General features: G+C 40.3%; 3 protein-coding genes and 2 pseudogenes across 12 annotated transcripts; 3 read left to right on the top strand and 2 right to left on the bottom strand.

The window, feature by feature from the left end:
- Window positions 1–69,856: 69,856 nt before the first annotated feature.
- On the top strand, window positions 69,857–147,736 carry CSTF3 (cleavage stimulation factor subunit 3). Its single transcript, XM_002755150.5, has 21 exons — window positions 69,857–70,038; window positions 89,662–89,763; window positions 89,886–89,981; window positions 122,589–122,621; window positions 122,999–123,096; window positions 124,921–124,987; window positions 125,069–125,103; window positions 125,295–125,421; window positions 127,831–127,908; window positions 128,684–128,846; window positions 131,892–132,001; window positions 132,453–132,569; window positions 132,839–132,913; window positions 134,936–135,079; window positions 135,455–135,557; window positions 139,131–139,200; window positions 141,297–141,492; window positions 145,269–145,422; window positions 146,335–146,429; window positions 146,548–146,608; window positions 147,028–147,736. The coding sequence occupies exons 1-21, from the start codon at window positions 70,012–70,014 to the stop codon at window positions 147,228–147,230; spliced, it is 2,154 nt and encodes a 717-aa protein (XP_002755196.1). The 5' UTR covers window positions 69,857–70,011; the 3' UTR covers window positions 147,231–147,736.
- A 7,510-nt stretch (window positions 147,737–155,246) lies between these two features.
- On the bottom strand, window positions 155,247–193,769 carry TCP11L1 (t-complex 11 like 1). Of its 8 annotated transcripts, XM_078340815.1 has the most exons (11): window positions 193,167–193,363; window positions 190,139–190,325; window positions 188,918–189,021; window positions 179,437–179,569; window positions 176,984–177,104; window positions 176,088–176,308; window positions 175,042–175,178; window positions 172,506–172,702; window positions 168,298–168,479; window positions 165,485–165,657; window positions 155,247–161,947 (listed from the first exon to the last, which is right to left on the bottom strand). In XM_078340815.1, exons 4-11 carry the CDS (start codon window positions 179,505–179,507, stop codon window positions 161,745–161,747), a joined length of 1,305 nt encoding a protein of 434 aa, XP_078196941.1. In that variant the 5' UTR covers window positions 179,508–179,569; window positions 188,918–189,021; window positions 190,139–190,325; window positions 193,167–193,363; the 3' UTR covers window positions 155,247–161,744. The 8 variants fall into 8 exon arrangements, with proteins under 8 accessions (XP_078196941.1, XP_009006138.1, XP_009006139.1 ...); XM_009007890.5 differs by lacking the exons at window positions 188,918–189,021; window positions 193,167–193,363 and adding an exon at window positions 193,576–193,769; XM_009007891.5 differs by lacking the exon at window positions 188,918–189,021.
- Window positions 157,940–158,802, top strand: LOC103796273 (phosphatidylinositol N-acetylglucosaminyltransferase subunit C-like; annotated as a pseudogene).
- A 4,186-nt stretch (window positions 193,770–197,955) lies between the features above and the next one.
- On the top strand, window positions 197,956–199,705 carry LOC100407356 (akirin-1 pseudogene; annotated as a pseudogene).
- Window positions 199,706–202,768: 3,063 nt separating this feature from the next.
- Window positions 202,769–220,395, bottom strand: DEPDC7 (DEP domain containing 7). 3 transcript variants are annotated; one of them, XM_035262311.3, is made up of 10 exons: window positions 220,275–220,395; window positions 211,968–211,991; window positions 210,044–210,434; window positions 208,014–208,141; window positions 206,987–207,176; window positions 204,745–204,956; window positions 203,856–203,998; window positions 203,546–203,671; window positions 203,368–203,446; window positions 202,769–203,083 (listed from the first exon to the last, which is right to left on the bottom strand). In XM_035262311.3, the coding sequence occupies exons 1-10, from the start codon at window positions 220,345–220,347 to the stop codon at window positions 202,890–202,892; spliced, it is 1,560 nt and encodes a 519-aa protein (XP_035118202.1). In that variant the 5' UTR covers window positions 220,348–220,395; the 3' UTR covers window positions 202,769–202,889. The 3 variants fall into 3 exon arrangements, with proteins under 3 accessions (XP_035118202.1, XP_035118203.1, XP_002755193.1); XM_035262312.3 differs by lacking the exon at window positions 220,275–220,395 and adding an exon at window positions 219,726–220,221; XM_002755147.7 differs by lacking the exon at window positions 211,968–211,991.
- Between the last annotated feature and the right edge of the window lie 2,147 nt (window positions 220,396–222,542).

Below are 222,542 nucleotides of genomic sequence, written 5' to 3'. Positions count from 1 at the left end.
AATAAAGCACATATCTGCCAGAAAATGGCTTCATGGACCTTTAAAAGTATGAGAAAGGAAAAGTGACATCATCCTTTCAATCTTACCCTACCAAAAACTCAGAGATAAGTTTTATTTGTTTTTCTGACTGTTGAAAATAGACTGGTTGCAACATAGGTGTCAGATTGCTTCTCCCTATGTCAACTTCAAGTTCAAATTTAGGAAGTCATTCATCCATCAGAACATGTTGTACAAATGAACAATAGGTTTCTAAGCCATAAACATTTTAATAGATCTAAAATTTTCCTAGGTTATTATTTTTCCTATCTTATTATAAGTGCTATATAAAAAGTTATTGCTACTCCTATGATTCATCAAGGGTAAAATGAATTACCAGAATTGAGATTTGAAAGAGGATTTCCCAAGAGCAACATAGTGTTCCTGGATTTCAGTGTTTTGAATACTCCTAGCAATGGATGTGTCTTTTCAGTAAAATACTGAAGGGAAGCAGTTGTTGATTTCCTTTTATGATTATTGTATGAAATTAAACAAGAACTAACAAGGCCTACTGACCCTGAAGGAATTGGAGAAGGGACAGATGAGTTTTTACAAGCAGAACAGTATGAAGCATGCAGCTTAGAGAATGGACGAGTCAGAAGAGTGAGTAGTGTCACAGTGGTAGGGAAGGCTTAGGGGTAAAGGATGGTTTTGGAAGCATCAGGGAATTCATTGGGGAACTTACACAGGGCAAAGTGTGGCATGTTTTGATTTTTTGTTGTTGTTTTGAGAGAGTTTTTACCCAGGCTGGAGTGCGGTGGCGCACTCTCCATCACTGCAACCTCCGCACCCCACCCCCACCCTGGGTTCAAGCAATTCTCCTCTCTTAGCCTCCTGAGTAGCTGGGATTACAGGTGGCTACTACCACGCCCAGCTAATTTTTTGTATTTTTAGTAGAGACGAGGTTTCATCATGTTGGCCAGGCTGGTTTCAAACTCCTGACCTCAGGTGATTTGCCCACCTCAGCCTCCCAAAGTGCAGAGATTACAGGCATGAGCCACCACGCCTGGCCCAAATTGCCTTTTTTTAAAGCTGGGCTTTCGGACAGAGGCTCTGGTAAAATGCTTTCCTAATTTCTCAACTTTCCTAATTTCCGATCCTAGGAATCACATTTGAGACACATGACTCTAGTAAGTATTGCAATTATTTTCCAACTTTGTAGGCAATTTGGTGAGTAAGAAAGCAGCAACATCAAATGGTGGTCCAGGAGGGCCTAGAAGAATGAATGCACCTCCCTGGGTTACATAAGTCCTTGGGAGAATCTGACTTAGTTTCCTAATTTAAACACAAAGGTAGAAGTCAGCCCAAATCATTGTAAGAAGTCTTTTTCAGCTTTGGGTTGCTATTGCTCTATTTGAAATTACAGTGTGTTATGATGTATACTACTGCCTACTGAACACTAAAGAGCAGAACTTTCTTCAGTATAGTCATTGATTTTCCACACCTGTAGTTCTGACGCAAAACCTGCTACTAACAGATCAATTATATTTGCCTCAGGTGTGTAACAGAAAACAATTTTTTTAATTCTGTTCTGCTAAATACAAGTTTTTAAAAAGATGAATGAAAAAAGGCATATCCATGCTGAGAAGACATTAATAGCTAGTAAATTATTTTGTTCTTCAGATCTGAAAGAACAATATTTAAGCAATTTCCATTTAATTGGATTTTCTCTAATTAGATCATAAGTATTATTACTTATAAAGAAATCAAGAATTTTAATTTTAAATAGAAATATTCCATATAAACCAAATAACCAAAATAATTGTGTATGAATGACTCCCAAGAAATCTTCAAATAAAAAACGTATGATCAAAGTTGCCTCTCTTTTACAAAATGTCCTAAATTTTTATCATGACTCATTCTTCAAAGCCCAGTGCAGATTCTACCCTCTCAAAAAATCCTCTCCAAGGACTTTAATTCAGAGTTTTCTCCTCACTCGTTGGAAACTGGAAGCACTTTTCCTTGTGCCTCAGCTAAAGTTTAATACACTTTTAAGCATATTTCTCCCTGCTCCCCACAACCTTTTTTTTTTAAGACAGACTCTCGCTCCGTTGCACAGGCTGTAGTGCAATAGTGTGATCGCAACTCACTGCAACCTCCACCTTCTGGGTTCTATCTCCTGCTTCAGCCTCCCGAGTCCAGCTAATTTTTGTATTTTTGGTAGAGACAGGGTTTCACCGGGTTGGCCAGGCTGGTCTCTAACTCCTGACCTCAGGTGGATTTTAATTGGATTTACTTTATGTTAGGGACACTGTGCTAAGAATTATATAAGATGATCGTCAGCCCAGAGCAGTAGCTCATGACTGTAATCTCAGCACTTTGAAAGGCCGAGGTGGGCAGATCACCCGAGGTCAGGAGTTCGAGACCACTCTGGCCAACATGTTGAAACCTTGTCTCTACTAAAAATATCAAAAATTAGCCAGGTGTAGTGGCAGGCACCTGTAATCCCAGATACTCAGGAGGCTGAGGCAGGAGAATCACTTGAACACAGGAGGGAGAGGTTGCAGTGAGCCGAGATCGTGCCATTGCACTCCAGCCTGGGCAGCAAGAGTGAAATTCCGTCTCAAAAAGAAAAAAAGATGATTTTAACACTTACTTCATAAGGATGGATTTAATGATCTATCCCCTTTTAGAAGAGAACTAAAGCTCAGGAAGTTGAATTAACCACAGAGTGAGAACAAGTAGTGAAATCAGAGCTTGAAACAAAGCAGTGTGAAGTCAAAGTCTAATTGCTTAATCACAATGCTATAGAAATACTAACACTGGGGGTCTGAAAGAAAAAAATAAATGATGCCTTGCTCAATTCTGAGTAAAAATTACCTTACTCAGGCCGGGCGTGGTGGCTCACGCCTGTAATCCCAGCACTTTGGGAGGCCGAGGTGGGTGGATCACAAGGTCAAGAGATCGAGACCATCCTGGTCAACATGGTGAAACCCTGTCTCTACTAAAAATACAAAAAATTAGCTGGGCATGGTGGCGCATGCCTGTAATCCCAGCTACTCAGGAGGCTGAGGCAGGAGAATTGCCTGAACCCAGGAGGTGGAGGTTGCGGTGAGCCGAGATCGCGATATTGCACTCCAGCCTGGGTAACAAGAGCAAAACTCCGTCTCAAAAAAAAAAAAATTACCTTACTCAAACTAGAAATGTTTAAAGAATCACATCTTTAAATAATGGATGCGGATGCAAATAAAATGTTCTGTAAATCAGTGTACAATATTTTATGGAATTTTATTGGAGAGAATACACAAAATTAGGCCTAAATAAGTCTTTTGAAAGCTTGTATTTATTAATACTAGTACAGGCTAAAAGTCAAATCTTGGACCGTGTAGGTTTTTTTTGTAAGAAAGCACTTGTAAGTGAGAGAAAAATAACTTACTTTTAAACACTAAAATTAAAGGCCTAAACTGATTGTTTCCAGAATATTAGTGAAAATTAGTGAGTAGAAGGTGAAATTGAAGTTCTGTGTGTGTAGTTATACTGTAGTTATTAGTAGAAAGGCTAAAAAAGCATGACCCATTATTTCATATTTCCAGAAGTTTGTTTCTGCAACACATTTTGATCATGGTCTATTTTTGTAGGAGCCCCAGAGAATCAGGACTGGGAAATATGTCCCTAAGGACACATATCAGAGTAAGTCTTTTAAAAGTCAACAAGTACTTAACGAATATTTTGTGAGCCAATCACTGTACTAGGTGCTTTGGGTATTGCAAAAGAAACCTAAAACCTTATTTTGTGTTTTTTGTTTTTTGGGGTTTTTTGAGATGGAGTCTCGCTCTGTCACCCAGGCTGGAGTGCAGTGGCATGATCTCAGCTCACTGCAATCTCCGCCTCCTGGGTTCAAGCGATCTGCCTCAGCCCCCTGAGCAGCTGAGACTACAGGCACACGCCACCACAAACCTGGCTAATTTTTGTATATTTTTTTTTTAGTAGAGCCAGCGTTTTGCCATATTGGCCCGGCTGGTCTCGAACTCCTGACCTTGTGACCCACCCTGCCTCAGCCACCCAAAGTACTGGTATTACAGGCATGAGCCACTGCACCTATCCTATTTTGTATGTTTTTGTTTTTGTTTTTTAATGCAGACCAGGGCCAGGCAAGGTGGCTCACACCTATAATCCCAGTGCTTTGGGAGGCCAAGGTGGGAGAATTGCTAGAGGCCAAGAGTTGGAAATCAGACTGACCCCCATCTCTACAAAGCAGACTCCATCTCTACAAAATTTTTTAAAAATTAGCCAAGTGTGATGGCACATTCCTGTAATTCTAGCTACTTAGGAGACTGAGTCAGGAAGATGGCTTGAGCCCAGGAATTTGAGGCTGCAGTGAGCTATGACTGTGCCACTGTACTCCAGCCTGGGCAAGACCCTGTCTCTAAATAAGCAAATGAAAAATAAAAATAAAATAAAATTTAAATTTAAAAATGCAGAAATTTAATCATTCTACAAATTAATGCTCCTCTTTCCATTGGGTGCATACAATATTTTGCATGTTTTCCCTAAATGTATATTTTGTGACTGTATTTATTAATGTTGACTATTACGTATCCTTATGTGATGGTCACTATAGGCCAGTGGAAAAAAAAACAGGGGGAGGGCCAGAAATGAGGTCCTGTGATGGCTCAGAGTGCTATGATTCTAACTAGTATGAAGGGTCACCTAAAATTTAAATATTTAAGCATGTGACTTTAAAACACTTCAGATTACAAATCTCACTAAATATATTATTCAGGAACCTTAAATGGCCTAGACTACAGGTGCACGCCACCTTGCCCAGCTAATTTTTGTATTTTTTTTTTTTTTTGAGATGGAGTTTCGCTCTTGTTACCCAGACTGGAGTGCAATGGCGCGATCTCGGCTCACTGCAACCTCCGCCTCCTGGGTTCAGGCAATTCTCCTACCTCAGCCTCCTGAGAAGCTGGGACTACAGGCATGCACCACCATGCCCAGCTAATTTTTGTATTTTTAGTAGAGATGGGGTTTCACCTTGTTGACCAGGATGGTCTCGATCTCTTGACCTCGTGATCCACCCACCTCGGCCTCCCAAAGTGCTGGGATTATAGGCGTGAGCCACTGCGCCCAGCCTAATTTTTGTATTTTTAGTAGAGACAGGGTTTCACCATATTGGCCAGGATGGTCTCTATCTCCTGACCTTGTGAGCTGCCTGCCTTGGCCTCCCAAAATGCTAGGATTAGAGGCGTGAGCCACCATGCCTGGCCCTACATGCTATCTTTAAATCCTCAAAACTACTTTAAAAACACACACACAAAAGGTAATTGTACAACTTTGTGTTTGATAGAAAACATTGTATGGTTTTAAAATTCTTTCTTCCTCTTTTCTTCCTTCTCCCCTTCCTTTCCCAATGTCTAGTTGGTAAATCCAAGGCAACTTAAATTCTAATGTGACATTAATGCAAAGTTCAGCATGCAAATTTTCTCCCAAACAATTATCAAACTCTTGCAGACTCATCAAGAGTAATGAGAAAAATTTAGGTTTTTATTTAATCTTCGTATTTGAACAAGAAACCCTTCCCTATACTGTACTCATTCATTTTTGTTTCTTTGTTAAATATTTACCCATTGCTTTACGCTTCTGATTATATTAACATAATACAAAAAAGTCAGGTTTATTGAATCATGATCTTAAAATTCCCAAACACCTATGAAGGAAAGATTGGAGAAAGTAAAAAAATAAATGAAAAATCAAATTGGTAGCTAATCTTACCTATAAAATGACAGGCTGATTCAGCCAGGTGCAGTGGCCCACGCCTATAATCCCAGCACTTTGGAAGGCCAAGATGGGCAGATCACAAGGTCAGGAGATTGAGACCATCTGGCTAACATGTGAAACTCTTGTTGCTACTAAAAATACAAAAAATTACCTGGGCATGGTGGCATGTGTTTGTAGTCCCGGCTACTCAGGAGACTGAAGCAGGAGAATCGCTTGAACCCGGGAGGCTGAGGTTGCATGAGCCAAGTGCACTCCAGCCTGGGCAACGGAAGCGAGACACTGTCTAAAAAAAAAAAAAAAAAAAATGGTAGGCTGACTCTTTTAAAATAGGCCCTATTGACAGAAGTAATATTGCCATAAATAGGTGTACAGTAGGAGTTAATATATTAAATGACCCTTAAAAGTCTTTTAAGGTCAGACACGGTGGTTCACACCTATGATTCCAGCAGTTTGAGAGGCCAAGGCAGGAGAATCGTTTAAGCCCAGGAATTCAAGACCAGCCTAGGCAACGTAAAGAGAACCCATCTCTTTTTTTTTTTTTTTTTTGTCTTTTAAAACCAAGAATCTGGTTGTCTCAAGGTGTCAGAAGTATTGCTTATGACTAGCAGCTCTTTAAAGTTTAATTATTTGAAGTTAGATCCTTTTTCTTTAGAGATACAGTTTGACTTTATTTTTCTCCAAAAGTTTCAAACAGTACAGAAGTTTATAATCTCTTAAGGTCCCTCCTCATTCCTAGTCCAGTTCCTAATTTCCTCCTCCTCAAAATTACCTACAAGATTTATTCTAGTTTTCTTCCTTCCTATATTTTTTCCTCTCTTTTATTTATTTTCTTTCTTTATGTCTTTTTTAGCGACAGAGTCTCATTCTGTTGCCCAGACTGGAGTGCTGCCGTGTGATCATAGTTCACTGCAGCCTCAAACTCCTCCTGCTTCAGCATCTAAAGTAGCTGGGACCACAGGTGCATGCCACCACACCTAGCTAATGTTTATATATTTGTAGAGACAGAGAGTCTCACTATGTTGCCCCAGCTGGTCTTGAACTCCCGGGCTCAAGTGATCCTCCTGCCTCAGCCTCCCAAATTGCTGGGATTAAAGGCATGAGCCACCTCAGCCAGTCTTCTAAAGTATCTTTGAATAGCTAATGTATTCCAGGGTAATGGAGACAGGGTCAGATTAAATCATTGACTACCCCCTGGTGCAATAAAAGGGCTATACAATACTCAGACATAAAACTCGAACATTTAAATAAGATAATGATGTAAAAAGGAAAACATGGGTCTTTGAAAAAATGGTTTTTCAAATCAATTTTCAGTACAAGTAACAAAAAGATTATTTAAGAGCATGCACCATACCTAGAAGCAGACAAGTCTGAACCGAAGCTAAAACTTAAGTAAAACGTAAGGACCAAGTAGGCTAGGAAAATGAGCTGAGGCTGTGGAGCCTAGCTAAAAACATCTATGGGTACAGTTTCGTTAAAACGAACTTAGGAAATCTATTTTGTAAGTGACTCCAGTTTGATGTATTTGAGTTTACTTATTATTTTCTCTTTTCTGATGCAAAGATCCAACCCTTGGCATTGTAAATTGGTGCAAACTTTTCTGCAAGTTGGCATTATGTATTAAGAATTACGAAAATATTTATTCCCTTTGACCCAGTAATCCTGCTCTTGGCAATATATCTTTGGAGGAAAAAACTTGTTAAATGTGTGAGATTGCAGCCCTAGCTATAATAGTGATAGGTTACAAAACAGTCTAAATGAGCAACAATAGCAAAAGGAACAAGTAAATAGATTATTTTGTAATTAGTAAAAAATTAAAACTACGGAAAGTAGTCACTTGGAAAATAGCTTATGGGATAATGTCACTTGAAGAAACCAGGACACACATGTATGCACACTTCATGATTCAAGTACTTTAAATTGCGTTTTCAAAATGAGGAGACAAAAGGGGAACATATGGAAAAATAAAGAGTATGATTAGGTAGTAAGATTATGAGGCTTCTATTTATTTCTAAAGTTCACTCCAATGTTCTACTATTACTGTTTTGGCTATAAGTAAAAATGCAGGTACAGTGGAAAATCCAACTTTGTTTCAGCTGAACTAAAGGGATGGGAAGATTTATTCATTCCTAGATCAGGTTAAATTGTGAGTCAGAGTGCCCTTAGAGGTGTGTCATAAAAATTGTCATCATTGCCGGGTGCAGTGGCTCATGCCTGTAATCCCAGCATTGGGAGGCCAAGGCGGGCAGATCACTTGAGATCAGGAGTTCGAGACAAACCTGGCCAACATGGCGAAACCCGTCTCTACTAAAAATACAAAAATTAGCCAGGCATGGTGGTGGGTGCCTGTAATCCCAGCTACTCTGGAGGCTGAGGCAGAATTGCTTGAACCTGGGAGGCAGACAGCTTGCAGTGAGCAGAGATCATGCCACTGCACTCCAGCCTGGGCGATAGAGTGAGACTCCTTCTCAAAAATAAAAATTAAAAAATTATCATTATCACCACTATGATTATCATCATCTTCATCAAAATCCCTATCATCACTGCAGTTCACATTTTTGAGCATTTACCATTTTCCATGTATTGAATGAAGTGCTTTTTCATGAAATTTATTTTATTTTTATTTTAATTATTTATTTATTTAGAGACAAAGTTTCACTCTGTTGCCCAGCCTGGAATGCAATGGCAAGATCTTGGCTCACTGCAACCTCCACTTCCCAGGTTCAAGCAATTCTCCCACCTCAGCCTCCTCAGTAGCTAGGACTACAGGCATGCACCACCACGTCTAATTTTTTTTGTATTTTTTGTAGAGAGAGCTTTCACCATGTTGAGCAGGCTGGTCTCAAACTTGACCTCAGGTGATCTGCGCCCCGACCTCCCAAAGTGCTGGGATTACAAGCGTGAGCCGCCCCGAGACTGGCCTTTTTTATATCCTTAGTTATGACCTATTATAAAACCATAGAATCATATAATCAACCACCCAATTGACATCTCTTCTTGAATAGGCACCTCAAACTGAACATGTCCAAAATGGAACTTCTGATATTCCTTTCAGAACCTCCTATACCCACAGTCTTGTCCTTCTTAGTTTATGCCAACTCTATCCTTTCAATTGCTCAGGCCAGAAACCTGAGAGTCATGCAAAGGAGACCATCAGGACATTTCTCCAATTCTACTTCAAAATATGTCCAAATTTTGAACACTTTTCATCACCTTCATTGCTAGCACCCTTGTCCAACCATCTTGTTTTGACTAGATGACTACAGTGGCCACCTAACTGATCTCCCTGCTTCCATTCTTTCCCCTCCTTTAGTTTATCTTCAACACATGGAAACCATCCACAGGGGTCCTTTTATATTTATTTATTTTATTTTATTTTATTTTTTGGAGATGGAATCTCACTGTGTTGCCCAGGCTGGAGTGCAGTGATACAATCTTGGCCCACTGCAACCTCTGCCTCCCAGGTTCAAGCGATTCTTCCACCACAGTCTCCTGAGTAGCTGGGATTCCAGGCACCTGCCACCATGCCTGGCTAAATTTTGTGTTTTAGGTAGAGACTGGGTTTCAATATGTTGGCCAGGTTGGTCTCAAACTCCTGACCTCAAGTGATCCACCCACCTCGGCCTCCCAAGTGCTCAAATTACAGGCATGAATTACCACACCCAGCCAGAGGGGTTCTTTTAAAAGCTAAATCAGATCAGGGCCAGATGCAGAACACCTGAGGTCAGGCAAGACCAGCCTGACCATCATGATGAAACCCCATCTCTACTAAAAATACAAAACAGCTGGGCATGGTGGCACTTGCCTATAAGCCCAGCTGGTTGGGAAGCTGAAGCAAGAGAATTGCTTAAATCCTGGAGGCAGAAGTTGCATTATAAAAATATTCATTTTTTTGGAAGAGTCATTAAAGAAAATAAAAGAGACATTTTGTTCCCAGCACTGCCAAACATACATTTTTGTCTTCAGAACATTGCCTTTAGAAAAGTTATTCCTGGCTGGGAGTGGTGGCTCACACCTGTAATCCTAGCACTTTGGAAGGCTGAGGCCGGCAGATCACCTGAGGTCAGAAGTTTGAGACCAGCCTGGCCAACATAGTAAAATTCCATATCTACTGAAAATACAAAAATTAGCCAGGTTGGGCAAGGCGGTTCATGCCTGTAATCTCAGCACTTTGGGAGACCAAGGCAGGCAGATCACCTGAGGTCAGGAGTTTGAGACCAGCCTGACCAATATGGAGAAACCCCGTCTCTACTAAAAATATAAAAATAAAGAAGTCAGGCATGGTGGCGTGCCTATAATCCTAGCTACTCAAGAGGCTGAGGCAGGAGAATCACTTGAACCTGGGAGGCAGAGGTTGTGGTGAGCCGAGATTGTGCAATTGAACTCCAGCCTGGGCAACAAGAGCAAAACTCTTGTCTCATTAAAAAAATAAATTACCAGACATGGTGGTGCCTGCCTACAGTCCCAACTACTCAGGAGGCTGAGGTAAGAGAATCACTTGAACCCAGGAGGTGGAGATTGCAGTGAGCTGAGATGGCACCACTGCACTCCATCCTGGGCAACAAAGAGAGACTTTGTTTAAAAAAAGATAAGTTATTGCTTAAAAAAATATCTAATCTCCCTTTCTAAAGACATTCAATTGATTTCTTCAGTTTAAAAAATATCTTTATTGTTTAAAATCTTTTTTATCTTGATTTATTTATAAAAATATATTTTTCTAGGAGCAGTGGCTCATGCCTGTAATCCCAAGACTTTTGGGTGGCCGGGGTGGGTGAATTGCTTGAGCCCAGGAATTCGAGACCAGCCTGGGCAACATGCTGAGACTTCATTTCTACAAAAAAGTACCAAAAAAATAAAATAAAAATAGCCAGGCATGGTGGTACATGCCTGTAGTCCCAGCTAGCTACCCCAAAAGGCTGAGGTGGGTGAATCGCCTGAGCCAGTGAGCAGCGATGATGCCGTCACACACCAGCCTGGGTAACGGAGTTAGACGCTGTCTCAGATAAATAAATACAACTATCTTTTGACAAATATTACATAAACACATTCTTATTATAAAAATGCAAATGCAAACAACAGAAAAAACATATAACAAAATATAAAAATTCCTCTTCATCTACCTTCAAATCCCTCTCTCCTTTACAGAGAATAATCTTTCTGAAGGGTTTGATGTGAATTCTATATATATGTACCTATACATATATATATAGTCAAAAGTTTTTCTTTTGTCATAAATGTCTTTCCCTTACTATGCCTTAAAGATTCTCTGCAGGTTAATACATAGAAATCTTACAGATTTAATTGTAACTACAACAAACTGTTTTGTGGTATGGATTACCATAATTTATTTATCCATTTATAGACATTTAAATTATTTTTATTATTTATTTTTTGAGATAGAGTCTCACTCTGTCACCCAGGCTGGAGTGCAGTGGTGTAATTTCGGCTCACTGCAACCTCCGCCTCCTGGGTTCAAGCAGTTCTCCTGTCTCAGCCTCATGAGTGGCTGGGATTACAGGCACCCACCACCATTCCTGGCTAATTTTTGTAGTTTTAGTAAAGACAGGGTTTCACCATGTTGCCCTGGCAACACGGGTGGTCTCAAACTCCTGACCTCAAGTGATATGTCTTCCTTAGCCTCCCAAAGTGCTGGAATTACAGGTGTGAGCCGTTGCACCCAGCCTATTCTTATTTTAAACTTTTCTTATTTACTTATTTATTTATTTTTGGGCAGAGATTCATTCTGTCACCCAGGCTAGAGTGCAGTGGCATGATCATGGCTCACTGTAGCCTCGCACTTCCTGGCTCAATAAATTCTTCCACCTCAGCCTCCGAAGTAACTGGAACCACAGGCATATACCACCACACCCAGTTTATTTTTATACATTTTGTAGAGATGGGGTTTCATCATGTTACCCAGGCTGGTCTTGAACTCCTGGGTTCAAATGATCCTCTGGCCTCAGCATCCAAACGTGATGTGAGCCTCTGTGCCCGGCCTATTCTCAAATTTTCAGAAACAATCAAACAATCAATTTTAATTGTGATAAAAATACACGTAACATAAAATTTATTATCTTACTCTTTTTTTTTGAGATGGGTTCTCATTCTTCCGCCCTCTCTGGAGTGCAGGGGTGTAATCCGGAATGCATTCTGAAGTACAGGCGCACTGCAGCCTTGAATTCCCAGGTTCAAGAGGTCCTCCCACCTCAGCCTCCCAAGGAGCCGGTACTACAGGCACAAGCAACCATGCCCAGCTAATTTTTGTCATTTGTGTAGGGTAGAAGGTTTCCCTATGTTGGCCAGACTGGTCTTGAATTCTTGGACTCACATGATCTTCCCACCTTGGCCTTCCAAAGTACTGGGATTATGGACATGAGCCACAGTGCCCAACCCTCATTTTAGCGGTTTTTAAGTGGATTGTTCAAGAAATGTTGAACACGTTCCCAGTGTTGTGCAACTGATATCCAGAACTCTTTTCATCTTGCAAAACTGAAACTCTATCTCCATTAAACAATAACTCTCTGTTCCCTTCACTCAAGCCTTGGTAACCACCAGTCTATTTTCTGTCTCTATGAATCTGATTACTCTAGGTACTTCCTACAAGTGGAATCAGGCAATTTTAGTCTTTTTGTGACTGGCTTATTTCACTTAGCATTATGTCCTCAGTGTTCATCAATGTCATATCACCTATCAGAATTCCCTTCCCTTTTAAGGCTGAAGAGTATTCCATTGTATATGTGTATCCCATTTTGTTTATCCATCTATCCACTGACGGACACTTAGGTTGCTTCCACCTTTTGACTATTGTGAATAATTATGCTAAGACATGGGTGTACAAACATCTCTTTGAGACCTTGCTTTCAATTATTTTGAGTATATACACCAAGAAGTGGGATTGCTAGATCATATATGTAGTTCTATTTTTAATTTTTTTGAGGAACCACCAAACTGATTTCCATAGCAGCTGCACTGTTTCACAATTCCACCAGCAATTTCTCCACATCCTCATCAGCCTTGCTACTCTAAAAAAAAAAAAAAAAAAAAAAAAAGACCATCCCTGTAGGCTTCAGGTGCTATCTCATTGTGATTTTGATATGCACTTTCCTAATGACTAGTGATGTGTATGTTTTCATACACTTAGGAGTTGTTTGTGTATTTTTGGAGAAATAGCTATTCAAGTTCTTTGCCCATTTCTTTGTGGGGGAAGGTGTGGGGATAGAGTCTTGCTCTGTCACCCAGGCTTGAGTACAATAACCTGATCATGGCACACTGCAGCCTCGATCTTCTGGGCACAAGCTATGTTCCTGCCTCAGCCTCCCAAGTAGCTAGGACTACAGGTATGCACCACCATGCCTAGCTACCTATGTCCATTGTTTAAAATGTTTTTGTTGTTGTCAAATTGTAGGAGTTCTTTATATATTCTGGATATTAACCCCTTATCAGGTTATAAGATTTGCAAATATTTTCTCCCATCTCATGGCTGCCTTGACTCTCTTGACTATATCCTCTGATCCACAAAAGTTTACATTTCTGATATAGTCCAATTTATTCATTTATACCTATGTTGCCTATGCTTTTGGTGTCAGAGCCAACAAATCATTGCTAAGTCTAATGTCATGGCACTTTTGTCTTACATTTTCCTTTATAAGTTTTATAGTTTTAGCTCTTATATTTAGGTCTTCAATCTGTTTTGAGTTAATTTTGGTATATGATGTTAGGTAAGGGTCCAACTTCATTCTTTTGGTTGTGGGTATTCAGTGAAAAGCCATTTGTCGAAGAGACTGCCCTTTTCCCCACTGACTGTTCTTGACATTTGTCGAAAATAAGGTGATCATACATGTGAAGGTTTTGTTCTGGGCTCTCTATTCTGTTCCATCCGTCCGTTTGTCTTTGTGCCAACTCCACACTATTTTAATTACTATAGATTTGTTTGTAATGAGTTTGAAATCATAAAGTGTGATCTCCAACTTCTTTGTTCTTTTTCAAGATTGTTTTACTGTTTGGGGTGCTCAGATATTTCATATAAATTTTAGAGAGGGTTTTTCTTTTTTTTTTTTTGGAGACAGAGTTTCACTCTTATTGCCCAGCCTGGCATGCATTGGCACGAGAACCACAGTTTTAGTGAAAATGTCGTTGTTTTGTTTTGTTTTTGAGACGGAATTTCACTCTGTTGCCCAGGCTGGAGTGCAGTGGCATGATCTCGGCTCATGGCAACTCTGCCTCCCAGGTTCAAAAGATTCTCCTGCCTCAACCTCCCAAGTACCTGGGACTACAGGTTCTACCACCACTCCCAGATAATTTTTGTATTTTTAGTAGAAATGGGATTTCATCATGTTGGCCAGGCTGGTCTCGAACTCCTGATGTCAGGTGATCTGCCCACCTCAGCCTCCCAAAGTGCTGGGATTACAGTGTGAGCCACCACACCCAGCTGAGAACCACAGTTTTAATGAAAATGTTATTGTTATATATGCTTTTATTATATCAGGGCAAGCACACCCAAAACTTCCCAGAAATTATTTACTTAAGTCTCTACAATAATGGTTTCACACCATTTATCACCAATTTATAAATGAGGGAACAGAATCAGCAAGATTAAGTCATTTGTCCCAGATCACACAGCAAGTGAGTGGCTGATGCAAATAGCTTCAGCTCTTGGCCTGACCTCACCAGCTCACTATATCCCTTAGTTGGGAGTGCATTGGAACTATGCATTTGCTCAGGGCCCAGCAGTAAAATTGCTGGAACTTCAGCCCCCACCCTCCCCTCCGTCACCTGGCAGTGTCTGTGTTCTGGTTCCAGGGACTGCTGAGCCACCTTGCTGGTGGTGTTTGTCCCTCCTCAGCCCCAGCCGTCTGCCCTCCCTGACTCATTTCCATGGTCACGACTGCTCCTCAGGAAAGCAGGGCAGCCTCTGCTTCCAGTTTCCTGTGGGGCTTCAAAGGAGGCAGCAGCTGGTTTTTTTTTTATTTGGTTTTTATTCCAGATCACTCTCCTGGGGAGCCTGACATGGGCACGTGGGGATGGCCTGGAAGGCTGTGTCACCTCTCACTTAACAGTGCCCCTCCCTTTCATATCCCAACTAAGCTAGCATGCTTGGCTTCTCTTTCCCTTCCAAGTGAATTCCTGCTCCAACTGTTGACTGTATGGGAACTTAAAAGGGGCACCATTATTTACCAGCTCCTTAGGTGAATCTCCGTGCTGGTGGCCTGCTATGAGCCTCATGCTTCTCAGACTGGAGTCAGACGGCCACTTAACAGTCACATCCTTTGAAAAAGGCAGTGGTATCATGGAAAAGCAATAGGGAATATTTTCTGAAACTTTCAATTTTTCTGAATGGTGAGTGATTTAAAATATCTTAATTTCATAACAAATATGAAGGCATAGAATACAAAATGTTCATGAATGTTTAGGATAAACCCTGTGACAGATTCCTAGCTCTTGGATGTTCTGTAGCCTATTCTACCTCCTTCTCCTTCCTACCTTCATCTTACTCTCAGACCATCAGAGCTATACCTCTTAGGGGTAAAAGCTGGAACAGCATTGGCTGAAGACATCTTCTATATGGTTATTAGATTTTTATGATAATAATCCATGGATTTCCCCCAACTCCTCCATTCTTACCCCAAACGTGTGCACTCTCAAAAGATGCTTTGCTTTATCACTCATGATAGGGTGCCTTTGTATGTACTCTGGGGTGGAGTTTGCCCCTTTTTTTATTTTTGAGACAGAGTCTCATTCTATCACCCAGGCTACAGTGCAGGGGCATGATCTCAGCTCACTGCAACCTCTGCCTCCCAGATTCAAATGATTCTTGTGCCTCAGCCCCCTGAATAGCTGGAATTACAGGTGTGTACCACCACACCTGTCTAATTTTTGTAGTTTTAGTAGAGATGAGGTTTCACCATATTGGCCAGGTTGGTCTCGAGCTCTTGACCTCAAGTGATCCTCCCACCTCAGCCTCCCAAAGTGCTGGGATTACAGGCATGAGCCTGTGCCCAGCCCAGAGTCTGTCCTTATTTCATAATTGTATCATACTGGAAACAAATATAGTGCTGGCACTGAGCAAGTGCTCAGTAAGTGTCAGTTGAATTAATGAAAAGATGAATGAGTAAATGAAAGTCTCACTCTTTTGAGTTTTTTAAAACTGATTTCCTGTATGTACAAGCAGTGAAGAATTGGAATTTGAAAATTTAAAAACAATATCATTTACAATAGCACCAACATTTAAAATACTTAGGTATAAATTAATAAAATATGTGCAGGGTCTCTATGCAAAAAACTACAAAATTCTGATGAAAGAAATCAAAGATGACTTAAATACATAGAAAGATACTCCATGTTCAAGGATTGGAAGACAATATTATTAAGATGTCAGTTCTTCCCAACCTCATTTGTAGATTCAGTGCAATTCCAATCAAAATCCCAGCAAACTATTATGTAGAGATTGACAAAATGATGCTTTTTTTTTTTTTTTTTTTGAGATGGAGTCTCACTCTGTCGCCCAGGCTAGAGAATAGCAGTGAGATATCAGCTTACTGCAACCTCCGCCTCTCAGGTTCAAGAGATTCTCCTGCCTCAGCCTCCCAAGTACCTCGAACTACAGGCATACACCACCATGTCCAGCTAATTCTTTTGTATTTAGTAGAGATGGGTTAGTCACCATGTTAGTCAGGTTTGTTGTGAACTCCTGACCTCAGGTGATCCACCCACTGCGGCCTCCCAAAGTGCTGGGATTACAGGTGTGCACAACCAGGCCCAGCTGGCAATAAGTTTTTAAATACAACACCAAAAGCATAATCCATGAAATAAAAAAATTGTTGAGTTGAATTTCATTAAAACTGAAAACTTCTGCTTTTCAAAAGACACCATTAAAAAATGAAAAGACAAGTCACCGATTGGGAGAAAATATTTGCAAGACACATATCTGATGAAGAATGTGTATCCAAAATGCACAAAGAACTCTTAAAACTTAAGAAAACAAACAGGCTAGGCTCAGTGGCTCACTCCTATAATCCCAGCACTTTTGGAGGCTGAGGCGGGTGGATCACCTGAGATCAGGAATTCAAGACCAGTCTGACCAATATGGTGAAACCCCCATCTCTACTAAAAATACAACAGTTAGCCAGGCATGGCTACAGGTGTGCGCCTGTAGTCCCAGCTACTCAAGAGGCTGAGACAGGAGGATTGCTTGAATCTGGGAAGTGGAGGTTGCAGTGAGCCGAGATCTTGCCACTGCACTCCAGCCTGGGTGATGAAGCAAGACTCTGTGTCTCAAAAAAGAAAAAAAAAATAAAATAATTCAGTTTTTTTAATGGGCAAAAGAATTGTACAGACACTTTATTAAATAATAAAACACATGGAGAATAAGAAGATGAAGGCCGGATGTGGTGGCTCATACCTGTAATCCCAGCATTTTGAGAGGCCAAGGCAGGTGGATCACTTAGAGACCAGTCTGGCCAACATGGTGAAACCCCATCTTACTAAAAACAAAAAATTAGCCAGGTATGGTGGTGGGCACCTGTAATCCCAACTAATCCAGAGGCTGAGGCAACGGAATAGCTTGAACCCAGGATGCAGAGGTTGCAATGAGCCGAGATGGCACCATTGCACTCCAGTCTGGGCAACAAGAGGGAAACTCTGTCTCAAACAAACAAACATGAAAAGATGCTCAACATTATTAGTTATTAGAGAAATGAAACTTAGGCCGAGCTCAGTGGCTTCCACCTGTAATCCCAGCACTTTGGGAGGCCAAGGCAGGCAGATCACTTGAGCTCAGGAGTTGGAGACTAGCCTGGGCAACATGGTGAAACCCCATCTATACCAAAAATACAAAAAATTAGCTGGGTTTGCTGGTAAGTGCCTGTCATTTTAGCTACTTGGGAGGCTGAGATGGGGGATCATGTGAGCCCAGGAGGCACAGGTATCAGTGAGCCGAGATTGCACCACTGTATTACAGCTTGGGTAACAGAGTGAGACGCCCATCTCAAAAAAAAAAAAAAAACAGAAAAGAAAGAAGAAAAAAATGCAACTTAAAACTATGATGAGGTACAACTACACACCGATTCAAATGACTGCAATTTTTTTTTAACCGATAAGCTGGAACTCTTACACATTGCTGATGGGAATACAAAATGATACAGTCACTTTGGAAGACATTTTGGCAGGTTTTCAGAAATGGAGATTTTTGGGGACCATGATCACTGCACCCTTTAGGTTTTATATAAAAAGCACCAATCTCTGTTATTACCCCCCAAATTTATATGATTTTTTAAATTTACTATCTTGGCAGGCCGGGGCTGGGGCTGGGGCTTCATGGGGGAGAGTTCGAGGATCATGGCCTTCCCCACTAATACACCTCTTATGCCTAGACCAAGGATACAAAATGATGTTTATTGGGGAATATTCACCAGATCAACCTGTGGAGAAGGAAACGAAGAATTAGGCAGAGGAAAACGTTGAACTGTGATGCAATCACAATAACTCAAGAGAAACTGTAGTTGGAAGGATCCCGTGGCATTAACCCAAATTGGGGCAAGGCAACTAGTATTCATACTTGCACTGGCCCCTGCACCCATTGGATGTGGGCTGGCTGACTGTGGAAAGACTTTGGGTTAGGTATCTGTCTTCAGCCAAGGGCAATTTCTGAAGAGGAACTCAGCTTAGTCTGTCATTTGCCAACACTCTCAGTAGCTGAGAAAATGAGTGGTTAGGTCCTAAAAAGGGGAAATCTGAGCAGTACATCCCAAAATACAGTGGCTTAAGTCTCAGTCTGTCTCTCTCTCTCTCTCTCTCTCTCTCTTCCTCCTTCCCTCCCTCCCTCTCTCTCCCTCTCCCTCTCCCTCTCTCTCTGTCACTCTCGCTCTCAACAATCCAAAAGTAGATGGGTCCAAGAGAAAGTAGAACAGTGGTTGCCTGGGGCTGGTGGGAGGAGCAGGTGGGGAGGTGTTTAATGAGTATAGAGTTTTAAGACTTTAGGCAATGGATGGTGGTGATGGTTGCAAGGTACTTAATAACACTGAACAGTACACTTCAAAATGGTTAAGGTGGTAAACTTCATGTTATATGTATTTTATCAACATTGAAATTGAGGGGGAAAAAAGTAAGTGATCCAAGTTGTCAGTGTAGTTCAGCTCGTGACAATCAGAAACCTGATTCCATCTCATGGCTCTGCTATTTTCTAAATCAGTTCTTCTCTAACTTTAATATGAATGTGAATCACATGAGTAACTTGTTAAACTGCAGACTCTGATTCAGTATGTCTGGAGTGAAGACTATGATTTCACCTTTCTAACAAGTTCTTAGGTGATGCTGATGCTACTCACACGTGGAGCACACTTAGACTAGCAAGATGTGTTGCTATCAAGCCTGATTTCCTGTTCAAGAGAATGGGGGAAAGAGATGAAGAACAAGCAACTTCTTTTTTAAAATTTTTTTATTTTTATTTTTCTTGAGACAGGGTCTCACTCTGTCAACCAGGCTGGAGTGCAGTGGCGTGACCTCAGCTCACTGCAACCTCCGCCTCCTGGGTTCAAGCGAGTCTCATGCCTCAGCCTCCCAAGTAGCTGGGACTACAGGCGCGCACCACCACACCCAGCTAATTTTTGTTGGTTTTTTTTAATAGAAATGGGGTTTCAGCACATTGGCCAGGCTGGTCTTGAACTCCTGACTGCAAGTGATCCACCTGCCTCAGCCTCCCAGAGTGCTGGGATTACAGCGCAAGCCACTGTGCCCAGCCAACAATTTCCTTTTTTTTTTTTTTTTTTTTCAGACAAAGTCTCACTCTGTCACCGAGGCTGGAGTGCAGAGAGGCATGATCTTGGCTCACTGCAACCTCTGCCTCCCAGATTCAGGCAATTCTCCTGCCTCAGCCTCCTGAGTAGCTTAGATTACAAGCGTGTGCCACCACACCCAGCTAATTTTTTTATTCTTAGTAGAGACAAGGTTTCACCACGTTGGTCAGGCTGGTCTCAAACTCCTGACCTCGTGATCCACCCATCTCGGCCTCCCAAAGTGCTGGGATAACAGGCATGAGCCACCATGCCCAGCCGACAACTTCTTTTTAAACAAGTGACTTGGGATCTGCACAAATCACTTGTGTCACTATTCCACTCGTAAGAATTTAGTCACGGCCACACTAAGCTATAAATCTATCACTGTAGGAGAAGAGAAAACAGATTCTGTGGCCAGGTGTGGTGGTTCACGCCTATAATCCCAGCACTTTGGGAGGTGCAGGTGAGTGGATCATGAGGTCAGGAGATCGAAACCATCCTGGCCAATACAGTGAAACGCTGTTTCTACTAAAAACACAAAAATTAGCTGGGAGCAGTGGCAGGCAGCTGTAATCCCAGCTGCTCAGGAGGCTGAGGCAGGAGAACTACTTGAACCAGGGAGGTGGAGATTGCAGTCGGCCGGGATCGTACCACTGTACTCCAGCCTGGCGACAGAGTAAGAGTCTATCTGAAAAAAGAAAAAAAGAAAAAAGAAAAAACTGATTCTGGAGGACAACTAACAGGAAACAGGGTATCATTCTGGATCTCAGTTTCTTCATCTGTTAAGTCAGGGCCTTTATAGATCTAACGTTCTGGGGTTTTATGATACCAAATGTCCTAAACTGTATCAACCTGGATTCTGTGCTTACTTATTGTTGCTTTCTTGTAATATGACAGGAAAAAAAATTATTTTGAGACAAATATTTTTAGGCTGTGCAGTGGTAATTACAACTAATCAATCACAACCAGTTACAGACTTCTTCCTCTTTACTGCTACTGCTTCCACTTGACTAGCCTTAAAATAAATAAATAAATTTTTTTGTTTGTTTTGTATTTTTTCAGATGGAGTTTTGCTCTTGTCCAGGCTGGAGTGCAGTGGCACAATCTTGGCTCACTGCAACCTCTACCTCCCAGGTTCAAGTGATTCTCCTGCCTCAGCATCCCAAGTAGCTGAGATTACAGGTGTCTGCCTCCATGCCCAGATAATTTTTGTATTTTTAGTAGAGATGGGGGGGTTTCACCATTGGCCAGGCTGGTCTCGAACTCCTGACCTCAGGTGATCTGCCTGCCTCAGCCTCCCAAAGTGCTGGGATTATAGGCATGAGCCACCATGCCTAGCCTAAATAAATAAATAAATTTTAAAACCAATGTTTTAAAAATTTTGTAGATTTCCTACTTTCTTCTAATGGAAGTAGATTATTAGATGAATGGAATTTCAGATGTGAAGATACAACATTGAAGAAACCAGGAGAGAGCTAAATTACTCTGCAGGAGAAAAAGGAGTGATGTAGGAGTTTGAAGAGAAGCTCCCTGGGGCTGGAAGCCTGATTGTAACCAGGCAGGCCTGCCTGAAAAAAAGGATTATAAGGGAGAGGGGGCAGCTGGTGTCCAAAGATGAACTTTCAGAAAGGACAAAACTGTTTAATGAGGACTTTTATTTAATATTACTGTGTGTTATACAATGTAATCCTCCAATCCATCTTCCCTATAAAATCTTCCCTCTAGTGCCTTGTAGAATGAACTTTCTTTTGATAAATAAAGAGAAGTACTGAGTCCTACCCTAAGGGTAGCACCAGGGAGGACAAAGGCTGTCACTGGATTATATAATAGAGTGGGTACTTTCATTTATCTTCAGCACTTGCATTGAAAGTGAAAAAAGAAAACAAAACAAACATACACACAACAAAAACCAGGCAGGTTGTACTATTCTGTAAAAGGCTTCCTGGAGTGTGTCTCTGCTGTGATGACAGTATAAGGGCCTCAGCTTCGTCAGCCATAACCCAAGGAACACTTACACAATGACATTTGAGCTCCCTTTGAATTTTGCAGTTCTATGACTCAAAATCAGTCGTAAACAAGATTGAAGCACAATGAAATCAACCATAATTTATCAGTTTTATGGTACCAGAAAGTTGTAAATAAGAATTGTGACAATATTAGTCAAAAAAAAAGAACTAAAATATATGGAGAATTAAAGACAAAGTGCCTTTCTTGGTATGTAAATGTATATATACATCAAGTCTTCACTTTGTGCCCTGAGTTACAATTTTGCTTTTAAAACAAATCTCTTTTTTTTTTTGAGATGGAGTTTCTCTGCCAGGCTAGAGTGCAATGGCATGATCTTGGCTCACTGCAACCTCTGCTTCCTGGGTTCAAGTGATTATCCTGCCTCAGCCTCCTGGGTAGCTGGGATTAAGGCATGCACCATCATGCCTGGCTAATTTTGTATTTTTAGGAAAGATGGGGTTTCACCATGTTGGTCAGGCTGGTCTTGAACCCTGACCTAAGGTGATCCACCCACGTTGGCCTCCCAAAGTGCTGGGATTACAGGCATCAGTCACTGCAGCTGGCCCAAACCTCATTTGTGTGTGTGTGTGTGTGTGTGTTTTCCTGCTATTGTAAGAGGAAGCATTTTAGGACATGATTAGATATGTGGAATAAGTGACAAATGAACGTGGTATAAAATTTAGAAGGTGTTAAAGGCTATACAGTGAAATGTCTCCCTCTATTACCCTTTCCCCAAACCCCTCAGTTCCCTGGATGTAGGCATCCATTTCTCAAGTATCCTTTATTAAATACAATTTATAGAAAGCTATTGTTTTAGAGTGAGCTCTTGCACCAGGTCCCAACAGACCAAACTAAAATGGAGTCATGTATGCTAAGTGCTACACAATCAAATTGAAACTTTAAGGAAGCAAAGAAATCCCCAAACAGGTCAGTTTTTCCTAAAAACAGGATATTTGGAAGAGAGATTCAAGATGGCTGATGGCTAACAGCTCAGAATTGTAGCTCCCAGTGAAAGCGCAGAGAACGAGAGGACACCACATTTTTGGACGAATTTTTGTCGCTCACAGACCAGAAGTTTCCCAGCAGAGGAGCACCACGGGTCGCCAATGCAACTCTTGTGGATGGCGTGGCAGTTTTGCTGGCGCCTCGGCGCAGCGGCTCATGATCCAGAGTAAATGGGACTGGTTCCCCTTCTGACCGATGTTTGGAGCTCCGGGAAGGCAGAGTTGCCTGCTACGGACTCAAGAAGGAAGCCAGACCAGAGATTCCCGGGCAGAAGAGCACCATCAGTCTTAATGCCGCTGTTTTGGCTGGCACAGTGGGTTGCTCAGATTCCAGAGCTGGGAATCAATAAATTGGATGTCCGCTCAGAAACCTAATTAGAAAGGTGGTAATTGCAAAGACGACAGATGGATAAATTTATAACAAAGGGAAGAAACCAGCCTCAAAAGGCTGAGAAAACCCAAAATCAGAACGCCTCTCCCACTACAGGGGATTACAATTCCTCATCAGCAATGGAGCTGATGGAGAAGGACTGTGTTCCATTAACAGAAGTAGGCTTCAGAAGGTGGATGATAAGAAACTTCTGGGAGTTAAAAGAACTTGTTCTAACCCAATGTAAAGAAACTAAGAACTTTGAAAAAAGGTTTGACGAAATGCTAACAAGAATAGACAATATAGAGAGGAATATAAATGAATTAACAAGTTGAAAAACACAACACGAGAACTTAGCAAAATATGCACAAGTTTGAATAGCCGAATTGATCAAACAGAAGAAAGAATATCAGAGATCGAAGACCAACTTAATGAAATAAAACGAGAAGACAAGAGAGAAAAAAGGATAAAAGGGAATGAGCAAAGTCTTCAAGAAATATGGGACTATGTGAAAAGGCCTAATTTACATTTGATAGGTGTACCTGAATGTGACGAAGAGAATGAATCCAAGCTGGAAAATACTCTTCAGGATATTATTCAGGAAAACTTTCCCAACCTAGCAAGGCAGGCCAATATTCAACTCCAGGTAATACAGAGAACACCACAAAGATATTCCTCAAGAGCAACCCCAAGGCACATAATCGCTAGATTCACCACGGTTGAAATGAAGGAGAAAATACTAAGGGCAGCCAGAGGGAAAGGTCAGGTTACCCACAAAGTGAAGCCTATCAGACTTACAGCAGATCTCTCAGCAGAAACCCTACAAGCCAGAAGAGAGTGGGGGCCAATATTCAACATCCTTAAAGAACAGAACTTTCAGCCCAGAATTTCATATCCAGCCAAACTAAGCTTCACAATTGAAGGAAAAATAAATTTTTTTATGAACAAGCAAGTACTCGGAGATTTTATTACCACCAGGCCTGCTTTACAAGAGCTTCTGAAAGAAGCATTACACATAGAAAGGAACAACCAGGGCCGGGTGCGGTGGCTCAAGCCTGTAATCCCAGCACTTTGGGAGGCCGAGGCGGGTAGATCACGAGGTCAAGAGATGGAGACCATCCTGGTCAACATGGTGAAACCCCGTCTCTACTAAAAAATACAAAAAATTAGCTGTGCATGGTGGTGCATTCCTGTAATCCCAGCTACTCAGGAGGCTGAGGCAGGAGAATTGCCTGAACCCAGGAGGCAGAGGTTGTGGTGAGCCGAGATCGCGCCATTGCACTCCAGCCTGGGTAACACGAGTGAAACTCCTCAAAAAAAAAAAAAGAAAAAGAAAGGAACAACCAGTATTAGCCTTTCCAAAAATATACCAAAAAGTAAAGAGCATCAACATAATGAAGAATTTACATCAACAAATAGACAAAACAGCCAGCTAACATCAAATGGCAGTAATCCTAAATTTAAATCGACTAAATCCCCCAATCAAAAGATACAGCCAAACCCCAACAGTATGCTGCATCCAAACCCATTTCACACGCAAGGATACAGAAAGACTCAAAACAAAGGGATGGAGGAAAATTTACCAACCAAATGGAGAGCAAAAATAAATAAATAAATAAACAAAAAGCAGGATTTGCAATTCTTGCCTCTGATAAAATAGATTTTAAAGCAACAAAGATATAATGGTAAAAGGATCAATGCAACAAGAAGAGCTAATGATCCTAAATATATACGCACCCAATACAGGAACACCCAGATACATAAGACCTATAAAGAGACTTAGACTTCCTAGACTCCCACACAATAATAGTGGGAGACTTCAACATCAATATTAGATAGATCAATGAGACAGAAAATTAATAAGGATATTCAAGACTTGAACTCCGATCCGGAACAAGTAAACTTAATAAACATTTATAGAGCTCTCCACTTTAAATACACAAAATATACATTCCTGTCAGTACCACATCACACCTACTCATAGGTTTAAACAAAATATTGATCAGCCATTATTAAGCACAATTATTGGCATAAGAGGTTTTCAATACCCATTTTTAGAATAAAAAACATTCCTGTTCTCTCTCCCTCTTTTTCTTTCTCTGTCTTCCTCTCCTTCATTCCTCTTTCTTTCTTTCTTTCTTTCTTTCTCTCCTTCTTTCTAAAAACAACAACAACAACAAACAGGATATTTACAACAACTAATTAGAAAGGGCCCAGTCAATACAAGTTGACTTGATAAGGACATGATTTAACCCTTACAGTGAAAGTAACTTGAAGTAAACTTGTCTTAACCAACCTGCTTTTTAAAACTTCACAGTTCCTTGTTTCTGCTCAAGCTACCTTACAAAAACCAGTTCTTCAGCATGCCCAACACAGCTCTCTCTATTTTGGACAGGATGCTGCCCAATTCATGAATCACTACTAAAAGCCAATTAGATCTTTAAATTTGTTGAAATTGTTATTTTTAAGACTTTTTTGAAGCAGTGTTCTCTGGATATATAAGTTAAACAGAATGTTATAATCAGATCCTTTCTGTCTTAAGTTTCAGTTACAGCCTCAAAAGTTAGGAGAAAAATAGTAGATATCATAACATACACATTCCAAGGAGAATAGCTATTTCCCAAACAGAATTTACAAATACAAAAATAAAAAACTGGCCTTACAAACCTTAGCCATCTTGAGGGTGTAAAAGTCTTCACATTGAAGTGGCCATAAGAAGGGAATTTTCTTTGGGGAGGAGTGTGTGATCTCTGTGTGTTTTCCTAATGTTCATGAGGGCTAGAAGGATGGGGTTTTCCCTTATCTTAAACCAAAAAGAGGCTGGGCACAGTGGCTCATGCCTGTAATCTCAGCACTTTGGCAGATGGATCATATGAGGTCAGGAGATCAAGACCAACCTGGGCAACATGATGAAATGCCATCTCTACTAAAAATACAAAAATTAGTCAAGTGTGGTGGTGGGCATCTATAATCCCAGCTACTTGGAAGGCTGAGGCAGGATAATTGCTTGAACCTGGGAGGTGGAGGTTGCAACAAGCCAAGATCACAACACTGCACTCCAGCATGGGTAACAGAGTAAGACTCTGTCTCAAAACAATCAAACAAAAACCAAAACGAATTCTTCAGGCCAGGTGCAGTGGCTCACACCTGTAATCCCAGCACTTTGGGAGGCCAAGCTGGGTAGATCACATGAATTCAAGACCAGCCTGGCCAACATGGCAAAACCCAGTTTCTACAAAAATTAGCCAGGTGTGGTGGCACACATCAGTAGCCCCAGCTACTCAGGAGGCTGAAGCAGGAGAATCGCTTGAGCCTAGGAGGTGGAGGTTGCAGTAAGCTGAGATTGTACCATTGCACTCCAGCCTGGGCAATAGAGCAAGACCCCATCTCAAAAACAAAACAAAACAAAAGAGAGAGAGAAGTCTTCAGAAACACCACTTCTGACCAGGTAAGATGGTTCAAACCTGTAATCCCAGCACTTTGGAGATGGAAGTGGGTGGATTGTTTAAGCCCAGGAGTTTGAGACCAGCCTGAACAAGATGGGAAAACTCTGTCCTTGAAAAAAAAAAATCATCTGGGTGTGGTGGCCAATGCCTATAGTCCCAGCTACTCGGAAGGCTGAAGTGGAAGTATTGCTTGAGTTTGGGTAGTTGAGATTGCAGTGAGTTATGATCATACCACTGCACTCCCACCTGCCTAAAGAGCAAGAACTGAACATGTGTCAAAGAAAAAAAAAACCCAAGCCCAAACCAAAAGCACCACTTCTAGGACTGGGCTGGATGGCATACCCCAGAGTCTGAGGAACATCTAAGATATCTAAGGTGATAAGCTATGGTTTGAGGCATGAAGAAGCAGAGAGTAGAGAGAGGCAAGGCTTCTCTGGGAGTGATCTGCATTGACATGAGGGCCAAGTAAACTCATGGGCCAAAACCAACCTGAAATTGGCTTTAAAAGGACCTTGCTCAATTGGGCTGCCTAGGACATGGGATTTCAAAAGATTTGTGTTTGTGGTGAACCACCAGACATCCAAGACATCCAAGTGCTGAGGGCTGGAAGTATAAGTAGCCTGCCAGAGAAAAGCATCAACCACATCACAGGAATTGCAACTGGAAGTTTCTGATGGGAGGGGTCTTTGAGAAAACTGTGGAAGAGAAAGAATAAGAACCAGAATCTGCTACTCCTAGAAGGCCCCAACAAGAATAACCTGGTCACCGGTTGAGTAAGGCCTTTCCTGTCTTTTACTTCTTCTTTTCAAACCTGGGGCACCCGAGTTGCTTTGAGAACAGGAGAGCAGTACTAGAAGCCCAAAGCCAAAAAAACTGAGCAGCAAAAAGCCTCCTAGGCTGCCCCTTTTCCTCATGCTTAAAGCAAAGCTGAGCTGGAGGAAGCCATGAGCTCTCATTCATACAGAGCCTTGGTGTTTTAATTATGTTTATGGGACTGGCCAGTTTAATCACAGCAATGAAATGATTATTGGAAATAAAAGTGCTAGGAGACTTCATATTATCTGAGTGATAAAAAAAAGTTGTGAGGCATCTACACAAAATTTCCTTCAAGGTTTAAAGAGACAGTGAAAGTAAAGAATAATGTTGCTTTATGCATATCCCTAATTTTGAGTGTGACCCATTGCTATGGTCTGAATATATGTCCCCTCTAAAACTCATGTAGAAATGTAATTCCCAATGTGGTAGGATTGACAGGTGGACCTTTAAGACGTGATTGGCTCATGAATTCTCTGCCTTCATGAGTAGATTAATCCATTCAAAGATTAATAGAGTCATGGGTTAATGAATTAATGAGTTATAGCAGCAGGCCTGGTAGCTTTATAAGAAAGGAAGAGAGACTTGAGCTAGCACTCTCAGCCTCCTCACCCATGATGCTCTGTGCTACCTCCAGCGTCTGCAGAGTCCCCCCTTGTAAGGAGGTCCTCACCAGATTCAGCCCCTCGGCCTTGGCCTTCTGAGCCTCCAAACTGTAAGAAATAAATTTTGTTTCTTTATAAATTACTCAGTTTCAGGGACTCTGTTAAAAGCAACAGGAAACTGACTAAGATATCCATTTAAGAACAGTATTCTGGAATATATGCATGACATATATACTGTTTTACACATTCCTTTTTAAATCACAAAGATAGCTGGGTGGCTGTCCCACATGAGTATATATAAATTTACTGCATTCTTATAAACAGCTGCATAGTAAACCATTTTAAGAATGCACAGTAGTTTATTTTAACTGTTCCTTTTTAGCATTTTGGTAAGTCTTGATCTGTACAAATAAATGTATTAAAAAACTTAAAACAAACATTTGAATGCCTCCACTATACTTAGATACATTCTAAGTTTCTCTTTATTTTATGTGAAATATATTTCCATTTTAGAGAAATTTTGTAAAAAAAAAAAAAAAGACTCTCATTGCTAAGTTTCAAAGTAATCCATATCACACTTAACTATCTACTACATGATTGTCATTTGTGATTGAAAGCTGAAACTGAAAGCAATCAATATTAAGCAAAGCAGGCCAGTGCAGTGGCTCATGCCTGTAATCTCAGCACTTTGGGAGGCTGAGGCAGGTGGATTGCCTGAGCTCAGGAGTTTGAGACCAGCCTGAGCAACATGGTGAAACCCCATCTCTGAAAAACATACAAAAATTGGACTGACATGGTGGCAGGCACCTATGGTCCTAGTTACTCAGTAGGCTGATGCAAAACAATCACAGGAACCCAGGAGGTGGAGGTTGCAGTGAGCCGAAATAGTGCCACTGCACTCCAGCCTGGGTGAGACTGGAGTGAATGAGACTCTATCTCAAAAAAATATTTTTTTTTAATTAAGCAAAGCAGTTATAATTAAATTCATTCTGGAACTCTGCCTAGCCACATAAAAACATTTTTCACTTGTTTCAAATGATAATATTTTAATACTATTTACAAAGGTAAATCAGTTATTTATTTTTTAATTCACTTCTTGAGCCTGGGTGTGGTGGTTCATACTTATAATCCCAGTTCTTTGGGAGGGCCAAGGCAGGAGGATCACTTAAGCTCAAGAGTTTGAGACCAGCCTGGGCAACACAGTGAGACCTTGTCTCAACAAAAAATTTCAAAAATTAGCTGGGCGTGGTAGCATGTTTCCGTAGTCCCAGCTACTCAGGAGGCTGAGGCAGGAGGATGGCTTCAGCCTAGGCAGTTGAGGCTGCAATGAGCCATGATTGTGCCACTGCACCCAAACCTGGGCATCAGAACGAGACTCTGTCTCAAAACATTTTTTTTTTTTGAGACAGAGTTTCGCTCTTGTTACCCAGGCTGGAGTGCAATGGCGTGATCTCGGCTCACCGCAACCTCCGCCTCCTGGGTTCAGGCAATTCTCCTGCCTCAGCCTCCTGAGTAGCTGGAATTACAGGCACACGCCACCATGCCCAGCTAATTTTTGTATTTTTAGTAGAGACGGGGTTTCACCTTGTTGACCAGGATGGTCTCGATCTCTTGACCTCGTGATCCACCCGCCTCAGCCTCCCAAAGTGCTGGGATTACAGGCTTGAGCCACTGGCCCGGCCCAAAACATTTTTTTTTTTAATAAAATTCACTTTTTGGCTCTTTCTCTTCTGGCTCCGAGGTTATGCTATAGACATGGCCAAGTACAAGAACCACAGCACACACAACCAGTCCCAAAAATGGTACAGAATGACATCAAGAAACCCTGATAACAAAGATAGAAACATCCCCTTTTTTAAAAAAAAAACATTCTCATTCTTTTGCCAGGCTGGAAGGCTGGAGTGTGGCAGAATCTCAGCTCACTGCAACCTCCATCTCCTGGGTTCAAGCAATTCTCTTGCCTCAGCCTCCCATGTAGCTGGGACTACAGGCCTGCACCACCACACCCAGCTAATTTTTTGTGTTTTTTTTTTTACTAGAGAAGGGGTTTCACCATGTTGGCCAGGATGGTCTTGATCTCTTGACCTCATTATCCGCTTGCCTCAGCCTCCCAAAGTGCTGGGATTACAAGCTTGAGCCACCTCGCCCGGCCGATATAAACATCTCAACAGGGTAGACTCCAAGTTCCTGAAGAGCACAACAGGAACAAGAAGCCAAGAAGTACAACAAGAAAGGCCTGAAGAAGAATCGAGCCAACAGTACCAAGGTCATGTGTCTGTATGTCAAGTCTATCAAGGGCCTCAAAAAGGCCAACGAGGTTAAGTCCCAAATCCCAAAGTGCATCATCCAGAAGCTCAATAGACCTGCCTACATTCCCTACCCCAAGCTCATGAAGCATGCTATCGCCTGCATCGCCAAGGGTCTTACCTCTGCCCACCCAAGACCAAGGCCAAAGCCAAGTCTCAAATCAAGGCCCTGCAGCCTCAGCTTTGACTGCACCTCCAGCTGCATTTCCAGCTCTAGCTCAGGCCCCTAAAGGTGCCCAGGCCCCTATGAAAACTCCAGAGAGGAGGCCTCTGTCTACCAATATGAGGACAGAAGGACTGGTGTGACCCACTGGGCTGCCATCTGCATGGGGCTGGTGCCCTTTTGCATTTTTGTACAAGTCAACCTAAGGCAAGAAAAAAAAATCACTTTTTATCTAACAAACACTTTTATGCTTATGATGTGTAAGACACTGTTCCAAGATCATTACTAATGTTAACTCACTTAATCCTCATAACAACCCAAGGACATTGAGTACTGTCATTATCCCCAACTTATAAAGCAGCAGGTGAAGAAATTGAGGCCTAGAGAAATTAAGTAACTTGGCCAAGTTCACCTCGTTAGAAAATGACAGAGTGAGTATTTGAACACAGTAGGTTCTGGTTTCAAAGTTCATAAGTATACTCCCTGTACCATATTTTCCCCTTATAGGCTGTATATATATATATATATATATATATATACACACACATATATATATGTCTATTATATCACTGCAAGGATGAAGACTTAGGGAATGTTTTATTAAAGCAGAACTACTGGGAGGCCGAGGTGGGTGGATCACGAGGATCGAGACCATCCTGGTCAACATGGTGAAACCCCGTCTCTACTAACAATACCAAAAAAATTAGCTGGGCATGGTGGCGCGTGCTTGTAATCCCAGCTACTCGGGAGGCTGAGGCAGGAGAATTGCCTGAACCCAGGAGGCGGAGGTTGCGGTGAGCCAAGATCGTGCCATTGCACTCCAGCCTGGCTAACGAGAGCGAAACTCCGTCTCAAAAAAAAAAAAGCAGAACTAGTCATTAAAGCCATAGTCTTCAACCCCATTATTATAACAACAAAATGTTATGATGTGTACACAATACACAGAGGACAACCTTCTAGCATTGTCGTTAAGAGAGATACAACAAGCCCTGCTCCTGTAAGGGCTTAACCTAATTTTCCTACTGGGTCAAAGGAAATTGCCAGAGGCAGCATTCTGTTGTGTTACCAGGTCAGTTAAAAAAAAAAAAGAAAAAGAAAGAAAGAAAGAGAGAGTGACCTAAATAATTAAATCCAGGGGAAAAATAAGAGAAAGCCAAGATGCAAATTCAATTAGCTTGGAGCTGAAGGAGTCCTAATATGTGAGACGGTTAAAAACAGGCTAAAGGAAAGGATCTTGAATCCTTACCTTGGTGAGAGTTTAGATGATGGCCACAGATTGTTAGCAGTGGTCTCTGGTGCAGGTGTGAAGAGAAGAGTTAAAAGAATCCCACGGAGAGAGTGCCATACTTGCCTATCTAACACATGGGAAATCCAAAGCTTGAACATGCTACTTCTGAATCCAGGTAGTACTCTTTTAGTAGCACACACTAGAAATGTATAAACATGAATGGCTGATTTTGATAAACTTTTAATTAGAGAGGTGAGAAATGGGAATCTCCGATGCCTACAGAGGCCAAGTGGTGGCTGTAAATGCGTGTGGCAGGGCTGGGTAGCCAAGTGAAGAGTACCTACTTCCTTCTGGCACCATTCAACAGTGGCCCGGCATTTTATTGTTTAATTATTTCATGCCAAAATCATTGTGCATGCAGTAAGAAGCCACTCTAGGGAAAGGGATACTAGTTAAAAAGACACATTCTTGAAGAAAAGATAAATAAACATACCAATTTGATTCTTTGTAATATCTAAGGGGAAGTCAGGCACAGGAGGGTAGATGAGTCTCCCACAAAGGATATGTGCGTGATAATGGCAGAGACGGCTGGATTACAGGTTTGTCTTAATGCTCTGTACCCTCAGTGTGTAAACAGTGTTCATACTTTCAGAGATGGAAAGGAAGGGGGATGCTAAGGAAACTGGGTCAGACCATAACCATTCTTGGGTGGGATGGGGTGGGGAGGAACCCCAGGAAATAGAGCAGGTGGTGACAGCTGTGAGGAGTGAAAGAATGAGTGCTGAACCCTTTGGGAGCCAGCTGAAAGCAAGAAAGAGACTGTGAGGGAGGTTAGAATAGAGGAATAGAGCTGGGACTTTTTTTTTTTTTTTTTTGAGACGGAGTTTTGCTGTTGTTACCAAGACTGGAGAGCAAATGGCACGACCTCGGCTCACCGCAACCTCCGCCTTCTGGGTTCAAGCAATTCTCCTGCCTCAGCCTCCCGAGTAGCTGGGACTACAGGCGTGCACCACCATGCCTGAGCTGGGACTTCTTAACAGCTTTCCCCATGGGGTTCTGGGATGGTGCCCTATTGTAACATTTTAAAGCAATTAAATTGGAGAAATGATGAAATTTATCTGATTGAATAAAAGTAGTTACATAAAAGGCACAATGTTGTAGCTGGTATAAATGTTTAGGTCATTTAGTTTAATTTGCCCAAATTGACTCCACAGACGGCCACCATTTTGCATAAAATCATCTTCCACTTTTCTTTGAGGGTTTATTTGCAACCAAGTAACACAGTGCACTGAATAACTCAACCATTAGTTTCTCTACTTAAAAGGCAGTTTGTCCTAAATGTATTTTCTTCCTCTCTACATATCTAAGATTTTTGCTTTCATCTTAATCATGCCCACAATAAGCTTCTAAAAATAAAGCAATAAAAAGTCTTAGGGAGGAAAAGAAAGAAGGTTATAAAAATTGTTAGCTTTATAAACAAATAATCTTGAGACTAGTAATATAAAAACTTTAAAATTTTACATTTCAATACTTTAAACCTATTTTATAGGGTTTTGTTTGTCTCACAAATTCTACTATAAATACTAGGAAAATAAGAATATATGCCCACCAAAGTTATCTTACTTCATATCCCATGATTTGGAAACAAAAGTTTTGTTATTTTTAAAGGCAGCCAAGAAAAAACTTTAGACAGTGAATGATGTCATAATCAGTTCTTTTCTTTCGGAAATATATTGATTTAATCTAACATAGAGCTAACAAATTCAAAGAAATGATAGTGACATAATTCCAGTCTAAAAATTTCTAGTAGGAAAGAAAATTTTTGCATTTTTCATCAGCAAAAAAAACAAAACAAAACAGTGGGCCTCCAAGTAATGGTTAATTACATATAAGTAGATTTGCCTAATAAGCCCTCAGCTTCTGAGTTATCTAGAAGGTTTTATATAAATTCCTTAGGTCTTGAGAGGCCGAGGCGGGCGGATCACTGGAGGTCAGGAATTTTTCATCATCCTGGCCAACACGGTGAAACCCCATCTCTACAAAAACTACAAAAATTATCCGGATGTGATGGCAGGTGCCTGTAACCCCAGCTACTGGGGAGGCTGAGACAGGAGAATCGCTTGAACCCAGAAGGCAGAGGTTGCAGTTAGCTGAGACTGAGCCACTGCACTCCATCCTGGGTGACAGAGTGAGACTCCATCTGAAAAAGAAAATCTTAGGTCACTCCAAGGCACAGTAAGGCTTATTAAATAATTCTAGTTTTCTAAACAGAAGTTAAATATATGTTAAATCTATTGTAATGTGCTACCAAATTATGTAATATGTATGGAGCTGACTTTAAAAATATGTTTCTGGCCAAGTGCTGTGGCTCACACATGTAATCCCAAAGCTTTGGGAGTCTGAAATGTGTGGATCACTTGAGATCAGGAGTTTGAGACCAGCCTGCCCAACATGGTAAAACCCCATCTCTACTAAAAATACAAAAATTGGGCAGGGTGTGGTGGCTCATGCCTGTAATCCCAGCGATTTGCGAGGCCAGGGTGGGCAGATCACGATGTCAAGAGTTCAAGACCAGCCTGGCCAATATGATGAAACCCCATCTCTACTAGAAATACAAAACTTAGCTGGGCGTGGTGGCACATGCCTGTAGTCCTAGTTACTCAGGAGGCTGAGGCAGAAGATTCGCTTGAACCTGGGTGGTGGAGGTTGTAGTGAGCCGAGATCACACCATTCCACTCCAGCCTGAGTGACAGAGCAAGACTCCAACTCAAATAATAAGAATGATAATAATAAATAAATAAATACAAAAATTAGCCAGGCATGGTGGCACACACCTGTAATCCCAGCTACATGGGAGACTGAGGCAGGAGAATCACTTGAACCTAGGACGTGGAGGTTGCAGTTAGCTGAGATTGCATTGTTGTATTCCAGCTTAGGCAGCAGAGCAAGACTTTGTCTAAAATATATATATATAAAATAGGCCAGGCACAGTGGCTCACACCTGTAATCCCAGCACTTTGGGAGGCCAAGGCGGGCAGATTACTTGAGGTCAGGAGTTCGAGATCAGGCTAACCAACATGGAGAAAGCCCCATCTCTACTACAAATACAAAATTGTCCAGCATTGTGGTGCATGCCTGTAATCCCAGCTACTCGGGAGGCTGACACAGGAGAATCACTTGAACCTGGGAGGCAGAGGTTGCTGTGAGCCAAGATCATGCTATTGCACTCCAGCCAGGGCAAAAGAGTGAAACTCTGTCTCAAAAAAATAACAACAACAACAACAACAAAATATATATATGTATAATACAATATATATAATACTATATGTATATATAAAATACAATAATATTGTTTCTGCTGAAAGGGTCCACATAATGTTGGTTATCAAAAGCCCCTCTAATTATAATTAAAAATAAAATTTAAAAGATGGCTGTGAAGATAAGTAATTTGGTAATTTCCTTTTGAAATTAAACAATACATTTTTAGATAGTTAGCAAATGATGATTTATTCACTACAAATAGATTGTGCTCAAAGTAAGCATTTTGTATTAAAATGTAAATATTCCTTAAAAAAAACTTTTTTTTCTTGGATAAATTAAAAAGATTCCAGAATGCGGCAGGTGGGTGGCGCGTATAGTCTTACAGCCTAAGCAAAGCAAACTTAGGAACAGATTTTAAAAAATAGATTAAGTGTTTTCTAAGCTACTGCTTGCCTACACTAGCCAGCTGAAGGCTTTAAATAATTTAATCCCTACAACAACTGCCAGCTCCAACTGGAATCCTTAAACAAGGACTGGATTCACTGAGGACTCCAACAGGTGCAGTCTAATAGTGATTCCCTAAATCTGCTGCTACTCTATGTTTGTACATGTGTAGGATCCTATATTCTTAGCTCAACAGAGCACTGATTAAATTAATCCAAGTCCTTTTCGTTTGGTCCCATCGTCCACTATCATATTATTTAAGATATTCATCTATTTTTCTCTGGAGGAATACTTAGCACATTGTGTAGCATAAGAGGTCATTTTCAATGTTCATTTTCTAAGCAAGAGCCCTCTTATTAGAGCTTTTAGTTTTGGAAAGCAAATTAACTAATAAATTACGTTCTTCCTGTTAATACTGCTTTTTCTATCAACTAACATTCATATATTAGCATTTATAGAGAACTATTGAAATTGCTTGGAAGATTTTCTTTCTTTTTACACAGTTACAGTTGTAAGATGCATAAAAATGTACTTGTCACTGATGTATTCAAATATATTTAGAGGGAAAATTCACACATATTTAACATTTACATAATTAAAATGAGATGTTTTCCTATTAAATTAAATTGGAAAATCAAACAAGAAAAGACCACTCTTGTGCCCTCAGGAGTAAATATATGATGATATTCTAATAAGACCTTTGATAGACAAGCAGTCTACCAAATTACCAAATTTTTAATGATTTAAAAATTATTAAAATTTAAATTTAATGATGGTGGGTACGGTGGATCATGCCTGTAATCCCAGCACTTTGGGAGGCCAAGGAGGGCAGATCACTTGAGGCCAAGAGTTTGAGACCAGCCTGGGCAACATGGTGAAACACTGTCTCTATTAAAAATACAAAAATTAGCTGGGCATGGTGGTGCACACCAGTAATCCCAGCCACTTCGGGGGCTGAGGCAGAAGAATCGCTTGGTAGGGGGCAGAGGCTGCGATAAGCCAAGATCATTGCAGTCTCTGCCCCCTACCAAGCGATTCTTCTGCCTCAGCCTGGGTGACAGAATGAGACTCTACCTCAAAACAAACAAACAAACAAACAGCTTCCTGGAAGTCCACATGCAAAAGAATGAAGTTGGCCCCTTACTTCATATCATATACAAAAATTAACTTAAAAATGGATTACAGATTTAACATAAGTTCTGAAAGTATAACGCTAGAAGAAAACAGGGGAAAATGCTCAGGATACTGGATTTGGCAATGATTTCTTGGATATGACACCAAAAACACAAGCATCAAAAGGAAAAATATAGCTTGGTGCAGTGGCTTACATGGGTAATCCCAACACTTTGGAAGGCTGAGGTGGGAGGATCACTTGAGGTCTGGAGCTTGACACCAACCTGGGCAAGATAGTGAGACCCCATCTCTACCAAGAAAAAGAAAAAAGGCACAAATAGACAAATGGTACTATATCAAACTTAAAAATGGCTGTGTAACAAAGGATACAATTAACAGAATGAAAAAAAGGGGGGAAAGGAGCTGGGTGTGGTGGCTTATGCCTGTAATCCCAGAACCTTGAGAGGCTAAGGGGGGCAGATCACAAGGTCAGGAGTTCGAGACCAGCCTGACCAACATGGTAAAACCCTGTCTCTACTAAAAATACCAAAAAAATTAGCCAAGCATGGTAGCGCACACCTGTAATCCCAGTTACTTAGAAGGTTTGGGGCAGGACAATTGCTTGAACCCAGGAGGCAGAGGTTTCAGTAAGCCTAGATCGCACCACTGCACTTCAGCCTGGGCAACAGAGCCAGACTCTGTCTCAAAAACAAAGGGAGAAAATGTTAACAAATCATATATCTAAGAAGTTAATATCCAGAATATATTTTTAAAATTTTCTACCACTCAACAACAAAACAATTTAATAAAAACAAAACAATTTAAAAATGGACAAGACTTGAATAAACATTTCTCCAAAAATATACACAAATGGTCAAATGAGGCCAGGCGCAGTGGCTCACGCCTGTAATCCCAGCCCTTTGGGAGGCCAAGGCAGGTGGATCACGAGGTCAAGAGATCGAGACCATCCTGGCCAACATGATGAAACTCTGTCTCTACTAAAAATACAAAAAAATTAGCCGGGTGTGGTGGCACACGCCTGTGGTCCCAGCTACACAGGAGGCTGAGGTGGAAGAATCGCTTGAACCCAGGAGGCAAGGTTGCAGTGAGCCGAGATTGTGCCACTGCACTCCAGCCTGGTGAAAGAGCAAGACTTCATCTGAAAAAAAAAAAAAAAAAAAAAAAAAAAGCAGCAGCATATGAAAAGATGGGAAATGCAAATCAAAACCATGGTGGGTGCAGTGGCTCACGTCAGTAATTCCAGCACTTTTGGAGGCCAAGGCGGGTGGATGACCTGAGGTCAGGCATTCAAGACCAGCCTGACCAACATGGAGAAATCCTGTCTCTACTAAAAATACAAAATTAGCCAGGCATGGTGGCACATGCCTGTAATCTCAGCTACTCAGGAGGCTGAGGCAAGGGACTTGCTTGAACCCAGAAGGCAGAGGTTATAATGAGCCGAGATTGTGCCATTGCACTCCAGCCTCGGCAACAAGAGCAAAACCCTGTCTCAAAAAACAATAAAACCCACATTGAGATATCATCTCACACACATTAGTATGACTGCTATCAAAAGAACAGAAAATAACAAGTGTTGGCAAGGATGTGAGAGAATTGGAATTCTTTGTACTGTTGGTGGGAATGTAAAATTTCATGGCCATTATGAAAAATAGTATTAAGATTCCTCACAAAATTAAAAATAGACGTCATATGATCCAGCAGACTCACTCCTGGATCTACATCCAAAATAACTGAAAGCAGAATCCTTTATTTATTTATTTAGAGACAAGCTCTTACCCCATTGCCCAGGCTGGAGTGCAGTGGTGCCATCATGGCTCACTACAGCCTCAACCTTCCCAGGATCAGCTCCTGCGTTTGTAGAGACAGGGTTCTGCCATGTTGCCCAGGTTGGTCTCAAACTTCTGGGCTCAAGTAATCTGCCCACCTCAACCTTCTGAAGTGCTGGGATTACAGGAGTGAGCAACTGTGCCTCGTCCCTGAAAGCAGTCTTGAAGAGATATTTGTACACCCATTCATCCTGGTATTTTTCACAGTAACCAAGAGATAGAAACAACACAAGTATCCAGTGACAGACGAATGGGAAAAGAAAATGTAATATATACATAGAGTGAAATATCTATGAAGGATCACACATTGTGCTATGGAATAAAAAAAAAAAAGATGAACTAGTTCTAGGATCAACTAAAAATCCTGTCATGTACTACAACATGAATGAACCTCAAGGATATAATGCTAAGTGAAATATGCCCAATAATGATTCCCTAAGTCTGCTACTGATCTGCTGGTACATGTGTCGAACACTATATTCTTAAATTCTACGGGACACTAATTAAATTAATCCAAGTGCCTCTTGTTTTTTTGTCCCACCTTCCACAGTCATGTTACTTAAGACATTCACAAAAAGACAAATACTTTTTTTAAAGAGGCAGGGCAATTGTTTTGCCAAATGCTGATCAATCCTGGTATCTCTGATGGTTTTCTCATGATTATATCTAGATAAGATATTTTCGCAGTATACTACATTGTTGACTTGTGCCCTTTTCATATTGGGGAGTATTCCGTAAGGGGTTAACTCAGGAGGCTTGCATTGTTTAAACATCCCCAAGAAAGGATTGGACCTTGACCTGCTGCTGGAAGGTAACCTCTGAGCCATTATCCTGCCTGATAAGACTGTTTCTATATGCCATAGGCCCTGAGCCAAATTATGTTTGATAGTTATTTTGCACTAACGATCTGGCTCAGAGCAAACACCTGTTTTTCTGTGCTTGGGGACCTGGACCATGCTGTATCAGTTTGTCCTCTTGGGGTCTAGAGACCGATAGCTAAAGTCAGCCACGTAGACAACACATGCCTATGTGACTGAGCACCATGAAAATCCTGGAGACCAAGGCTTGGGTCTGCTTCTTTGGACAGCAGCCTTCACATCTGTTGTCACACATAGTGGCTGAGAGAATTAAGCACAGTCTGTGTGGCCCCACTGGGAGAGGACAACTGGAAGCTTGCCCCTGATTTCTCCTATACCTAAACTCATGCACCTTTTCATGTTGCTGATTTAAATCTGTGCCCTTTCTTTGTAAGATACTATAGCTATGAGTAAAACAGGGTTTTTTTGTTTGTTTTTACTTTTACTTTTTTTTTTTTTTTTTTTTTTGAGACGGAGTTTCGCTCTTGCTACCCAGGCTGGAGTGCAATGGCGCGATCTCGGCTCACCGCAATCTCCACCTCCTGGGTTCAGGCAATTCTCCTGCCTCAGCCTCCCGAGCAGCTGGGATTACAGGCACGCACCACTGTGCCCAGCTAATTTTTTGTAATTTTAGTAGAGACGGGGTTTCACCATGTTGACCAAGATGGTCCCGATCTGTTGACCTCGTGATCCACCCGCCTCGGCCTCCCAAAGTGCTGGGATTACAGGCTTGAGCCACCGCGCCCGGCCTACTTTTTTTTTTTTAGAAGGAGTCTTGCTCTATCACCAGGCTGGAGTACAGTGGTGGGATCTCAGCTAACTGCAACCTCCACCTTCTGGGTTCAAGCGATTCTCCTGTCTCAGCCTCCCCAGTAGCTGGGACTACAGGCGCACACCACCATGCCCAGCTAATTTTTGTATTTTAAGAGATAGGGTAGAGATAGGGTTTCACCATGTTGAAATAGGGTAGGTAGGATAGGTAGAGATAGGGTTTCACCATGTTGACCAGGATGGTCTCAATCTCTTGATCTTGTGATCCGCCCGCCTGGGCCTCCCAAAGTGCTAGGATTACACAAATGAGAACAGGGCTTTTGAGTTTTGTGAGTACTTCTGGTAAATCATCAAACCTGAGGTTGATCTTAGGGATCCCCAATGCAAGGGGCACAGTATGTCAGTTTGCTTCATTAACTGTGTTCAGGTTGGTGCGGTGGCTCATTCCTGTAATCCCAGCACTTTGGGAGGCTGAAGTGGGTGGATCACTTGAGGTCAGGAGTTCCAGACCAGCCTGGCCAACATGGCAAAACCCTGTCTCTACCAAAAATACAAAGATTAGCCAGGCATGGTGGCACACGCCTATGATCCCAGGTACTTAGGTGGCTGAGGCAGGAGAATGGCTTGAATCCAGGAGGTGGAGGTTGCAACAAGCAGAGATCGTGCCACTGCACTCCAGCCTGAACAACAGAGCAAGACTCTGTCTCAAAAACAACAAAACAACAAACGCCAAAAAAACAAAAACAAACTTTGTACATTTAGCTAAGGTCCTCCTGGATTTCTCTGACATAAAGATGTTTTTCCTTTGTAATTAAGAAATATTCTGTGGAATGATACTTGGAAACTGTATGAGTATCCTGTTCCCCAACACTATTTCTCATAATAGTTTTAGTATTTATTGATGATTATTGTTTGGATCAATGATTACTTTGGAAGCTATAAAAAGTTGGTCTTCTATGGTTTTAGTTGAAGGCCCTTCTTTTTGAGATGGAATCTCACTCTGTTGTCTCCAAGGTGGAGTCCAGTGGTGCAATTTTGCTCACTGCAACCTCCGACTCCTGGGTTCAAGCGATTCTCCTGCCTCAGCCTCCTGAGTAGCAGGGCCTACAGGTGCACATCACCACACCCAGCTAATTTTTGTATTTTTAGTAGAGATGGGGTTTCACCATGTTGGCCAAGATGATCTTGATCTCTTGACCTCGTGATCTACCCACCTCAGCCTACTGAAGTGCTGGGATTACAGGCATGAGCCACTGCACCCAGCGAAAAAGCCCTTTATGCAAGTGTTGGAGACATGTGTCCTGAATGCAGCAGCTGCGACTTAGCATTTGGGCAGAGACTTCCATGTGAGTCCTCATGGATGTGGTGGAAGCTGGAATATCTCCTACAATTAGAACAGGTTATTTACCTAAGCATGAATGGGAGTTGTCTGTTCTGGGGATGGAGACTAGGATATAAATTTCAAAATCTACCTGTGCAGAACATGCAATGTCATACTGACTCCCACAGAATATAATTTTCATTTCTGTTCCTCTTTTACCTAGAAGGCAGAGACACAGCCCAGGGCTCAGTTCCAGGGACTTCAGGGTACCAGGACCTGGGCTGTGAGAAACTCTATTAAAAGAACAGATTTTACTGCTTGTACATTGCATTCTCCTTTACAGTTAACTTTTACAATTTCTCATTTTCTGAGATAATTTACAAATTCAAATGCCTTTGGGATATGCATGGATGACATCCTATAATTTCCTGAAGTCCTTACTTTCTACATGTATATTTTTATCTTCCTTCCCAGACCTATCTTTTGTTTGTTTGTTTTAAAGATGGGGTCTCAGCATATTGCCCAGGCTGGAGTGCAGTGGCTTGAACTCATTTTGTGCTTGAACTCCTGGACTTAAGTGATCTTGCCACCTCTGAAAGAGTCCTTTTTTTTTTTTGAGACAGAGTCTCGCACTGTCACCCAAGCTGTAGCACAGTGGCGCGATCTCGGCTCACTGCAGTCTCCACCTTCTGGGTTCAAACAATTCTCCTGCCTCAGCCTCCTGCATAGCTGGAACTACAGGTGTTTGCCACGACACCCAGCTAATTTTTTTGTATTTTTAGTAGAGACAGATTTCACCATGTTGGCCAGGATGGTCTCGATCTCCTGACCTTGTGATCCGTCCACCTTGGCCTCCCAAAGTGTTGGGATTACAGGTATGAGCCACCATGCCTGGTCCCTTTTTTTTTTTTTTTTTTTTTAGAGATGGGGGTCTCACTCTGTCACTCAGACTGGAGTGCAGTGGCACAATCATAGCTCGCTGTAGCCTCAATGTCCTGGGCTCAACCAATCCTCCTTCCTAAGCCTCCTAAGTAGCTAGTACTATAGGCATGGCATAGGCTAATTTAAAAAAAATTTTTTTGTAGGGATAAAGTCTTGCTGTGCTGCCCAGGCTGATCTTGAATTCCTTGGCACAAGCTTCAGCCCTCCCAAAGTGCTGGGATTACAGTTGTGAGCCACTGAATCCAACTTGAAAGAGCATTTTTTACTGATTTTTTTAGAGATGGGGGTCTCACTATGTTACCCAGGTTGGTCTCAAACTCCAGGGCTCAAGTGATCCTCCCAAAGTGCTGGAATTACAAACGTGAGCTACAATGCCCAGCCAACCATATTTTTTAATACTAGAAAAATATGAGAGCTTTTTTTTTTTTTTTTTTTTAAATAAGAGACAGGGTCTCACTATGTTGCCCAAGTTGGAGTGCAGTGGCTATTCACAGGTGCGATCCCACTACTGATCAGCACTGGAGTTTTGACCTGCTCCGTTTCCGACCTGGGCCAGTTCACCCCTCCTTAGGCAACCTGGTGGTCCCCCACTCCCGGGAGGTCACCATATTGATGCCAAACTTAGTGCAGACACCCGATCGGCATAGCGCACTACAGCCCAGAACTCCTGGACTCAAGAGATCCTCCAGCCTCAGCCTCCCGAGTAGCTGGGACTACAGACACGCGCCACCGTGCCCAGCAAATATGAGAGCTTTTAACGAACTTCTGTTTTTTATTTCTGAATGTTTTGTGTCAGGGGTATCTAATGAGGGTTGTAAAATGTGTACTCTTTAGAAGATACATAGATTTTGCTTTTACTGGTGAAAAACTAATTTTTCAATATTTGTAGGTAGGATTACAGGCATACACCACCATGCCTGGCTAATTTTGTATATTTAGTAGAGACGAGGTTTCTCCACGTTGGCCAGGCTGGTCTCGAACTCCTGACCTCAGGTGATCCACCCACCTCAGCCTCCCAGAGTGCTGGGCTTGTAGGCATAAGCCACCATACCTGGGTTTCTCTTTCTCTACTTTCTTTCTTTGTTTCTCCTTTTTTTCTTCTTCTTATTTTTGAGATGTCACCAGGCTGGAGTGGAACAATCAATCTCGGCTCACTGCAACCTCCACCTCCATTTCAAGTGATTCTCCTGCCTCGGCCTCCCGAGTAGCTGGGACTATGGGCACGCACCACCACGCTCAGTGAATTTTTGTAGTTTTAGTAGAGATGGGGTTTCACCATGGCCAGGATGGTCTTTCTCTTGACCTTGTGATCCACCCGCCTTGGCATCCCAAAGTGATGCGATTACAGGTGTGTGTCAACGCACCTGGCCTCCTGTTATTATTTATTTTGATGCTAAGTTTAACCAGTGGGAGTCCCCTTCGAACTGGCTCCTGTGTCCCCATCATTCTTTCAGCACTTTCCTACTTTCTGATACAGTAAGATGTTCAAACATACCTTGACTTTCCTTGCCCTAGCCTTAGAATCAACCATTTTGAGACAGAATAGCGTCTGGTGACAGAGAACCTAAGGCCGATCCATGCTGACTTCTTAGAACTAAACCAAAAGGAAAACCCCAACTTCCTACATCCTATTAACAGAAGGAACAGAGGGTACTCCCTTTGCAACCCACCCCTTTTCTGCGTGGCAGATGAAAAATTGAAAGTACCTCTAATTGGTCCCCTCCCACAACCAATCAGGCTGGTCATGAGCTAAGTCTTCATTTGGATAGGAGTATGACTTTGTAACTTCACTTTAGCCTCTGATTGGTCACTTTCTACAACCAATCAGAAGTTTGCGTAGGGTGTAACTTTGTAATTGCACTTTAGCCTCTTTCGGTCACTTTCTGCAACCAATCCGACTGATCCCAGGCCACTAGTTCATTTACATAGGGTGTACACCAAGTAACCAATGGGAAACCTTTAAAGGGTATTTAAACCACAGAAAATTCTGTAACCAAGCCCATGAGCCACTTGCTCAGGTTGCGCCCACCCTATGGAGTGTGAATTCATTTTCAATAACTCTCTGCTTGTGTTGTTTCATTCTTTGTGCAATTTGTCCAGTTCTTTGTTTAAAGTACCAAGAACCTGGATGCCTTCCACCAGTAACAATTTCTCCAAACAGCTCTTCTTCCTTTTCCCTCCTTTGAACCTTAATTCCAGAAAGAGTCATTACTTCTAGGAGTGATGAATAGAAAACAGGGTCAAATTGGTGTACGAGGGTACTTGGATAAAAATTGCAATCTATCTTCAGCCTGAAGAGTCCTTGGCTGTAGGTGACTCATTATATACTTCCCTCAAGAAAACCTTAAACATGCACATGGTTTTTTCATTCTTTCACTGGATAAGTAAATAAGGTGTATGTGGATACAGTCTCTTTTTTATCTGTATTAGTCCATTCTCACACTGCTATAAAGAACTGCCCGAGACTGGATAGTTTATAAAGGAAAGAGGTTTAATTGACTCACAATTCTGCAGGGCTGGGGAGGTCTCAGGAAACTTACAATCATGGTGGAAGGGGAAGCAAACACATCCTTTTTCACATGGCAGCAGGAAGGTAAAATGCTGAGCAAAAGGGGAAAAATCCATTATAAACCCATTAGACCTGGTGAGAACTCCCTCACTATGAGAACAGCATAATGGAACCACCGCCATGATTCAATTACCTCCCACAGGTCCCTCCCACCATGTGGGGATTAAGAGAACTACAATTCAAGATGAGATTTGGGACATAGCCAAATCATATCAGTATCCCATCACCTCACATTCTGACTATAAGGACATTTAGGTCCAGATCCAAAGAAGTCAAATTGTATTTTTTTCTAAGAGTCACCGTCTTTTAACTTGCCAATTGTTACTAAGTCAGAGCAGACTACCTGGTCAGACTACCCTATACCTGCCACAAATGATTCCATTTAGGGTTTGAGGACCTATTGATCTCACCTCTTTCAAGCAGTGGGGCAGCCCGTGTAGGGAATTTGGTTTAATTCTGAATCAAATGGGAAGTGATTAGGGGATTTTAAGCAACAGGAATGACATGATCCAGCATTTTCGCTGGATCACTCTGACTACGGTAGGGAGTATTGACTGAAGGGATACCACATGGCAATCATTGGAAAGCCCTCTCAATGGCTCTCTGCAGGAAGCATAATTGACTGGGATCCCAGATGTGGAGTTCTGAGCCCATGCTTTCCACTGGCTGCTCTCAGCAGGGATACTAGGGCAGACCCATTTCCAGGAATCACAGAACTCCTTGACAGGCAACATTTTAGCTCAGGACTCCCTAACAGCTTTGCTGAATTTTTCATAACTTCACAACAGTATAAGAACGTTCCACCCTTCTCCTCTTTGACTTACATCACAGTCTGAAGCTCTCCCAGCTTCTCCTGCTACCTCCCCACTTTCTTTCACAGGGGTTTCCCACAATTAATTTCTTGTACGTTTAATCCTGTCTCGGCAGCTGCTTCTCAGAGGACCTGGACTATCATAGAGATCAGTTAAAAGGTAATCACAATAATCCAGGGGAAAGATGATTGTAGCCTGGACCAGACTGAGGGCAAAAGGGGTGGAGAGAAGCAATCAGATTTCTCTTCCATCTCATATCTTAACAGCAAATCTTCTGAAGGTAGAATTTACTAGATTTGCTGTTAAGATATGGGATGGAAGAGAAAGTGAGAAGTCAAAGATGACTTCATTGCTTGGACCTAAGCAATTGGAAAGATGGAGTTACCATTTTCTGAGATGGTAAAGTGTGGGAGAAGAGCATGTTTGGTGAATCAGATCAAAAGCTTGGTTTTAGACATACCTGTATTTTTTTTAATTATTAATTTAATTTTATTTTAAAGAGAGGGTCTCAACAAGACTGGAGTGCAGTGGCATGATCATAGCTCACTGCAGTCTCAAACTTCTGGACTCAAGCAATCCTCCTGCCTCAGCCTCCCAAAGTGCGGGGATTACAGACTGTATAAACTTTGAGATAATATTAGATACCCAAGTGGAGATGTCACATAGGCAATTTATTTAATGAGTCTGGAGTTCCGAATAGAGATATTGGCTAAAGATATAACTTTGAGAGTTAGCATATAGCTGGCATTTAAAACCATGGAACTGAGGCCAGGCATGGTGACTCACCCGTGTAATTGCAGCACTTTGGGAGACTGAGGTGGGCGCATCACTTGAGGCCAGGAGTTCGAGACCAGCCTTGGCAACATAGCAAGACCTTATTTCTACTAAAATAAATAGAGACATGGAACTGAATATGATTATCAAGAAAAAAATTGTGATGATAGTCAAGCCAGTGGCTCACACCAGTAATTCCAGCACTTTGAAAACCAAGATGAGGGGATTTCTTGAGTTCAGGAATTCAAGGATGCAGTGAGCTATGATTGTACCACTGCACTCCAGCCTGAGCAACATAGCAAGACCCCATCTCTGTTTTTTTTTTTTTTTAACAGTTCTAAACTGAGTCCTGGCATGGGGAATTCTAAATTCAGGAGATGAGTATTCATCAAAAGAGACAAAGAAAGAAGATCATACAAGTTAGAATTGTCTTAACTTCCTGGTGAAATTAACCTTTTAACGTGGAATAATTTCCTTCATGAGTAATACTCTTTTGTCTTAAAGTCTGTTCTGTGTGACATTAAAATAGCTACCTCAGTGTCTTTTTCTTAATAGAGGCCAATACATTTTTCCCATGATTTGACTCCTAGTTTTTCTATGTCTGTTTTAGATATGATCACTCGTAAAAGTTAAATTGCTTTTTAAAAATATATTTTGCAGCCGGGCATGGTGGCTCACACCTATAATCCCAGCACTTTGGGAGGCCAAGGTGGGTGGATCACGAGGTCAAGAGATCGAGACCATCCTGGTCAACAAGGTGAAACCCCGTCTCTACTAAATATACAAAAATTAGCTGGGCATGGTGGCGCGTGCCTGTAGTCCCAGTTACTCAGGAGACTGAGGCAGGAGAATTGCTTGAACCCAAGAGGCGGAGGTTGCGGTGAGCCGAGATCGCGCCATTGCACTGCAGCCTGGGTAACAAGAGTGAAACTCCGTTTTGAACCATGTCATGAGAAAAAAAAAATGTTTTACAATTTTGGTCTTTTAAGTAAAGGGGTTGTAAACACTTACAGTGATTAGTGATTTATTTGAATTTTACTTGACAAGTTTATTTTGTATTTCCTGTAAGTTCTGCCATTTTTGTTTCTGTTTTATATTCCCTTTCTTCCTTTTCGATTGATTGAAACTTGTTTTTTTCATTCTATTTTGTTCCTTTTCCCTGATTTTAATTTCATACTGTTCTCTTGACTTATATTTTCTTTTTTTTTTTTTTTTTAATTTTTTATTGGATTATAGGTTTTGGGGTACATGAGCAGAGCATGCAAGACAGTTGCGTAGGTACACACATGGCAGTGTGCTTTGCTTTTCTTCTCCCCTTCACCCACATTTGGCATTTCTCCCCAGGCTATCCCTCCCCACCTCCCCCTCCCACTGGCCCTCCCCTTTTCCCCCCAATAGACCCCAGTGTTTAGTACTCCCCTTTCTGTGTCCATGTGTTCTCATTTTTCATCACCCACCTATGAGTGAGAATATGCGGTGTTTCATTTTCTGTTCTTGTGTCAGTTTGCTGAGGATGATGTTTTCCAGATTCATCCATGTCCCTACAAACGACACGAACTCATCATTTCTGATTGCTGCATAATATTCCATGGTGTATATGTGCCACATTTTTCCAATCCAGTCCATTATCAATGGGCATTTGGGTTGATTCCAGGTCTTTGCTATTGTAAACAGTGCTGCAATGAACATTCGTGTACATGTGTCCTTATAGTAGAACGATTTATAGTCTTTTGAATATATACCCAGTAATGGGATTGCTGGGTCAAATGGAATTTCTATTTCTAAGGCCTTGAGGAATCGCCACACTGTCTTCCACAATGGTTGAACTAATTTACACTCCCACCAACAGTGTAAAAGTGTTCCTTTTTCTCCACATCCTCTCCAGCATCTGTTGTCTCCAGATTTTTTAATGATCGCCATTCTAACTGGCGTGAGATGGTATCTCAATGTGGTTTTGATTTGCATCTCTCTGATGACCAGTGATGATGAGCATTTTTTCATATGATTGTTGGCCTCATATATGTCTTCTTTCGTAAAGTATCTGTTCATATCCTTTGCCCACTTTTGAATGGGCTTGTTTGTTTTTTTCCTGTAAATCTGCTTGAGTTGTTTGTAAATTCTGGATATCAGCCCTTTGTCAGATGGGTAGACTGCGAAAATTTTTTCCCATTCTGTTGGTTGCCGATCCACTCTAGTGACTGTTTCTTTTGCCGTGCAGAAGCTGTGGAGTTTCATTAGGTCCCATTTGTCTATTTTGGCTTTTGTTGCCAATGCTCTTGGTGTTTTGTTCATGAAGTCCTTGCCTACTCCTATGTCCTGGATAGTTTTGCCTAGATTTCCTTCTAGGGTTTTTATGGTGCCAGGTCTTATGTTTAAGTCTTTAATCCATCTGGAGTTAATTTTAGTGTAAGGTGTCAGGAAGGGGTCCAGTTTCTGCTTTCTGCACATGGCTAGCCAGTTTTCCCAACACCATTTGTTAAACATGGAATCCTTGCCCCATTGCTTGTTTTTGTCAGGTTTATCAAAGATTGTATAGTTGTATGTATGTTGTGTTGCCTCCGGTGCCTCTGTTTTGTTCCATTGGTCTAGATCTCTGTTTTGGTACCAGTACCATGCTGTTTTGATTACTGTAGCCTTGTAGTATAGTTTGAAATCCGGTAGTGTGATGCCCCCCACTGTGTTCTTTTTGCTTAGAATTGACTTGGCTATGCGGGCTCTCTTTTGGTTCTATATGAAGTTCATGGTGGTTTTTTCCAGTTCTGTGAAGAAAGTCAATGGTAGCTTGATGGGGATAGCGTTGATTCTGTAAATTACTTTGGGCAGTATAGCCATTTTCACGATATTAATTCTTCCTAACCATGAACATGGAATGTTTCTCCATCTGTTTGTGTCCTCTCTTATTTCGTTGAGCAGTGGTTTGTAGTTCTCCTTGAAGAGGTCCCTTACGTTCCTTGTGAGTTGTATTCCAAGGTATTTTATTCTTTTTGTAGCAATTGCGAATGGCAGTTCGCTCTTGATTTGGCTTTCTTTAAGTCTGTTATTGGTGTAGACGAATGCTTGTGATTTTTGCACATTGATTTTATATCCTGAGACTTTGCTGAAGTTGTTTATCAGTTTCAGGAGTTTTTGGGCTGAGGCGATGGGGTCTTCTAGGTATACTATCATGTCGTCTGCAAATAGAGACAATTTGGCTTCCTCCTTTCCTATTTGAATACCCTTTATTTCTTTTTCTTGCCTGATTGCTCTGGCTAGAACTTCCAGTACTATATTGAATAGGAGTGGTGAGAGAGGGCATCCTTGTCTAGTACCAGATTTCAAAGGGATTGCTTCCAGTTTTTGCCTATTCAGTATGATATTGGCTGTTGGTTTGTCATAAATAGCTTTTATTACTTTGAGATACGTTCCATCGATACCGAGTTTATTGAGGGTTTTTAGCATAAAGGGCTGTTGAATTTTGTCAAATGCCTTCTCTGCGTCAATTGAGATAATCATGTGGTTTTTGTTTTTGGTTCTGTTTATGTGGTGAATTACGTTGATAGACTTGCGTATGTTGAACCAGCCTTGCATCCCTGGGATGAATCCTACTTGATCATGATGAATAAGTTTTTTGATTTGCTGTTGCAATCGGCTTGCCAATATTTTATTGAAGATTTTTGCATCTATGTTCATCATGGATATTGGCCTGAAGTTTTCTTTTCTCGTTGGGTCTCTGCCGGGTTTTGGTATCAGGATGATGTTGGTCTCATAAAATGATTTGGGAAGGATTCCCTCTTTTTGGATTGTTTGAAATAGTTTTAGAAGGAATGGTACCAGCTCCTCCTTGTGTGTCTGGTAGAATTCGGCTGTGAACCCATCTGGACCTGGGCTTTTTTTGTGAGGTCGGCTCTTAATTGCTGCCTCAACTTCAAACCTTGTTATTGGTCTATTCATAGTTTCAGCTTCCTCCTGGTTTAGGCTTGGGAGGACACAGGAGTCCAGGAATTTATCCATTTCTTCCAGGTTTACTAGTTTATGTGCATAGAGTTGTTTGTAATATTCTCTGATGATGGTTTGAATTTCTGTGGAATCTGTGGTGATTTCCCCTTTATCATTTTTTATTGCATCTATTTGGTTGTTCTCTCTTTTCTTTTTAATCAATCTGGCTAGTGGTCTGTCTATTTTGTTGATCTTTTCAAAAAACCAGCTCTTGGATTTATTGATTTTTTGAAGGGTTTTTCGTGTCTCAATCTCCTTCAGCTCAGCTCTGATCTTAGTAATTTCTTGTCTTCTGCTGGGTTTTGAGTTTTTTTGATCTTGCTCCTCTAGCTCTTTCAATTTTGACGATAGGGTGTCAATTTTGGATCTCTTCATTCTCCTCATATGGGCACTTATTGCTATATACTTTCCTCTAGAGACTGCTTTAAATGTGTCCCAGAGGTTCTGGCATGTTGTGTCTTCATTCTCATTGGTTTCGAAGAACTTCTTTATTTCTGCCTTCATTTCGTTGTTTACCCAGTCAACATTCAAGAGCCAGTTGTTCAGTTTCCATGAAGCTGTGCGGTTCTGGGTCGGTTTCTGAATTCTGAGTTCTAACTTGATTGCACTATGGTCTGAGAGGCTGTTTGTTATGATTTCAGTTGTTTTGCATTTGTTGAGCAGTGCTTTACTTCCAATTATGTGGTCAATTTTAGAGTAGGTGTGATGTGGTCCTGAGAAGAATGTGTATTCTGTGGATTTGGGGTGGAGAGTTCTGTAAATGTCCGCAGGTTTGCTTGCTCCAGGTCTGAGTTCAAGCCCTGGGTATCCTTGTTGATTTTCTTTGACTTATATTTTCTTTATCTCTTCTTTTGATGACTGCCTTATTTTAATATATCCTCTCAACAAAGTCAAGAATTAACCAATATATTTATTCTCCTAAACAATATGAGAACCTTACAATGCTTTAACCTCACAAAACTTTGACCTTTGTAATGCCAATTGCAATGTTACTGTGCCCATTATTTTAGTTCTGAACTTTCCTCCCAAAGTCAAATATTATCTTATAGAATGTTTCTTTAGATTTAGTCACACATTCATCAATATTATTGCTCACAGCCCTGCTTATATATTAAGACTTTCCATCTGGAATCATTTTCCCTCTACTTGAGGAATAATCTTTTAGAATTTCCATTAATGAGGAATTTGTATTGACTAACTGACCTGCTTTTTTTTTTTTTATAACTTTGTCATATTCTTGAAAACTAGCTTCACTGGTTATAAAATTTTAGGATGGACGACATTATTTCAATGTCTTCTGGCTTCTATTGTTGAGGCCATTATTGAGACACAGAGTTAAGCCACATTATCATTGCTTTGCAAGTGGTTTGTCTTTTTTCTCTAGCTTATTTTAAGTCCTCTTTTTCTTTGGTGTTCTGCAGTTTTACATTAATGTATCAAAAAGTACATTGGGCTTTCTGAATCCAAGGATTGATATTTATCATTAAAACTGGAAAATTGGCCAGGCATGGTGACTCATGCCTGTAATTCCAGCATTTAGGAGGCTTAGGTGGTCAGATCACCTGAGGTAAGAAGTTTGAGACCAGCCTGGACAACATGAAAACCCATCTCTACAAAAATACAAACAATTATCCAGCATGGTAGTGAACGTCTATAGTCCCAGCTACTTGGGAGGCTGAGACAGGAGGATAGCTTAAACCCAGGAGGCAGAGGTTACAGTGAGTTGAGACCATGCCACTGCACTCCAGCCTAGGTGGCAGAGTAAGACCCTGTCTCAAAACACAAACACAAAAACCTGGAAAAATTTCAGCCATTGTATTTTTGGAATATTCCTCTTCTTACTTTCAGTATCTCTTTTTGAAATTCCAATCAGATGTGTGTGTGTGTGTGTGTGTGTGTGTGTGTGTGTGTGTGTGTGTTTAAGAAATGGATTTTTGCTATATTGCCCAGACTGGCCTTGAAGTTCTGGGTCCTCCTCCCTCAGCCTCCTTACTAGCTGGAATTACAAATGTGTTCCACTGCACCCATCTTAGATGTATTTTTGCTTTTTACTCTATCCTTCAAATTTCTTATCCCCTCTTTTGTAGTTTCCACCATTATTACTTTCTGGATGAGATTCTGAGTTCCTTTAGATCTGTATTCTAATTTCTCTTTAACTTCTTTAAGTACAACAATTGGCCAGGCCTGGTGGCTCATGCCTGTAATCCCAGTATTTTGGGAGGCCAAAGTGGGAGAATCTCTTGAGGCCAGGAGTTTGAGACCAGCCTGGGCAACATAGAAAAATCCCATCTTTACAAAAAAACACAAAAATCAGCCAGGCATGGTAGTACATGCCTGCAGTCCCAGCTACTCAGGAGGCTGAGACAGGAGGATCACTTGAGCCTGGGAGGTTCAAGGCTATAGTAAGCCATGTTTGTACCACTGCACTGCAGCCTGGGTGACAAAGCAAGGCCCTGTCTCAAAAAATATAAATATAAATAAATAAATACATCAATTATAGTTGCCTTATACTCAGTGTGTAACTTCCCTGAAATTTAAATCCTGAGCAGATCACCTCAATCAACTGATCAAGCTCAGCACTGACATTGTCTCATGATGTAATGCAATATAAAGTATACGATATCATCTCTCAAATGTTATTACCAACCCTCCAGGGTTACCTTTCATCTTAAGAGAAACAGGCATGGAGGTACAAATTAAATGACACCTTGAGGAAATAAAAAGACAAATTCAGAATGTGAGACAACTGGCCTGAATTTTTCAACAAATCACATATAATGAAGAAAAAAAGTGTGAAAATTGATTGGATTTTTGTTCAAACAAATAAATCAGAGCAATTGGCAAAATTTGAATATGAGCTGCAGATTACATGATATTATGAAATTATAGGCCGGGTGCAGTGACTCACACCAGTAATCCCAGCACTTTGGGAGGCTGAGGCAGGTGGATCACAAGGTCAAGAGATCAAGACCATCCTGGCCAACATGGTGAAACCCCATCTCTACTAAAAATACAAAAAATTAGCTAGGCACAGTGGTGCGTGCCTGTAGTCCCAGCTACTTGGGAGGCTGAGGCAGGAGAATTGCTTGAAACTGGAAAACGGAAATTTCAGCAAATCAGGATTGCACCACTGCCCTCCAGCCTGGTGATAGAGTATGACTCAGTCTCAAAAAAAAAATTATAGCTAATTTTCTTTAGATGACAATGTATCATGGTTTTGTAAAAGATTGTCCTAATTCTTAGGAGATCTGTACTAAGATATTTAGAGCTAAGGTATCAGGATGTCATCAACTTATTTTCAAAAAGATTAGCAAAAATGAAATGTAGGAAGGAACGATCCAAGATGGCTGATTGCTAACATCTCAGGATTATAGCTCCCAGTGAAAGCGCAGAGAACGAGAGGACGCCACACTTTCAGACAAATTTTGGTCATTCACGGAGCAGAAGATTCCCAGTGAAGGAGACACACAGGTCGCCAGCGCGACTCTTGTGGCCAGCACAGCAGTTGTGCTGGCACCTCGGTGCGGCAGCTCTTGGTGCAGAGTAAACGGGACTGGTTCCCCTTCTGACCAAGGATTGAAGCTCTGGGAAGGCAGAGTTGCCTATTATGGACTCAACAAGGAAGCCAGACTGGAGATTCCCGGGCAGAAAAGCACCATCAGTCTTAATGCTGCTGTTTTGGCCGGCGCAGTGGGTTGCTCATATTGTGGCCCTGTGAATTAACAACTTGGATGTCCACTCAGAGACCTAATTTGAAAGTTGGTAATTACAAAGACGACAGGTGGATAAATTTACAATGATGGGAAGAAACCAGCGTAAAAAGGCTGAGAATACTCAGAATCAGAATGCTTCTTCCTCTAAAGAGTATCACAGTTCCTCATTAACAAGGGAACAAGGCTTGATGGAGAACAAGCGCACCCCATTAACAGAATCAGGCTTCAGAAGATGGATAATAAGAAACTTCTGTGAGTTAAAAGAACATGTTGTAGCCCAATGTAAAGAAATGAAGAACTTTGAAAAAAGGTTTGATGAAATCCTAATGAGAATAGACAACTTAGAGAGGAATATAAGTGAATTAATGGAACTGAAGAATACAGTACAGGAACTCCGAGAAGTATGCACAGGTTTAAACACTCGAATTGTTCAAGCAAAGAAAGAATATCAGAGTTCGAAGTCCAACTTAATGAAATAAAATGAGAAGACAGGATTAGAGAAAAAAGGATAAAAAGGAATGAGCAAAGTCTCCAAGAAATGTGGAGACTTTGCTCCATTTACGTTTGATAGGTGTACCTGAATGTGACGGAGAGAATGAATCCAAGCTGGAAAATATTCTTCAGGATATTATTCAGGAAAATTTTCCTAAACTAGCAAAGCAGGACAATATTCAACCCCAGGTAATACAGAGAACACCACAAAGATATTTCTCAAGAAGAGCAACCCCAAGGCACATAATCGTTAGATTCACCAGGGTTGAAACAAAGGAGAAAATACTAAGGGCAGCCAGAGGGAAAGGTCAGGTTACCCACAAAGGGAAGCCTGTCAGACTTACAGCAGATCTCTCAGCAGAAACCCTACAAGCCAGAAGAGAGTGGGGGCCAATATTCAACATCCTTAAAGAACAGAACTTTCAGCCCAGAATTTCATATCCAGCCAAACTAAGCTTCACAACTGAAGGAAAAATAAAATATTTTATGAACAAGCAAGTACTCAGAGATTTTATTACCACCAGGCCTGCTTTACAAGAGCTTCTGAAAGAAGCATTACACATAGAAAGGAACAACCAGTATTAGCCTTTCTAAAAATATACCAAAAAGCAAAGAGCATCAACATAAAGAAGAATTTACATCAACAAATGGATAAAACAGCCAGTTAACATCAAATGGCAGTAATCCTAAATTTAAATCGACTAAATTCCCCAATCAAAAGATACAGCCAAAACCCAACAGTATGCTACATCCAGACCCACTTCACATGCAAGGATACACAAAGCTTCAAAACAAAGGGATGGAGAAAGATTTACCAACCAAATGGAGAGCAAAAATAAACAAATAAATAAAAAGCAGGAGTTGCGATTCTTGTTATCTGATAAAATAGATTTTAAAGCAACAAAGATATAGTGGTAAAAGGATCAATGCAACAGCAAGAGCTAACGATCCTAACACCCAGATACATAGAGACTTAGACTCAATGAGACAGAAATCTAATAAGGATATCAAGGACTCGAACTCAGATCCGGAACAAGTAAACTTAATAAATATTTATAGAGCTCTCCACTTTAAATACACAAAATATACATTCTTGTCAATACCACATCACACCTACTCATAGGTTTAAATGAAATATTGATTGGCCATTATTAATACCCATTTTTTTTTTTAGAATAAAGCAACATTTCTGTTCTCTCTCCCTCTTCTTCTTCCTCTTTCTTCCTCTCCTTCACTCTGTTTTTTTCTTTCCTTCTCTCAAAAAAAGAAAAAAAGAAATCAACTTGTAGACCTCTAGATCCAGGTCGGCAATGTCTCTCTCATTGCCTGATTTCCTTCCTTCCCTTCTCTCCCTCCCTCCCTCCCTTCCTTCTTTCCTCCCTTCCTGCCTTCCTCCCTTCCTCCCTAAAAAAAAAAAAAAAAAAAAAAAAAAAAATGAAATGTATATGCACACACATAGAGAATGAGGAAATATGGCAAAATGTTTACAATTATTAAATATATGTAAAGCCTATATTGGTATTATACTGTTCTGTTAACTTTTCTATGTGTTTGTTTGACATTTTTATAATTTAAAAAAACTTGGAGAGAAAATGCAAATAACTCAGTACACAAGGGTCAAAATGACTGACATTAATAGAGATTATTTGCTCTGGCAACAATACTCTTAAAAATTTTTTGTTTTGCCATCTCCAAAGCTGTCCTGGCCTTCTCAATATTGTTTCTTTAGCCTTTTCTTGGATTCATGTGAGCTCGCCTATAGCTCTTCCTATTTAGATTAGCCAGAGAAGGCTTTTGATATTAGCACTAAGGAAACTTTATTAATACGATGGTTATGCTACCTACCCTCCATTTGCTCACCAGAGCCATGCTGCAATGCCCTCGCTGGCCTCTATGGATTGATTTATTCAGGTTCCCTGGCCCTCCAGCTTCTTTCTGGGTTCTGATCATGAGGTAGGGTAATAGCTGCATTCCTCTACCCAGTGATACAGCTTCTGCTGAGTGTTCCTTCCACGTAGTCATAGTTCCTGCCAGATCCTAGTATTGGATCCTTCCTCTTGCTCTTCTGGCTGATGATGCCAGTCCTGTGTGCTTTACAAACTATGATGTTCTCTTTAACACCTGCCCAACTTCTATTAATATCTGCTTTATATTAAACTTCCTTCTTTTTTTTCTTATTGTGGCAAAAACACATGACATTAAAAACACTAAGCATTTTCAAATGTATAGTTCAGTAGTGTTAAGTATGTTCATATTGCTGTGCAATGAATCTCTAGAACTTTTTCATCTTGCAAAACTGAAAAACTCTATACCAATCAAACAGTATTTATCCCTTCCTCTATCCATCAAAATCCTTGGCAACTACCTTTCTACTTTCTGTTTCTGTGATTTCAACTACTTTAGATGCTTAATATACATAGAAGTGTACAGTATTTGTCTTTTTGTGAATGATTTATTTCACTTAGCATAATGTTCTTAAGATTTATCCATGTGGGGCTGGGCGCGGCTGCTCACGCCTATAATCCCAGCACTTTGGGAGGCTGAGGCGGGGGGATCATGAGGTCAAGAGATGGAGACCATCCTGGCCAATGTGGTGAAACCCTGTCTCTACTAAAAATACAAAAATCAGCTGGGCATGGTGGTGCATGCCTGTAGTCCCAGTTACTCGGGAGGCTGAGGCAGGAGAATTGCTTGAACCTGCAAGGCGGAGGTTGCAGTGAGCCGAGATCATGCCACTGCACTTCAGCCTGGCACCTGGCGATGGAGCGAAACTGTCTAAAAAAAAAAAAAAGATTTATCCATGTGGTAGCATATGACAGAAATCCTTTCTTTGTTAAGGCTGCATAATATTCTCCATTCATCTGTCAATGGATAGTTTGGTTCTTTGGTATTTTTAATTTGTTTTTAACCCTGTCTCACTCTGTTGCCCAGGCTGGAGTGCAGTAGCATGATCTCAACTCACTGCAACCTCTGCCTCCCAGGTTCAGGCAATTCTACTGCCTCAGCCTCCAGAACAGCTGGGATGACAGGTGTGCACCACCACGCCTGGCTAATTTTTGTATTTTTATTAGAGACGAGGTTTCATCGTGTTGTCCAGGCTGATCTTGAACTCCTGACCTCAAGTGATCAGCCGGCCTCGGTCTCCCAAAGTGCTGAATTATAGGCGTGAGTCACCGTGCCTGATCATTTTTAAATTTAAAATTAAGTCTTTTTTTTTTTTTGGTGTATAGCTCTATGTGTTTAACAAATGCATAGAATTTTGTATTTTTTCTCAGGTTTCGTGTGTGTGTATTTTTAGTAGAGATGGTGGTTTTGCCATGTTGCTGAGGCTGGTCTCAAACTCCTGAGCTCAGGCAATCCACCCACCTCAGCCTTCCAAAGTGCTAGGATTACAGGCGCGAGCTGCTGCGCCTGGCCAGAATTTTGGAAATGCCACCACTGTGAAGATACATATACCACCCAAAATCATCCTCATATTGCCCCTTCATAGTAAAACACTGCTTCTATACTTACTCCTGGCGACCACTCATCTAGTCTCCACCCTGCAGTTTTTCCTTTTCCGGAATGTCATATAAATGGAGTCTTCCAGTATGTAGTCTTTTGAGTCTGGTTTCTTTTACTAAGCATAATGCATTTGGGATTCCTCTATACTATTCCATATATAATAGTTATTCCTTTAATTGCTAAATAGTATTTCATTATATGAAGACTTACCACACAGTTCATTTATCCAACATTAATTGAAAGACATTTGGTTTCTTTTCCAGTTTTTAGATATTATAAATAAAGCTGCTATGCACATTTGTGTATGGGTTTTAATATGAACATACATTTTTATTCATCTTGGAACCATACTTGAGTGGGATTGATGGGTCATATGGCAAGTACATGTCTAACTTTATAAGAGACTGTCAGCTGGGCACTTTGGGAGGTTGAGGCAGACGGATCATGAGGTCAGGGGTTTGAGACCAGCCTGACCAACATGGTGAAACCCCGTCTCTACTTAAAAATACAAAAATTAGCCAGGTGTGGTGGCACATGCCTGTAACCCTAGCTACTTGGGAGGCTGAGACAGGATAATTGCTTGAACCTGGGAGGTGGAGGTTGCAGTGAGCCGAGAGTACAGCACTGCACTCCAGCCTGGGTGACAGAGCGAGACTCCCTCTCAAAAAAAAAAAGAGATCGTCAAACTGTTTTCCAAAGTGTCCAGGGCTGGTCCAAAGCTAGTGAGTTACCTCAACTGATTGTTCACAGTCAATTACAGACTCCTTGTTCTCTTTCCTTCCTTCTCACTGCTGCACTTGATAGTCTTCAAAACAACAAAGTGTCCAGGACACTGAACAGTGTTGCACTGTTTGGATAAGTCTTGAAACCAGGTAGTGTAAGACCCACAATTTCGTTATTCTTTTCCCATATGGATTTTAGAATCGGCTCATCAATATCCTTAAAAAAATCTGCAGGCATTTTGATTATAATTGCTTTGAAACTCTAGACCAATTTGGAGGCAATGGACAGCTTAATGTTTAAAAAATCTAACATTGTTGGCAAACTTACTGCTGCATCCTAATGTTTTTTATAGTTGCATCCTAATGTTTAAATACCTTCATGAAAGTAAAGTCTAGAATTTATTTACTTATTTATTATTTTATTTTATTTTTTGAGACAGAGTCTTGCTCTGTCACCCAGGCTGGAGTACAGTGGTGCAATCTTGGCTCACTGCAACCTTCACCTCCTGGGTTCAAGTGATTCTCCTGCCTCAGCCTCCTGAGAGGCTGAGATTACAGGCATGGTCCACCATGGCCAGCCAATTCTGCATTGTTAGTAGAGATGAGTTTCTCCATGTTGGTCAGGCTGGTCTTGAACTCCTGACCTTGTGATCTGCCCACCTCAGCCCCACAATGTGCTAGGATTACAGGCATGAGCCACTACACCTGGCTGAATTTATTTATTTTTTAAAGGAATTTAGAAACTAGGCATTGAAATCTATACCAAGTTTCTGGAAGGCAGAGTTTGTATGCTACTTATCTTTGAATCAAAGTACAGAGCGGGACCTCAATAATGGTTTGCAGGTTAAATATTTAAAGATGAGGCTTTTAAATAATTTCATTTAACATTTGCAGACATGAGGCCAGGCGGGGTGGCTCACGCCTGTAATTCCAGCACTTCGAGAGGCCGAGGCGGGCGGATCACGTGGTCAAGAGATCAAGACCATCCTGGTTAACAAGGTGAAACCCCGTCTATACTAAAAATACAAAAAATTAGCTGGGCATGGTGGCGCGTGCCTGTAATCCCAGCTACTCAGGAGGCTGAGGCAGGAGAATTGCCTGAACCCAGGAGGTGGAGGTTGTGGTGAGCCAAGATCACGCCATTGCACTCCAGCCTGGGTAAGGAGAGCAAAACTCCGTCTCAAAAAAAAAAAAAAACATTTGCAGACATAATGAAGAATAGGGCATATGGAACTTTTATGATGCAAGAAGAAGAAACATCTACTTTTCCTTTCTAAAAAGAGCCACAGTAATGTTCACTGGTACAAGTAGGAGTAAGAAAACAGTAGAAACTGTCCCCAAATTGTCTTCCCAAAATGTGAAGGCAAATTATTTTATAGATGAGGATCATCAGTGACAAAATATGACTAATTTCTTTTCTTTTTTTTTTTTGAGATGGGGTTTCGCTCTTGTTACCCAGACTGGAGTGCAATGGTGAGATCTCGGCTCACCTGATACCTCCGCCTCCTGGGTTCAAGCAATTCTCCTGCCTCAGCCTCCTGAGTAGCTGGGACTACAGACATGCACCACCATGCCCAGCTAATTTTTGTGTTTTTAGTAGAGACGGGGTTTCACCTTGTTGACCAGGATGGTCTTGATCTCTTGACCTCGTGATCCAACCGCCTCGGCCTCCCAAAGTGCTGGGATTATAGGCATGAGCCACCGTGCCTGGCCAACTAATTTCTTATATGTCAATATATACCTACACAAAAATTTGAACCAAAAATGAAAAACTTCTAATACAGTAGGTTATGTTTGTTGGTTTTTGTCACATATAAAAACTGCACATTCTTTTAATTGAATTCCTTAATAAATTTCTTGTTAGGATTTCACTGTAAGAGAAAAATCATTACTCAGTTTGCTGAAAGCCTACATTTTGGTTTATTGTTGAATAGTACTGTAGCAATCATCATGGACCAAATTTCATATAGCTGGATTTCCAAGTTAGATGCTAAGGAATGTATTACACATAGATGGCACCAAATTATTTTACTAATGATTATGTGACCAAAGTAGCCAAAGGAGTAAAAATTATCATTATTTTTTCTCTACTACTGTTTGATTTGGTGTGCTTCAAACAATTTTTTGGGGGGTTGGGGGTGGATAGAGTCTCATTCTGTCACTAATTCTTAGTGGTCTGATCTTGGCTAACTGCAACCTGTGCCTCCCAGGTTCAAGTGATTCTCCTGCCTCAGCCTCCCAAGTAGCTGAGATTATAGGCATGTGCCACCACACCCAGCTAATTTTTGTATTTTTAGTAGAGAAGTCGTTTCACTATGATGGCCAGGCTGGTCTCGAACTCCTGGCTTCAAGAGATCTGCCTGCCTTGGCCTCCAAAAGTGCTGGGATTACAGGTGTGAGCCATTGTGCCTGGCCCAAACAGATGATGTAATAAAACTAGACTGCTCAGATTTTTAATCTATGAAAGCCCTTTGATTCCTCCATTTTAATAAGGCTCTTATCAATATATTGATTGATGCATTATGAAATACATTTGGGAAATCCCACCACCATTAAGGTGGATCAATTATTTATCTAGAATCATTGAAGAATTGTTGCCCCGGGGCCATGGCTCACGCCTAATCCTAGCACTTTGGGAGGCTAGGATTAGGCATGAGGCCTAATTAGGGAGGCAGGTAGATCACCTGAGGGCAGGAGTGCAAAATCAGCCTGGGTAACACAGTGAAACCTTATCTCTACTAAAAATACAAAAAATTAGCAGGGCATGGTGGTACATGCCTGTAATACCAGCTACTCAGGAGGCTGAGGCAGGAGAATCTCTTGGACCTGGGAGGCGGAGGTTGCAGTGAGCTGAGATCACACCACTGCACTCTAGCCTGGGCAACAGAGCAAGACTCTGCCTCAAAAAGAAAAGAAAAAAGAGTTGTTTTCTTTCTTCTTTTTTTTTTTTTTGAGACGGAGTCTTGGTCTTATCGCCCAAGCTGGAGTGCAATGACATAATCTCGGTTCACTGCAACCTCCGCCTCCCATGTTCAAGTGATTCTCCTGCCTCAGCCTCCCGAGTAGCTGGGATTACAGGTGCCCACTACCATGACTGGTTAATTTTTGTATTTTCAGTAGAGACAGGGTTTCACCATGTTGGCCAGACTGGCCTTGGACTCCTCAGCTGGTGATCTGCCTGCCTCAGCCTCTTAAAGTGCTGAGATTACAGGCATGAGCCACCATCCCCAGCCAAATTGTTTTATTTCTGTCTACATAGGCAGTGCCTATATATACAGACTATATGACCACTAATTAGTGTCTAGATGAAAATATGACTCTATATGAATTCATTGTTAATTGGATATTTTAAATTATTTTTCCAATTATAGTGGTGGATTTGCATAGATTATTTTATTCTGTTTTTAGGCCCCCTTTTGCTCAAGAAAAGACACTTGTCAAGCAGTTGGCTGGGGTTAGGCATGCATGCTATGATTAAGGAAACCAGCACTGGGATAAAAACTATGACCTCATTGACAAAGAATTCCAACTAACCAGCACAGAGATAGTAAATATATACTTCTTGGAACTTTGCTTGCTCTCTTCCACAAGTGTTTTCTGTTTGGTCGCTGAAGTATGAAGACATTTTATTCTCTCTAAACTTCCAGCAGAACTCTTCGTGCCAGAGATAGCACATTTTATCCTCTGTGTACTATTACTAGGAAACAGTAAAATGACCATCAGAGAGTCTAAGTGTTTTTTGCCTCATAAAAGGAATTTAGAAGAGTCTTTGGATGAAAGTCACTATACAGAGTATAGTAGTAGTATTGTACTACTGTGCAGAGTATTATCACACCAAAGATTATGAGGCACACATACTTCACTGAGAGCTCTTTGTGGGTCAAGTTCATGTACTGAAAACAGACATGGCATTTTAAATAATGTAAATTTATGGAATTGTAGATTTTTCTCTTAGAAAATGAATAAATCCTTTATATAATTCCCAGGATGAAGGATAATAATGAAACTGTAGAAGGAAAGTTCTAACATATTCATTACTTTTAAACAACACCAAGCTGTTTTCAGAGTTGGTAAAAAATTTCGTTTTTAAAAATTACTTCTGGTTTTAAAAATTACTTCTATTTCAAGTGAATTATTAAGTGAATAGGCCCACATAAAAGGTGAGGGAACACAGAAAAAGAAGAGGAAAGAGGACATTAATTGACAATTTGTTAAAATATAGTTATTTGGCACTTTGGGTTGCAAAGAACAAACGTTCATTCAGTCTTAGGGAAAAAGGATTTGACCATAAGGACATATATGGTTTAAAATTACTGAGCCATTTCATAGCCAAGGCAGTGCTAGAACTGATTACACCAGTGTCCACATATTCTTTCTCTCTCTCCTTTAAGCATTAACCTTTTAAGTTCATGAGACTGTTTAATCAGTGTGGAGTACATCTACTGGGTAGATTCTGACTCAAGTGTCCCTCTGAGACAAAGGGATTTTGCTTCTTCTCTTAGGAAGACAATAGGAGGCAGTATAGTTTATGTCATACTAGTTAGCATAGGTCCCACACATTTTAAACCAAAAATAGGCTGAGTACAGTGGCTCATGCCTGTAATCCAAGCACTTTGAGAGGCCAAGGCAGGAGGATTCCTTGATGGAGCCCAAGAGTTTGAAACTGCAGTGAGCTATGACTGTGCCACTGCACTCCAGCCTGGATGATAGAGTGAGACTCCTGTCTCTAAATAAATAAATAAAGAAATAAAACCTCAAATAGCCCAACACATTAGTAAAAATTATGTATGCCTAATATTTACTCCAATGGAAAAAAGTTTATGAATGTGATTGAAGACAAAAAGGGACTATAAGAAATAAAAATTTTTCAAAATGATGAGATTATGATTAGCTTTTTTCTCTCAGTGTTTTCCAATGTTTTAATACTTTGGCAAATTTAAGAAAGTTTTAAAAACATTTAGAACATTGAAGATAAATTAACAAGGCTTATACTTTTCAACTGATTATCTCTAGTTATTTTACTTTTTAAATAATTTTAAACTCAAGCAATAGAGTCAATTAAATTTAGGAAATGTGTGTGAGATGTGTTTAATCAACATTTTTTTTTTGGGGGCAACCAGAGTGACCAATTAATCAACATTATAATTGATGATGAGTCAATAATCATTCTAGTCAGTAACCTCATGTTACAGGGGGGATTCATTTTTGGAAAGTGCTATATGTACTTTAAAAATAAAACCCGAGATATATTTGTGTACCGCTCATACAAGCTGTTAAAATATTTGCCCATCCCTCTACATAGCTGTAGTCATGGGCATGTTAATATTTTCTGTAAAATAGATCAAAATAATAAAGAGACATTAGGAAAATACAGCTGTTAGCGTGAGGAGGGAGAGTACACAATGTATTTATAGCAAGTATATATATTATATCAAGTGGAACAGACACCCAGCCTTTGACGACCAGTTTTAACTATGACATGCATGAGCTTTAAATAAGAAATAACCGTAGAAATCGCCAAAGAATTTTTAAAATCCCATCAGTTGGTTAAGAGCTTTTCACTTTCTTATAAGTGATGTTTAATTGATTTTGTTTTTCAGATTCCAAAGAAAATTCCAAAACTAGTTTTCATAGCCAGCAGATACATTTCTAAGTGTTTGGGATGATGAATCACATAAAATATATATTTTTGAGGGTGTTTAATTACAATGATTGTTCACCAATTAAACAATTGCCATTTGTTTCTAATAAAACTCTTATAAGAAGTCAGTTTCTGAATCCTATGATAAATATACTTGGACTGTATTCTAGACTTCTGTTTAATATTTCTGAATGATTCATGATAAGAATGTTCTTACCGAGTTTGTTAGGTGGAAATTGTATTTGTCTGCCACCTGGGGGATTCATGGAGACATTGCAGTCAACAAAATCCATAGTAACAGAAATACTGCAATTTATGTGTTGGGGGTTAATAGCACTGTATTTGTTTTAGGAATGATGTTGGCTGATACACACACACACACACACACACACACACACACACACATTTACATAATTGTGGCCAACAAAGTAGTTGCAAAACCAGGAAACTTGTGTTCTGGATGTGAAGTGAAAAGAATGTATCCAGACTGAACACAGTGGCTCATAACTATCTATAATCCCAGCACTTTGGGAGGCCGAGGCAACAGGATCACTTGAGGCCAGGAGTTCAAGATCAGCCTGGGCAACAAAGCAAGACCTTCATTTCTACAAAAAAAACTTAACAATTAACTGGGCATGGCAGTACATGCCTGTAGACCCAGTCATTTGGGAGGCTGGGAGAGAAGGAGTGCTTAAGCTTGAGGCCGCAGTGAGCCATGAATTGTGTAACTGCACTCCAGTCTCAGTGAAAGCAAGACCTTGTTTTATTTATTTATTTATATTTCTAAGACCTTGTTTTTGGGGGGGGGTTCATTTTTGTTCTTTTTTTTAAAAAAAGGCTCCAAAAGAAGGGAGTGATCAACTTCACCAAATGCTGCAGGTAGATTGAATAAGATAAAAAGGGCTAATACTGACCACTGCATTTGGCAATTGGAAAGTCGTAAGTGACCAGAACAAGAGCCATTCCTGGATGTTTTATAGTTGTTATTGCCATTGTGAGCGCATCTTTTTATTTATGATTCTTTTTCTAATCATCAATTTAAGTTTTTTGAAACCGGGTCTCTCTCTGTTGGCCAGGCTGGAGTGCAGTGGTGTGCTCACTGCAGCCTTTAACTCCTGGGCTCAAGCAACCCTCCCACTTCCCAAATAGCTGGGACCACAGGCATGCAACACCAAACTCAGCTAATTTTTAAAATTAGCTGATGTAGACGGGTAGCGTGATGTTGCCCAGGTTGGTCTCAAACTCTTGTGCTCAAGTGATCTTCCCCCCTTGGTCTCCCAAAGTGCTGGGATTACAAGCGTGAGCTACCACACTCAGCCCCTTTATATCTTATGTTGTGTGAATATGGAGGAGAATGTCATTATTCACAGAAAGTACAAATTGACTATTTTGGGATTGTCAAAATGTTTGTAATTTATTTTCATATTATTTTGCAAACAAAACCTCAAACTGTAATACTAAAAGGCTCTAGTTAGAAAAATAAAACTAAAATAAAATAAATCCGGCTTCCCCTCCCTCCAGAAAATCTATGTATTTACATACATAGTTTTTTTGGGGGGGAGCCAGATTTTTTTTTTTTTAATAAAGCAGACACACCAAAATGTTAATCAAGGTGGTAGGTGTATGGGTGTTCATCGTGTTATTATTTGAACCTTTATGTTTTTGAAATTATTCATTAAAAACACTGGAAAAAACTGGGGCATGCGCCATGGCTTACACCTGTAATCCCAACAGTTTCTGAGGCCAAGGCAGTCGGATCATTTAAGTCCAGGAGTGCAAGACCAGCCTGGCCAACATGGTGAAACCCTGTCTCTACTGAAAATACAAAAATTAGCCAGGCATGGTGGCAGGTGCCTGAAATCCTAACTACTCAAAAGGCTGAGGCAGGAGAATTGCTTGAACCCGAGATGCAGAGGTTGCAGTGATCCAAAATCAGGCCACTGCACTCCAGCCTCAGCAACGGAGGGAGACCTTATCTTAAAAAAAAAAAAAAAAAAATGGCCGAGCGTGGTGTCTCACACTTGTAATCCCATCATTTAGGGAGGCAGATTAATAGGTCAGGAGATCGAGATCATCCTGGCTAACATGGTGAAACCCCGTCTCTACTAAAAATACAAAAAAAAAAAAAACACTAAAAAAATAGCTGGGCGTGGTGGTGCACACCTTTAGTTTTAGCTACTCCGCAGGCTGAAGCAGGAGAACGGCTTGACCCAGGAGGCTGAGGTTACAGTGAGCCCAGATTGCACCACTGCACTCCAGCCTGACGACAGAGGGAGACTCAGTCTCAAAAACAAACAAAAAAACAAATCAAATAAAAACTGGGGCCGGGCGCGGTGGCTCACGCCTATAATCCCAGCACTTTGGGAGGCCGAGGCGGGTGGATCACGAGGTCAGGAGATCAAGACCATCCTGGTCAACAAGGTGAAACCCTGTCTCTACTAAAAATACAAAAATTAGCTGGGCATGGTGGTGCGTGCCTGTAGTCCCAGCTACTCAGGAGGCTGAGGCAGGAGAATTGCCTGAACCCAGGAGGCGGAGGTTGCGGTGAGCCGAGATCGCGCCATTGCACTCCAGGGTGGGTAACAAGAGCGAAACTCCGTCTCAAAAAAAAAAAAAAAAAAACTGGAAAAAATGGCATTTGAGTCAAACTTTGAAAGATAGAATATGAATACTGTTTTAAGACTTTGCTGTTCTTACATCAGTTCAATAAAGAAAAATCAGAAATCAGGTAAGAAGAGTAAATTTATGTGACACACAATCTAGATGTAACCACTTTTACTTTTTAAAAGATATGTACAGATTGAGTATCTCTAATTCAAAAATCCAGGCCAGGCATGGTGGCTAACACCTGTAATCCCAGCACTTTGGGAGGCTGAGGCAGGTGGATCACCTGAGGTCAGAAGTCCAAGACCAGCTTTGCCAACATGATAAACACCGACTCTACTAAAAATACAAAAATTAGCCAGGCATTGTGGCATGTGCCTGTAATCTCAGCTACTTGGGAGGCTGAGGCAGGAGAATCACTTGAACCCAGGAGAAAGAGGTTGCAGTTACCCGAGATCGCCCCACTGCACTCCAGCCTAGTCACAGAGTGAGATTTTGTCTCAAAAAAAAAAAAAAAAAAAAAAAAAAAAAAAAAAAAGCTGGATGCAATGGCTCACGCCTGTAATCCCAAACACTTTGAGAGGCCAAGGTGGGTGGATCACCAGAGGTCAGGAGTTCAACACCAGCCTGACCCAATTGGTGAAACCCCATCTCTACTAAAAATACAAAATTTAACTGAGCGTGGTGGCGGGCGCCTGTAATCCCAGCTACTTGGAAGGCTGAGGCAGGAAAATCGTTTGAACCCAGGAGGCTGAGGTTGCAGTGAGCCAAGATGTGCCACTGCACTCCAGCCTGGGCAACAGAGAAATGCTCCGTCTCAAAAAATTAATCAATTAATTAAAAAAAATCTGAAATGTTCCAAAACTCAAAATGCTCCAAAATCTAACTTTTTTTTTTCCCCGAGACAGAGTCTTGCTGTCGCCAGGCACCAGGCTGGAGTTCAGTGGCGCGATCTCGGCTCACTGCTTCTTGCCTCCTGGGTTCAAGTAGTTCTCCTGCCTCAGCCTCCCAAGTGGCTGGTACTACAGGCATGCGCCACCATGCCCAGCTAATTTTTTTATTTCAGTAGAAACGGGGTTTCACTATGTTGACCAGGATGGTCTCGATCTCCTGACCTCGTGATCCACCCGCCTCGGCCTCCCAAAGTGCTGGGATTACAGGCATGAGCCACCACACCCGGCCCCAAAATCTAACTTTTTGAGCACCAACATGACCCTCAAAGGAAATGTTCATTAAAGCATTCCAGATTTTGGATTTTTGGATTAGGGATGCTAAAGTGGTAAGTATATATACATACAACACTATTTTATGTTCTGCTTTTTTTCCATTTAATACAGTGGTTGCCTTTCTATGTCATCTTACATTAGCATCAATTTGCCGCATGATATTCCATTGCAGAAACAAATCTTGTGATATTTTTAACTAGTCCTCTGTTGCTGGACGGTGCAATAAACATCCGTAAATACACATCATTTGCTCATGTGTCTGATTATTTTAAGGTAAGATTTCAGCCTGTGGAAAGGGAGTAAGTGTAAGCTTGAGCAGAGGAAAAGAGACCTAAAAGAATAAGGCGAGTCTGGGAACAGTTCAATAGTTTATTTTGGGGCATCGGACCCCTGCAGGCGAGAAATGCCTACAGACATCTTACGATGATCCTTAAATGGAAGAGCAGTTTGAGAAGACTTAACCTCATTTAATCGTTTTTTGTTTGTTTTTTTTTTGAGAGGGAGTCTTGCTCTGTTGCCCAGGCTGGAATCTCGGCTCACTGCAACCTCTGCCTCCCAGGTTCAAGCGATTCTCCTGCTTTAGCCTCCCGAGTAGCTGGGGATTACAGGCGCAAACCACCACGCCTGCCTACTTTTTGTATTTTTAGTAGAGACGGGGGTTTCACCAAGTTGGCCAGGTTGGTCTTGAACTTCTGACCTCAAGTGATCCGTCCCTCTCGGCCTCCCAAAGTGCTGGGATTACAGGTGTGAACCACCGCGCCCAATCTCATTTCATCTTAATGCCAGGCACTGTTCCTAAGACTTTTCTATATATAATTTGTTTCAGTTGCAGGTACTGTTACTATTCTCAACTACAGGCCAGAATGCTGAGGTACAAAGTTTAATTGCCCTGAGTTACTTATCTGCGTTAAAACCCGCGCAGTCGGCGGAGCGTGGTGGCTTATGCCTGTAATCCCAACACTTTGGGAGGCTGAGGCAGGTGGATCACAAAGTCAGGAGTTCAAGACCTGCTAGCCTGGCCAAATGGTGAACCCTGTCTCTACTAAAAATACAAAAATTAGCCGGGCGAATTAGCTGGGCGTGGTGGTGGTTGCCTGTAATCCCAGCTACTTGGGAGGCTGAGACAGGAGAATTGCTTGAACCCGGGAGGCGGTGGTTGCAGTGAGCCGGTATCACGCCACTGCACTCTAGCCTGGGCCACACAGCGAGACTCCGTCTCAAAAAAAAAAAAAAAAAAAATCCACGCAGTCTGGCTCCAGAAAATTATATCCACTTTGCAGTCAAGGAACCATGCTGAGATGCTGAGCTGAAAACCCAGGTCTCACAGACTTCAAAGCTTTCTACACAAGAGTAGATGGTGGCAGTAAAAATTAACGTGGGCTTGATCTATCCCTCCCATCCCCTAGAAATGTAAAAAGCATGAGCTGAGACCAGAGAATACCTCCACGGATTCCTTATCCCCTAAATATAAGGGGCATTTAACGCTTAGCATTGCTGACTAGCAATCAAGCTTCAACAGTGAGGAGCCAGGCTCTAAAGCTTTGTAACTTAATTCCGAAAAGCGCGCGAGCCTCCGAGGGAGAGAACTTCCCGCCTTCCAGCCGGTTGCAGCCGGTTCAGCAGCAGCCTCTCCAAGCCGAGGCGGTGACGTCAGCCCGGGAATTGGGCCCGCCCTCAGGAGCTCGCTGCGTCTGCACGCTCAGAATAACAAACGAGTCGCGAAATTAGCCCCGCCCACTGCCCCGGAACTTAATGCGGGAAGCCACACACCCCCTCCTCGGCCGGCAGGGGCGCAGCCATTTTAATTCATATCTGAGTGGGCGGTGGCGATTGGTGTTGGCGGTCTGGCTCTGCTGGGCAGGGGTTAACTTTACCGGTTTGGGGGTGGTTTTTAGTTTAATTTTTCTTTTTTAGCTTCCCATCGACGGTCAGTGCGCACGTTGTAATCAGCTGAGGCCATGTCAGGAGACGGAGCCACGGAGCAGGTGAGGAAGGAGAGTGGTGGGGCCTCGTGGCGACCTCTTCTCCACGTCTGTTCCTCCGACTGCTCCAGACATGTTCGCCTGAGGAAGGAATCGGGTCTAGTGAACCTGGGGGACAGGGTATAGAAGAGTAGTGGGAGTCGGGAGCAAAATCTGACTAAGACTTTAATGTTTTTTTACTTCTCTGTCTTAGGCATGAATACGAACAAATACTTGATTTAGACAATAGCCGGTAGGCTGATTCGTCCTGTTTAAATTCATGGGACTGCTACGGTTGGGATGCTTTCCTTTGATATCGTTTTGGTATTAGATTGGATAGGAATTGATTATTTTAACACCCACCCGCCGTTTTAGAAAAACTTAACAAGTGTTTCTTTCACCCCGCCAAATATACTGTACCCAGAAATAGGTTACTAGTTTGAGAAATATTTGAGACAAAGCTAATATTGAGAAATAAGATTATTAGAGCGAGTGAAGAAAGAAGCAGTTACAGTGAGGTTTTGGGAATTTTGTGGCTTTCTTTCGTTTTCTTCCTTTTCTCCCTTTTAGACACATTTTCGCTTTTCCAGCTGCAGAAGCATTGCCGGTATATGATAAGTTGAAAATGAGAAGTCTGTTTTGGCCACTGTAAATAAAACTATCTGTTTTAGTAGTAAATATGAGTGACAAATATTTTAAAATATGTGTGGCAAATATTTTAAAGTTCAGACTTTTAGATCAGTGTGATTTGTTTCTTTTGCTCTTTGTATTCAGAATTTTGTAGGATAGTATTTGCCTTTTACTGTGAGAGAGGAAGCTAAATAGTTATGAAAGATGCCATTAAATTTGTTTTTCGATCTAAGTCCTGGTGTGTTTAGATAAATACAGTTTCTAAAATGGAGGCTAGGTAGCCTGCAGTCTCAATTTCCTGAAATTTCCCATTGCCATAGCAACGACATGCACTTAGGTTTTCATTTTTCAAGTTCCCTAGCTTATAACGTAGAAGATGTTATTGGAGGGTGACCGAGATGAGGCAAAATAGGAGTGTACCTATTGCATAAGTCGTGTAAGACTAAGATTTCATTATGTCGGCTAAGTTTGACTAAATTGTTCTGTTTGCTCGAGGACTGGTTTCAGTCCAGAAATCTTCCCACTATTTACATTATACATACTGCTTGCATGCCCAAGCATGCAAAGTCTTAAGATTATTATACCAAAACTGTTTACCCCATTTCTAATCTAGTATTTGTCATCTGAAAGTGAAGGAGTGATAAACTGAGGTTTCATTGAAAGTTTCTGAAATTCATTGTTAACTCTTAAGATTTATCTAAAATTGTAAAGACACAGAAATATTACCATGACCTCCTGAATGTTTTAAAACTCTAGTGTTTCAGTGGGACAGACGGTGGTGACAATTTACAGAAAAATAATTTCCCCCAAAGGTTTTATTGTGCAAAGTTTAGAAGAACATAGAGAAAAGTTGAAAGCAAAGTGCAAAGAACACCTGTAGGACAACTCTTCACCTGGAATCAACAGTTGAAAGCCTTGCCATATTTGCTTTATCTCTCCATGCTAATTGATGAGAACATCGTCTCTGTCACTCAGGTTGGAGTGCTGTGGCACATCACAGCTCACCCCAGCTATGTGACCTCTTTGGCCTCAGCCTCCTGAGTAGCTGGGACTACAGGCACATGCCACCATGCCCAACTAATTTTTTTTTTTTTTTTTGGAGACAGAGTCTTGTTCTGTCTCCCATACTGGAGTGCAGTGGTGCGATCTCATCTCACTGTAGCCTCCATCTGCCGGGTTCAAGCAATTCCCCTGCCTTAGCCTCCCAAGTAGCTGGGATTACAGGTGTCTGCCACCATACACAGCTAATTTTTGTATTTTAAGTAAAGATGGGGTTTTGTCACGTTGCCCAGGCTGGTCTCAAACTCCTTACCTTAAGTAAGTGATCTACTGGCGTCGGCCTTCCAAAGTCCTGGAAATTGCAGGTGTGAGCTACCATGCCCGGCCTAATTTTTATATTTTTTTTGTAGAGACAGGAATTCTCCATGTTGTCCAGCCTGGTCTCGAACTCCTGGGCTCAAGCGATCCACCCACCTCGTGTCCCAAAGCATTGGGATTATAGACAGGCACAAGCTGGCATGCCTGGTCCATGCATATTTATTTGAAAGTATGTTGACACATACTGCAGCCCCAAATAGTTCAGCATTCTCATATAAGTAAGAGCAAAATGTTACATAGTCTCACCATCCCATTTTCCCACTCAAGAAAATAATATTTCTAAAATCTAGTCCATATTCAAATTTCCCCACTTGTCCCAAAAATGTGATTCTTTTTTTTTTTTTTTTTCTTAACCAGAATTGAGTCTAGATTTACATATTGAATCATTTGGTTATGTCTCTTAAGTAGTCCCTCCATTCTTCTCCTCCCCTGGGGCTATTGTCTATTTGAAGAATCAAGGACACTTTATGCTTTTCTGGGTGTATTTGGTTTTTTGTTGTTTGCTTGCTTGCTTTGGTTTGGGTTGGGAGTTGATGATGTCATTCATCTTCTGGATTTCCTGAAAACTTTACAGTTAGGTCTATACTCAGCCTTCGTATTTGTGTTAAGTAATTTTGGATAGAATACTTAACATTATATTATTCAGTAGCAGGCACTTCTGGGTTCTATTAGGACGGTTACGTTTGATCACGTGATTTGAGTGATCTTTTCATTAAGGGTCATGTTCCCCTTTGCAGTTAATAATCTGTGAGTTGATAGGGTGTTCCTTAATCACCTTATACCTAGTTATCAATTTATAAACCTTGACTAAATCAGCTATTACATTGAAAGTAGCAAATGGTGGTTTTGTGTTTTGTTTTTGTATTTTAAAAAACCCATAATTCTATTCATCTGTTTCTGTTCACTGGCTCATACTTTTCTGCAAAAAAGACGTTTTTTACTCCCTAAAGTTTAAGTGTAGCTATGGATTCATGGATTTCTCTTAGTGTGTTAATATCAGTGATAGCCATTTTCCTTTTGCACAATCAACTTGTCCAAACCTTTTTGGTGGCTCCTATATCTTTTCCTTCAGTCTAAAAGACAGTTTTGACATCCAATTATCAACAAGGAAGTCTTCTTCATATAGCCTTTTCTTTAACTTTTTAACAATACATTTCAAACATAAAGGAATAGTATAATATATGAAGTACCTGTCATAGAGCTTCAGTTTATGGCTAATCTTGTTTCTTGCATGACTTCATTTGCTTCTCCCACCCCCATTACTTTGAAGTAAACCCTAGATATTGTATTCAGCTTCAACTAAAATAGTCATTAAATGATACTTTAAGAAGTTACTGATTGAAAATATGAATCAGCTGTCCATTGCTTGCTGCTTAAGACAATAGTGAAAATCTGGAAGAGAGCATCCAAAATAACCTGAAATCATGGATGAGAAAAAGAAACTCGCCGGGCGTGGTGGCTCACGCCTGTAATCCCAGCACTTTGGGAGCCCGAGGCGGGTGGAACACGAGGTCAAGAGATCAAGACCATCCTGGTCAACATAGTGAAACCCCATCTCTACTAAAAATACAAAAAATTAGCTGGGCACGGTGGCGCGTGCCTGTAATCCCAGCTACTCAGGAGGCTGAGGCAGGAGAATTGCCTGAACCCAGGAGGCGGAGGTTGCGGTGAGCCGAGATCGCGCCATTGCACTCCAACCTGGGTAACAAGAGCGAAACTCCGTCTCAAAAAAAAGAAACTCAATGAAACTAAAAAATAAGAAAAAAAAACACTCTGAATCATGGATTTTCTTTGGAAAAATGCAAAGGAATGGGGTGGAGAAAGAGTCCTGCCAGATACAGGTGTAGATTTAGCCTTTTAGTAGCATTGAAGTTCAAATTTGAAGAATAAACCTGATAATATCTTAAATTTGTTACTATATGGATAGTCATTTCTCTCCTGGTGCTAAGATTTGTGATTGTGCCTCCCAACAGAGGGAAATGGTTGCAGACAAGCAAAATCATTGCTAAGGTTTACTGCTGTGATCTTTTTTTTTTTTTTAACTCTAGTAAGGAGTTCAATTTTGCATGTAGAAAGCTATTGAAATTACCTTATAGTGTTCAATGATACTCTTCTGAAGTTCCTTGCTTACTGTTTTTGCCAGTTTAATGGTGATAAAACTATTTGCATATAGGTTTACCCCCCTAACATATATGAATTCTGTGTGTAATTATGGCTGTATTATTCATTTCATGGTTTTTTTTTTAAGTGTTTGATTCAACTTTTGATCTCATTCTTAGGTTCATTTAACCTGGTGTACTACTCTTCTTACAGCATTTAATATACTGTTACTTAGAGTTCTTCCATTGGGTTTTGAGCTTCTTGAATTGAAGAGATGGCCTTATTTGTCTTTACATCTTAAAAAGACCTAAGAAATAATGCTTTGATACTTAAAGGTATTCAGTAAGTGAATAGATTAAGTTTGCATCTAGGCTGTATATATGCAGTACTTTATAAATTTCTCAAATAATTTAAACTATTCGGAAGACAGGTGCATAGTAATGTTTGGGGCATGAGTGGATGGTTCTTTCCCCCAATCTGTTTTCCAGAGTGCGGTTGACTCTTAAAAGTTTTGTTGGATAAGAGGAAGAAGAGGAAAGTGGCCACATCCATTTGTTTTTTGTTTTTGTTTTGAGACAGAGTCTTGCTCTGTTGCCCAGGCTGGATTGTAGTGGCATGATCTTGGCTCACTGCAACCTCTGCCTCCCGGGTTCAAGTGGTTCTCCTGCCTCAACCTCCCAAGTAGCTGGGACACCACTATGCCTGGCTAACTGGCCTCTTCAATTCACGTGAACCCTTAAGGCCCCAAAATTTTGTTTTTCTACTCTTATAAATAATATTTCACTTTAAAAAAATTATTTACTATTTACTACGAGGTCTCACTGTTTCCCAGGCTGGTCTTGAACTCCTGGACTCAGGTAATCCTCCTGCCTCAGCCTCCCAAACTGTTGAGATTACAGTTTGATCCCAAACTGTTGAGATCTGAGTCCTGCCATATTTCACTTTTTTTTTTTTTTTTTTTCAAGTTGGAGTCTCACTCTGTCACCTGGTCTGGAGTGCAGTGGAGCGATCTCAGCTTACTGCAACCTCTGCCTCCTGGGTTCAAGTGATTTTCCTGCCTCAGCTTCCAATGTAGCCGGAATTACAGGCACCCGACACTATGCTCAGCTAATTTTTTGTATTTATTTAGTAGAGATGGTGCTTCACCACGTTGGTCAGGCTGGTCTCGAATTCCCGACCTCCTGATTTGCCCGCCTCGGCCTCCCAAAGTACTAGGATTATAGGCATGAGCCACCGCACCTGGCCCATATTTCACGTTTGAAACATCTAGCCTATTCTAGAATTAGGAGGGCCTAAAGTACAAGCAAAATGATCCTCAGCTTGGAAATAGTACATGACTCCAGGAAGCACAAATTAATTGCCCGCAGTTCTTAACAAAGGAACATTTAGGCTTATAAATTTGTGTTTTTAGTGAAAAATGATTTTGGGAAGATAATACGAGGAGTATGTGTTCTATAACTTATTAATAAGGAAATAAAAAGTTGAAACACCCACAGTATTGAAACCTGAAACCTGGTTTATTTTGTTAGGTAACCATTGGTACTTAAAAGCTATTTAGAAGTAACAGTATTGCCCAACAATTTTAGTGAAGGTGCATATGTGTAGGTGTTGTAAGAGGCATAGAAAGAGCCTGGACAATGTGTTTTTTGGACTTTTTTTTTTTTCCAAAATATTTCTCTAACAGCTTTTCCTAGTTTTCTCCTTCCTATTAGTGATACTTATTTGGTGTAACAGTTTTGGGCAGGCAAATTGATTTGATCTTTATTGTTGATATTTCTTAGGAAGCTGGAGCATATCAAATATTCTATTTGGGAACAGTTATTCCTAAGAGCTCTGTGCTTAAAGAATGAGAGATTTTTGTTTTGAGACAGAGTCTAGCTCTGCAACCCAGGCTGGAGTGCAGTGGCATGATCTCTGCTCACTGCAACCTCCGCCTCCAGTATTCAACCAATTCTCCTGCCTTAGCCTCCTAAGTAGCTAGGATTACAGGCATGTGCCACCACACCTGGCTAATTTTTGTATTTTTAGTAGAGATGGGTTTCACCATCTTGGTCAGGCTGGTCTCAAACTCCTGACCTCATGATCTGCCTACCTTGGCCTCCCAAAGTGCTGAGATTACAGGCGTGAGCCACTGCACCCAGCCTAAGAGTTGGATTTTCCTTAGTAATACAACAGAAAGGTACTATGTTGGGCAATATTGCATTCCTTCAACATTATTTCAGGGAATGTAGGTGTTGACATCCCAATAGACCTTCAGAAGGGCAAAATCTATATTTGGATGTTTTTACCTATTAATTGGACAATTGCACATACCAATTGATTATTTGAAGCTTTTTTTTTTTAATAAAACTTCGATTTAGTGACAGTGATTTTAAAGCTTTTCTACCATGTCTCTAAATCTTTCTTTTTAGATAGGACCTACTTGCGAATTTTGTTTTGTTTTGTTTTGTTTTGTTTTGTTTTGTTGAACAGTTAGTAATGGTGTGAGAATTGGGCTAAAAAGGGGATTTGGGTTGGCAGTTGTTTAAACTATTTTTAGATTAATGGACAACTTAGGATATATAGTAAATATTGAATAAAATCAGAAGGGCAAAGCTATGTGTCCTAATTAATGTTTTTCTAATGTTTGGCTTAGTTTATTTAGTGAATTAAGTCTGGATTACTCATATTTGAAAGAAGTCTCATCTTTTAAATTCCAAAAGGTTAAGATTTTAATTTATATTTTGTTTCCCAGGGGATGAATATGCAAGTTCACTAAGCAGATAATGGTAAATATAATTATTTGAACCCGTATGTTAAGCCAAGATTTTTTTTTTTTTTTTCCAGTTTTTGAGTTGTTTGTATGTTTAGATTTTTAATCTCTGGAAGATCTGAAGGGATTATTTTTGTTTTATATTGGAGGATATGTGTTCAGTTTCATTCACAACAAACATGGAGTAGCGTTTGGTTGTATTGGTAAAGGAGCACAACTAAGCTGACATCTGGTCCTAATGTCAGGTCTCGTGTCACGTATAGTCCTTTATTCTCTCCCCCTCTCTCTCTCTCTCTCTCTCTCTCTCTCTCTCTCTCTCTCTCTCTCTCTCTCCCCCTCCCCCTCCCCCTCCCCCTCCCTCCCTCTCCCTCCCCCCCCTTTTTTTTTTAAACAGACAGGGTTTCACCTTGTTGGCCAGGCTGGTTTCAAACTCCTGACCTCAGGTGATTCACCAGCCTTGGCCTCCCAGAGTGCTGGGATTATAGGTGTCAACCACCGTCAGGCTTTAGTACTTTATTCTCTAGGCATATGAATGGAATCAATTAAGTTACTGAAGTCTCAGCCAGGTGCAATGGCTCACACCTATAATCCCAGCATTTTGGGAGGCTGAGGCTGGTGGATCACTTGAAATCAGGAGACCAGCCTGGCCAGCATGGTAAAACCCCATCTCTACTAACAATACAAACATTAGCTGGGCATGGTGGTGCAGGCCTGTAATCCCAGCTACTTGGGAGGCTGAGGCAGGAGAATCGCTTGAACCCAGGAGGCAGTGGTTGCAATGAGCCAAGATCCGGTCACTGCACTCCCTCCTGGGTGGCAGAGTGAGACTTCGTCTTAAGAAAAAAGAAAGTCTTACAGAATGCTACTCAGCTCTACTTTTAATTTTGGAAAAAATTTAACCACAGAGAGAGTCTTAAGACTTCATATATATAGTATATGCAGTTTTCTTTATATTTTAGGGAAAAATTCACTTGGAATGACAAGTTTGTTGCCACCTTATTTTTAATGAAGCATGACATTGGAAAACATTTGTGGAACAGTTAGGTGAGGTGGTACATATTTCTTAAAGTGGAGTCCATGGCCCATTTGTGTCATAATTAGGTGTTTTATAAAAGCATAGACACCTAGACTCCAATTTCAAACCCAACTGTAAGTGGAGCTGAGAATCTCCATTTGAAACAGGTACCACAGTGGTTTTTATATGAGTAAAAGCTTGCAAACCACAGAGTTTACCTGGACCTTAGAAGTTGTTTTAAAATACGTTCTTGATAAATAAGTGGAGGGGGGGAAATGGCAGATATTTGAGGATGGCATTTTACTGACTTTTCCTGCCCACATGCTCCCCACCCCCACTATATTTAGTTATTACCCTGAATAGTGAGAAATGGTCATAAAACCAGGATTGAGACTCAGCTCTCCTTATTCTTTCAGTCATAGTGAAAAGTTTACATGATCCTAAATCTTTCAGTCTTCCGTCTTTCTCACCCTTGTATTCATACTTCTGTGTTATCACTTTAACTGATCCCTACTTAGAAAGAGAGAATTATCTTTCTTCTTCTTTTTTTTTCTTTTTGAGACTATGTCTCATTCTGTTGCCCAGGCTGGAGTGTGTGGAGTGCCTTGGTGTGATCATGGCTCACCACAGCCTCAACCTCCTGGGCTCAAGGACTCCTCCCGCTTCAGCCTCTGGAAGTGCTAGGATTACAGGTGTTAGCCACTGCACCCAGCCTTAAATTATATTATTATTTCAGTCACTAATGTGATAGTGTCTGTCACCTCTCATCCTACCCTCGAATTAACAACCTCCTAATAATCACCTCTTATCCCACCCTCGAATTAACAACCTCCTAATAAAAGTTATGGGCTTATATAGAAAGAACGTGGCTAGGAGTTTCAATAAAGCATAACGCATGGAGCTTTTGAGAGGCTACATCACCTATCTACAATTATATGTAAAAGCTATTAAAAATAGTCTTTACTTCCTTTTCCAACTACATAACTGTGAGGCTGAAATTTCTTCATCTAAAACAATATATTGTAACTGATTGAAAGAAGCAAATGTCTTCTATTCAACCAGACATTTAAAAGATCTTGAAAATGTAATGGTGCATTTCTTTTTACCTTTTTTTTTTTTTTTTTAAGAAATTTTCTTTTGGTAAAATATTTATATTGACATTTAAGGAATGTATTTTAAATGAATTAAATAATTTTTTGTTTTAATTTCTAATTAAGTACTGATTGAATTCCTTTGGGTATCTCAGTTTATAAGAGTATAAAGCAGTCCTTTACAAAAAGTTTGAGAATAGTTAGAATAGTACATGGTGCCTGTGAAGCCAAGATCGTAAGTTCTATTTCTCTGAGTGAGTTAGCTTCACATAACGGAAGGTTAAACACAGAACGTAGCAAGCCAACCCACAGAATAGGAGAAAATTTTTGCAAATCATGTCTGATAAGGGACTTATAACTCTAACATGTAACATTCATTAATGAAAAAACCCAGCCAGGTGCAGTTGTGCACGCCTGTAGTCCCAGCTACTTGGGAGGCTGAGGCAGGAGTTCAAGTCCAGCCTGAGCAACATAGCAAAACTCTACCTCTAAAAAGTAATAATAATACATCCAGTTTTTACTTCATTTATTATTTTTTTGAGACATAGTCTTGCTCTGTTGCCCAGACTGCAGTACGGTGGCACAATCTTGGCTCAGTGCAACCTCTGCCTCCCAGGCTCAAGGGATCCTCTCACCTTAGCCTCCTGAGTAGGTGGGATTACAGGTGCCTGCCACCACACCCAGCTAGTTTTTTGTGTCTTTAGTAGAGATTGGGTTTTAACCGTGTTGGCCAGGCTGGTCTCAAACTGTTGATAAGTCCAGTTTTTAAATGGGTAAAATATTTCAACAGATGTATCTCCAAAGATGTACAAATGGCCAATAAGAAAATGAAAAGCTGCTCTACTTCTTCTATAGCCATCAGAGAAATGTAACTCAAAACAACAATGAGATATCACTTCACACCCACTAGGATGACTGTAATCAAAAAGACAGGTAATATCAAATGTTGGTAAGGATATGGAGAAATTAGAACACTTTATACACTGGAAGTGTAAAATAGTACAGCCCCCTTGAAGTCTGGTAGTTCTGGCCTGGTGCAGTGGCTTACGCCAGTAATCCCAGAGCACTTTGGTAGGCTGAGGTGGGTGGATCATGAGGTCAGGAGATCAAGACCATCCTGGCTAACATGGTGAAACCCAGTCTCTACTAAAAATAGCAAAAAAAATTAGCCAGGCATGGTGGCACACACCTGTAATCCCAGACACTCAGAAGGCTGATGCAAGAGAATCGCTTGAAACCCGGAGGTAGAGGTTGCAGTGAGCCAAGGTTGCGCCACTGCACTCCAGCCTAGGTGACAGAAAGAGACTGTCTCAAAAAAAAAAAGTCTGGTAGTTCTTCAGAATATTAAACATAGAGTTACTACATTACTGAGCAATTCCATTTGTAAGTGTATATTCAAGAAAAAGGAAAACACACAAAATGAACTCCACAAAGAAATCTTAAACGCTAAGGTTCATAGTAATGTTATTAGTAATAGCCAAAATTGGAAACAGTCCAAGGTCCATCAGCTGATCCATGAATAAATTAAATGTAGCATACGCACATAATGGAATATTGTCAGAAGAAAAGTACTTAATATATGCAAAAACATGAACTTTGAAAACATGCTAACTGAAAGCCAAAAACAAGGCCAGTTATGGTGGCTCACAGCTGTAATCCCAATACTTTGAGAGGCTGAGGCAGGTGGATTGCTTGAGCCCAGGAGTTCGAGACCGGCCTGAACAATATAGCAAAACCCCATCTCTATTAAAAAATATGTATATAAAAATTAGCTGGGCATGGTGGCACATGCCTGTAGTCCCATTATCAGGAGGCCTAGGTGGGAGGATTGATTAAGCCCGGGAGGTTGAGGCTGCAGTGGGCTATGATTGTGCCACTGCATTTCAGCCTGGGTAACAGAGTGAGACCCTGTCTCAAAGAAAAAAGAAAGCTAGAAACAAAAAGAACACATATTGTATGATTACATTAAATATAATCATATTTTATTTATGATTAAATAGAGACAAAGTAGATTAGTAGTTGCCTAGGGCTCAGGGATTGGAGAGAAATGGGAGGTACAGATTTTTGTGGGGGGGGAGGTGATAAAATGTTTTAAATTTGTGATGGTTCTGTAAACTTGAATATATTCAAAAATAAAAACAATTGACCTATATACTTTAGATGGGTGAATTGTATGTGAATCACTTCTCAGTAAAGCCAGTACTGAAAAAGAAATTATAAAAGGTTAAACAGGTAATACGCTTACCCTAGTTTCAAACTTTTTTTTTTTGGAGACAGGGCCTGGCCCTGTTCCCAGGTTGGAGTGCAGTGGTGTGTGATCTTGGTTCACTGCAACCAACACCTTCTAGGCTCAATCCATCCTCCCACCTCAGCCTCCCAAATAGCTGGGGTTACAGATGCCTGCCACCACACCTAGCTAATTTTTGTAGAGATGGGGTTTTGCCATGTTGCCAGGCTGATCTCCAACTCCTGAGCTCAAGTAATCCACCTGCCTGAGCCTCCCAAAGGGCTGGGATTATAAGCGTGAGCCACTGTGCCTGGCCCCTACCTTCTTTGTTTTAACCAGTTGTACATTGTTGTGTTATTCACAGAGAAGATAAAATTAAGTCATTGGTAATATATATGCCTTGATAACTAGTCCAGTTTTTGCTCTACTCCTTTGATTTAGAGTCCCCCTCCTGTTCCCCATTTACATCTCCTGAAGAATGATATTGGGATTATAGGTTGTTATTTCAAAAGTAAAAGCTGGATTTTGATGTAGCTGATACTTCTGCTAATTCCTCAGGTATCTGGTTAGGATTTTAGGGATTCTGTTAAATTGGATGGGGGAAAACACTATTTCACTAACCACTTGTTTACCGAGGTAATAGTGTTAATACCAGCAGTCATTGCTCATGTAGTGAATTGGCCCCCTAGAGCTTGTTATTTCATGTATTAAGTATATATTACTATAAAAAACTTTGGAGTGGCTTGGCACAGTAGCTCACTTCTAAAATCCCAGCACTTTGGGAGGCCGAGGTGGGTGGATCACGAGGTCAGGAGTTGAAGACCATCCTGGACAACATGGTGAAACCCAGTCGCTACCAAAAACACAAAAATTAGCTGGGTGTGATGGCACATTCTTATAATCCCAGCTACTTGGGAGGTTGAGGCAGGTGAATTGCTTGAACTGGGACCCCAGAGGTGGAGGTTGCAGTGAGCTGAAATCGCCGCCACTGCACTCCAGCCTGGGCTACAGAGTGAGACTCTCTCTCAAAAAAAAAAAAAAAAAAAAAAAAGCAAGGAGTTGTGGTGCACTACTGTAGTCCCAGCTACTTGGGAGGCTGAGGCAGGAGGATCACTGCAGCCCAGGAGCTCTAGGCCAGCAATGTAGAGAGAGAGCCTGTCTTTTTTAAAAAAACAGCAACAGCAACAACATGCATATACACACAAACTTTTGTTTTCCTGGAAATCCCTCAAAAATTTATGTATTTAAATTGTTCTGAGAAAAGTCTCATAGACTTCAGTAGACTGCAGAAAGGTTCTGTGGCACCAAAGAAAGGAGCAACTAGAGAGCCATTGTTTGTTTTCTTTTTCTCTTTCTTTTTTTTTTTTTGGAGTCTCACTCTGTTACCCAGGCTGGAGTACAGTGACACAGTCTCTGCTCACTGCAACCTCTGCCTCCCAGGTTCAAGAGATTCTCCCACTTCAGCCGCATTCATACCCAGCTGATTTTTTGTATTTTTAGTAGAGACGGGGTGTCACCATGTTTGTCAGGCTGGTCTTGAATCCCTGACCTGAAGTGATCCACCCGCCTCAGCCTCCCAAAGTTGGAATTACAGGCAGAGCCACTGTGTCTGGCCAGCCATGGTTTTCAACTAGGACTGCTGCATGTTAGAATTGAAAAGTTTTTTAAAAACATTGATGGTATGTACATTCCTAGAGATTCAGGTTTAGTTGATTGAGGGTGAGGCTTGAATATCTTTTTAAAATCTTCTTCCGTGAGGTGATTCTAATGCAGATCAAGATTGAGAATCACTAAAGGGGTGGCTCATTTGATGTATTAAGGAGAAATGTATACATCTTACTGTGATTATGCTTGGTCAGATAGCAGATCAGATTCTATCTTCTGTGTTTCTCTGTTCTTTTATAGATTATATGGTATACGTTATCTAATTTGGTAGGTTAATTTCAGCAAGTGAGTCTTGAGCTCCAGAATACCTGTGAACACTGTAAAGTAACTTAAATAGCCCTCTCCTAAGTGCAAAATTGACCTTACTAACAAGAGTAAAAACAATTATAGCAATAAACCTTGGTAGCGATTCTGCTTGTCTACAATCCTTTCCTTCTTTCAGAGGGCAAAAAATCACAAATCTCAGTACCAAGAGAAAAACAACCATATATTTTAGTAACAAATTTGAGATTTATCAGATTTATTCTTCGATGGTACTGAAAGGCTAAAATAAATTGACAGTTCATACCTTGTAAGATTCTTTGTCTGCCCCGTCCCCTGGCATTTTTCCAAAGCTAATCCTTGTTTCAAGTATAGATGAACTGTTTTTTGGCTCCCATATCAGTTTTACTTCTTAATTGTTATCATTTCGTAGTCAGTATTTCAGGACTGAAATTCTAGTTTACTTAAAATTTCTTTCTCTCTCTTTTTTTTTTTTTTTGAGACAGTCTCCCTCTGTTGGCCATGCTGAAGTGCAGTGGCGCTATCTTGGCTCCCTACAACCTCCGCTTCCCGGTTTCAAGTGATGCTCCTGCCTCAGCCTCCCGAGTAGCCGGGACTACAGGCACGTGCCACCATGCCTGGCTGATTTTTGTGTTTTTAGTAGAGGTGGGATTTCACTATGTTGTCCAGGCTGATCTCAAGCTACCGACCTTGTGATCTGCCCGTCTCAGCCTCCCAAAGTGCTGGGATTTCAGGTGTAAGCCACCTCGAGTGGACCCCCCCCCTTTTTTTTTTAAGAGCTGGTGTCTTGCTGTCACCCAGGCTGGAGTACAGTGGCACAATTTTAGCTCACTGCAACCTTGAACTCCTGGGCTCAAGCAATCCTCCTGCCTCAGCTTCCCAAGTAGCTAGGACTACAGGTGCCTACCGCCATGCCTGGCTAAGTTGTTTTTGTTTTGTTTTGTTTTGGTAGAGACACAGTCTTACCATGTTGCTCAGGCTGGTCTTGAACATCTGGTCTCAAGAAGTCCTCCTGCCTCAGCCTCCCTATTAGCTAGAGCTGCAGGTATACACCTCCATGCCTGGCTAAAAAATTTTTTTGTAGAGAGGGGGTCTCACTATGTTGCCCAGCTGCTCTTGAACTCCTGTCCTCAACCAGTCCTCATGCCTTGACCTTTCAAAGTGCTAGGATTACAGGCATGAGCTACTATGCCTGGCCAAAAATTTATTTTATTTTCAAGAAGTAAACCCTTTGAAAGAATTCTTTATTTTGTTGTGTATCTCAAGGGCCACTACAATGTCTAACACATACTAGGCATTGAGGGAATATTTCTCAGGTGAATAAGAAAAATTCAAACAAACCAGAAGGGTATATGACAGAGTAAGTGTATGTGTTGTTTGCATATCTCTCTTCTCACCATCATTTTCTTTTTAACCTAATATTATGGAGATTTCCATGTGGCTACTTGCCATGCCTTCCCCCCCCGCCTCCCCCCGAGATGGAATCTTGCTCTGTCACCAGACTGGAGTGCAGTGGCCTGACCTCTGCTCACTGCAAACTCTGCTTCCCAGGTTCAAGTGATTCTCCTGCCTCAGCCTCCTGAGTAGCTGGGATTACAGGCGCCCACCACTGTGTCCAGCTAATTTTTATATTTTTAGTGGAGACAGGGTTTCACCATGTTGGGCAGGATGGTCTTGATCTCCTGACCTCATGATCCACCCGCCTTGGCCTCCCAAAGTGCTGGGGTCATAGGTGTGAGCCACTGTGCCCAGCGCCTTTTTTTCTTAAAGTGACTACAAATGCCATAATTTAACTGGTCCTTTCATATATTTATTTATTTTATTTTATATTTTATTTTTATTTTTTAGATGGAGTTTCACTCTTGTTACCCAGGCTGGAGTGTAATGGCGCGATTTTGGCTCACCACAACCTCCGCCTCCTGGGTTCAGGCAATTCTCCTGCCTCAGCGTCCTGAGTAGCTGGGATTACAGGCACGCGCCACCATGCCCAGCTAATTTTTTTTTATTTTTAGTAGAGACGAAGTTTCACCATGTTGACCAGGTGGTCTCGATCTGTTGACCTCATGATCCACCCGCCTCAGCCTCCCAAAGTACTGGGATTACAGGCTTGAGCCACCGCACCCGGCCTATTTTATTTTAACACAAAGAGACAGGGTTTTATTCTGTTACCTAGGGTAGAGTATAGTGGTGTGATTACAGCTCACTGCAGCCTCGAACTCCTGGGGTGCAATCTTTCTACCTTAGCCTCCTGAGTAGCTGGGACTATAGGTGGGTACCACCACATCTGGCTATACATAGTTATTTAATAATTTATTTTCAGTCTTGTGTAACTACAGTCTGGCAGCTGATTTTCATTACATCTTTTTGTGTACACGTGCAGTAGGGTGTTAATAGAAGTGGAATTCAGAATCAGACATTTATATTAAACATTGATCAATTTCTACTTGCCTTTGCTGACATTATGAGAATATCTTTTTCTGCTTACCCCCACCAGTGCAATTTAATTATAAAATGTTGGATCTCTGTTTTCTGGTTTATATTTACATTTCTTTTGAGTGTTTAAAAAGTTAATTGTTCTATAAACTGTTCATATGCTTTGCCCATTTTTTAATTTTTAAAATTTTTATTAAAAAAAATTCTTTTTCTGACACATAGTCTTACTCTGTCACCCAGGTTGGAGAGCAGTGGTGCAATCATGGCTCAACCTCCTGGGCTCAGGTGATCCTCCCACCTCAGCCTCCCAAGTAGGTGGGACCACAGACTCATGCCACCATGCTCAGCTAATTCTTTGTATTTTTTATAGAGACAGGGTTTCACCATATTGCCCAGGCTAGTCTCAAATTCCTGGGCTCAAACAGTCCTCCTGCCCTAGCCTCAGAGTGCTGAGATTGCAGGTGTGAGCCTCTGTATCTGCCTGCATTTTGTTTTTGAACCACTGGTGTTTTATTGATTGTAATTTAGTGTATTTGTCATGTGTTGGAGGGTTTTTTTTACATTTGTCTTTTGATTTTGGTACTTTTCTCATGCGCAAATTTTAACTTACCATATAAGTTTACTCTTTAAAGGCTGTTTTTTGTTTTGTTTTGTTTTTGTTTGAGGCAGAGTTTCACTCTTATTGCCCAGGCTGGAGTGCAATGGCACAATCTCGGCTCACTGCAGCCTCCTGGGTTCAAGTGATTCTCCTGACTCAGCCTCTCGAGTAGCTGGGGTTACAGGCACTTGTCACCACGCCTGGCTAATTTTTTGTATTTTTAGTAGAGATGGGCTTTTGCCATATTGGCCAGGCTGGTCTCGAACTTCTGACCTCAGGTGATCCACCCACCTTGGCCTTCCAGAGTGCTGGGATTACAGGCATGAGCCACTGCACCTGTCTAAAGGCTTTTTTTTTTTTTAAGACCGGGTCTGACTCTGTCACCCAGGCTGGAGTGCAATGGCGGCAGTCTCGACTCACTGCAACTTCTCCCTCCCGGGCTCAAGCAGTCCTCCCACCTCAGCCTCCCAAGTACCTTAGACTGCCACACACCTGGCTAATTTTTGTATTTAGGTAGAGATGGGGTTTTGCCATGTTGCCTAGTCTGGTCTAAAAGAACTTCTGAGCTCAAGCAGTCCTCCTACCTTGGCCTCCCAAAAGGCTTCTGAAGAACTTTTCCTATGCAAAAATGCATTTCACTGTATTCTCCTCTAGTTTCTGTCTTGTGTTTTGTTTTTAACATTTACATCTTATCTCTCTTAAGTTTATTTTGGTAGAAAGAGTAAAGTAGGAATTCAACTTTATTTGATAAAATTGATTTCACAGTTATTCTAACAGATGACTGTATAGTTATTCCAAACCCATTTATTGAACAATCCACCATTCTGATTTGAAAATGCCACCTTTATTATTTGCAGATTTTCCATTTGCTGTTCTTTCTGAGCCAATCACTGGTCCAGTGATTGGTTTGTCACCATTAACAAACTGTAGTTTAATATGTGGGTAGAGGCAGTAGTCCCTTATAAACTTTTCCAGCTTTCGTTCTTTGAGCAATTTATTCAAAAAGTTCTTGTATGTTAAGAAAGCATCCTAATTTTAATTCGAATTACAGTAGTCAACATGTCTATTTCCTAAATAAGTGACTGCTTACCAGTAGTGCAAGCTAATTTGTTTCAGAGAGAAGAGTTTATTTCCCCTAGGTAATTAAAAAAATCTGAACAGATGACTTTTTTTATAATTTTTCTAAACTGATGTTTTGACTGAATTGTTTCATGAAATACTAATTTCACTTAAAAAAAAAAAGGGTGGTGGGGGAGAAAAGTAATAGGGCAGTTCTTCCCTCTCTATGCTTGGATATTATCTATATATGTTGCTGTTCTCTATGCTTGCATATTATCAATATATGTTGCTGTTATAGATTTCAAGATGACCTTGAAAAAAGACAAAACAAAACTTTATATAAATTAACTTTTTTATTTTTTAAGACAGTGTGTGGCTCTGTCACCCAGGCTGGAGTGCAGTGGTGCAGTCTCGCTCACAGTAACCTCTGCTTTCTGGGTTCAAGCAATTCTTGTGCCTTAGCCTTCCAGATAGCTGGGATAATAGGCACACACCACCATGTCCAGCTAACTTTTCTAGTTTGGAGTTTCACCACATTGGCCATGCTGGTCTTGAACTCCTGGCCTGAAGTGATCTGCCTGCCTTGGCCTCCCAAAGTGCTGGGATTAAAGATGTGACCCACCACACCTGGCCTGTATAAATTAACATTTATCTGGCTCATTTGAGCATTGCTTTTTGTGGTACACAGTAGTATTCTGAACAATAATTTGAGAATTAATACTTTTATTATTTTCATCAAGTGCTAGCTACTATTTTAGGCATTTTTTTAAGATTAAACTTCCATAATAAAAGTAAAACTGCTTTACTAAAGGATTTGGGGAATATTGAAAGAAAAGGAGAAAAAAAAATCGGCCTGCAATTCTGCTACTCATCTTCCAAGGATGACCAGTCTAAGCATTTGAATATATTTTTAAAATCTCTTTAAGATTTTATAGTTTTCATTATGTTGTATATACAATTGTGAATTGTGTTTTAAAAATTCTTTTACATTGATAGAAGATTTTGGGGCCGGGCGCGGTGGCTCAAGCCTGTAATCCCAGCACTTTGGGAGGCCGAGGCGGGTGGATCATGAGGTCAAGAGATCAAGACCATCCTCGTCAACATGGTGAAACCCCGTCTCTACTAAAGATACAAAAAATTAGCTGGGCATGGTGGCCCGTGCCTGTAATCCCAGCTACTCGAGAGGCTGAGGCAGGAGAATTGCCTGAACCCAGGAGGAGGAGGTTGCGGTGAGCCGAGATCGCGCCATTGCACTCCAGCCTGGGTAACGAGAGCGAAACTCCGTCTCAAAAAAAAAAAAAAATTTTTTTTTCATGTTGTTCTATGCGTTTTCTTTGTGGTGGGGGATGAATGTTTTATCAGCAGTGTTTTTCAGAATGGGTCCAGGAACCCCAAGGGTTCCTAAGGACTTTCGGAGGATCTGTGAGTTCAGCCTGTCTCATAATAAATTTAAGACATTATTTGCCCTTTTTTACTCCTAATCTCTCATGGGTGTACAGTGGAATTTTTCAGCATTTCCATGATCTGATAGGGCAGCAGATTGAATGCGGAAGCAGATGTGATAATTCAGCTGCCTTTTTAAAAGTCAAATATTGAATGGACTTATAAATAATGTAAAAAGAGGCATTCTTTTTACTGAATTTTAAGTTATTTTTTGTAAAGAAAAATTAACTTGTAAAAAGTTTTATTTGTAAATGAAATTATATTTAAATTTTTTTGTTTTAATTTCTAATATGATAAATATTGATATAACCCACATAAAATCTCTTTGTGGTTCTTAAAGAGTGTAGAAGGGTCCTGAGACCATAAAACTTGAGAACTGCTGTTTTATAGTATTTAATACAAAAAAAATTGTTTGAATAAAAAATATTTGATCACTTGTCTTATTTTTATGCAAATTACTTCTGATTACAAATATGATCGTCCCTCAGTATCTGTAGGGGATTGTTGCCAGGATACCCTTTTAGATACCAGAGTCCATCCATGCTCATGTCTTTTATATAAAATAATGTAGTATTTGCATATAACTTCCATATGTCCTCCCAGATACTTAAATCATCTCTAGATTGATTTATAATAACATCATATAAATGCCATGTAAATAGTTGTTATGTTGTGTTGTTTAGGAAATAACGATTAATACAAAGGCTATACATGTTTAATATAGATACTGCTGTGTTTTTTTCCCCTGAGTATTTTCAGTCCACCCTTGGTTGAATTTAAGGATGCAGAACCCACAGATAAGGAAGGACGATTGTACACATAGGTTCTGGAAAACACAGTTCTCTTTTATATGATGATAGTTTTATGCTTTGTAATGTGACATTGTATCCGAGGACTTTACTGTTCTTGAATTAACTTAGGCCTGAGATTTTTAAAACAGTAACTTTAGTTCACCATTGTTTTTTTTTTCTCCAGGCAGCTGAGTATGTCCCAGAGAAGGTGAAGAAAGCGGAAAAGAAATTAGAAGAGAATCCATATGACCTTGATGCTTGGAGCATTCTCATTCGAGAGGCACAGGTTTAGTGATATAGGATTACATTTCCTTCTCTATGGGTCCAATCACACTACTTGGTTCTGCAGTGAATAATATTTTCATAATCCTAACATTGTAAATGCTGTTTATTGGTTTTCAATTTTAGAATCAACCTATAGACAAAGCACGGAAGACTTACGAACGCCTTGTTGCCCAGTTCCCCAGTTCTGGCAGATTCTGGAAACTGTACATTGAAGCAGAGGTTACTATTTTATTTTATTTTTTCTTATATCAGCATCTGATGAGAATTGCAGCATACACTGTAGTGATAAAAAAACAAGTTAGGATCATAGCCAACTAGGACAAGGAGGATTTAAATGTGTCTAACCTTTATTTTGTAAAATAGGTATGAAGGAGTAATTAAAATGAATTTTTGAAATTTGGGTCTTTTACAAGCTGATGATTGTTGCATTTTGGAGTTGCAACAACATTAAAACAGTTTCAATGGTATTGGAGTGCTTTAGCCTTTTATTTACTTGTCATGTGTCAATTTATTGCCTCCTGTGTCATTTATTTAGAACTCATTTTTCTTTTTATTCCTACTTACAAACTAATATGAATGGGAGTATATGAAAATACAGAAATGTTAACTTAGTTTTTCATAGGATATTTTGAGTGTCTGGTGAAATGAAACATTTTAAGAGAAGAATTACTCTACATTTTAATTTTGTGAAAATGCATGGTTTATCAATGTAAGCACTTCAATAATTTAATGATTTTTCTGTAAGATGAAGTTTATATTATGCAAGATTAAGCTAATGTGATTCAAACCTATTTAATCCTATAATCATAATTTTATCCAATGATATTTTGATTTTTTTTCTTGCTTTTTATGTCTTGAAATTTGAATCCAGGCATGTATATTGTATAGAGTGAGGAACCCCATTCATGATTATGGCTAGGAGGAAAATGTTAATTTTTGAAGACTGGAATTAGTAGTAAAAATGATAACAAAAGTTTTAATGTGTCAGTAACAGTTGGCACCAAGTAATCATTTTCAGGTTATTAATATAAATTAATGGGATGGAAGGGGTAAGATGTAAATAACTGCTATCCACATTAAGCTGACAGTTATATGCAGTTCTTTTTGTAACTTATAATATTTACGCAGTACTCTTTTACTGTTTTGTGATATAGATTCTCAGCATAATCAAGTACACTGCAGCCTCAACATAACATTTTCTGCTGTACCTGAAATTTGATAACATATAGGTCTGTTTTGGACTTATTCAAAGGGCTTTGGTCATTAGCAGTACTGAATAGATTTCAGCACAACACAGTGTCACCTGTGATGTGTCCTCAGAATTGACCCAACCAATAGCAGATTTAAATAGAGGCTACAGTGTACTCATTTTATTGGTGCTATAGTTTAGATTGGTGCTATAGTTTAGATACTTGGTGGGGAGGGAAATTACTGGATAATACCAGGAACATCGTGTGTGTTTTATTTTTGTGTGTGTGGTTGTGTATGTGGTATGTATGTTTGTGTGTTTGTATGTATGAGAGAGATTGTGCCTTATGTGGAGTCTGATAGTTTTGGCCTATGACCATATCCTTAAAAGTTTCATCACCTGTCCTCTGGGACTATTTCTTTCCTTAATATTTAGTTACCAAAGTAGCTTGGCACAAAACAGGTGAGGCCTGTCTGAAATATGCTGAAGCCAGTGCTGCTTTGTATTAACTCATTGAAATAAGGAACCTGGATCACCTGCACATGGTCTGCATTCTAGTCTGGCTTTACAAACACATTAGACTTATAATCAAGTGCACCAAAAATTAACATAATTGATAAATAATTGTTTTTGTATAGTGAAGTAAAACTTTCTGAGTTTTTAAATTTTCTTGTTTCTCAAATATTTAGGCATTCATACATTTTATTATAGCATAAGTTAAACTAAAATAGGCCATTGGATACTCCATTCTGTAACTCTGAACACAATGGGTTTGTTTCTACAATTTACTAGTTGTAAGTTACAAACTGCATCCTAAAAAAGAGTTTCAGGAAGACCAGATGTTATTCCAAGGGGCTGAAAGTTGTCTACATAACAGACTCAATTCATATAATGAAATGAAATGAGCTGATAGCAGTTGCCTGATTTATTTAGTTGGTAATATTTGCAGTTATTTTACCTACAAACATGTACATACACACACACACACACACAAGTAGGTATATTTAACATGTATTGAGAACAAATGGTAAATAATATATATGTATGTTTTTAAAAATGGGTATTTTTGGTTTAGGAATTAAGGGTTTAAATTGAATACTGGTTTTAAAAATGTATATCTTGAGCTGTGTTTTTCTCTTTCCTGATTTGCTCTTATTTTTATTTTTTATTTTCACATTTTATATTTTTGTTTAGCCTGTGAGAGGCTAAAGTTTTCTTTGATCATATCACTCAATGTGGCCGTTAATATTTCTGGAGAAGACACATAACCTATTTATAATACTTTTTAAAAATTTGAAGTGAGAATAAGAATGTCTTTACATTGAAAGTAATAATTCAGTGTTTACATAACATTCTGTATGCACTCAAAATAAAGTTTTGTTAATACATTTGTTGTAACTCAGTACTTCATGGTGGGAAAATTGTAATGTTCATTTCTTTATATTCAGCTAACCTAACTTGTGTGACTCCAAATACATTTTTTAATAGAAAATACATACATCTTTAGTAACAGAAGATAATTTGCTTCCCCAGAGAAATTACTTACAAATCCTATAAAGTGCAAAATGTCAAAGGAAAAAAGTATTAAACTTTTTCTTAAAATTTGAAACATCAGTTGGAAATGAGAGCATATTAATCACTTAGAAAAAAGTTAATGATGCTACTATATGAGCTAGTATATCAGATTGCTCATAACTGAGAGTTGAGCAGTATCTATTTAGCTGTGTAAAATTTGGATTTTAAAATGTCATCCTTAATTTGTCACATGCTTTTATTTTTCTGCTGTAGTGTGGAAATTGTTGGAGGTAAAATTCTCTTGCTCTGGTGAATGGCATGTAGGACAAATGTCTGTGTATTCTTAATATATAATTTCAAAAACTAGGCCAAATTACTTCAGTGTTAGAGTAACACATTGGAGATAACATTTTGCCTTCAATCCCTGAAATATATTGTTCTACTCTTTATTTTAAAACTGCTATGTCACACATGATTTAACAATATTATTATAAGATGAGCAAGTCATTAAGTATGACTGTTCTTAAAGTTATAGTTATCAAGTATAAAATCTATCACTATGTGAAACTACTTTTGCTGCTTCTTAGTTTTAAATAAAGGAAAATTTAAATATGTCTCCAGCTATTTGATCGAATAAGGGATATCTTAAATGTAGTTTAGTATATTTTTGGATTTAAGAAATGAGAGGTTTTAAACACTTAAGTAGAATGCCCCATTCGGAGCCTCAGTGCTCTTGGCACAGTGGCTCACGCCTGTAATCCCAGCACTTTGGAAGGCTGAGGTGGGTGGAACACAAGGTCAAGAGATCAAGACCATCCTGGCCAACATGGTGAAATCCTAAAAAATACAAAAATTTGCTGGGTGTGGTGGCGCATGCCTGTAGTCGCAGCTACTTGGGAGGCTAAGGCAGGAGAATCACTTGAACCTGAGAGGTGGAGGTTGCAGTGAGCCACTGCCACTGCATTCTATCCTGATGACAGAGTGAGACTCCATCTCAAAAAAAAAAAAAAAAAAAGCCTGCTTTTTACAATGACTAAAAAGGTCACTAAATAATCACACAATTTAGAAAACCTATAGAATTTTGCCATATTCTTTTAAATTGTTCTTCCCCACCCAGCCTGTGGTTTCTGTAGCTTTTCATGTAATTAGGTGATGAGCGACAACATGTAAGCTACAATATCTTACTAGAGAGGTAATTTCTTTTGATTCAGGCCACATTCATAAGGAATTTTTTTTACTGAAGGATGTTTTTTATTGGTGGCTGAAGGAGAAATGAAGAAGGTAATGCTGCTGGTAATAGCAACAATGTATCTTGCGGTCTGTGAAAGCTGTATTTCTGTAATAAAAGCATATAGATGATTGATTGTTTTTTATTTAAAATTTTTACAAAAGATGAATTATTTTCTCTATACTTGGTTTTTTCTTCCTTATAAATAATGGGTTGTGTGGCATACATTTCAATTTTTCAAAATGACCTTTCTTCTTGGAAAATGGAAGTGAACTCAGGATGCAACATGAGTGACCCTAAATTGAAATAAACTTTTCCACTGTTGATACTGTTTTAATACCTTTACTTAGCAGTTTAAATTACTGTATTATAATGTATTGTTTCTGTTAAGCAATGTGATTTTAAAATGCAGATAACAATTACTGCATTATATAGATTATGGTGATTTCTATACTTCAGCTTGCAGCCTTTTTACCAAAAAAATCTGTACTCTTTTCTTATAGATCTGCACTATTCCTGTTTGTAATAAATGTTGGTCCATGTCTGTGTGATTATTCAGATTCTACTTTAAAACTCAATATGCTTTTTTATCTAGTTCCTTAGATGCATATATAAATGTAGAGTAGAGATGTAAAAGAAAAAAGTACTTGTAAACACAGAACTGAATGATAATATCTGAAAGTGCTTTGAATAAAGTACTGTTTGATAAGCAAAGGAAATATTTGCATGTCGACTATAAGTAGTAAACTATTGTAGGTTTTATTGAATTATCTGATTCCATTTCTTTCCCTGTCCATTATTATACCAGATACTTAGGTGCTGTCACTTCTACTAACATGTCTTTACATTTTTTCCCTTGGGACTTTTTTCTCTGGCAAAGCGACTATTTGCAAAAGGATGTAGTCACTTAGATGACAACATTTCTTTAAATAAAACCTTATGTTTTCCAATCTTTATAATTTCTAGATAATTTATTCTTTTATGAGAAATGTAGCCATTTATTTTCAAGCGAACTCCTGTGCTAATCAACCTGGTTGCCTATATATTTGTCAGCTTTATAAAGCAAAACTATAATCTCTGCAGTCATTGGTAAACATTGAAAATATATGGTCATTTTCTTTACCCTGCAAAGACTCTTATGTTTTAAACCCAGCTTCTTTATAGTCCATTCGTTGGTATAATAAGAGTCATGATAGATTCTGAAACTGTAGAAAAGGGTTTATGCAGCCGGGCGCTGTGGCTCACGCCTATAATCTCAGCACTTTGGGAGGCCGAGGCAGGTGATCATGAGGTCAAGAGATCGAGACCATCCTGGTCAACATGGTGAAACCCTGTCTCTACTAAAAAATTCAAAAATTAGCTGGGCATGGTGGTGCGCGCCTGTAGTCCCAGCTGCTCGGGAGGCTGAGGCAGGAGAATTGCTTGAACCCAGAAGGCAGACAGAGGTTGCGGTGAGCCGAGATCGTGCCATTGCATTCCAATCTGGGTAACAACAGCGAAACTCCATCTCCAAAAAAAAAGGGGGGGGTTTATGATAAAAAGTACATATACATTCTAAAATTAGTGGTGCAACAAAAGGACTGTTGGATCATACAATTTGAAGTTTTCCATACGGTAGTATTTTACCTAAATTTCCTGGACATTCATGGAATAACATGTATAATACCTAATAGTTAAAATTATTAGGTATTATGGTCATTAGGATCATAGGGGATAACTTGGGTTCAAAACTCTATCCCTTTCCCAAAAGATACGCTGAAACATAGCATCCCTGAATCAACACAAACATGTAAGCCCTTCATAGTATCACAGAGCTAGAAGACTACATATTTGGAAATAAAACTTTTTACAGTGCTGAGCATTTTTGATTGTAACTTGAGCTCAGGGAACCAGGTGGCAGTTGACTTTCTTTTATAAAACAAAGGACCGATTTAAGTCAAAAGCTCAATTTTTTTTTTTTTTTGAGACTGAGTCTCTCTCTTGCCCAGGCTGGAGTGCAGTGGCATGATCGTGGCTCACTGCAACCTCTGCCTCCTGGGTTTAAGCAATTCTCCGCCTTAGTCTCTTGAGTAGTTAGGATTACAGGCACATGCCACCACGCCTGGCTAATTTTTTATAGTTTTAGTAGAGACAGGGTTTCACCATCTTGGCCAGGCTGGTCTTGAACTCCTGACCTGGTGAGCTACCATGCCTGGTCAAAAGCTCAAATATTTTTTAATGGATTTATTGTTTGTATTTTCTTTAATGCATCAGCTTTGAAACAGCTATTCCTTTGGAATAAGTCTGGTTCAAGGCATTTCTAAAATGTCTAAAATATGACCAGTGGCATTTGTAAAAAGCTGCACCTTTAAATGTAGACAATGCATTTATTAGTTGTAACTAATTTTTTAAACTTTAAATTTTATTACTAAACTGGTTTGCTCCTAGCAACTTGGTAGCCGAAAACAAATAGTAGGTTCGTATAATGGCATAATAGTTTGAAGGCTGTATATAGATTTTTTTCCCCAACATACCAGATTCCACAGCAGTCTGAACAAAAATTATGAATATTTTCTTTGAATACAACTTGAGAAACTCAGCTGCTTTTGTAAGACTCAGGAAAGCATAATGTGGGTAAGTTTTACCATTTTGTATACTAGACCTCCAAAGAAAAATTTTCTATTTGCAAGTGATAATTAAGCAATAGTTCTAAAGACAAGTTGAGATCAGTGATAGGATTCAAATGCAGTTTTGAAATAGTACATTGAACCGTAGTAAGGGTCAAAGATAACAAGATCCCAAAGCCATTTTTAATCTTTACGAAACAGAATGTAAATACATCTATTCATGTGACAGTGCATGTTCAATTACAACCTTTTATTTAAATGCAAAATGTCAGCTCTAGCATGTACTGTTGACTTTGTCCCAAGATTCCTATATGGGAAATCCGCTTTTTGTATGGATTTGAAGAAAAAAGAAGGTTGGCTGTTTTGTGATGATAGTTTTCTTGGGAATTTTTTCACTCACCCGACTATGACTGCTGCACATATTACATACTTGAAGTGGACATACTGTTTTTTGTTTTGTTTTGTTTTTTTTGAGACAAAGTTTTGCTCTTGTTACCCAGGCTGGAGTGCAATGGCGCGATCTCGGCTCACTGCAACCTCCGCCTCCTGGGTTCAGGCAATTCTCCTGCCTCAGCCTCCCGAGTAGCTGGGATTACAGGCACGCGCCACCATGCCCAGCTAATTTTTTGTATCTTTAGTAGAGACGGGGTTTCACCATGTTGACCAGGATGGTCTCGATCTCTTGACCTCATGATCCACCCGCCTCAGCCTCCCAAAGTGCTGGGATTACAGGCTTGAGCCACTGTGCCCGGCCTGAAGTGGGCATACTGTTTTAAGTCAAATTTTTAGAGCTGGAAGATAGTTTAGCCCCTTCATTTTATATGTGGGTAAAATAAATAAAGACATTGTTATCCCTGGAGCCAAAGTTTATGAACTTCACTGCTTTAGAATCACTTGGAAAGATTTTAAAGCAGATAAGCTTCCCAGTTAGCATACCAGGACTGCTGACTAGAGGATGAATGGTATTTGTTTTTGTTTCTTAGGTGTTTCTGGTCGCTAGTTTTGGGAGTTGAGGCTTTGCAGGGCAGTAATTGAATTTTATTGCTGTCAGTAAATTTCATAATTTACAGAATATTTCCTATACTTGCCTGAGCAATAAAGTGATTAGTCTCCTGGTTTGCTTTTTGTATATAATGAATCAAGAAGTAATCTTTGAGGCATCTACTTTGTGCTTAGTATATTGTGACTGTTAGATTCACAATGAGGTTGGGGTTATGCCATTTTAACTGACAGTTTTTTTACTAACCGAATTTATTCCTGGGTTTGAAACCCAATTTTCTGGTTGCATAAATTTTTTAAAAAGAAAATCACATGAGTGCCAAACTAAGAATCAGATAACCTTTAAGGACACTTCAATGGTTATGGGAGAATCATCTACACTGGAGAATGTGGCTTAAAATTAAGTACAATTTAACTGCAGCTAACTTGTACCCTCTGTAGAGTTTAAACAAGAATGCCACCATGTTTGGTTCATTAGTGAACATCTTTTTTTTTTTAGACGGAGTCTTGCTCTGTCACCAGGCTGCAGTGTAGTGGTGCAATCTTGGCCCACTGCAACCTCCGCCTCCTGGGTTCCAGCGATTCTCCTGCCTCAGGCTCCCGAGTAACTGGGACCACAGGCCTGTGCTACCATGCCTGGCTAATTTTTTTTTTTTTTTTTTTTTTTTTGTATTTTTAGTAGAGACGGGGTTTCACCATGTTGGCCAGGATGGTCTCGATCTCTTGACCTCGTGATCCGCCTGCCTCGGCCTACCAAAGTGCTGGAATTACAGGCATGAGCCACCACACCCGGTGGCTAACATCCTATTCTTTCAGTGCAACCTGAGTGTTGTACTGGTACTTCTCATTCTTCTAGGGGGTGGATAATGAGATGTTTTCTTACTAATAACCAGTTATTTCTAACACTGTAGTCAAGTTTCAGTCCATTTCTGATTTTTAAAACTAGAAATATCTGTAGTGTTCATCAACCATTTTAAACTCATATCCTTATTTAAAAAATAAAAACTCAGATGCTTCCTTAATGGCTTTTGACAGTTTTAAAATCAAATTTGATGACTAAAAAACTAGTGCTAATTTTAGAATGGTCTTGTCAGCTATAATTAAGAATCTAAGTACTAATAATATTTAGAAGTACGTTAGATTAAATTTTACAAAACTTAAAAAAGAATGACAACACTACCCAGTGTTATAGACGTACAGACAGTGTCATTGGAGGGGAGATTGTCAGCAAAGTACCTGTTTGCTGTGTTTGTACATTTATTTTCGTTCCCTTACCCACCATTTCCTTTGGTTTTGGCTATCATATATGAGGAGAATTTTTGAAGGTTTTATGCTTCATTCAGGATATGGTATTGGATAATAGATGAGAAAATGCTTAAAACATTCATTATTTAGGTTATCAGAGTCCAAGATTCAATCATGGGAGATCACATGATTTAATCTGCTTTGTATGGGTTGAATAACAAGAGCATTGCTTTTAGGGGTTACAAACTGACATTTTAGTCACTTAAGCAATTTTTGTAATGCATTTGTAACTTTATTTTGAAATTATTTTAAACTTAGAAGTTGCAAGAACAATGCAAAGAACCCCATATGTATTTTACACTGCTTTTTAACATCTTGACGTGTGCTTATTGAATATTTTTTTCAAACTACAGGAGATTGCACTGCATATATTTTGACTTTAATACTTTGATGTGTTTCCTAATAACAAAAATTCTTATACACAAACACACAGTTGAGCGATGAAATTCAGGAAATTTAACATTAGTAGAATCATCTGTAGTCTATGTTCTACTTTTGTTATGGTAATACTCTTTAACAAATTTCTTCTGATTCATTATCTAATCCAAGGCCGTTTTATATATATAATTATCAGTCCCCTTAGTCTCCTTCAATGTAGAACAGTCCCTCAACCTTAATTTGTTTTGGGTTTTTGGTTTGTTTTGTTTTTGAGACTGGAGTTTTGCTCTGTTGCCCAGGCTGGAGTGCAGTGGCATGATCACGGCTCCCTGTAACCTCAGCCTCCTGAGTAGCTGGGACAAGTGTGTACCACCATATCCAACTAATATTTGTATTTTAGTAGAGATGGAGTTTCACCATGTTGGCCAGACTGGTCTCAAACTCCTGACCTCAAGCCTCCCAAAGTTTTGGATTACAGGCATAAACTACTGGATCCAACCCTCGGCCTTAATTTAAATTAGTTTGATGCTGCATCATTAGATTTAGGTTATAGGTTTTAGCTGAAAAGCCACCAAAATGTCATGTGTCTTCAGAGTAGCTCATCCAAAGGCATAGTAATGTTCATTTGTCCCATATTGGTGATGTCAGTTTTGATGACATGATTCAGGTGTTGACCAGCTTGTCCGCTGTGTAGTTAATATAATTCCTTTGGTAACTAATAGAAAAAATAATGGGCAGATAATTTTGAGACTAAATACGTATTGTCATCTAACTGCCCACTCTATTTAGACCCTATTGATGGCTGGTTGAATCAGTGATATTTTTCCATGGAATTATCTGGTGTTTTTCAGTACATTTATTGAGTGGAAATAGGTATTCTGTTCATGACTCAAACTTTATTGTGTTTGAAAACTGTTGGAAAGTCCTAGCTTTCCCCTTTCCACCATGATTTTTTTCATTTCAGAAGCTTACTAGTGAGTATAATTAGAAAAGATTATTTATAGAATTTTGTCAAATTAAAATTTACTGTAAATAATGCCTGTCAATTCTGTCATAAATCATATGGGAAAGAAAACTTTAAAATTGCTCCTCAAGCATTAGGTTATATAGAAATTAAAACTATGATACAGGAAATAGATATCTATATTAATTTGCTTGACCAAATGGCAGGTTATTTCAAATAAGAATTTAGATACTTTAAAAATAATAAGGGCATCTTTCAATTTATAAACAAGTTAATGAGTGAAAAAGATCATCTAGACAAGTAATGATGTTTGCAAATGGTACATTTTTTTTGAGACGGAGTTTCCCTCTTGTTACCCAGGCTGGAGTGCAATGGCGCGATCTCGGCTCACCGCAACCTCTGCCTCCTGGGTTCAGGCAGTTCTCCTGACTCAGCCTCCTGAGTAGCTGGGATTACAGGCACGCGCCACCGTGCCCAGCTAAGTTTTTGTATTTTTAGTAGAGATGGGGTTTCACCATGTTGACCAAGATGGTCTCGATCTCTTGACCTCGTGATCCACCCATTTCGGCCTCCCAAAGTGCTGGGATTACAGGCTTGAGCCACTGTGCCCGGCCAAATGGTACATTTTTTAACTTAAAACTTTTCACTTGTGTGAGACACAAATGATGAAATTGTTAGCACTTTAAAGAAAACAGTTTCTATTAGCAATTAAAGATGTCAGATTGCTTATGCATGGGAATATTTGCCAAAATGGTAACTGTTCCCTTGTAAATTTGAATTTCCTGAGTTCCCAGAATAGTTAGGAGATTAGCATTTAAATAACAGGCAATCCAAGTCAAAATGACATTTAAAAAAATGTTTATTCTGGCTGGGCGAAGTGACACACCTGTAGTCCTAGCATTTGGGAGGTCTAGGTGGGCAGATTGTTTGACCCCCCCCCCACCCCGCCCGAGGAGTTTGAGACCAACCTGGGCAAACATGCCATCTCTAAAATACCTTTTTTTTTTTTTTTATCTTCAAAAACAAACTTATTTTTGAGACAGTCTCACTCTGTCGCCCAGGCTGGAGGGCAGTAGCATGATCTTGGCTCACTGCAGCCTCTGCCTCCTGGGTTCAAGTGATTCTCCTGCCTCAGCCTCCCAAGTAGTTGGGACTACAGGCATGCACCAGCACACCCAGTTAACTTTTGTAGTATTAGTAGAAACGGGGTTTCACCATGTTAGCCAGGACGGCCTCGATTTCCTCACCTTGTAGTCCGCCTGCCTCGGCCTCCCAAAGTGCTGGGATTACAGGCATGAGCCACTGCACTCAGCCCAAAAATATTTTTTAAGTTCAAGTTTTTATTATGAGAGGGGAACTACTCTGCCCTGTGCGTCAACTGCAGGGTCAGAATTTTTCTTACTGTGTTACTGTAACAAGGGCCTAATCATACGTGGTAGTGTGGGAAAGATATGCTTTAAAATGTTTTCATTTATTTAAAGAAATGCAAGTGCAAGGAATTTGCTGGTTACTTTGTAAAGGCTATATGTAGGAATAGGAATGAAAGAATTTGAAGTCTGAGGACCCTAGGATATTCTGCTTACAGCTTCCTTATTGAATTACTAGGACTTTAGCCAAGCAATTTAAACTTTTTTTTTCCCAACTTTTTACTATAAAAAATTTCAAACAAATTTGAAATAATAGTCGATACCTGTACACCTGTACATAGGCTCAATGAATGCTTTATATTTCTCTGCTTATATAAAGAATAGTACCCTATAAAACCACAATACCATTATCACACTTGAAGAGTAATGTTCAAATCTAGTTTAATATTCAGTTCATACTTACAGTTTTCCTCCATATGGGCTTCTAGTCACTAGCCATTATACTAACTGACCTAAGAAATCTAAAATATAGTTGTGGAAATAGCTATTAATATATTGCAAGTTTTTAACTGACTCTTGTTTTTCTTTGCGCAGTCTCTTGCATTCTTCATTAGCTGTGTCAATATTAGGTGTATCAGTAGTTTGGTGGACATTTGAAAAAAACGTATTATGTATAGCTACTTACAGCCACATAAAAGTGCTTCAGTAGAATTTCAACAAACCTTTTAGAAGATTTATGGTACAATAACTTTTATGTAGCCAAATTATCCTTTGTATAAAATCTTATCTTTAAAATTCTAGTTTCTATTGTTTTCCATACTTCTGTAGTTTTTAAATTTTTAGCTGTAGATACTTGTGTTTAATTTCAGATAGTACAAAGGAATCCTGTACACAAAGGGGCAAATCTTTGTAATTTTAGACTTTTAAGAAGTTTATAAGAGCATATATTTTCTTTCCTTTTTGAGACAGGTTCTTACTCTGTCGCCCAGGCTGGAGTGCATTAGTGTAATTATGGCCTACTGTAGCCTTGACCTGTACAGGCTCAGGTGATCCTTTCACTTCAGCCTACAGAGTAGCTGGCAATACAGGCGCACACCACCACACCCAGCTAATTTTTGTAGTTTTTTTTTTTTATTTTGTAGAGACAAAAGTTCAAAATTTTGTATTTTTTTGTTTTGCCATGTTGCCCAGGCTGATCTTGAACTCTTAGACTGAAGCAAAGAACATACATTCTTTACCACTTTGAATATTTTTTTACATTCTACATTATAGAGAAAGCAATCACTTTTACATCTGTTTTTGGGTTAGCAATTAGGAGCGTTACTAAAATCGCATTTACTTAAATCAAGGCCAAAAGTAAGGATTTAGGTAGAGTATATTAGCCTTTCAATATATGCTTATTATACAGTTTTCATACTTTTCAAGAAGTCTTGTAAAATAGACTTTCTGACAGGATAAACTATATTCACTGTGATCTATTATTTATTTATTTAGACTGTGAGTCTCTGTTGCCCAAGCTGGAGTGTAGTGGCACGATGTTGGCTCACCACAGCTTCTACCTCCCGCATTCAAGTGATTCTCCTGCCTCAGCCTCCTGAGTAGCTGGGATTACAGGTGCCAACCACTACACCTGGCTAATTTGCGTATCTTTAGTAGAGACGGTTTCACCACGTTGGCCAGGCTGGTCTCGAACTCCTGATCTCAGGTCATCTACCACCTAGGCCTGCCAAAGTGCTGGGATTACAGGCATAAGCTACCACACCCAGCCTGATCTGAAAAGAGATTTTTATTTGAGATTATGAAACTTTAAACTCAGAGGGAAACAATAGCCATTTAAAAATATTAAGAGGAACTTGACATTTCTAGTTAATGGGAAAATCTGATTTATTGAAACTAAATCTACATTTCCAGTTGTTTGTAATTTGTGGTGCATCAGGCTTAGAGAGTCAATAAACTTTTTGAGCACATCTCCAGTCTGTGTCACTGAAAACTCAAATATCTTCATGTAGCTATCTGATACTCCTTAGTTGATTGTAAGTAAACCACTATGATGTTGCAACAGAATTTGTATTATTTACTTATAAAACAATTTGTAATTCTAAGTGTCCCACAATTGAAGTATTTTGGAATTTTACTTTAGTGTATTCAATTATACTTATTATAAGATACTTTTATGGGTAAAAAGCTTACAAGCTATAGTTTGTCATTTTTAGGAGACTATACAAAGTAAAAATGCAGAATTGTGTTAGTAAACCTTCGTGGAAAGTAATTTTGTATATGGAGAACTAGTGCTTAAAAGTTCCCTAAAATTGTGGCCTTTTAGTAGAATGAAATTTACTGATGCCTACTGACATATTTGCCTGGGTTATATTCACATAAAATTGTCCAAAGTATTAACACCCTTTTTTCAGTGGTACAGTTGGCTGTTGAATTTATAGGTTTCCAAAAAAGTCATCTGGTAGTATTTTTGCAAACCCCCCACCATATGTATATTTTTATAGGTTTTTATGTGGTTATAAGTTTAAAAAAAAAAAAAAAAGGCCAGCCATGGTGGCTCACGCCTGTAATCCCAGCACTTTGGGTGGCCGAGGCGGGTGGATCACTTGAGGTCAGGAGTTCAAGACCAGCCTGGCCAACGTGGTGAAACCCCATCTCTACTAAAAATATAAAAATTAGCTGAGCATGGTGGTAGGCACCTGTAATTCCAGCTACTTGGGAGGCTGAGGCAGAGGTTGCAGTGAGCCAAGATCATGTCACTTATAGTCCAGGCTGGGTGACAGAGCGAGACTCCATCTCAAAAAAAAAAAAGTAATGAAAATGTCTTTTTTCAGGTTCTTCCACGTTATTTGTCAGGAAGATGGGGGCATTATCTTCCTAAATTGTTTCTAAAATTTATTAACTTTTCCAATATCTAATGAGTAAATGCATGCCAGACACTGCATGGGAAGACAGGGGATGGTGAGTCAAGGAAATTTTCTGGAAGAACAGGATTTGTGAACTGAGGCCTGAAGTACGTGTATGAGTTAAGCAGAGAATACCTGGCAAAGAGAACTGCAAGTGCAGAGACCTTAACAAAGGAAAGAGAGAAAACCTACTTTATTTGAGGAGTTGAAAAATTTTTAGCTTGATGATTTTTAATTTTTTACATTTTAGAAACATGAATAGCTTGTTTTTAAATTTTTAAGCTGAATTTTGCTTCTAGTCATTCCCAGTATATTAAAGCAGATGACTTGTGACTTATATGAATGTTTTCTTTATTGTAGAAATACATGAACTTAATGGTCATTAGCTCATCTAGAATTACAGCTAAGCAGTTAGGGAGAATAATTGGAGAATAACCATGAACATCTGAAACAATTGCTAAATTAAGTTGACTGTTTGCTCTAGGAAGAGCTTAAGTTGAGATACCATCTATAATTCTGGGCCCTCATTTTACTCAAATGCCTACATATATTTATAAATTAAATGACTGGAAGCTTCGTGTTCAATTCTCAAAAAAAATTACATGTTGATTTAGAAACTTTTGGTTTCCTTTTTCTTTAAATTTGTTTTTGATTTCTATTTGTGCACTGAGAAACTAATACAATTAAGAAGCTATAAAATTTTCCCTTTAGTAAATCTTCATTGCGAGTGAGGAAAATACGACAATTGGCCAGAGTTTTCACTTTTTGAGGGGGGAAAAAAACGTTTCCTGAGATAAAAAAATTAGTTATTTTCTATAGTATATGAAACCTGAGAAGTTGCATAAGTTTGATTCCTTGAAATGTTTTTACCATGAGTAAAGTTTGTTTTTACTAAATGGGAGTTGTAACATACCACAGTGTCAGTGTCTAGCTTACCGAATGGCACAGTTTCTAAATTGACTTATTTTGTATGGAAAGAAGATTGTTTCTTTTGTATGAATTTTTAAATGAAAAAAACATAAGAAACATTTCCTCCCTTTTGGGTAAATATTTGTTATTTTGAATGTGTTCACTAAAAGGGATTTTACCAAAGGGACAAGTAAATAATAAGATTAAGATACTACTTATTTTCTTGATTCTAGTCTCAAAGTTTGAAACTTAGTTTTAAACAGAACTCTGTAAAATGTGTTGATGTCTTCTGAATACTTTTGGAATACCAATAGACTGGTTAAAATTAAGAAAAGTGAAAGCACAAGAACAGTAGTTTCCAAACATCTGTCAAAACCCAAAACACGCCATTGCACTCCAAACTGGGCGACAGAGCGAGACTCTGTCTCAAAAAAAACAATAAAACAAAACAAAACAACCTTTGGGAAACCATGTTATTTTCTAATTTTATTGTTTTGTAATATCCAAAACTTAGGGAGAATTGCCTACCTAGGTGATATGAAGAGAGAAATATTAATAAGAATGTGTTAACGTAATAGTAATAACATACTTTTAAAAGATGGTGATATTACATGAAATAAGATGTTTTTATAGCTGTTAAGAGTAAATGAAAATTATTGAACTTTGATCACTGTTAATGAATTCTGATATTTTTAATTGACGAATTTTAAATAAATTTGTATCTGTTCTTAGTAATTATGTGAAAAGCAATATTTGTGAATTATGTGAAAAACATATTAGTATGTTTAAGAATCAGTTGTTGTGGTTTTTGTTTTGTTTCATTTTTTTGAGACGAAATCTTGCTCTGTCACACAGGCTGGAGTGCAGTGGCATAATCTCTGCTCACTGCAACCTCCGCCTCCTGGGTTCAAGCAATTCTCCTGCCTCAGCCTCCTGAGTAGCTGGGATTACAGGCACCCGCCACCACGCCCGGCTAATTTTTGTGTTTTTAGTAGAGATGGGGTTTCACCATCTTGGCCAGGCTGGTTTCAAACTCCTGACCTCATGATCCACCTGCCTAGGCCTCCCAAAGTGCTGGGATTACAGGCAGGAGCCAACATACCCAGCCAAGAATCAGGTTTTTTTAGTACCTTCAGGTAGACTGATTTAATAATTAGTAGAAAATTATTGAATGCTAGGATACCCACAAGTATAAAATTTTATGCATAATATCTGGATGATAATCAACAGATTAATAGTAAAGTCTCTAGTCACATTGGCATCCTTGATGTTCCTTAAATTTATTCCAGACATATTCCCCTCTTAGGGCTTTTGTCTGCATTAGCTCTTTTATCTGTTCTAAAGATATTTCTCCAGATAGCTGCATTGCTTTCTTTAAATCTACAAAAACGTTAACTTCTCATTGAGATTTACTGTGACCACTCTATGTAAATTGCCACTCCTATCCCCCACAGAACTCCTCATCTTTTACTGAGTTCTCCTTTTCACCTATAATTTTTATCACCTAATTTACTCAATAATTCTCTTTTGTATGTTGATATATTCCAACAATACTTGGTTGGCAGTATACCAAGGTAATACTTGTTGAATTAAAAATCCACAGTGGGAAATAATTGTATGTTACAAGTTGAATTTCTTTTTTTTTTGAGATGGAGTTTTGCTCTTGTTACCCAGGCTGGAGTGCAATGGCGCGATCTTGGCTCATCGCAACCTCCGCCTCCTGGGTTCAAGCAATTCTCCTGCCTCAGCCTCCCGAGTAGCTGGGATTAGGCATGCGCCGCCATGCCCAGCTAATTTTTTTTTTGTATTTTTAGTAGAGACGGGTTTCACCATATTGACGAGGATGGTCTCGATCTCTTGACCTCATGATCCACCTGCCTCGGCCTCCCAAAGTGCTGGGATTACAGGCGTGAGCCACTGCACCCGGCCCATAAGTTGACTTTCTAAAAATTAGAGTTATGGTATCAGTTTATAACAAGATGTATTATTTTCATGAATATGAAATTGTGATCAGCTAATACCTTTACTGTTACAGGTTAAAAAATATGTATTTATTTTTAGAACACTAAAAAGAAACTATTCTTTTGAATTGTCTAATACCCCTAAACATTTAAGTATTTCAGAGTAAGCTGTTTTCATATTATATTGATGTATAACTTAAGAGAAAGATTTTTACTTTATTTATTTTTGGAGTCAAGGTCTTACTCTGTCACCCAGGCTGGAGTGCAGTGGCTCAAACTCAGCTCACTGTAACCTCTACTGCCTGGGCTCAAGTGTTCCTCCCACCTTAGCCTCCCAAGTATCTGAGACCACAGTCGCAGGCTACCATGCCTGACTAATTGTAGAGACAGGTCTCATGTTACCCAGCCTAGTCTTGAACTCTTGGGCTCAAGCAGTCCTCCTGCCTCCACCTTCCAAAGTGTTGGGATTATAGACATGAGCCACTGTGCCTGGCCAGATTTTTACCAGATCTGGCTTCTTTAATAGATTATCTTTGTAATTTAGTGCTTCAGTGAACATTGGATTTTAGAGTTCTTAGTTATTTTCAAGATCGTTTGCACACACAATTTTTTTCTAATCTTTTTTAAAGCTTGATATTAAATATTATGAAGGAGACTGGCAGGTAATATGGTGAGTTAGGTTACTCAGATGAGCTCTCTCACTGAAAACAGCTAAGGCCGCTAGACAGAATTTTAAGAACACCTTATTAACATTGAAGAACTTACAGCACTGTAAGGAATTACCAGGTCAAAGTCTGATGGAGTAGGGAGGGAGAAAAAAAGGAACACGAGGAGATAAACAGAATGCCTAAACTGTTTTTGGCTCTGAAAGCAACTGCCAACTTGAGCTTCAATTTTGAACACTTCCAGGACTTCAGGCAGCAAAAGTCAAAACCCCAAGGCCTGCCCAAGGTTCAGTGTCCAATGGGCTATCCTCTCCCCTTAAAACTATGTGCTGCAAAAGCTACACTCAGGATGACAGTGATCTAGAAGTAAATCTAGAAGGTGTGCCACCTTCCTTCCTGAAAGGGACTGAGAAAAGTTGCGTCCCTCTAAGTAGAGCAGAATGGGGAAATCCTGAGATGTTCCTTATGTGGATTTGTTTAAATAAACATCACCTGAGAATGATTCAGAACAACTGAAGCCATGTATGTACAGTAGACTCAGCCTGAATTATGCCCCTAATAGGTGGTAATAGCTTATTCATACCCTTTCTGGAGGAATGCACTTTCTTCCTAGGTCTCAAAGACTTTCCACAAATAATCTTTGAAGGAAAAGGAGATCAGTTGTTAAAAATAAGCATATAAGGAAACTACATATATCAGAAACAGACCTGCAAAGACTTCAGAAACTAGAATTTAGGTAAGATTAGGTTAATAACAGTTGAAGAGAGAATCAGAGAACTGAAGGAATCCAGACTGCAGTTTAATGAGAGATAATCTGAGACACAAAGGGTAGTGTGAAAATGTGTCTACTTGAAGTTCTAGCAGTAGAGGAAAAACACTGGGCGGAAGCACAATTAGAAGACAAAAACACTGAGAATTTTCCAGAATTATTGAAGACTTCAACCAACAGATTCAAGATGCTTGTTGAATCTCAAGTAGTAATTTGAAAAATCCACAACTAGACATGAGATTGAAACTATAGAAAACTAAACATATTTTCTTAAATCGCATAAACGGTTGGAAACAAAAAGATAAATGACCTTCAAAGGAATGGCAGTAAGGTGGTAGTAACTTTCCAGCAACAAGAGAAGCCAGAAGACACAATCTGCTGAAAGAAAATAGCTGTCAACTTGCAAGTTCTGTACCCAGAGTCATGTTAATAAAATAGCATTGTAAAAGTTACACATGCATTTTTGAACATGTCCAATTGTAGATATAACTTAAATATATATTAATATATATATTATATATATTAAATATATATTTAAAAATTAAAAGCTCATTAAGTATCCATACTTCATATTTGCTTCCTACCCTAAAGTCATTCTGTTCCGATGAAAGTTTTCTTAAGTGAAAGGACTCTTAATTGGAATTGGAATTGATGGTTTATTTTTAGCTTCACTTTTTTCAGGGCAAAAATGATTATGAGTTTTATTTTTATGTTTATTATAAGAGCTATAAATCTCACTTAATTGGTTTAGTGCCACAAGTTTATAGTTTGGGCATTAAACAAGTAGTTTCTTAAATGTTGAATTTCAGTTAAATTTTTACCCAAATATATCACTTCAATAACTTTATTGTTAAATGTTTATAAAACCCTTTGATTTGGTTGGACATGAGTATTTTTAATAATCTTGAGTTATGCCAGTGTCAAATTCCATTAATTAGTATTCATCTTTTAAGTTTGAAAATTATCTAAATAAATTTTTATGGTAATGCCTCTGGACTTTATTAGTTTATGTTAAGGTTGATAGTTTTCTTTTTTAATGCTTAAATGTTACTATGTGTTTAGAGGTTGTGAAGGTAATCCTTTACCTTAAAAATTGTTAAATAGTTTTAATAATAGTATACATCTAATTTCTGTATGCATAATGCATATTATGTTTTATTTGTACATTTTTTGCAAATTTTAAGAATATTTTGGGGGTTTTTAGAATACTATTTGGAGAATTGATGAAAATACAGAAATATGTTTAAATGTAAAAGAACTCAACAGGTTATATGTCACCTAGACACTCCATATGTATGCATGTGTATATACATATATGTATATACGTATGTATATGTGTATATATATATATATAAGAATAAGGTTCAAAAATCAGAAGATAACAAAAGGAACCTACAGTGAAAACACCTACCCCTGTTCATGAGGCACCAGTTCCCCTCAGAATCTAGAGATGTCTAATGCATATACATTCATGTGTTCTGTCCTTTACATTAATAACTATTACGTTTTGTTTTGCACCTTTTTTATATAGAAAGTAAGTTCTGGAAATCTTTTTTCTACAAGTACATGATATTCTATATTTCTTTTAACTTGTCCCCTACTGAAGGACATTTAAGTTTTTTCTCAGTCTTATTACAGACAATACTGCAGTAATGGTGTACCTATCATTTCCATTTGTATAAATATTCTTGAGGATTAAATTCCTAGAAATGGAATTGCTGGATCAAAAAGTATGTGGGGTTTATTTGAATTTTCAATTTCCTAATGATCTTCCACAGAGGTTGTCATAGTTTTAAATCCCATTGATAATCCTGTAAAGGGCCCATTTCCCAAATCTCTCTACACAATATGTCATACTTCTTAATTTTTGCCAGTACTTATACATAAAAAATGATCATCTCAGTGTGGTTTTCATTTGCATTTCCCTTATGGATGGAATTGAGTATTTTCTCTTTTTTTATTGAGACGGAGTTTCGCTGCTGTTATCCAGACTGGAGTGCAATGGCACATCTCGGCTCACCGCAACCTCCGCCTTCTGGGTTCAAGCAATTCTCCTGCCTCAGCCTCCCGAGTAGCTGGGACTACAGGCGTGCACCACCATGCCCAGCTAATTTTTGTATTTTTAGTAGAGACAGGGTTTCACATTGTTGACCAGGATGGTCTTGATCTCTTGACCTCGTGATCCACCTGCCTCGGCCTCCCAAAGTGCTGGGATTATAGGCATGAGCCACTGCGCCCGGCCGCATATTTTCATTTTTAAGAGCCCTTTGGATTTCTTTTACTCAGAACTAATCTCTTTAGTCCATTTTTCCGTTTTTTTTTTCTTCTTTACAAGAGCACATTAGGGAAGTTAAGGGAAACTTAATGTTAACACAATTTCCTGTTTAGAAGTTAAAAGAATTTTGATTAAACATTTAAATAATGTGTTACATTTCTTGCTTTACTTGTTTTTCTCATTGTCAGAATGGAAGGAATGATAAATACATTCTGAGATGAAAGAACATATTTTCCTTTGTTGTTTTGGTGTTCTTACTGACCTATTTTACATCCTTTCTTTCCTTCTTCCTTCCTTCCTTTTTCTTTTTTTTCTTTTTTCTTTCTTTCTCCTCCCTCCCTCCCTCCCTCCCTTCCTTCTTTCCTTCTTTCTCTTTCTTTTCTTTTTTCTTTCAAGACAGGATCTCACTGTGTTGCCCAGGCTGGAGTGCAGTGGTGTGATCACAGTTCAGTATAGCCCTCACCTCCCAGCCTCCAGCAATCCTCCCACCTCAGCCCCTCAAGTGGCTGGGACTACAGGTGCATCCCACCATGCCCAACAAATTTTTGTATTTTTTTTCTAAAGACAGGGTCTTGCTCTATTGCCCAGGCTGGTCTTGAATTCCTTTACTCAAATCACCTGCTTTGGTCTCCCAAAATGCTAGGAGTTCAGGCGTGAGCCACCATGGTTGGCCTATATTTGTCTTTCAAATGCATGTTTTGTACTTAAGTATTTCTTTTGTTAGTCAAACCTCTGATTTCCCATTTAAATTAAGTCTTAATGTTTGCAAATTACTTTTTTCATTTTTTAAAGCTTTCTGTATTGCATCTCAACATTATAAAAACATGAGGAGACTCACATACTCATATAATAAAAATAATTTTAAGATTTTATAAGTGCATGTTTCTTTTGCTAGTTATATTTATTTTTTCCCGAAACTGATTTGCCTATGGAACAGTTGTGAAGAAAAATTTTAATTCACATTACAGATTTTCTTGAGCTATTCAATAAGGTCATGTAGAGAATAATAGACATCAAAATCATGAAGGCATCTTTCAACAATCAGAGATCCTTTTGAAGTGAGTTTATATATGAGTTATATTCTATTAACATTAAAAAATATTTGAAAACCAGTTTTCTTTCACATTGGTGAGCTAATTAAATACTTTATAGAATTTGGTTTTCAACATGCACACTTTTCTATTCAACAACATATCTCAAATGTAGTAATTTGAAAGCTAGTCCATAGGTTATTTTATATCTTTTTTCTGTGCATTTTGCAGTAGGATGTTGGGATATGGGGAAAACAGAAAATGATTTTGTGCCTGTTCCCCATTCCGTCCTCAGGTTTTTAGGTGGTGCTTGGGGAAAAGGGCTGCCAGGAGTTCAGCTTCTTTGAGAAACTGAGCATTAGGAAACTTTTTTTTAAATATAATTTCACAGCTTTTGATAATCTGATATCTCTACTGATCTGTTATAGTAGTCATGGACAAAATTAGACCTGTATATTAGAATCAACTAGAAAGAATGGTCATATGGGTTTGCTTCATTTGCTGGTGAAAGTATCACTCCCTTAGCCCAGAGCTTGCTATTCAGGTTTTTTTCCTTTGAATTATCTTTACATTTTAGTGACAGCACCGTAAGGGCCTGTTCTTCCAGCAGGAATACCAATAGAATCTTCATTTCATTCTTGTCTACTAAAGCCTTAAAGGCAGCTTTCCATGTAGTATTTGAATTTAATTCTTTACCTTTGGTGGCATCACTTTGGAAAATGTGATATATGTTTAGAGAAAGTAAAATTAAATGCAAACATTTCAAACTTTAAAAGTTCCAGAGAAAATAGGGTGTGTTTTTGTTAAGCCTTTAAATGTGGCCATGTTTAGAAAAATGCACTCAGGAATTTATTAAGTTAGGGAAAAAGTTTTAAAATCTAGTAGATTATTTTATAAAATAATTTTATAAATATTCTGGAGATAAGTATGTGGACTGAAGTCATTAAAATGGAGCCAAAATTTCTATTTTGGAACATGCTCATTAGAAAAAAAATTCATGTCTAAGTCTTCTTGAGTCTCCTGGAACTTAATATTTACCTGAATTTTTTGTTTTGTTTTTCATAAAGATAATGTGTTAGCTATGTCTACTTTTCAAACCTCTACTTTCAAAATTCCTCATTTCCCATATTTTACATGGCTATTTGACACAGCTTCAAATAGAAATCATGTTTTCATTCAAGAAAAGTAATGGAAAGTGGAATTGATTTGGGCGTGTTCATGGAAAGATCTAAATCCTGTGAAAAATCTAACTTTCAAAATCCATATTAGAGCTTTAATTATTCCTCCATTTTAGTCTGAATTTACTGACAGTATTGTTCTTGGCACCCTTTCTAAACCTCATTGAAGTGAGATTTTTAGTTAATATTTTAACAAGGATTATAGGACTCAAAGACTTTTCTATAAAAGTTATACATTTACATTTTTACATTTCTCGATATTTAAGACAGTATCATCTAAAATTTATTTCTGAATGAATATGCACATAGTAACTGGTGGATTTTTATCCACATTAATTTAGCAATTATTGAATGTCTGCTATATGTTAGGCTTTGTTCTAGGTGCTGTGAAATAAAAAACGTTATGCCTTTGTGGAATTTTTTAAATGATGTTGGCTCACTTGTTTTCTGAGTAAGCAGAATAATACTTAGGTGGACTACTGAGAAAATACACTTATCATGGTAGGCTTTCATAAGTAGTTGTCACAGAACCTGAATACATGCACAAATAATATTTTTGGAATTAAATGGTTGAATTTTAAAAGGCAAGCATAACGAGGTATTATCAAGTGATTGAAACGAGAGATGGGAGGGAAAGCAGTTTGTCAAGATTGTTACAAAAAGGAAAATATTTTTCTTATTTAAAAGGGCAATATATGTATTTATTATAAGCAAAAAACTAAAATGGAGAAAAACCCATATTCCCTATAACTTAATCACAGTTAATTTTTCCAGATCTGTCTATAAAACCTTAACTTTTTGTAGCTTGTTTTTTCCACATGGTAGCATATTTTTGTGTTATTCAGTCTATAAAATCTCTTTTAATGGTGGCACAGTAGTACATCCTACATGTATGCTGATTAACCAATCCTAATTATCATTTGTAGTGATTCCAGTTTTTGCTTTATAAGAATCTCTTGCATAAATACAATTTTATTTCAGTATTTTAACACTCATAATTGTTTCTTTAGATTGACCTTTTAGAATTCATATTTTACTATCAAAGATTGCTGGTTGCTGGTATGATCTTTTGAATTGTACTGATTTTTTTAAGTGTTTCAGAATTTAAGTAAATATGACCAATGTGTAATTTGATCAAGAATACCGAAACAGGGTTAAATAAATATGCAATTTTGCTGAAAAAGATGATTATTTGATAAGGATTTTCTAAAATGGAACTTGGAATTAGGTCATGTCAACAACAAAATAGAAATAAACTGCATATAGGATTGAGAAGCCTCGAATTGGATCATAATACAAATGTTGATTGTATGTTCTTGGAAAAAGCGATAGTGGTCTATAATTGACACTCATTTTGGACATAGTTCTGTGATACATTTAAGGGCCTGGAGAATTGAAAATTTTAGGACATCAAGAGGTTTTGGCTAACCTGTTATATCTGAATCAGTATATATTATAGATATACATTTGTATCTACATGTTTATTTTTATTTTTAATTTTAGAGATAGAATTCCACCTTGTTGCCCAGAGTGGTCTCAGATTCCTGGCCTCAAGTGACGCTCTCCCTTTGGCCTCTCCAAATGCTGAGATTACAGGTGTGAACTACCACATCTGGCATTTATATCTATACAAATTGCAGAAACAATACAACTTATCATAGGAAAATTAGGAAGTACAGATAAAATTATTTTTTAGGTAGTGACTGCCCCCAAAAATATAACCAAAATATAATTTCATGAGTTATGACTTAGTCTACCACTTTATCTCCAGTGCTAGAAAAGGACCTGCCACATAGTAGGCACATAATTATTTGTTGAATAAAAATGAATTTATTTGCAGATTTCTTTACCTTAAGATTGGGAGTGGTGATGAGAATATTCTGCAGCTACTCCAGCAGCTAACTTAAAATCCTGTTTCTAGATCTTAAAATGTCATTCTGTAATATTTCTAAATTTCTTAAAACAACTTGTATTCTGTAATCTTCCAAGACATATTTTTCAGGCTGTAGGTGATTGGAGAATAGCTGAAAAGAGCAGTGAAAAAGTAAATGAATGGAAGATAAATTTATATTAAGATTCCATTTGCTTTCAGGTTTCAGGACTGGGGCTAAGCTTTCTGGATAATTAATACAAGTAGAATCAGACAGCTTTTCTGCATCTCAAATCTGTTTAAGATAATTGTCTTAAGTCACAGAAAAGTTTATGTGCTATACTTTAGAAAAGATCCAGGGAACAAATTAGGAATGTGATTCTGCAATTCATTCATTTATTCATCACATTTATTGTTAACAACTACTATAAGAACTCACTTAGGCCGGGCACGGTGGCTCACTCCTATAATCCCAGCACTTTGGGAGGCCAAGGCGGGTGGATCACAAGGTCAACAGATTGAGACCATCCTAGCCAACAAGGTGAAACCCCGTCTCTACTAAAAATACAAAAATTAGCTGGGCATGGTGGTGCGCGTCTGTAGTCCCAGCTACTCGGGAGGCTGAGGCAGGAGAATTGCTTGAACCCAGAAGGTGGAGGTTGCAGTGAGCCGAGATCGTGCCATTGCACTCCAGTCTGGGTAACAACAGCGAAACTCCGTCTCACAAAAAAAAAACAACTCACTTTAGATGGATCTAAGCCCAGCCTCTGCTGTGTGCCCAGTACTATCTGAAAACCTGTGTTGACTTGTCCCAAATGGTTATTGTGCAAAAACCTAGACAAAGTATGCAGAGACTTACTTTTCCTTTAGATTATATCACTTCTTGGTGTTCCTCTACAGAGTTATGTCAGGTTCATTTATTTATCAGTTTTTATTTTTTCAAAATCAAGCTTTGCTCTTGTTGCCCAGGCTGGAGTGCAATGGTGTGGTCTGGCTTTACTGCAACCTCCACCTTCCGGGTTCAAGCAGTTCTCCTGCCTAAGCCTCCCAAGTAGCTGGGATTACAGGCACACGCCACCATGCCCGACTAATTTTTTTTATCTTGAGTAGATACAGGGTTTCACTATGTTGGCCAGGCTGGTCTCAAACTTCTGACCTCAGGTGATCCGCCTACTTTCGCTTCTCAAAGTGCTGGGATTACAGGCGTAAACCACTGCACCCAGCCTCAAATGTGTTTTTGAACAATTTCAATTTAATTGTATAATGATTCTCATAACTGGTGATTTTTAAAACAGCATACTTTTTAAGACTTTTGATGTGGGATTTCCCCCCAAGGGGTAAGGGAAAAAAATTGAATTTGAGGAAACCTGTTAAAATGTTCTTGACATAGAATTTTATTTCTCTGGTCAGAAAAATGTTAATTTTGTTAGCATTTACATCAACATTTCATAAAACAAACATAAAACAATGAAGCATGAAATATGTTCCTAACATTAGGAAAAACTCATTTATTTTTGAACAGCTAAATATCTATCATGCTTTCTTTAGATCTCAATATAAATATATTCCAGGGAAAGGACATGGCTAATCCAAACTGTTAAAAATAGATGTTAGTCACTAAGATTCATTAGACCTTTTCTGGCAAAGTTAACACTTTACAAAATTAAGTAATTTAGTATAGGTAATCATTAGTTCCAGTAATCTATCTGAGGATAGTTTTAGTTGCAAAAGATAAGGGATGACTAATTAATGCTTGGGAAATAATTGTGGGAGTTAACAAAGGACTGGAAATATGAAGTATTTAAAAGTATCAGGAAAAGATCTGTGTTTATTCAATATGTTATACTTGTTTTACTCTCCCTACCATAATCATTGTTGTTTTTTGTTTTTTAATAGAGATAGGGTCTTGCTATGTTGCCTGGGCTGGTCTCAAACTCCTGGGCTCAAGAGATCTACTTACTCACCTTGGCCTTCCAAAGTACTGGGGTTATAGCCACGAGCCATTGCACCTGGCCAATAACCACTGATTTGAATGTAATTAAATTTAAAGCTTAATTGATCTTGATATTGCTATTCTAGTTATCATACTCTTATATAAAAGAAAATAGGAAGTTGGTGATTTTAGAAATTTATTTTTTTCACTAAAGACACTTTTCATATCTTTGTAAAATTTGGATAATTCATTAAAAAGGTAATGCAATTGTATGACAAATTTTCATGATAAACAGTAGGTATACCAGAAGGATAAGTATTTATGTGTTCTTTTTTTGTTTAGACAGGGTCTTACTCTGTCACCTAGGCTAAAAATATAATGGTGTGATCATAACACACTGCAGCCTCAAACTTCTGGGCTCAAGCAGTCCTCCTGCCTCAGCCTCCCAAGTAACTGGGACTACAGGCATATGCCACCACACCTGGCTTAAAGTTAATTTTATTGGCCAGGCGCAGTGGCTCAAGCCTGTAATCCCAGCACTTTGGGAGGCCGAGGCAGGTGGATCACAAGGTCAAGAGATCGAGACCCTCCTGGTCAACATGGTGAAGCCCTGTCTCTACTAAAAACACACAAAAAATTAGCTGGGCATGGTGGTGCGTGCCTGTAATCCCAGCTACTCAGGAGGCTGAGGCGGGAGAATTGCTTGAACCCAGGAAGCAGAGGTTGCGGTGAGCCAAGATCGCACCATTGCACTCCAGCCTGTGTAACAAGAGCGAAACTCTGTCTCAAAAAAAAAAGTTAATTTTATTGAGAGCCTCTGTCATTGAAAATTATACACTATTAATAGATTAAATATAAGCAAGTCTTAGTAAGTTTTGCAAAATTATTTGTATGCATATAGTGGTCTTTAAATGGAGACATTTTCTATTGATTAATGGCAGAAAGCTCTGAGAATCCCAGATGTCAAAACAAAATAATCTTAAGTATCAAGAATTTTTTTATTTTTAGAATTTAAACCAAGCTTTGGTTATCTGGTAGAATGGATTCCTGTACAAATGCGCATAACTATGCTAAGTATATTTAAGAATATCTAACTTATAGGTAAGATGTTTTCATATAAATATTAATAATACATAGGATAATAATCTTTTTAAAAAAATGGATTAGTGATAGGATGGCTGAAGACAGGATGTTGGTGTCAAAAATAGATGTTATTATTAATTGATGTCAATGTTAATTGGTGTCAATACCCTGTCTTCAGCCATCCCAACACTAATAATGGCATTTGAATATGGTCTGCACCTTTCTTATGCATCAGTTAGGCCAATTATAACACTATTGCTCTTTCTGGCTACTTGGTATATATAGCTCTGTTTAGAGAAGTATTTAGAGAAGATGTAATGAAAAGTTTATATTCCTTTAGTTCATAACTTTGTTGACTGGTATGATTTATGGGCACGTGAAATGTCTAGATGCTTTATATTTTTAATTCTTGATAACAACCCTTTGAAGTAGATGTTATTATCATTCCCATTTTGTAGGTGGAAAAGCTGATACTGTAAGAGAGTAATTGAGGCAGTGTGATCAAATTCTTTTCATTTTACCACACTGCAGTTTTAACCTCCAAAACACATTGATGATTTTTTTCTTGAGACCGAGTTTTGCTCTTGTTGCCCAGGCTGCAATGAAATGGTGCGATCTCAGCTCACAGCAACCTCTACTTCCTGGATTCAAATGATTCTCCTGGCTCAGCCTCCTGAGTAGTGGAGATTACAAGCATGCACCACCATGCCTGGCTAATTTTTGTACTTTTATTAGAGATGGGATTTCACCACATTGGCCAGGCTGGTCTCGAACTCCTGACCTCAGGTGATCTGGCCACCTCAGCCTCCCAAAGTACTGGGATTGTTAGGTGTGAGCTACCACACCTGGCCATGGTTTTTAAAAGGTTGTGTTTTTTTTTAGATAAAGTTTTGATCTTGTTGCCCAGGCTGGAGTGCAATGACATGATCTCTGCTCACCAGAACCTCCGCCTCCTGGGTTCAAGCGATTCTCCTGCCTCAGTCTCCTGAGTAGCTGGGATTACAGGCATGCACCACCAAGCCTGGCTAATTTTGTATTTTTGGTAGAGATGGGATTTCTCCATGTTGGTCAGGCTGGTCTTGAACTTCAGACCTCAGGTGATCTGCCCGCCTCGGCCTCCCAAAATGCTGGGATTACAGGTGTGAGCCACCCTGCCTGGCTTCAAAGTATTTTTTTTTAATGAATGGTGTTTAAAAAAATAATGAGATTATAGCTATTCTGTTAAGGCCACCAGTACCAGCTCTGTAGAAGACCTCTCAAATAATATTTACTGGTTGCATTAATGAATGACAGTGGCCACGTACTAGGGATCAGAGAGTTTTTCTGTATTAGTCAAGTGTCTTTCTGCATACATTTATTGGGCTAATACCAATTTACCAATTAAAGAAGTAATTGATGAATCCAAGATACAGGGCCACTTTGTCAGGAAGGGTTATGTAAAGTTTGGTTATTTCATAGATACACATTATAGACATAATTTTTACTGAAATGCATAGATGATAGTACAGTCTTTTTCTTGTTTCTATTTTTGTATCCACCCATATCACCCTGCCAACCATAACTATGTTTAACAACCTTGTGGGTTTTCCTTATTTTCTCTATGCTTATATCATACATGAACATATATAGGATTTATTTTTAGTTATTGTTTTATAAAGATAGATTATATAAATTTTACTATCCTTTCATTCAATACAATCTTGTGGCAATCCCTCTCAATTACCTGTTAAAGCTGAATACATAATATTCCATGCTGTGGATGCATCATAATTAAACTATTTCTGCACTGGTGGACATTTAATTTTTAAGCTGTTCTTGCTACTACAAAGTTTATAGTAATTAACCTTGTACAAATACCTCTCTATTCTGTTGCTTTTATTTTTATAGGATAATTCTAGGAGTGGAATTGCTGAGTCAAAAGATTCATTTTTTTAAAATTAGAATAGCTATTACCAATGGCTTTTCATAAAGGCTGTAACAATTCATATTTCCTCCAGCTAGGTGTGAAATGCCATTTTCATTACATGGCTTCAGTTGTGTTAATACCTTTGTAAATTTTTGCCATTCTAATGGCTATTAAGTAATATCTATATTTTAATTTGTCTTTGCCACATTGAAAGCGTACACATACTGTCATATAGCTTTTTTTTTTTTGAGACAGAATCTTGCTCTGTCGCCAGACTGGAGTGCAGTGGTGTGATCTTGTGTCACTGCAACCTCTGCCTCCCGGGTTCAAGCGATCCCCCTGCCTCAGCCTCCTGCGTAGTTGGGACCACAGGGGCGCACCACCACACCTGGCTAATTTTTTGTATTTTAGTAGAGACGGGCTTTCACCAAGTTGGCCAGGATGGCCTTTATCTCCTGACCTCATGAATCACCTGCCTCAGCCTCCCAAAGTGCTGGGATTACCGCTCCTGGCCATCATATAGCTTTTAACCATTTACATTTTCTGTTCTGGGAATTAACTATTAATATTCTATGCCTATTTTCCCAGTGGGTGGCTTTGGTTTTCCTAACAAGTTGTGTGAACTGTATATAATCTCACTTGAGAAACTGGTGACTTAAACTCATCTTACTTTATTCCCACTCTCAACTCAGCCTATTTATCTCTACTAAGCAAAGCAGCTAAATGCAAGGAAGCCTCAGGTTCTATGGGAATCACAAGGAAGAGGCCCAGGAGAGGGCCTAGGTAAAGGACTAAGATGCTGACGTATAGAAAACTTGCAATCTCTCAAATGCCTCTCTACCCCAGACAAATGTTGACATCAGTCTGGCCTCTCGAAAACCAAAAAGGATGAAAACAGGCAGGCTGAGTCCTCCCTGCTCTTCAGTAGAGATTTCTTCCTGGTTTCTTGGCAGGGGTGTTTGCTGCCTACACCTGCTACAAAGCTGTCATGGTAGAGAAGGGCCAATTTCTATTCCTTTAGGACTGTTAACACAGCTTCAGTGAATAGACAGGAAAAAAACCAGCACATTGGAAGGATCAAGCAACCAGAAAGGAATATAAACTAAAACTGTCAGGTCCCTGACAAAATAGAGCTGCTAGAGGAGAAATACAACTGGAACAACGTAATATGAACACAGGATTCAAAGGGCTGTGTTAAAAACTCTAGTCAAAAACCATTATGTATGAACCAAATATAGTTAAAGGCTAAGTAGAAGAGAATGGTCACATGGAGCCCTAAATGAATAGCCTGGAGAACCTGCTGGACAAACTATTTTAATACCTTGAGCAAAATTCACAGAAAGAGTAAAGGTAACAGATTTCAAGGATGGAATCAGGAGATCTAACGTATAGTTCTAGAAGGAGAAAAATGAACAGATGGAAGAGATACTTACTTTTTTTTTTTTTTGAGATACTTATTCTTGAGCTAAAAAAAAAAAAAAGCCCTGAGTATATGGGTTCAAAGGGCATGCTGAATTCCAAGCAGATTTTGTGGTAATAAAAATAAATGACAGTTACTGTTCAACCTGCTAGGCAATATTCTAAAGGCTTCATATTTATTAACTCATTGAGTCCTCAGAATAGCCCTAACACCGTAGGTATTATTATCCCCCTTAATCAGAAATAGCCAGATTGTGAACCCAAGAGGTCTGACTCCAGAGCCTTGATTGAACTGCTTCAAAGTACAAAGATCTATATTTAAGAGTGTGCTAAAATGTATGATCTCTGAAGATCAAGATAAAAATAAGTCCAGAAAGAAAAGTTATCAGCAAAAGCAAAAGAGACTGTCATCAGCATTCTCATCTGCAGCAGCTTAAGCCAGAAAACTGGGAATGCTTCTCTGTTACTGTACTACTTGAGAGAAAAGGACCTAAACATTTCTAATCAGCCAAAATATTTATTTACCTATCTGGGTGAAACAAAGATTTGCTGATTAATGCAGTTGAACACCTAACCCCACCCACACTATGTGATGAAATACTCAAAGAGAAATCTAATAGTATTTAATATCTTTGCACATGCTACTTCTTCTGCCTGGAATAACTTCCCTTTCTTTACTAAACATCTCAGATTCTCCTAGAAAAAGTTATTATCTTTTTCCAGGAAATCTTTTGCAATTCGCCGAGTCTAAGTCTTTTGCTCCTCCTAAATGTTCCTGTAGCACCCAGTACTTTCTTCATTTTAGCACTTACCCATAACCTTTTAAAACAACCTTCCATTTCCTTTTTTTGCCCATAAGATTGTAACCTCTGTGAGGTCAGAGGCAGACCTGTCTTGTTCATACTGGTAGCCTCCATGCCTAGCACAATATCTGCAATGTAGTAGGTTGATGGTGTGACTGAGTATATGTAGTCAAAATTTGCAAATCTTTTTTGCTGCTCTACTCACTCAGATTTTTCTAGTAGCTATTCAGGAAAAGGAAGTCTTTAAGTTTTTCTTCAGTGGATACATAAAGTCCTATTCAGGTAGACCTGTTGGGTATATATTTCTGTATTCATCTCATGACTATTTTACAGCATTTTATTAAATTCACAAAGTTTCTATGTAAATGAATGTATGAAAATCCATATAGATTCAATTTACACAGGTATATTTATCCATTTTATCCATGTTTGGTTCAAACTTCTGTTATTTTTGAAAAACAAAATGAAGTATAGGGATGAGTTTGCAAGGTTGGTTAAAAAATGGTCAAAAATTCAGATTGCTGCTCTAAAAAAATAGTGTTAATCCTGTATTTTTCTGTTTCTCTTCAGATTAAAGCTAAAAATTATGACAAGGTTGAAAAGGTGAGTCCTCAAATATACTTTGAATTTTATATTGAAGTTTAACTTAAAACCTTATAAGACAAATATAATAAAACGTTAACAATAATTGAATCTACATAGTGATTTTTTACAAGTTAATTGTACTTATTTAACTTTTTTATATGCTTAAAAATGTTCATCATAAAAATTTTGGAAAAGGAAAATAATTACACTCCCCTGACAAATCATGAGAAGCATTTTAGTTATCTAAACTGAAAATGGGGAAATTATTTGCCTTTTATTTATAAGAAGATAAATTCATAAAGGGAGACAAATTTGTGTTTTTGATTTTCCATTTCATCTATGTCCATGTGAAATGTATTTAACTGGATTCTGATAATATATTCTTGTATTTAAAGCTATTTCAGAGATGCCTTATGAAGGTTTTGCACATTGATTTATGGAAGTGTTATCTTTCATATGTCCGAGAAACCAAGGGTAAACTACCAAGTTACAAGTAAGTGAAATCAGGATCTTAAGAATGCAAGTCATCTCCAGGCACACATTCGATCCCACATAAACTCACACCTTCTATTAGCTCCAGGTGGGAAGAAATGTCAGGATTTGAAAAGTCAAATCCTTAGGATTTCCTAAGAAATTAGTAAAGTTGAAAAAAGTGCTTCAAAGAAAGTCACTGGCATGAGTCCTACTCTGGACAATTGAAATCGCCCAAGCCCTTTCTATACTGAAACACTGTGTATTTGCAACACCAAACTACTTTGTTGGCAGGCTTGTCAAACTTTCTCAAAAAGCATCTTCATACTTGTGCTAGTACTACTTTGGGTGGTCACAATGCACTGTGCTACTTAAGTGATCTAAGGGGTCTCTGACAATTGTATTGTGAAGTTGCCATCCCCACTCTGACTTATACCCACCTCCCCATCTGTGCTGAATCTAAATAATGGACCTTCTGAGGTACTATTTTTGTACATAACTTAACAGGCAAGTTATGTCTATTACTAATATTCTATCCTTATTGTCTTTTCCTGATTATTCTGTTTGTTATTATTTTGTGTTTTGAAACAGGGTCTCAGCTCTGTTGTATAGGCTGGAGTGCAGTGGCACAACTATAACCTCAACCTCCTGGGCTCAGGTGATCTTCCTGCCTCGGCCTTCCAAGTAGCTGGGACTATGGGAATGAGCCACCACACCTGGCAGATTTTTGTTTTTGTTTTTGGTTTTTTTTTGTAGAGATGGGGTCTCTTTATGTTTGAGACCCCAAACATAGCAGGGTCTCAAGGGTAAGCCAACATGCCTAGGCTGGACTCAAATTACTACACTTCAGCAATTCTCCTGCCTCAGCCTCCCTAAATGCTGGGATTACAGGCATAAACCACCATTCCTGGCCTTGTTTATACTTTACTGTCTTATATTGAAGTGCAAGTTCTTTCTCCCTGATATACCCTTTACATTTTAACATAAGTAGCATTTCAATAAAACTATACTTTACAGATATCTACACTTTAGAGCTAATAGATCTTCAGACTTAATATATCTCATGAATGAGAGAACCACAAATTTCCACATTTGAATCTTCTACATATAGAATTATGCAACTTAAAGGATATAAAGTAAGACATGAGCCTTATCTTTGATAAGCTCATAAGCAGTAAAGGAAACAATTTATGATACTGACAAGCTTAACATCAAAGAATGACTTTATATACTTAAAAAGACGTCTCTAAGTTTTGTTTATAGAGAATGTTCAAATGTTGTTCTGATCCTGTGATCAGAAGCTACATTTTAGTTATAAATACATTTATTATTTATTTACTTATTTTTTTTTTTAGAGACAAGGTCTCACAGTGTTGCCCAGGCTTGTCTTCAACTCCTGGCCTCTGATGATCCTCCTGCCTTAGCCTCCCAAAGCATTGGGATTATAGGAGTGAGCCACCACACCTACCTTCAAATATTTCATTTACAATTTTTTTAGAGACAAGGTCTTACTCTGTCACCCAGGCTGGAGTGCAGTGGTTTATTCATAACTCACTGTAACCTTGAAATCCTGGGTTTAAGCAATCCTCCCACCTCAGCCTTCTGAGTAACTGGGACTGCAGTTGCACACCACCGCACCCAGCTAATTTTTTAAATTTTTGTTTTTTTAGAGATTCGGTTTCTCTGTGTTGCACAGAGGTCTTAAACTCCTGGTCTCAAGTGATCTTTCTGCCTTGGTCTTCCAAAGCACTGGGATTACAGGCATGCGCCACCAAGTCTGGCCTAATCATAGATAAATTTTAATAACAAAAAAATGTTAAAAACGTCTCTTTCATGTTCATTTCAGAGAAAAAATGGCTCAAGCATATGACTTTGCACTGGATAAAATTGGAATGGAAATTATGTCCTATCAGGTAGAGTTAAAATTTTTTAATATAGGCATTTAAATGTGCAAATACCAAGAAAGATATTAACATTTTTATTTCATTTCTTAGATTTGGGTGGATTACATCAATTTCCTAAAAGGCGTGTAAGTATTTTTCTAGTTTTTTAAAAATGATAAACAGTTGATTTAGCTAAAATATAATTTTTAGTTCTTTGAGAAATCTCCATACTATTTTCCATAGAGCTGTTATTTGGGTGGATATTCAGTAGTGAGATTGATGGGTTGAATTGGATTCAGCTATAATACAGTTTATGACATTTCTTACCCAATTTCAGGGAAGCTGTAGGATCTTATGCAGAAAATCAAAGAATAACAGCTGTCCGAAGAGTTTATCAAAGGGGTTGTGTTAATCCCATGATCAACATTGAACAACTCTGGAGAGACTATAACAAGTATGAAGAGGTAAATTACCTCAGAGTAGTTGTTTATTATTAACTAAGCCATTTTAATTTTTTTGCATGGTGGATTTGTAGATTATAGCCTTTCTAGCATCACATTCCTGGATATCAGTGTTACACATTTTTTTTTATTGATTGTAATGAAAGCACTATAATGTTTTTGCAAGGTTTTGAGAGTCTTCATATTAGTGTTTTTTTTAGAGGATACTCTGAAGAACAATAGTTCTTATAAAACTTTTTATTCTATGCTAAGCCACATCCACACATTCATACACACACATACACATTGTCATTGACTTTCTATAAAACAGTATCTTCTGGGAATTATTTTTCCAGTAGTAACTTTTGGGAATTATTTTTCAGTTGCAATGCACCTCCTTCACCTGATTACAGTGATGTGATTATTGGTTTGAATCTGTGAGGTGTGTGGCTGCAATCCAAGATCTTTGTATTATTGGGATCTGCTTTTAATAACTGACTAATCAATCTGAATACACAAATATACATGCCAAATAAACTCTAGCATTAAAAGAAAGTTCCTTGACTGGGTGTGGTGGCTTACACTTGTAATCCCAGCACTTTGGGATGCCGAGGTAGAAGGATTGCCTGAGTCCAGGAGTTCGAGACCAGCCTGGACAAGATGGCAAGACCCTGTCTCTAAAGATTAAAAAAAAAAGGTTCCTTATATGTATATTGTGATTTGGAATAACTATACAGGGGAGTGAAATTGTTCCCTCACAGGCATTAGCTGTGGTTCTCAAACTTTATGGTTTTGGGATTTTAAAAATGATTGAAGACCACAAAGAATTTTTTTTTTTTTTTTTTTTAAGAGATAGGGTCTTACTCTGTCACCCAGGTTGGAGTGCAGTGGCACAATCACAGCTCATTGCAGGCTTGATCGACTTCCTGGGCTCAGGTCATGTATGTAGCCTCCTAGGTAGCTGAGTCTACATGCATATGCCACCACTCCCAAGCTAATTTTTTAGTAGAGATGGGATTTCTCCATGTTGCCCAGGCTGGCCTTGAACTCCTGAGCTCAAGCAGTTTACCCGCCTTGGCCTCCCAAAATGTTGGGATTACAGGCATGAGCCACCACACCTGGCCAAAAGCTGTATTTTCCAAAACAAAAAAATGTAGTGAGAAGAATGGCATTGTTTTTTATATTTTCACAAATTTCTTTCATATATAGTTTAATATGAAACAGCTGGATTTTCATATCTGCTTCCATTCAATGTGTTATAATACTGAATGTCATGTAGCCTCTCGAAAACTCCTTTATTTTTGTGAGAGAGGCAAATAATGTCTTATATTACATTGAAAGCTATTTTGATTTCATGAACTCTCTGAAAGGGTCTCAGAATCCTTGGAATACTCACTGAGTGGTAATGTTTATCTTTCCTTGCTACTTCTGTTTGTCTTTTTAAAAAGTGTTATACAACAGAACTAGTTAGAAAAGGGCTATTAGCCAGGTATGGTAGCTCACGCCTATAATCCCAGCACTTTGGGAGGCTGAAGAGGAGGATTGTCTGAGGCCAGGAGTTTGAGGCCAGCCCAGGCAACATAGCAAGACTACATCTCTGCAAAACAAAAAACAATTTTTTTAAATTAGTCTTGTGTGGCAGTGCACACCTGTAGTCCTATGTTAGGAAGCTGAGGCAGGAGGATTACTTGAGCCCAGGAGTTCAACGTTCCAGTGGGTTAGGATGGTGCCACTGCATTCTAGCCTGGGTGACAAAGGAAGACTGTCTATAAAAAAGAAAAAGAAAAGGGCTATCAAAGTCAAGCCATGGCTGTTCACCTAGATGAATCTGTATGTCTTTTTTGTTTGTTTGTTTTTTAACTCTTGTTCTGTCGCCCAGGCTGGAGCTCAATGGCACAATCTTGACTCACTGTGACCTCCACCTCCCTGGTTTAAGCAATTCTCCTGCCCAAGTCTCCCTTACAGGCACATGCCACCATATCCAGCTAATTTTTTTGTATTTTTAGTAGAAACAGAGTTTCACCATGTTGGGCAGGCTGATCTTGAATTCCTGACCTCAATGATCCACCTGCCTCAGCCTTCCAAAGTGCTAGGATTACAGGCATGAGCCATGTCAATTATTTTTAGTAGAATCTTATATGAAATAGTTGACCCTTTTCAAATGATTCTATCTTTAAAAGTTCCCGATAAATGGAAACTTACTGCCAGCTCATAATAGACATAAGCACACCCTCCTTGATCTTTGAAATGTATAATGTGATTGAACCTTTATTTTTATTTTTTCTTGCTTTTCATGAGCTGTATGAACCTTTATTTAACAAGAAATCTTTTAAAATAAAGAATTTAAAGTTACTTAATAAATGAATAAATTAACTGTATTGTATAATTTTTAAGATACTATACTTAATTTTAAAATATTTTTGCTTTTTCTAGGGTATCAATATTCATTTAGCTAAAAAAATGATTGAAGATCGGAGTAGAGATTATATGAATGCTAGACGTGTAGCAAAGGTATGGAATTCCATCAGGCCTTTATTTAATGATTATTTTGAGTCTGTTTTTTACAGCAGAGCTTTCCCTGTCTGGTATTACTCTTGATATTTTCAATCATTAGCAATCTTAAGTAACAGCAATTAATTGCAAAATCTGAGATGATATATTTGAAATATCTCTTTGTAAGAACAAAATATAATAAATTGAGTTTAGAATAAATTATTTTTTAAAATATGGAAACAGAGGACATAAAGACAAGGCTCTACCTAGAATTGATGAAGTAATTCTTTTCCCTCTCTTGTTTGGGTTCATCTGAACGTTGTATTACTCTGTGGTCTAATAACATAGCTCTCAGGGACACATTTTGATTGTGTGCATACCTTTCCATTCATTGACACTCTTAGAAATTAGGAAAAATAGCCCATTAATACAAACTATTGAAATTTTAACAGACAGATAGTTTCTCCAAGGATGGAAATAATACTGCCACCAGATCTTCAGTCCTATTGATCTGTCAACTCTTACATCTTAGAAAGTAACCTCCTAGATCACTTAGGTCCTCCTAGAGAGGACCCATGGGTGTTTTGCTCACCCAATTCTGGGAATCTGTTCTTGAGTGGGTAATACTCTTATCTTTTTCTCTACTCTTAAATAGTTTTTAGATTATATTAACAAAATAGTATTTGGAAAATGTAGGCATTTTGAACATAGTCTTCCAAACTGATCTACCCCATCCCTCATATATCTGGGTTGTTCCTGGCTCACCAAAGAATTCTAAATGGTTGTTGTCTAGGAATATGAGACAGTAATGAAAGGCTTGGACCGCAATGCTCCCTCAGTGCCTCCTCAGAATACTCCTCAAGAAGCTCAACAAGTAGATATGTGGAAGAAATATATACAGTGGGAAAAGAGCAACCCTCTTCGTACAGAGGATCAGACCCTTATAACAAAAAGAGGTAACAAGATTAACCCTCATGGGACTTCAGTTATATGTATGTTAGGCCACTTGCTATCCCCATAGGTTACTGAAACTTTTACTGAAACTTTTTTACACCTAATCTTTTTTTCCTTCTTCAGATTCAATAATTCTTAAAGATCTATCTCCATGTTCACTGAACCTTTGTTTTCATCATATGCAGTCTGTGATTAAGCCCATCCAGTGAATTATTTATTTCAAATACTTTATTTTTCAGTTCTATAAATTTCCATTTTATAAATTATTATTTTTTTATTTTTGAGACCAAGTCTCACTCTGTTGCCCAGGCTGGCGTGCAGTGGCACGATCTTGGCTCACTGCAACCTCCGCCTCCTGGGTTCAAGCAATTCTTCTGCCTCAGCCTCCTGAGTAGCTGGGCCTACAGGTGCCCAGTACCATGCCCAGCTACTTTTGTATTTTTAGTAGAAGCAGGGTTTCACCATATTGGCCAGGCTAGACTTTAACTCCTGACCTGATCCACCTGCCTCAGCCTCCCAAAGTGCTGGAATTACAGGCATGAGCTACCCTCCTGGCCTATTATTTTTTTTTTTTTTTTTTTTTTTTTTGAGACAGAGTTTCACTCTTGTTGCCCAGGCTGGAGTGCAATGATGCAATCTCAGCTCACGGCAACCTCTGCCTCCCAGGTTCAAGCGATTCTCTTGCCTCGGCCTCCAGAATAACTGAGATTACAGACATGTGCCACCATGCGCAGCTAATTTTGTATTTTTTTAGTAGAGACGGGGTGTATCCATGTTGGTCAGGCTGGTCTCGAACTCCGGACCTCAGGGGATTTGCCTGCCTCGGCCTCCCAAAGTACTGAGATTACAGGTGTGAGCCACTGTGCCTAGCAGAAATGTTTTATTTTTTATAGTTCATTTTTTTGGTTTCCATTTCTTAGTTGAGAGTCCTTGTGTGTTCATTACCATCTTTTTGTTTATATCTTTGAACATATTTGTAACAGTAGTTATAAAGTCCTCGTCTGCCAGTTCCAACATTTGGGCCATTAACCATCAGGGAGTTTATTTTCTCTGATTGCTTTTTCTCTTGATTATGGTTTACATTTTCTTGTTTCCTGTTTAAATTTTTTCCTTTAGATATTGTACAAATGTGTAGATGATACATTGTAAAGACTCTGGATTCTGTTATCTTCCTCTGAAGAATGTTGTTTTATTTTAGCAGGAAGTTAAATTACTGTCAGATTACTTGGACTTTGTGGAGGCTTGGTTTTATACTATGAAGACAGATCTGTTTTAGTTTTACCCTTAATCTGAGAGTAAATACCTTATTCTTGGAACATAGTCTTTACTCCTAAGACATAATGAAAAGTCTAAGGTGTCTACCTTGATCATCTAATTGGATGGGACTCAAATTCTAAACTTCATTTCCCTTAGTTAGTTGCTGAGGTATCTATTCAACTCTTTCCACCTTCCAGTTTTGTTTTCTACTGGGCTGTTTGTATTCTTTCCTATGTATGTACATTTTAGGGATCAGCTGAGGATTTGAGAACATTTATGTCCAGATTTTCAGGCTCTGGCTTTCTCTTTTTGGGGATGTCTCCCCTCAATTTCCAGCTGCTCTCATAGGCCAGAGCTCCATGTCACTTCAAGACAGTAAGACTGCAGCATTTGACTTGAGTTCTAGCTATCCCAGAAGTGCACAACATGAGCATGTGCTTGAAGGGAAAAGCCATATTAAATATGGATCTCATCTAGTGTTATTCTGTCTTTTTAAGGGCTCAATCTCTGATTTCTGCTTCTTTTGGTCATTTCCAGTAACTTTAAATAGTTGCTTTTGTATTTTTGTTTGTTTATAATTTTTACTTGCTGATGGTTGGTCTGGTACAAATTACTCTGCCACTGACAGACTGTAATTTGGCCCTTTATAGAATTCCTCAGTCTTGCCTTGCTGTCTTACTTGTAGGTCTTTGGAAATATTGTTTCTTTTGCCTACTCCATTTTTATATCTACCCCATCCTTACTCCACTTTACTTATTTTTCTCTGACCAACTTCATCCCTTCTTCAGTTGTATTAGATCTCAGTTCCTTAGTGAAGCCTTTCTTGAGTCCCTAAACTATGTTAAGTCCTGCTGCTGTAAGTTTTAAGAGGATACTGTACTTTCATCATCATAATACTTTTGATCTTTGCTTTCTTAGTGTCTATCTTCCCCATATACTGTACACTTCTTGAATATAGGAAGTCTTATTCACTTGTATATTCACAGTACCTTTCACATTCACTGGCATATAGTTGATGCTCAATAAATATTAATTTAGGCTGGCTGCACTTTGGGAGGCTAAGATGGGAGGATTGCTTGAGCCCAGGAGTTCTAGACAAGCCTGGGTAACATGGTGAGACCTTGTCTCTATAAATTTTTTTTTTTTAGACGGAGTGTTTGTTTACTCACTCTGTCATCTAGGCTGGAGTGCAGTGGCACCATCTCGTCTCACTGCAACCTCCATCTCCCAGGTTCAAGAGATTCTCCTGCCTCAGCCTCCCAAGCAGCTGGGACTATAGTCATGCACCACCATGCCCAGCTAATTTTTGTATTTTTTAGTAGAAATGGGGTTTCACCATATCAGACAGGCTGATCTCAATCTCCTGACCTCGTGATCCACCCACCTCAGCCTCCTAAAGTGCTGGGATTACAAGCATGAGCCACCACGCCTGGCCTCTATAAAATATTTTTTAAAACAAGCCAGATTTGGTGGTGTACACCTGGTCCCAGCTACTCAGGAGGCTGGGGCAGGAAAATCACTTGAGCGCAGGAGGTCGAGGCTGCAGTGTACCATATTTGTGCTACTGCATGCCAGGCTACATGACAGAGACCCTGCTTCCAAAAAAAAAAAAAAAAAAGTAATAGATAGATGGAGCTTAGATGGATGATGGTGCCAGAAATCACTAAAGCTTTTTATTTCTAATCATCATTAATTTTTGAGGATCCTAATTTGGTTATGATACTTACATTGATAGTTTTACAAATAATACTTATTTTAATTGAATGTTGTTTGTTAATTTCTTCCCTTAGTTATGTTTGCTTATGAACAGTGCCTGCTTGTGCTGGGCCATCACCCTGATATTTGGTATGAAGCTGCCCAGTATCTTGAGCAGTCAAGTAAACTGCTTGCAGAAAAGGGAGTAAGTGTTCCTTTCCTATCCCCACTTTGATATTTTTGTGGTTTTGATATAGCAATGATTTACTGAAAAACATAACTGAATTTTGGTAATAAAGAATAAGTGTTAAAAATTTTAAGCTTACATTAATATGAATCTTAGTGACACTCATATAATTAGACCTCCTTAGTCAATTAAAGTAAACTGGCTGTTTTTTAATGTATTAAAGTGATGAATCATTTAGAGTACTTGCATGATTATTTTTTAAGCTAAAATAATGAAAGGAATCTTTAGAATTTTTTTAGAATCCAGAAATGCATATGTGTGCATGTATGTATGTGTGTAAATACATATATGTGTGTGCATACATGTGTGCTTTCTTAGACACATATAAATAAAATAAAGTAGATATAACTATTAATTTTATTCTCTCACAATTATATTAAAATTGATGATGAGCTTTTTTTTCTCCTAGGATATGAATAATGCCAAATTATTTAGTGATGAAGCTGCTAATATATATGAAAGAGCCATAAGCACTTTATTGAAGAAGAATATGCTTCTTTATTTTGCATATGCAGATTATGAAGAGGTAAGTAAAAATATTTAGAGCCTTCTTATAATTCAATTTTTTACTGCAGGACTGAACATTTCTTCTTGCTGCTTTTTTGCCAGGCATATTGCTTTTGGTAGACAGAGATAATTCCAAATGAACAGTTATTCGTTATCAGCTTATACTATATTTATGCTCAGTGGAGATGCCATTAGACGTGGGGGATTATAGCCTTTGGATTCCTTAGAGTTCAAATCCTGCTTATTTATGACCACATGTTAATATTCACTTCTTCTCTACCACCTTAGAGTCGCATGAAGTATGAAAAGGTTCATAGTATATATAACCGACTTCTGGCAATTGAGGATATTGACCCCACCTTGGTGAGTAACTTTACACATCTGTTTTCCTCCTTTACATTCTTATCTAACAAAAAACAATTTAAGTGTATATACAGTAAAATTCACTGTTTTTGTTGTATAGTTCTCGGAATCTTGACAAATAACATTGAGTCATGGGATCATCACCACAATTAAGATAGAAAACATCTCCATCATCCCTCAAAAATTCTCTCATGTGACTTCTTTGTAGATATAACCCTTCTCTCTGCCCTTATCTCTGACATTTGCTGATCTGTCTTCTGTTAGAATTTTTTCTTTTCATTTATTTATTTAATTTTATTTTTTTTGAGACAGAGTCTCACTCTATCGCCCAGGCTGGAGGGCAGTGGCACAATCTAGGCTCACTGCAACCTCCACCTTCTGGGTTCAAGTGATTCTCCTTCCTCAGCCCCTGAGTAGCTGGGATTACAGGTGAGTGCCACCATGCCTGGCTAATTTTTTGTATTTTTAGTAGAGAGGGGGTTTCACCATGTTAGCCAGGATGATCTCAATCTCCTGATACCATGATCTACCCGCCTTGGCCTCCCAAAGTGCTGGGATTACAACCAATATCCTGGGAAGAAATTAGACTGAAAATCACTTTATTCTAAATCCTATTCTATCATAGTGGTTTTCAAAGTCCTGAGTGCAAAAGTGCAGTGGTGCTTTGCCATTGGCAGAGGAAGGGGACAGGCTTGTGGGTGTGTCTAGACCCTCTGCCTCCAGTCAATTATAGCTACACTACTTTTTTTTGTTACTGATTTATATTGGGATTCCACTGCTCTAGTTCCTACATTTATTATTATAATTCTTTCCACAAACGTATCTAGCAAAAATATTGCTGGAGTCTATGCGTTGTGCTAGACTTCAGCAACATAATGACAAACTAGATAAAACTCCTTTTCTTGAGGAACTCATAGTTCATTCATCCATCCATTTATCAATCTATCAAAACTGGACAAACCAGGACCCTACTAATAGTCATTTGTTCATTAAACAAATACTGCTTACTCACGATATGTTAAGACACTCATAGGTGCTGGGTATAAAATGGCTCATTGTTTATCCATGAAGTTCCATTATATGTTGTTTAGAAAATAGAATAGTGGGCTTTTAAAAATAAACCAAGGCTGGGCGAGGTGGCTCACGCCTGTAATCCCAACACTTGGGGAGGCAGAGGCGGGAGGATCACCTGAGGTCAGGAGTTTGAGACCAGCCTGACCAACATGGTGAAACTCTGTCTCTACTAAAATACAAAAATTAGCCAGGTGTAGTGGCGGGCACCTGTAATCTCAGCTACTTGGGAGGCTGAGACGGGAGAATTGCTTGAAACTAAGAGGCAGAGGTTGCAGTGGGCCAATATTGCGCCACTGCACTCCAGCCTGGGCAACAAGAGTGAGACTCCGTCTCAAAAAATAAATTAATTAAAAAAATAAATAAATACAAACCAAGAAAATGAGAAGTTAAACATGTATTGCAAACATGCTTGTATTAAATTAACTCTCGAGACTTTTAGATATTGGCATTCATTAGTGGAGTATGTTCTAGTAGTTTCACACTTTTCCTCTTAACCTTTAATTTTAGAATTAGTGGTGATGATTGCACAACTTTGTGAATATATTTAAAACCACTGAATTGTAGGGCTGGGCATGGTGGCTCACACCTGTAATCCAAGCACTTTGGAGGCCAAGACGGGTGGATCACCTGAGGTCGGGAGTTCAAGACCAGCCTGACCAACATGGTGAAACCCCGTCTTTAAAAACTACAACAACAATAACAACAAAAACCCACTGAATTGTAAAGGGTGAATTTTGTGGTATGTGAATTATATCTCAATAAAAAACAATAGCAAATTAATTTGCTTACATCTCTAATATCTAATATCAGAAAAATTAGCTTGTGGATTTAAATAGCATGTTATCTAAATTCCTACTTTCTAATTTCTTGGGTATTGAGGATTACTTTTTTATACAGGAAACATACTGCCTAATTTGTAAAACACAAATACTTTTTTTTTTTGCATAGGTATATATCCAATATATGAAATTTGCACGGAGAGCAGAAGGCATCAAATCTGGAAGAATGATATTTAAAAAAGCAAGAGAAGATACCAGAACCCGCCACCATGTCTATGTTACTGCAGCACTCATGGAGTATTACTGTAGTAAGGTAAATACTGAAATACAAGTGTAAAGGTAAAACAACTTCCATCATCTGAGACTTGTAAAAGAAAGGTGGTCTTAGTTTCTGTCATTAAGATTTTATTGCTCCATTTTTAAAGACAGCCTAAGTGTATATGTGTAAAATTACACAGAGCATCATCCAAATCCCCAACTGCCTGCTTTTCATGCCTTATTAATCACCACATTTCTGAGCCTAAACTCCTTTAAATAGTTTTTAGCTCAGCAATTTTTACTTAACATGATTTTAATTTCTGCTTTAATTCTTATTTATTTGGTCTTATTTAGGTATAATTTTAATATTCTTATAAGTATTTTATCTGACATTACATGGAAATCAGTACTTTACTTTCTTTACTTGTAGGACAAATCTGTTGCCTTTAAGATTTTTGAGCTGGGGCTAAAAAAGTATGGAGATATTCCAGAGTATGTCCTGGCCTATATTGACTATCTTTCTCACCTCAATGGTAGGTTGATTCTAGAATCTATAATGATTACTTAACATTAAACCATCTGAAATTATGGTGCTTGAGTTTTTCCTTCTTGAATGTATTATAATTTTGACATCATAGCAGACTTGATAGGCACTCAAGAAATACTTGTGTCATATCAACCATGAATATATTTACAGAGCAATGGTAGTTACTTTTTGACTCTGCAGAACTGTTTTTATTTAGTAAAGTACCATCAGTAGTGGGATAAACCTACAAAGTTAGAGTTAGGAGACATAGAGTTGTTTATATTCATCTCTGATGACTCTGGGCAAATCATGTCTTGTTTCCTCAGAGCAAAACAAACCAAAAACAAACAAACAACAACAAAAAAAACTCTCTAGCAACCAAAACTCAAACCCAAAGATGCCCAAATGGTAAAGGAAAACAGTAGGCTACTGGGGGAAAGATTCAAAAAGAAACATTATGGTTTTTAGTATTTATTTCCCTATTCTGTTGTAAGAATAATACTGGCCATCCTTTATTGAGTTCCTACCATGTACCAGGCACTGTGCTAGGTAATTCATCTATGTATATCATTTAGTCTAATTTACTACAGTCCACAATATGTAATTTTTTTTTTTTTTTTGATACAGAGTTTCACTCTTGCCTGGTCTGGAGTGCAGTGGTGCGGTCTCCTTTACCTCCCAGGTTGAAGTGATTCTCCTGCCTCAGCCTCTGGAGTAACTGGGATTACAGGCATGTGCCACCACACCCAGCTTATTTTTGTATTTTTAGTAGAGACAGAGTTTCTCCATGTTGGTCAGGCTGGTCTTGAACTCCTGACCTCAGGTGATCTGCCCTACTTGGCCTCCCAAAGTGCTATGATTACAGGCAGGAGCCACAATGCCCGGCCTCATAATATGTAATTTCTTAACAAAAAAAGATGTAGTATAAAAATTGGTTTTTTAGCTAGGTGTGGTGGCATATGCCTGTAGTCTTGGATACTTGGAAGGATCACTTGAGCGCAGGAGTTGGAGGTCGCAGTGAGCTGTGATCACACGCCACTGTACTCCATCCAGTCTGGCTGACAGAGCAAGATCCTGTCTCTAAAAACCATTTAAAAATAAATGAATAGGTTGGGCGTGGTGGATCACGTCTGTAATCCCAGCACTTTGGGAGGCTGAGGAGGGCAGATCACCTGAGGCCAGGAGTTTGACACCAGCCTGGCCAACATGGCAAAACTCTGTCTCTACTAAAAATACAAAAAATTAGCTGGATGTGGTGGCAGGCGCCTGTAATTCCAGCTACTGGGAAGGCTGAGGCAGGAGAATTGCTTGAATCCTGGAGGCAGAGGCTGCAGTGAGCTGAGATTGCGCCATTGCACTCCAGCCTGGGTAACAAGAGCAAAACTTAGTATCAAAAATAATAATAAAATAAATAAATAATAAATAATCACTAAAAGTTGGCTTAAGAAAGAAATATGCAATTATGTGTCATGTAAATGATTATAGGATTAGGTATTATAGTTAGAAATCAATCATTTTAATACATGACTTTGTATTTTAGCTTAATGATTCTACATTCTGGGAAAAGAGTTAACTCCAAAAAATGAAATAGTGGGGCATTTAATATTTCTTTCAATCTTGTTTTGCCTAATTTTTAGAATAGCTACTAATATAAGTATTTTTATTAGTTTTTAAAAATGAAGATGATATATGATGTTAGCATTATTGTCTTCCAAAATCAGTGCTTAGATAATTCATTCATTCATCTATCCATCCATGAAACATTTACTCATTACCTTCTGGTTACTAGGGTCTGGGAATACCAAGATGAATAGGATTCACCAGAACATTTTTTTGTGGGGGAATCCAATGTGTAAATATAATTGCATCATCATTTGATGGTTCATTATATCATAGTTCTGAGGTTAGGTGTGTAATCGTAAACTTCAATTTTCTCATCTGCAGAGGTAACTGAAGTCATAATAAGAATACATTTCATAGGATTGTTGAGAGGCTAAATGAGTTTTTGCATGTGTTTCACTTATATATAGAATGTTGTAGTTATTCCATAAATGTTAACTATTTATGATGAGGGTGGTAATCATTAAAAATATGCCAAATACTCTAATAGATTCCTGAATGAAGTACTATAGAAGCACAGAGAAGAGAGTATATCTAAGTTATAGAGCTATGCTGCACAATTATGGTAGTCACTAGACTATTAGGTATTGAACACTTGAAATGTTCCTAGGCTGAAATGAGTTGTGGTATAAGTATAAATACATACCACATTTCAAAGACTTAGCACAAAAAAATGTAAACTATCTTAACATTTTTCATATTGATTACATGTGGAAATAAGATTTAGATACATTAGGTTAACTTAAATATATTAATTTTACCTGATTTTACACTTTTTATTAAATTCCATATGTGGTTTGTATTATATTGCTGATGGACAACAGTGTTCTAGAGGGTGTCATAGAGAAAGGCACATGAGTTGAATTTTGAGAGATGAGCGGTAGTTAGCCAGCTAAAGAAACAGAAAAATGCATTATTCTGGGCAGAGAGCATAGCAGGCAGTGTAAAAGTTCTGTGGAATGGTAAAACATGTGTCTGGACCAAAGCTTGGGATAAAACAGAAAAAGATAAAACATAAGATCATTTTTAAAAGTATAATATGTCAAATTGAAGATAGAAGTCACAAAAATAGTACTATCTTCTTTGCTCTAATATGTTTAGTTTTTAAATTTAAAAAATAGGATTTTTATTTTGCATATAGACATGATAAACTGAATACCCCCAGGCAATTTAAAAAAAAACTCCTCTGCTGGGTTAATTTTTCTTTTGAACAGCTTTATTGAAGTATAATTTATATGCCATAAGTGCATCCATTAGGTGTACAATTCAGTGGTTGTTAGTAATGGATTCAATGGTTGTTGTTACTGTTGGATTCTTAAGTAATAAAAGATTCCTTAGAGTTTAGCAAGAAGTGTCATCTTCCCACTTCCAGCTACAGAGGACCTCCTAAGACTCTTAAAATTTAATATACCTCTGTCAATAATTCTTAATTCATTTCCATTTCAGTATTTACCTACCAACTTAGATATTGGACCTCTGCAAGAGTTAAAGTAGCTAAATATAGCATAGTCCTGGTGCCTCAAAATAAGAAACTCAATTATTTTTAAGTTTGATTTTGCCATCCTTCCACATTCAGTGTATTTAAAAAATATTAGTAGTCTGACTAACATCAGCAGATAGGTACTTGTCATTATTTTTAAAAACCAAATGGGATACCTGGTTCAGGCAGCACTGTTATAAATGATTATGCAGTAGAACTGCAGTAGAGGAGGGCTGAACTAGAAGGAAGAAAACCTGGCTTCCGGTTACTGCTCTGCTACCCGATCACCAAGAGCCAGATCAAATCCCTTAATCTTTCTGAAGCTCAAGTTTCCTCATCTATAAAAACCAAGTGTGATAGTAGTTACCTTTCTGCTTAGGATTTTTTTAAGGATGAAGTGAGATAATGCATGTGAAAATATTGTTGCTTTGTAAAAGTGAATTTTAAAAAAGACATTTAAAATCTTTTTCAATATCCTAGAGGACAATAATACCCGAGTTTTGTTTGAACGAGTTTTAACATCTGGAAGCCTTCCTCCTGAGAAGTCTGGGTAAGCCATTGTGAACAGCTATTGGTCAGGTTCTAAAGACAGGTTTCTTACCTGAATTGTGGTCTATGGGGTGAATGTTTGCTTGAGTGTGAGTTTCAGAAGGAATTTCCTTTCCTTCTCAAGACTTACTTTGCCTACCAGCAATACTTTTACACCTGCTTAGGAGTACTTTTAAATTTCTGAACAGTTATTAGAATTGTTTTAAGAGATGTCATAGCAATTTATTATCATCTTTCTTGTTTACTATATATCCCTAACCAGAAACAGTGGCTCAGCCTGTAATCCCAGCATTTTGGGAGGCCAAGGTTTGAGCCCAGGAGTTTGAGACCAGCCTGGACAACATAGTGAGACCTGATCTATACAAAAAATGTTAAAAATTAGCTGGGTGTGGTGGTGCATGCCTGTAGTCCCAGCTACTGGGAGGCTGAGGTGGGAGCAGGAGGATTGCTTGAGCCCAGGAGGTTGAGGCTTCAGTGAGCTATGATCACGCCACTGCACTCCAGCCTGGGTGACAGAGTGAGACCCTGTCTCAAAGAAAAAAAGCAGGCCGGGCGCAGTGGCTCACGCCTGTAATCCCAGCACTTTGGGAGGAGGAGGCAGGCAGATCACAAGGTCAGGAGATCAAGACCATCCTTGCCAACATGATGAAACTCCATCTCTACTACAAATTAAAAAAAAAAAAAGAATGCCGGGCGCGGTGGCTCAAGCCTGTAATCCCAGCACTTTGGGAGGCCGAGGTGGGTGGATCATGAGGTCAAGAGATCGAGACCATCCTGGTCAACATGGTGAAACCCCGTCTCTACTAAAATACAAAAAAATTAGCTGGGCATGGTGGTGTGTGCCTGTAATCCCAGCTACTCAGGAGGCTGAGGCAGGAGAATTGCCTAAACCCAGGAGGCGGAGGTTGTGGTGAGCCGACATGGCGCCATTGCACTCCAGCCTGGGTAACAAGAGCGAAACTCCGTCTCAAAAAAAAAAAAAAAAGAATTAGCTGGGCATGGTGGTACACACCTGTAGTCCCAGCTACTCAGGAGGCTGAGGCAGGAGAACTGCTTGAACCCAGGAAGTGGAGATTGCAATGAGCCGAGATTGCGCCACTGCTCTCCAGCCTGGGCGACAGTGCGAGCCATCTCAAAAGAAAAAGAAAAAAACCATATATATATGGTTTTTCACCTCCCTTACTCAAAAGCAAAGACTCTTACATATTCAAAGTTTGTTTTACATAGTATGTCTGTGATTTATGGTTTTGACTTGTTGTTCCTTACAGAGGAACAACATTGTGAAGCAGTACAGTGGAAATTTTATAGTAAGGCTTTGGAGTCTTGGGTTCAGTATCCAGCTCAACCAACTAGATGGCAAATTTCATAGCTCTGCCAAGCCTCACTTTCTTATTAACAATAATGTCTACCAGTGTAGGATTTTTGTGATAGCCACATATCTGGTATATAAGAGGCATTTAATATATTACTTTAGTACAAAGGTGCTTAGTGACATGTAAGTAGTCACAGAGCATTAATTTTAGCTGTTAGAACAATGATGAGGTACCAGTTTGTCCCCAGTGATCCACTTAATGGAAAACAATAGAGTAATCATATTAGATTTTGGAATATATTTTTATTCATATATTAGATGAACAATGTATTCTACATTATAATTCCTGCCACTTAAATAAAACAATGAAGCCACATTATTCAGGAGAAATTAGAAATTTGTCTAGGTTCCTTTTCCAACTTCTCCACCTAGAGTGTACCCTCTCTAAGGTAAGTCTCTCATCTTGACCACAAAGAATAGGAAGCTATACTAAATAAGTAAAAACTCAAAAATGGGCTTAAATACTCAAGTGATAGGTTTATAATTTGCTTTGAGATAAGCAAAAATAAGATGAAGCAAATATGGCAAAATATTAGCAATATAGGTAGTGGTATATAGGTATTCATTATACTATTCTATTTTTCTATAGTTTAAAACTCTTTATAATAAAAAATCACTCTTTATAACTTAAGGGGAAAAGGGAGCGCTTAAGGCATTTTTGTAAATGAACTCCCTGCCCTAAACCCAGAATAATTAAAGTATTGATTGTATTTCTTTTCTTACAGAGAAATATGGGCCCGATTTCTAGCTTTTGAAAGTAATATTGGTGATCTAGCTAGTATACTCAAGGTGGAGAAAAGACGGTTTACGGCATTCAAAGAAGAGTATGAAGGCAAAGAAACCGCTTTACTAGTAGACAGATACAAGTTCATGGATTTATATCCTTGCTCTGCAAGTGAACTAAAAGCACTTGGTTATAAGGTATGTACTTGGGATCAAGATGTGTAGTGTCCTCACTTTTCCAGTGTTTTAGAAGAGTTCAATGATAACCTGCACTCTAAAGTCTGAAATGTAAATTAATCTAGTTTTAGAATAGATTTGCAGGAAGCAAGAAAAAAGTTCAGAGATTTTCCTTGGGTTTAAAAGAAATGCTGAGTGTCAAAGTCGCTGAACAGATGAGAATGAAATGGGATTTAATACTTTATTCTGTCTCTGAAATTGTCAGTGCCTTATATCTGGTGGGCAAGATGGAGGGGGCGTGGAAGGAAGAAAAAAGAAAATCTGAATGTCAACTTAGGTATTACTTTTTTTCTAATAGTTCTTATCAAATTGATAAATATGTTTTGACAGATCTTAAACCAAATGTAGTTCCTGTTGCATATTTTGTAAGATACAATGAAGAAATATTACAGCTTGTTAAATCCATAAAGTTCTTTGAGGGATCTGTATTCTTAAAATGGCACTCCTTCAGTGGCCCTTAGAGGAATTAGCTCATCTATGAATGGAACTCTTCTATAGAGACTGCTGAGTCATAAGAAAATAAATCTGGCACCTGAACCTGTTCAGGCCTCAGGGAGGGATTAATATATATGAAGCCCCAAAACAGCCCTTGCTGAGAAAACCACTGTTCTATCATTTCTTGATCTTTCTGTGACATGTGAACAAAGACTAAGATGGAAATTCACAGAGAAGTCCTCAGTTGATCTCTTAAAGCCAGCCAGCATTAGGATGTTCCTGACCATCATTCTCCTTTTCCTCACTGCTCTCTTTTAGCCTGGGTCTTGCTCTTTCTGATCCAGATAAAATATTTTGAGAAAAACTACCCATAATTGATATTCAGATATTTTTGTTAATGTAAACTCTATTTCTGTGGCAGACGCAAATTCCTAGTATGAACCAAAAGATTATTGCTCAGGGTTAAGTAGTTTCTGCTTCTAATTTTAACTACTTCTCAATGAAAAGTCAAAGATATTTTACTGCAGTAAATCCTCATTTAACATCATTGATAGGTTCCTGGAAACTCTGACTTTAAGCAAAATGATATACAGCAGATCCTCAAATAATGTTTTTGTGTTCAATGTGGTTTCATTACAACCTTGCTAAGAAAAACATTGGTTTTGCTATACATCATTTCTCTCTCTCTCTCTTTTTTTCTTTTTTCTTTTTTTTTTTTTGAGATGGTCTCACTCTGTCCATCCAGCCCAGGCTGGAGTGCAATGGTGAGATCAGGGCTCACTGCAGCCTCGACCTCCCTGGGCTCAGGTGATCTCCTGTTTCAGCCTGCCAAGTAGTTGGGATTACAGGTGAATGCCACCAAACCTGGCTACTTTTTGTATTTTTTTGTGGAGATGGGGTTTCACAATGTTGCCTGGGCTGGCCTCAAACTCCTAGGCTTGAATTCCACTTGCCTTGGCCTCCCAAAGTGCTGGGAGTACAGGAAGAGCCACCACACCTAGCCACCTAGCCCATCATTTGTCTAAAAGTTATACTTTCCTAGAACATATTAACAATGTTACGTGAGGGACTTAACTATACCTTGTGCAATCGCTAAAGGCTATTTCAACTTTTCTAAGATGAAAATGAAAATTAATGAAGTTAATGAAAATAAAGATCTGCCAGGCACAGTGGCTCACGCCTATATCCCAGCACTTTGGGAGGTTGAGGCAGGCAGATCACTTGAGCCCAGGAGTTCAAGACAAGCCTGGGAAACATGATAAAATCCCATCTCTGCCAAAAAAAAAAAAAAAAAAAAATTAGCCAGTTGTGGTGGCACCTGCCTGTGATCCCAGCTATTTGGGAGGCTGAGGAGGAAAGCTGAGGCTACTTTAGTGAACCATGATCACACCACTGCACTCCTATCTGGGTGATGGAGTGAGACCCTGTCTTTTAGTAAAAGATGAAAGATTTATATGATCTAAAGAGAAACCAGAGTATGACCCAGTCTTTAAAAAAAAAAGAAAGAAAGAAAAGAAAGATCTTACTATTTTCAAGTAAAACTTGAAGATAGTGGCCAGGTTCAGTGGCTCACGCCTGTAATCCCAGCACTTTGGGAGGCTGGGGCAGGTGGATCCCCTGAGGTCAGAAGTTTGAGATCAGCCTGGCCAACATGGTGAAACCTTGTCTCTACTAAAATATAAAAATTAGGCGTGGTGGTGGGCACCTGTAATCCCAGCTACTTGGGAGGTTAAGGCAGGAGAATTGCTTGAACCCAGGAGGCAGACATTGCAGTGAGCTGAGATCATGCCACTGCACTCCAGCCTGGGTGACAGTGTGCGACTCTGTCTCAAAAAAAAGAAAATAGTAAGTATTCAGGAGGTAGAACTACCTCCTGAATATGATGTTTTCCATCTTATATTACTGCTCTTTTATTTTTGGGGGAAGGATTAATGTGCTTCTGCGTGTATGGTCAATGGTATGGTGTGTATGTATGTGTGTGAGAGAGATTTTTAAAAAGTGATACCCGGCCGGGCACGGTGGCTCAAGCCTGTAATCCCAGCACTTTGGGAGGCCAAGGCAGGTGGATCACGAGGTCAAGAGATCGAGACCATCCTGGTCAACATGGTGAAACCCTGTCTCTACTAAAAATACAAAAAATTAGCTGGGCATGGTGGCGCATGCCTGTAATCCCAGCTACTCGGGAGGCTGAGGCAGGAGAACTGCCTCAACCCAGGAGGCGGAGGTTGCAGTGAGCCGAGATCGCGCCATTGCACTCCAGCTTGGGTAACAGGAGCGAAACTCCGTCTCAAAAAAAAAAAAAAAGGTGATACCCAATGTGCCTAACATTTAGATTTGCTTATATAATTAATACCAGATGTCACCAACTGCATTTCAACAAATTTTGAGAAAGTGGAATGCTTTTATATCCCTCGGTGGTGGCAAAAAGGGGTTCTTCTGGCTCTAGATAGACTGAGTGACACTGGGTTGCCTGGCAGGGAAGCTCCTCTGGGATAGGCCTCTGTTCACAGGTGTTGCTCTGTTCATTGTATTGCTCCCTTTGGCATATCTTTTCTTAGCCCTGGCAGGGCAATGCTAGTGTACTGAAAAGAAGACTGTGGATGGATTTGAGGTCAGGGAGGTGTGGCCTCCCAGTCCTCCTCTCTCTACTTCTTATTAGCTATGTGACCTGGGAAATAACAGAAACTTTGTGAGCTTTAGTCCCTTCTGTAAAATGGAGATGTTACTATTTGCCTCATCAAAGAGAGAATAAATGGCTAAAATTGCCTGATGAATATTGTCTCTGCTCAATAAATTTTCCCTGTCCCCTGTAATAAATAGTATATTGGAAATAATTTTTCATTGCATTAGCAAAATCTTAAGCAGTGTGATGCCGTCACAAAGCAGGACATCACTTAATCCAGCTTCTTTATTTGATGAAACTAATGTTCAATTCTAGTGGAAGGGAGGTGTCAGAAGATCTAAAATCTTGTCTTTTCCCCCAAATTATCCTAGCCTCTCCCAGTCTTATGACTACACACAAAAGCTTTTATCTGTTCTACAAATGTCCTACCTGGCAACACTGAGTTTAATAACTTTTAACTTGTGTTGGGGTAAAGTTATAATACACTGAGTCTTAAAACCAAATAGCTTTCCTTGTTATTAATCTTTGCCATCACTGAAGTCCTTGCTTATCTCTCTCCATTTTCTTTCTGTAGTTTTAACCCAGGTATTCACAGTGTATCCTCAAGGTTATGAATTGCACGATTATTCTCTACTAGTCCCTTTTTCAGGTTTAGGATTCTTCTGTTCTGCATTTTCAGGATGTCTCCCGTGCTAAGCTAGCAGCTATAATTCCAGACCCAGTTGTAGCTCCTTCTATAGTGCCTGTTCTGAAAGATGAAGTGGATAGAAAACCAGAATACCCTAAACCAGACACTCAGCAGATGATTCCATTTCAGCCACGACATTTAGCACGTAAGCCATGACTTTAGATCCAGTACTGAGACCTCGATTTGTTTGTTGATTTAAATCCAAGGTGTGGGGGTAAAGTGACACTGCCTCTCAATTATGGGTTAATTATTAAACTTAGGGTCACTATGACAAGTAACTTAGCTTTAATCTTTGAACCAGATTAACTAAGAACGTCCTAAAAACAAAACTTCAATGATCCAGATTCCAGGAACCCATCTGGCAGTGATACTTGGTTTTCAGAAATGCTGCTATGGCCGGTCGCAGTGGCTCAATCCCAGCCTGTAATCCCAGCACTTTGGGAGGCTGAGGCGGGTGAATCACCTGAGGTCAGGAGTTCAAGACCAGCCTGGCCAACATGGTGAAACCTTGTCTCTGCTAAAAATACAAACATTTTCTGGGGATGGTGGTGAGTGCCTGTAATCTCAGCTACTTGGGAGGCTGAGGCAGGAGAATTATTTAAACCCGGGAGGCAGAGGTTGCAGTGAGCCAAGATCGTGCCGTTGCACTCCAGCTTGGGCAACAAGAGCCAAACTTCTTCTCAAGTTAGTAGCCTCTCTAGATTATTTTTGAACAAGGCCCTTCTGATTAAATATGTTGTTGAATAATTGACTTGAAACAGGATTGCTGAACAAATGACTTGTGCAACTCAGAAAACGTCTTTGACAAAAATTGACTTTAGTTCAGCCCTGGTCTTGTACAAAGTCACTTGTGTACTTCTCTGCCTCCTCGTGGCCATGGCGTTGAGACAGCTCTCACTGTCTCAACTGCTTTGGTTTCGTAAATCACTAGAAGCAACTTAAATGTCCAGAACAAAGCAGCATAGCATGGAAGATCTTTATGTGCAAGTCACATTATTTTAGCTCTTTGCAGAAACTCTTCCATCCTACTTGATTCATACTTTTCTTTTTCTGACAGCTCCAGGCTTACATCCTGTACCTGGTGGAGTGTTCCCAGTCCCCCCTGCAGCTGTTGTTTTAATGAAACTTCTCCCTCCTCCTATCTGTTTCCAGGTTTGTTTATTATTTTCATGGTAGATACTGGCTCTGTGGGTTACAGTAACTGTACAAAGTTATTGCTACTTCAACTTATCAGATTACTAGGGATTAAAATTTATTCATGTCAAAATAGGGTCCCTTTGTACAAGTGGACGAACTGATGGAAATTTTCCGAAGATGCAAGATACCAAATAGTAAGTAACGGAAACTCCATTTCAGAGTGTCATTCCACATTGCTGTCTCATAGGCGGAGGACACTGTTATTCTTTGCCACTTAAGTTTACAAAAACAGCCAGTCAACTTGAAGTGCACTGAAACCCAGGAGTTATCCAAACCCTCTCTGGCAGAGAGAGGCTTATTCATATTGAATTCCACTAAATAAAATGTCATAAAAGCTTATCTTTTCTATTCAGGTGAACATGCACTATCAGACTTGGCTTATGAAAATAACTTTATTAGTGCTTTTGTCTTTTCCTTTAATTATTTAGCATCAGTAGTACCATCCCATATTTTGCTAAAATAGTAGGCTATGAAGTGAACTATAAGTATCCACAGCTGAACATACATACCCTTTCCTAGTGGAATATGTTTTTACATTTTGTTGTTTTAATAGCTGTTGAGGAAGCTGTGAGGATTATTACCGGTGGGGCCCCAGAGCTAGCTGTAGAAGGCAACGGCCCAGTGGAAAGTAATGCAGTACTCACCAAGGCTGTCAAAAGGCCCAATGAGGATTCAGATGAAGATGAAGAAAAGGGAGCCGTTGTCCCGCCTGTTCATGACATTTACAGAGCACGGCAGCAGAAGCGGATTCGGTAGGGCTTAAAACGCCTCTGCAAGAAAACTCCTGTCCAGGATTCCCTTTTTGCCTCAAGTCGTATGTTTAAAAGAGACAACGCTTTGTTACAAGGTTCTTGGAAACAAAGTTGTATTGTCATTGGTGCCTCTATCATATGGTTCTTGGGAAAAAACAAACCAACCTGTGTGAATTTTAGAATATGGAACAGACCTATGCTCTAAGCAAAATTTAGGTTTTCAAAAATGTGAGAACAGTACAAAATGGCAGAACCACATTTTGTTCCCTCTTCAAGGGTGTCTTGTATGTGCCGCTTGAAGATTTGTGAGTTTTTCAACAGTTTTATTTTAAAAACTGGATGGCTTATGATTGTAAAGCATTTTGTCACATTTCCTGAAAAACAATTGTTCTTGGTTTGCTTATGTAGAGTCCTGCCTTATTGTTTGTTTTTATTTATGGCAGAATGTATGAAATCTGTTTTGTAGTTTGAAATTTTAAAAGTCCTTTAAAAAATAAAAGGATTCAGAAACATCATGCTTCCTGTGCATCTTTCAGATTTTATTTATAATAACTACTTATGTTATTTGTTCAATACCATTTAAAAATAAATGTCAGTACAAGGAAAAGTCATCTTGTATTTACTAAATGTAGGCTGCATCACACACTCTTTCCTGGTTTTTTTTTTTTTTACTAAAAACATTTTTAAGAGGCAAATTAAATATTTTAGAAATCCTCAAATATGAATGCATTTGCTCCCCAGTAAGTCTGAGACGGATTAAGATCCTGTTATCTTTTCTCTCTCTTGAAAGCAACCTAAGTGTGGTAATTTGTTTAACCTCCTGCTGTCTTGTTCTCACAGAGTTGGGACCAGAAGTATTCAGGATTTTGGATTTGTTTCCATTTCAGAATATTTGCATCATACTTACCAGTTTACTATCCCTCATCCAAAAGTCCAAACTCCAAAAATCTCCACTGAGTATTTTCTTTGTGCATCATGTTGGCACCCAAAAAGTTTTAGATTTTGAAACACTTTGGATGTCAGATTTTCAGATTAGGGATACTCAACTTGTATATTTTCAAAGGTGCCCAGTGCTCAAGAACATTTTTTCCCATGAGCTAAACGTAAATAGCATTAAGGAAAATGACATCTATTTAACTAATTCTAATTACAGTGAACAAAAATTTGTCATGCAAATTGTCCAGAGAACTAGACTTTGCTCTTTGGTAACAACTCCTCTTCCTCTTCTCATTACTAGTTAAAAACTAAAAAGCAGGATGGAAACAAAAAGGAGGGGAGGAAGAGTACTATGTTTATAAAGAAATGATCTTACATATTAGAAACAATTTAGACAGTTTAGAATTTGAATTCAGATGTGATTAAATAATCTGACATTTGAAATCAGCTGCAAATGTCCCATAAAAGTCTTACTTGTAAAAAAAGATTATCTTAATCATTTTCTCATATAAATTTATATGTAGCAAGGCTATATAAATTAGTCAAAAGTGTGTTTAGTTTCCAGTATTTTCCCATTAACGCTAAAATTGCCTAGAAATAAAGCTGCCTCTAATTCAGACTTTATCAAGTATCAATTTCAAGTTGTGAGTTTTTAAAAAATATCAGTTATCATCAAAACTTAAGACATGGCCAGGCATGGTGGCTCACGCCTATAATCCCAGCACTTTGGGAGGCCGAGGCAGGTGGATCACGAGGTCAAGAGATTGAGACCCTCCTGACCAACATGGGGAAACAAAATAACAAAAATGGCTGGGCACGGTGGCTCAAGCCTGTAATCCCAGCACTTTGGGAGGCCGAGGCGGGTGGATCACGAGGTCATGAGCTCGAGACCATCCTGGTCAAAATGGTGAAACCCCGTCTCTACTAAAGATACAAAAAATGAGCTGGGCATGGTGGCACGTGCCTATAATCCCAGCTACTCGGGAGGCTGAGGCAGGAGAATTGCCTGAACCCAGGAGGCGGAGGCTGCAGTGAGCCAAGATCGCGCCATTGCACTCTAGCCTGGGTAACAAGGGTGAAACTCCGTCTCTTAAAAAATAAATAAATAAATAATAACAAAAATTAGCTGGGGGTGGTGGCACATGCCTGTAGTCCCAGCTACTCGGGAGGCTGAGGCAGGAGAATAGGTTGAACCCGGGAGGCAGAGGTTGCAGTGAGCTGGGATCACCCCACTGCACTCCAGAGCCTGGTAACAAAGCAAGACTCCATCTCAGAAACAAATAAAAAAAAACTGGCCGGGTGCAGTGGCTCATGCTTGTAATCCCAGCACTTTGAGAGCCGAGGCAGGCAGATCACCTGAGGTCAGGAGTTCGAAACCAGCCTGACCAACATGGAGAAACCCCATCTTTACATTAGCTGGGCATGGTGGTGCATGCCTGTAATCCCTGCTACTTGGGAGGCTGAGGCAGGAGAATTGCTTGAACCCAGGAGGTGGAGGTTGCAGTGAACCAAGATTGTGCCATTGCACTCCATTCCAGCCTAGTCAATAAGAGCGAAACTGTCTCCCCACCGCAAAAAGACTTAAGACACAACTAGGCCAGTGGTGGCTCATGCCTGTAAAACCCAGCACTTTGAAAGATGAAGGTGGGCAGATTACTTGAGGCCAGGAGTTCAAGACCAGCCTGGCCAACATAGTGAAACCCCGTCTCTACTAAAATTACCAAAAATTTTAGATGGGCGTGGTAATGCAAGTCTGTAATCCCAGCTATTTGGGAGATGGAGGCAGAAGAATTGCTGAACCTGTGAGGCAGAGGTTGCAGTGAGCCAAGATAGCACCACTGCACTCCAGCCCAGGTGACAGACCATGACTGTCTCAAAAACAAAAAAAGACACAAGTAGTACCATATGATGTAGACTTTTTTTTTTTAATTATTTTTTTTGAGAGTTTCACTGTTGTTGCCCAGGCTAGAGTGCAATGGCACAATCTTGGCTAACCAAAACCTCTGCCTCCCAGGTTCAAGCAATTCTCCTTCCTGAACCTCCTGAGCCACTGGGATTACAGGCATGAAGCCACTGCGCCCGGTGGCATGGACTTTAAAATAGAGGTGTAGGCTGGGCATGGTGGCTCATTCCTGTAATCCCAGCACTTTGGGAGGCTGAAGCCAGCAGATTACTTGAGGCCAGGAGTTAGAGGCCAGCTGGCCAACAGTGAAACCCCATCTCTACTAAAGATACAAAAAAAAAAGTTAGCTGCGCATGGTAGTACAAACCTGTAGTGCTAGCTACTCTGGAGGCTATGGTGGGAGGATCACCTGAGCCCAGGAGGTCAAGGCTGTGGTGAGCCATGATTGCACCCCTGTACTCCAGCCTGGGCGACAGAGTGAGACCTTGCTTCAAAAATAAAATATAAAAGTGTAGACTCTTTCCTGAAGAGCTGTTTTGGTGGGTTAGTGTGAGTGAGCAGCAAGCCATCTGGGGCCAGTGGTATGAGGGTAAGAAGAATTTACCAAGACAGTTGTAGGTAGATTAGAGAAGGTATGAAAATACATTGCAAGGTTGCACCAGGCAGCACAGCAGAGAAGGGGCTTGTCTGCAAAAGACAAAGGCTTGCTGGGGATATTACAGGATGGTGCTATCTGCTGAAGAGGGCTTTATGTACTGAGAATGCTGAGGTTGCAGTGAGCTAACTTGCAGGTGTCTAGTGATAAGTTCAGTGCAGCACGGCTACCTGTCCTGGACCATGAGGAAAGGCAGACTCATAGCTTATCTGCTTTTTCTTTCTGCTTTTCCCTGCTCCTGCCAGCCTGACTCCCTTTCCCTAATTAGGACTCCACAGTTAGTGTTTTGAAGAAGACAAATCAGTTTCAAATACCTGTAAGTGATCTACAAAAGTGTTCCCACAGACAATAAAACAAAGCCACTTGAACGTGTGTGAAAAACCATTTTTTTAGCACAGGCATACACATACATACACACCTGGTGAAAAGTGCCTTTAATCACTTTATTAGTCCATTCCCACATTGCTGTAAAGAAATATCTGTGGCTGGGTAATTTATAAAGAAAAGAGGCTTAATTGGTTCATGGTTCTATAGGCTGTACAGATAAAATAGTGGCAATTGCTTCTGGGGAAGCCTCAGGAAATGTATAATCATGGCAGAAAGTGAAGGGGAAGAGGAACATCTTACATGGCCAGAGCAGGATGAAGAGGAGGGAGCAGGTGCCACACACTTTTAAATAACCAGATTTCACGAGAACTTACTGCCATAAGAATAGAACCAAGGGGATGGTGCTAAACCATTCAGGGGGACTCTCCACCCTGCCCAGTCTAATCGCCTCCCACCAAGCCCCACCTCCAACACTGGGGATTACAGTTTGACATGAGATTTGGTGGGGACACAGATTCAAACTGTTACCAATCATTGTTAAGGCTATCATGTATATGATAACTGTTCCTATTGCATTTATTAGATTTTTTTTTTTTTGGCCTAGAAATGATCAGCTCTTTGGACATAACAAGGATTGTTTCTCAGTAGAAGAAAACATTTTCTAATGTTCTAATTGCTATAGATATGTATGAATTTTTATTTTTAAGGTGATTCTACCTGAATATTTGATAATTCCTTTTGTTAAACAGTTCAACAAGCAGCATGATGTTAGAATCTGAACTTACCTTTAGAAATCTAATGTGCAGACTCATGGTACAGTCAGGCCTACACTTCCAAGGACTCAGATCAGTATTGCTGGACCCAGAGAAAATGCCAAAGATATCCATATTTTTCCTGTTTATAAAAGCAACGACAAGATTCCAGAACTAGACAAAAGTTTCGAGGACTATACGTGTGTCCTTCCTAAACAAAAATTAGTCAAACTCTGGCCTTTACCACTACAATTCAAACAAGAGGTTGCGGCTAGGCGCGGTGGCTCACGCCTATAACCCCAGTGTTGGGATTCACTTGGGGTGGCTGGCAAAATATTAGGGAAAGTTAGAAGATTATAATCTCAAATCTTTTAGAAAGCCAAAACATTTTAAAGGAACAAGCTGAAGGCAGCCAGTTCATTACATTAGAATTTTAAGTCATAGGGTAAAAGATCGGGACAATAAAGCTTCCCCAGTTAAGTCTGTTTACCCTACATTCCTTTGTCTGTTTGCTCATGTAAACTTTTGTCATTCGTAAAACCACTCTTTTAATTATCCATGTTAATTATCCACAAGTATGATGACTTAGAACCTCTGTTATTAAATCTATACTGAATAAATGTGATGAGAAGCAGTGAGTGGTAGTCGGTTAGCTGCAATTGCCCTCTGAAAGCAGTTGACGACCAACCCTAGCTCACTCAGAATCACTGTGCTAGGTGTGAGAATGTATTCATTCATCCGTCGTTGAATCAGGGTCTGCAGGACAGACCTCCACAGGTGGTGACCCCAACTTGATCGAGGTCTTAGGTGGTGACCTCAATGTGATACTCGCCATATCCCAGCATTTTCGGAGGCCGAGGCAGGTAAATCATGAGATCAGGAGTTAAAAACCAGCCTGGCCAACATGGTGAAACCCTGTCTCTACTAAAAATGAAAAAAAAATTGGCTGGGCATGGTGGCAGATGCCTGTATTCCTAGCTACTCAGAAGGCTGAGGCAGGAGAATTGCTGGAACCCAGGAGGCAGAGGTTGCAGTGAGCTGAGATCGTGCCACTGCACTCCAACCCAGCGACACAGAGAGACTCTGTCTCAAAAAAAAAAAAAAAAGGAAAAGACGTTGCATCTATGTGGCCACACCTAGTAAAGAAAAAGATTACAGACGCTGCTAGTAAACTCTGAACAACCAAATTGTAGCAATGAAAAAGAATTTTTAAAAAAACACCATTTTTGTTAATATATTGACCTTGGTCAATAATTATTAATTTATTTAATGTTTATAACCCTGTATTGGCCTACAGTTAATAAATAAATGTTGAGTTCAGTTTTATTAAAGTATAGTCATCATATTCATAAATTTTGCTTTTTTTAAAAAAATTCCTAAGACAACCTTTATTAAAGTTGGCAGTTCTTTGTGACAATGAGCAAGTGAACTTATGTGTTACTTAATAAAAATTTCAGCCCAGCATAGTGGCTCATATCTATAATCCCAGCATTTTGGGAGGCCGAGGTGAGCAGACCATCTGAGGTAAGGAATTCAAGATCAGCCTGGGCAACATGGTGAAATCCTGTCCCTACTAAAAATATAAAAAATTACCCGGGCATGGTAGTGCATGCCTGTAATCCCAGCTACTCAGGGAGGCTGAGGCAGGAGAACTGCTTGAGCTTGGGAGCCGAGATTGTGCCACTGCACTCCAGCTTGGGCAATAGAGTGAGACTCCATCTCAAAAACAAACAGAACAAGAATTTTCAGCTATCTTTTTGTTTGTTTTGAGACATGATCACAGCATGATCCTCCTACCTAGGCCTCCCAAGTAGCTGGGAGCACAGGTATGTACCACCATCCACCATACCCAGCTAATTTTTAAAATTTTATGTAGAGACAGGATATCCCTGTGTTGTCTAGGCTAGTCTTGACTTTCTGGGCTCAAGCAGTCCTCTCACCTCAACCTCCCAAAGTGCTGGGATTAGAGGCATGAGCTATCATGCACAGCCCTTCTTTGGTTTTTTTTTTTTTTTTTTTTTTTTTTGAGTCGGAGTTTCGCTCTTGTTACCCAGGCTGAAGTGCAATGGCGCTGGGATTAGAGGCATGAGCTATCATGCACAGCCCTTCTTTGGTTTTTTTTTTTTTTTTTTTTGAGTCGGAGTTTCGCTCTTGTTACCCAGGCTGAAGTGCAATGGCGCGATCTCGGCTCACCGCAACCTCCGCCTCCTGGGTTCAGGCAATTCTCCCGCCTCAGCCTCCTGAGTAGCTGGGATTACAGGCACGCGCCACCATGCCCAGCTCATTTTTTGTATTTTTAGTAGAGACGGGTTTCACCACATTGACCAGGATGGTCTCGATCTCTCGTGATCCACCCGCCTCGGCCTCCCAAAGAGCTGGGATTACAGGCTTGAGCCACCGCACCTGGCCTTGTTTTTGTTGTTTTTTTTGATAGGGTCTCACTTTGTCACTCAGGCTGGAGTGCAGTGGCAAGATCTTGGCTCAATGCAACCTCTGCCTCCTGGGGTTAAGCCATCCTCCCCCTTCAGCAGGCTGAGGTGGGAGCAGAGGCATACGCCACCACGCCTGGCTAATTTTTGTACTTTTAGTAGAGTCAAGGTTTTGCCATGTTGCCCAGGCTGGTCTAGAACTTCTGGCCTCAAATGATCCACCTGCCTCAGCCTCCCAAAGCGCTGAGATTACAGGCGTGAGCCACACTGCCTGGCCCCTCTTTCTTAAGGTTACTTTTTTTTTTTTTTCTGAGACAGAGTCTCGTTCTATCACCCAGGCTGATATAATATAAATTATAAAAAATTACCCGGGCATGGTGGTGCATGCCTGTAGGCTAGAGTGCGATGATGTGATCTCAGCTCACTGCAACCTCCACCTCCCAGATTCAAGCGATTCTCCTGCCTCAGCCTCCTGAGTAGCTGGGACTACAGGTGCGTGCTACCATGCCTGGCTAATTTTTTTATTTTCAGTAGAGATGGGGTTTTACACCATGTTGGCCAGACTGGTCTCAATCTCCTGACCTCGTGATCCACCTGCCTCAGCCTCCCAAAGTGCTGGGATTACAGGCGTGAGACACAGTGTCTGGCCTGGCCCCTCTTTCTTAAGGTTACTTTTAAGTCAAGGAAAGTGACACTCCATCTAACCAGGCCTATAGCTTAGTTCTGGTTCTTAGGTTCAGTACACAATAAATGTAAGTTAGGTGTGACAGCAACCCACACGAAGGATAGTTTTAGGTGGAATTATGTCTGTTTAGGCTTTTAACACATACTTTGTAAAACTCTGGCTATTTCTGAAAGTACCAGTGAACGTTTTATAGTTTAATAAACAGAGCTTACCTGGGCTTAAAGGTTATCCCCTTCCTCACCCCTTGAAGTTGCTTTGAATACTATGACCAAAAAGGTTTTCCATTAAAATAATTATATAATGCAAAATCCAATACAAATACACACTTGCAAATATCATCGTAGTTATTTATTTAGATTGTTTTTAAATGAGATAGTACTTTTAAATATGACTTCATAGCCCACTATCCATTACCATTCACTCATCCATTCAGTTGTTCAATCATGGATTCATTTAGTTCAAATAATACAGAGGTGGAGATGGGGAGAAATCACTGGGGTGGAGGTGGATATTAGGAAGTGAGCAAAGGTAAGACTGCAGCTCTAGTACAGAAGAGATGACGAACGTAAACAAGTCTTAGGAGAGGACAGGAAGAAAACCTTCCCTACAGGCCTGTAGAATGTGCTTGACTGAAGGGAAGTTGGGCGCTAGCAGTGGAACCGAACACCACAGCAGATGTGCGCCTACGGATAGAGGGTTACATGTTCACCTTTGCAGCTAAAAATAAAAGGGATCGTCCTTTTCTATGTACAAAGCATTCAAACACTCTAACCAAATGTAATCCTCACAGCAACTGTGTGAATTAGGAGTGTTCCCATTTAACAATGAAAATACTGAGGTGTTAGGAGAATGACTGGCCCAATGTTGTACAGCTGGTAAGGCGGCGATAGAGGAAAAAAGACTCAAACCCAGATCTTTCTCTAAATTGGGAGCTTTGTGCACAATCCTGCTACTGCCAAATGTTAGTATCAGAAGGGAGCTTAAAGACCATGTCTAGTCCTTTCATTTTAAATGAGTTGGGAATGGGCCCTGATTTGCCCCAGCTAGTACATTACAGAGTGATCTGAGCCCTGGTTTCCTGACAGCTCCCAGTCTGTCCACTCTACCACCTGGCCTCACAATGAAAAGAAACAAATGTTCCACATATAAATCAGAGCTCACCAAAAGGTCACCAAAATCAAACAGCAAACACCTATTATCTTTGAAACTAACTAGCAAAGTTGGTGGCAGCAACACTTCCTCTATTCCCAGGAATCTTAAGGCTTTGGAGAAATGAAAATAAGCACCACCACAGAAACAGAATTGCCAAATAATCCATTTAGAATCTTGGCCAGTAGTGCATACTATAGACCTATTAAGTCAAACTTATAATAGCTTTTCTTCACAGAGGAAAAAGTTCATATATACCTACCAACTGCATTTGATCAGTAAGATACCATGTCAGTGTGCTTCTTACCTGAAGTACATTTATGGTAGAGTCATATCGTCACATAAATAATCACATTTTATAGCTTGCTTCAGAGGGAATTTTTTTTTTGAGACGGAGTCTTGCTCTGGCTGGAGTGCAACGGTGTGATCCCAGCTCACTGCAAACTCCACCTTCCAGGTTCAAGTGATTCTCCTGCCTCAGCCTCCCAAGTAGCTGGGATTACAGGCGCCCGCCACCATGCCCAGCTAATTTTCATATTTTTAGTAGAGACCAGATTTCACCATCTTAGCCAGGCTGGTATCGAACTCCTGACCTTGTGATCCACCCACCTTGGCCTCCCAAAGTGCTGGGACTACAGGCATGAGCCACCGCGCCCAGCCAGAATGAGATTTTTTAAAACACCAGGACTGAGAATCCATCCACCCAACCAAGAGCCAACAATGTAGCAGTTACTGCTCTAAACATTCACTCATTCATGAGACTATTGAAGAAATCCAAGAGGCTTGGTGATACTGACCTCACTCTCAGTTCTATCCACAAGTAGTAAAGTACTACTGCCAAATACACCTGGCAATTTCAGGAAAGGACACTTGTCTCCACAACCCGTTACTGAATGCAGCATATAGAATCTGTTCTATTCTGAAGAACACCACACTCCAAAGGATGTTTTGTTTTGGAGGGAGAGTTGTAGGGGAAGGTACAGCTGGATGCTTAGTAATGCTTCCTGAGTGACTATATGAACAAAGTGGATCTCCCTGGTGCTTAGTAATAATCCTATGAGATTCCAGGAAGAAAATTAGCTTATTTATCTTCATAGAGCAACAACAAAATGATTCAATATGAATACTGTGGTTCTGAAGTTTGCTTCCTTCATTCTTGGCTTTTGCCAGTTGCAGAACTCCACCAGTGGACACTGAGGTAGTGGGGGGCCAAGAGACTCTGTGAAGCCAGTTATTCATGCATCAAGATTTCAAACTGTCCAAATGGAATTCTGGCAATGTAAGAACTCAGGAGGGGAAAAATATCTTGCAAGAATGTACTCTTATAAAAGAAGAGTTTTTGAGATTTAGGAAGAATGGCTGTAGGAAGTGGTGATCGCTGCTGTGTAGCTGGGGGTAAGCTCCTCTCCTTCAGCCTTGGAGGGTGAAGAAAAGGCTCCAAACACTCTGAGGCTGAGGCTTCTCAGCCCAGTAACCCAGAATCACACAATCACCAGGCACAGTGGCCATAGAGAAGCCTCCACCTCAAGAGAACAATTCCAGAAGTGACCTCATTGAACATACCATAGAAGATGTGATTTTCGTCTTTAAAAGTACCCTCGCAAGGAAAAAGGCAGGTGGCCGCCATTCCCCAGCCACGCATCCCCAGGAACTCTTGGGCAGGAACTTGGCTGTGTTGTCCTGCCTCAGAGACAAACTCATCTATTTTAGGTCTAGCCTGGATTGCTGCCTTTGAAAACAAGGAAAGGTTGGTAGAACATCAACCACAGCATGGAACTTCCAGGGAGGTCTCATTTCAAAACATCATCAAGAACAAGAACCACATGGACTTCTGTGAAAGCAATGATTAAACTGGCCTGAGTCTGAATGAAAGGATAATGTGTCCCCAACCTGTAATTGATGCCAAGGAGGTAAAGTGGCAGAAGGTCTTATACGAGAAACAGCCCTTTCCTGATAACTTAGTGGACCTGGTTCCTGGTAAAGCTCCAGAAAAACATCCAAGCTTGGAAATACCAATAGTGGCCAGTGTGGTGATCCAGCAGCTGTGCAGCGTTTGTGATTTTCTGGTTATCTGGTGTTCCATGGATGAGGGTCTTCTGGCCACCCACTGGCTTTTTGGGACTGGCCTAGCTTCTTCACTGATTGGGTTTTGTTTGATTTCAATGATGGAGGTGAAGGGCAGAAGAAAAGTGGGTGGACCTGGTGGGCTGACCTGGAGAGTGCCCTCGTCTCATTACTTTCACTTATGGCTTTTCACCAGTGCTAAAGAACCTGGCAGAGTCTGTCAGCACTGACACCATCTATGCCACATCCGTCTTCATGCTGTTGGGCCAACTCATCTTTTTTGACTATGGTGCCAATACTGCCATTGTGTCCAGCACGCTATCCTTGAACATGGCCACCTTTGCTTCTGGCTGCTAGCATCACGCCTTCCCTGGTCCCTGCATGCCTTCATCATGGTAACACTTGCCTCCAGGTTGTCCTCTGGCCCACATTACAGAAGAAACTAAAGGCATGTACTCCCTGGAGCCATGTGGTAGTCACACTGCTTTCTGTGTTTAGCCTTGGGAGGCTACTGTCTATTAGTGCCATGGGAGCCGTACTCTTTGTCCTTCTGCTGATTTCTATCTCATGTCTCTGTCCATTCTACATCATTTGCCTGCAGATTTTTAAAGAAAACATTTATGGGACTTGGGATGAAGCAAAAATCAAGGAAGACTTTCCCAGGTTCCTCAGCTAAATTAGGGATGTCCTGACCGACTAGCCTCCTAACTAGTATAAAACTTGAAGACAAGAGTTCCATTCTGGATGCAGCATGTCAGTGTGGTAAGAGAACAGAGATCAAAACAAAATAAAACAAATGAACCAAAGGCTTGGGTGGTAAGGGTGCTTATCCTTTCTGTAATTCTGTGGATGAAAGAAGTTTCTGGGGCCCTCTTGAATTATTCGCTGTAACAAATGAAGTGATATGGTTTCTTTGTAAAAAAATTACACATTCAGGCTGGGCACAGTGGCTCATGCCTATAGCCCAGCACTTTGGGAGGCCGAGGCAGGCAGATCACTGTGGTTGGGAATTTGAGACCAGCCTGACCAACATGAAGAAACCCCGTCTCTATTAAAAATACAAAATTAGCTAGGCATGGTGGTGCATGCTTGTAATCCAAGCTACTTGGGAGGCTGAGGCAAGAGAATCGCTTGAACCCAAGAGGCAGAGGTTGCAGTGAGCCAAGATTGTGCCACTGGACTCCAGCCTGGGCAACAAGATCAAAACTCCATCCCTCCCCCGCCCCCAAAACAACACATTCAAACAAACAAACAAAAAATAAATATAAATAAAAGTCCTCTTACAAAATGTGGCCAGTCTGCCAGATTACAGTGACCCCAGATTCTCCAGTCTCCTCCCTGGGATCTAAAGATATATCTGGCTCTACTTTTTTTGGTGAGGAGAGAAAGGCTATGGCTCTGTTGACCAGGCTGGAGCACAGTGGCATGACCATAGTTCACTGCAACCTCAAACTCCTGGGCACAGGCAATCCTTTTGCTTCAGCCTCAGCTTGTAGCTGGGAGTACAACTGTGAGTACAACCGTGTGCCACCAAACCAGGCTAATTTTTTTGTACTTTTTGTAAAGATGTGATCTCATTATGTTACCCAGGCTAGACTTGAACTCCTGGGCTCAGGTAACCCTCCCACCTTGGCATCCCAAGTGCTGGGATTATAGGTGTGAGCCACCGTGCCCAGCCCTGGTTTTTTTTTGTTGTTGTTGTTTTAAAATTTATCACATCATCATATATTAGAACCAACATCAATGCTGATCTGTACACATGTAATTTCTATCTGAGCTCCTAGCGCCAGATCAAGTCCTTGTATAAACCATGGGACCATCAGCAATCTTGAAAATCCTAAAAGCAAAATGTATTTGGACTCTACCGGGACCAATATCCTTTTCATAGAACATCTGCTTTCCCCTCAATCAGTCCTATTGGGATACCCACCCAACTGCTTCTTCAAGTCTTTCTTGAAAACCTACAATCACTGCATTTCCTTACAAAGAGGGATCAGAGAAAACAGCTGCTAGTAGTGAAATGTAGCCCTTACCCCTAGGTGTGCAGGGATGGCTGCTGGTCTTCCTGGGGTCTTTCTGAAATGGCTTCCAAGTTTTTTTTGTTTTTTTTTTTGAGACAGTCTCACTCTGTCACCCAGGCTAGAGGGCAGTGGCATGATCTCAGCTCATTGCAGCCTCTGCCTCTGGGTTCAAGAGATTCTCCGGTCTCAGCTTCTCAAGTAGCTGGGACTACAGGCATGCAACATCACACCCAGCTAAGTTTTGTATTTTTAGTAGAGACAGGGTTTCACCATGTTGGCCAGGCTGGTCTCAAACTCCTGACCTCCAGTAATCTACCCACCTGGGCCTCCCAAAGTGCTGGGATTACAGGCATGCGTCACTACACCCGGCCAGCTTCTAAGTTTCTCTTAGCTTCCTGTGCAGAAGCCTTCATGTGCTGCTATTACTGCATTACTCGTACAGTAATATAGTCTGACCACTTGCTGTTCTGGCAATTGGAGATCATTCCAACTTCATGGCTCTGCTTCTAATATAATGTCCCTGTCTAAAATACACACATGCACGTGTACACTTTAAAACAAACAAACAAACAGAACAGATCATCTGTGAGACCCAAATCACTCACAGTCAGAGGACATGTCAGGAATTCCAGTCACTGAAGTTCCTTGAAAAATAATGCTCAAACACCAGAGATTTTCTATGACTTGCTTACCTAGGAGATTCGTAAACTCAAGCTATTTTATCTAAAAACACTTAAATCTAATTCCAGAATTTAATTTAATCAACACATCTGTGTATTGTCTCAGAGTAAAATTTTTAGTAAGAATTTCAGACATTTCCTTCACATTACAGTAAACTATTTATCAAACAATTTCCTCCTTGACTTTCAAGGGTTGAAAGTCACAGAATTTCCTTTCACTAGATGTCATAAGTCATAACTGCTGTCATCCAGACACAGAAGTAATTCTGTATAAAAGAACAAGCTTTTTAAAGTCCAATAACTCTGTGTCTTTCGGGGAAGGTTAAAAGAAAAAAAATTCAAATATAAAAAAGAAAGTTAAAAAAAAAGGAGACAAATAATTCTCCTCTAAAACAAAGGGCTTGGGAGCCTTATGCAATAAATAGGGGGAGAAAATGGCACTAAGACGTTATGCAGCCCTTCTAACAAAAAATACCAGGAGGGAGGAGTCAGGGGCAAGGCTGTTTGAGGGAGGGCAAGAGGTGAAGTCACGGCTTGGTCTCTTTTACGCTTGGATGGCTGTCAGCACAGGGTATCTGAAATAAGAACTACCCAGATTGCAGAAGAGAGAGGTCCCAGCCTCCTTGGAATGACATGATGGGAAAGGAGTGGAGACACAGCTGAATGTTACCTGTAAAACTCAAGAACAAAAATCTTCTTTGATTTGTAAACTTGCACTCATAAATACAATCTCTCAAAATAGAATTCAGTGCATTTTTCAACGAATCTTTCCAACAGTGATACATAATATTCTTCCCTTTGGAATCAGTGCTGTTAAATAGACATGTACTATATAGCCATTTTCCAATGCAACATTAGAGTTGAGAACAGGTATTCTGCGGCGAGTGAGTAATACTGCTGCTGTAGGTGCATACACATTAGGATCGGACAAGGATCTTACTGAGGATTGCATCATAGTAGGGACAGAAGACCATCTTGTTATAGTTGACCAGGCGAGCGAATTTAATAGCAACTTCCTCCAGCTCTCTCTGAACTGGACTGAGTCCCCCAGGGACTGTGGGTAATGGCTTCTGATGACCTGAGGCAAGGTAGGTTTCTAAGAAGGTCAGGATTCGAGATTCTGTGATGAAAAGAAAGTGGTTAGTTGTTTCTTGTCCTTCACCTTACAAACCCCCGAGTGTGCTTCAGTCCTCAGCTTTAATCATCACCTCTTAGGGGAAGTGGTCCCCGATCAATACTCCCAGACCAGATACCCACAGCGCCTTGCACTTCTGCATACTCATCCCATTTATAATGTTTTCCTTCCCCTTTAGATGGTAGTTTAATGAAGGTAGGAGCCAGCTCATCTTGTCCACCATGTCTCCTCAGCGCTCAGCACAGTGCCTGACATGAGACCCAGCTCCCGGGAGAAGCTCAAACACACTTGAAATGCAAGAATGAAGGCATGAGTAGCTGGGTGCAGTGGCTCACACCTGTAATCCCAGCACTTTAGGAGGCTGGGGCAGGCAGATTACCTGAGGTCAGGAGTTCGAGACCAGCCTGGCCAATGTGATGAAGCCCCATCTCTACTAAAAATGCAAACATTAGCCAGGTGTGGTGGTACACACCTGTAGTCCCAGCTACTCGGGAAGCTGAGGCATGAGAATCACTTGAACCCAGGAGGTGGAGGTTGCAGTGAGCCAAGATCACGCCATTGAACTCTAGCCTGGGCAACAGAGCAAGCCTGTCTCAAAAAAAACATAATAAGAATAGAATGAATGCATGAGTAAGACATGAGTGACTGGAGACATGCTCTGCTGTTAGAGAAGCAAGACATCCTGAGACCAATGTTAGCCATTGCTGATGATCACGTAAAAAGGTAGAAAAATAAAGCAGAATTACAGGTTCGAAAAAGTAAAGAGAAGCACCAGCAGCTGGTGACCTTTTTCCTACTAGGCCTCTATGAAAGCAGCACATGCTTCCTTCTCTGCTGCCTGCCAAGGAAGTCGGGAGCATTTGTAAACTTGTCCTACTCTGAGGAATAATTTAGGTTGATGCTTTTCTAGTCCATTCCCCTTCACAGTGCTTTTGCACTCTTGTGTACCCTCATGAAAAAAGATTTGATGAAGCCACACTTCTTGCAGATTTTATTACAAAAACAATAGAGACATTTATATGGAATGGACTTTTTAAAACTACATGCCCTGCCTCCTGCCTGGGGTATCCTGTCAGGTACAAATAACTTATGCCCTCCTGAACCTCACAATAGAGACAGAAAACTGCTGACATGACAGGGCCTGCCACCCTTATTTATTTATTTATTTTTTTCCAAAAGTTTCACTCTGTCACCCAGGCTAGAATGCAGTGGCGCAATCTTAGCTCACTGCAACCTCCGCCTCCCGTGTTCAAGTGAGTCTCCTCCCTCAGCCTCCCGAGCAGCTGAGATTACAGAGGTGCACCACCCCACTCGGCTAATTTTTGTATTATTAGTAGAGGCAGGGTTTCGCCATGTTGGCCAGGCTGGTCTTGAACTCCTGACCTCAAGTGATCTGCCCGCCTCAGCCTACTTTCAAAGTGCTGAGATTACAGGTGTGAGCCACCGCACCTGACCCTATCATCCTTATTCTTTTTATTTTGTTTTTGAGATGGAGTTTCCCTCTTTTCTCCCAGGCTGGAGTACAATGGCGCAATCTTGGCTCACTCCACCTCCTGGGTTCAAGTGATTCTCCTGCCTCAGCCTCCTGAGTAACTGGGATTACAAGCACACACCACCATGCCCAGCAAATTTTTGTATTTTTAGTAGAGACGGGGTTTCACCATGTTAGCCAGGCTGTTCTTGAACTCCTGACCTCAGCTAATCTGCCCGCCTTGGCCTCCCAAAATGCTGGGATTATAGGTATGAGTCACCATGCCTGGCCCTATTACCCTTATTCTTAAATTAGTTTGGTTCTTTAAGGTTCCCAGGGCTGGCAGCCTCAATGAAGTAGAAATCTTTGTATTGTTCCTACCCAAAGATTGGTTTTTCTTTCCTTTTTCTTTTTTTTAAGAGACAGGGTCTTGCTCTGTCACCCAGGCTAGAGTGCGGTGGTGCAGTCATAGCTCACTGCAGCCTCAAACTCCTGGGCTCATGATCCTCTTGCGTCAGCCTCCTGAATAGCCAGGACTATATAGATGCATGTCACTTTCCTGGCTAATTTTGTATTTTTAAAAATTTTTGGTAGAGATGGGGTCTCACTATGTTGCCCAGGTAGTCTTGAACTCCTAGTTTTAAGTGATCCTCCCAGTAAGGGCTGGTTTGTAATCCCCATGACTATGACTGGCTGTTACAAAATAACCCAGGCAGCAGGATGAGAAGCAACTTGCTGGCCACAGGTCTACTTGCAGGCACTTGCCTGCCTCCCTACCAACAGTATAAGCCTTAGCTGAGTGCAGTGGTTCACGCCTGTAATCCCAACACTTTGGGAGGCCAAGGCAGGTGGATCACTTGAGTCTAGGAGTTTGAGATCGGCCTGGCCAACATGGCAAAACCCTGTCTCTACAAAATGGAGTGCAATGGTGCAATCTCAGCTCACTGCAATCTCTGCCTCCTGGGTTCAACTGATTCTCCTGCCTCAGCCTCCCAAGTAGCTGGGATTACAGGTGCATGCCGCCACATCCGGCTAATGTTTTTTTTTTTTGAGATGGAGTCTCGCTTTGTCGGCCAGTCTGGAGTGCAATGGCACGATCCCGGCTCACTGCAACCTCTGCCTCTTAGGTTCAAGTGATTCTCCTGCCTCAGCCTTTCGAGTAGCTAGGACTTACAGGCATGAGCTACCACACCCAGCTAATTTTTTTATTTTTAGTAGAGACAGGGTTTCACCATGTTGGCCAGGCTAGTCTGAACTCCTGAACCCTAGTGATCTGCCCGCCTCAGTTTTCCACAATGCTGAGACTACAGGCATGAGCTACTGTGCCCGGCCAGCTATTTTTTTAAAATATTTTTCATAGAGATGGGCTTTCACCATGTTAGTCAGATTGGTCTTGAACTCCTGACCTCAGGTGATCCACCTGCCTTGGTCTCCCAAAGTGCTGGGATCACAGGCATGAGCCACTGAGCCTGGCCGCATTAAAAATATTTTAATATTTCAAGTTTATTATAAATTTTAAATAGCAATATCTTATTACTATTTTAATAGTTTTATGGTATTACATACTAATATTTAATAATCTTTTAATAGTATTTTTAAATAACATCTTTATTCTGCTATTCAGTTATTTTTGTAACTGCTCCTATTTACTAAGGGCTTACTATGTGTTGCCAGGCACTGTAGCAAGTGCTTCACCATCTCATCTCAGGGAGTCCCTGCAGTGACCTTGTAAGGTTGCTGCTCTTATTCCCACTTTTAGAGATGAGGAAATGCTAATGACAAGCCACATGCCCAAGCTGCACAGTAAGCCCTGGGGTACCGCTTGTGAACCCAGGTGAGTGATTCCAAAGTCACAGCCCTTAGAACAATGATGGCTGCCTGGTCCAGTGCCTGTCTGTTGGGTGGCCCTGGTCTCTCTGTGATGCTTCATCACACTGTCTCCTTGCCCATCAGCACCCTAACCCCAGCTAAGCCCTAGGTTTCTTCAGAGGCGCCTGTCCTCCAGCCCCTCAGAGGGCACATCTCTGCTGCCTGCCTTCCCTCAAACATACCCATGATCCTGCGAATGGGGTCGTCAGGACTGGCCACAGCCTGGATCTGGCCCTTGAGCACGGTCTCCTTGTCCGTGGTGAAGGGGGAGGACCCACACAGGGAGAGGCAGCTGCTCACCTCCAGGCATACCTTCTCCCCGATGGTAGTGAGGACATCCTTCAGATGGAAGGAGCTGGAGCGGAGGAGGGGAGAAAGGGGCTGTAAGTAAAAGACACCTCTAACTGCTCCAACCACCCACACCGGGTGAGGATGACAGAGTCAGTAACTGGATTTATGTGTTCAAGGGACAATTTGTGACTCTTTTCCCAGCCACGTTGCCTCTCAGGCTGTGCATACCCGACCGGGGATCTTTCTTCCTCTCTCTCTGCTAGAAAAGAGAGTGGGAAGGGCAAGCGCTCAGAGTATACGAAGACCAATGACCCAAAGCACAACTTCCTACTGGCCTCTGTGTGATAAAATCAGCCTGGAATGATCTCAGAATATCTCTGTATACCTCTGGAGGGATACACAAGAAAGCAGAATTTGGTAGCTGTGGGACAAGAAGGAGAGAGAAACTCTTCTCTGGGTGCCCTTTTGTACCTTTTGATTTTTGAAACATGTGCATGTATTAACTACTTTTAAAAGAATAAAGAGGCCCAGTGCGCCTATAAACCCAGCACTTTGGGAGGCTGAGGCAGGTGGATCGGGAATTTGAGGTCAGGAGTTTGAGACCAGCCTGACCAACATGGTGAAACCTCATCTCTACTACAAATACAAAAAGATCAGCTGGTAGTGGTGGCAGGTGCCTATAATCCCAGATACTGGGGAGGTGGTGGTAGGAGAATCACTTGAACCGAGGAGGCAGAGGTTTCAGTGAGCAGAGATTGCATTATCGCACTCCAGCCTGGACGACAAGTGAAACTCTATCTCAAATAAATAAATAAATAAAATCAAAGAATAAAGAAACTTCAAATCCTAAAGTTAAAAAAAAGAGTACCTGGATACCCTGGGACCCCCCCAGGCTCTCCCAGGGTGCCTGCAGGGAGCCGCTCTGCTGAGAGGCATGCTGTGAGAAGGTAAATGCCTCTGTTCTGGGTCTAGAACCTTTGTACAGAATTACTGGGGGGCATGGGAGCAAGCCCTGGTACTCACTGTTGGCACCAGCTCTGTGCCCATCCCTGGAGGGTGAGTGTGGATATGAGAGTGCAAGGCTGGGCTCCCAAGGAAGCACTGGTCTGGGTCCCTCCCTCAGCGGAAGCTTTGACAGAATAGTTCTTCAGGCAGAGGACCTAGGTGACAGCCCAGGGCTGCGCCTGTGCAAAGGCCTCAGGCTAAGCCCTCAGCTGAGCAAACAGTTTCCTGGCCTCTCAACAAACTAGTCTGACTGTCAAAACTGTTAAACTCCTAGTCACAACATGTGGACGCTCCCCACACTGCACTGCACACACCCATGCTTTGTGCAAATTCAGCAGCAAAATTCCTCCATTTTGTAAAGATGAGAATGTTTAGGGGGTGCTTCCCTCGAAGAAGTCTCTGAATTGGACCTTGTCAGATAGAGCATTTACTTAGAACCACTCTAAGATATTCTATAGGCTGGAACCACAGAAGTCATCCAACATGACTCCATGGTAGAAGCGGTCACCGAAGCTTGCATACATGCACACTTACATGTGTGTTAAGTGCGTACTAGGTCACAACAGAAAATGAATTTCTTACTGCGGGTCCTAGTCACCAACATTTTTGTCCCAATTAATGACTGGATTTTAGCTTCCTCATAAGCTCCAGTAAAAGTTGAATGCATTTGAATGGCTTTGGGAAAGAAATAAAGCACTCAACAAACATCAAACACAAAAACCTTGGAGGTCAGGAGACAAACAGCCCCATTAAGGAAGGGGTCAGACAGTATTCTGTTCCCTGCGTAGGGAGAATAAATGAGTTGATGGCACTCAGCACCAAGCCAGGCCCAGGGAAGAGCATGCTAACAGGGCATGGAGGACCACGGGACCCCTAAGCCCAGGATCTCCGACTCAAGGCAAGCAACCACTGATACCAGCACTCCCCACCCTACCCATAGCCGACCCCTGCCTGAGCCACTTCTCTCGCCTCCTAAATGTTCCCTCACATCTACTATGTGCCCCCCACCAAAATTTAAATTTAAGAACCGGGTATGGTGGCTCACGCCTGTAATCCCAGCCCTTTGGGAGGCTGAGGTAGGCGGATCAGAGGTAATTCAAGGCCAGCCTAGCTAATATGGTGACTCCCCATCTCTACTAAAAATACACAAAAACAAAAACAAACAAAAAAACTAGCCGCACATGGTGGCACATAACTGTAGTCCCAGCTACTAGGAGGCTGACGCAGGAGAATTGCTTGAACCCAGGAGGCAGAGGCTTCAGTAAGCACACACTGCGCCACTGTACTTCAGCCTGGTAAACAGAGGGAGACTCTGTCTCCAAAAACAACAACAACAACAACACAAATCTAATGATGCTCTCTCCCTCTTGCTTCAAACTCTTCAATGGCTCCCTAATGCTCTTAGGACAATAACCCAACTCCTTGGTGTGGCCTCTAAGGCCTATAGGCTACTCAGCTAGTCACATACGATTTAAAGCCACAATCCTAGAGCTTTGCTAACCCTGCAGCTGATTCTAACTTTGACCCTGAATAAACTCTGCTGGGGTCTTCGTCAAGTGAACCGAGACAGCAAGGTTTCTTCTCAGTTCCCAGAGAGTGGCCCTGGGCTCAGCCTTATACTGGGAGATCCCCTCTGGGAGACTTCAGTTGGCTCTCTGCCATCCACCGCCTCCCATCCACACATGACAGTTCCACTTACGGCAGATGCATATCTGTTAGCAAAATCTTCACAATCATCTTTAGTTTCTCAGCAAAGTCAGCCTGGCTGGAAATTCCTGGGGCTGCCATGCTGAAGGTGACCAGCAACACAGCCCCCAGGATGGTCAGTTGTTCCAGCTGCAACTGGAGCTCGTGGAAGCGAGACTGGTCCATCAAAACTGTCTGTAATAAACAGAAGAGGCCATCGCTGAGCTGCAGGTCCGGGCTGGCCAGCAGAGGGCGAGAGCGCCACAGCCCCCTCACCTGCCTCTGCAGCTTCCCTCAGGGTTTGCACTAGTGGGTCAGAGCTTTGAGGGAGTCCCATGTGAAATAACCTCTCCATCTCAGAGCCCTTTCTCCTGAGCAAGGATGCAACATAGCACCCTCACTAAGAACACAGGCCTGGGTGTAAAGCCAGGCTCCGTGCTTAACAGCATGACCTTCCAGGCCGGGCACGGTGGTTCACGCCTGTAATCCCAGCACTTTGGGAGGCCAAGGCAGGCAGATCACCTGAGGTCAGGAGTTCAAGACCAGCCTGACCAACATGGTGAAACCCCGTCTCTACTAAAAATACAAAATTACCTTGGCGTGGTGGTGTACATCTGTAATCCCAGCTACTCAGGAGGCTAAGCCCAGGAGAATCGCTTGAACCCGGGAGGTGGAGGTTGCAATGAACTGAGATCACAGCATTGTACTACAGGCTGGGCAAGAAGAATGAAACTCCATCTCAAAAAAAACAAAAAAGCATGACCTCATGTAAGCATCCCCAACTTGGTCAGGCCTCTGTAGAATGGGGACTCCCACAGGACAGGGCTATTTTAAAGCTGAAGAAAGATCCTACTTATAAAATGGCTGGCAGAGCCAGCACTTGATAAATGAAAGTTATGTTGTTAGGACGAAAAGCATAAGGAGGCACAGACCTAGGGTCATCCACTCCTCCCAGTTTGTCTGGGACTATCCCAGTTTTCAAATTGAAACTCCCACATCCTGTGAACCACCACTCAGTCCCTACCAAACTAGGACAGCCAGTCACCCTGTACAGAGCAATGGAAGGCCAGGTGTGTTGGTAGGCACCTGCAGTCCCAGCTACTGGGAAGCTTCAGCAAGAGGATCACTGAGGCCCGAAGTTCAAGGCTGCAGTGCACTATGATCATGTCTGTGAATAGACACTACATTGCAGCTTGGGCAACACAGCAAGACCCCATCTTAAAACAACCACCACCCCAGGGCAATGGAGGGGAGAAATGCCTTGTGGGCAGAGCCTACACTTATTCACCTTGGTACCCGCTCAGCACCCAGTACAAAGGAAGCTAGTAAGGACCAGTGAGTAAATAAAGGAGAAAGAAACAGGAAGCACAGAGAGTAGAAGTGACAAAGAACAACCCAAAGCCTCCCGGAAAGCAAGTACATTCCCACGACTGCCTCCCCCATGTTAAAGGAAGCCCTGGGTCCTCATGCCAGCGCCTCCTGCCCAGGTGGATGAGAGAAGAAGGGAAAGGCTGCACAGATGGGTGTTTGATCTGAGAGTCTACAGGCTCATCAAATGGTCTCTAAGGGCCTGCCTTGCTGTCAGAAACTGAGATTTGCCAAATCAAGACATGAACAACGCGGGGTCACAGCCAAGAAGTAAAAACTATCTCTGAGGATTGAGAATCCTCTGCTGTTAAACAAATACACTCCCAAGGACTTATCATCTGTCTGTTTTCTGACTTCACATGGCTTTGTGGCTTCCCAACAGCCCACAGGACTTGAGTTTAAGATGGAGATTGCCAAGGATCAATTCCTGGAATAGACAGCTATCCCCAGGGACCATCACCACCTTCCCCAGAGCATTTTTTTTCCCAGAAAAAGAGTTTATTCATAAGACTGCCAAGTGAGGAGGCTGGAGAACAGGTCTCAAATCCCCGTCTCCATAGAGAGGGTTTAGGGATATTCACAGCATGAAGAAGCAGAGGTATCTAAGGCTTGGGGAAGATGATCGGCAGTGGGGAAAAGGGAGTACTGGATGGTCTCCCACAGCTATGTTTAAAGAGATATGTCAGGCTGAGAACTTCCCTCCAGAAGAACATGCTTCTCTTCTGGGTTGAAAGGGAACATTTTCCCATCTCCAATTTGACATTCTCTTTAGAGCTTCCTCCAGCACAAAACAGGGAACTCAGGGGCAAGAGGCAAAACCTTAAGCTCACAACTTCTTGAAAGAAAAAATAAGATATTTAAAGAAGTAGCTTGATCTGAGGCTAGCAATAAGAAGCTCATGTACCCCCCAAAAAGAGGGGAGAGTCCACATACCAAAACAGCTATTTATAGAAACACTGGGGGAATCCCTTCTTAGTCATATTCTTAAAGAAGTCGTGCAGTTAGAAGGATGTATTATGAAAAGCATAAAAAGAAAAAATGTTGTTCAGCATGGAAGGGGAAGAACTTCCTTAGGTAAAGCTGTAAGCAACCACACCACTGCCATGGTTTTGATCAAGATGTGTAAAAACAGCAGAAAAGTTCAGCAGCACAAATTGGAAGCCTCATACATTACTGGTGGGATTGTAAAATGACGCAGCTGATTTGGAAAACAGTTTGGTAGTTCCTCAAAATGTTAAACTTAAGAGTCACTACGTAACCCAGCAAGTCTAATCCTAGGTACATAATCAAGAGAGGTAAAAACATGTGTCCATGCAGAAACTTATATTGGAATATTCACAGAAGCATAATGTATAATAACAACCCAAATGTTCATCAGCTGATGAATGAATAAATAAAATGTGGTACGTCCATACAATAAAATATATCATTCAGCCTTAAAAAGAAAGGAGGGCTGGGCGTGGTAACTCATGCCTGTAATCTCGACACTGGGAGGCCAGGGAGGGAGGATCACTTGAGGCCAAGAGTTTAAGACCAGCCTGGGTAACACAGTAAGACCCCTGTCTCTACAAAAAACACATTTAAAAATAAGCTGGGTGTGGTGGTATACTCTTATAATCCTAGCTACCCAAGAGGCTGAGGCAGGAGGATCACTTGAACCCCAAAGTTCAAGGTTAGAGTGAGCCATTGTATCACCACACTCTAACCGGAGCAATACATGAGATCCTGTCTCTAAAAACAAACAAATCAAAAACCCAGAAAGGGAACACTGACACATACTTCAACATAAATGAATCTTGAAGACATTATGCTAAGTAAAACAAGCATGACCCAAAAGGACAAAAATTGTATAATTTCACTCATATGAGATACTCAGAGTAGTCCAATTCATAGAATCTCAAAGGAGAATAATGGCTGCCAGGGGCCAGAGGGCGGGGGCAATGGGGAATGACTGGTGTGTTTGATGGGAAGACAGTTTCACAGATGGAAAAATGAAAATGTTCCGGAGATGGCTGGTGGCCATGGTTGCCCAACAGTGCAAATGCACTTGATGCCACTGAACTGAACAACTAGAAATGGTTAAAATGGTAAATTTTATGTGTATTTTACCACTATTAAAAAAACAGAGTGGAAGAGAGGACTAACGTACTGATATATGCTACAACGTGGAAAAACGTTGGTGAAAGAATCCAGGCACAAATGTCTGGTACTGTATGATTTCACTTATATCAAATGTCCAGGATAGGCAAATCCATAGAGACAGAAAGCAGAGTTGTGGCTTCAAGGGCTGGAGGGAGAGGGAAAGGGCAGTGACTGCTAATGAGTGCAGATTTCTACTGGAAGTGATAAAAATGGTCTCAAACAGTGGTAATGGATGCATAACTCTGTGATGATATTAAAAACCACGGAGATGTACACTCCAATAAGGAGAGTTTTCTGGTACATGAATTATATCAGAATAAAGCTATTCTTTTTACTTTTTATTTCATTTATTTATTTTTATTTCTTGATACGGAGTCTCGCTCTGTCACCCAGGCTTGAGTGCAGTGGTTTGATCTTGGCTCACTGCAACCTCCACCTCCCAGGTTCAAGTGATTCTCCTGCCTCAGCCTCCTAAGTGGCTGGGACTACAGGCCCCCACCACCACGCCTGGCTAGTTTTTAGTATTTTTAGTACAGATGAGGTTTCACCATGTTGCCCAGTCTGGTCTTGAACTCCTGACCTCAAGCAATCTGCCTCCCAAAGTGCTGAGATTACAGGAGTGAGCCACCATGCCCGGCCAAAGCTATTCTTTTTAAAAAGTTCAGCAGCATAAAAACAAATATGAGTAGTGAGACGACTCAAGAGACCTACTTCGGGGAATGGCTTCTGGAGGTGGTCCCACTTCAGAAGCTTCAGGTAAGCATAATTCTGGACAGCAACAGGGCTCAGCCTGGGCATGTCCTCAGAGCCAGCAGCCGTTTTCCCCCCTGGCAGGGCGTGTTTATACTTCTGAGTCATAAGGTCCTCTGAGGCTTCTTCCAGCCACTGGGTGACAAAATCCAGGGAGTCTGTGAAAAACAAAGCTGCACATATTACCTTGATGCTTCTCGGAATTACTTTAGGGACAACCGATGTCCTGGCAGAGTGATAAAAGTAGAAAATATGAACTTTGGAATCAAATAAAACTTGGAGCAAATCATAGTAGTACCCATGATTAACTAAGGGATCTCAGACAAGACATAATGTGTCTGAGTTTCAGATGCCTGATATAAGGAAATTTACAATACCCACCTCACAGGCTGTTGTGAGGATTACACAAGACAATGAATAAGCCAGGCATGGTGGCTCACAACTGTAATCCCAGCACTTTGGGAGGCTGAGGTAGGAAGACTGCTTGAACCCAGGAGTTCGAGACCAGCCTGGGCAATGTGGTAAGGCTCTGTCTCTACAAAAAATACAAAAATCAGCTGGGTGTGGTGGCATGTGCCTGTAGGAGAACTACTTGTGCCCCAGAGGTTAAGGTTGCAGTGAGTGGTGATCACACCACTGTACTCCAGCCTGAGTGACAGAGCTAGATCCTGTCTAAAATAAGAAAGACACCTAGCCATGCCTTGCCACCCACCCGGTATTTAACAAACCTTCCTTCTCTTCTCTCTCTTCCTGACCACTGTATGATATGGAGCTGAAAGCCCTGGCGACTCCAGCTCTAGAGACAGACAGGATGAGACAGTGGCTAGAGTTTCCCTGTATAAAGTATCCTCTACACTGACGATGAGGCTTTTCCTTGTTTAGATCTTAACCTGGTTTCAATCTGGCTTCCCTTCAGCCTGGGGGAAAGTAAACTCTGTCAGAGAAGCCCCACACCGCTTTTAGCAGCCCTTAAGTACTCCTGCTTTTCTAAGCTGCGTAATGCAGTGGGCACTCTGAGGGATAGAGAGAGAGAGCTGGCGGCTCTTGCACATCATCTGATAAAAACTGTGCCTATCAGGTCCCAGGAGGTATTGCAGCTCTGTCAGTGGATGCTTCCTTAAAACCAGGTGGGCAGCCAAGGTGACAGCTGTGGTCTGCTCTTCACTGGGGCAGGGGGATACAGCTCTGGCTTGCCCTGAGCGCTCAGTCCTGACTGCTGAGCTATCTGGCTTCACTCTCTCTTCTGTAGACAGCGTGCTCCCGTAACCTGTCAGCTTTAGGAAACCTGGGCTTCCATGTTGTGAGTTAAGTGCTAGATGCAGGCACTGTAGCTGCTTCCACCCTAGCAGTGAGTCCTCCACTGCACCCTTGCTTCCAGGGCCAAGCCTTAATATTAAGGCTCTTCAGCCTACAAAACTCTGCCCAGCGGAGGTTGCAGTGAACCAAGATCGCGCCACTGCACTCCAGCCTGGGTGACAAATCGAGACTCCAATTCAAAAAAAAAAAACTCTGCCCAGTACTCTCACAACACTGGTGAGAGTGTGAGCTTGTGGTCAGTCCATTATGGTCAAAAATCTCTGAAAACCTGTTTCTAACATCTGTAAAATGGGGTTAAAAAAAGGTGCCCGGCTCATCATCAGCTTACTGTGTGAGGATTACACATGATCACGCACATACAGCCTGTGGCACAAGCCTGGCACTTAGTAAACATTCCTAAACTTCTTTTATTTCTACCCCTACCTTGCCCTTTCCTGACTTCCCCTGCCCCCAGCACCACCTCAGACTTCTCTGCCTGGGGCGAGATGAATTGACTGTGTGGGGCACTGCAACTAATCTGGTCAGGCAACCCAATCAACCCAGAGACCGCTGTTTTCATCTCCTCATCAGCAAAGTTAGAGGCCAAACAGAATTCATCATACATTGGCTCTGAAGACTGAAATTTACCCAGAATGTCAGCCAGCAATGCAGAGACCATAAAAAGCACCCTAGAAATACAACATAGTTTTAGATTCTGATAGTTGTCTGTTTTCTGCAGTCATCTGAGACGTTCATAAAAATGAAGACTCTTCCTGGGTATAAAACAAGAAGATTTATGCATCCAGAGCAAAAGCACAGTTAAATTTCCTGCTACGCCACACAGGGAGAAGAAAAGTGAATTAACATTCACAGGACGTCTGTCATGTTTTAAAAAACCAAGACCAAGAATATATTTTACTTCAAACTGGTGTTTTCATCAAAAAACCATTTATAATTGAGGACTTCATTGTTTTTAATTTCTATTCTCATGGCCTCACACATTCCTTTTGCTTGTCAATTAAGTTTTCTTCTCAATGCTTAACAACTCTAGATGGAAGCCTAACATTTTGTGCTTTTCTTCTTCAAATTAGACTATTCTCATACTAAATTTTAGTTTTGTTCTAAAAATAATAACTAGCTATGGCAGCTAAAATGAAAAACCACAGACAACAAAAAAAGTACCACGAAATATAAAACATACTTGGTTGCCTCTCCAAAATCTCCTGAAACTTCTTCCTCTCGTATTCAACTGACTGCTGCATGAGATGAGGCCTGATGCTACTGATAGCAAAGTTGGCCATGTCCACTTTCATTAGGTCCAACACAGAAAAAATTTCTCTAAAAGAAAAAAGGATTTAGAACCAAGCAATTGTAAACTAAACATAATATTAAAGGAAAAGAGGACCAGACCCGTAGCTCATGCCTGTAATCCCAGTACTTTGAGAGGCCAAGGCGGGAGGACCACTTGAGCCCAGAAGTTCCAGACCAGCCTGGGCAGCAAAGCAATTGTGACAACATGATAAAAACTGATGGATCTACATGAAGGGCATGTGAATGGTGATTGTACTGTTTTTGAAACTTTTCTGTAGGTTTGAAATTTTTCAAAAGAAAATGTTGAGGGAATTAGATGTATAAAAAAATATATAGATCAAAATGATAAAAGTGATTGTACCTCTGAGTGGTACAATTATGAATAAATGTCCTCTTTTTACTTTTCTGCATTTTACAAAATGTTTGCTTGAAATTCCTTTGTTAATTCATGAGTACCAAGACTTCGGGAAGTTTAAACTGAAACTAGCTCTGGGCTGAGCACAGTGGCTCATGCCTGTGGTCCCAGCACTTTGGGAGGCCAAGGCGAGTGGATCACCTGAGGTCAGGAGTTCGAGACCAGCCTGTCCAACATAGTGAAACCCCATGTCTACTAAAAATACAAAAGTTAGCCAGGCATGGTGGTGTGCGCCTGTAATCCCAGCTACTCAGGAGGCTGAGGCATGAGAATTGCTTGAATGCAGGATGCAGAGGTTGCAGTGAGCGAAGATTGCCCCATTGCACTCCAGCTTGGGCAACAGAGTGAGACTCCATCTCAAAAAAAAAGAAAAGAAAATAGCTCATGCTCCCTTGCCAGTCTGCGTGTCTTCCTCCCCTTCTTCCCTGCCCAGCCTCCCCGCTTCTTCCCCCACAAAAAGAAAAAAAAGAAAATAGCTCTGAATTGTAGGTATACAGAGTATGATTAACATAGTTCCATACCTGAAAAGGGGCACTATTTCCTTAATGTCCTTTAGTTTCTTAACTTCCTCATCTCGAGCGGGTGCACACAGTGTCCCCATCATGCCAATAATGAATTCTGCCAGCTTGGAAATATCTAGGGCCCCATTCTCTGCTTCCTGCTTTATCAGATCCAGGTCCAAGACTTCTGTTATCTGGTTTCTCAGTCTAGTGTGACCAGGCAGCAAGAAAGATAAGAGAGTCTACAAGAGAACACAGCTACATTTAATCAAAATTCCTTAGACATCATTTCTAATTATATGTAATTTATAACTATCCAAATAAGGGTTTACCAATTGCTACATAATATTGCACATATTTTACTTCTTACTCAACAAATCTACAGAAAAACATGTTTACAAATCATTTACAATAATTACTTAAGCTTCCACTTAAGCGCCAGTAGAAATTAAATGGATAGAAGAAAAACCTGTTAACGGTGAAAGAAGAAAAGCATGTTTATTAATGTGAGCCTGTGAGCCAACCACAGATGACAATTTCCATGGATACATTTCTTCTTTGATGCTATTGCTAAAGGCATTGCAAAAACAGTCCCTCCACCTAAAGCTTTCTCTATCCCGAAGGCTGAATCACTTTTTGGCCATTATAAATGGAATGTGTCCACACCTATTAAAATTTATAAATAACATAGATTTTGTGAAATAACTCTGTTGTCTTTAATGCCTTCAGGTTATATGGCTTGCTTAAAATTTTTTTTAAAAGGGCGTTAAGCCAAAACACTCTTGATCTACCTTTTGGCAAGTTATTTAACTTCTTGATCCTTCAGTTTCTTTATAAAGTCTTCTGGTGGTGAAATAAGAAGTTAAATAAACACTCCTAACACACCAGAAAGCATCACAATTCACTCTTTGCCTCACCTCTTTGATTTCTCCTACAAGTTTGATAGCATGGTCATATGCTGGGGGGTCTTCACTTAGCTGTGCACTCAAGCAATCCCAAAACGCTTTATGTACAATATCCTTTACTCTTTTCTTCAAGCTGGGGCAGTGGGGAAAAAAAAAGGTAAAAAACAAAATATCTGAGTTTCAAATCACTTTCAAAAGCACAAATACTATGGGTTTCGGGTAAGATCAATCTCAGTCATATGGACCAAGGAAAAATTTCCCAGGCATACTTCAACCAATGGCATACATTTTTTTTAAAAGTTAGTGATTTTTAAGCCTCTCATTGGAAAGAATCACTCTCAAGTAATTGGATGACCAACATTAATCATTTTTAGTTCCCTGATATTAGTCAGTTTCCTAAGATTTTTATAATTAGTAGTCTAAGATAACAATTTAGGCTGGGCATGGTGGCTTATGCCTGTAATCTCAGCACTGGGAAGCTGAGGTAGGCAGATCACCTGAGGTCAGGAGTTTGAGATCAGGCTGGCCAGAGGTTGAAATGAGCCGAGATAGCGCCACTGCACTCTAGCCTGGCTGCACTCTAGCCTGACAGAGCAAGACACTGTCTCAAAATAATAATAATAGTAACAACAACAATTCAGTATACAGTAGGTTGAAGGGCTTTATTTCCTAAAAATATCATATTCCCATGTGATATATGGGACAATTGCTTAACTAAGTACCAAACTATAACAATTTATATATACATCATAACATTTCATTAAAACCAGTCTTGACCAGGTGTGAGGGCGCATGCCTGTAATCACAGCATTTTGGGAGGCCAAGGAGGGCAGATCACCTGAGGTGAGGTGTTCAAGACCAGACTGGCCAACACGGTGAGACACTGTCTCTACAAAGAATACAAAAATTAGTGGGGCATGGTGGCGCATGCTTGTAGTCCCAGCTACTCGGGAGGCAGAGGCAGGAGAACTGCTTGAACCTGGGAGGCGGAGGCTGCAGTGAGCTGAGATTGCACCACTGCACTCCAGCTTGGGCAACAGAGAAGACTCTGTCTCAAAAAACAATAACAAGAACAACAACAAACCAGTCTTTATGTCTTGAGCACAAAACAAATAATTTTTCATTATTAAATGCAAAACAGTGGCTGGGCATGGTGGCTCACGCCTATAATCCCAGCACTTTGGGAGGCCAAGGCAGGTGGATCATGAGACCATTCTGGCCAACATGGTAAAATCCCGTCTCTACTAAAAAATACAAAAATTAGCTGGGTATGGTGGCATGCCTCTGGAGTCCCAGCTACTTGGGAGGCTAAGGCAGGAGAATCACTTGAACCTGGGAGGCGGAGGTTGCAGTGAGCTGAGATCGCGCTACTGCACTCCATCCTGGTGACAGCAAGACTCCATCTCAAAAAGAAAAAAAAAAGCAAAAAAGTACTATCTTTGCAGATAGAAGAAATATCTGCGAAGTCATATTTAGAAACTCCTACAAAAGACACTTGCCAGCACAGCAGCCATTCCTCCCCCTTTGTTAACAGAATCTCAGTGTTTTTCAGGGTAACAATATACTCTGCCTGTGACAATAAGTCATGCTGATCTAATAAGCCCATCACAGTAGTTCACTCCCTTTTACCCGATTTAAGCTTTCCGGGTTCACTTATAACAGGGGTAGCATGTGACTAAATTCTGATTAACGAAATATTAGCAGATGTCTGTTTCATGACTCCAGGGGAAGATGTTCCTCTCTAACAAAAGGAGAGCTCTAGTCCTCCCAACCTTTTCCCTCCTGCCTGGAATGCTGATGTATGATGGGATGCTTGGAGCTGCAGCATTCATCCTGCAACCATGAAGACACCCCAACAGACTCTCAGAGTCCTGACTCGAGTGAGCTACTGACAGAAGGGCATCGGCATGAATATTTCCTTGATTCTAAAACAAACATTCCCCCTCATATTTTAATCTCTCAGAAACTTGGATCTTTCTTAAAATCAATGGCATTTTTACAATTATAATGGGCGGTGTTTTTTCTTTCTTATGACAGCACATTTTTAAAAGGTGCACCTTACAATCAGTAGAGTCTTCTATTCAATAAAAAAATGGTAAGTGCCAGGTACTAGGGACATAGAGAATAACCCACACACAGTCTTCACCTTTGTGAGGAAACCAACGACTATAGTACACTGTGATAGTTTCAGAGAAGTGAATGAAACAATGCAATGAAAACACAAGATGAGGCTGCTAGATCCTACTGAGTAGGCAGAAGCTGATAAGAAAGACTCTCACAAAAGATTCCCAGACCTTTTATTTGCATTCTAAAGAACTAGTGTTCCTGGTTTAGGAATACTTTTTAGCAATAATATACAAAAGAAAAAATATATTTGAATATACTGGTATCAAATGAAGGAAACATTTAGAAAACTGGGAAATGGCAGTATTCTACTAAGCAAGATAATTTAGCAAACACCTTACCTGTTTTCTGGTAATTCAACTGGTTTAATCTGAAAGTCTCCATTTACTACAATTTCATGGGCTAGAGCCATGTTGGTGACGCCTCTTGCTGTCTCTAGAAGTTCTTCTACCGTCACAAAGCGAGGAGGACTAGCTGTAAAAAAAACACTCACTGTAAGAGATTTGCTTCTCTAGATTCGATATTCTATTAAAATAAGGAGAAGACAGTGGTTCTGGTACCAGACAATAATTTCAGTTATTGCCTCCATTAAAATGTTTGTCCTGGCATTTTCAAACAGCAGCAGAATGTTACTTGATATTCTTTTTTTTTTTAAAACCTAGAATCCTGAAAGCAGAGATCATTTATTAATATTCAAAACATCTGGGTTTTGTTTTTTTTTTTTTCAGATGAAGTCTCACTCTGTCACCTAAGCTGGAGTGCAGTGGTGTAATCTCGGTTCACCATGACCTCCGCCTCCCAGGTCCAAGCGAGTCTCCTGCCTCAGCCTCCTGAGTAGCTGGGACCACAGGTATGTGCCACCACTCCCAGCTAATTTTTCGTATTTTTTAGTAGAGGCGAGGTTTCACAGTGTTACCAGAATAGTCTCGATCTCCTGACCCTGTGATCCGCCCGCCTCGGCCTCTCAAAGTGCTAGAATTACAGGTGTGAGCCACCGCACCCAGCCAACACCTGGTTTTTACTAAGACTGGTCAATGGAAAATAATTACAGTAAATTGAAACTTAGGAAAACTTAAGTTAAAGATGATCATCTGTCCCATAAGCTGAGGGTTTATTTTCTAATCTTTCTACCTCCTGTCTGCCCTAAAAAGAAAAAAAAAGAGACACCAGATTTAAGATCTCTTTTGCTCCCACTAGCAGTTTACTTTCGCACTACCACAAACATTGCCACAAATGAATCTCCCCAAATGAAAACAGCATCAAGGCTAGGCACAGTGGTTGACATGTGTAATGTCAGTACTTTGGGAGGCCAAGGCAAGAGGCCAGTAGTTGGAGACCAGCCTAGGCACCATAGTGAGACCTTGTCTCTACAAAAAAAATTAGAAAACTGGCCGGGCGCGGTGGCTCACGCCTGTAATCCCAGCACTTTGGGAGGCCGAGGCGGGTTGATCACGAGGTCAAGAGATCGAGACCATCCTGGTCAACATGGTGAAATCCTGTCTCTACTAAAAACACAAAAAATTAGCTGGGCGCGGTGGTGCGTGGAGGTTGAGGCAGGAGAATTGCCTGAACCCAGGAGACGGAGGTTGTGGTGAGCCGAGATCACGCCATTGCACTCCAGCCTGGGTAACAAGAGTGAAACTCCGTCTCAAAAAAAAAAAAAAAAAATAGAAAACTATCTGGGTATGGTGGTGCGTGCATGCCTGAAGTCCCAGCTACTGAGGAGGTTGAGGCTGGGGGATCACTTGAGCCTGTGGTGACCTATGATCATGTCACTGCACTCCAGTCTGGGCAACAGAGCAAGAACCTGTCTCAAAAAAAATAAAAGGTTAAAAAAAATTAAAATAGCTGGGCACGGTGACTCACGCCTATAATCCCAGCACTTTGGGAGACTGAGGCAGTTGGATTACCTGAGGTCAAGAGTTCAAGACCAGCTTGGCCATCAAGAGATCGCGATCATCCTGGCTAACATAGTGAAACCCCATCTCTACTAAAAAATACAAAAATTAGCTGGGCGTGGTGGTGTGCCCCTGTAGTCACAGCTACTTGGGAGGCTGAGGCAGGTGAAACCCTTGAACCCAGGATACGCAGGTTGCAGTTAGCCAAGATTACAACACTCCTCTCCAGCCTGGGTGACAGAGTAAGACCTTGTCTCAAAAAAAAAAAAAAAGAAATTAAAATAGTATCAAGTCCTTTATGGTGCTGATGATGGTGTTGAAACAATGCTAAAACTACCATCTTGTACAGGATACTGAGACAGAATATGAGAGCTCTGCAGTGGCCAATGGACAGATCAAAAGAGATGTGACACAAGAATTTTGTACAATGCTGATCCAGTGAATCAAAAACTTTGAAAAAGAGTCATCATTGATTTCTCTCTTTCCCCTGCTTCATTATCCAAGTCCTGTAGATTTTACCTCTGTATCAACTGCTGCAACAGTCTCATAATTTGTGTCCCTACTTCTCTCTTTTAATAAAGCTTGAGACCAATCATTCAGAAATAAGGTTCTGAACCAAGGAACAAAGGGGAATTCTTACTTTTAAAAGTCTATGGTAAGTCCAAACTAACCCCTGTAATCCCAGCACTTTGGCAGGTGGAGGCAGGTGGATCATCTGAGGTCAGGAGTTCGAGACCCACCTGGCAATCATGGTGAAACCCTGCCTCTACTAAAAATACAAAAATTAGTGGGGCATGGTAGTGCATGCCTGTAGTTCCAGCTCCTTGGGAGGCTAAGGCGAGAGAATTGCGTGAACTTGGGACGTGGAGGTTGCAGTGAGCGATCACACCATTGTGCTCCAACCTGGGTGACAGTGAGACTTCCTCTCAAAAAAAAAAAAGTCTCTGACAGCAGCTCTCAAACTTTAGCCTACACTGGAGTTAGAGGGAAAGCTTGTGAAAACAGATTGCTGGGCCCACTTCTCAGGGTTTCTGATTTAGCAGGTCTGGGGCAGGGCTAAACAATCTGCTTTTTATTATTTTATTATATATTTTTTGAGACAGGGTCTCACTCTGTCACTGGCAGGAGTGCAGTCGCACAATCATAGCTCACCGCAGCCTCAACCCCTCAGGTTCAAGCCATCTTCCCACCTCAGCCTCCTGAGTAATTGGGACTACAGGCACGCGCCACTATGTCCGGTTATTTTTTGTATTGTTTTAGAGACAAGTTTTGCCATATTCCGCAGGCTGGTCTCAAACTCCTGAGCTCAAGTGATCCGCCTGCCAAGGTGCTGGGATTACAGGCATAAGCCACAGCATGTGGACTAGAATCTGCATTTCTAACAAGTCTCCAGTTGATGCTGATGGCTCCAAAACCCACAGTTTGAGAAGCACTGGCCTAGAAGATGAATATATTAATTTTATGTGATAGTCATAAGATCTGGCCTTAAAATTAGGTAAGTATTGTCACTGGTTTGTCCAGCTTTAAAAGATCTTCTTAGGTTAGTCAAAAAGTTATTTTCTTTCTTTTTTCTTTTGCTCATCAAAGGAAAAAAAAAAGGAACCAAACTGAAGAGCTGGTCATATCCTGTCTGGCAAAAATCTTTATTTGGTCACAAGGGGAAGTTGAGAAAACTCTCAAAATTCTTCCTCACAACATTTTCAGCATTCCCAGAGAATATGAATAAGAATACAGAATAAATAAATAAATCTGGCTTCATGAATATTGCTAAAATATAATAAATATTCAAAATCAAAGCCCAATATATCTTTTTTTTTTTTTTTTTTTTTGAGACAGAGGTTCGCTCTTGTTAACCAGGCTGGAGTGCAATGGCACAATCTTGGCTCACCGCAACCTCCACCTCCTGGGTTCAGGCAATTCTCCTGCCTCAGCCTCCTGAGTAGCTGAGATTACAGACATGTGCCACCGTGCCCAGCTAATTTTTTGTATTTTTAGTAGAGACGGGGTTTCACCATGTTGACCAGGATGGTCTTGATCTCTTGACCTCGTGATCCAACCGCCTCGGCCTCCCAAAGTGCTGGGATTACAGGCGTGAGCCACCACGCCCAGCCAAAGCCCAATATATCTTTTCAATTAAAAACAACTTTTTAACTTTTAAGTTCAGGGGTACATGTGTAGGTTTGTTATATAGTTAAACTCGTGTTACGGGGGTTTGTTGTGGAGATTTCGTCAGCCAGGTATTAAGCCTAGTACTTATTATCTTCCTTGATCCTATTAGACCCAGTATCTGTTGTTCCCCACTATGTGTATATTAAGATGTCAATTTCCCCCAAATCAATCTATTGGTTAAACGCAATCCCAATCAGAAGGCTTTTTTGTGGAGAATGACAACCTATTTCTAAAATTTATATGGAAACACAAAAGACCTTGAAATAAGCCAAAACTATTTTGAAAATGAAAAAGTTAGAGGACTGACACTGATTTCAAGACTTATTTTAAAATTATAATAATCAAGACAGTGTATTTTTAGCATAAGGATATATAGAAATTCAGGGCAGAAAATCCAGAAATAGACTGATATACATGCACATATGTATATATGTAGTCAAAAGACAAGGGTAGGCCGGGCATGGTGGCTCATGCACTTTGGGAGGCTGAAGCAGGTGGATTGCTTGAGGCCAGCAGTTCAAAGACCAGCCTGGACAACAGAGTGAAACTAAAAATCATCTAAGCCCAAGCGGCAGAGATTGCAGTGAGCCAAGATTGTACCACTGCCCTCCAGTCTGGGCAACAGAGCAAGGCTCTATCTCAAAAAAAAAAAAAAAAAAAGCAAGTGTAATTTTTTTTTTTTTAAATCAAATAGTGCTACAACAATTAGGTGTCTACATGTAAAAGATTTACTCTAGATCCTTCTCTCATATAATAAACAAAAATCAACTCAAAATGGATCCTAGGGCTGGACACAGTGGCTAACACCTGGAAGGCCAAGGTGCAAAAACTGCTTGAGGCCAGGAGTTTGAGACCTGCCTGGGCAACATGGTAAAACCCCATCTCTACAAAAAATACAGAAATTAGCCAGGTGTGGTAGCATGTGCCTGTAATCTCAGCTACTCAGGAGGCTAAGGTGGGAAGATGGCTTAGCCCAGGAGGCAGAAGTTGCAATCAGCCATAATCCCACCACCATACTCCAGATTAGGTGGCATATAGAGATCCCTGTCTCAAAGAGAAAAAAAAGAATCACAGACTTAAGAGCTAAAACTATACAGAAGAAACAGCTTCTAGTAGAAAATACAGACAAAAATCCTTGTGATTTTGAATTAGGCAAAGATTTCTTAGGATACAAAAAAGCTAAAACTACAAAAGTAAAAAATAGATAATTTGGACTTTTTCAAAATTTAAAATGTATGCTCTGTTACAGACTCTATTAACAATTTTTTTTTTTTTGAGAGAGGGTCTTACTCTGTTGCCCAAACTGGAGTGGTGATCACAGCTCACTGACGCCTCAGCCTCCCAAGTAGCTAGGACTATATGTGCATGCCTGGCTCAGTAGGGATTTGCTGTATTTATACCCATGTATAAATATATGCTTATTATTAAATTATTTCTGTTACCAGTTATCAGAAAATGAAATTTCCACTGTGGGTACGTCATTATCAAGCATCAGGTGTTATTATCAAGCATCAGGTGTTATTAAACTCCATCAAGTTTTAACCTCTTAAAAAGAAATTCAGGGCTGGGCGCGGTGGCTCACGCCTGTAATCCCAGCACTTTGGGAGGCCGAGGCGGGTGGATCACGAGGTCAAGAGATCGAGACCATCCTGGTCAACATGGTGAAACCCCGTCTCTACTAAAAATACAAAAACTTAGCTGGGCATGGTGGCGCGTGCCTGTAATCCCAGCTACTCAGGAGGCTGAGGCAGGAGAATTGCCTGAACCCAGGAGGCGGAGGTTGCGGTGAGCCGAGGTCGTACCATTGCACTCCAGCCTGGGTAACAAGAGCAAAACCCCATCTTAAAAAAAAAAAAGACTTGGAAGCCCTAATAATAATCTGAGTTTCTTTTTTTTTTTTTGAGACGGAGTTTCACTCTTATTTACCCAGGCTGGAGTGCAATGGCGTGATCTCGGCTCACCGCAACCTCCGCCTCCTGGGTTCAGGCAATTCTCCTGCCTCAGCCTCCTGAGTAGCTGGGATTACAGGCATGCGCCACCATGCCCAGCTAAGTTTTTGTATTTTTAGTAGAGACGGGGTTTCACCATGTTGACCAGGATGGTCTCGATCTCTTGACCTCGTGATCCACCCGCCTCGGCCTCCCAAAGTGCTGGGATTACAGGCGTGAGCCACCGCGCCCGGCCTTAGGGCTTCCAAGTCTTTTAACCTTACTTTTGCAAAAAGTAACCAATGTCTTATCATCTGAAATTTATGAAAATAACAGAAACACATCAAGTCATCTTCCTGGATTTATTTCCCTATAATTTTAGCTATCTGGGTAATAATAGACACTGTTACTATGCTGCCTGGTCATGAAACACAGTAGCTGGAGCAAATCAGGAAGAAATTTTACTTCCTCTAGACTCTCTATGACCTTGAACAAGTCACTTAAATCTTTCAGGGTCAGTGTTTCTCATATGTAAAAACAAGAGACTTAAGTGTGTGGTACAAAAAATAAGAATCCTCCAAATTTTAAACAAGTGCATTCTCAGTGTTTTGGGCATACTTGGAACAAAGCAGCTTGCACGAAGTACTAAGAACATCAAACATCCAGGAAGAATAAAGTTTTCGGGAGCTATCCAAGTTAGAGACTACATAAAATCCGACTTATCAATGATGGGGTATCTGACCATGAAAGATAAAAGCTACAGTTCTAAGATATGATCAGGATATGTTACAGATGTACATACAGAGGAATTATTCACTGCATACAAATGATAGGTTTGTGGGGGTTTTTGTTTTGGGAGAGTGATCAAATTTGCCAATTTCATAAATGAAAATTTGGTAAAGATGCAATTTGGTGGACAACACAGCTTTGCCTCAATTTGTGAAGAGAATCTGAGTTGTAATAAGAGCCATGAAAAATGGTGTAAGGTTAACTCAGACATGGTGGTACACACTTGTAGTCTAAGCTACTAGGGAGGCTGAGGTGGGTGAATCACTTGAGCCCAGGAGTTCAAGGCCAGCCCAGGCAACATAAAGAGATCACTCTCTTTAAAAAAAAAAAAAAGGTAAGGTTATATATAACTTACCCTGGAGTTTACCTTAGTGATACAAAGCTAAAGCTGTTGCTAAATTCTGTTATTTTGTTACAGCATTTGTACACTGATGCCCTGTAGAGAAACTGGAAAACCCTATTAGGTTAAACATGATTTCTGAGAGGCTGGCAGACAGATTCCAAAATAAAATGAAGTTCTAATTTAGAATGATTGTACTCTTTCTTTACTAGGGTGTCCTGAGATGTCTATATCCTCTAAAAAGATGCTGTTAGTCGAAAATGAAATACTGCATGTTCTCACTCATAGGCGGGTGTTGAACAATGAGAACACATGGACACAGGGAGGGGAGCACTACACACTGGGGTCTGTTGCGGTGGATAGGAGAGGGACAGCGGGGGGTGGGGAGTTGAGGAGAAATAGCATGGGGAGAAATGCCAGATATAGGTGAAGGGGAGGAAGGCAGCAAATCACACTGCCACGTGTGTACCTATGCAATTATCTTGCATTTTCTTCATATGTACCCCAAAACCTAAAATGCAATTAAAAAAAAAAAGATGCTGTTAGTCACACAAGTGGATAGACATTTATGGAGGGCAAGGTGCTAAATGTCACCAAAACAGCTACTATAGAGTAAGTACAGTAAAGCAAGGGTAAAGATTACCCATAGTACTTATCATGTTGATGGAAACTGCTTGTTAATTTGTCTTCCTTGCTAGCCTGTACGCTCCATGAGGACAAAGACAACATGGGCCTAGTTCACTGCTGAATCCCTGACATAGAGTATGCACTCAACAAATATTTGACTGATTGAATACAGAGATACCATAATTCAAAGTCTAGTCATGAGCTTTAGAAATGTAAGTTCTCGTGTCATCTATTCATCTAAGGATGACTGGGATCTACTAATTAAATTCACAAGGATCTGATTTAATAAACCAAAGTCCTACATAGGGGATATTAACTGGAATAATAATTGATGTTTGTCATCTGAATATAGCATCTTTTACTGGTCAACTAGGGGATTAAACATTAGAACAGAAGGTTCTTTGTGAGAAGAAGATTAAAGTATATACAAGTAGAAGATTTTAAAGAAAACATTGTTAAGTTACAGTTGACTGATCCTTACTCTGTTTAAAGGATATCTGTTTAAAGAACAGATAATCTTTTACAATCAAATCACCACCTCAAATTAGTACCAACCAATTTTTTTACAAGCCAGCCATCATTTTTCCTTTTTCAATATTCTGTATCAGTTACCACCAGCAATTCCACTTTTTTTTTTCTTTTTGAGATGAAACTTTGCTCTTATTGCCCAGGCTGGAGTACAATGGTGCAATCTTGGGTCACTGAAAACTCTGCCTCCCAGGTTCAAGCAATTCTCCTGCCTCAGCCTCCTAAGTAGCTGGGATTACAGGTGCATACCACCATGCCCAGCTAATTTTTGTATTTTTAGTAGAGACAGGGTTTTGCCATTTTGGCCAGTCTGGTCTTGAACTCCTGATCTCGGGTTATCCACCCGCCTTGGCCTCCCAAAGTGCTAGGATTACAGGCATGAGCCACCTTGCCTAGCATAGCAATTCTACTCTTAAAGTATTACTCTGTGTTATAATTTAAAACAATAAATGTTATCTTTTTGCTACTTACATTTTAATTTATAGAATTCCAAATGTGACTTTAGAGTTCCTTTAAACTCAATAGCTACACATTTATAGAGTTTGGGGAAAATGTCTGCAAATCGTTAATTCTGTATTTTGTAAATCTTTATTTATGCTCTTTGTGTTCAATAATGCTTCCTTACCTGATCCCCAAATAATGGGGTCTTAGCTTCATCTTTTGGGTTTATAGTCCTGTACCTACCTACTACTGCAGGAGAAACAGGAAGGCAGATAAAAGAAGTATCTTAGGGCATTGATTTTAAACCTGATTTTGGTACAGACCACTATGAGAACTTTATGAAAGCTTCCATGAGCTTCTTCCTAAAAACATGCATATACAAACAAATGTTGATGTACTTTTTGGCTGTTATCAGATCCTCTAAATTTTGATCATAAGTTCCAGGATAAGTATTCTTGCCTTAAGGGCATAACTACACACAATTTCAGATAATGTAGCTTAGTACTGGCTTAACAGTAATTTGGAATCATGCCATCAGACTGACAGGTTGCCAAAGATGCAGCCATCAAAGAATGGCTGAACCCATAAAAATTAAAATTGTTTAAAAATATTAAAACCAATCAACCAACCAACCAATAGAGAATGACTGAAGACCTAAACCAAAAGTTCTTCTTTAGCAGAAACTATAGGTTGTAAAGCTATCATATATATCCACATTACAGCAATCAATCCTGGCCTATTTATTTATTTATGAGAGAGGATTGTCTCACTCTGTCATCCAGGCTAGAGTGCGGTAACACAATCATGGCTAACTGCAGCCTTGACCTCTCCAGCACAAGTGATCCTCCTGTCCCAGCCTCCCAAGTAGCTGGGACTACAGCCATGTGTGACCATGCTCAGCTAACCTTTTTTCTGACAAAGGGCCTCACTACATCACCTAGACTGGAATGCAGTGGTATGATCTCAGCTCACTGTGACCTTCACCTCTCAGGCTCAAGCAATACTCCTGCCTCAGCCCCCACCAAGTAGCTGAGACTATAGGCATGCACCACCATGTCTAGCTAATTTTTTTTTTTGTAGAGATGGAGTCTCCTTATATTACCTAGCCTGATCTTGAACTCCTGGATTCAAGTGATTCTCCTGCCTCAGCCTTCCAAAGTGCTCGTGTTACAGATATGAGTCACTGTGCCTGGTCAATGCTGGCATCTTTAAATGAATTAGATGACATGTTAGTAGCAATAGTAGTAACAACAACTAATGTTTATTAAGAATTTATTACCTGTGAAGCACTGTTATAAGTGTCTTATACAAATTCATTTAATCTTTACCGCTACCCTAAGAAATATACGTTATTTTCCTCATTTTAAAGATAGGAAAACAGAAGCTTTCTAACTATACATATTGGAGACAGGCCTAGCATGCTAGACTGTGCTAGTAACAACATGTTTCCCTGGACACAATTTGACCTAATAGTTGATTTATTAAAATCTATGTGATAAAAAAACTCACAATAACACAGGGTCCGTTAATGTTTGCTTGAAGAATACTACATTGACTAATACATTGCCTGGGAAGGGCTTTAATCATTTTAGAAGAAACACACCCCAAAACCCAAAAATGTCTGTACTTTTTCCAAATATGTACAAATACTGATCATCTACAATTTAAGAAGATAACATCAATACCAACATTCTTAGACTATGACGTTCCCTCTTAAAAACTTTCATTTTTGGATTCACATCAAAATGTTTAAGGTACCCTTCATAAAAGATGTGAGTTGAGGCAACTGCTAGGAATGCCTGAAGATACTGCCATCCTTTCATTTAAGAGGCTTGCTCCTTGGCAGGGATTTGAAATGACTTCACCAAACACATTCAGCAAACTGAATCCCCTTAAGTTCGTGGGAACTAAGCCCCCAGGCAGGGAATTAGGGTGTGGTGAATTCACTCACATTTTTTTTTTTTAACCTGCATAGGCACAGTCCTGGCTGGAATCAGCCTCAGACTTTTCACTCTTTTAATGAAAGCTGCAATTTGCACTCCACCCTCCTATTTCTCAGAGCACTTCAGAAACTGGAATATCACTGAGGCTGGAGAAAGACAGAACATTCTGGACATTATTCTCAAATGTTAATTTCCCATGCAATTGAAAATCCACAAGTAGCTAGGCTGCCAGCTGAGGAACTGCTATTATTCCTAAATCTATATTGGCAATAATATATTATGAAAACCTAGCTCAGGGCCACATGCACAAAAAGGCCTCATACAACTGTCACCTGAAAACAATAATAACATTGCATCTAGCCAAAGTCAAATTTACTTACAGTGAGGTCTTTGCACTCTTTGGGGGCTGGTGGAGTCTGACTTTATTGCTTTCTGTAAGGCTTCATCAGCACCTTCCACAGCATCTTCAAGACCTTGCTCAGAATCACTGGATTTTGATTTTCCTGCTTCATTTACATTGGACTTATCAAGGTTTTCAGACATTCTCAATTAAGTTTATTCACCTTCCTAGGAAAGAAAAAAAAAAAAGAACCAAAAGTATTCTAGCTCTGTCACCAACTAGCAATGTGACTCAGGGCAAATCATTTAATCTCTTTGGGTTTCAGTTTTCTTGTTTGTAGAATAAATGAGCTTGCTAAGATCTCATCCAGCTATAATATTCTACTTCAATGATTAAACAGATACTTGTAAAATGACATTTGTAATTTATCAAATTTCTGGATCTCAGATAGTTAGTTGGAATATTTTTGTCCTTCTCCTGAGTAGCATGTTACAAGAGTACAGGAACTTAAACTACTAGAAGACACACTCTAAACTGCCTGCTGCTACTACTTTAATCAGTGATTCAATGTTACATTCTTTACTTTCATTCCTAAGAGCAGATAGGTAAACTCCTTGGAAAAAATGCTTTTAATCGAGTTTACAAGTGAATCCACTAGGCTGAAGGGTTGATTCCTTGATGTTATCATGTGAATAAGATACCTAGAGATGATAGAAAATAGAATCTTTTTTTTTGAGATGGAGTTTCACTCTTGTTGCCCAGGCTGGAGTGCAATGGAGCAATCTCAGCTCACTGCAACTTCGACCTCCGGGGTTTATGAGATTCTCTTGCCTCAGCCTCCCAAGTAGCTGGAATTACAGGCATGCTCCACCATGCCCAGCTAATTTTGTATTTTTAGTAGAGACCCAGTTTCACCATGTTGATCAGGTTGGTCTCAAACGCCAGACCTCAGGTGATCCACCCGCCTCAGCCTCCCAAAGTGCTGGGATTATAGGTGTGAGCCACCACGCCCCGCCTCCTAGGGTGTTTCTAACTGAGGAAGAAGACACAATGTTTCTGCATTTGCTGAAAATAATAAACATTTGTAACATTAGCACTTGAAGATTACAAAACATTTTCATAAACATGAATTAGACTTTCTTACATACATGGAAGATAATGAAGGGATCAAAGGAAATGTCAAGTGATTTAGGGAGTTTGGCAGACTGTGTTCTGCACATTAGAGAGATGTAAAGAGTCACCTAATAGAATTATCTGAAATTTCAAAGAACTCCACTAAATAGAATGAAGTTACAGGAACTGAAATATTCAGGCCATTTTGTTTTTGTTTTTGTTTTTTGAGACAGAGTCTTGCTCTGTGGCCCAGACTGAAGTGCAGTGGCGAGATCTTAGCTCAGCTCACTGCAACCTCTGCCTCCCTGGTTCAAGGGATTCTCTTGCCTCAGCCTCCCGAATAGCTGGAATTACAGGTGCCTGCCACCACACCCAGCTAATTTTTGTATTTTTGGTAGAGATGGGTTTTCACCATGGCGGTCAGGCTGGTCTTGAACTCATGACCTCTAGTGATCTGCCCTCCTTGGGCTCCCAAAGTGCTGGGATTACAGGCGTGAGCCACCGCGCCCAGCCCAGGCCTGTATTGATATGAAGGTGTTTTCATGTATTTCCCCTTTCTAGTCTCATTTTAGCTTCCAGCACCCCACTGGGGACACCCATCTCCTCTCTATCCTAAATCCTGTTAGGGTCAGGAAATGCTCCAAGATCCAAAGGATAAGGTTACCAGCATATTCTATGAGAAGGGACAAACAAAACGCTTCTAATTTTATCCTCTTCACATGCTGAGAAGAAGCCCAGAAAGGATGAAGTAATTCATTCTGTACAGTAAGGAGGAAAGGCAGGATTTCTAGGTCTCTAATGCTCAGCTTAGTAAACTAACTCCATCCTTTTAAGATTGAGTTCAAGTCCTATCTCTTCCCAGCACGCTTCCCAGACCTCACCAGTGATTGTGCCTTTCTCAACTCCTATAGGGCTGGCTAGTCGACAGTTGGCATTCATCACTGCCTTCAATTCAAAGTATGCTTATTTAAACAGAAAGACGCAAATACATAGTCTAGAGGGGGAGGCAGACATGCTTACAAGGAGCCATAATGAAACTTAAGCCTTAGTGGCATTAAGAGAGAGAGCATGGGGAGAAATGCCAGATATAGGTGAAGAGGAGGAAGGCAGCAAAGCACGCTACCATGTGTGTACCTATGCAACAATCTTGTATGTTCTTCACATGTACCCCAAAACCTAAAATGCAATAAAAAAATATGCAGGTAGAGGGGGAAAAAAAAGCCTTAGTGGCATTATGAAATTGCCCGGGGAATATAACTGAGGAAGAAACTAACTCTGCCTGCGAGGAGATTGAAAAAACCCTCCCAGTAAAGATGACATTTGAGCTGATCTTTAAAAGGAGTAGGATTTCACCCTGTTAAAACATGTCTGGAGGGGGAGAAAGGAGGTGAAAAAAAAAGGACATTTCACTCAGAGGGCAGAAAATGAGAAAAGGAAGTGGCTAGTGATGATGGAAAGATGCGTTGGGACCAGATGGTAAGAGTGCTAGTTTTTATTTTAAAATTCTCCACCTAGATGTCGAACTTCTTAAGAGCCAGCACCAGTCATATTCCCCACTTATGCTCCATCCTTATATCCCCCAAATAGACATCCACGAAGTATCTGTCGACAGAGATGAATCCCTACATCATCTCTGTGATGTCAGTGTATGTGGGAGGGCTGGGCGTTGGTCTCAGACATACCTGGGCCCCAATTCTGGCTCTTTACTAGCTGTGTAACAACTTCAGTTCCTTCCTCTGTAAAATAGAGTTACCTATCTGCTTGGTTTGGGGGGAGTTGAAACGAAAGATTGTGCACAGCAGAGGCTGGCACACGGCAGGCCTTCCACAAACTGTAACTCTAATTAAAGGGCTCTAGGATGCAGCCAGGAACCATTTAATTGCTTACAGCGCGCGCATTCATTCAACCCCCACTGTATGTAAAAAAGGGAGCCGAGGGGAGGAGGATCCACGCACTTGCCAAGAAGACGGTCATCCGTCGGGGCTGCACGCGGGCCTAAGCTGGACACAAGAGGCTCCCCAGCAGAGAGGGTCTTTCAACAAAATAGGGGCTCTGTCCCCCGGCGCCGGGAATCCCTCCTCTGGCACTGAGCTCCACTCGCGCCCAGCGTCCGGATTCCGTTGTAAACAGCTGTTCGGGCCGGCGAGGGAGTGGCAGGGCCGGGAGCAGGGGAGGACGCGGGCGCGCCGGGAGGGCGGCCTCAAGGCGTGGGCCCCACCCGCCCGCGGACCCCGCCTCTTCCTCGCCTGCCCCAGACATCCCCGGACGAGATCCCCGGAAGAGGCTAAGAGATGCTGGCGACTTGGGCTGCGCGCCTCCAGAGCGGGCCTCGTCAGCCTCCGCCCGTGCTCCCACTCTCCTCACCTGCCGTGGAGTCGATGTTCTCCTTTCCGCCGCGAAGCAGGCGCGGGCTGGCGCTACGGCGGAGGCCGGAGCGACGCGCGGCCGACTGGGGCGGTTCAGCCTCTGCTCCTCCGAGGCCGCATCCCTCGCCACGCGGCGGGCGGTCCTCCCAGCCCGGCTCGGGTGGCCAACGGTCAAAGAGGCCGCTTCTCTGCATCGGGAAGGAGGAGACTGCTCTTGGCCGGGAGGCGCCAGCCCAATAAAGGGCAGCGCCATGTCTTCGTACGGAAAGGCGAGCGGCTTATTCCCGTACTTGCCGAAGGGGCTCAGTAAGCTGTGACTGGCAGTTGGCCGCGCCATGTTTCCTCAGGAAAGGTGAAAAGCGCAGACCGATGACCGCTGAGGCTGGTTTCGTGTGCGGTGGCTCCGAGCCAAGAGTCGCCCGCCACATTTGGAGAGCCGCCATGTTTTTGTACGGAAACGTGAGAGGCGTGGCCAAGTGCCCGCCGCTGAGGCTCTGGGCGGTGGCTCGAAGCTGGCTATGGCCCGCCCCACTCAGGGAGGCGCCATGTTTCCGTACAGAAAGGCGGAAGGCGCCGCCGCATTCCAGCCGCTGGGGTGGGTGACCCGAGGGTAAAGGGAGGTGGAAAAGGCGCGGGTCAGTCAAGAGAAGAAATAAGAAGCAACCGCATCGGAAACCTTCTCCGCCCGGGATTTGAAATTTAATTATGCCTTCCTCTTTGTAGCTACACAAAGTTTATTTTTCTTCTCTCATTTTGGCTGTTTTTAAAAAAGTCAGTCCGGGAGCAGCGGCCCAAACCTGTAATCCCAGCACTTTAAGCGGTCGAGGCGGGTGGATCACTAGGTCAAGAGATCGAGACCATCCAGCCTGGCCAACATGGTGAAACCCAGTGTCTACTAATACAAAAATTATCTGGCGGTGGTGGACTACAGAGTCCCAGCTACTCGAGAGGCTGAAGCAGGAGAATCGCTTGAACCTAGAGGCGGAGATTGTGGTGAGCCGAGATCGCGACACTGCACTCCAGCCCGGCGACAGAACGAGACTCCGTCTCAAAAAACAAAAACAAACCCAACTACAACATAGCAGATGGGGTGAAATGGGTGGTTTCAAACACTGCTTCTAAATAGATCACATATGGGTAGTTATTCTAACGTATTGAAGGCTGAGTGCAATGCCAGACCCTCAAACCACTTACGAATTTGCACATTAAAATATTTGTGCTTTAAAAAAGAAAAAGACAAAAACAGAAGTTCTCCAGTGAAGAAGATTCACTCTTTGGAGGAAACAACACCAAAAACCCTTGAGATACTCAACTCACTGAAACTGTTAAGATCCACAAAGTAAACATGAAGTTTTGTTTTGTTTGAGATGGAATCTTACTTTATTGCCCAGGCTGGACTGTAGTGGCTCAATCTCGGCTCACCGCTACCTCTGCCACCTAGGTTAAAGCAATTCTCCTGCCTCAGCCTCCCGAGTAGCTGGGATTACAGGCGCCTGCCACAGTGCCTGGCTGATTTTTTATTTTTAGTAGAAACAGGATTTCACCTTCTTGGCCAGGCTTGTAGGGAGCAGTGGCCATCTTGAGCGTCATGATAGCCGTCTTGTGATCTTGTTGCTCAAGCTTCTGCTTTCCTTATCTAAGTTTCACGTTCTTCTTAGTCACGAGGCCAGCCGGCAGCCTCGTCTCCATGATTACTTTCTGACGTCAGAACTCAAGAGCTTCCCGCCTTTGCTTGCTTATAAGCAGCTGCTTTGTACCTAATAAACGAGACTTGATCAGATCTTTGACTTGTCTCCATTCTTCGCGTCTCCTGTCTCTCTTAATCCCGACTCCCTCCCTAGGGTCTGCGTTGCTCGTCCCGCGGGTCGGGACACAGGCTGGTCTTGAACTTCTGAACTTGTGATCCTCCCGCCTTAACCTCCCAAAGTGCTGGGATTACAGGTGTGAGCCACTGCGCCCAGCCATGCAGTTCTTCTGAATCTAGACTAATATACCATAAAGTCTCTAGTGTTTTCAGCCCTGACTACAACTTGGAATCTGGGGACAGGGCTTTGAAAACTATTATCCAAAACTCTGAGGGATGATGCCTACCAGTTTTAAAAGGTTCTCTGGGAAAAGCAGGCTAGAACCACCTCCCCTACCTTCCATATGGCCCTGCACGATGGCTCACACCTGTCATCCTAGCACTTTGGGAAGCCAGGGCAGGCAGATCACCTGAGGTCAGGAGTTCAAGACCAGCCTGGCCAAACATCGCAAAACCCTGTCTCTCCTAAAAATACAAAAACTAGCCAGGTGTGGTGGCAGGTGTCTGTAATCCCAGCTGAGGATCGGGAGGCTGAGGCAGGAGAATCACTTGAACCTGCAAGGCAGAGGTTGCAGTGAGCCTAGATGGTGCCACTACACTCAAGCCTGAGTGACAGAGCGAGACTCCATCTCAAAAAAAATGATTAATATAACCAATCTTCACTAATTTAGGAACAAGTGAATGAATATACTCAAGTTGCACCTGGAGAGGTTATTGCAACGATACCAAAATCACTGATTTAATTTAGGACATTTCACCGGTAATCTTTTAATGTTTTGTACTGTTTCCTTTAAATATTAATATATACATAGACACATTCCAGTTTGATCTTTGACTTCAAGGACTGGAAATTTAAATTAACTTAAAGGAAGTTCACTGCAAGGCTACACAGGACTTGGAGGGAGAAAAGTGGCAGCCGCTCTAGAGGTCGGCTACTGCTCCTGGACATAGGATCTCTGTCGTCACATCTCTGCTTTCTATAGTCTATTCCAGTCTTCTTTATGCTACAGGCTGGTTTCTCTACTCTCTTTCTTGATGCTCCTCACAATTTAAATTTACCTATATAGAATTTGATTGGTTATACTGATTTTTTTTAAGGTGTTGTCTCACTCTTTCACTAGGCTGGAGTGAAGTGACTCAATCTTGGCTTACTGCAACCTCCATCCCCCGGGTTCAAGCAATTCTCCTGCCTCTGCCTCCTGAGTAACTGGAATTACAGGCCCATGCCACCATGCCCAACTAATTTTTTTATTTTTAGTAGAGACAGAGTTTCACCATGTTGGCCAGGCTGGTCTTGAACTTCGGACTTTAGGTGGTCTGCCCAACTCGGCCTCCCAAAGTGCTGGGATTACAGGTGAGAGCCACCATGCCTGCCAGGACAAAATGATTTGTGCAAGGTTAGTCTCATTAACCTCTAGAGAGGCTGCCCTTGGATCAGGTGCTCAACTTTGGTCTACTCTGCTAGGATGATGGCAAGACTCACAGTTAAATAGGCATCAAGTGTCTATGTGGGGATAGGTCCCCAAGAAGTCATCAAGGGTGAATGAGAGCACACAGCAAAAGATAATCAACATTTCTAGTGACTGAGGAGGGTTGCCCTAGGCTTTCAAGGTAGCACTGGACTTGTAGTTTAAAACCTTGACAATGGCCAGGTGCGGTGGCTCACGCCTGTAATCCCAGCACTTTGGGAGGCCGAGGCGGGTGGATCACGAGGTCAAGAGATCGAGACCATCCTGGTCAACATGGTGAAACCCCGTCTCTACTAAAAATACAAAAAATTATCTGGGCATGGTGGCGCGTGCCTGTAATCCCAGCTACTCGGGAGGCTGAGGCAGGAGAATTGCCTGAACCCAGGAGGCGGAGGTTGCGGTGAGCCGAGATCACGCCATTGCACTCCAGCCTGGGTAACAAGAGCGAAACTCCATCTCAAAAGAAAAAAAAAAAAAACCTTGACAACGGTTGCAATAAACATGATCAGTTTTTCTTTTTATTCGATTCTGCTTATAAGGCCTAAGGTAAGCTGGTTTTACTAGTATATTTTCCATGAAATTGTCATTTTACTAGAATATTGTAAAATGTAAAATATTTCTAGGAGCATGAATGTAACTAAGCAGTTCTCCCTTCCCCTAAAGGTTAGTTTTGGTTGTGAAATAGATATGCTGTTCAATTATGTGCAAAATAAAGGTTGCAAATCAGATGGCACACAGTTGCTCTGCCCACCAAGCTGATCTTACCACAGTTCCAGTAGCTTGTTTCTGAAAGCTTCCTCTCACATTTAAATCATAAACTTACCTTCTCTTTCACCTCACTGTAAAGAGAACTGCCTTCCCCTGCCCCTTTTTATGGTGGGGGACAGGATGCAATTGCACCCTCTTGGCTTACTGCAACCTCTGGCCTCAGGTTCAAGTGATCCTCATGCCTCAGCCTCCCGAATAGCTGAGATTACAGGCACCCACCACCACGCCCAGCTAATTTTTGTATTTTTAATAAAGATGGGGTTTCACCACGTTGGCCAGGCTGGTCTCGAACTCCTGACCTCAGATGATCCACCCGCCTCGGCCTCCCCAAGTACTGGGATTACAGGCGTGACCGCCATGCCTGGCCCTTTCCATCTTATCCATGCAAAAAAGCTGAGTTATTCCCCGAGTTATTCAAACTGGTATCGCGGCTTGGTTGACGACCCCCTGTGAGGAGCCGGATATTGGGCCGCACTTACCTCCACGTCCGCTCCTAGTCCCTGGCCCCTCAGCGGCATGGCGTGTGGGACGACGCTGAACCGGCCCATGGAGTTCGAGGCAGCGCTGCTGAGCCCCAGCTCCCCGAAGCGGCGGCGCTGCGCCCCTCTGCCCGGCCCTACTCCAGACGCCGAGCCGCCGCCGCCGTTTCAGGCGCAGACCCCACCGCCGAGTCTACAGCAGCCCGCCCCGCCCGGCAGCGAGCGACGCCTTCCAACTCCGGAGCCAATTTTTCAGAACATGAAACAAGAATATAGTTACCAGAGGTAGAGACATTTAGAAGTTGTTGTTAATCAGAGTGAAGCTTGTGCCTCGGAGAATCAACCTCACTCCTCAGCACTCACAGCCCCTACCTCTCCAGGTTCCTCATGAAGAAGGACCAGCCCACCTTTACCCTCCGACAAGTTGGTATAATATGTGAGCGTCTCTTAAAAGACTATGAAGATAAGATTCGGGAGGAATATGAGCAAATCCTCAATACCAAACTAGCAGAACAATATGAATCTTTTGTGAAATTCACACATGATCAGATTATGCGACGGTATGGGACAAGGCCAACAAGCTATGTGTCCTAAAGCTTTGTCACATATCTGGGTACTAGGTTTGACCTCAAAAGATGGCTGCTGTACACTTTTTGCAACTGGTTTGATATCACATTTCAGCTCCAACTTTGCATTCTGAGAACACTTAAATGTTTCTGCAGGTCCATTTTATACAACTTGAAAGACCATAAAACTTTCTGGTTGCCACAGCATATCTTTCTTTTCTGCTCATCCAATAAACAGCTGTGCCCTCCTGTGATAGATGTTCCAAACAAAAATACCTGGAGCAGCAGTTTAGCAAAATATGCCTTCAGTGGCACTCAGCAAATGGAGTTTTCCCAAGCATAGTTCTGTAAGAAGTGTGTGTGAGTGTGTGTATATGTGTGTACGTGTATTTTATTTGTATTGTGCAAAAACTTTTTTTGATCTGGGGATTCTGGCTGTGATTTGATGCACAACAATTATGGTAAAAAACATTTGCTTGGTCTACAGAAGATCATTAATGTTTTGTGACCATATAAGTTGTAACAGTGGATTGTTTTTATGTGTAGGTATTATTGTTAAATACAGGGACTGTTTCCAGGCACAGAATATGAATCATAAGTTAGGATGGACATTAGATGTGATTATGATGATATAGCAAAAGTCTACGGTCCTAGATCTACAGATGTGTGGTGAGAAATTAGAACAAACTAGAGACGGGCCATTGACACATGGACTCTGCCTAGGCGGGTTAGGAAAATACTTCTACTCCAAGCCTTAAAATACATGGAGTCAGCACTCACCTCATTCACACAATCATAGAGCTCCCTGGACACTGAACCTCTAAAGGGAAAAGGTGTACCCTGGAGCAGGAGCATCAGGGTTTGCTTGGGAGCGTAAGAGGTGAGCTCAGGGCTAGGCCTGGGTCAGGCCCAGCAGCACTGCTACTTGGGAGGAGCCACTTCATCTTTGTGTTAGTTATTAAAAGTAGAATTGGGGCTGGGCATGTTGGCTCACGCCTGTAATCCCAGCACTTTGGGAGGCCGAGGCAGGTGGATCACTTAAGGTCAGGAGTTCAAGACCACCCTGGCCAATATGGTGAAACCCCATCTCTACTAAAAATCCAAAAAAATTAGCTGGGTGTAGTGGCAAGCACCTGTAATCCCAGCTACTTGGGAGGCTGAGGCAGGAGAATCACATGAATCCGGAGGCAGGGGTTACAGTGAGCCGAGATTGATCATGCCACTGCACTCCAGCCTGGGCGACAGAGACTCCGTCTCAAAAAAAAATAGAATCCTTTGGTCAGGTTCTCCCAAATTATTTTGAGGTGTCCATGGTCAACTGCTTCAGCTTTGTTTTGGCAACCCCCTGCCCGAAGTCGCATATAGGCTGTTCTTCACCTTGTTTCCAAAGCCTAGGAACAGAAAATAGCCTCTGTTTTGGGAGGTGGAAGTTAAGTATACATTTATTTTTTACTGTGACTTGTTCAGGATCACATTTTACAAAATGCCTTGTTTCCTTTATTGTTTCTGGAAAAGAAAGTTCTATTAATATTGTTTTACTTTGAATATAGAATATTTTTTAAAATTAGGGCTTATTTTGAAAAATTCTAAGTTTAATTCAAGTGTATGCCAATACCTTCCAAAGTAAGGTAATATTCAGAGACAGTTGTTCTGATCAGATGGCTTAGAGAAATTTCTGGAATATTCACATTCAAAGATTCCTTATTAATGAATGTCTTTGACTTAAATCTAATCAAAACTGCAACATTATTCTTTGTACATTTTCATTATATAGTGTTAACAAGCTTAATTGCAAACAAATAAAATACTTAAGCTATTTGTTAAAAAAAAAAAAGAACTGGTATCATAGGTACTTTATAGATATTAGTCCTCAAACTTTGCCCATTTAGACTAGCCACTGTCAGTTATACCTAAGTGGAAACAAACATTACTGACATGCTAGTATATTGGTGTGTCATTTAAGTTTTCCCCACCTCTCATTAAAAGTCATAGTTAAAGGCCAGGCACAGTGGCACAGTAATCCCAGCATTTTGGGAGGCTGAGGCGGGTGGATCACTTGAGGTCAGGTGTTCAAGACCAGCTTGGCCAACATGGTGAAATCCCATCTCTACTAAAAATATAAAAATTAGCTGGGCATGGTAGTGGGCTCCTCTACTCCCAGCTACTAGGGAAATAAAGGCAGGAGAATCACTCGAACCTGGGAGACGGAGGTTGCAGTGAGCAGAGATCACATCACTGCACTCCAGCCTGGGTGATAAGAATGAGACTCCATCTTAAAAATAAAAAAAGTTGGCCGGGCGCGATGGCTCAAGCCTGTAATCCCGGCACTTTGGGAGGCCAAGGCGGGTGGATCACGAGGTCAACATATCGACACCATCCTGGTCAACATGGTGAAACCCCGTCTCTACTAAAAATACAAAAAATTAGCTGGGCATGGTGGTGCGTGCCTGTAATCCCAGCTACTCAGGAGGCTGAGGCAGGAGAATTGCTTGAACCCAGGAGGAGGAGGTTTTAGTGAGCCGAGATCATGCCACTGCACTCCAGCTTGCTGACAACTCTGTCTCAAAAAAAAAAGAAAATCACAAGGAAGAGAATATATATCATCAACGTGAAAGTGGATCATTCTAAAGGTCTTCTCTTTATCTTTGTCATCTTCACATTGAATAGGTAGAGGAGGAGGAAGGGCTGGTCTTGCTGTTATTACAGAGGTGGAGGAGGTGGAAGGGAAGGCAGGAGAGACAGGCACTTTGTGTGACTTTTGTTACAGTTACACAAATCTAAGTGGACCTGCACAGTTCAAACTTGTGGTGTTCAAAGGTCACCTGTATATCTTAACAGTGCACTCATTCCAAATAATCATTAACTTGGTTAAAAAGGTATTAAAAACTTTAACTCTAATGCCCAGTTTACAAGAACTACGGGATAAAAAGGAACATGATAAAGGACAGCCCAGACTTGTAATCAGAAAAATTCAGACTGAGGAAAACTCAGGAACAACCGAACAAGTATATTCAACAACAGAGACAGAAACACAGAGAGACAGACAAGAAAACAGAGGGAAGCATAGAAGGAGAAAGGGAACTTACTTTTTTTTTTTCTGAGATGAAGTCTCACTCTTGTCCCGCAGGCTGGAGTACAATGGCTCAATTTTGGCTCACTGTAACCTCTGCCTCCCAGGTGCAAGCAATTCTCCTGCCTCAGCCTCCCGTGTAGCTGGGATTACAGGCACTTTGCCACCACACCCAGCTAATTTTTGTATTTTTAGTAGAGATGGGGTTTCATCATGTTGGCCAGGCTGGTCTTAAATGCCTGACTTCAGGTGATCCACCCAACTTGGCCTCCCAAAGTGCAGGGATTACCGGTGTGAGCCTCCACAACCCGCCCAGATTTTTAGAGACTTAAACACATTAACCAATTGCAATTTATTATTCGGATAATAAAAATAAATATTATTTTTTTATAATCCATTTGAATAAAATCATTTGAAATCATCATCATATTTCAACACTAGAAACCTGATATTTAGGAATTGTAGGTTTATGTGAATGACAATGGTGTTGTGGTTTAACATTCTTTTGGTCATACAGACTGACATTTTATATACGAAATGATATCTGAAATTTGCTGGGGTGAGGAAATGAGTGAGGGTATAGATTAAACAAGATTGGCCATGAGTTGGCAGTTGTCAATGTTAGTTAATGGGTACAAGGAAGGGTTCATTATTCTATTTTCCCCACTTTTACTTATGTTTGAAATTTTCCACAATAAGATTTAAAAATGTTGAAGTTTTCAGAAGCATTAGGACAGTGTGATTTCTGATTTGTCTACAACTTAAGGTAATTAGCAAATTCTTTTTATCACAGCCTAAGCTTCTATCTTGCATCTTTAAGGAGTACCTTTTAAAACACAAACACCACTCCTATTAACATGTAATTATCATTTTTACTGTTTAATATTTTCTTATACAAACACTGCAATGTCATATCATCTAAATTCCTATTATGTTCTATAAAGCATTGACCACAGTAATTATAAATTAACTCACCTAAGGTAAGTACTTAAAAGTGATATACTATATGACTAATACTCAGTTTCTGACACACAGTTATAAAAAAAATTTTTATTAAGTAGAGTTTATATTTAGAGCTTCCAAGCTTACAAATGTGATTGGATATTTAGGATACATAACTTATTCTTAAAATACACAACTTACAGACATTAAAAACTTAGTTTCCAAAATACTCAATAAAGATGTCTGGGTGACACTTATAGAATTGACCTAGCAATTTTTTCTTCTCTTTGGCAGAAAGTTTTGAATCCTCATCAATAGTTTTTAGTAAATTCAACAGTTCATCTTTGGTTGTCTTCTGTGTATTGCTAGAATATTCACGTTGATCAATTCTCTGGCAATAAATATATCCTTAAAGTTTAAAAGTAAAAAGTTAAGTTAATGACTCAGTTCCTCAGAAAAATCAAGCAATACTCTTGTCTTTATGTTTTTCTTCCCCATTTTGTAATATGCACTGAAGATGGTAAGCACTGCTGATTTTCTAACCCTGGTCCAGTTGCTTAGTCTGAATAACTCTGAGAAGAATGTTTTAAATTTGGTTGAAATTAAAGTCCAACTACTTATAGCAAAACATTTTCAAAAAACACCTGAAATTTGTCTTTGGAAGATCAGGAAAATAGTATTTCTCAGATTACCTGCATCTCTATTTGGATCTCTTCCGTTCTGTATGGCCATAAGCTTAACACTTACAATTTTATGTAGAGTTCCAGGAATCTTAAAAAAAAGAAGAGACATGGGACATTACTCAAATGCATTTTAATCTAATGATCTATTATTACATAAAGCTCAATTTAACTTCTTTCACAGTTTTACCTTAAAAACATCTTTTTGATGATCCATTAAAAAGAGTACCAGAAGATCTGTTTTGCCTTTGGATAAATTTTTATTGTCAACAATAGCTTTCGAGAATATCCTTTTCACTACCATTCGGTTGTCACTCTATAAAAATAAATATATCCAATAGTATATATTTAAGATACAAGTTTAGCATAAAAGGGAATATTAAATATTAATAGCTATTATTCATTTCAGCATACTTGATGCTGAAGATTGAATAATCTAATACTTAATCTATAAGTATTAAGGATATTAAATACAACTAACATTTAAACAAAAGACTTACTTCTTTTTGTAATTTAAACTCAGAAGGATGTGCTGCAACAGCCATGAAATATAGTAGTCTTCTAAATTCCTCTCTATTTTGGAAATCCAAAAGCTTTAGAAGGAGCTGAGTAGCTTCTAAAGCTATTTCCGTCTTCCCATTCACTTTAGCCAAGAGAAAAAACTGCTTTTAATTGACAAAATATGACTATATTAAAGGGAACAAAACTCAAGTTACAGTTTGAGCTAAAAAGTGCACTTATTCAAAATTATTTCCAAAAGCAAAAGCAAGACTAGAATTAACAATGAATGGTCGATACCATAAAGGCAGCTTGTTCTCAAATTGGCAACTAACACCCTAAGTCCCTGTCATATAATATCTTCAGGCATTAAATCTAACTCTTAGCTCTGCGGATAAATTCCCATTCTGTTTTTCATTAATTCAGTACATCTGGGGTATACCATGTGTACAATACTCATGTATCCAACTCTACTTGAGAAAAATAGGAGGAATTTTCTGAAACCTCCAATTTGTTTCCAACAAATTATGTGGCTCATTGGTAAAGAGACAAAGCAGAGTGTCTGCCATTTTGAAGAGACAGAAGTGGGAGTAGTGGTGGTGCTGGTAACTCTTCTAAAGAAGAGAATTGCTGCTTTATGCTTAAGCTTCTGGTGAATGAGAGCAACATTATGCTCCTGGGTAATCAGAAGTTTCTGAATAACTTTAGAGCTTGTTAAAGCCTCTTTCCAAATGAGCCCTAGAAGTTTTTGAACTAACATACTTTCCATGAATTAATCCAGATCCACTCCCTGCTTGTAGTAGTACTATTTTGGTTCAGTTTGGGAACAACTAAGTTTTTTCTTGTTTCCTCCAAAAGGTAAATGCTAGTATCTAATTAGATCTTACTTACCTAAGAGTTCTGCAATTCCATTATGAACGTCATATAAATGATTCAACAGAGGTTTCCTACTACTGTAGTGTCTGCCAATGGCATCAAAAAGAAGTTCTTTCACTAAGTCTGTTCGGTCTGGTTGCTCAGGAAAGCTTCTGCTTATTTCTACCACCATCTGGTCTGGAAGGTATTCCAAACAGTCAATTGCTGCAGAGAGCCACTCATCTTCCCTATAGGGGAAGAGAGGAAGATTATTTAAAAAGCAAAGAATAACAAATACACGCAAATACACACTAGTTATTTCAAGCTTGCCATCAGGATAAATTTCTACATTCTTAAGAGCTGTATGGTTCTTTTTAATGTATAGCTAGATCATGTATCACATTTAAAAATTCAGCTTAATGTTTTATTTTTTCCTTTTTCATGAAAACAAAACTCTCCACCACAATATAGAGGTGGAAAGAGCATACAAATTATTCAGACTCTACTCTTGCTCTTCACATTTACAATGGAGAAGAAACTCCAAGTTACTTGCTCAGGCCTCAGGCAGGGCTAGATTCTAGATCTAAGTGCCAGGCCAGTATTTCTCCAACACAGCGTTGCTTACTTCAGAGCTCTGTGTATGATCTATTAGCTCTTCCTTTAGCTAAGATAGAATAGAGGAAGGTGACATTTTAAAATAATTACATATCAGGCCTGGCGTGGTGGCTCACGCCTATAATTCCAGCACTTTAGGAGGCCAAGGCAAGTGGATCACCTGAGGTTAGGAGTTTGAGACCAGCCTGGCCAACATGGTGAAATCCCAGCTCTACTAAAAATGCAAAAATTAGCTCAGCGTGGTAGTGTACCCCTGTAATCCAAACTACTTGGGAGGCTGAGGTGGGAGAATTGCTTGAACCTGAGAGGCAGAAGCTGCAGTGAGCCAAGATCATGCCACTGCACTCTAGCCTGGGCAATAGAATGCAACCCCATCTCAAAAAAGAAACCAACAAAATAATTAAATATTATAATATACAGTAAAATCCTGCTGAGTAACTTCAGAAACATGTTACATTTCAAGAAATAAAGTGGCAAACTTTTAATATTCAGTTTGTTTATATCTATCTGTCTTTCTCTCTATTGCCATGGACTCAGTACAACTAATTCGGCCAGGTGAGATATCTCAGGTAGGTCATTTTATAAGGCTTTAAAAGCTGCATTTTGACAGTCAACTGTTTATAGTATTAACAGTTCTTCTGTGAACTAGTGAAGTACTGGAACGTGAACTAGTGAAGTATTGAAAATGTAAGTTGTATTCCTTTCAAACATTTTCATCCCCTTAACTAGACTGGAACACTATCTGCTAAGGCAAAAATAATAAAAAATTAGGCTCGAAAAATCTGGGAACTTTAACTTTTAATAATTTTTATAAAAGAGCCTCAAAGTTATGAGTAATACAGAACTCTTCCTTAAGGGAAAAAATCTTAATTCCTTTAGCACCTAAAGTTAAGCCTTCAAACCTTAAAATTTATTTTCAAGAGAGTAGTAACTGGAAGTAAGAGTTAACTTTCATTGTTTTTTTTTGCGATGAAGTCTCACTGTGTCACCCAGGCTACAGTGTAATGACATGATCTCAGCTCACTGCAACCTTTGTCTCTGAGTTCAAGTGATTCTCCTGCCTCAGCCTCCCAAGTAACTGGGATTACATGCTACCACACCTGGCTAATTTTTGTTATTTTTAGTAGAGATGGGGTTTTACCATGTTGGCCAGGCTGGCCTTGAACTCCTGACCTTAGTTGATTGGCCCACCTTGGCTTCCCAAAGTACTGGGAATTATTGAGAACAACTAACTTTGGGGGCCACCGCACCTGGCGTCATTGCATTTAATACAACTAGTTAACGAAATACATATGTAACAGGCATTCTAGATATGTAGTCAAAGGATCTCAAGAATCTGTCAAATCTGTTTCTATTCTTCCAGGTCCCTTTGAGGAATCTTAAGAGACCAGACAGCTCCATATTTTAACAAAGATAAGAAGCTAAAGCACAATCATTGTCTTTAGTTAATGTGGAAGTTACATGTGAAACAAAAATGAATATGAAAAATGAAACAAGTCTTTTCTAATTTTGAGTAATGTGATTTTGTTCTTCACATTCTCAAATACTGATATCAACTAACAATGCATATCTGATCCTATAAAAAATAGAACAGATTATCTTAAAATCATTATCTCAATCCACGTACAAACACACTCAAATTATTATATGTATTTCCACATACTGAGAGTCACTATAAGCCTTGAGAATCCCTCGATCCAGATAGTTACTGCTGTTGACCAGGTCGGACTGCCTCTTAGATTGAGGAACTTTAGGTACAACCTCTTGCTGTTTGAGTAAGGAGTCAAGAAGTGGAAGGTCTACAAGTTGTAGTAGACGCCCAATTGTTTCTTCTTGCCATACTTCATTAATAACTACACAGGAAAAATTACAAGGTGAAAAGTAACAATTAATAATTACTATATACTCACCACAATATTTTTCTAAGCAGGTCTAAGCTAGTAAATTTGTGGCCAAAAAGAAAGAAAAAGTCAACCTTATGAAGTGCTTTCTTATAACAAAGTAAAACAATCCAAGATTTGTTTAGAGTGTAGGAGAATAGGCTTTGGACAACAGGAATTCTTTTCATTCTTTGTACTGTAAAAAGCAATCTGTCAGAGATAAGAGATCAAGTCATATAACATGTTAATAAGGACTCTGGAAGAAAGAATGATTCATTCAAGCTAAAAACTTGTTTGAAACCATTGGCTGCAGATTATTCCACTCAGGGTTTCCACAACTGGAATCGGGGAAAGAGGGTGAAAAATCAAAGTCATTAAACTATATTCCACTGCCACAGACACGGAAGAACCAAAGAATTCTGTTAATGTTTTAATGTAATTTTCAATTTTTATTTGACTTAATAAAATCTTAGGAAAAGAAATAACTTGTGAAAATTTTCATGTTTAAGAAAGGAAAAAAAAAGAAATATCTGAGAACATATTTTCAATACAAATCTGCATGCAAAACATCTCAGATCTGAACCTTTGCCAGCTGATCGGACAAAAGTCAGTGTTCAAGAGTTGTAACACTGATCTATTTGTTAAAGATAAAAGACTTCTGTTAAAATTGAACATAAACAGCTTTAATACAGAGTGTACTCTTTCTCTGTACTTTGAATATTTAAATTCTAATAAAGGTTAAGATTTTAAAATTTTAAATAACTTTGAAGTTAGTCTTCTACTTCTTACTTTGTTTCATCTTTAACTTACCTTGTGGAGATAAGGTTGCAAAGATATTTACATGAGGGGAGTTGGCAGGCTTTAAACTCAGATTTTCCCATAGGTCCTCTAAACTGGCTGATTTGATATCGGATGACTTAAATACTGCATCTGCATACCTAAAATGAATTCATTTCAGAAATGAACATTTACTAAGCCCACAGAAATATTTTAGTATTTGAGAGCTAAGAGTTTTTGCAGTTATGCATTTCAGAGCAAAACCACAACAAATGCAAATTCTAAGAGTGGAATAAAATATGAAAACACCCACCTTCTTACTCAAGCATAAACCTATTTAGTTCTCCTTTAAACATTTTCTTAGATTTAAGTAATTCAATGACCAAAATCTTAATCACCAGTTTAAAAATGCGATCAAACATAAGCAAACTTCATTATTCGTACTGGTTTTATCGGTTCTCTCTTTCTGGGGCATTCTTTGGTGGACAATGCTTACAGTTTTCTAAATACAGATCTATAGCCCTTTACCTGCAATTCTAAAACCCAAAAAGCTTTGAAAATCAAGTTTAGAGCTCATATCATGACAAAACCTGTCCAGAGACTGTCAGCTTTTATTTATCCTGGTTACTATATTCTTTTGTTTATCACAGAAATATCATTATGCTTGATTACCAGATGCTGTCCCAGATGCCTGTAGGGTATGCACAAGGTAACTTTTCTAAATGATCCAAAGTTCCAAATTCCTAAATGCATCTGGTCCGAAGGATTTCATTTAAAGTATGTGGACCTGCATCTGAAAGTGTTAACTGTGACTTTACCTTATCCTCATGATTCCTTTCTACACATAGAGGTACATTTTATCATGCTTTAGATTGGGTTAAAAATATGTAAAAATGGGGTTGGGTGCAGTGGCTCATGCCTATAATCCCAGCACTTTGGGAGGCTGGGGCAGGCGGATCACCTGAGGTTGGGAGTTCGAGACCAGCCTGACCAACGTGGAGAAACCCTGTCTCTATTAAAAATTCAAAATTAGCCAGGCGTGGTGGTGCATGCCTGTAACCCAGCTACTCAGGAGGCTGAGGCAGGAGAATTGCTTGAACCCAGGAGGAAGAGGTTGCGGTGAGCCAAGATCACACCATTGTACTCCAGTCTGGACAATGAGAGCGAAACTCCGTCTCAAAAAAAAAAAAAAAACATAAAAATGGGTCAGGTGCTGTGGCTTACACTTGTAATTCCAACACTTTAGGACGATCACTTGAGCCCAGGAGTTTGAGACCAACCTGGGCAACATAATGGGACTCTGTCTCTACAAAAAAAAAAGAAAAAAAAATAGCCGCATGGTGGTACATGCCTGTAGTCCCAGCTACTGGGAGGCTAGGATCGCTTGAGCCCAGGAGGCAGAGGTTGCAGTGAGTTGAGATCACACCACTGCACTCCAGTCTGGGTAAGCGAGTAAGACTCTGTCTCATATATATATATGCACACACACATACACAGACACAGACATATATTTGAAAATGAAAATATTAAAATTCTGACTTTAGGTCAGATCTGAATCATAAGAGCTTCAATTATACCTCTGTGTCACCCCTGTGCAGTTTAGCTGAGGGTAACAAAGGGGAAAAGGTAAAGTTGGTTTACTTCACAAGTAGCTGTAAGTTCATTATGCACTTATCACCACATCCATTTCAATCACTGGATTCCAAATTCTGTTTCCCAAGTTTTCCTTTAGATGATTCCTTCTTCCCTCCCACTGAAATCTGGGTTTCTCTCTGCCTGCCTTCACTGTGTTCTCATACCACTTGGTATGAGAACATTTTTTACACTGTAACTATAACCTGAAGCAGGCAAATCAAAGTGTGTTGACTGCTTCTGCTAAATACAACTAGGAGATACCCAATGAAGTTAACAAAATTCATTGCACTTTATCAAATTTACCCACAGACCCATATTTTAGCCACATTTAATGCTAAAAATGTAAATCTAAAGTCAGTCGACATCTCATAAAAAGGTAGACAAAACCTTGCCAATATCCCTGTGATAATCTAACATTATATACTAACCTGGAAGGTGAATACAGTTTGTTCTCTTTGCCTAACTCACTGTCTTGGTTAGGTATTGTTGTGAATCTATAAAGGCTGGAACTACTATCTTCAAATGTAGGTTTTTTGTCTTTTCCAAAGACTTTGGTTGAAACTGCTTCAAATACTTTGTAGTCCATAAGCGCCTGACATACTCTAACCACTTTGGCCCGAGGAATATCTACATCACCAAAATACTTATTCTGAAGTAGGTGAGAAAAAATGACATCCACAGCTTCTGAACCAACAAAGCAATCATTGTGTCGTTTTAAATGGTGCCTTCGTTTTTTCACTTCCACTTGTGTTTGAAGAGTATTTATGATGCTGCTCCATACATATGTGGCTCCAAATGGCTTCTGAGCTACACTGAAACCTAGAAGGATAAAAATCGTAGAGAAACTGGGATTTAGTACCTTGTTCATTTGTAATAAGGTCTAAGCAGTCCTTAGGCAAAAACATAGTAATGTCCAAAGTTATTGATAAAGAGCAATTATGAGGGTTGCTTATAGAAAGTTATTAATAGCAATTCATTAAAAAATCAGAACTTATTATATAGTAAACACTGTTCTATGTGCTAAGATACAACAGTAAGCAAAATAAAATCTCTGTTCTCAGGAACTTAAGACTTTGTAGGAAGATACAGATAATCCATATGTGTTAGATCAGTGCTAAGAAGAAAAACAAAGCTGGATAAGATAAGGAATGCTACTGTAAATGGAATGTCAGGAAAGACCTGTGTGATAAGGTTATACCTGAGCGGAAACTCAAGTAAAACCAAGAAGCAAGGAGCAAGCTGTGTAGACATCTGGGGAAAAGCAGGGAAAACTGAAAGAGCAAATGCCCTGAGGTGGGAGTGTGCTCCATAGGATAGGAAGGAGGTCAGCACAGCCAGAGTGGTGTGGGGAGGGAGAGAAGAACAGTTACTTAGATCAAGGAGGGCGTAGGGCTGGGGTTTGAGATTGGGAGTTAGGAGGACACATCAAGTAGGACCTGTGGCAGTTACCAGTTATGTACAAGAATTCTATCACATGCTTTATAAACTCTTCAATAGCAACCTATGAGATATGTATTGTTTCCATTTGAGAGATGGAAAACAGAATCACAGAGGTTACATGTCACTTCCAGATATTATATTCAAAGAGGTAGTACTGGGACTTGGCTCATGTTTTAGATAACTTTGAAGTACTTATGAGTCACACATATACACACCACACACACACACACACACACACACACACACACGAGTCATGCACCACAAAACATTTCTGTCAACAATGGGCCACATATAACAGTGGTCCTATACAATTATAATGGAACTTAAAATTTCCTGCTCCTATCTCTTGCTCTACCTTTTCTATGTTTGGATACACAAGTACTTATCATTGTGTTACAATTGTCTACAGCATTCAGTACACTCCGCAGGTCTATAGCCAAGGAGCAACAGGCTATACCACATAGCCTAGGTGTGTAGTAGGCTGTACCGTCAAGGTCTGTGGAAGTACACACTGATATTTGCACAACAGTGAAATCGCCTGGCAATACATTTCTCAAAACATATCCCTGTTGTTACGCTATGCATGACTGTATACACACATACAGGCACACAATCATTGCAGGAATAAACTAGCATTTTTAAAGCCTCCTATTACCCAGGCTTATTAGTTAAATATACTTTGTATGCAGGGTAAAGTAACAATTTGGTTCCTGCCCTGTAAGAGCTTATGACCTACTGCAAAGATAGAATAGGCACAGAAGTAAATCAAGATTTTTGCCAAACACAAAGGTGAAAAAAAACTTTCAAAAATATCCTATTATATTTTTCATCATTGTAATTAACAGATATTTGGCAATCAACAGGTCTTAGGTTTTTGTAAACCGATGGAACAAACTCTAGCGAATCACCTACCTGGTGCTGGCTGGCTGTCTCTTTCTTTTCATAAAGAGTATAACCTTTAATGCGTTACACTTTTCAGTGATCCTCCGAAAATTCAGCAGTCCTAATTTAAGCCCCCCATTTATGTTAAGTATATTACTTCCTTTATTTTTAGGATATTTTGGGAGAGAAGTTGAAGTTATTACTTCCTTTAAGATAGTCTAAAAAAGAAGATCATATGCATGAGTACAATGGTAAGGAAAACAGGGAATTATAATTAAAGAAATAGCTACTTAAAATTATCTTCCTACTTTTTTAGGCAAAATAGAATGTGTAAGAAGATGAAAGCATAAGATAAGCTTCTGAAGGACATTAAAACTCCTCTTACAACCTGGTCAACATGGTGAAACCCCTTCTCTACTAAAAATACAAATATTATCTGGGTGTGGTGGCAGGCACCTGTAATCCTAGCTACTTGGGAGGCTGAGGCAGAGAACTGCTTGAACCCAGGAGGTGGAGATTGCAGTGAGCCAAGATCACACCACTGTACTCCAGCCTGGGTGACAAAGCAAGACTTCTAAAAACTCCTCAATGCACTAGAGCCGTAAGTTATAGTGGGTTATTTTCATCTCTTACGTTGCAATAAATACAAGAAGTATACTGAACCACTACATTGTTTTCACTAGTAGCATAATTCTGTAGCTTCTAGCAATTTAAACATCTTTATTCTATAGCTGCTAGCAATTTAAACATCTTTACAGTGAAAATAACACACACACAAACACACAGCCCTTTACTGTTTATTTGTATATTTCTAATACCAAAAATAGATGGATAATTTACCACCTCCCCATTATTATAATGTTGGTTTAAAATGATCAGCAAGATTGTCAAAATTGTGTTTTAAATTTGAAGATATTTCATATGCCAGTACTAAACAAAGATGGAAGTAATTGTTGCCAGTCTTCCAAATATAATGTGAACTGAATTATGGAGAATTGACTAGATGAATAAAGCTGGAATTAGATTTACTACTGGTATAGTATTTAGTCTCTGTTGAACAGAGCAAGAATGAGGCATTTAATGGAATCTCAAAGTCAGTCCAGGTTATTCCTGGCATCCAGAACTCAGGAGTAGTTGTACTGTTTCCAGCCACAATGCCTAAACATTGTTAGTGACTAATATTCTTAACTTCCTAAAATACCATAAATAAGATTTAAACAAACAATTTCTGCTTAACTTTTCAAATCTTTATTACATAGCTAAAATGTGAGTATTTACATTATGACAGGTTCTGTTTTCCCTCATTTACTTCTGATAAGCTTCTCTGCAAAATGATTAATAATCCTATTTTGAGAAAATTGAGGCTCAGTGAGTTAAACCTGCCCTCAGTTAAACAGCTAATAAATATATACTTGTTTTTCCTAGTACTTAAATATAAATACATGAAAAGTCAGCCACCAGATAAGTTGTTTAAGCATTAACCTTTTGTTGGAAACTTGGATTAACTGAAACAGCTTTAAGAGAACCAAGAGATAAAACGAACTCTAAGAACCCTTAACTAAGCTATTTAAAAATAGTCACAACTCCTAAAATAAGGCAGGATATCATAAAGTCTGTAATAAATACTACCGCAGTACATATACAGGGGTAAGACAGGAAAAGGAAGACATGCAAGATTCAAACTTAGATCAGACTGCCTTTTAAGTACCAATGAGACAGACTTTTGGGCTAGTGACAGATAATATAAAGATGAAACACATTAAGTCACAACACTTGAGCTACAAGTAGGTTAGCATACAAATCCTAAATGATAAGGCTGAATCACTTTTTTTTTTTTTTTTTTTTTTTTTTTTTTTTTTGAGACAGAGTCTTGCTCTGTCACCCAAGCTGGAGTGCAGTGGCACGATCTCAGCTCACTGCAACCTCTACCTCCCAGGTTCAAGCAATTCCCTGCCTCAGCCTCCTGAGTAGCTGAGATTACAGGAGTATGCCACCATGCCCAGTTAATTTTCATATTTTTAGTAGAGACGGGGTTTCACCATCTTGGCCAGCCTGGTCTTGAACTCCTGACCTCGTGATCCACCTGCCTCAGCCTCCTAAAGTCCTGGGATTACAGGCATGGGCCACCACACCTAGCCAGCTGAGTCACTTATTAATTAAAGACCACTAAGACAGCTGAAGAGGGTGGTGAGAGAGGGGATATTTGGCCTCAATGAGTAGAAAGGGCTAATCCTCACAGAGGAATTAAGGGGTAAAGAATAAATTTCCCCATATTAACTTGTGGGAGATCAGGAGGTTTTATAGGTTGGGTAACATTGTATAAAAGATTAAAGAACTGGTTAGAGCAGAATAGTAGGCATTTGTGAACCACATGTTTCCAGAGTCCTCCAGGCATGATACAATACAGCCCTCACAGGCCCCCTCTGTTCTCACTGACCATTAATTCCCAACCACTGCATCCTGGGATACTTCCCTTCAAGCACCACCACCCACAGACCCAAACTAGCTCATGTTCATACAGATGCTTTCATACACAACACACCCTGCACTTGACAAGTAAATGTGCCAAAACCCATACCAAGATAACCTGCTTTTTTAAATGCTGACTTCACCCGCTGAACACATATCCCTCACATGTTGGTTTTAAACTTATTTATCATCATCAAAAAGCTGAGATGAATACTGGGATAGCAGATCACGGCCCAGTAAAATGACTTATTGTGATTTCTAAACAGGATTTGAGAGACCAGATATAGACAATGAATGTTTTTTAAATCTTGCAATCAGAATTAAGGGTTCAACTTGTCCCCAAACCTCACTTTCATATGAGCTAAACAACCATTTAAAATCCATCACTATCTACATCTTGATGCTTCCTTACTTACATCTGGTCAAGTATTTTCTAAAAGCATCATGACAAATGGAGTCAAAGAGTTTAGAGATCAACTGTAAAAACTCTGGATAAGAGACAATCTCTGTAAGTAGGTTTCTTCATCTACTGATAAAATAGTTGAACACAGTATTTTAGGTTAGTTTCAGGTCGAAACTGCCAGGCCAAGCATAGTGGCTCACTCCTCTCTCTAATCCCAGGACTTTGGGAGGCCACAGTGGGAAGACTGCTTGAGGTCAGGAGTTTGAGGTTACAGTGGGCTAAGACTGCACCACTGCACTCCAGCCTGGGTGACAGAGACCCTGTCTTTAAATAAACTGTTGACTATAGGAATGTAAGGACCGAAATTGTATGTCCTCCATTTAGATAAGGACACTGAACACCTAATATGGCAGACTTATAGGCAAGAAAGGAAGCATACAGACAAATCTGACCCTACCAGATATAAAACTTTTTTGGAAGGTTGCCTAACAAAGCTCAGAAATCATTTAATTACCTAACACACAACACATCGTTTTATGAACTATATAAATCTAGGTTAACCATATATTTTATCGCACTTTAGGTTCTGGGGTACATGTGCAGAAGATGCAGGACTGTTGCATAGCTACATACAAGGAAATGTGGTTTGCTGCCTCCATCCCTTAACCTTCATTTTTCAAGCAGTCTCATCCTTATTTGCTTGCAAACAATAGCTATTTTTCAAAAGCTGCCCTTCACATGTATTTGAACACTACTGAAAAAAAAAAAGCTTACCAATAATAAAAGTTAAACTTCTAAGATAATATTGAACACTTATATATGTGTGCGTGTAGTACCAGTAATAATCATCTTCACTTCTAAGAATTCACACTAAATAATCAAGTTATAATAATTCCCTAAAAGTTTCAGGAAATTACATTTACCCAAAAATTAGGGATAATGAGCATCAACCATAATCCATCCTATCAGCAACTCTAGTCCTACTATGAAAACCTATTCAAAGGGAAAACAATTGTATAATCACTTCAAATAATGAGATTATATTAAATCTTTAGAAGTAGATCAATATATACATTATAAAATTGGATCCCAATGTAAGGTAAACATACACACAGAATTACTAAAACACATGACCTCTTAATGAACATAAAACAATTTTGTGTTCATTCTTGGGCTTTAGACTGGACTTTAAAAAAAAAAAGGGAACTGAATCCAGATAGCGGATGTTTTTCCATAAAACTTTGTGAGCTAGTGCCCGATTTCTTTCAGATTTCCTTACAGTTTATAGAGGTTTGAATTATTTAATTACCTTACAGATTGCCTCAATATAATACAATTGGTTAGTCAATATTTGTTAGTTGTTGATTATTGCCAACTACTAAAAATCTGTTTTTTTCTTTTTTGAGACAAAGTCTTGCTCTGTTGTCCAGGCTGTAGTGCAGTAGTGTGATCTTGGCTCACTACAACCTCTGCCTCCTGGGTTCAAGCGATTCTCCTGCTTCAACCTCCTGAGCAGCTGGGAATACAGGTGTGCGCCACCATACCCAGATAATTTTTGGATTTTTAGTAGAGATAGGGTTTCATCAAGTTGGCCAGGCTGGTCTCGAACTCCTGGCCTTGGATGATCCACCCGCCACAACCTCCCAAAGTGCTGGCATTACAGGGGTGAGCCACTCCACCCCGCTCATAAAAAACATTTTTAAACAAAGTTTAACCCAGTGGTTTTCAGTGGGTCATTATACCCCCACACACAGCATGTATGCAGACATTTTTGATTGTCACAATGAAGGTGGGTACTCCTGGCATCTCATGGGAAGAGGCCAGGGATGCTACTAAACATCCTACAATGCACGGACAGCCCCCACTACAAAGAAAACATTCATAGTGTCAAGGTTAAGAACCTTGGGTTGACTGAAGACTGTTCAGACATGGAAACTTGTGCTAATGCAACAGATACTGCTAGGTGCTATGACTACAAAGAGTTAGACTAACAGTGTGAACTTTGCAGTCCCAGGGACCTGAGTTCCATCACTGAGCCCATCATTTACTGATAACACAATCTTAGGCAAACTGCCTAACTTTTCTATTGCAAAACAGAGCTAACTCCACTTCTCTCACTCACTGTGAGGATCATAAGACAATATGTTAATGTGTCTAACAAAATGCCCAGAAATTGACAGATGTATCACTAAAAACAAAAGGAGAAAACTGTCACAGTCTAGAAAAGTCTAAGGAAACCTGACAACTCAAGGTAATATAGTATCTTGGATGGGATCCTGGAAGACAACATTAGGCAAACACCAAGGAAATCTAAATGTGGACTTAACGGTTAATAATTATATGTATCAATATTGGTTCATTAATTATGACAAATGGACCATACTATCTCCAACCTTAGGAGTTTACCTTTACCTACTACTACTACCTGGATGATAATGTCAATCTCTGAACAGTATTCAATTACATAAAGGCCACCAGGAGTTGAGAAGACAAGATGCGGCACATACCAGAGGATTTAACTTTTCATCAGAAAATAACAAATCTATAAATCCTAAATCACTTAGGATTTAAGAGAATTTTAAGAAATACTTGTTTTAGGGCTGGGCGTGGTGGCTCATGCCTGTAATCCCAGCACTTTGGGAGGCCAAGGTGGATGGATCATGAGGTCAAGAGATCGAGACCATCCTGGTCAACATGGTGAAACCCCATCTCTACTAAAAATACAAAAAATTAGCTGGGCATGGTGGCGTGTGCCTGTAATCTCAGCTACTCAGGAGGCTAAGGGAGGAGAATTGCCTGAACCCAGGAGGCGGAGGTTGTGGTGAGCCGAGATGGCGCCATTGCACTCCAGCCTGGGTAACAAGAGCGAAACTCCATCTCAAAAAAAAAAGAAATACTTGCTTTTTTTCAAGAGGTTTTAAAATATTACTCAAGAATTGTCAAGACAACAAAGAAAAAGGATATTTATTAGACAGTAACCAAACCTCATAAAAACAATACGACAAATGTAAAGAGAATTGTGTTTATGGTGTTAAAACTGGACACTGGTGACTGAGTGGAAAAATTTCCTATACTATGATCCCAAGATTGCAACACTTTTACTGGATATTGGTTCAGGTAGTCCAAAGTTTATTTTCTTGCTAGTTGGCTTTAGAGGCATCATGCTGAAGACTGTGATTGCCTCTAAAAAAAGGATGCAGGTAGGTAAAAGAAGTACCTACAAACAAGAAAAATTGAAAATATCTATGAGAATTATCAACAAAAGCAGACATTAGTCCCTGCTTTAATTCACACAGATTAATGAGACAGCATATGGGAAGTACTTTGAGCTCCCTGGAAAAGTGATACCAGGCAAACTCAAAGAATTAGGTTACAGTATAAAGGGATAACAGGATAACAGACCACTTTCTTGTTTGTCACATTAAAAGACAAGTGTCTTTGATGTATTGGTGGAGGACTGGCATATAGATCTCATTTCTTGTACATAAATCAGGTCCTTGGTCATTACAGCCCCTTTGAGGTAAGGGAGAAAGCTACTAATCGGTGGAGAAACAATAGTATGAAGCTGCTTGCAAAAGCACACAGAAAAAGAACCGCCAGGAACCAAGAACAGTGTGCTACCATTACTTGGCTCACTGGGACTATGACAAGACAACTAAAGGGGAAAGAAAGGCTAATAAACGTTACCAGGTCAGGATTCCAGCGGTAGCAAGCAAAACGAATGAGAGCAGCAGCAGGCCCCTCACTGTCCACTGCAGCTGGTGTGCAGAGGACAGTGGTTTTTTTTCCTTCTACTCCTGACAACCAGCACTTCAACTCTTTCTTTTGAGAGTCATCTACTTGATTTCTGAATACATATTCCCTTACACCATCTAAGAACCTGTTCACAAATGCCCAAAGACCCAAAATTTCAGCTATTAGAGAAGACAGGGTATCATGTTTTTATTTTAAGCAGTTGACATCTGGGAATTTCCTTCACTTTAACTTTTCATCAGTAAATAACAAATCTATAAACCCTAAATCACTTAGGATTTAAGAGAATTTTAAGGTTTTTTTTCAAAAGAGGTTTTAAAATATTACTCACAGAATTGTCAAGACAACAAAGAAAAGGACATTTGTTGGACAGTAACCAAAACCTCATGAAAACAGATAAATGTAAAGAGAATTGTTTATGGTGTTATAACTGGACAGCTGTGACTGAGTGGAAAAAGATTTCTCAAGACTGTTGTCAATATCATTTGATTTTAAATTCCCAAAGGTCTTAGTATTAGTCTTTTCCCAACATAAATCGAGGAGATATTCTCAATGTGGCCACGATGCTTATCTGAATCCTTTACATGGGAGCAGACTAAGATCAATATTATGTTTCTTAGAAAAGAACAAGTGAAAAATGGTTCTCTATCACAATCTATCATTAGCATTTTGAAGATTAAAAGGAGCATTAGTCAGCAAGTCAACCACAAGAGTAGGACCACTGATATGCACCCTTTAGACCCAGAGGAAAGAATCACAGTTTCACTGGCTGTTTTTTGTTTTGTTTTTACAAACGAAAGGCTTTTGTCAGAAAGGGAACCAATTCCTATGACATCCCAGACTGGAGCTCCAGAAAGGGGAAAAGGTTGTAACTTAAAAAGAAAAAAAGCCAAGAGTTATCTGAGTATCTTAACAGTTATGAGTCACCCCTATTAACTGACTTGTAGGTCTGCTATAACTAGCATTTTACAAGTGATCATCCTATTCTGTTGAAGTGTCTGAACATTTGAAGAAACCAGGATCCTAAATCAACTGCCCCCAAATACACAATTAAGCTGGTGGCAGAATTTGCCAACTTCTCCCCTAATTTCATGTAACTTTTTTTTAAGTCAAAAACTTCAATTCACTAAAATACTGCTTATACATAAAGTATTAATAAATACCTTTTATGCCAAATTCCTGCCGGTAGAACTCACATAAACCTCTCATCCCTCCCAGGAAGAGTCTGGGGAGACAAGCTGACTCTTGACTCCTAGCAGTCTGGAGAACAATGTGGGGAAGGGAGGCGCTCAGCCCCTGGCCGTACTGTGCAGTCAAGGTTTGTGGTTGAGACGGGACAAAGAGCTACACAAATTCCAGATACCACACTTGTCGCCGGTAGCATCGCGGGGCAGATCCCGGAGCTCCCCGGCGCGTGCCTGGCACGTTAGCGGGAGCACAGACTAACGCCCGGTCAAGTTGAGAGTCTGAGAAAAAAGCTGGGCTGTGCGGGCGGGGTCTGCCGCCTGCAGCCCACCAGCCAGAGAGAAACCCGATTCGCCCGCTCGGCTCCGGCGCTAGCCAAGTGGTCGCAGCTGTGCGGGGCTTGCCCAGCCGGCCGTTGCAGGGCGCAGGCGGCCGAACGCCCCACGCCGCCTGCCCTGCGCCTGGACCCAGCCCGCGCACCCTAGCCCGCCCCGCGCCGTCCCGGGCGGGGGGTCCTTGGCACCTACCGGGAGGCCTGTGCGCGGGGCTGTGGAAAGCCGAGAGGTTCAGCGCGGCAGCCCTCTCCCGCACCGTGGCCATGGCCTCGCTCCCCGTACAGCTACTCGTTCAACAACTTGACCGCGCACTGAGCGCCAGCGCCGCAGCAGCCTGTTAACTGGGCGGGGCGGGGCTCCCTGAAGGCCCCGCCCGCGCTGCCGGTCACGTGTCTCCCTGGCAGCCACTGAACGTAGCCCGCGGCGCCAGCGATCTAAGTTACCTCAGGCGCGACGCCACGCGAGCGGTGGCGGGGATGAGAGCGGTTCCCTGGACCGGCCCCACGCGGCCCGGGGCTCACACCAGGGGGATTCGAACCGCGGCCTGCCGTAGACTAACCAGGCTGGGCGCGGTGGCTCATGCCTGTAATACCAGCACTTTGGGAGGCCTATGCAGGCGGAGCGCCTGAGGGCAGGAGTTCGAGACCAGCCTGGCCAATATGGTGAAACCCCATCTCTACTAAAAATACAAAAATTAGCCGGGCTTGGTGCCGGGCGCCTGTAATCCTAGCTACTCGGGAGGCCGAGGCACAAGAATCGCTTGAACCGGGAGGTGGAGATTGCAGTGAGCCAAGATGACACCACTGCACTCCAGCCTGGGCGACAGAGCGAGACTCTTGTCTCAAAAAAAAAAAAAAAAAAAAGAAAGAAGAAAGAGAGAGAGAAAAGAAAGAGAAAGAAAACAAAAAGAAGAAAAAGAAAAGAAGAAAGAAAGAAGTCGGTGACCTGGCAAGCTGCCTAACTGCTCTGTGTTCTCACCTGTGATGCGGGGGTAGGTGTAGTACCTGCTTCACTGAGGTGTTTGTTTTTTAATGAGGTTTATAGGAACCAATTCAGGTTCAGCATTTAGTAACTGAGTCCAGAATACAAGTGCTTAAAATTGTCATAGTAATAATCATCATCATCATCGAGTTTTTCTGACATCCCTCCCTATACAGAACAAATAAATCCTATGTGGCCCTGGAGAGCAATGTCTAGAGGTCACAGGAGGGCGGCAACAAAAAACCCTGAGACTGACTGTCAGGAAATGTGTGCTGTCTCCAAAGAAACTGTGGGGTTGGGTGGGTAGGGACAGTTTGCTGCCATTGGAGTGAAGGTGGGGAGAGAAAAGGAGGAAGGGCTGTTAATGGGACACGTCTGAGGCACTTGGAAGTTGAAGCCAGGGAATCCAGGGATCCAGTGCTGGATACCTCTGAAAGGATGAGTGGTCTTAGAGACCAGTAATCTGATTTCCAGATACTTGCCCGTTTTTTTTTTTCAAGTTTGGGAATTTTGCAATCATTTTCAAAATCATTATCATGTCTTAGAAGAAGGATGCTTGTGTGATTTAGGTGTAAATTAGAATGGTGTTTAGGTGGGAGTTCATTATTTTGCTTATTGGAAAGAGCTTCTACATGGGGTTGTTTCAGAAAATACATAGAAGCTGTGCCCCTAGGGACCTGGGTTTGTGGGTTGGAGGTGGGCGTCAGTTGCTGCTGCTAAGTGTCAGAAAAGCTGGCCAGATTGGCAGCAGGAGGGGTGTGGAATCACTTGAGGTCAGGTGAGGGCCTGGTTCCCTGCAGGCCCCTCCCGCGCTGCTGGTCACGTGTTTGATAGTTCAAGACCAGCCTGGCCAAGATGGCGAAATCCCGTCTTTATGAAAAATACAAAAATTAGCCGGACATGGTGGCAGGTGCCTGTAATCTTAGCTACTAAGGAGGCCGAGGCAGGAGAATCGCTTGAATCTGGGAGGTGGAAGTTGCAGTGAGCCAAGATCACGCCTGCACTCCAGCATGTGCAACAGTGAGACTCTCTCAAAAAAGAAAAAAAAAGGTTGCCAACTGGTTGGCAACCTTTTATTTTATGTGCCCCCTTCCCCTAATGGTAGTAAAACCCTGCTTCACTTCTGTTTAAAGATTTTCTTTGTAATCTCAATTGGCTGCTACTCACAGAAAGAGGATGCATTCAGAGCCAGTTTCTGGCACTCAATATACCAATTAACTTTATCCCCTGCTGTATAACTAAATGAACACGCAAGTCCACCCTCACTACAAACACTAATATTGGGTCTTTTGAAAAAGGCTGGTGACCTCAGTGACCATTTTGATACTTTAACATTTCAAAGTTTTTTCCCCAGCTTATGCAATAATTGTCTACCTCTTCTGGAATGCTGGAATTTTCTTCTCTACTCAGGTACTTTCTACAAACCTTGGACTAGGAAATGTCTAGCCCTTTTCCCACTTTCTTCCCTGCACCAATTTT

The sequence above is a fragment of the Callithrix jacchus genome, chromosome 10 (assembly GCF_049354715.1).
Source record: "Callithrix jacchus isolate 240 chromosome 10, calJac240_pri, whole genome shotgun sequence".
NCBI lineage: Eukaryota > Metazoa > Chordata > Mammalia > Primates > Cebidae > Callithrix > Callithrix jacchus.
Note: the sequence above shows the minus strand (reverse complement) of the source record. Positions and strands in the feature narration are given on the sequence as shown.

Bases quoted from the DNA above. Each gene is read 5' to 3' on its own strand.
- CSTF3 (XM_002755150.5), top strand. From the start codon at position 70,012: ATGTCAGGAGACGGAGCCACGGAGCAG. The intron at 89,982-122,588 runs GTTACTATTTTA...GTTTCTCTTCAG, and splicing joins AACTGTACATTGAAGCAGAG to ATTAAAGCTAAAAATTATGA. The intron at 139,201-141,296 runs GTAAGCCATTGT...CTTTTCTTACAG, and splicing joins CTTCCTCCTGAGAAGTCTGG to AGAAATATGGGCCCGATTTC.
- TCP11L1 (XM_009007890.5), bottom strand. From the start codon at position 190,301: ATGTCTGAAAACCTTGATAAGTCCAATGTAAATGAAGCAGGAAAATCA. The intron at 179,570-190,138 runs GTAAGTAAATTT...TTTTTTTTACAG, and splicing joins AAGAGTGCAAAGACCTCACT to CTAGTCCTCCTCGCTTTGTG. The intron at 161,948-165,484 runs GTATGTTTGAGG...TTTTCATCACAG, and splicing joins CCCCATTCGCAGGATCATGG to AATCTCGAATCCTGACCTTC.
- DEPDC7 (XM_035262311.3), bottom strand. From the start codon at position 220,347: ATGGCCACGGTGCGGGAGAGGGCTGCCGCGCTGAACCTCTCGGCTTTC. The intron at 207,177-208,013 runs GTAAGTTAAAGA...TTTCCTGTGTAG, and splicing joins TGCAACCTTATCTCCACAAG to TTATTAATGAAGTATGGCAA. The intron at 203,999-204,744 runs GTAAGTAAGATC...TCTTGGCTAAAG, and splicing joins TGGAATTGCAGAACTCTTAG to TGAATGGGAAGACGGAAATA.